We start from the raw sequence: 277,828 nt of genomic DNA, 5'->3' as shown, positions 1-277,828 counted from the left end.
GTTTATGTCTGGATCCCACTCTGTAGAATTCTTGAGTCTTTTCCCTTAACCATTCCCATGACACTTCCTCATGAGAGATAAGATGATCAAAACAGCCCCACTTTCTGCTGAACATAACACAGCCCTTGCCAAGACGAGCCTGACTTTATATCTCCAAAAGAGAAAGCACACAGCTATCTAAGGGCTGTAGGTGCTTACTAAGTATTAATTACACAAGTCATGGAACTAGGCAAGCATAAAAAAATCAGGCATGTCTGAAGGAAGGCAAGGAGCAAGTCCTAACACATTCAAGCATAATCATCATTTAATTCCATAGAAACCGGTTTTTGTGGGGAAATTTTATTTTCTTTGGTCCTATTTATATTTTCCTGTTTCAGCAATATGGAAAGAGAGGAAGTTGTTCAAAGGTAGAATGCAAAATTTTTGAGAATAAGTTAATTAATGTACATATTACTCGATAGGTATAAGTACTGAAAGCATTTTTATGGGATCAACGAGCTCCTGGTAAATGCTATCATTAAGCATCTATGTGCCAGGTGCTTAACAAAAAGATAATGCCCAATGACTTAATATATAGGATTTAGTCTTTCAAAATACTGAAACTGCTGATATTATTCCAAAGTCCTGGACCCAAAAATGTAGAGAAGGTAAAGTTGAGCAATACAAGTCACGGAAGTAAAGAGAAGGCAAAAGAAAACTTTAATCACAGAATGATGTAAAACTTGGACCATTCCACATGTAAAGTCAATCCTTAATGCCTACTGACAGAGTGACCTGGATAACAAAGGTATTTAGTTTCTTAAGGACCCATCACTTGTGGATGGTTCTTTCTCACCTGGCCACGGACCAGATTGTCACTGCTCCTTCACTGCAAGGAAAGCTGATGTCCTTTCTGTTCAGCTTCTGCTCCCCTCATTAATGAGGATTGCTAACTCCTGTACTTTAATACATATATTTATTTTCTAAATAATAACCTTGAATCTTGATAATGTGAGGAGCATTTCTTTCTACCAATAATAAGGCCACAGTTGAGCTCCTATAGGGGCAGAAGAGCTGGCAATTGCCATTCAGAGGTTCTGTTTCTGAGCAAATGGATACAGGCTTGGGTACCATCTTGTTCTCAGCTTGCACGGTCAGTATTGCCCGTGGCAGTCCACACTGCCACCCTTGCCCTTTGAGAGACAGTCCCTCTGTGCTTGCTCCTCAGAAGGCATTCTATACGTGTTAGTCTTATTTTGCTTCATTGCCACATTTTATCTGATTCAGACCAAGTCACAGGGGATGCAAGTGCTTGAATTCTGAATAAAATCACTGCATATGTCAGGATCCTTTCTGTTACAAAGTACAGAAACTTAGCTCACAGGAGTTTAAACAAAACTGGGAAATACTATCTTCCTTAAATGAAAAATGTTAGGCATGAGTGGAACCAAACTACATGAGGATTCAGGGTCCCTCCCAAACCTTCTGCACAGCACTTATGAGTTATAAAAAATATTCCTTATTTGTTGGATTGTTTAAAAAATAAGAGGTAATAAAGGACATGTGTTACCATTATTTTCTAGACACTTTTAAATAATGTATTCAAGGTCTCTCAGCTGGTAAGTTATACAGCTGATTACCAATTGACCCCAGGTATTCTGAGTCCTAAACAGTGCATTTACCAGTAAAGCATATCTTGAAAGGAAAGTATTAGAGATGATCTTGTCTTTGAGACACTCAATCAATAATAAAAAATTTAAAAAGAAACTGAAGTCCTTGAAAACATTTTTCAAGTGAAAAGTTGGTTTGTGCCTTAATAATACTGCTTCACTTTCTTTTCGTAAGAGGATTTCTACAGGAATATTTCTGTGGAACTTCTCAAAGCGTGTGCAGAGGTGAAGGTATCCATTTTATTTTGTCACAAGCATGCCACAGTAAATGGATAAATGGACCAAGGATCATATTATTGCCATCAGTATATTACCATTACATCACTATCCCCAGCAGCAATCACAAGGACCTTGAAAGAAACTCTCAGGCAGATCCTGTGCGCACCGAGAGGGTCTCAAAAGCTGGCACTGCATTTTGTTCATCACCATATTCCTGGCATTAAGCATAATTTTGGTTGAATTGATGGAGAACAGGTCCTAATGAGTCATAAAATCTGAAGAATGAGTAGAGGAGAAATGGAACTCTGGAGACTTTATGAGGGTCATGACTACAGATATTATTCTTTTTGAGTGTATAGTGAAAATTAATCATTTCTTGAGATTCCCATTGGTTATAAATGAAGATTACTAATTGATGAAGGGCCCATATAAGTTACCCTATTGTTGTGGAGCTGTATAAAGTTTCAACAGAATTAAAATGGAAAGGCACCGCTCCTGCCACCTACACTGCGTCCCAGTTCCCCTCCCACATCATGGGCTTTTTGTCATCAAATATCCACTCTTCACTTGCAGGTTTACTTAACATAAAATCATAGTCATCAGTCCCAATACCAAAACAACCCTGCCTCCTCCTTGTGTCCCTCTATTGCCACTTTCTCTTCCCTTCCCTCCACGACCAAAAGTCTGAACTCATTATCTCCAATTCTTCATCCCTCATGCATTTTTCATGCTGTGACTCAGTTTTCACCCCCTCTATTCTGCTCTTCTTGTTCCTGCCAATTTCTGAAAGCTTATACCAATTTCAAATTTCAAAGTATTCTTTATTTTCCTTTTCTTACTTGAGCTCTCTTTGGCATTTGACATAATAAACTATTCCTTCCTTAAAACTCTCTCCTCTGTAAGTCCCTGGATTTTCCTTGGTTATTCATTCTCATTCACATCATCTCCTCCATACCATTCTCACCCTTTAAAGTTATCATTCCCTGACTTTCCTTTGTCAACAATTCTTTCTTATTTACACACTCTTTTAGAAAAATTTATCTGTACCTATGCCTTCAATGAATATCAATGATTTAATGTCTCTCAAATCTTTGTCTCCAGTCCTGAGCTTTACATCAATAAATCACAAACAACTCAGCTGTTCCACAGGTATCTGAGTTTCAACATCACCCAAAACAATTGTATTGTGTTAAATCCCACCAACCTTCATATCACTTGCTGCTTGCTTGTCCCCATAAACACCAGTATTATGTATTTTATTGCAAATTTGGAAACTTTGGTCATTCCAGACAATTCTGCAAATTCTCTCAATTCTACTTTCTAAGTGTTTCTTATATTTTTCCCATGTTCACTGCCACTCTTAAACTATTTCTCTCAGTTTAGAAAAAGCTCCTTATTTGGTCCACCAATGCGTGAGCTCACCTACTCACCTGTTCCCATTTCCCCATCAACACCATTAATTCATCTCTTAAACATCTGTCAAAAGCCATTTGAAACACTGAATCTAATCAAGACATTTCTGTGCCTAAAATGCTACAATGGCTCCCTATACCCTTCTGAATTAAATTTTAACTAACAGCATGTCTGTCACTCAAGGCCTTTCATTATCTGTCTCCAGAACAATTCTCCTGCCTTATCTCATAGACACAACAGTTACTCTGCATGTACAGCTCTAGTACAAAATTGGCCTTTGAAAGGCACCTATTGAATGAATGAATGATACTCAGAAAGATGTCCTTAAATTTAAAAAATGTTATGTGAAGGGATTAAGCATAAAAAAAAAATACCAGAGGGAAATGGGAGTCAGAGAGGGTGGGGAAGGCAGGAGAGTATAAAGGGGGGATAAATGGTGATGGAAAGAGACAGTAATGGGGATTGTGAACACAAAGTACAACATACATATGATGCATTATACAATTGTACAGCCTAAACCTATAAAATTTTATTAACCAATGTAACCTCAATAAACTCAATAAAAATATTTTAAAATGTTATATAGCTTCCTTTAATGTTCAACAAATGTTTTTTTCCAAATTGTTTTCAGTTTATTGAGAAATAATTGGCATACATTGTGCATTATACAAAACACATTATAGAAAACTGCATAAGTTTAAGGCATAAAGCATGATGGGTTGATTTACATATATTGTGAAATGATTACCACAATACATTCAGCTAACATCCATCTTCTCCAAAAGATACAACAAAAAGAAAAGAGAAAGAATAAAGGAAAAATTTCCTTCTGTAATGAGAACTCTTAGGATTTACTCTCTTAACAACTTTCCTATACAAGGTCTGTCCAGGAAAAGTCCAGCCATTGTTAACATAATGAGAATAATTTGTGCAGCATTGATAAAAACTGGCAGTCAATGAGAGTGGACTGGAATGTGCATGTGTGAACTGTGACATCACTGTACTAGTCAATGGGGGTGGTAGATGCCATTGAGTGAGCATGTGTACTGTGTGGCCATCACATTCAAAATGACTGAGCAAGTACAGCAAAGAATCTGCATCAAATTTTGAATTAAGCTTAAACATTCTTCTGCAGAAACTATTTGGATGATTCAGAAGGCTTTCAGGGATAATGCAGTAAGTGCAGCACAAATAAAAGTGTGGCACAAGCACTTCTAAGAAGGTTCAGAATCTTCCACGTTCTGGAAGTCCCAAAACAAGCAGAACACCTGAGAATGTTGAACATGTTCAGGTTGCGATAACAAAGATCGATGACTGACAGTACGAGAACTAGACACTGACCTAGGGATTCCAAAAACTACTGTGTTCAAGATTTTGATGCAGGATCTTCACGTGAAACATGTCATGGCAAAATTCATTCCATGGCTTCTGTTACCAGAGCAGAAGGAACACTGTGCTGCAGTTGCTAGTGGCTTGGCTTAAATTGCAACTAATGAACCCCCCACCCACAATTAGCCCAGATTTGGTGCCTGAAACTTCTGGCTTTTCCCAAAACTAAAATCACTTTTGAAAGGGAAGAGATTTCACCATCAATGACATTCAGGAAAATACCATGAGACAGCTGATAGCAATTCCAACAGAGGATTTTTGCAGTGTTTTAAATAGTAGAAGAGATGCTGGGGGATCTGTGTGAGGTCCTAAGGTGCCTACTTTGAAGGGGACTGAGGCATCATTATCTTGTGACAATGTTTCTTGTATCTTGTTTCTCCTCCAATAAATGGCTCTTTTTCATTTTACATGGCTGAATACTTTCTGGACAGACGTTGGTATATGGAAGGTTGATGAGTACACGAAAAGATGCTCAACATCACTAGTCATTGGGGGAATGCAAATTAAAACTGCAATCATATCTCACCTCATGCCTGTCAGGCTTGCTATCATCAAAAGGATAAGAGATAACAAATGCTAGTGAGGATATAGAGGAAAGGGAGTCCTCATGCCCTGCTAGTGGAAATGTAAATTGGTGCTGTCACTATGCAAAACAGTATGGAGGCCTCTTAAATATTAAAAAATAACTATCATAGATCTGGCAATTCCATTTCTGTGAGTATATCCAAAAGTAAAAACCCCCACAACCTGAAAACATTTCTATCCCCAGTTCATAGCAATATTACTTAATATAGCCTGTAATGCTATGAATTTCCCTCTTAGGATTGCTTTCCCAGTGTCCCACAGATTTGGGGTTGTTGTGTCCTCATTTTCATTTGTTTCAAGGTATCTTTTGATTTCTTCCTTGATCTTATTGTTGACCATTCATTGTTTAATAACACGTTATTTAGCTTCCATGTCTTCATGTTTTTTCAGTGCTCTTCTTGTGACTGATTTCTAGTTTCATAACATTGTGGTCAGAAAACATGCTTGATATGATTTCAAACTTCTTACATTTACTGAGATTTGTTTTGTGTCCCAACATGTGGTCTATCCAAGAAAGTGTTACATGAGCATTTGAAAAGTATGTATATTCTGCTGCTTTGGGATGAAATTCTCTGAAGATATCAATTAAATCCATATGATCTAGGGTGCCATTTAAGACCACTATCTCCTTGTTGATTTTCTGTCTGGAAGATCTATCCATTGAAGTCAATGGGGTGTTAAAATACCCAACTATGACTGCACTTCTGTTGATCTCTCCCTTTGAGTCCATCAAGATTCATTTTATATATTTAGGTGCTACTCTGTTGGATGCATAAATGTTTACTAGGGTTATATCCTCTTGTTGGATTGTTCCCTGTATCATTATGTAGTGTCCTTTGTCTCTTCCTATAGCTTTGGGTTTAAAGTCTATTTTGCTGCATATAAATATAGCTGCCCCAGCCTTTTTTTTCTTTTCTATTTGCATAAAATATCTTTTTCCATCCCTTTACTTTTAGTCTGTGTGTATCTTTCAATCTGAGGTGGGTCTCTTGGAGGCAGCATATATATGGGTCTTGTTTTCTTATCCATTGAGCTATCCTGTCTTTTGGTTGGAGCATTTAAATAATTTACATTTAAGATGACAATTGATAGATATGTATTTAGTACCAAATTACTGTTTGAATATTTTCCTCTGGGTTTTTTTCTTTCTCCTTTTCTTCTTCTTCTTTGAGCAAGGCCCTCAATATTTATTATAATACTGGTTTGGTGTTAACAAACTCCTTTAGTTTTTTCTTGTTTAAGAAGCTCCTTATTAGCAGCACTATTTAAAATAGACAAGATATAGAAACAACCTAACTGTCCATCAGTGGACAAATAAGTGAAGTTGTGATACACACATATACATAAAATAGAATATTATTTAGCCATAAAAAATGAGGGAATTCTACCATTTGTGACAACATAGATGGACCTTGAAGGCATTATGGTAAGTGAAGTAAGGACACTGTAAAAAATAAATATGATATCACACATGTAAAAATCCAAACAAAATTTTTAAAACTCCCAAACTTATAGACAGAGACATGAGACTTCTGGTTCACCAGAGGCCTGGGGAAAAAGAAGGGGGAATTGGAGAAAGGTGGTCCAAAGGTACAAACTTCCATTTATAAGACAAACAAGCAATAGGGATATAATGTACCACATGGTGACTATTAGCTAACACTGGTGTATGATATAAGAAGTCTGTCCAGAAGGTATCCAGTCATATACTATGAGAAATAATGACAGAAATACAAGATACAAGAAACATTGTACATAGGACAATGACACCTCACTCTTCTTCAGAGTAGGCACACTGGGACCTCAATCACAATCACCTTCCCCATCGTATTTTCCTGAATCTCATGGGTGACCTGAAAGCCCTTTCTTTTTTAAGGTGATTTTAATTTTGGGAGAAGCCAGCAGTTGCAGGGTGCCAAATCTGGGCTGTAGGGTTGCTGAGTCACCTGGGTAATTTGATGTTTCACCAAAAACTCTGCACCAGACATGATGAATGAGCAGATGCACTGTCGTGATGAAGCTACCAATCACCAGTTGCCCATAGCTGTGGCCTTCTGAATCATCAGAATAGTTTCCGTGGAGGGATGTTTAAGTTTAATGTAAATTTTTTGTGAAAGATCTTTTATTTATTTATTTTTAGAGAGAGGGGAAGGGATGGAGACAGGGAGAGAAACATCAACGTGTGGTTGCTTCTTATGTGACTCCCACCAAGGATATCGCCCACAACACAGGCATGTGCCCTGTGGAATCAAACTGGTAACCCTTCAGTTCGCAGGTTGGTGTTCAATCCACTGAACCCGAAACCAGCCACAGCTTAACACAAAATTTCATGCAGATTCATTGCTATATTCACTCATTTATTTTGAATGAGATGGCCACACAGTGCACATGTTCACTCAATGGCATCTACGATCCCCACTGACTAATACAGTGAAGTTGTCATTGTTCATGCATGCACATTCCAGTCTGTTCTCTTTGGCTGCCAGGTTACATCAATGGCACACAAACCATTCTCAGACTTCTGGCCAAGATGGAGGTGTAGGTTGGTACACTTTGCCTCTTCAAACAACCAAAAGAAGGACAACAACAAATTTAAAAACAAAAAACAACTAGAACTGCTGGAAAATCAAACCGTATGTAAGTCGGACAACCAAGGAGTTAGATAAGAAACATTCATCCCAACTGGTAGGAGGAGTGGAGGCAGGCAGCCAGGATGGAGAGGTTGCACATCAAAGTGACAGATTGGGCAGGCAAGACGGCAGCTGGTGGAGCAGCTGGTCCCACATTTACATGCAGATAAGCCAGGAGGAACAACTGGGGAGTGAGACAGACTGTGTGACCCAGGGTTCCAGCATGGAAAAGTAAAGCCTCAAAACCTCTGGCTGTAAAAATCTGTAAGAAACTCCCAGAATCACAGGAGAGATCATTGGAGAGAACCACGGGGATCTGAAAAATACACAAAACCACCCACCTTGGAATCAGCACCAGAAGTGTCCAATTTGCTTGTGGGTAGCAGGGTGAGTGACTAAAAGTAAGGTGAGAGCCAAGCAAGTAGCATTGTTCACTCTCTGACCACTTCCCAACAGACAGCACCACAACACAGCAAAGTGGTTTGCCCAGCCCTGCTGAATATCAAAGGCTCCATCCACCCCTTACAACATAATAGCTGTGCCAAGACAAAGAAATATGGCCCAAATGAAAGAACAGATCAGAACTCCAGAAAAAAGAACTAAGCAACGAGAAGAAAGCCAATCTATCAGATGCAGAGTTCAAAAAAACTGGTGATCAGCATGTTCACAGAAATGATTGAGCATGGATGCAAAATAGAGGAAGAAGTGAAGGCTATGCAAAGTGAAATAAAGAAAAATACACAAGGAACCAACAATGAAGGGAAAGAAACCAGGACACAAATCAACAATTTGGAACAGAAGGGAAAAATAAACATTCAACCAGAACAGAATGGAGAAACAAGAATTCAAAAAAAATGAAAAGAGGCTTAGGAACATCTGGGAAAACTTCAGACGTTCCAACATCTGAATCATAGAGGTGCCAGGAGAAAAGGAAGAGCAAAAAAAATTGAAAACTTATTTGAACAAATAATAAAAGAGAACTTCCCCAATCTGACTAAGGAAAGAGATTTCCACAAAGTCTAGGAAGCTCAGAGAGCCCCAAAGAAGTTGGACCCAAAGAAGCACATACCAAGGCACATCATAATTACATTACCCAAGATTAAAGATAAGGAGAGAATCTTAAAAGCAGCAAGAGAAAAGAAGACAGTTACCTACAAAGGATTTCCCATAAGACTGTCAGTTGAATTCTCAAAAGAAACCTTACAGGCAAGAAGGGGCTGGAAAGGAATATCGAAGTCATGAAAGGGAAGGACCTACATCCAAGATTACTCTATTCAATAAAGCTCTCATTTAGAATGGAACGGCAGATAAAGTGCTTCCCAGATAAGGTCAAGTTAAAAGAGTTCTTTTGATAAAGCCCTTACTATATGAAATATTTAAAGGACTTATTTAAGAAAAAGAAGACGATCAAAACTATGAACATTAAAATGACAACAAACTATCAACAACTGTCACAACTATCAACAACTGAACCTAAAAAAAAAATCAAAAACTAAGCAAACTAGACCAGGAACAGAATCACAGAAATGGAGATCACATGGAGGGTTATCTGTGGGAAGGGGGAGAGAGTAGAATGAGGGGAAAAGGTACAGGGAATAAGAAGCATAAATACTAGGTATGAAATACTAGATATACACAGGGGGAGCTTAAGAATAGAACAGAAAATGGAGAAGCCAAAGAACTTATGTGTATAATCCATGAACATGAACTAATGGCAGGGAATGCTGGTGGGAGTGGGGTGCAAGGTAGAGGGGGATAAAGGGAAGAAGAAAAATGGGACAACTGTAATAGCGTAATCAAGAAAATATACTTTAAAAAAATTTTCATTATATTTACAACTGTTGGACTTTTTTCCAGACGGATGTCATATATCAAGACTAGTTATAGGCAGCACATATCACTTAGAATGTGTAAACAAGCATTATTAAATTTAATCTTCACAAATGTTAGTATAATTGCCACCACTCTCATTTTACAGTTAAGAAAACTGAGGCAAAGAAGTGAATAACTTGACAAGTTCACACACCTACCTAGGTAACATTCCCCTTACATTTTTCTCTCTCAAATATTAATAATCTCACTCAGGATTTTTTGAAAAGTTAAATAAGAGAAATTTTGAGTTTGAGCTTTCTGTTGATTCCTCCTACCTTTCTGATGTTATTCTAATTTCTTTATATGCCTCTAACCAACCAAATTTGTTATCCACATTAGAGTTTTATGCTTGAAAAAGCCCTCTACCAAGAAAATATTTTTCTGTGACCTCTACATAGGAAGCATTTCCCAAAACCTTTATGTGACTTATGCTTTCATATAATTCAGTTCCTAGCTCAAAAGTCAAATGAGTCCCTCCTGAGACATCAAATCTAAAGAAGCCTACTCAGATACCCTATAAGGGATCACTAGATTTTACCTTCAATCTATTTATTAGTATTTCTTTTGTCTTCTCCCACACTCTAGAACAGAACTGTTAGTAGAAATACAGTGTGAATCACAAATACAAGCCATTTATGTAATATTAAACTTTCTAGTTGCCTTACTAAAATACATAAATACAAATGAAGTAAATATTAATAGTATATTTTATTTAGCTCAATATATCTTAAATATAATTATTTCAATATGAAGCCAATAAAAATTAATGAGATATTTTATAATCCCTTTTCATGCTAATTATTCAAAATCTAATGTGTATTTTATACTGGTGACACAATGACATTTTAAAAAGCCATATTTCAGGTACTAAGTCACATTTCAAGTATTCAAAACTTTTATGGGGCTAGTAGCTACTATTATTGCACAGCACAACTTAAAAAGTAAGCTCTTGTTCACTGGTGTATTCCCAGAACCTAGATTAGCGTAACATTGCCTGATTCATTGTGTATTCAATAAATTTGTGAAATGAATGAATGAATGTTGAGATGTAAAAATATAAGTAGCTTTCCCTCAGTATCCACAGGAGATTGATTTCAGGACCCCCACACAGATAACAGAATCCAGGGATGCACACATTCTCTTACATAAAATGCTGCTGTATTTACATATGACCTACACACATCCTCTTACCATATTTTTCAGACTATAAGATGCAATTCCCCCCACCCCCAACCAAGTTTGGAAGGAATAATGGTTTTTAAATGCTGCTGTTTTGTTTACATTTACATTGGTGGAATATTATGTTATTTATGTTATTAAATATTTTACTACATTTTTTGCTTCAAAATTTTTTTCCTATTTTCCTCCTTTAAAACCTAGGTGCATCTTATGGTCTGAAAATATGGTATATACTTTAAATCATCTTGAAATTACTTACAATACCAATATAAATGCTTTGTAAATTATTGATAACAATAAACTACCTTGTTTCAAGAATAATGACAACAAAAAGTCTGTAAATGTTTAATACATATTCCACCACCATAGACCTAACTACATAGCACATGCCAGCAACAGCATAACATTTTTTCCCAAATACTTTTGATTTGTAGTTGGTTGTATCCACAGATGTGAAACCTGCTGATAAAGAGAGCCAGCTGTACTCTCTATCTTGGGCTGAGAAAAGACCCATGGTCTACTGAAGCCAGACTTGCAAGTGACAAAGATGACGTTTTTTAATATAATTTTAGGTGAACCAAGTCAAGTTTACTTGTCATTTGGTTTTTTGACCTAGAAAACTAATATGTGATGCCAGACAGCTCAACACTATCTTACAGGTGCACCCCTTACTGCTCCAAAAGATATACATATCCTGACACCTGGAACTTGACAATGTTACCTTATAGAGCAAAAAAATTTGACTTTGCACAAGCTAAGGGTCTTGAAGTGGAGAAATTATCCTGAATTAATCAGGTGGACATAAATATAATCACATGTATCCTTATAAAAGGAAGGCAAGGGGAGATCCAGCCATGAAAGAGAAAGTAATGTGACCATGGAAGCAGAGACTGGAGTGATGCAGCCACCAAAACCTGGAGGGGCAAGAAAGTGATTTTCCCCTGGACCCTCCAAAGGGAATACAGCCCTACCAACATCTTGATTCAGCCAGTGAAACTGATATTGGATATCCAGCTTCAAAAACTATAAAAAAGTAAATATATGTTGTTTTTAAGCTTGTGATAATTTCTTACATCAGTCATTGAAGACTAATACACTTACTGGTTTATAAGCTGCCTCCATAGTGATATAATTTTCTGGTAGCTAGCAAAAAATAGCCACAATCTCTACTACTCTCTATACCCCTGTCCCTTTGTAATGTGAATGAGCAGTAACTCTCATTAAGAGGTGTTTCTCAACTCTGTCTCAAATCTGTCCATTGCTTTGGCTAATGGAATGCCACAGAAGCAACATTTTGCCAGCTCCTAGTCTAGACCTCAGGAGGTCTTGTACACTTTTTTTCTTTCATCTGAAACTCTCCTTGTTTCTACATGAATAAGATTGCTTCATAGCAAGAGGCAAGTGACCCAGGTGACCCCATTGACCAATCTGACAGTGAACTATCTGTTGGACACAAGAGAAAAGTCACATTAGGCTAGCCAACTCCCAGTTGCACAGCCAGCAGCTGACCGAAGACAAACAAGTGATCTTCATAAAGACCAAAAGCACTATCAGGTGAGCCTAACCCAAACTGCCACCCAGTAGAACTTTGAGCTCAGTAAATCATTGTTCTTTAAAGCTACTAATAAGCTAGTTTGTTATTCAGCAATAAATAACTGATATATTTCCCATAGAGCATATTCCTTCCACATGGGCTCAATTCCTCTATACAAATTCAGAGAAGTCTGTCAAATAAAGAACTGTTTATAGCTGGAAACAGCCTAAGTGCCCATCAGTAAATGAGTGGATCAAAAAACTGTGGCACATTTACACAATGGAATACTACACAGCAGAAAGAAAGAAGTAGCTCCTACCCTTTGTGACAGCATGGATGGAACTGGACAGCGTTATGCCAAGTGAAGTAAGCCAGGAGGTGAAAGACAAATACCATGTGATCTCACCTGTAAGTGGAACCTAATCAACAAAACAAACAAATGTGCAAAATAGAACCAGAAACTTGGAAATAAAGGACAAACTGACAGTGACTGAAGGGGTAGGGGAGAGGAGACAAGGGGGGAAAGAGGACGCATGGGCACAGACAATGGTGGGCAATAAACTGTGGGAGTAAGGGGGATGGGGCAGGGGAGAACAATGGGGAAAAAAGGAGAGACTACTGTAAATGAACAATTAATTAAAAAAAAACTTTGTAGTCTCACAGGAAGACATCACCAACTACTCCATTTCCTACTGGAACTCTACCAAGTTAAACTTCTCTTACAGAAGAAACATTTTATCATATTGAGTACCTCAATGACTACTTGGCTAACACCAACTACTTATTATATATCATAGTGGAGATAATACAGCCCTAGAAGTTCAAGGTACATATAAGCAGATAGCTGACTTAAACCTTTTATTAAATACCTTGTGTACTGCTAAATACAATTTTGAATTACATTAACTCTTTTTTGCCTAGTAAAGATGAATTAGTTTAAAAATATAGCTTTGATAATTATAAGAACAGACCTGTTGAATAGTTAAATAGTCTGATCAATCTGAATCCTGAAGAATAGCTGTCTAAAAAATATAATTCTAGTTGTGGCAATGTTGATATGAAATTGCACCTTCTTAAAGTATTTAGCTACTAATTTCAGTTAGTTCTTATTCTTTGTCCTGAATAAGAATAAAACTATGTCATCAGAATAGAAAAGGATGCTGTTCTTTTTGTTTGCCAAGACAGGAAATAGGTATTCAGTTAATAAGGGTGATATTCAGATAGGTGATTAACAGATGCCAAGACATTCCTTGTTTAACAACATTTAAAACTGAAATCGAAGGAAATATTTCAAAAATTGGCACTAGACTAGCAGCCAAAACTGTAGACTGTCCCAAAAGCTGGCTAAAATACCTATGAAGGCCAAAAAAAAAAAAAAAAGACAAAATTGGGGACAACAAAAACTAAAAATGATAGTCATCTTACAACCAGAAACAGAAAATTCCATTGACTGCAGGAACTAGGGAGATAAATTGGAAATCACAATTAGCAGCCTTTTCAAATAGAGAAAGTTGACAACAGGAAAGAATATAGAAGGAGCCTTGTTTCATCCTTCACTGTATATCCTGCAGGTCCAAGACCCAGGATCAGTGCTGGTCAGAACACCAGGCAATGGATCCCATCCAGCTCACCAAAGACCATGGTCTTTTCATGGAAAGACCATGCTATATCCCAACCTGGCCTTCATTATTACCTTCTTTTCTTTGAAGAATGAGACTCCCAAAACAAAAAATGAGTGTGTGGTGTATGTGTTTGTGTGTGCAGAAAGAAAAGGAGGAGGTGGTGGTGACAATAGATACAATACATGCACTGTATGTTTGTAGATACAGCTTTACACAAGGAAGGTACTATGGGCAGAAATGAAAATCATAATCCTGTTAGTCAACTACAGGGACCCTAGTTTTGCTTTTACTCCCTTGGTTCAAAGTATTAGACAAGAGTTATTTTGGATGGTATGGAATCCATTTCAATCCATCCAACCATCCAACCAACCACAGTATTTAAGTAGTCTAGAACTTGTGAACTAGAAATGTGAAAAGGTAACTCTACTGACAATAAACCATATACCAGATAGGAAACCAGCCATAGACTCTATCTATGGCAAACACCTTGTAATAGGATGAGTAAGCAGAACACAAGCAAGCATGAGAACTTATGACAAATTCTTTGGCATGAGAGAAATTCTTACCACAATAAAAGAAAAAGAAAATATCTAGGTGTTTTCAATAGGACAACAGAAGGTAATAAACCTTTGAATTAGGAGTAGAATTCAAAGGAATAGAATTCAAAGGAATAGAATTCAAAAACAGAATTAGCTTATCTGTTATCAGAATTAGCTCAGATTTAAATGTCACTAGAAATGAAAAGGTTAAACTGAAATAGTAGGCTATAGTAAAACAGAGACAAAAAATGTGTTAAATTAGTGGCCTGAAGGTCAATATTTAGAAAGCTTTTCCAAAAATGAAAACAATATATATGTGTATTAAAAGATAAAACTAAAAATGAGGACAATATAAAATCCAGTAAGTTAATATCCAAACTTTTAAAAAATGGATTAATTAGTATTATTGAAGAATACTGAACCAAAAGAGCAAAGTCAAAATTGAAAATACAGTTAAAAATCTTTAATAGCTGAAATAAAGACTTGTCTTCATTTTAGTAAATTTGTATTACAAAAATAAATTAATCCCTATAAGTATTCATGTAGAAAGAAATAGATTTATACAATGGAATAGAATATAATTTTGGCTGCTTCTCTGCAATATTAAATACCTAAGACAACAGAGTGACTTATAAAGTTTTGAGAGGCAAAGCTTGTATCAGCCAAGGACTTACTCATATGTGGAGGTAAAACAGAAAAAAATTTTTTAAAATATAGAAACCACATGGCTTGATAAAAACTAAAAGCAAGGGGTGGGGCTAGCACTGAGCATTAAATTCAAATAAAATGGAGTTATTTAAATAATTATAATTACATAAAAGTAAATATTAAAAATAATCATTAATAGAAAACAGCTGTACTAACATTCAATAGTCCATGTTTTTATCCTAAAAAAATTAGACAAGTTACAAACCTATACCCAAAGATATTCAAAGTATTATTGTTTATAAAACCAAATATCTAAATCAAATTAAATAGTCATCAGGAAAAATGTTAAATAAATTATAATATATTTTATGCCAAATATTAATGTTTTGCATCAATTGATATTTAGTAGTCAATAAAAATATCTAATATTAATAAATATTTTATATTCATTAATGTAATGAATTACATTACATTAATGTAATGTATTCATTAATGTAATGTGTGTTTATAGTTAAATAAATTATATCATATATTCAGTATTAATGTAGTAAATACTTTAAATGAAAATATACCTCTATGTACAAAAATAAAAATATGTACATAATATTATATAAGTTATTTATATCTTTATTTAAAATATGTTGTGAGAATACAGGAAAATATTTTAACGTATGTTCTCCTGTTAATGGTATTTATTTATGCAAAATATGAACATTCTTTGTTTTCTTTGTCATTTTCTGACTTTTCAGAATATTTTATACCACAAAACTATATACACAAAATTCTCCTGGAGAGTATCCAGGAAATCTTTCTCAGAATTTCTTTCATTACATCATGTATTTTATAAAATTTACTTTTTCTAAACTACCAGCATTAAATAAATAAATAAACATAAAATAGGATTAGACCATGAAGAAGCCTACAACTTAAAAAATAGACACTTGAAAAGTCATGAAAATGAAAACCCACAATATCAAAATTTAAATATACTTTCCAAGATGACACACAGAGGCAAATTTATTAGTCATTTATTATTTAATAAAAGAATAAAAATAACTAAGATTAAATTCAAAATGTTATAATATAAAAATGAGAAAAACAAATTAATAATAAATTCAAAAGTCTGTGAAAAATATACCAATTTTTGCAAATATGATAAAAGTGGTACACAAATGTACAGAATTGGGAATACAAAGGAGATATTATAATTGTGGAGAGTTTTTAAAAGTATAGTGTATTAGGATAACTCTATACTAATAAAATCTTGACTAAGTGAACTATTTTCTTAAAAAATGTAAATTTCAAAATCAATTCAAGATCATGCAGAAATCTCACCTAGAAAGAAAAGAACGAAAATGTTTTGGGAACCACTGATTTTTCCAATGAATTTTTCTTTTAAGAAAAAGCTATCTCCATATTATAAAAGCTGTTTCAGAACATAAAATGTCTGAACCCACTTCATTTTAGGATACTAGCATAACTTTCACCATAGAGCTGTCAGTTTATGAGCAATTATTGTGAATCATCAATAAGTATGTGTGCCCCACAATTTCTCTGTTATATCATGCTCTGGTCTCGAATGACCCCAAATGGTCATTTATTAACAGCTATAGCAAATCCAAGGTCATCACTAAAATTTATTATAATCCTTTAAAAAATAATAAATAATCTATATTCTAAGTGTTCTAAAACTATATTTTGGTGATAGTTTCATGAAATGAATAAGTTGTGGTGTATATTTTCTACAACTTATTGAACACTATACTTACAATGGGTGGGTTTTATGGCATGTAAATTATATTTCAATGTAGTCTGCCCATGAAAATCAAACTACATAAACAAAAAATTAATTTTTAGTAAAAATTTCCAGGTGTCTAGCTATGTTAGTCTGCTCCAGCTACCATAACAAAATACCAGATTGGTGGCTTAAACAACAGAAATTTGTTTTCTCTCAGTTACACAGGCTAGAAGTCAAAGATGAAGGTCTGACAGGGCTGGTTTCTGGTAATACTAAATGGTCTTAAAGAATTGCTATTTTAATTTTGACAGGGCTGATAATGTGTTGGGAAAAACTTATATTATAAAAATCAATACTGAAGTATTTATGGGTGAAATTATATGATGTTTTGGATTTGTTTTAAAATATGTAGCAAAAAAAAGTAGAGCTGGAGGATGAATAGATAGGAGAGTGAGGAATAAATGAAAAATAAATGGCAAAGTGATAAAAATTGTGGATACGTAATGGGCATACAGAGATTCATTATACTCTTATCTACTTTTATGTATGTTTGAAATTTTCTACAATAGAAAGTTTGTTAATGCAACTAAGTAAAATAAATCTAAAAACAGTAATAGTGATTAACAAATGATATCTCTGAATTATGGAATTAGTGGTGAATTTTGTTTCTTTATACTTTGATTCAATTTTCCACAAATTTCTAAGGTTAAGCACAAAGAGCAGGCAATTAAAAAAATAAATGCTTGCCTCTTGAATAGGGATATCACCTAAGTCCCTCTTATACATCCAGCTATCCTATTGTCTGGTAATTAACAGAATTGCATTTTGGGGAGTTATATTTCTCTTGTTAGACTCAGTTAGTGTCCCAAAAGTAATGGCCCAGAGGAAAACCATTTTCCAAGTTCAGATGCTTTCTAGATGAGAGTTTAACCAAAGTATTAATAATTTCAGCATAGAAATGTCCTATGAAACCTATGTAATGTAATAAGTACCGAAAACATAAATATTGAGAGACTGAGGAAATAGGACCAAGTCATCTAAAGACGAAGAATGTAATAAATAGCGCAGAGGACAAACAAGCATCTATGACATAGGCTAGTTAGCTAAGTAAAATTTAAAAGGAATAATTTATTATGGAATGCTTTAGGTAACTCAAACCATCCTCCTGAAATTAACTGAATTTTGTGAAACTGGTCTGTTTTTACGTTCTACATTATTTAGTGTCTGGATTTGTTTAAATTAGAACCAAAAACTTTGAGTGTAAATGAATCAGTTGTTTATAGTCTAGGACTCCTGTAAATAGATGATGTTAAAAACCAGTGGTCTCCCTGACCAGTGTGGCTCAGTTAGTTGGGCATCAACTCACAAAGCAAAAGGTCACTGGTATGATTCCTGCTCAGGGCACAGGCTTGGGTTGCAGGTTCAATCCCCAGGTCAGGGCACACATGAGAGGCAACTGATCATGTTTCTCTTTCACATCAGTTTCTCACCCTCTCTTTCTTCCTCCCTTCCTCTAAGGAGTGCCCATAACACTATCAGCTGATTTCTCAAAAGAAACTTTGCAGGCAAGAAATATTAAAAGTGATGAAAAGGAGGGACCTACATCCAAGATCACTTTATCCAGCAAAGCTATCATTTAGAAGGGAAGGACAGATAAAGTATTTCCCAGATAAAGTAAAGCTAAAGGAATTCTTCATCACCAAGCCATTATTACATGAAATGTTATAAGGACTTACTTAAGAAAAAGAAGAAGATCCAAACTATGAATATTAAAATGACAACAAACTCATAACTATCAAAACTGAATCTAAAAAAACAAAAACAAAAACAAACTAAGCAAATGACCAGAACAGGAACAAAATCATAGATATGGAGACCATTTGAAGGGTTATCAGCTGGGAGGGGGAAGGGAGAGAATAGGGGAAAAAGTGTAGGGATTAAGAAGCAAAATTAGTAGGTAAAAAACAAACAGGGGGATATTAAGAATAGTATAGAAAATGGAGAAGCCAGAGAACTTATATGCAAGACCCATGGACGTGAACTTTGGCGGGGGGGGGGGGGGGTTGCTGGAGGGAAGCAGGGTACCAGGCAGAGCAGGACAAAAGGGGGAAAGTGGGAACCTTATAAACTACATGGTTCAGCTATAAATAATGTTCATATAATCATAATAATATAAATGTAAAAGACTTTCTAGTAAAAATTTGATATCTATATAAGAAAATGATGAGGAAAGAAATGTGTGAAAGTGTCCACTGGTGAGGAAAGAACGTAGAAGAGATAAGTTTTCATCTTTCATAGAAGTCAAAAGAGAAATAAAGGTGGAAAAACTCAAGAAATATCAACATAGGCATGTTGTTTAAGAATAAAAAGTAGATTCCAGAAGAAATTGTTAGAACATCCATGAGGAGTAGGAATCGAATTCAGAAAGGTGGTTGTAAGTCCAGAAAAATTTTTACTTTTTGAAGCATTGGGTAGCATTGATAGAAATAAACAATTAAAATTAAACTTTAAAATAATATAAAATTAAAGCCATGAGAAAATTTAGACCAGTATCTTTTAATCTAGTTTATTTTGGGGCCACATTCCATAGTAGGATTTTTAATCAGCATGAGGCATGTTTCTATAAATTAGAGGAAATACTACCATTTGTATATTTTAGCATTTAGTCATATATTAGGGTTTAGTGAAGATACAGCACTGGCTTATCTAATCAAAAAAGTAGCTAATACAGAGAAACAAATCTATATAGAGGTGGAGGAATAAGACCTAGTCCTAGCTTACAGAAATGATTCCCTGATATAATAATGAACTTATATGGAAACTGCTATTTCTGCCATCAGATATTCAGAGACTAAGGAAATACAATTGCTCATTCCAGAAGCATGATGCCCTAGCTGAAATTCATATCAGCAGAATGAATGTTCCATGTTTCACATCTCAACAGCCAAGAAGTTAGGAATAGCCAGTTACTGTAGAAAAACCAATGCTTCATGAACAAGTTTGTTCAAAGCAACTACAAAACCATAACCACCTCACTTCTGACTTCCAAATTTTGAACATGGACATCTCAGAAAATCCAACTATAATACAAACTGGGAAATATAGGCTTTGACTTTCCAGCTTCTTTTCTTCAATAAAGCATGACCCAAAGGTCAGAATGGAGTTGGATATAAGGCAAGGAACAGTGTTTGTACCAGGAGTGTATGATGGGGGGCACCCACAAAGAAATGGAATTACCTTCTGGAGCATGGGCCCCTTGTACTACAGGCTTCCCCAATAAGTGAGTGTTCCAGAAACTCATCTGTATCAGTGTACCAGCGGGTGGTATTGTGAGAGACTGCCTTCGGCTTCAGTGAATTTCTTTTTGTAGTCTTTTTCAAGGCATTTGCCCATTTCATGGTGGGTGATTTAGGAGCACACCTGCTCACAGGCGCTGAGGTTCAGTAGTTTTTGACCAAAAACAGCATGACCCCCACAAACCACCCTCCCTATTCAACCAGTCTCTGGAGTGACCTTTTTCTTTGTTTCCCCAGATGAAAAATGTCCTCAAAAGAAAACGTTTTGCCAGTGTGAAAGAGGTGAAACAAAAAATGGTAAAAGCACTAAAAGGCATCAAAACTGATGAATTAAAAAACTGTTCTGGGCAGTGGAAACAATATCTCAGTAGGTGTATTGCATCAAATGGAGAGTACTTTGAAGGTGACTGAAGTTTAAACATGTAAGAATAAACACACAATTTTTTATAAATAAATTCCAGAGATTTCCCAACCCTGCCTCACATAATGCTATATAGCTCCTTATTCATTTACAGACCACGGAAGGGACAGGACAGCCACTCAGGTCTGGACTAAAGCTAGTAGAGCTAGAAACTCCTTAATGTGGGACAGTTGTGAGAGTTCCTTATACTGATTCTCTCTAAGGTAGAATTTGACGAGGATTTGTAATCATTTGAAATGATTTGAGGATTTGAAATCATTTGTCAATGATTTGTAATAACTAAAAACATTATATATTTATATATAATTACATATAATATTATGATTTTTATTCTGAAGGACATAATAATTAGGTGTTCATGGACAAAACAGTATCAGATAATTAATCTAGATTGGAAAGAACCACTTATGAAATTATAGAGACAGTACAAAAAGACAAATTAACTGGGAGATACAGGATCTGGCAGAAGTAATGCCTGCTTGAGTGTGGTTTGTAGGGTAATAATATGAGTGTAATAATAGATAGCTCTAATTTTGACATTTCACCTAAAATGGCATATGTGTGCTTGAGTGTGATATTGCTATGTTACGGAATTACACACTTATGATTTTGTAATAAAAGATTTCATAGCAAAAAAGGGGTATTATTTGTGCTGGACCCTGTATAACCCTGTTTACCATTTAAATGACAGATTCAAGGAAAATCAGAATGGCCTCATTAAGGAGGTTTGAATGGAATTCAAGACGTAGTCTTTAACTGGATTTTAGCATACTCAAGGCTCTTTCTTACGCAAAAAATGAAATAAGGTCCGATTTGTAGGAAGTTAGAGGATTTAAGCCTGGCAGTCAGGACAACATATGGGGTCTCTCCAGGATTAAGTGGGGGAGGGGATAATGAAAGAAACTACCCATATCATAAAGCCTATGGAAAGGGTTGTCCCAATCCTAGACAACTACTTACTCTCCATCATAAAGGAAGGGGTTTAGAAAAGCTGGTATACCACACACAAGGAGAATCCTTTTGAGGCTTTATTTTAAAAGGTGACTATAGTGTTTGGAGTAGGTTGACAATTGGCCAAAGGAAACCACACAACAAATGCACATATATAAACACACATTTTTAAGGCTACATGAAAATTCCAATATAATTACCTAAAGATTCCAAATGTTATATGAAGTGAAGTTGATAGGGGAACTCAAGAGTTCAAGATTTTAGTCATAGTTATAGTTGATAGCTTAAATGATTAATGCATGTGGAAAGCTGTTATTCCAGGAACTAGAAAGCAAGACTCCATACAGTTGTCAAGAAATTCAACTTTTGTGCCCCAGGGGTTCTGCAAGAGCTGGTATCTGGGCTATTGTGTTCCAGGGAGGGAATGTTCATAAAGAATTGTTGACCAGCAGATAAAGAAATACAAGAAAAATTGTGGTGGGACCACAACTCTTACCTAATTAATCTTTTCCCAAACCCCTTACCTACCTTTTTCTTCTCCTTCTAAAAAGGTCAGCTTGAGATGAGATGTTAACATGGCTTTTGAGGGTACATAACCCACTGCCTTCTCAGATCGCTAGCATTTGAATAAAACTTCCCTAAAGATACAATCGTTATCTCTGCTGATTGGTTCTGGTAATGACAGACAGCAATAATGACAGCTTTTCCAGTTTCAAAGTTATATGCATGGATGTTCATTCTACTGACTATATCAATGAGACTAAATTACCCTGAAAATAAGAAGTATGCTGGTCCTTAGCATATTTGTCTTCAGATTCATTCCTCACCCTTCCCCTCTTCTGCTCAGCTCTATATGCAGAGGGGCTGACCCACGGGCTGTTTTTCCAAGATTTTTTTGTCAACTGCTGTTCTGCTGGAGTGGCCAATGAGCAGTGCTGATCAGAGATGCAACAAGAAGATAGAAAGAAGGGCACTTCTCCCTCTGCCTTGGGAATCATCTCTGTTGGCAGCTGTATCCACTTTTTGATTCCACTGTTGGAGAAGAACAAACTTCTGGCTGATCTAATAATCAGACAGACATGAAGGGGATTAGCAAGAGAAAATAACCAAATTTAATACATACATGTGTATGGGAACTCTGCATACATGAGAGAATCAGAAACTCTACATGCAGGTGAGATTCAGAGATAAAAAAGGAGACTGAGGTGTGTAAGAGCTGAAAAGATAATGCAGTTTGGGGGCTTCAAAGTGTCAGTGAAAAATGATAAGAGGGGACATTTCGCAAATAGAAGTTTGCCCTGGCCTATAGATATGGCAAAAGAAGTTATTTCTCATAATCTGTTATGGGCAAGGCCTCCAATTCAAATTCTTCTAGGTGGTTAAAAAAAAGGGCAGAAGTTTCTCTTGAGCCTGAAACTAAAGTTGCCTTTAGCTTAAAACAATCTGCATACCACAGAGGTACATCTTGGGGTGACTTGTTCTGGATCCCCACAGCAGCTACCAGCTAAAAAAGTCAATTGTTCTTGCAGCTTCCCTTGGGTAACCCAGGCCACTGAGCTCTGATAACATCACCTTCTTTCTCTCTCCCTCCAGCAGTTGCTAATCTTATGCATGACAGTTTATTTTCCTGAACAAAATCATTACAGATGTTCTTTAGAGTTGTCTACAGATCGTTCTGGAACAAGAGATAGTTGATACTTGGCCTCTAAGTAAGCAACTTTAGTGATCATCTTTTTTAAAAAAATAAGTTTATTAATTTGTCCTAATTAGACAGTGTCTGTGGGTCAAGGAGTTCAGTTGAGGTGTGAAGGAGAAATTTTTATTGGAATAGTAAAAGGGCCTCTGTACATGATTAATCAGGAGATAAAGGCCAGCCATCGTCCAATTAGGACAGTGATTTTCAACTTGGTTCTGCATCAGAATCATCTGCAGAGTCTTAAAAATCACCCCCACCAAGGAGATTCTGATTTGTATAATCTAGTAAGAATATTTTTTAGAGCAGTGGTCCACAGATCAGCAGCATCAGTGTCACCTGGGAGCTATTTAGAAATGCCGAATCTGGGGCTCACTCTAGAACTATTGAATCAGAAATGAGATTGGCACAAGAAATCTGTTTCAATAAGCCTACCAGTTGATTTGGTGTATCCTGAACTTTAAGAACCACTATTTTAAAACTACCCAGGTGATTCTAATGTGCAACCACCTTTGAGAACCACTGGTTTAGGAATATGCTATCAATAAAATCATAACTTTAATTAAACGTACATTTATTAAATACTTACCATGTTTTGGAATTTCCTATTGCCCAACAAAATAAAAAGTTGGGATTATTAATCAAATTTGAAACTTTGCAAAGAGAGATGCATTTAAAGAAAAATAATGCTGTGAAAGCAAAAAATATTCAACCACACAGAACACAAATAGAGAAATGAATCACAAAAGTTCTTCTTTCTGAATTAAAAATAATAACTAAGAGGCAGTAAATGTACTTTAACAGTAAGGCTGAAATCTATCACAGATTCAAATCATTTAACATGCATTTCTCCAACTTGTCTTCAATTACACCCCTTATTACCAGGAATAGCATCAAATCTTCACTGTTAGAGATGACCATAGATATATCACGTAATCCAGCATTTTTCAATGAATAATTCATAGACCCTAAGGCTCACCAAGGTTTTCTGGCTGTGTATCAATATGGCTTCAGATGCAATAACAGTAACTCCAACTCAGACTAGCATAAATGATCAAATACATTTTGAGATCATTTGAGGTACACAAGTAGTGATCAGTTGAGGTAGAGTTTGATCCTTTGGGCTTCAGCTCCATTTCTCTGCAATTCTCTTGAATTTACTCTTTTTGTGTGTCAAATTTGACTTCACACTGTGCATCTCTTGTTGTAGCAAAATAGCTGCAGTGATATCAGGCCTCATATCTACATCCCATACGTACCATCCAGAGAAAGAGAAAGTAGCTCTCCAGGTAAATTCTGAGAATAACTAGAATTCTTGTTCAGAAGTCCCCAGGAAATATATCCCAGTTTACTCTTTAGCCCAGGTTAGTTCATGGCACATAATCCTTGTGATGAGGTGAATAGACTGGGCTTGGGCCAGTCAGGGCATATCCTTGGAGTTAGGGATGAAGTTGTTTTCTCCTGACATAAATGGAAAACTAGGACAGTGGTGCCATGAGAAAGTGCAGTGAATGCCAAAACGCCTAAAATGGCAAATGTCTTCTACCCAAGAGGGAGGGGGAACATTATTAAATTGATAAGTACACTTGTTGTTTATGTGTTTTTCTTTTAATTAAAAGCATCTTAGAGCTTCTAAAAGTTTATTCTGTAAATATTCATGACAGTTAAGGAGATCAGATAGATAATTCTCAGAACTCAACATTTAGTCAGTTCACCACCCAGGTTAATACTACTAGTTGAATGTTTTATTTGTTCTTCTGCTTTAAATAGCTTTTATTCTTAGTCATATATTGTGTGATTTAACATCTTTAATAGATTACTGTTTGGAAACAGAAACACATACATTTTACCAAGTGTTCGTGTTCACCCAGCATCTTCTGATGATAGCACCATAATTTTTTTTCTTTTTAAGTATATTTTATTGATTTTGCTATTACAGTTGTCCCATTTTTTCTTCCCATTTGTCCCACCCCACCCTGTGTCCCCCTCCCACCAATATTCCCCCTCTCTTAGTTCATGTCCATCCTTAACAGTCAGTGAAGATGCTCTGTTCTCCTATAGCTAAGCACTGAGCAGTGGGCATGTGACCCAGAATAATCCAACTCAATTCCTTTCGCTGGGACTTTGAATCTTACCTGAATGACCAAGGACAGGAAAGAATGATGGAAGCTGTTTCACCCCTATGATGACACTTTAGCAACTGCTCACAAAATTTTAAGAGTTCACCAGATTCTTGCTCACTCTCAAACCTTGTCCCTGAGCTTCCTTTGATTTTGTGAGACATCCTATAGTCTACTAGTTGATTCTCTTCTCACTTGAGTTTTTAAGAATAGGTTTCTATTGTTTATAGTATATAAACATAAGAAACATTAAAATTACAATTCTGAAATTTTTCTTCAAGATGATCAACATTGAATTCATAAACTGCATGTCTGGTCAAAATTTTTAAATGGCACATTAATTTGCCTCCACTACTTTAAAAGCCATTGTTGAAAGGGAAAATAAAATAACATTTTATTCAATTTGACTTACAATTTGTTAGAAAAAAAAGACCTTCTAAACTCTAAATGTGTTATTTGTAGATAAGTGGTTGGAAATGGCAGCTTGAAGCCTTCTCTTTATTTTACTATTTAGAACAGAAGACAAAAATGACAAAAATAAGCTAGCACTTTTGTAAAGCAAAATGTAAGAATTCTAAGTATAGGTACAAAAGCAATTTTTGTGAAGGTTTAATGCATAATAGGAAGTTAAATATTAGTATATGTTTTAATATCTATTAAGCCTCAAATGAAACAATATGTAATATTATTTTAATTGATTTATCAATAAATCATGCTCCTTTTATACAATAAAATTAAGGAATATTAAAGAAAATTAAACATTTATACATCCAAAAGACATATTTAAATATATAGTGACTAATGTACAATGTATTTAAAAGCAATATTAACAAAAAGTAGGAGAAATTTACACAGTAATGTTTAAAGACATAGGGATCTGAAAACGTGCTTTTAAAATCACTTCTATGTTATACATATAATAAGGTTTTTTTTTATTTCTAGGGGACTTTGATCATTACATATTTAAATAAAAGGTGTTTGAGTCAAAAAAAAAAAAAAAAGGGTGAGGAACACTGGTACATCTCCTTACCAGACAGGAATCTAAGAGGTCACACAGATAACCCTGAGAGGTGAGATACAAGCACAGTTCTTAGACTCTCAATGCCCAATGAACATTCTTGCTGCCTGCCACCATAAATGCACTTCAATACTTGTAGAAAAGTGAATTCTCACCAGCTTCTAGGCAATGTCAGTGACTCTATGAATCCCCAAATCGTATATTTCTACATAATTCCCTATATGATTGCTTATGTGCCTCCAGATGAGTTTTGAACTGGACCCACCCATTTTGAGGCTAAAATCCAGGGTAGCTCCCTGGGACTCATTGCCCATAGATTGAGTTTGGACATTCTCAATGTTGGATGATATTGTTAAATTAAAGTGTCATAGATCTAAGTTTACTGAGGTTAAATTTTTAATATTGCAAAGAAGAGGAGAACTGAGTCCCCTCCTCCAATTCTCTGCTAGAAAGTTTGTTGTCATACCAAGGCAGAGAGGTCAGAAGGGCCAGAGAGGGTCTTTCATTGGGTTCCTTTTGTGGTTTCTGATGCCCCCCAAGTGTTATCAACTGTCTCTGATGGAATTGATATGTAAACTTCCAATAATTCAGAGTTCCATGACATTGAAATGCTACAAGTAATAAAGAATACTTCAAAGTCCTTGGACAAGATTGTTCCCTTTATTAAATGGGCCATGCTGATAACCAAGGGAGGGATGGAATTAGAAGGCTGGATGAGGCTATATAATATTAGACTTTTAAAGTTCTTTACAAAACCTTTACATTAGCTGCAACTATAAGGCAGTATCTGCTCTCTATAACATGACTAAGAAACTTGCATTAAAATAAGGTTTTCATGTTTTATTCATGTAATTCTAAGATCTACAGCTATAAAAATAAAATGAACAAACAAGCAAATAAATAGGGCAAGAGTTTTAATCACCATAATATCTTGCCAATGTGCTCCACCTAATTAATTGGAATTTCCAACGTGTGAAATTATGGGTAAAAGACACACTTCCCTTGGACACTCTGCAGCTGGGCTCAGAATCCAAAGACTTTTCTGAGCTCATGTCCTGTACTGAAATTTAGGATTCAGGCTTAATACTCATCTCTGCTTCCTCTCCTCTGATCAATACTGCCTTTCATTTAATTCCAGAGAATTACTATGACACTTTTTACTCTTTCACTCATTCAACCAACATCCCCTTTTCATGATACAAACAGTGTTTTCCCTGACAGTTAGGTCTTTGCAGCAAGAACCCACTTAACTGATAATTTCCCTGAACTGTGGTATTAATACCAGCATGTTGTACCATGTACAGTTCTTGTTGGAGGTGCCAATCATACACCTTGCTTTGCTACAGTGGAAGCACAAATTCAGACTCCTTATGAAAATTTGCCTTAGAATCAAGATAATATAGGTTAGTGTCTAAGATTTCTTTCCTGCTGAATGATCTCTGTGTTTCTTTAAGATTTCTAAAAACACCAAGGAGCCATGACCATTACAAAGAAGTGAAGAAAGAAATGATCACCATAATATTTTCCATCCTTAGGATATTGTTCTTCAGCATTCATGTTTTGGTAACTTAGGCATGAAAGTTATATGTTTATGGACCCATCTTAATCAGGGGATGCCTATGATTACCTTTCAACTCTAAAACATAGGTCTCTGATCTCTGATATTAGAGTTTTTGACAGAAAAAGCAATAGGACATACTAAAAGTTTTCATGAATATTGTGGAATGTCTCATAGGCTGAGTGGGACACAAGTAATGCAAATGCCATCCCTGATGTGAAATTACATTTATGGAAAATAAGGAGGAAGATTTCATGAAGTAAAAACTCATCAGAATATAGAAATTACAGAAAACAGAGCTACGATATGCTTAAGATATCTATGAATAGCAAAGTTAATGTCTGTGTACCATTGACATGTAAAATTATAGAATAAGTAATTGACAAAACCCTTGAGGTCGGTCTTCCACTATTTGTCCAGCTTTTCATTTTCATTCTTCCTTTCTTTATTCTTGTCTAAAAAATAGGATAAGATAATATTTTGTTGACTTCATTCATTCTGTGCCCATTCACGTTTTCCTTTCCTTGACCAAAAATGGCCTTTCTGATCACTAAATAAAAACTTTTTTACAAATGCAGAAAACTGGACCATATGATATATACACACACACACACATTCAGTCTTTCAAGGAGTTGAAATTAAATGAGTCCTTATTATTCATCTAAACAATTAAAATAAAGATCTTATTGAAAATTGTTAACAAACATTTTAAAATTATAATATGCATCTGCACAACATGGAATGTAATTTTTCAGATTTTTCAGGAGTTTGCTGTTATATACTTTTTAATCGACATGATTACTAAATAACAAATTATTTACCTAGTCACTTTAGATTTACAGGGAAAAAAACAATATATACCTTTGATACAAATTACTAGTACACTGTCTGGACACTCTGTGCTCTGTCGATTTTAGCTGACTGGCTGACTGGCTGACTAGCTGGCTGATAGAAGTCTGTTTCTCTCAGACAGCCTGGGTAGCACAACGGAAAGGCAGGGGACTAGAAGCCAGAATATCAGGTATCAGCCTTGTAGTGTCCCTGGGAAAATCTCTCAGGCTTTCAAACTCTCAGTTTTTTCATCCTATAAAATAGGCAAAAATATCTTCTGGCCTGCCCTGCTGGATTATTAGGAAAATCAGAGAAAATACGTGTGAAAGCATTTTGTAAATGTAAGGCATTAGTAGTATAATTTTTCTTAACTAGTAATTGGTATTCTGCTTTAAAACTACATTTTCAGAAACTAAGGCAATTAGTTATGACAGTTCACATATATCCCAAAGCTAAAGTTGACATAAAAACATCAAGTTCAAAGGCCCAAAACATGTTTCCTGTCCTTAGGCCTGAAAATTATTGTATTTTCTAAAGCTGGGGTCAGTCATTTGGTACCTCAGGATGGTATCAACAGTATGCCAATGACAGTCAGCTTTAGCTAGGAACCAGTTTTTCTCTGACCTCAATATTGCAGTGCTTCAACTATCACGTGTTAAAAGCCTGCAGGCTGGTTGACAGGAAAAATGAGACAGGTTGCAAATACCTGGGGCTCAGCTCCCTTAGTCAGGTTAAGTCACTGTTAGGAGTTGGGAGGCATTTTCAGCCAGGGTTCTCATGTTTATTTAAATGGACTTTAGCCTTAAGGTAAAACTATTAACCTACTTTAGGGGCAGACCAAATTAGAGTAGCAATATAGTTTCTCAATTCAGCTCTCAAAAGGGCCCTCTACTACCTAACCCATAAATAAATACATTGTCACTTTGACACCTAGGTATTCAGTCTGGGAGAGGGTATTTTCCAGAAGGTCATGGCATCAACTTATGTTTGTCTCATCTTTGGTGGATGAAGGGGCAGAGTTCTACAAGAGCATAATTGATAGAATGGAACTTGTTGAACATTAGCATCATGACAGCATTCTCATTGTCAGCAATTAAAATTTTAGCTTTCAATTTTCAGATATCAAGCCATCAAAAAGGGTTTCTATAAATGAACTGATACTTTTCTCTGCCCCTGCCACTTTGCAGCCACATTATATCTGGAAGCTAAGATATGGGCACAGGACTTTCAGTGTTTCCATTAGCAGGTTGGTTTGCACTGCTAGATAAAGATGTCTGGGAGAGTCCAACTCTCATTTAGCACAAGGCTCCTTTTTATTTTTCCACTTGCCTTCTATATTGTATAACACAGCAAATTTAAATAGCATAGATTCCCAGGTCAAGGGCTAGCAATAAACTAGATCAAGTCTACAAGAAGTCAAGCAGCAGAGAAGCAAAAATTTTAATAAAAATCAGGCAGCAGAAATATAAAATCCCATATTTTAATTAGTTCTACCTCTTCCCTGCTCTTGATACTTATACAATTACCCTCTACTTCATTACTGTGACTTTGGTCAAGTAAAACAACAATTAATAAAATGTTAGACTGCCCCTCCCAACAATTTCAGAAGCATACCTGCAAACAGAATTATTACAACAGATTATCACAGCCTATTTTCTAAAGAATAAGATAATATTAGAATATTGAGGCCAAGTAAAGCTGTGACTTGTCCAAGTACTTTCCTAATCTATAAATCAGAGTTGAACCAATTATTTCTGGCATCCCTCTAAGCATTAATATTCTGTGCTCTACTTCAAATGGCAGGCAATGCAGATAACTCTTGAATTAACTGGGGTGAAATTACTATACCTAATATAATGTAACTGGTAATATTAAAACCTAATTTTATACATATTTCAGGTGCTTCTTTCCCTGAAAGTTTTCTCTTGTTTCTACCTATTCTTTGGTAACTGCATGAATAGCAAAAAAGGGTCAAATAGATGGCACAGAGAAAAGAGATGTAGGTCAAAGGGTCCAAGCTTTCAAGTTATAAGAAGAATAAGTTCTGAGGATCCAATGTACAACATGGGGACTATAGTTACTAACAGAGCTTTGTATACTTGAAAGTTACTGAGAGTAGATCTTAGCCATTCTCAGAAAAGAAGAGTTGACTATGTGAGGTGAACATTCCACAATGTATATGTATATCAAATAATTACATTATAATACATTTTAAGTATATACAATTATATTTGTCAATTATTCCTCAATAAAATTGATGAGGGGCAGACAATACAACTAGTATCTCAATAGTAAAGCATCCACACAATTGCTTATGATATCTATTTAAAATTCCTTCTATATTTATCTTTAGTGCAAATGCACTGGGCCTTAAAGTATTCCAAGTGAGATCCTAAATGTTGCTGACCTTCTAACTAAGGAATTTTTTTACTATCTTTGACTAGTTTTGAGGTCCCTCCAATGAACAGAATAGGAAAAAGCATGGCAGTGACAATAAATCTGCTCCATTACATTGTGCTACTAGTTGGCCTCAATCCTGACCTAGAAGGAACATCTTCAAAGCTGAAAATTAATGTAGAGTCTATTCCAGGTCAGTCCTTGGCATCTTTGCTAAGAAGACCTATTAATGCCAACCTCAACAGAAATAAACACAACCCCATTAGGAATTGGACTAAGACTATCAATCAGTTAACACAAGACAAATAGCAAAGCCTGCCAAATCACAAACCTACCAACTCAAAACTGAGTACAATTAGCAATCCAAAATGTCATAGCAGGTGACATACCTTTAAAAGGTGTAGCATTTATACATTACCAACAACCAAATTAACTTACTATTAAAATAACAGACTAGAAAACTCTAAGTGTAATGACCTCATGAGAGAATTTGAATTTAAAAAATGCTTCAAAGTAACATACTGTAATTTAGGACATTTCATTATAAATTTTCCTGTGTACATAGCACAACTTAAGATACAAAGACATATTTCTGAATTACATGAAATTTTTATTACCCTAAAACAACAGTAAGCTAAAAATATTAAAACATGACAATATGAAATAATAAAACACTAATTAATATTAAAATATTAAGTAAATTATCACATGAGCTACTAGTTCAATTTTTAAAACACTTTTAAATATTTCCATAGATGAAGAGGTATATACAGTTATCAAGGTACAGGATTTTCTGGGCAGTAAAATCTTAATAAGCTCATTTTTATTCATTTTTTAATATCTAAAACAACTACAAATTTAAATGAGGAAACTGTATTATACAATCGTATTGAAAAGCATGTCTTTGTTGGTTTACAGATAAATATTTTAGACACATCTTTACGTCCACAGGAGAAATGGATGAGAAGGCTAATTTCTGGGGCCTGTCCTACCAGTGAGGGGCAGGTCCAGACTGTCTCACGTAGCTTACAAACAGGGAGGTTCATGTTTGCATTTGGGCAAGCATTGCTTCTGCTACAAGGCATGCTGATACTTCAACAGCATAAGTGATGAGGGGAATGAGGCCAGGACTGGGCAGGGACAAAGCTGGGAGAAACTGACCCAGGTACAGGACTGGTGCCCAAGGAGGTAGTCCACAGTCCAGCGCCGAGTCCAAACGGGCACAGTGATACTCCAGCTTGGGTGCAGCAGTTATCAATATCCGAGATCCGCTGAGCAGGTGAAGTCTGGCAAAATGAGGTTTCAGGCCCTCATCTGTCACCATAGAACCTGTATCAGTCAGGTTTCTAGAAGGAATCATTTGTCATACTCAGGTTAGGACAATTCAGTGAGGCTTGGTAAAGGGACTATTCCAAAGGTATAACTAAGCCACAAGGGAAAATACAATACCCCAGTACCCAGCCAGACTGTAACCACCCTTAAGCCAGAAGCAGTGAGGAGTAGAAGCAATGCTTGGAATCTGGAAGCAGAAAACCACATGGTGAAGAACTCTGACATTCAGTGGAAGGAGGCAAGCAGCTCAAGGTAATCCCAGAGGGAAGAAGCTGGTGCTCTAAATACCCTTATCTCACTTAGTTACCCCTGGGATCTCCCACCAGAGCTCCCTCATGGGCCAAACCCAGCCAGAGCCAGGAGGAAAGCGTAGGTCCATATAGATCAGAATGGAGAATGGAGGGAGAAACAAGGTGGAAAATTATGGAGAGAGGTCTGGGAAGGCAAACTGAAGAATGAAGTCATTTTATTCCAAACGGGATCCTCAAAAATATGTGGTAATCTGGACATGAGGGTTCAGCATTGTGGAGAAATCAGCTGGCAGAGTGAAGCAGGATATTAGAGCTCTAGGGAAAAATGGGGACAACTGTAACTGAACAACAATTAAATAAATAAACAAACAAACAAACAAATAAATAGGTCAGAGGAGGATTCCACCCCCAAAAGAAGTCAGGATGCTATGCAGGAAACCAAGGCAGAAGTTTGCTGGCACAAACTATGCCAGAGACGTGGGAGTAAGGGAAAGTCCCCTGGCATGCTAGAGGACTGGCTGCAGAGCAGAAAAACTCATCCTAGATTGAATTCACTGATGCCTTTGACATTGAATGTACTTTCTATAAAAGTACATTATGAATCAGGATTGACATAAAAGAAGACAAGATTGAGACTATGGAAGACTAGCTTATGTGCAACTGAGAGAAAATGGAAAAGAAATTAACAATGCAATAAGAACTATATCATAATGTTCCTTTCAGAAGTGAGATAATATTCAAATTGGAGGATGTAAGGAGAGTGTACAAAGGTGTGGAAAAATTGTAAGGAAATGCAAGAGACATGTGCTCTACCCCTAGGCTTGAGACAAGAAGGTGTGGGGACAGTTATAAAACCCAGAGTTGCTACCTGAGATGCCCTGACCTTCTAGTGAGGAACATCACCTCTTCTATATGAGGAAAGTTATGGGGAAGACAGTAAGGGGAGAGATTTCCAGACCTGACTCTACCTTTTACAGATGTCATATAGGATTCCTCATTGACTGAATCCAGCTAGAAACAAGAGGACAAGGACGACACAGTCCACGCAGGTCAATCTTGAAGGCTGTAAAACAAGGATGGAGAAGGATGGGACTCAGACGAGGCAAGGGTAAGAGAAGAGAGCCTGCACAGAGCTATCATGTAATTCTGGTGAAAAATATCAAAGGCTTCTCCATGAAACATTTATTAGTTACAGAGGAAAACAGTCATTTTACAGTAGAGAAACTAGCAGATTCTACCTTGACTAAGTGGTTAAGCTGACACCACCAGTAATGGGACAATAAACATCATGTGTTTCCCTACATGATTTGCTGAGAACGCAATGTCACAACCCTGGCATTCCTGCCAGAAATGCATACCTGAATCTGATGATGAAGACCATAAGCAAACTCGTATTGAGAGACAGTCTACAAAATAATTGTCCAGCTCCAAAATGTCAAAGTCATGAGAGACAAAGAAAGACTAAGAGATTGATCCTCCTAAAGTTAGCTAAAGAGACATGACAAATGAACGCAGTGCATGCATGATACAGGATTTTCTTCTGCTGCAAGGACACTATGGGGCATACTAGTGAAATCTGAATTAGGTCTTTAAATCAGATGATAGTTTTATGTCAATATTACTTTCCTAATTTGTCATTGTTTCACTGATTATGTAATAAAAAGTTCTTGTTTTTAGAAAATATATGAGGGAGTAAAGATGCCTCAGATCTGCTCTCAAACAGTTCAGGAAAACATACACAGAAAGAAAGCAAAGAAAAAAATGAAATATGACAAAATGTTAACATTTGGGGAATTTACATAAAGGATACATGGAGTTCTAGTATTTTGCAATTTTTAAAATAGGAAATTATGTCAAAATAAACATAGAAATGATAAGAGCTTGAACTAGAGCAGTGCAGTGGGACTAGAGTGAGAGGGACACATATAAGAAATGTGTGGGAGGTAAAACAGGTAAATTTAAGTGACGAATTAATTATATGTGAGGGGTCTATAATGACCATGAGACTCGGCTTTTAAACAAGCACATATACAGATGCCATCATTTGGTACCCCTAGTATGAATTGCTAAGTTGTCAGAATAATACTGTAAATGTACCCTGCCTTAAAAAAGTCCAAATATCTATTTCTATGAATTATTTACTATATTTATATTGCCCTACACTGAAGTGACACAAATAATTAAATATTAATGGATCCAAAAGAAGCTCCTAAATTTCTATCTACCTCATCAATTGTAATAAGAGTTTAATTCTTCTCCCAGGAAAAGCGAGCAATTGTGATTTACCCAGTGTGGGAAGAAAGAATGCCCTTGACAAATTAGTCCCTCTTCTGCAGTCTTCCCTAGGGTGTAAAGTCAGTTAGAGATCTTCCAAAACAACGTTAAGAACATCTGAATCCAAAAGTAACTCACACCTAGGAGAGAATGATTATCTGGAACTGCGTGGGGGGCTTGGGGGCGGGGACAAGTTGTGAGAGAGAACACTGCAAACTCTTCTACACCCATGTAAAACACTTTTTTCCCCCAGCACAAAGCTGAAAAAGAAAATCACATGTCTCATAGGCTTCTATCTTTCACTAACAGCCATGGATATAAGAAATCAGCACCATTTCCATCATCCTCCTGGGAGCAGAATAAACTGACTGGTGGGAATCCTGCGCTTCCCCAGGAGGGAAGCAGATGAGGAGATCCTGGGGTGTCTGACACAGGCCAGCAGATGCTAAGGATTCTTACCATATCAGCATACCCCCAGATCTCCATCTGCTGGATCTGGTGGAAGCAAAAATGGTGAGAATCTTCTCTCTTTTAAATTTAGGTTGGCAGGAGAAAATATTCGTGAAACTAGTTTTTTGAGCTAGTGACTCCTGGTTACTTGGAACGAGTACTCGTGGATTTTGTTTTTCTCTCTGTCTGATTTCTTTCCTTTTGTCTTTTTGTACATCTGGATCCTTGGCCTTATGAACATTTTCTGGCCTCTACCATCCAGAGAGCAAGTAACCAGAGAGCATTTGCCAACGTGCACCTTGCTCTCTCTCCAGCCATGACAGGCTCTCAAGGGGGTTTTCTGCATCTATCCTGTTCCTCCTAGAGATTGTTATCTTTGCCAGTTGCATGATGCACATGCATCTGGAAGGCAGCCAAATAAGCTGTGGATCCAACCTCAGAGAATCTTAAACCTTTTTCTGTTCAAGGAGGGAAAAGACATGATTCCCTGTGTTTTACAACAGCTGTTTAAATACAGGGCTCCCCATCTTTCCTAGGCTAACTCTGGGAGTAAACTTCCTTGTGCATCCTTTTCCACTCCGAGGAAGGGATCCCTCTTGCATCCATGGTTTGGTGTGAGTTGCTATAAATACTAGCATCAAGGCCAGATGATGGATTGTTCTAATTCGAAAAACTTCTAAGTTGAAAAGAAAGAAATATTTTTCTTAGAAAGTTCTCATTTTTATAATAGTCGTTAAGATTCTCTTAATTAGATGGAAGGATAGAAATTAGAGGAAAACTCAAAGTCCTGCCTTGACCAGTGTGGCTCAGTTGGGCATCATCCCACAAAGTGAAGGGTATCCAGTTCAATTTCAGGTCAGGGCAATGCCTAGGTTGTGGGTTCTGTCCCCAGCCAGGGCACTTAGGGGAAGCAACCAATCAATGTTTCTCTTTCACACTGATGTTTATCTCCCTCTATTTCCCTCCTTTTCCCTCTCTCTAAGAAACTTACATTAAATTAAGAAAAAAAAACTCAAACTCCTCTCAGACCCCTTCCTAATTGCCTTTAGAGATTTGTAGATATTGTAAAAATCAGTACATTGGAAATACAATTGCTCTGCATTTAAGAAGAAAAATGAAAGAAAAAGAAAAAAACATGCATGTACCAAAAACTTGGCTTGGTAACTGTCAGATGGGAAGATTCAAAATATGGCCAGACAGAAACTTGGGCTAGGGTCCTACCAAACTACTACCATCGCTCAAGGAAATGGTAATTTAAAGTTAAAATGGCTATTATTAGGAATGTGCCAAAGGAAAAAAATGAGCTAAATAAACGAGACATTAATGGTATTAAAAACAAAATTTTAGTACAGCACTAACAAAGGCGGTATGGGCCAAATTGAACCTCTGTTGAACCCTCAAAATTAAAGGGCCTCAAACAAGTCTTTTCCATTTATCCCAGTACGAAGAAATTTGAAAGACGGGAAGGGCACTATTGCAAATAAAAAATGTGACCAGAAATAACTTGATTTAAGTCAGGCTGGTTAAACCCCTTAGTATGGACAACAGGGCCAGGGTCCCCTGGCTTGATCCCCATTAGAGACCCAAAAGATTTTCCCCAAGAGTGGGTAGATAAATGATAAAGATGCAGAAAGAGAAATTTCCAGAACTTGAGAAGGGAATTCCTGAACTGTTGAACTGTGGCACCAAAACTGAAGTCCTAACTCAGGCTAGAATTACATTAAAATGTAGGATGGAGATATGGGATGATAAGATTATCAAAATTGGAATGTTTAAACAGGTTTTATGTTTATAAAAAAGTCATATCAACTTTAACTGGTTGCATCTCTTTTGCCTGATTATATTGTGGAAATAAAAATGTTCTCACTGGGGAAGTGGGACATGAGGCTGTCAGTTCTTTATTTTGACTATCAGAGGGAAACACTAGAAGGTAGTAATCTTTGCACACTCTTGGGTCCCTGGAATTGGTTAATAGTACTAGAAATATTTACTGTTGGTCCCAGCTAAAACTTGAAGAGATATTTGAAAGGATTTAATAATTTTTTTATCAGAAATTAGGCCAAATTGGAAATGAATGTCAGAGCCTGGTAAGAAATGTACCCAAAGGGAAAGAAACATTCCAACAATGGGTGCACGAATTTGTCAGTCCTTTGACACCATTTGGGTGGCAACCCAACCCTTGAGGTACTGTATTAAAAACAACAGTCCTTGTTTTACTAATGAAGCCTTTATAGGACCAGAGGTATGGCTCCAGAAATCATTCAAAGTCCACCAACTTTTTTTACTTTCTCCTGACCTCCCCTAGTCCTCTCCAAAGGCTCATAAATATTGGATTTATGAAACCAAAGTCTTTCTAGGAGAAGCTTGCATTTCTTTCCCTATACCTTTGAAAAATAATGTACCTTCCCTGTATCTGGTCTGCTCCAAGAACTCTTATCTGTGTTGTCACTGCCACCGACCAGCAGTGACCACGGGACACTGTGGATGGCTCGTCGAAACACGAGAAAAACATACACAGAGACAACCAGGTCCTGTGGGGAAATAGGGACAAAACGGCCACCCTCCCTAAGGGAGACTGCCTTGTTCTCCCACCCCAACAGGCTTTTATTGGGTTTGTTTGCATAAGAATTCAGGTAAAGCTCATTACTCATTGTCAGGAAGTAAGGATCAAACAATAAGTAACAAGGAAGTCTGAGGGCCTGGTATGAGTCAGGGTCAGATAGCTAAAGAGCTGTAAAACTTACTTGGACCCTTATCATTTCATTGAGAGCATTCTTAACAAAGCAGGTTTCACAGGATTTTACATATTCTTTCTTAGGCCTGATCGCCCAGGGAACCTGCCCTTTCCAGCACAGGGCTATACCACCCTCTGTCACTGTTTCAGGCTTAGGTGGAGCAAGGGAAGTAAGGCAGCCAAGAGATTAGGAGAGTTTCTCACAGACAATGAGAACTCAGGCTTTTTCAAAGCTGAGGGATGAGGGTCCATCACCCCCTTTTGCTATAGCCCCCAAAGTCCTTCCTTGGGGGCCTCCTACGTGATTGTGCCTGTCTTAGATTGTTCCCCCCTTGGGGAATCTTACCCGTCATTGGCTAACTGACCAAGCACTGGGGGCCAGGCAGGGTGAAGTAAAAGGAGCAGAAGCAGTGGTCCTGCCAGGGAGATAAGCTTTTGTCTCCTTGCTGGCTTACGGTTCAGGTTCAAAGTCGTTCCCTCAGCCTAAGCCTTGGCAGGGGTTACAGCTTCTGATACCAGGCAGAGCAGTTCCCAACACTGTGCCATCTTTTAAAATGCAAACTTCAGGGAGATAATTCTTATTAAGAGAAAAAAAAATCTTAGTCATCTAAGTGGATCAATTTAATTTATTCCAGCTATTTTTTTCTAAATTAGTGCGTTTAAACTTATGGTACCTGTCTCATGGTTAAAAGATCTGTGTGTATGTCTGTGTGTGTTCATGTGTGTTATATGGTATTTTTGGCCCCAAAATGATTTTATTGATTTATTTAAAAAAAATATTAAATTGGCTTAAATAAAAAATGCTTATATTAGAATTCTCAAAAATATAACAAACTAAATACTTTTCAGAATCACATGGTCTGGAAAATATTTGCTATTAAAGCTGGTTTGAGTTTGGTTTATTTATTTATTTATTTATTTATTTATTTATTTGAGTTTGGTTTATTAAATAGGCATATCTTTAGAATCATCAGAATTAAAATAACACCTTTATTCTATCTGGGTTTATTAGTCAAATACGTTCATCTCATCTCTTGCAAAATTTTTCAGCAAGAAAAGTAACTTAGCATGATAAAATTTTCATCAGTTCTCTAAACTTAAGTGTTAGAAATAGGTAAATACAATAAATATAAGCAAGGTAAAAGGCTTCTTTTTAGCTCAACTTTTAGTGATACCATATTTTGCCATGTATAATGCACACCCATGCTTTTGTGTGTGTTATACAAGGGATTGTTATACCCATTATTATATCCATGGTATATAATCATTATATCCATACATAATGTGCATCCTTATTTTTCCCTCAAAAATTGGTCAAAAAGTACACATTATACATGGCAAAAATATGGTAATTATATTGTTATAGATAAAAATGGTTTCCTAGGTTCTGGTCAAGGTGGCAAAGTAAGTTAACACAGTATTTGCATTTCCCCATGACCACTTCAAAATTACAACTAAACTGTGGAACAATCATCATTGGAAACCACCTGAAGTCTAGCTGAACAGAAGTCTTACAACTAAAGATATAAAGAAGAAACCACACTGAGACTGGTGGGAAAGGTGGAGATACAGAAGGCAAGTCCCACACTCATGTGAGGCAGTTAAATATTGTGAGGGATACCTCAGCTAAGGCAGTCCCACCTGAAGAGCAAGGAGTCCCAGCCCCACAGCAGCCTCCCCAGCCTATATTTCTGTGCAGGGAAAAGAAGTTCCCATAACTTGTGTCTGTGAAAGTCAGCAGAGATTGTGACTGAGTGAGACAGAGGGCTTCTAGAGTCCCAGATGTTCCATTTAAAAGGCCCACATATAGACGTACTCAAACTCACACACTCTGAGGTCCATTGCTGGGTGGCAGCTCAAAAAGCACCAGGGACATATGGGGTCAACTGAATTGTCTGGCTTCAGGAAAAGGGCTTGAATGGCAGCTTTCTCCCAAAAGAAGTGCTGGCAGAAGCCATTGTTTTTTGTTTGTTTGTTTGTTTGTTTGTTTGTTTGTTTGTTTTGCTGAGCCCTCCCCCTTCAGGTGCAGGTGAGAATCATATCTGAGTCTCCATCAACCTGGCTAACACTGTTCACTCCACACTGGTGATTTTCTGAGACCCTGCTCCCCCAACTTGCAGGCCCATTCAAGCAGCTTTTAGTGGTATATCCATATAAATGGCCTGTCTTGGCTCATGGTTTAGACTTTCCAAAAAGCTTTCAAAGATCCACAAAACCTGAACAAGCAGCATCTGGCTTCAGTATGCCCCATAGCTCTTGCTAAACAAAACCAGGCTCAGTACTGGCAACAACTGGCCTCAGTGCAAAGCTTGGCTTTTCCCAGGCACCTCCAAGCTGAACACAAGTGGGAATCATCTGCAGATCATTTTGTAGCTCATGCTGGGTGATCCCAGGCAGGACACAGGCAGGGGGCTGACCTTGGCCTATATTCTCAGGAGGCCTCAGAGCCAGGATATCCAATATATAGCTTTAGACCATGCAAAAGTACCACCCAACCACCTCCAAAAACAACTTGGGATGGGGAGCATACTCATCAGGTAACAGACCGACTGCAGCAAGTCCTGCTCTATGGGGTGAGTCCCAGAACAGCAGCAGCTTTTCTGTTGTAGTCACAGCTGGTCTTTGCAGTCTGGGGGTCTATCCTGCCCACTGAAGTGCCAGCAGAAACCAAGGTTCAACTACAGCAAGAGGATACACACAGCCCACACCGAAGACACACCTGGAAGACTAAGACTATACTCAAGTGACCAGGTAGTCTGTGCCACAAAACACCTACTACATAGACACTCTACCAAGATGAGGAGATGTAGCAGCTCTCCCTACTACATTGAAACAAACACAGGGAGACAGCCAAAATGAGGTGACAAAGAAACATGTCCCAAATGAATGAACAGTAACTCAGAAAAATAACGAAACAAATTGGAGACAAGCAATCTACCAGATGCAGAGCTCAAAATGTTAGTTATCCCCTGAAATTTATATAATTTTATTAACCACTGTCACTCCAATCAATTGAATTAAAAATAAATAAATCAATTAATTTTTTAAAAAACCCTGCTTGTGATAAGGATGTTCAAAGACTGTAGGTGAAGAATAAATCAACACAGTGAGAAATTCAACACAGAGATAATATAAAATGGAGAGATAGAAAACATAAAAAAGGACCAGTCAGAAGTAAATAATATAATAATTAAAATTAAGAATACATTAAAATAAATCAAAAGATTAGATGAAGCAGAGGATCAAATTGGTGATTTGGAATATAAGATAGCACAAGACAACCAATCAAAACACCAAAAAGAAAAAATAATCCCTCCAAAATGGATAGTTTAAGAGGCTCTGGGACAACTTCAAGCATACCAACATTTGCATCATGGGGGTGCCAGAAGGAGAAGAGAGAGAGCAATGAATTGAAAATTTATTTGGAAAAATAATGACAGAAAACTTTCCTAATTTGGTAAAGGAAATAGACATACAAGTGCAAGCACAGAGAATCCTAAACAAGATGAAACCAAAGAGATCCACATCAAGAAACATCATAGTAAAAATGCCAAAGGTTAAAAACAGAGAATCTCAAAAGCACTGAGAGAAAAGCAGTTACTTACCTATGCTCACATAAGACTGTCAGCTGATTTCTCAAAAGGACCTTTTTAAGTCAGAAGGCATTGGAACAAAATATTCAAAGTGATGAAAAGCAAAGGACCTACAACCAAGATTAGCCAGCAAATCAGTCATTCAGAATTGAGTCCTGGCTGGTGTGGCTCAGTGGATTGAATGCCAGCCTGCAAGCCAAGTGGTCACCAGTTTGATTCCCAGTCAGGGCACATGCCTAGATTGTGGGCTGGGTCCCCAGTGGGGGGCGCATGAGAGGGGACTACACATTGATGTTTCTCTCCCTCTCCTTCTCCTTCCCTTCCCCTCTCTCCAAAAATAAATAAATAAAATATTTAAAAATAAAAAGAAAACAAAAACCAGAATTGAAAGACAAAGATCTTCCCAGACAAAAAAAAAACAAAAAACTAAAGGAGTTAATCACCACCAAATCAGTATTACAACATATATAAGAGTCATCCTTAAAAAGAAGAAAAATACAAAAAATATTAATAATAAAATGGCAATATATACATATTTATCAACAGTTATTTTAAATGCAAATGGATTCAATGTTTCAATGAAGACACAGGGTGCCTGAATGGATAAGAAAAGAAGACCCACATATACATTGTCTATAAGAAACTCACTTTAGATCAAGAGAAACACACAGACTAAAAGTAAAGGAACTGAAAAGATATTTCATGGAAACAAACAATAAAAGCTGGGGTAGCATTACCTACACCAGGCAAAATAGACTTTAAAACAAAACCTATGACATGAGACAAAGAAGAACCTAGCAATTCAATTTCTGGGTATTTATCCAAAGAAACCCAAAATACTAATTTAAGAAGACAAGCATCCATATGTCTTCTTAAACATCCATTGCAGCATTATTTGCAATAGCCAAGATATGGAAGCAACATAAGTGTCCATCAGAAGACAAATGGATAAACATGTGATACCTATATACAATGAAATATTTCTCAGCAATACAAAAAGATGAAATCTTGCCATTTGAGAAAGCATGGATGGACCTAGAGGATATTGAACTAAGTGAAATAAGTCAGAGAAAGACAAATACCATATGATTTCACTTATATGTGAAATCTAAAAAACAAAATAAACAACAAAATCTGAAACAAACTTATAGATACAGAGAACAAAATGATGGTTGTCAGATTGGAGGGGTGTTGGGATGCTGAGTAAAAATAGTGACAGGATTAAGTACAGATTGGTAGTTATGAAATAGTCATGGAGATGTAAGGTATAGCATAAGGAATATAGACAATAAAATTGTAATAACTATGTATCTTGCCAGATTGGTACTAGATTTATCAGGATGATCACTGTATAATTTATATAAATGTCTAATCACTGGATTGTATACATAAAACTAATACAATACAGCATACCAGCTGTAATTGAAAAATAGCAAATTATTTTAAAATTTAGTTTCCTAAATCTCTTCGGTAACTCAAAACTTTAAAGTTCTGCTAGATAGATTATGAATATCCATAGAATGTCTGAACCATTTCTAAACAAGATAAAATAATGGAACATTAACTACAGAACATAGGTTTATCTACTCTCTGCTTCTTATTATAGATAAAGGTATTTGTCTATTCATAAACATATCTTATTATAGAGAAAGGTATTTGTCTAATAGTAAACATATCTTGTGTGGTATGAGAAAACATGAATTTCTAGAAATTATGATACTGTAACAGTGAAATACTTCCTCTCTCTGATGGCCTTCATGCTACTAACTTCTGCTAAGGATATGTAAATTAACTAAAGGAATTCTGCTGGAGGCTTGAGCAGCCCCTTTCTCAGGAAGAGGCAGGTGAATCTCCATGAAGGAATGGCTGCGCAACTGGACTCAGACCACCAGGGGGTCAACAGAACGACCAGGAACAAAGCAATTTAGAAATTTCCTGCCTTTCCTTGGATCTGTTTTCAGGCCTGGCTTTTTTGTCTCACCCATCTTCCCTTCCCTTGATACATAAGATGCCTGAATTTTGAGCTCTCTTAAGATAGATTTAAGAATTAGTCCCCCCATCTTCTTGAGCTGGGCCTTCTCAGTTAATAAACCTTTCCTTACTCCAAACTCTGATGTATTCAATATTGGTCTTTCTTTGGCAGTATCTGGCGCAGCAGCCTTATACCTGTAACAATACGTGTCTTTATTTTTCACAAATACCTCCACAAATACAATCAGGAGGTTGCCTTTATTTTCAATTAGAAAAAAAAATAGCCTTAATTTTTGTACTTTCAATTACAGTTGACATACATTATTGTATTAGTTTCAAGTGTATGTCCCAGTGATTAGACATTATATAACTTAATAAGCAATCATCCCAATAAATTTCACCCACCTGGCAAAATATGTAGTTATTAGACTATTATTGACTATATTCCCTATGCTGTACTTTACATCCCCATGACTATGCTGTAACAACTAATTTGTACTTCTTAATCCCTCTACCTTTTTTGCCCATTCCCCAACCCCTTCCCATCTGGCAACCATAAAAAGTTCTCTGGATCTATGATTCTGTTTCTATTCTGCTTGTTTTTGATTTTTAGATTCAATGGTTGATACATATGTATTTATTTTCATTTCATTGTTCATATTTTTTTCTTCTTGTTCTTAAAGAAGACCCTTTAACATTTCATATAATATTGGTTTCATGGTGATGAATTCCTTTAGCTTTTTCTTGTTTAGAAAACTATTTGTCCTTTGATTATAAATGATAGATTTGCTGGGTAGAGTAATCTTGGTTTAGGCCCTTGCTTTTCACCACTTCCAATATCCTGTGCCAGTGCCTTCTGGACTGCCAAGTTTCTTTAGATAAATCAGCTGACAGTCTTATGAGAGGTAAGTAACTACTTTTCTCTTACTGTTTTTCAGATTCCCTCTTATATTTAACTTTTGGTGTTTTAATTATGAAGTGTCTTGGTGTGGGCCTCCATTACTTTTTCTTTTTTGTTGTATTTTTCTATTACCATTTATCCCTCTTATATCCCCTACAACCCCTGCACTGTTATTCATGTCCATTTTCCTTTTTGCTCAATCCCTCCACCCCCTAACCCCCCTCAGAGCTGTTAGCCTGCTCTCCATCTATGAGTCTGTCTCTGTTTTGCTTGTTAGTTCACTTTGTTCATTAGACTCCATGTATCAGTGAAATCTTATGGTATTTGTCATTCTCTGCCTGGGTTATTTTACTCAGCATAATGTTTTCCAGGTTCATTCATGCTATTGCAAAGGGTAAAATTTTCTTCTGTTTTACAACTGAGTAGTATTCCATCATGTAAATGTCCATTATTTCTTAAAATAGGTTTTAAATTTCTTGCTGTCTCTCCTCCTTCCAGTACCTCCATGATGGGAGTGTTGGTAAACTTGAAGTTGTACCAAAGGTTCCTTACACTATTTTCATTTGGGGGGATTTTTTTTCTTTTTGCTGTTCTAATTAGGTGTTTTTCTTCCTTACATTCCAAATCACTTATTTGATTCTCAGCTTCATCTACTCTACTGTTAATTACCTGTAAATTTTTTTTTTCAATTAGTGTATCCTTCATTCCCAACTGGTTATTTTTTAAGCTGTTGAGTTTCTTACTAAGACCCTTGAGTGTCTTTTTGATTAGTGTTTGAACTCTGCATCTAGTAGATTGTTTGTCTCCATTTTTGTTTTGTTCTGTTTCTGGAATTTTGCTCTGTTCTCTCATTTAGGCCATGTATCTTTGTCTCATTTTGGCAGCCTCCCCGTGGTTTTTTTCTATGTATTGGTAAGCTGCTACATCACCCAGGCTTGGTAGAGTAGGTTTGATAGTAGGTATTTTGTGAGATTCAGTGGCACAGCCTCCCCTATCACCCAACCTGGGTACTTGGGGTTTGCCCAGCAAATAAATTATGTACACCCTCCTCTTGTAATTGAGCCTTGATTGCTGTTGACACATCAATAGGAGGGATTTTCTCAGGCTGAGCAGCTGTAAGGACTGGCTATGACCACTTACCATGAACCTCCAATGACCATGGAGGATCAGCTTTACAGGTGCCCAAGACTTACTTCAGCAGGGCTCTGGTGCCCACTGAGTTCTCCCCTTGAGTATGTCACTTGTGGAGTTTGTTGGGTGGTGGAGCTCTGGTGTGGTCTGTAGCTGTCCACTGGTGCCCTGGCTTTGGGGGCTCCCAGTAAGTACAGAACAAGGTCATCCACCACCTGTGTTCTGCCTCTGGGCCAGCCAGCATAAGCTACAAAGCAATCTGCAAATGGCTGCTACTTGTGCTAGGCTTGGAGTTGCCTGGGGGTGGTGGGGGGCGTCATAGTTATGAACCAAGGCTAGATGCTGCTAGTGCCAGAACAGGGACCATGTAGTGAGAGGTATGGGACTTGCTGAGGCTTACTGAGACCAGATGCTGCTTGCTTGCAAGAATTTAGGGAAATCTGAAGCATGAGTCAAGACGAGCCGTTTATGTGAAAAAGCCACGGGACACAGCTTGGGTGGGCTCAAAAGTTGTGTGGGGCAGGGTCTCAGGGAATCACCAGGGTAGGGCAGACAGTGTGAGACAGGTTCATGGAGTGTCAGATATGGTGCCTGCCTGCTGGTTTGGTTGGGAGAAGGGCTCAACAAAGGAAGAGTGGCCTCCACCAGCACTTCTGTCTGGGAGAAAGTGGCCTCTCAGTTCTTGCCCAGATGCTAAACAATTCCGTTGCTCCCGGTATGTCTCTAGTGCTTTTCAAGATGCTTCCCCTGTGCTGGAGCTCAGAGAAAGTGAATCAGAGTAAGTCTGTGCACAGGCCCTTTAAAAAGAACTTCCTGGGTCTCCAGAAGTTTCCATTTTCCTCAGCCTCAGTGCACACTGATTTTTACAGCTAGAAGTTATGGGGACCTATCTTTCTGGCACTGAAACCCTAGGCTGGGGGCCTGGTGTGGGCCTGGGACCCCTCACTCCTGAGATATCCTTCCCAATTTTTATCTACCATACATGGATATGGGACCAGCCCATTCTCTGTCTCTGACTCTCCTACCAGTCTCGATGTAGTTTCTCCCTTAATTCCATAGTTGTAGGACTTTCGTTCAGCTCAGTTTCTGGCAGTTCTGAATGATGGTTGTTCTGTAGTTTAGTTGTAATTTTCATTTGGTTGTGCAAGAAGGCAAGTGCCATGTTTACCTGTACTACCATCTTGACTGAAGCCCAACAATATGTGTTTATAAAGGTATTGATCTAAAGAATACAAGTGTAATAGTTCACGATTGCTTACTTCTTAGTTTTCACTAATTACAATTTTTAAAGTTTAAGAATTCTAATATATGTCATTAGAGCTACAAAAATTAATAATATTAGGAAAAACAACTGTGTATACAAGAAAAATAGGTATGTTTTGACTTAACAGAAAAAGGGTATGAGATATGGAGATGTATTTTTGAAGAAAAATAATTAATTTTGTCCTAGAGTAAGACGGGTTGTTTCAGAATGGGATAGAGGAAAAACAGAACAAAAATCTTAATGTAAAAAAGAAAGCTGTAGAAGGTTTCTGAAAAAAGAAACTTGAGAAAGGAAGTTTTAATTAAGTGAATTTAAATATCAAAAATAAGCAATGCAAAATTGGAGTTTGCTTTTCTCTCTCTACTAAAAGGACTATTGGTCTGAGACTGAGACTGTGAAAAAGTTTCTTCCTAGGAAGCAAAGATTCTATGTTTTATCAAAATAATTTTGTTGTACAGTGTCTTAGTCAGATCCTTGATTACTTAGGGAAAATGAATCTTCTCAATAGTAAGAAATAAGTTTTGCTGACAATTATGTTAACTTCTGTAATTTATTTGAACTCTTTTATTGCCACTTTGGTTAAATGGGTAATTAAGTATGGCTTCATAATGACTTATGACCTTATTTAATCAAAATTCAAACCTCTTGATATATTTTGACAGATTTTCCAAAATTTAAATTATAAATAGAATCTTGACCTGGGAATAATTTTGGGCTGTTCCAGAAAGTCCTTGGAACACCTCAAAATATTAGTTTTTTTCCTTACAAAAGAGAAATATTAAACTAATTAGGCTTGTTTTAGTGTACTGAAATTACATAGTAAGAATTATCAAATAAAAATAACATTGAGCCTTCTTTATATTCTATTTGTATATGTTATAAAGTTCTAGAAACATATGTGAAATTGCTGGGAATCTGAGATGTCCTGACATCTGACTTTCATCAAAATTGAAGGACACCAAAAACAGCTGAACCTGAGTATCAGATTGTAGCACATATAAATGAAGGCCATTCTGTTTTTTCAAAACTGACCCGAGACATTTGCCATCCTAATGCCCTTATAACTTGTCAACAGTCTGCTTGTGAATCAGAGAAATTAAAATGGGTAAACAATGGCTATAAATCAATGAATAATCAAGGCTATGGGAAACCCAAGATGCCTGCTTAGTTCTTCCTGGCTCCCTGGCTTTTTTTCAATTTTTGCATTTTTTTCACCCACCTTAGTACATTTGGGCTGGACTTCATCTAACTGATGGTTTGGGTTACATTCTTGATGTTATGTGTATGTTTTTTGTATGAGTTGAAGCTTTCCCCTGCCACAGAGTAGATGCCCTCATAATAGCAAAGAAACTCAGAAAATGGTTCCTGCTTGGGGGATAACTTTTTAAAATCTCTAGTGATTAAGGCACACACCTCACTGAGTAAACCATACAAACTTGGTAGACAGCCTTGGAAGCATTTTGGAATTATCACTGACCCTAACACCCTTAATTATTAGGCAACATGAAGAGAACTAATGAGAAAACTATATTCAAGCAGAACAAGTTTAATTACATAGGACTGAGTGAACAGATGAGAAAGGTTACAATTTTATGAGTTTTTATTTGATATGTTGCTGATTTTTAAAATCTTCTGTTTTCCAGATAAAAGGAATTTTTCTTCTGTACACCTTTATTAGTAGTATTAAAACATTTACTTTTCTCTCTCTCTCTCTGTCTCTCTAATTTATCCTTTCACATTTTGAAAATTCTCAATGAGTATATTTTCATGGTAATACACTTGTTCATATCATTTCATTAAGAATCTGTTCTCTTTATAATAGGACGCAATTGGAAAGTAGTGGTATTATAAGGCTTTGACCAGAATGTCATATTTGAGAGAGACAGGCATAGGCTCATATATAACCAGAAAGCTTTAAGGAATTAAGATTGACTTTGGAAACCAATAAAAACCCTTTGGAAAAGCAGGTACCTTGATTACAAGGATTATAGCAGTCTTTCCAGGTAAGGAAAAAAGGTTCCTTCCTGAGGGATGCAAAGAAAGACCTCAGAATACATTGGGGATCTTACAATGAGAGGAATTAACCTCAAATCTATAGGTATTGCAGGCTAAGTCTAAAGATGCCTTATGAAAATTCCCAGCAAAGTAGAGCTAAAAGAGCCTATGTGATTACTATTATTGCTGAATTTATACAAATAATAAGGCCAGTTTATTGGAACTAGACTTATTTTGCAAATAGTCTTAATTTGGCAATCTTTGATAAAAATGAGGGTCATTTTAGAGAGAGAAATTGCTTTAATAGAAACTATAATATATTTTTGTGGATATTAGATTACAGTGTTACTCATTGTCTCCTGAGATTTCTTTTTTTTTAATTTCTACCTTCAAACTGGACTGAATTCAAAATTTTTCTAGTTTTTGTAAATATTTTTTTACAATCCTTCAAACCAACATTTTTATTTTCCCATCTATTGACTTGGAATCATTGAAGACTAAAACTGCCTGTTTCCTGCCTTCCATGCTACCTAGAGAGGAGCCCATATGGCATTGTTGTGTGTTCCCATGTAATTTAAAGGGAAACTTCCACAATGTCTGGAATCCTTGATGCCCTATAAATGAAGGATGAGGATGTCCTCAAATTCCTTGCAACAGAAACCCACTTAGGTGGCACCAACCCTGACTTGGAAATGGAACAGCACATCTACAAAGGGAAAAGTGATGGCGTCTACATCTTAAATCTGAAGAGAACATGGCAGAAGCTTCTGCTGTACTTGTGCCATTGTAACCATTGAAAACCCCACTGATGTCAGTGTCGTATCGTCCAGGAACACTGGCCATCGAGCTGTTGTGAAGGTTGCTGCTGCCACTGGAGCCACTCCCAAGGCTGACCACTTTGCTCCTGGAACCTTCATGAACCAGATCCAGGCAGCCTTCTGGAACCTGAGGCTTCTGGTAGCTACTGATCCCAGGGCAGAGCACCAGCCTCTCTCAGAGATGCCTTATGTTAACCTGCCTGCAATTGCTCTGGGTAACACAGACCCTCCTCTGTGCAGTGTGGACACTACCTTCCCTTGCAAAAAGAAAGGGGCTCAGTCACTGGGTCTGATGTGATAGATGCTGGCCCAGGAAGTTCTGCACATGTGTGGTATCACTTCCCATAAGCACTCATGGCTGATCTCTACAGATATCCTAAAGAGAAAAACTGCTGAAAAGGCTGTGACCAAGGAGGAATTTCCGGGTGAGTGAAATGCTCTGGTTCCCAAGTTCACTGCTGCTCAGTCCAAGGTTGCTGACTGGCCTGAAGGCATGCAAGTGCCCTCTGTGCCTATCCAGCAGTTCCCTACTGAAACCTGGAGTGCTCAGCCCACCACTGAAGACTGGCCTGCAGCCCCTACTGCTCAGGCCATTGACCTGGCAGGAAAATTCCCTCAGTGGTCTTAAGCTGTTCTTTCATAAACTATTAAATAAAATGGAAATAGGGTAGACAGAAATAAATAGTCTCTAAAAAATAAAAGTTAAAATAATAGACTGCCTATTTCCCAAGGCCAGCACAAGCTAAAGTGGGACAACTTGATGGAAACTTTGGAGAAATCACCGCAACTTATATATGGACAATCTTCGTTCCTGTAGCAGAGAGATCACCAGAGATTTTTTTAAACTGCAGACCAGGAGAGTCTATTAGTCTGTAACTGCCGGCTTTTACTCTATCTGAAGAGGATTTGAGACAGACATTTGGAAATCTTCTTGACAGTCTGCCTTCAGAACTCAGAAACCAAGTTACAGCCCACTTGAATGCTTAATCTTTGTTTTTCTTGTGTTTCTACAGAGATGCCTCTTATTAAATACCTCATTGCTTTCTTGCACCAAAGTCTTACTTTGGCAGCCCACCTGCAATGAGACACAACTGTGTAATCAAACTGAACTTCTGTCAAGATTGAGCCTGGTTTGATGAGATACAGAACTATCTACCAACCCAACTTCTAGCATCTGAAACTTTCAGGGAAGTTTAAGGAGAGAACCACGGGGGGGTTCAAAACGAGCCATCCAAAAATGCGCTTCTGTAGTATACAAACTTTTTGAGCTAAAGGCAGTTTAGCTTCAAGTTTGAGAGAAATTTCTGCCCCTCCTTTATCTAGAAGAACCTGAGTTAGGGGCCTTGCTCATAATAAGAGAGAATCTTTTTGACCCACCTACATGGCAGGAAAAAAAATAGGATGTTATTTACTAAACATCCTATCTTCTTTTCATCCTACAGTGACCTTTGAAGCTCCCAAGGTACATTACCTTTTTAACTCAGAATGTCCTATATACCCCAATCCCCCTTGTTGTCTCTGAACCCCTCATGAATGTGTGGTCTCTGACTCTCTCATGTATGCAAGTTTCCCATACATATGTATATATTAAATTTGGTTTTTTTCTCTTGCTAGTTTGTCTCATGTCTATTTGATTATTAGGCCATCCAGAGAAGGGTAGAGGAAAGTTTGTTTCTCTCTCACAATCCTATGTGTTTTATTCCAGGATACAAGACCTAGCTGTTTAAGGGATGATTTATTCAATGGATGTGTATTGAACACTTACCATTAGCAGCAACCTTATAGTCAGTGTCACATTTATGGGTAGGTACAATACACTTTTCAGGAAATAGTGACTTAAGAGCCCTGATACAGTATTTCTGTCATATTTCTTAAAATACTGTAATTTTGTGGGATTAATTGTGAATATGGATTTAAATATTTAATGAATATTAGTTAGATCATATCTGCTTTTATAATTCACAGCCATAGTGAGCTGTTGATTATAACTAGAATGCCTAAATATTGGTGGATTCTATTGAACAACAAGCAACTAGTCCCCAAGATGCTTTCCAGTATCCACACTTGACTACTGGGCTGAAAAAGGGATAATTCTGAGGTTGAATAGGCAACCAGATACTAAAGAGTGTTTTGAGACATTCCAAGAAGACAACTCCAGTTCTGCAGTGTTCCCATTAGAAATCCTTTCCGTGAAATAACCTTGAAATAACCATGCCTACTAAGGTCTCCATTAAAATGCAAGTACCTTAGGTGTGTCAAGAATACAGAAGTATAAATCAGTGTATTAAATATTGTGAAGGACAAAGGTAACATAAGAGCATTTTCTGGTTTGGGAGTGGAAGAGTTTGAAATGGAAGAGCAGAGAATACAGAAGTGAAAAGTTCTAGAAAAAAAGGAAATCGGCCTACTTCACAATTTTGGTTAGAGGTCATAAGTGTATTGGTATGTTTTCTTTAACTTTGTCAAGTTTCCATAATTTTCCAAAATCTACATCCCCAAACTTAGACAAAAACATTGCATTAGAGAGTTGAAGAACAAGAGTGTAACAACTCAAATAAATAATGGGAATTTTGGGACACAAGCCCCTGACAATAATAACATCAAAATCATTAAGTAACCCAAAATATTTACTTACCTTTCCTGTTTGCTTACCTTCCTATGACCTGCCTTTTCTAGCAATATCTCTCAGCTAAGAGCAGTTTTTCTTTGACTAAATAAATGAATATGACTGAAGTCTAAGGCTGTTTGGGAGAATATTTCTAATTGTGAGTCTGAACGCCTTCAATTAATTTTGAAAGATCATTTTTTTCCATGGAGATATGCTTGGGATTTCAAGATTCAAAGCTGTGTGCCTTAAGCCCCCTCTTCAAACTGAGCATTCTTCTCTAATTTTTCTCATCACACAGCGTGTGCACATAGTAGAGAGCTCACTGGGACCCGTGTCTAATCACAGCCCACAGTTCAGCAGGAGGGATCTTCCAAGCCAAGATCTAAAGGTAAACTGCATATCGTCACGAACACCACTGTGGATAATAGCTTATGTTTAATCACTTCAAGTGCTGCATCTCTTTCTCTCTGATAACTTATTTTATTTTCTTCTTTAGTAATCAAAACAGAGCAAAGGAAAACTTAAAATCATTTTCTCCTAGTACTTTAGTATTGGAACTACATTTCTAAACTTTTCCCATGCTGTTTCCTAAAGACAGATAAACCTTTAGAAATATAAATCTTACTTGAAACCAATACAATGCTATATGTCAATTATAGCTCAATACAAATTTTAAAATTAAAATATTTTTAATTATTAAAAAGAAATATAAACCTTATAAAATCCAACAGGGTCAAATTTTTGGTCAGGTCTCACATACAGCATAATGCTTTCTATTTCATAGGGTCATGGTACAGATGAAATTATATAGCATATTTGACTATCTTATAAGTTATTATTTTCTAAAGCTGTTCTTTTAAAAGTTGGAAATTCAAAAGCAAGATAGAGCCTGATAATGCTGAGAATATTTATGATAATAATCAGTCTGTGTATACTGCTTTAAAATTCACAATGGATTTTTACACACATTATCTCACAACCACGTGAGGCAGACAGAACAGTATTACTGTGTTAGTTTACTATTGTGCATAACAAATTGCCACAAATTCAATGAGTTAGATAATACAAATTTACTGTCTTACAGTTCTGTAGGTCAGAAATCCAACAATGGTCTCACCAGGCTAAAATCAAGGTGTCGGCAGGGCTGTCTTTCTTTCTGCAGGCTCTAGAAGAGAACTCGTTTCCTAGTTCGGTCCGTTGTGGGCGGAACTTAGTTCCTTGCAGTTGTAGAAATCAGATCCTCATTTCCTTGCTGGCTGTCAATAAGAGCTATTCCAGCTTCTAGAGGTTGCCCCAATCCTTAGTTCATGACCTCTTCCTTCCATCAAAGCCATTAGGGTGAGTCCCACATTTCAAATCTTTCCTGCCTCATCTGTCATTTTTCTGATTTCAAACAGGAAAATGTTCCTGCTTTGAAGGGCCTGTGTGATAGAATAATACAAGATGATCTCCCTGTCTCAAGATGCATACCTTTAATCACACCTGCAAAGCCCCTTTCATCATGTGACATAAGATATTCACAGGTTCTAAGCCTTAGAACATAGACATCTTTGCGGAGGGGGACAGTCATTCATTTGCCCTCTGCAGTTATCATTGTCTACACATTACAGATGAGAAGGATAAAGGTCAGAGGATAAAAGACTTGCAGAGGGCACAATAAGCAGCAAAGAATGGACTCAAATACCAAAATTGTTTTACTCTAAACCTAAATCAGTGTTCTTCCAATAGGACAATGTTTTTTCTAAAAGGGAACTCAATATCTACTTTCTTGCATCTTCCCTCCCTTTCTACTCACACGTAAACTCATACTTCCTTTAGCTATATTTAAAGCTGATTTTCTTGGGGAATTAATGCATTTCCCAAAGCTTTTATGGAGAAGCAAAAGTAGTTGCACTTCTAATAATGTTGATGTAATTTCTTCCCAGGCTTATACAATGTTGAAAGTATATGTGCCAGCAGCTGGATACTTACAGTTAGAGCTCTAAATGAAATATATTTCCTCATATGCTGAGTGCTAAAGGAAGTTTACACTGTGGTACATGTAGGTTATTTCAAAACAATTGTTCTTAAAAGGTGTACTTAGCAATTTGATACTGAAATCTTAATATTCATTTGAGACAGGACTGATCATTTTGTATTTCCTAGAAAATAATATTTCTAGCCTTTTTTTCTAGCTGGTGGAATTTTGAAGCATAATTTAAATTTATTTTGGTGTGATTTTAGTTAACCAGTACGTGTTTAGTAAGCCCATTAGTAAGTACAAAGTGGCATTAGGTAATTGAAGGGAATATGTGATTAAACAAACAATTGTGGGGCCCAGCCTGCAGTCTTAAAATAATCATGTTCTTGAAGTATGAGATGAGAAGCAGAAGATGTTCATTGGAAAGAGAATGGACACTAAGCTGTGGTTAGTTGCATGCAGAATGAGAGGACTCTAAAAGCCTGGCCGTGATCAATTGTATACAAGAATAGTAATAATAAGATAGACATATCTCTTAAAAATCCAGAAATGTAAAAGTCATCAGCTTATGCACTTTGAAATAAATTACATACTTTTATAAATCATAAAACTAAAGTGTGGACAAGAAGGGGCCACATAGGAAACCTGAGAAGCTCAGGGGAGACCTGCACATAACAGCATTGCAAACTCAGAGACATAAAGGAACCACACAGCATGGTCTGAAATTAAAACCTACTAACTAAGAGCAGGTCATGGCTGCAGGCATGTCGTAGGCTAGAATCTTCTGTGACAGAAAGTCAATCTTTACCTTAATTGAGTCTATTGTTGTGCTTTTTTTTTGCATCTATGATAACATACCTTTGGAATGTCAGGTAATTTCTCTTTTTTCCAGACCCTTGAGGCACAACCACCACACTAGAGCAGAGACCACAAATCCTCTCATTCTTATTGTTATTATGTTAACTTTTGACTGTTAACTATCCCATACCCACCTATGTAAAAGAAGTATGTGTCTCTCATTTTACCTTTTTATCCATTCTGAAAGGTTTCCCCCCTATTTTGCTTGCTCCCACCTCCCTAATCTATTACCAATGGATTTCATGTAACCCCCTTATACCTTTTCCTCTGATTGTAATGTATAAAATACTGTGCAAAACTGCCATTTTCCAGACCATTTTCTCAATCCATTGAGGTTTTTCTTCAATCTAGGCAATTGTCAGTCAATTTGGCTCAAATAAACTCATTCTTATAGGTTTGGATGTTTCTTACGTTGACAAAAGCCATAAAACTCAGTTAACTAAAAGGCCAGGCCATGGAATAGGTACAGAACAAAACAGAGACATTAAGATTTTTGAGGAGAAAAGTAAACTTTAAGAAAAATTAATCTGACAACAGAATGCAGTCTAAACTATAAGTGAAAGAAATAAGAATAGGTAAACAGCCAGATGCTTTCCAGCCATGAGTCTGTGAGGATGAATGTATCTAACATGCAGTGTAATCTAACAGTTGACTGGCTCTGGGGTTAGACAAATATTGGTTTAAACCCTGCTTCTGCCACTTACCATCTGTTTACCTTGGGAAAGACACCTGATTACTCAAAGATTCTCATCTGTAAAATGAGGCAGACCTCATGGAACTGTTATGAGAATTAAATGAGATGATATATGAGAAGCACATAGTATCTAGCACATAGAAAACACTCAGTAACTTTTTTTTAGGAAGGGAGAATTCACCTCATGCAAATTTATTTATTTTAATCAATAATGGTTTATTTTTATTTTATTTTTTCAATTACCATTTATCCCCCCATACCTTCTTTCACCTCCACTCACCCTCCTCTCCTCCCACTTAAATCCCTACACTGTTGTCCATGTCCATGAGTTCTTTTATTTTCTTTTTTTTTTTGCTTGAGCCCTCCACCCCCAACCCCTACCTGAAACTGTCAGCCTGTTCTCTGAGTCTGTCCCTATTTTGTTTGTTAGTTCAGTTTGTTCATTAGATTCCACATATTAATGAAATTATATGGTATGTATCTTTCTCTGACTGGCTTATTTCACTTAGCATAATGTTCTTTGAGTTAGTCCATACTGTCATAAATGGTAGAATTTTCTTTTTTACAGCTAACTAGTATTCTACTATGTAAATGTGTCATAGCTATTTTATCCACTTATCTACTGATGGGCACTGGGGCTGCTTCCAGACCTTGGCTATTGTACATAATGCTACAAGGAACATGGGGGTGGTTATGTTTTTTCAACTTGGGAAAAAATAGTAATTTTTAATTGTCAGTATTATCATGATTATTTAGAATAGTGGCAACGAAAATGGAAAGAGAAGGGACAAAGGTCATTTTGAAGGCAATATTATTACTGGGAAGGGGACCTTGCCCTGAGCGAGTCTGCCTAGAGCTGGTGGATAACGTGTGGGTTCTTGACTTGGTGCTGGAAAGATTTCACAACATGCGTCCAGGTTAGTTTTAGGGGACATTTGTTAAAGCTGAGGACAAGAAAACAAGGAAGGGCTTAGGATATTGAAAGCAGCAAAAGACCTTACATGGGGCTGCCTTTGCTTTCTGGAAATGTTATAGGAAAGAAATGAGCCTTGGTGGGGTTACTTTAGCTCACTAAGAGGTCAGAGAAAAGGGAGCCTTGGGGGCAGGGTCAGGGGGTTGGCTGGGAGAAGCTGCTGCTGCCCATTACTCCCTGGTTGCAAGCCTTGTGGGGTCCCTTAGGATTTGGAGATGCACATCTGTGGGGAAAGAAGTGGGTGAAGGGAAAGAGAAAGGCACAGGCATGTTCCTCCAAGAATGTATGTGGAGACCTTTATTTTGAGGGTTAAAGGCTAGGAGTTTAGGGAAGGCCTTAGTGGAGGATCTCAGTAGAATATTCATCAGCTATATGCTGAAGTGTCAACATGAGATTTTTTTTCCCTTAACTTCATCTGTCCTTGGGTATGATTGGCAAATGACACTAATTGATTTCTGCCATCTCCCTGAGTAGGGTGATTTCAGCTATTTTTCCTCAGGTTTGGGAGAAGTGTACAGCATTTACTCTTAAGTGTCCTTGGTTTAGCGAAGATAAAATTTACTAAATGGATGCAAACTGCTCAGCATCTAGACTTACTAGGGGGCTGCAAAATGCTTGTTTAACTATCTGTCTCAGTTTCCCTATTCAACTTGTCATGGCTTAGTAGACTATCTCAATACGATTAGGATACAGTAAATGATTACTGACATTCTAACTGATCACTGAAGCTGAATTGTTTTAGGAAGCTGGTGGAGCCTAAAATTTGGCTTGATCTAGACCTTCAGTCCAATTGTGTAATCCTAAATCATCTGTCTACATAGGGCAAAATATGGTCAGGACCATACTCAGAAGGAAACATTCTATATCTGAATTGTCCAACATGACAGGCACTAGCCACACATCCTTGATGTGTGGCTAGTGCAACTGAGAAACTTATTTTTTTATTTTAATTAATTCTATCCAATTAATAAAATGAAAAAACTTAATTGTAATTAAATTTAAATGGCTATGTGTGACTAGAGGCTACCTCTCTATACACTAGTACAGCTATTATCATAACCAAGATGATCAGCATTCGGGATGTAAAGGAACCCTCAAGTACAGATGCAGCAGGTATTGCTGGCTGGTAGCCATGAGTACAGAGGATATACATGTTCATAGGGTCTTTCCAAAAATAGAATTAGATCAAAACAAAAGCTGAGGTCATCATCCTCTTAGGGCTAGAAAGTCTAACTCCTCATTTAAAATTCAAAACTAACCATTGAACATGTTCACATTGTCCAGTAGTTTACATAAATTTGAGGGATGGATAGAGAAGAAGAAATAAGTTAGGAGGTTAAAAAAAAAGAAAGAAAGAGATGTGGGAGACACTGAAGTCAGATCACCTTCCAACCGGGAAGAAGTTTGGGTTTATCTGCTCCTCTCAGTTTCTGTGTACAAGCGGAGCTTGAGTGAAGGAAAAGGAAGTAACATGGTTTCACTTCCTCTTTTTGCTTTCTCTATCTACTACTTCACTTTCAATTTGAACCCTTCCAGTAACTGCTTCCTCCCCTATCTTCTTCCACAGTAGTGATGGCACAGAAGGAAACAAAAGCATCCAGGAAGCTCCTTTTGTCTTTCATAAGTGAAGCAGAAGAACCAGGACTGGGCAGATAGAGAACTGAACTGCAACGCACTTGAAACAAAGGCCTCAGCTGAGCCCTGGGGGAACACGGGAGCTGGAATGGCCCCTTTTGAATTGTCCTGAATTGAGACAAAGAGTCTGGTCCTTTGAATTTCCTCCAGCCCCACCTCTGCTTAGTCACTGAATGCAGGCTGTTCCTAGGGAGGAGGCATGGACTTGGGCAAAGCAGCTCCCTTTGGCAGAGGACAATGCCCACAGAAAGAAGGAATTCTTGGAGAGGAAACAGGCTGTTTGTCTCAGCAACCAACACTTCCAGCTGTTGACCGACAGAATGAGCCCATCAAGTGGGGCAGGTGGGGGAGGCATCTGGGCAGTGTGCCATAGCTGCTACTGAAGTTCTATCCAGGCCTCGCCAATAGCAAGTAGACCTAAACAATCCACTCAGCTTCCCTGTGTTTTTGTTTCCTTATCTGGAAGCAAGGGAAGTGGAAGAGCTGAGTTCTAACTGATATGCTTTGCATGCTGACTTTTCATTTTAAGAATTATTATAATTTCCTGTTTAATTTACAAATGTGTAGTTTTTAAATGATATTTTCAAGGCAGGGCAAAGAGGGGAAATTCATATAGGATTTTTTTTTCTTATTTTCAGAGAAAAGAATGGTCCTATCAGTGCATTGCTTCATTTAATCTCAAGGACAGCACTTAGTCTCCATAAACTAAGCATTTCTGACTTTCTTTTATCTGCATCTTCATAGGGAATCTGAATTTTTTTATACCACGTAGCTTTGTCACTACAGTGGAATCCAGTGCTTTATTTTGTAATCATGACTTACCTCATTCACTTTTAAACACACACATACACACACACACATGAAGACCAACTTCCCTTGATGAATCTAAAAAATACCTTCAGAATACAGTCTTACCAATGTCACTACCATTGGTTCAGACTGCTTTTAAGCCTTCCCTGGGGAACAAGTTTATGTCCCATTCTTAATGTCTGCAAGGAGCTCTTAAGAACGTGATATATCCTTTATTCAGTGATCAGCAACCCTCATAGTTAGGAAGTTCTTTCTGATATCTAACCTAAATCTCCCCTACTGCAATTTCAAACCACTTCCTTTTCCATCCTTAATGAATTAGAAATGGAGCTGGTAATCACTGTCACCTGCCTCTTATAATTTTCATGTTTAACATTATTAGAATTTATACCTAAATATTCTCTCCTATATGTCATTTTATGCTACTTAGCTATTATCTGCTTTATAACTCTTGAGAAATATTATTTGGTCTTTTTAGTACACTTTCTAGCTTCTCTGTGTATTCCATAAGCTATGGAGACCAACCTTAATGAGTCTGTAAAACACCATGAATGATGAAAGTCTTTGTTATTTTAGGGGTTTGGCATGTTACAACCCAACATGGGTTAGCTTTCAAATTGCCTTAGACTATCCCTACATTAAAAATGTATGTCAGATTGTTTAGCCTCAGGGAAGAAGCAATTTTCCCACAAGACCTATTTATAAAGTAGGATAGCATCTTCCCTTTTATGGGAAGCTAATGTAAACTATTCATGACATGTATCAGGTGCTAACTCTTTCCAAATAATCTTTAAAATAACTAGACTCATTTCATCCATTACAGGTTTTGAAAGACATACATTTTAAGTACTATTAGTTCAATAACCAATACTTGGGAGGAAACTGTTGCTCTGAATGCAGTCTCCATGACATCATCGGCTAATGTAAATTTCTAGACATCGTTCTTTGCATGTAACAACTTGCATGCAACATTTTTTCTTATGTTTATAAAATTAGAACGAACAGAGCTTCTGAATAGATTTTGCTTTTAGTATGTAAAGTTAAAAAGAATTACCCACACAAGGTAAAAGCATGCTCAAATTTTATCTGTTGAGAAATATATGGAAAAAAAAGAAATATATGGAAAAAGTATAAAAATCATAATTCACTTTCTACCTGATATGTCAAATATAAAGACATTTGCAGTGTTTTCTATATTCTACATAAATATAAACTTTAAACTTACAGAGAAAGTATATCCTATACACTTGCATTTTAGAATAGAACCTCGTATTAACAACCTGTTCTTGATGAGTTCATCATCTCCTTCTAACAGTTGGCTAACAACAAATATGTGTCAATGTGAGGACCTCACACACACTGTAATTGGTTTGTAGGTTTGGTAACTGTTGCCTCTGCATCTTGAATTCACATTGCCCTTGACCTTCCTGTAACTCTGACTGATAAGCACTTGCTGACCTATCAAATGCTGCTGTTAAAAGTGTTTGCCTACTCTGTTCACAGGCTGACAAGGCCAGCTGAGTGGTTGCGCAAAATCCCTTTGCACAAAAAGCATCTCCCCTACTTCCACTCCATCATATGTTCAAACTGTAAAGAATGTTTTACACTTTCTTGTTAGGTGCTTTATGTGCATTAATTTAATTACATCTACAACAAACTTTTGATATAAGTACTATTGTCATTATTCTACATCTTAGAAAATTTCAGAGAAATTTATTTTTTGAAAGAAAATCACTTTATTCTAATTGATTCATAAACAGTAACATCACAAAAGCTGGTTTAAGGAGGCCACACAAACATTTGCCCAGGCCCAGACTCAATACCACCTCAGTGAACTTCTAAATAGTAAGAACACTCTTTCCCATTGTAATTCTGAGGCAAGGATACTATTAATGGTAGAGGAGAGGTTTAACTGGTAGTTTTGTACTTTATCAATTATATCTTTATACTAAATTAACTTGGTCATGAGAGATGATGTTCCATTTCTTTGTTATGACCTTCTCAATTAGGCTAATCCATTTGCGGGTCTGCACTGTTCCAGCACCTCACTGAAACCCTCACAAAGTTTAAGGTCACTCTGGTTCTGTGCACACTCCAAAAACTGTTTCATCTCATAGTGGCGTGGGCCAATCTGCTGCTGCTGGTAGAATGCCAGCTGAGTTTCCTGAGGCTCCTAGAATGATGTCAGGCCTTGAGGTCTCAGCATTACTTCCTCCACCAAAACCCCTAGCAATGGCATGACCTAGCATGTGGCCCACAACAGAGCCCACAGCCACACCAGCTGCAGCGGTTGCCATCTGGGCCATGAGACCTGGCGGCCAGAGGGCAGCAGCAGGTGAGCCCACAGCAGATGGTGGAGCTGCCACTGGTGGCTGAGCTGCTCATGCTGGCCTACGCACAGCTCTAATCTGAGGTGCCTACTGGCCAGCCGGAGGGGCCATGTGGGAGGTACAACCTCACCTTCCATGCATCACAACTGTACTGTGGCTCTGTGTTTACAAGTTCGAAACTCGGAGAGGACCCCTGTGGCTTCTGATAATTTCAGAGAAATTTAATATTTTACTCAAGCCACACAACTAGGAAGGGGCAGAGACAAGATCTAAATAGGTATTTCTTTTTTAGTTGTTGTTGTTCTTAAAGACTTTATTGTTGGAGAGAGGAAGGGAAGATGACAGAGGGGGAGAAACATCAATGTGTGGTTGCCTCTCACACGCCCCCAACCTGGGACCTGGCCCAAAACCCAGGCATGTGCCCTGACTAGAAATCCAACCCATAACCATTTGGTTTACAGTACGACACCCATCACGCTGAGCCACACTAGTCAGGGCTGAACAGGTATTTCTAACTCCAAGGCACAGGCATGTCCCATTCTATGCTGTATACCCCCCACCCCCACATTTAAGCAGGATAGCTTAGTGGTTCAGAATAGGAACTGTGAAGTTCAACTTCTGGTTTCAAAACCACTTCTCAGTTTATGACCTACTTGACACCCCATGCTTCAGTTTCATGATCTGTAAAATGGATATAATAACAGTATATAACTCACAAAATTGGTATATGTATTAAATGTGCTAATACGTATTTAAACTAATGCTTGCCATGAAAATGTAGTAAATGTCACTAAATTAGCCATTATTATTATTTTATCTTTATCATGCAATAAATATATCCTACTAAAAAGCAAATGATATAAAGGGAAGAAGAGGAATAGTAACACACTAATTCAATAGCACATTGTAGAGTCTGAAAATTGACAACTAGTCACCTAATAGACCCCTGGGGAAATGGACATGATGAGCAAAATTGTTTGACTATTAGACAAGGGGGATGGAGAGGCAGATAATTGCTGGGGAGCAAGGAACACAAGAAGCCTAGGGAGAGCTGAATTAACAAGGAAGCTCAGAGCTTCCACTTTAAGATTCTGATGAAAGTCAAATTCTTATGGTGAAAGAATTTGATGACTTTTGAGGAAAGTCAGCTCTAATTGTATTTTATATCATGGCATTGGTGGTCGTGGTAGTGTTGGCCCTATGGCATCATTTTGGTTCACCCTATTTTAGATAAAACAATTGTCTTATGTTGATCCACTACACTCTCAGAATATTCAGTTAAAAAAACTTCTCTTTAAATCAGACATACTAAAGGAATTTTGAAACAACATGGTTCCTTTTTATATAACATTAAATATGTGGGATAATAATTATATTTGGAGGTATATATGGGACTTCTTTTAAATCTAGGCCTTAAATTTCCACTATTTTCAAATTTGGATCAAAATCTGGTGCCTAATAAAGTCCACAGTGTGTTTGCCAGCACACATTCCAAATATCTCTTATTCATTTTGACTTGACTTTACTGTCTTATTTAACATTCTACTTCTTTGTCAATTAGTGCTTCAGAGGAGGGTATTCTGCCTAAGTAGCAGAATTCATGGCAGTTTTCAATGCTGTATTATGCCTGGCACCAAAATCGAATCATGTTGTCGTATTTTCAAAATTAAAGCATTGGTGGCATGATCAATGGCTGGGGTTCCATTCAAACTTTACCTAGGATTTAACCTGACTCCTTGTACATACTAGATGCAAACATATGAAAGATTTTATTAGTTTTCGGGGGTTGCTTATATAAAGAATATCATGAAGGGAAAAAGGGTCATGAAAGTTACTAAATCATCAAGGATGAATCCATGTATACCCTTGCTTCTCCTTTGCTCTGTCACACATAGTTCAGATTTCCTACTACTAGTCCAAATAAGAAACTACATTATATACAGTAGTAGGAAACTCAATGCCTACTTCATAACACAAGAGGAATAGGAGCATTCATATTATTATGTTATCATGCATATTATTATTAAGCATTCATATTATTATGAATATATTATGAATATATATTATTATGCATATTATTATGAAGCATTCATATTATTATTGAAGTGTATTATTATGAATGCTTCAGTGAAACTTTAAAAGTAATATTCACTCCTTTGTGTCTTTCTAATAAAATAAACCCTAATACTAGGAATGAGTATGCTATAATTGAATGTGTCTATGTTAGTACATCAAAGATACCAGCTACTGTAATATTATTTTAATTCAATTCTATGGCTTTATAGAAAATCTTACTCAGGGGTTACCATTGTGTTAGTGTTTTGGCAGATACAAAGAAATTAAAACTAGGATATTTTAAGTGTGTATAGGCTATCCCCATTTACAAAGTCTTTTCAATGATAAAGTTTCATTTGGCATATATAATAACACTATGTGCTAGTTTGGATAGGGCCAATAGTACTGTCCTAATTTTAGAAATTAAAAATCCGAACCAACCAGCTGAGCGAAGAACAGTTGAAATAATTTTCCTATAGTCATAGCTAGTAAGTTGCAGAGCTGAAACCCAACCCAGTTTTCTGTCTTGAAAAACATATTTTCTGTTCTTAAATGGGCTAAACTCATTGCTGTGGCAAAACTTTCACAGAAATGTTACCTTAAAACTTATTGAACAAGGTAGGCAATAAGTAAGACATAGCTGTCCAAGTGCTAAAAAAGAGGGCAGACATTCATCAGGTTAAAAAGTAACAAATACTTGAGGCCTTTTTTTTTTTTTTTGGTGGGAAAGGGAAAATTTCCAAGGAGAGTTAAAACATTATGTGTTCTGATGCTGGACCTGCATGTGTTCCTAAAACGTGTAGAGGCAGATGAAGAAAGCCCTGGCCCTGGCTGCTGTGGCTCAGTTGGTTGGGCACCTTCCTGTAAACTGAGAGACTGTGGAATTGGTCCTTGGTCGGGGTGTGTGCAAGAGGCAACTAGTCAATATTTCTCTCTCACATCCATATCAGTGTTCTCTCTCTCTTTTCCCCGCTCCTTTCCCCTGTCTAAAATGAATAAGCATGTCCTCAGGTAAGGATAAAAAATGAAAATAAAAAAGCCTGGATTCCACCTGTACAAGCATAAATGAAATAGTTGTTAGGCATATTCCTGGAAGTAGTGAAATATAGGCCAATCTGGGATTCTACGGATGGGAGGTTTACATTGGGAAGTTGCAGCCAATAGTGCTGGATGAAGGAGAAGAGATTAAAAGGTTTCAGAGAGCTTTACATCAGGCAAGAAATTTGGCCTCAATCCAGCAAACCACACTGTGATGGGGTAAAGGAAAAAATAGCAGTATAGTGTGAGATGAATTAGAAGGGCCATGAAAATAAGGTAGGTATGGTGAGGCTTTATATTCACGAGAACACAGAGTCATTAAGAAAGAAACCAGACTGTTTTGTATGTAGTGACCAATGTTTGTTCATTGCAAAGGACAAAGGTATACCAAGGGTTAGAGCTGCTATTGACTAAATAGGAAAGTGAGTTTGTAGGTCTGTGTTTGAGCATGTTTGGGAGTAGACAGGACTGCAGTTCATAATGTTTGTGAAATGGCTTCCCCTTGATTGAAAACAAGCTACCTTCTAATTCAAGGTAGTTTCCTTAAATTGGAGACAAAGAAATGATGGAGCTATCATCAGTTTGACTCTTTTAAAAAATGTGTTACTTCCTCCTATATCCTTAAGATTACAACCCTAGGGCACATTTTGAAAGTTTTAAAATTTGCAAATGATTTGGAGGCTATAGGAACAAGACCAAAAATCCAGTTACCCCAGATGGAACTATATTTCTAAGGATTCTTTACAAAAGAAAAAAGGAAAGAAACTTGATGATATCAGGAATCTACTGTGTACAGACATTATGTATATAGGATATCTGGATGTATCTTCCTTCTCACAGTTCTGGGAGCCCTTATAATCACCACCAACAGGGATAAGAATGGTGTGGAAATGGAGCCTCTAAGAGGCTGAGTAAGATCGCAGTGTGGATAGCAGAAGGTAGAGTCAAACCTAGGTCTTCTGCTTTAAAGTCAGTGTTTCACAACTACTCTAAATACATATTTATTTATTTATTTTTAAAATTCTATTTATTTACTTTTAGAGAGGGAAGGGATGGAGAGAGAGAGAGAAACATCAGTGTGCAGTTGCTGGGGGTCATGGCCTGCAGCCCAGGCATGTACCCTGACTGGGAGTTGAACCTGAGATACTTTGGTTCACAGCCCGCACTCAATCCACTGAGCTACGCCAGCCAGGGCTAAATACATATTTAAAAACAAAGACAGAAGAAGACCTGCTATCAAGTGTCCTTATAAAAAAGAAGAGGCCCTAACCAGTGTGGCTCAGTTGGTTGGGTGTCATCTCACAAACTGAAGGGTCACGTGTTTGATTTCCAGTCAGGGCATATGGCTTCTGTCCCTGATTGGGGTGCGCACTCTCTCACATCGATGTTTCTCTCCATCTCTTTCTCCCTTCCTTCTCCCTTGTCTATATTCAGTGGAAGGACATAGATGAGGGTGTGAGGGGATAAACAGCAATAGGATACTTTTCTTTGTTTTAAAGACGCTAAACCAATAACAAATGAGCAGTGAAGGTGGTGGCATAGGTAAACATGACTTGCCTCCTTGCAAAACCTCATCAAAATTACAACTAAATTATAAAACAACCATCACTCAAAACCATTAGAAATTGAGTTCAATAGAAGGCTGACACTACAAAATTAAAGAAACCACATCTATCAGGACTGGTAGGAGGGACAGAGACATGGAATAGGCTGGTCCCATGTCCATGTGTTGTGAATAAAGATTTGGGACACATATCTTGGGAGCAAGGGGTCTCAGGCCCACACCAGGCCCCACAGCCCAGAGTACCAGCATCAGGAAGATAAGTCCCCATAACTTCCAGCTGCAAAAACCAGTGGGGACTGAGTAGGTGGCAGGAACCAACTGGAGTCCCAAGCAGTTCCTCTTAAAGAACATGCACACATGTATTACTCAGACTCACTCCCTCTGAGCTCCAATACCAAGGTAACAGCTTGAAAGGCACCAGTTGTATACAGGGAGGAACTGCAGTGTTGGGTATCAAGGTAAGAGCTGTGGGGGGACAGCTTTCTCCCAGACAGAAAGGCAAGCAGAGGCCATCATTCCTTTTCTGAACCCTCCTCCCACAGAGCCACAGAGCCAGCATATGAAGGCCGTAATTGAGACTACATCAACCTGGCTAACACTGTTTTCCTTGCCCTGGAGATTCCCTGAGACTCCATCACACCCAACTTACAACCATTAACAGTGACTTTTCCATATGAATGGCTGGTCTTGGCTCATGCTTCACAACTTCCTAAATCCTTTCAAACAAGCAACAGCCAGCCTCAGTGAGCCTCAGTTCCCATACCACTTACTAAGTGGCCTCGGGCACAGCACTAGCAGCAGCCAGCCTAGATTCATAGCTTGGCTTCGCCTGAGAATCTCCAACCCCAGCACAAGTAGCAGCCACCTCAAATGCCTTATAGCTCATTTAGGGTGGCCCCAGGCAGAACACAGGTGGGGGCTGAACTTGACCTGTACCATCCAGGAAACCCCAGAGCCTGCATACCCAGTGAACAGCTACAGACCATGTTGGAGCACTACCACCCTGTCTCTGCACAGCTGATCCTCCATGGAGGGTGGAGGTTGGTGGTCAGTGGTCACAACCTGACTAAATCCCTCCCATTGACTTGCCAATAGCAACCAAGGTTCAACTATAAGAGGAAGATGTACTCAGCCCACACAAAGGGCATACCTCGAGTACCCTAGGAGATAGGGGAGGCTGTGCTACTGGACCCTACAGGACACCTACTACATTAGACCACACTACCAAGAGTCAAAGCAGCTCTGCATAATACATAGAAACAAACACAGGGAGGCTGCCAAAATGAGGAGACAAAGAAACAATGCCCAAATGAAAGAACAGATCAAAACTCCGGAAAAAGTGCTAAACAAAATGGAGGTAAGTGATCAGATGCAGAGTTCAAAACACTGGTTATGAGAATGCTCAAGGAACTTAGTGAGGACCTCAGTTGCCTTGAAAAGATCAGTCAGAAACAAAGGATTCACTAATTGAAATAAAGAACAATTTACAGGGAAACAACAGTAGAGTGGATAAAGCTGAGAATCAAATCAATGATTTGGAATATAAGGAAACAAAAAACAACCAATCGGAACAATAAAAAGAAAAAAGAATCCACAAAAATAAGGAAAGTGTAAGCAGCCTCTGGGACAACTTCAAGCATCCCAACATTTGCATCATAGGGGTGCCAGAAAGAGGAAAGAAAGAACAAGAAGTTGGAAATCTATCTCAAAAAAATAATGAAAGAAATCATCCCTGATTTGGGGTGGAAATAGACATGCAAGTCCAAGAAGCACAGAGAGTTCCAAACAAGATAGATGCAAAGAGGCCCACTCCAAGACACATCATCATTAAAATGCCAAAGGTTAAAGATAAAAAGAGAATCTTAAATGAAGCAACAGAAAAGCAGTGGGAAGTTCCCATAACATTGTCAGCTGATTTCTCAAAAGAAACTTTGCAGGCTGGAAGGGATTGGCAAGAAATATTCAAAGTCATGGAAAGCAGGGACCTACAGCCAAGATTGTTCTACCCAGCAAAGCTATCATTTAGAATTGAAGGGCAGATAAAGAGCTACCCAGATAAGAAAAAAACTAAAGGAGTTCATCATCATCAAACCATTATTATATGAAATGTTAAAAGGACTTATTTAAGAAAAACAAGATCAAAACTATGAACAATAAAATGGCAACAAATACATATCTATCAACAATTGAATCTAAAAACAAACTAAGCCAATAAGAAGAACGTAGACAGAATCATATATATGGAGAAGATTTTGATGGTTTCCAGATGGGAGAGGACCATAGGGGAGGGTGAAGAGGTGAGGGGAGTAAGAAGTACAAATAGGTAGTTACAGAATAGCCATGGGGATGTAAAGTAGAGTATAGGAAATGGAGCAGCTGAAGAACTTACATGCATGAATGCATGACCCATGGGACATGAACAATAGTGCAGGAATTGCCTGAGGAATGGGGCATGTTGGGTGGAAGGGTTCAAGGGGGAAAATAGGACAACTGTAACATCATAATCAATAAAATATAACTTTTTAAAAATCCATGGAAAAAAATGTCCTCCGGTGAGGACAAAATAAATTAATAAAAGAGAAAAGAAGACGGTACAAGATAGGAAAGGACACCACTACCTTAAAAGAGGAAAAGCACATAGAGAAAATAGGAATAATTTTAAGACAAAATAAAATACAGGCTGGATAAGTATATGTTACAAAGATACAAAGGAAAAATTCAGTCATAGTACTTTTTTTAATTGATGATGTTTAACACAGAATGCAAAAACTATCTCATGTTCTGTGATAACTTTAGGAGTATTTCCTGAGGTTAAAAATTATTAAAATAAGCGATACATTGTTTTGAATCTGAAACATTTAATATTATCCCTATTATTTAAAAATTGGGTATGAGTTTTTTCATATGAGAGTGTCAAGTGCTATATTTTGTCTCTACCTCGGAAGACATGTTCTTCAGCATTTACCTCAGAAAAGGACCATCATCAACAGCTTAGTCATGAAGTGCAAGAACTGAAGCTCAGGGAACTATCCGCATCAAGGAACATGTTTGACCTGCACAGCACCACAGAACAATAAGTTGCTTTCTGATGGATGACTAATAACATAATAGGGACCTTCCCACAAAACAGTTTGACTTTTTTTTAACCTGAAATTTTCAAATACAGTCTTTCACTCTTATTCGTGGTTTCACTTTCTACAGTTTCAGCTACCTGCCATTAACTGTGGTCTGAAAATATTAAATGGAAAATTTAAGAAATGATCAATTCAGAAGTTTTAAATTACACACCATTCTAAGTGACAAAATCTCACAGCTTCCCTCTCCATCCCACGGGAAGGGAATCATCCCTTGTCCTGTGTCTCCACACTGCACACACTCCCCACCTGTCAGGCCTTCCAGCCGTCTGCCGTCAGATCAGCTATCAGAAAGAGAGAGAGACCACAATCACACACCTTTTATTACACTATATGGCTATAGTTGTTTTATTTTATTACTAGTTATTGTTGTAAATATTGTACTATGTGTAATTTATAAGTTAAACTTTATCATCGGCACGTATGTGTAGGATAAAAACGAGTATACATAGAGCTCGGCACTGTCAGTGTTTTCAGGCATCCACCAGCGGCCTTGCAACGTATCCTCCTCGGATAATGGGGACTAATGTAGTTTAATAAGCACAAGAGATTTCAGTTGATGTTGGATTTTGAAGAAGAAATAATTCACAGTAAAATCTTACGCTGGAATTTGACTACATTTCAGTGATCCTCAACCTTGGCTCTACATCAGAATCACCTGTGCAGCTTTAAACACAGGCTTACTGACTCAGAATCTTGGACAATGCAGCCTGGCCTTTGAAAAAAAGCTTCACAAATTACCCTATTGCACAAACAAGATTGAGAATTCTGATATAAGCAACACAAATAGTTTTTTAGTGAGCTTTTTCTGAGAAGAATTAGGATATTGCCATACAAACTTAAAAAACAAAAAAGTGATCCTGATAAGGAGAATTTGACCACTAAAGAGAGTTACCTCAATTTAATTGCTCCACAAAACAGCTGTCGCTCCACAATCTGCACACCTGCAGGCTATCCTTCAGCAGCTGCAATAAATTCCAAGCATATTTCCAATGCAAACTGACCCAACCTCTGAATATAAATCCCTCCAAGTCTCTCCTACAGTTTAACTGTAAACGCTCACTTCAGTTCAACTTTCCATTTGCCTAGTATTAGTCGGTTAGTATGGTTTAAACATTTATAGATAGAAAAGTTCAGAAGTGATCCATATTTTATTGTCATCAAATGTTAACTGAGTTTTTCATGCTACCAAGTATTTGACTACTATGGACACTCAAAAAATTACTGTCAATGAATTTGTTTTTTTTTTCTTTAGAAAATAATAATGAACTTATTCAGTAAGTATTTATTGAAAAGCAACCTTGGGGGAAGTCAGCACAGGCCTTTCAGAGAAAGTGGCACCTCAACTGGAAGAATGGATGGAATTTTCCAAGCAGAGAAGAGGAGAGAGAATATTCCAATCAGAAATAGTATGTACAAGTCCCAGAAACAAGAATACCATGGCACATTCAAAGAAGGATGAGAACTTCATGGAATATTTAGCACAAGACTCACCAACTCTCCATCACCACTTTTGTCATCATTTTTTATAATTTCACCAGACCTGTAGATAATTGTCCAATTGTCTGGCCTCTAAGCACGTCACTTCCAATCACCATACAAAAAGGAAGAGTAAGGGAGAATTTGCCTTCTCTGCCTGACTGTCTCAGTGGTGGAACATAGGTCTTCTACCTTTGGACTCGGACAGAAACTTCCACCATCAGCTCTCATGGTCCTCAGGCCTTCAGACACAGACTGCAACTGCACCGTCAGCTCTCTGGAGTCCCAGCTTGCTCACTGCAGACCTTGGGACTTCTCCACCTTCACAACCACGTAAACCAATTTTGTATACATATGTTCTATTAGTTCTGTTTCTCTGAAGGACCCAGTTAAGACAGCAAGGAACGAATAAATAAAATGGATGAATTAATAATGTTATGTGTAGCTAAAACATAGCAGAGGACTTAAGAGATGAATACCAACATTAATAAGAGTTAAAGGTATTATGTCTTAATTATATGCAAAATACTCTGTCAAACCCTTTAAAGAAACATCTCACTTATCCTCATAATCTTATGAGGTGTGTACTTTTATTATCTCCACTTTATAGAAAAAGTCACTGAAGCACAGAGAAATCAGGTAACTTTCTAAGGTCACATTAGTATAAATGATTTGTTTCATTCATATCTTTAATAGAAATATCTTTCTTCATTATTTCTGTTCTTTCAAATCAATCAACTAATCCATTAAGCAACAAGAATGTTCCGAGCTTGCTATTATGTGTCCCAGGTGATTTCCTCTAAGGAAATGAAGGCACCAATGGTGAGCAGACATCTTCCTAGCTTTAAGAAACAGTACATCAAAAACATCCAAACATGTGATGCCTTTGGACAACATTTCTACTTTTCAGTTCTCTAACTAGTTTGCAATAGGCAAGCAGTTATAAGAGCAAAATAACTACTAATTACAAGCAAGTGTAAATAAGAAAAATTGAGTTCAATGAAGCATTTTAAACCACATATTTCATTTCAGAAACGTGGAGACCACGTCATTAGTAATGTGGAAATTATGTTTTACTCCAAAGACTAAAAAGTCTGTTTATGGTAGGCTTAATTTAAAAAACAAACAAACAAACAAAACAACCTTTTTCCCTTTCTTCAGACAATCAGAAATTGACAAACTGTTGCTATAAAGTGGCTGAGGGTAAATATTTTAGGCTTTGTGGGTCATATATTTTCTGTAACAACCATTCAACTCTGCCATTGTAGCATGAAAACCATCATAAACAATAAGTAAATGAAAGAGTGTGCTGTGTTCCAATAAATCTGTATTTCCAAAAGCAGATGGTGGGCTGGATTTGCCCTGAGGGTTGTAGTTTGTCAAATCCCTGATCTAGAATCTTAGGTATCATATTCTCAGATCAGAAAACATAAGCAAAAAAAGACAATCTACTCACTCTAACACAAATATCTTACTGATGAAGTCTAACCTGGTGAATACAAGTCCTTATAAGGAAGATTGATTAATTTAAGTTGATAATGGGTAGAAGGTAGCAGTAGTTACTACATTGTGTCTCCACTGGAATCTGTAATAAATAAACAACTATGAAAGAACCTATGTCATTAAAGAATCAGGCTACCACTCTGAGCCAAGAATCCACCATTTTGCTCCATATCATCTTTCACTGACAGGCTCTTAAACGTTATTGGTTCCCTCATGTATATTTATTTTTGCTACAGAAATCTACCTGCCTAGACAATGCAAGTTTGTTAATTTCCCTGCAATTGTGGTGACCTGTAAATTGAGACATGGATATCAATTAGATAAAACGATCTGCAAATTACTTTTTAAGTTATTTCTTTTTTTTTAAGATTTTATTTATTTATTTTTAGAGAGGGAAGGGAAGGAGAAAGAGAGAGAGAGAGAAACATCAATGTGCGGTTGCTGGGGGTCACGGCCTGCAACCCAGGCATGTGCCCTGACTGGGAATTGAACCTGCGACTCTTTGGTTCGCAGCCCACGCTCAATCCACTGAGCTATGCCAGCCAGGGCAAGTTATTTCTAATTACCCAATTCCTGTCCAAACTAATTCATTCAGTAGAAAATTTTCAGTCAAGATTTTCAAGTTTACTGATCCTAACTAAATTCCAAATTATACTAAATTACACTCGGGGATCTGTAGTACTGGGAGTAAAAACACATACCTTTTATGGGGACATATTCAATGCATAACAGGCCCTAAAATCTCCCAAAATGTGCCAACAAGAGTCTTTTCTAGGGATTTTTATTACTGGAACTAAGTCCACAAGGCTGCAGGGTCATATGTTAAACTCAAGAGCTGACAAACATGTTTTCTGTCACACGGAGAAATCTCAGTGGCACCAAGAGATAAAAACAAACAAACAAAACTAACATGCACGAGAGACAAAAACAAAACAAAACATGGACTTGCAATGCCATTCGATTCCCTGGTGCCAGCTGTGTCTGTGGCTCAACCTAAAACCCACCTACCCTTTCCAATGTTTCCTTCCTATGGAAATAGGCCTCTGTACTCTCAAACAAGAGAACGAACATCTTTAACATCTCTTCCAACTAATGTCCAAATATTGGTTCTCCACTATGTTCACCTAAGAGATTCCATGGCACAACAGGATTACAGGATGCTAAAAAGTTTTGTAGAAATATATTCTACCAAAAATAGTTAGATGATACCCAACATGTTATTGAAGAAATATTCTAGTCAACAGAAATGAAAAGACATCAAGAGACATTAAGAGACATTAATAGAGAAAAAAGTCAATAAGGACTTCCATGAATAGACAGAGGCCTTTAAAATTTTACCATACAATGGCACAAACTTATTTTACTGTCCTTCCAGAGTCAGTTTATTTCTCCTCCCCAACTGTTCTCTGCTGACTATATCCTGTCCTTTCATAGGCTTGATACATATTTATCAATATATCTGGCAAATATTTATTGAGATTCTTCCAGGCACTGTACCAAAAACAAGCAGCCACAAAAATTAATAAGGCTTACAGTTCTTGCTCCCAAAGGAATGTATAATCTAGTGTGTATACAACAGATTTCAAAGACCTAGACATCAGAAGATATGCAATGCTTTCTTGTTTTTCTTATTTCAAAAGACTATAAGAATACACTTCCAAAACTTATAATCAAAACATGAGTCATAAACCCAATAATATTTAGATTAAAAATTAATAAAATAAAATATTATCTTTCAATTTAATTGATGTCATTTTAACCATCCTATAAAATGTCATGTAACTAAACTCATCATTTTAATTCCCATTTGGATTGTACTTATATTAGTAAATAACACATTTTTAACTCCAATGTTTATTTTTTACATATTTATAAAATCTGTAATCCATAGTGTTTTGTTAGCATTTGGATTGAAAAAAATGAGATCTTGTAAACATATTACACTGAAATTTTATTTATTGCTATAAGAATTGAAGGAACCTTTAATAGCTATCTGGTTTAAGCCTCAACTTCTAATATAGAGTCATTGAATTTTAATTTCCAAAGTGAATTCTACAGAATGCAGTTGCCACCATTTTCTTAACACAAATTTTGTTTTACTAATTCAGTAAGAATCATTTCCAGAGTCAACTAACTTGATTTATCTTAAACAGGCTTCAAAGCAGATCTTCAGACATATTATTCTTCTAAAAGATATGTATATATTTTTTGCCCAAACCTTTTCTAACCTCAGAAGGTTTATGTAAGGATTGGGTTAGCATTTGGAAAAAAATAGCTTTCTTACCTAGATAAACATGTCAGGCATAGGACCAGGGGTTTCCTTGGGACAGAGCAAAAGTCTCCCTCAGGTCTTTCTTCTGAAACCACTCAAAGAGATGAACAAGCAGGTTCACATGCTGCCAGTACAGGAGGCCTCCTCCCATTCTTGTGCAGGAGCCTCATCCCTAACTTTGGTTCAGAAAATTTAAAAACATATCTGTCAGCAAAATTCCATTTATCAATTTAAAACTATGCCACATGTAGTAGTATTATTATTATTATTTCAAGTTGTAAATTATTCAGGAGAGAATTGTTGGAGCCTATGGGGCCTCTTAAAACCAATAATTAAAGCATGTGGATGGAAAAAAACATTTTTAATCTTTACTCTATTTTAAATTACAAAATAAATCATGAAACAGTAATCTCTAAACAACAAAAGTGTTGTTTGTAGAACAGGTGAGTGCATTAGAGAAAATTTATTTGTCTTTCTTGCCATAGGAACTTGATGGCTGGAGAGTCCAATCAATGTGCATTCTCTCAAATGTTGTTTTCCTCATTTTCATACTCAAATGCATAACTTCTGTACATAACAACACTTATCCGTTGATTATCAACAATTGCTTACATGAAACTACAGTGCAAAAATGTGGTTAGAAACTACCAAGATAAAAAAGAAAAAGAAAAAAAAACTTCCCATTTTTCAGATATAGAAGGAGAAAGGGTGTGGTTAACAAAATAATGTATTTTAAAATAACCAGAGTACTGTTGAAACAACTAAATCCATCGCAGGTTGTTTGAGGATATACTTCTAAGTGACAATCTTCTAAAATCAAATATTTCATTATATAAAGAGCCGAACCTAGGGCATCTGATGTCATCATTTAGTTACCTTATAATCTCTACCTAGAAGGGCAGGAGGGCAGACTAGAAGAAAAAATTAGAGACTGATCAATTGGAAGGGGTAAATAGAGAAAACAGAAATTTCAGGCAGAAATGTTAAGCAGATTTTGAAAAAGAAGAAAGGTTTTTAGAAAGAGAAGAAGAGACCAGAAAATGAGGGAAGAAAAAGAAAACAAAGAAGATAGATAACAATAGTAAAGGGGTTAAACTAGACTTATGTCAAATACAGGATGGGGCAAAAGTAGGTCTACAGTTGTTTGTATAAAAAATAATACAATAATTAATAAGTAACCTAATAATGAATTGTTTTGCATACTCACATCTGTAAACCTAATTTTGCCCCACCCTATAGATGTTGCTTTAATTCTTTTTTCTTCCAAAAAAATTACTTTGAAGGAGAAGTTGGTTAAATTATGTAAAACACAAACTGTAACCACCCAAGAATTACAGAACTGAAACTTTTGCTTCACAATAATATGTTTTGCCTGGACTTGCTGGAAAACAGTGATTACCTATCTGCTATCTGATCCCATGGCTCACTTCCTGTTCCTTCATCACTTCATGGCCCGTGTCCAGAGGGAAATATACTAGATACAGTGGTCTCTGTATTGGAAATAAAACTTTAGGAGAAGAAGATTCCTGGTCTATAGATAGCATAGGGAGATAATGGGTGTTTTGTAGCCACTAGTGTATTAACCAATTTTGGTTATCATCAATGAATATGGAATATCATCAATGAATTCATCATTGAATATCATCAATGAATATGGATACCTTTGTCTCAATGTATTACTGCACAGATAACTTATTAAAACAGAAAAAGTTTAGCCCTGGCTGGTGTGGCTCAGTGGATTGAGCACTGGCCTGTGAAACAAAGGATCACTGGTTCGATTCCCAGTCAGGGCATATGCCTGGGTTGCAGGCCAGGTCCCTAGTAGGGGGCACTCAAGAGGCAACCACACATAATGCTTCTCTCCCTCTCCCTCCTTCCCCTCTGGCTAAAAAGAAATAAATAAAACCTTTTAAAAAATAGGGAAAGTTTACCTTTACAATGGAGAAATCTGGCAGACACCATCTTAATGGAATAAACTAAGCATCACCAATAGTTGAGCAATGTGACATTCACCTCTGTACTATTCCTGCCAAAAATATTTTAACCTAAATTTAATTGTGAGAAAACAATCACACAAATATAGAATTTGAGACATTCTGCATGGCGACTGACCTGTTTCAAAAAAGATAACATGAAAAACAAAAAATAGGGAAACTGCTTTGTTAAAAGAGATTAAAGATGCTATTTTCAAATGTTATGTGTGGTCCTATATTGATTCCTAGACAAAAAGAAGTTAAGGTATAATAGATAATTTGAGATAGTTATGGAAATTTAAATATAAAGGGTTTATTAGATAATGTTATTGAATTACTATTCTTTGTGAAAAGATCTGATATGTAGGAGAATATCTTTACTCTTAAGAGATACAGGTTAAGTATACACATACTAGGAGGTGACAGGAGGTCTTCAACTTACTTTAAAATAGGTCACCAAGAGGCCTTGTGTGTATATATGCACACACATATGTAAAGACATAAAGTTGGCAAAACAACAGTTGGTGATCTAGGTAAAGCATATACAGTGTTTGTTGCACTATTCAAAGTTTTTCTTAGGCTTAAAAAATGTTCTAAATAAAAAAGTTGAATGGCAAGGTGGTAGTGGAAAATTGTTGACCCTGAAGTCAGAGAACCTTGAATCTCAAAGTGGTGGATTTTTTTTGTTGTTTTGTTTGTTTTGTTTTAATCTTAAGCAAGCCACTCTTTACTACTGAGGCAAGATGTAGCACATCAGTTAAGTGCTACAATGCAATGTCTGACTAAATAATATTAATCAGACTTGTAGGAATACCTATTATTAACTATTAATACCTATTAATACCTATTATTAATACCTATGGAATGACCATCATTCAAGTCAATGCTCCAACTAAACAGGCTAAAGAAAATGAAATTGAAAGCTTTTACCCAAGTATCCAGAAGTTGATAAAATAATAAGACATGTTGATAATTATTGGTGACTGAAACATAAAAGTAGGAAATAAGGCAGAACCAAATGTCAAAAAACTTGGTCCTTATTCAACAACTCAAGCAAAATAAACCAGAAACATTGCTGCAGACAAAAATGACAAAACTGAAGCTGTCCTGTCTTGGGCATATCATAAGAAGGCGGGGTTCTTTAGAAAAGACTGCTGGGAAAAATATAGGGAAGGAAACGAAGAGGAAGACTAAATATGACATAAATTGACTCCATAAAAGAAGCCATAGGCATGAGTCTACAGGAGCTGAGCTGAGCTGTTGAGGCCAGGACATTGTGGACATCACTCATTTATAGGGTCACCAGAAGCCAGAGCTGACAACAGCTTGTAACACACACAAACCACTGTAGCCCTCTGAAAATGAAAAGGACAACCTCACTAATCTACCCCCATAAGATTTCTGTAAGGATGAATAATGTATGCAAATGTGTGTTTATAAACTTTAAAGTATTCCAGGGTTCTTAACCTGGAATCCAAGGATAGAAGACAAGGTTCCATGGATTTGGATGGAGAAAAAAATTACATCTTCTTTTATTTCAGTAGCCTCTAAGTGAAATTTAATATTTCCTTCAATTATACACACAGGCATGAATTAACATGCCATGTGCCTAGAACACAGTAAGAACTCAATAATTGTTAGCTGTGTTATCATTATGGTCAAAGTTATTCAATTGCACAAATGAGGGTCATGAAAAGCATGAGTCAATCACAGAGCTCTTACAATCCTCACTTTTTTTTCCTTCCACGTCTAAAAGGACACACCTGCTCTGAGCCAATACTATGTGATAGATGCTATATCACTGACTCATAGTTTCCAAGGCCCTCACTTGTGCAACTTAAAAAAATGAGTTGTAATGGTTAATAGAGCCAACTCAAAACTGAACCTCTGCTTCTACCCTCCCAAACCTCACCACCAAACAAAATGAAATGAAATGAAATGAAATGAAACAAAAAAAAACTCCTCTCCCATAATGATAATCCATCTTTCCAGGTGCTCACCTCAAAAATGTTGAAGTCATCCTTGACTCCTCTATTCTTTGTCCCAACTCTACTCCTTCAGGAAATTCTGTTGGCTCTAACTTTAAAATACTCTTTAAAATCTCGTCACTTCCCATCATATCCACTGCTGCTACTCTGGTCTAAGCCTCCTCACAGGTCTCCTTCCTTCTCCTCTTGCCCTATTGCATCTGTTCTCTACACACAGAATTATCCTTTTAAAATACGTCACATGACGTCATTACACTTCTTAAAATCTGCAACGGTTTCTGCTTCCCTCCAAGTAAAAACCAAAGCCCTTTAAATGACCCTCAAAATTTGTATGATCTGAACTTCCCTTACTTCTGTGACTTCAACTCCTCCCACTCTCCCTCCAACGCCCCCTTCCATTCCCCTGCCCACTCATGCTGTTCTAGCGACACTGGCCTTCATGTGGTCTCTTCAACATGCTCCTACTGTAAGACTTTTGCATTGGCTGTTTTCACTGCCTTAGAATGCTTTTCCCCCAGATACTCATGTAGCTTATTCCATCATCTCCATGTGTCTGCTCAAGTCACCTCTCTAGTAAAGCCTACTCTGAAAATCCTATTTAAAAATATCAGCCCACCACAGGATGTGTAATCCCTCTTACCTTGTTCTTCTTTTTGTGTGTATAGTACTGATCACTTTCTAATATATGAATAATGCAATTGCATATTGTCTATTTCTGCCTCCTACATTATAAACTCCATAGAAGCAAGGATTTTTTTTTTTTTGGTTTACTCATAGTTTTCAAATTATGTGTTCATTTATTCAGTTTTGTTGGCATTTTCTATTTGTTGTTTCAATTTTTCTTGTGCTAGAAACCATTGAACATAAAATTTACTGGCTTAACCATTTTTGAATGCAGAGTTCAATCATATTAAATACATTCATATTGTTCTGCAACCATTGCCACCATATTCAGACAAAAATCCCTGTGATTCTCTTGGCCTTTCTCCCATGAATATTAAGCCATTAAGAAATGGTTTTAAATAATGACCGCAGTAGATCTAGTCATCATGTCCACAATTCAAGGGCAAAAGAAGTTGGAAAAAAAAAGAGTGGTGCAGTTTCAGTTCCTTCTTAACAAAGTAAAAATTTTTCACAAATTAAAAACAAAAAACAAGCCCCCAGGAGAATCAGAATTTTGTTCATTGGCCATGATTGGGTCATATGGCTGCCATTACCTTTAAGAGATGCTGAATAAAGGAAAGGGAGAAAAAATATTATTATGGATGGCCCAGATAAGCTCTGTCCAGTAGTTGTGTTATGCAAGCCATGTATGTAATTTCCTAGCAGGCATATTTTTTTAAGTAAAAAGAAACAAGTGAATTAATTTTAATAATATATTTTAACCCAACATATTCAAAATATCATTTCAATATGTGACTAATATAAATATTATTGAAATGTATTTCTCATTCTTTTCTTTTGCTAGACTTAGTTTTTGAAATCCAGTGTATGTTTTATACTTCCAGCACATCAATTTGAACTAGCCTTAGTCGTAGCCTAGTGTTCAATAGCCACTTGTGACTACAGGTTTTCTTATTGGATAGCACAACTATAGATCAATCACAGCCAATTACCTGGGCAGCCACCCCAACAAGCCAGGTTTTGTTAACAAGGGAGAAGAGAGGTGGGGGTGGAGGTAAACAGAGGCAACTAACAAATGACTGCCATATCAATGAAATTACTGAAATTATTAATCAAATTGAATTGTCAAATAATAGTGTAATAGGTGTTTTTTGTTTAACAATGCACGGAAGGCTACAAACTATTTTAAAACTTTGTTGTACATTAAACCAAAAAGGGTTCAATGTGCTTCAGAAAACTCAGCATAAAAGATGGACTCATGTCCCCAGACCTTATTCAACAGATGTTTACTGCATTAGAGATTTTTTTCAGCTCCTTCAATGGTCTTTCTATGTGATCTCTGGGTCTTTGCACATGTTATCTCCTCTACATAGACTATTTTCCCTCTTTGTTTCATTTTCCCTAAATCTGGCTGGTTCTAACTCATCTTTCAGTTCTCAGATTAAATGTTATTGCTTCATGAAAAACTTTTCTCTAACTCCATATCATTCATTACATCATATATTTTCATGTATGCTTGTCATCCGCCTATCATTATGCTCATTATACTTTACTGTAATTATTTATTTTGTTGTGTATCTCTCTCACTTTATTATATGCCCCACAAGGTCTAAGATCATGTCTGTTTTGTATAGGAGGATCTACAAAAATGCCTGATCCATGTTTAATATAGACTTGTTGAGTGAATGAATCTAATGTCATGTGAGCTGTGAAAACAGAAAATTGAAGACAGACTTAAATGAGTAATACTATAATGTGTCTAAGGCTACTACAGAAGCATTCGCAGGATGCTAGGGACTACAGAAGAGATGAGTTCAACCTGAGTGATGAACAATATGTTTAGCAGATAGGTAGCCAAGGTCATGAGACCATTTCAGGCAGAAGGGACAATAATCTACCAAAATATTAATAAAGTCCTGAATCAAGGCCATTACTGTGGGAGAGAGTGATTGAAAATTGAAGATGTACTTTGAAAGTAGAATCAACAAGATCTGTTGAGCAATTTGTTGTGAATGTTGAGGGAGCAGATATCCAGAAGGACCCCCACATTTTCATCTTAGCCAACGAGGCTGGTAATAATATCATTTATTAAGTAGGGATTAGAAGAGAAAATTAGCTAAGCTTAGGAAAAAGAGAATTTTAGGGTTTGAGGAAATTTTCTGGTACAGAACAGAAGAAATCAGGCAGAAGTTTAAAGTGAAAGATACAATTGAAGGAATCGCTAGCATGGAAGATATTTGAAAACATGGGCACAAATGACACCAGACTCAACTTAATAGACATCTGAACAACGTGGCATGACTATAAAGTAACACCATTGCTTCTTCAAAAAACAGAGTAACATCAATTAAACATCTAAATTAATGATGCTTCTTGCAAATGAGTCTCCTCAAGAGACCCTACACTCGTGCTTGCTTACTGCTAAAAATATTTTCCACACTCCTTTTTTGGCCCATTCTTTAGAAAGCGAACAAGATATTCTTTTGAGTCTCTTCAATACTGGCAAATCATTGTTTCAGGATAAATTTGATGGGGGGAGCAAAAAATATTCAGGGCCAAGTCTGATAAACAGGGGAATGAATCATCATTATGGCTCAAAAAAAGAGGAGTAGCAAATAGCAAGAAAGATTTTCTTACATGATTTATAACAGAATCTTAAAACAATTTTAATTCAACAAATGTAGTGTCTATGGGCCAGGAGCTGTGCTCTTATGTGCACAATAGCAAAAGGGAAGCTCCTGATGTGTTCGAGCAATAGCATTTGCATAAATGTCATTTGAATAAGTATTTAGTTTCTCCAGTTGACTCCTTTGGAAGGTGTATTACTTAAAGAAATACTCTGTCTTCCTGGCTTCCGTGTGTTTGGGTCAAATGCCTATTTGGTGTGTTTCCACATCCATATTTCTTTGATAGCATAATTATATGATGCTGTTATTTCTACATGTCTATTTGCCTCATAAGACATTATGATTATCTTCTTCAGCACTTAGCACAGTGCCTCACAGAGTTATGGCTGATTATTGCTTGTTCGTTAAATAGGGAAATGGATTAATCAGTGAGTAAGTGGATGAGTGAATGCATCATTTTAAAACTTCAATCAAATTTCTGTTCAACTGATCTGTCCTCAAAATCTTTCCCTTCTCTACCTAAAAAGTATCCATACCCACCTACTCCTCTCAGTCTGTCCTTTTACTTTGCTTTATTTTTCTCCATAGTATTTATGTACATCTGAAATTATGCATGTAGTTATTTATTTTTCCTTGTCTGTCTCCTCAATAGAGTACAACCTTCATGAGAACAGTGGCCTTGTCTAGGTTGTTCATGGATTCATCCCCTAGAACAGCTGCTGACAATATAGTCTATTTTTTCCTTTTTAAATAAATAAATGCATGTTTCAATTATATGTTTCTATGTAATAAATCCCCCCAAAATGTAGTGGCTTAAAACAACAAGCATTTTATTATATCCCATCATATTGTGGGTCAGGGATTAGTGCAGGGTTCAGCAGGAAGATTCTTCTGGCAATTGGAGGATCTTCCATTCTATTCAGCTGATAAGCAGGCCAGTCTGGAGCTTTACTTAACATTTTTGACTCCTTGACAGAGATGATCGAAGACTAGGCTTAGCTGGACCTGATGACCAGAGTGCCTACACATGACCTCTCTAGCGTGGCAGTCACAAGGCAGTCAGGTTCTTACTTGGTGGTTGAGAGATCCCAGAGTGAGCACTGAAAGAGGTATGGGCAGAAACCTATTACTTAACTTCAAAAGTGCCCCTTTGTCCTATTCTATTCCTCAAGCAAGTCACTAAGTCTAGTCTGTATTCTGGAGGAGGAGAATTTAATACCGTCTCTCCAAAGGAAAATGAGCAAAGGATTTATGGTCATGTTTTAATCTCATATGTTACATGAAAGGAAAAAACTTAGTGTACTAAATTTTTTAACATTTAGCATTGGGTAGACACATAAAACAAAACACTGATTGCTGAATAAATCAGATGTAAGTAGCTAAAAGGAGAAGAAATGACAACTCAGACTTCTTTTCTCTACCTCAAAAGACCAATTTTTATATAGAGATCAAACTTTTGAAAAAAAATTGATTAAACGTTGTATCAACTGCTCTGTTGAGTGTTATTCATGTCTTCTCTTATTTAGTTCTCACAAACCACCTTATTAAGTGGATATTATTGTATTCACCCCTTTTTTATAGATAATGAAAATGAGGCACAGAGACATACAGTAATTTCTCAAGATTACACAGGGAGTGATAGGAACCTAGGTAGTTCAATTTCAGAACCCATTCTTATTCATCAAACTATAAGGCTTTCAAGATAGGCATCATAATACATTGCAAGGCTGATATTTCTCCCTAAGAAGGAACAGGAAGGACATTAAAAAAAATTTTATTGTTGTTCAATTACAGTTGTCCCCATTCTCCCCAATACTCTCCCATGCCCTACCCACATCCACCTCCCACATTCAATCCCCCCATTGTCTTTGTCCATGGGTCCTTTATACATGGTCCTTGACAACCCTTCCCCTCCTTTCCCCTGTTATCCCACTCCCACCTCCCCTCTGGAAGGACCTATTTTAAGAAAGTAAAAAGAGCAGGAGCTTTAGAATCAGCCATGTGTCATAACCTTGAATCTTCCTAGTAATAACTGTGCAACTGTGGGCAAGTTATTTAACCTTATACTCATTTATTAATAGGGATGATAATATCTAGTTTTTAGGATACATTGAAGATGAAATTAAATATTTTAAAGTGCCTAGAAGAGAGCTGTCATTAATAAAGACTTACCAAGTGTTAGTTTCTCAAATATACAATAAAATATTATTTGGCCATAAAAAAAGAATGAAATCCTACCATCTGTGGCAAGATGAATGGACCTAGAGGGTATTATGCTAAGTGAAACAAGTCAGACAGAGAAAGACAATTACCATATGATTTCACTTATATGTGGAATCTAAAGAAAAAAAATAAATGAACAAACAAAATGGAAACAGAATCACAGATGCAGAAAACAAACTGATGGTTACTAGAGGGAAGAGGACTTGCAGGGCTGAGTAAAAAAAGTGAAGGGATTGAGAAATGTGGATTGGAAGTTACTAAAGAATCATGGGCTGTAAAGTACGGCATAGGAAATATGGTCAATAATACAGTAATATCTATGTATGGTGCCAAGTAGGAATTTGAATTATCATGGGGATTACTTTGTAAATTGGATCCCCCTTGAATTATCAGGGGAATTATATAATTGTCTAACCACTGTGCTGTAAACATCTGAAACTAATATAAAATCATATTGAATATGAACTGTAATAGAAAAATAAAAATGAAAGATATTAAATATAGACATCTTACCTAGAAAACAAGATAAAAATTTTATTCCATTCACCATTCAAAAGAAAAAGAAGACAAAAAAAAGTGTTTATTTCTTTTTCAAATACATATCAAATGCTCTAGTTATAGGGAGAATCAATTCCATTGTGTGTCACAGTTTTTCAGAATTAAAACCTGTGCAGAATTAAATATTTATATTGAGGGAAAAAAAAAGATGCTCCAGAAATTTAGATTTATCTGTCTCTCTCAGCCAGCTGTTTCTGCCCTATCTGGCATGGACAACAGAATCAATTCTTCTAACAAAAGCATATTTACCCCTGACAAAGTAGTAACAACCTGTCAACACAATTTTTTATTGGCAATAAAAATAGTTTTAGAAAAGTCTTACTTTTTAGTTAAAATCAGAATTAGAATGCCCTATAATGTAACATTGGTAAGAAAAAGACTCTAAATTTGGAATCTAGTTTCATGTTCTATTAAGTATTGTGGAAGGAGAAATGGTGACATTAGGATACCAGCACTTCAACTCTCACATTGTTCCTACTATCATTAGCATGAATATTTTATTAGCAATAGTATGTACTCATGGTTTTGTAAGAAAGTTTCCTTTTCCACAGCTTTTCTAAAGCACAAGATTGACACTAAACCACTTATAACTGTTATGTATAATAATTTACACTACTATTTTAAGTCCCAAATTAGCTACTTGCCTGACAAATAACAAAGAATATCGATTGCATCTACCATGCTCAAATTCTGTGGAATTGAAAAGGATGAGACATAAACTTGAGAGCAAGCAAGTAGCCCAATATACAGAATGTAAGTGCACCATTAGACTAAGGAAGAAGTAGGACAGCTTGTGGTGACCTAAGGGAAAATTTTGTGGCTATTAGAAGGAAGAAGAAAAAGTAATTAGAGGTTAAGTGCAGACTAGTGCTGCATAGAACAAATACAAAAGATGGAAACAGTCTTGATTTCTAGTACTGTCAGAAATTGTTCCCTAGCATATATTGTATTTTACATGGGCTTGTGTTACAAAATTTTAGTTTTGAATCTTAGAATAGGACTATTCTGAAGCAATGGGATATAATAATTACAGAAGAGAAATAGGTGGAAAATAAAGTCTGATTATTAGAATCCTCATGAAAATTATGAACTTAGTTTTTATAAATGAGGAGGCCAGAAGAAGCATTGGTAGGATCTTGAAGAAAATAAACATGGAAAGACTGAGGAGACTGCTTAGTCTTTGAGAAAGCAGCAGTCTCAGAGAGTGGCATAGCAATAGAACAGGCAATAGACAATTGTTAAACAAAGCCTTTTATAGCCAATGACTCACAAAGGCAGCACAAATCTCTGTTAATTATATCATTAGCACATTTCAATATGCCTCCCAGTGGAGACCAATGAAAAGGATAATGGTTTGCCCTTTCCCCTTCACTCTAAGTTGCTATCACTAAGTCTAGCAACCAAACAATAAAACAAACATCAAAAGAAAATAGACTTTTTATCATGGATGATATTCAAGCTCTATAAAAATTCTATGCCTCTTTACAGTCATGGAAAATCTTACAAAGTATTGCACTTAGGGTTGTTGTAATTACAACACCCACTAAATGAGATACAGTGGAAAAGTGATTGGGGAAAGTCCGAAAGTCACATGTGTAGCAATGCGCTGAGTCACCACTTATGGCAAGAATGTGAACTGGACCTGACTGGTGTGGCTCAGTGGGTTGGGTGCTGACCAAAAGGATGCAGTGTTCTATTCCCAGTCAGGGCACATGCCTGGCTTGCAGGCCAGGCTCCCAGTTGTGGGCATGTGAGAGCAACCACACACTGATGTTTGGTTGCCTCTCTAAAAATAAATGAATAAAATCTTTAGTAACAAAAAAAAATGTGAACTAGCCAATTGCTATACATTCTGGGGGAGGGGGTTGTTTCATTTTGTTTGTTTTGTTTTGTTTTGTTTTGTTTTTGGAGTTTTTTTTTAGGGGAGAGAAGAGAGCTATTCGAGTATGTTTTTATAGAAAATAAGGACTGGCAACTCAGTGTAATATTATAATGAGCATTTTGGAAGGGAAAGTGTTATACATATAAATGTAGGCAGCTGCATGGTATTCTTATAGTTTGATACCCACCAAAAGGAGTGCCTGTTCTCTAACCAAAAATGTCTTTCATTTATTGAGGTGTCTAAAATTCACACCATTACTTATCACTTTAAGATTACAAGTGGAAAGGAAGACCCTAGGTCTGTTGAGAAATGAGGCCAGGGATGAAGCGAGCCTGAGCAACATGAAAGTGTTTTTTTGTATTCAAGAAAGTGACCCAGAAAGCATGGGGTAGGGGTGGAGGGGTAGGGATGGTGGGGTATGAAAAGATAGCAAAGACTGCTCTTCCCAATATTATACGAGAATTTGGTCCAAAGGGAATAAGAGTTTGATATTTTCTATCTTTTTGTCTCACTCATTTAATTGACCATTTGGCCTCAATTATTTTTGCTGCTTATTGAGTTGAATTTTATGTGTTTATTACAAAGCTTCTGTTTGTTTTTGGAAGTAATTTTGCCTTTTGGCTCTTCAGATTGATTCCTTTCTATTCACTAATAATGGCTATTGATTATGACAACTTTTCCACTTCAGATGAAGTATAATAATATAAGAGCTTTAATATGCAGATTTACATCAAATCCAAGAGATATTTTAACCTAAATCTTTGGCATTTAGTTCAGGTAGAGGTACATATACTGTAGAAATTTTTGTATATAGAGAATTTTCATATATATGTTATATATCAATAGAGAGAAAGACACAAAGACATGTCTATGTACATTTTAAACTTCAACTGGACATCTTAAGATATTTAATCTGTCTAGGCAGTTACTCTTGTCTAGATGAGGAATTTTATCTGCAAAATTATTGGCAAAGCCCTATGGGCCTGTGTAAATTATGAAAGAAATATGGAAAAACCTAGACATTTTTTCTAAGAGAAATTATTCTTCTAAGATGACTTTCTAATAGTTTCATCTGTTAGTAATACAAATTTGTTTTTTATTGACATTTTTGAGAAAGAGTAATATCAATTTGTTCTCCCACTTATTTATGCGCTCATTGGTTGTTTCTTATACATGCCCTGATGGAACCAAACCTACAACCTTGGTATAGTGGGATAATGCTCTAACTAACCGAGCTACACAGCCAGGGCAATATAGCTCTTCTTGAACAGATTTTCTAACCCACATCTTCCTTTCTGACCTTCCACTTCCAAAAATTCTTTACCATCTAAAATGTATTCATTTCTGGAGAGTAAATCTAGACATCAGCCAAATAATTCATCTCCTCTGTCAACTGTTACTCCTAAAGTTATCCTTTCCAGAAAAAAAAATTAACCTGCTGATATCTCATTTTACCAAGTCATGGAATCTGCCTCAGAGCCTTTTTCCACACTGCATCCTAAGTGTGACACAAGACACTTAGGCCAACCAGCTCCAGCAATGGATGGGGGACACGGGCAAGAGTGTAATATGGTGTCTTGTCAAGGGAGTGTCAGGCTAAGATGGGCTAGAGAGGATATTTGTAAAATTCTGTCTCTTAGCTCAAAAAGTTAGGATTGCTGGAAAATCTATCAAGAAAATAAATGTTTTCTTTTTCATTTAACTAGCTTTGAAAGCCCAACCCTTGAAAAAGTCTTTCATTCATACTTAGAACTATTTAGAAAGGCGTTTGGAGGATCTAGAGAAGAAAACCACTGGACCAAAGTATGGCACTCCTGCATTAGAGGAGGACTTGTCTTTCCATCTATAAGGTTGTCTTCTGGTGAAATCTGTATGAAGTGATAAGAGCAGGTATGTATGCCTACTTTTATTTTCATTTTTTGTACAACTCACTTTAATTTGGTGACTTTTTTGTCGTTTAGAAGGCCTGTTAATTTCCTCTAATTAGAAATCCTCTGCTTCATCACTTTTGCTTAGGTCTCTCTTCTCAACATGCCTCACCTTCCACACTGTGGAAGGCTGCTTCTGTGGAACCCTGTGTCCTTTGGTTTTAATCCCAAATCCTCTTTCTAAAGCTCTCCCTTTGATCTCAGCATATATTTTTGAGAAACTGTTCATATAACTGCTTTTTAAAAGAAGTCAGCTGTTGCCCTGCCCAGGTAGCTCAGTTGGTCAGAGTGTTATCCCATATGCCAAGGTTTCAGGTTCGATCCAGGGTCAAGGTACTTACAAGAGTCAACCAATGAATGCATTAATCAGTGGAACTACAAATCTCTCTCTCTCTCTCAGTCAATAACTAAAATTTTTTTTAAATGAAAACATTTTTAAAAAGTCAGCAGTCAAACATGTTAACAAGATTACCATCAGATTTCCTTTGGCTCCTCAGTTTAAAAGTAGTTATGGTATCATTTTTTATATTTATTTATACATTTAACATTTTTATAATTCAAAATGAAAACTAAAAATAACTTTAAAAAGATATGTAGAAAATTTCCTTCACATTGCCCATGGCTTTACTTAATTATTTATACATATGTTAAATTTATAAATAGTATATATTTTATGTGAGGTTTGTTTGTTTGTCAATATAAAGTATTTACCTAGACTTCTATTGGTTTTTTTCACAATGATTATTACCTGTTACATTGTAAATACCAAATCAACTATCCAAAAGCTGTTATGTTATTTTGTTGCAACACTGACGGGGGAACTTAAGTGTTGCTCTCCATTCTGAACCATTCATTGACTTGCTCTAGGCCTTTCTGAATCACTGCAGTAAAGTACCCAAAATGAGGTAACATATTTTATGATTCCAAAATGTTTCCAGTTATTACATGTCTCCATACCTTACTTCTACCCTTACTGCCCATGTATAAAAACAAATAATTACAGCTTTCAAAATTACTAAAAAAGCAGAATGATTTTTGCTATTTGGATTTTGAGATATAAATTGTAAAGCCCAGCTATTATGATTAAGAGGAAAAGTATTATACTTCACAGTACTTTAAAATATCCTTGCCTTACACATTCCAACTATTACTGATTTATTCCTAAGTTAATTAAGTACAGAATTGCTACATATTTCAAACACATATCTAGCTATTAGATTTTAGTGTATTAGGGGTCATCAATGTCTTTTAGAATCTTAGAAATAATCATATAGAATATAAATTTACTTTTGAAAGTGCTCTATCTAAAGCACTATTTTTAGATTTTGTGTCCTACTGTAATAGCCTCATTATTTTGCTTAGAAATTCATTGCTTAGTTTTTGCATCTATATGAAAGATCTCGTAGGCTCCATCTATAATAAGAGACTTATCCAGTATGTTAATTTTTTAATGCTACTTAAAAAAAAGAGTCTGCCTTCTTCTGATAAACCACAGATTTTAATAACATGTCCTCTGAATTAATTCTGTAAATGCAGTACTAAAGTTCAGCACAGCGATCTAGGGTGTTTAATTAGTTTGCAGCTGCACAGCTAGGATAACATTTCTTGCTGAGGAGGTGGCTTGGTATTCATTATTTGGGCTCTGGTTCAGAGTTCAGTGGTCATTTTAAGCTTTCTTAAAGAACTGATTGTCTTTGTGTTCAGGGAAAGACCATATGTTCTCCTGCTTAATCATTACTCTAAAACCCTTACTAGTGTTCTTGACATGACTGTATAGTCATTGATTTGGCCTTAACATAACAACTAGTGGAAATCTTCTAGACATAGAAGGATCCTGAGTGATCAAAAGATAATTGGAGTTTTTAGTTTAACTAGCATACAAGTAACATAGATAGAACCTAAATCTCAACTGCTTTACCATTTCAAAATTCTTTAAACTTATAAAACCTTTAAAATGATGAATATAGATTATAAAATTTTAAAATTTCTTTTGAAGCAATATAAATATTAAATATATTTTCTACATTTTCCAGGAAATTGTACCATTTTATATAACCTAGAGAGTATGAAGACAATACAAGGTATAGTAGATTAAGTCGGGAAATGAAGAATATAAACACAGTCATTGAGTGAATATTATAAAAAATACATTGTCTAATGTCATCCTCGTAGCAAGTGTAGAAGTTTGTCCCCATTTTACATGGGGGGAGGTGGGGCTAAAGAATCAGAGCAGTTGGGGAACTTGCCCGAGATCACACAGCTAGTAAAATTCAGAACTGGGATTTGAATCCAGTCCTACCTTACTTGAAAGCTCTCGCTCTTTCTAAATGTCACATTGCATTCTCCTCAAAGCCAAGTTTAAGATTCATCTTTCACATAATAATTTTCCCAATGAATTTTAATTCCCTTGGCATGGATTTATACAATGTGTACTATACCATTGCATACTTATATATTTAAATATTTTGTAATTTTATGACTTTTCAGGGCTATTAGATGTATATAGTCCCCAAGTCCAGACACTATATTCTCTACTGTCTCTTATGCCCCCATGGCAAGAACAACTCAGGGCAAATTATACGACTTTAATACCATTCATGTCAGGGTACAATTGCAGAGATCATTTGATTGTTCACTTTTTATACTGTACCTATATGTATTGTTAAAAAATATATAAATACATACATGTAGATGATTATTTATACTTAGTATTGAAAAATGTAGTTATAAATGTCCAAAGTGTGTAAGATATTGGGGGAGAAGTATAAAGAATGCATGCATAATTATATGATACCATATCTGGCTTTACTGTTTGAATTCTTGCAGATAAAGAAAATGAAATAGGGTAGGCAGTTTAATTATTTTTCTGTTTATAATAGTAATGGATAAGGTTTCAAAAATCTGAGAAAAGATGGCTAAGAAACAGAATAAGATGAATATAAAGCTGCTAAATACTTAACACTTCATTTCAAAGACTTGAAGAAAAATTATAAAGGATACTGACAACGTATACCGCAGAAAAAGATGGCAAAATGTATGCAAGGTACACATTAATGTGATGATAAAAAAGATATGCCATATTTAAGAAAATGGGAGAACATTATAATCTTTAGTTAGAACTATCTTCCAAAATATTACTACAAGTACAGGTTATGTACACAGGCTATTATATCAGTAGACTAATGGTAGCTCAAACAGGATTAAACATGGCCAAATCAATATGATTGTATTTTCATTCTTTCTGGCAGATTATTTAGTATATAAGTATTCCTGTAGTACTATAAACAGGCATTATTACCTAGGAAAAACAATTTTGCTGTGAAAAACTCTTTGTTTCACGGTAGAGTGAATTCATATAGCTTACACTGAAACAAGGCATTTGAGAAATATAAAAAAATTAGGTGAATAAAATAAGTGAAATAATAATGGAAAAACACATGTAACTCTCAATGTTCAGGTTGTGTATAACAGCAAAGCATTAAAAGGGGTCCAGAAATTAGAACTGGGAAACCCAAAAATGCAGAGAAGTTGAGAATCATGACAAGGCATGGGAATCAGGATAATTTTTCAGAAGCACACACAATTAAAGTTCAAGATGAGGCAGTATGGTGAGAAACCAAGCAGTAAGCAAGCAGAAGTGAGTCTAAGCAGATGTGAGAAGGAAGTCTAATCATTGGGTCAGAAACTGGGCAGGCAAACAGAAGATTAAGAAGACATATTTACTAGGGTTCATGGCAAAGAAGGAGAACCTGGATGACACAGGTTCCAAAACAGAAATGCAAATCAAAGAGTCTGAACTTGGTTAGTGGTCTGGAACCAGAAAACTCACAATAGCCAGGAGAATAGAAGAAAACAATTTGAATCTGTGACAAGCTGTCTCCAAAAGTGTCTCCACAATTACCATGGAGAAATTTCATAAAGAAATAAGTATTTCTAGGTCTAGAATAGAAATAGGAAGATACGCCCTGGCTGGTGTAGCTCAGTGGATTGAGCACGGGCTGTGAACCAAAGCATCGCAGGTTCGATTCCCAGTCAAGGCACATGCCTGGGTTGCAGGCCATGGCCCGCAGCAACCGCACATTGATGTTTCTCTCTCTTTCTCCCTCCCTTCCCTCTCTAAAAATAAATAAATAAAATATTTTTTAAAAATAGGAAGATGCATCTGACCAGACACAGCGTATTGCCAGGTTTTCATGATGATGATAATTTAGCAGTTTTACCTACAAAATTTCAAAGTTGGTGCTCCCTCCATCTCTACCACAAAATAGTTCCTTACCTGTGCCCTCAGCCCTATCTCTAGAAATCTGCCAACTATATTCCATGTAACTATGATTTGCAATTGCTTTATATCTCTTCCAGTTCACCTACTTGATTGCCCTTATTCTCATGACAATTTCTTCAACTCAATTCAGTGAGGTATTTTTCTTAAACAAGTAATTAACAACAACAATCCAACAAGTATGATTCTCCCATACTTGTTTTTTGTTAATATCTGAAGGAGATTTTTTAACTTTCTGGGACCTTTCAACTATGAAAACTTATTACAAACTTGAATCTCCAAGTCAAAGGTTTCCCTTCCCCCTCACTGTCTCTGTGCACTTTTACTCCCCTCCTGCCTCCCTTCCAGAAGCTTTGATTCTTTTAGTGTTGAGGAAAGGGAGGATGGGAGAGGAGAAAAGGGCAGTCTCTTTTTTTGGCTAGACTCCACTGCAAGCCCCTTTGGCAGATGATGCCTTCTGTGGGCAGGCATTCAAATACTGACTCTCTTGCAGGTACATGTGAGAATTTTTGGAAGAGCTGAGCAAGGCCACTGGTAGGAACTGGTACCAGAACATCACCTGCTAGAAGGCAGGATTCTGGCTGTACTAGGGATTCAATTTCCAGCTCCCTGCTTCACTCAGGTCTAGCAACCTCTCCTATTATTAAAACTTCATGGTTATTACTCATTTCCAGGTGCAGTAATCACCGAGGCTGATATGTATTTGTGTGCAATGACTGTTCTGCCTTTGAGTTCTCTATTTCCAACACACACACATACAAATGGGGAATGGTATTACACAATGCAGGAAGTCTGGTCCAGTAGATTTGAGAAAGAACCCTGTTACATGCATTCTGAAAAATGCTCACCAGATAATTGTATTATGAACTGAATTGTGTTCTCCAACCAAAATGTATATGTTGAAGCCCAACCCCCAAATGTGATATTTGGAGATAAGGCATTTAGGGAGTAATTAATGAGATTACAAGAGTGGGGCCCTAATCTCATAGGATTTATAAGAAGAGGCAGATACCACAGAGATCTTTTTTCTCCATACATACACAAAAAGGAAAGAACACAGCAAGAACATCACTGTCTACAAGCCAGGAAGAGAAATCTCACCAGGGACAAAACCTTATACACCTTGATCTTGGACTTGTAGCCTTCAGAACTATGAGAAATTTTTGTTTAATCCACCCAGCCTGTAGCATTTTATAGCATCCCAAGCAGTCTGGTGATCTGTGCTCATGTCCATCCCCACTGAGGAACTCTGTACCAGACTTTCTTAAACTCTTTAACAACTGTAACCACAATGGGAAGCCCCAATTCTGAGTCACTGGAGAATATCATATAAAGCTATATTGTTATAAAATCATACTCTAAATTTACCTAGGCCTTGGATAGCATTTTCTTTATCATTTGCTCATCCTTCAGTTTCTTTACTCTACCCATTCCAGTCCTAGTCTTCCTCAATTCTGGCTGATAACCATAAGGACCTATTACATATGAAATATTAAGATGCTATTTATCCTATGTCCTCTTTCCTCTAAACTTCAATTTTTACTCTTCATTCATACTTTTTTTGTATCTTTTTCTTCTACATCAGAGAAAAGATGTTCCTTTTCAAGGTAACCCCCTTTACCTATTTTAGATCCTCCTTCTTCTGACCTCTAACCACTACCCAGCACTTTCAGCTTGCCTCCATTGACCTCCTTCCTCTCTACCATCAAAATTACATAAGTCAAAAAGCTGCCCCTCAGTGCCTTGTTTTCTGATGACTGGTAAATTGGCTTCTTTCCAATATTTCTATCTGGAAGAAAAAAATGACCCAGTATCCAGTCACCAGAATTAAAGAGCAAGGCAGTGGACATAAATTCAGAATTCATTATCAGAGCAGTAATAGTTCATTTGTTTGTTCATTCTCTTCAGCCTATTTTTATTTTAAGGACCTATTATGTGTCAGGTTCTGTTAGGCCTGGCATGTAATAAGTGCTTAAAAGCACTTATAAATGGATAGATAAACTATGACCTTGATGCTATATCTCCTAAACATGTTTGTTTTCTTACTTTAGCAAGCTGAGAGGACATCCTTTAGGATAAAAAAATGATTAATGAATAAATGGATGATTAACATTGTTCTTGTCTTTGAGGGGCCGCGGTCATGAAATGGGTGAATTTTATAGAAGTTAGAATAGAAAGAAATACTCAAGTATAAGAACTTAGTATTAGAAATAGCCAGGGAAAGAAAAAGAAGAAGTGATGAACACAACAAAAGACTTATGATGAAGGAAACAGAGATGGTGAGGTGCTTCAAAATTACCTAAAAGGGCTGTCAAAAATATCTATCTGCTGGCTTCACTGCAAACAGACTCAATTGAAAACTCTGTGACTGTGGCTCCAGAAACCGCCAATGCTCAGATCACACAGGTCATTCTTCTCACATTCTAGTGTCCTGAAAAACAAAGGAGTCATTTCAAAGAAAAGGCAGGCAGTAATAAAAAACTCCATAAGAACGTAGGCACTTAAAAATACAGAAACGTAAGATTTGCTCCAAATGTGACAAAAATCCTGCTGATTGTCCCATTGATAGTGTAAAAAGATATTTTAGTAATCATTCACTAAGGATGGTAGAGTAGGAACCTTGGGCCTGGGTCCTTGATGGCTGTGTCTAGCATCTGAATCAATCATGCTGTCACCTACCTCTGAACTTCTAATGTGACAATAATAAACTCCTGGTCATTAAAGTAAGTAAATATGTACATTCTTGTTTGCAGTACATGTACATGTAATAAGGAGTAAAGAATGAATACTTATGAGTAATAATGACAACATTTACGAGCACTTAGTACACAACAAGTACTCTGTTAAGAACTTTATATAGATATCTCACCAAAATGTCACAACAACCCTATGTAACTCACCATTATTAATGGGAAAATAAATGAGTTCCATTTATGTAGGTGAAAGATATAATACTAGTAAATAATAAAGGGATAAGACAATAGATGTGGTAAATTTGTTAAATTCCAATTATTTTTTCCTGGCATTTCTAATGCCCATCTTCTTTTGTATTAATTTAAATCCTATATATCATTCATTGCACAAGTCCAAATCCTCTTTTTCCTCAACATTTAAACCTGAGTTTTCCTTTTTGTTTTAATTCTATAGAATTTAGATTTAGGATCATACTTTATGACCTAGATTATACAACATTTGGGGTAGAAGAAATGCCTTATACCCAGAAGAGTACAGAGGGTAGAAAAAAGTGCCTTATACCTAGAAGAGTACAGGGTGTTAAATAGTTCCTATCAAATGATGACATCTAATCATTTTGCATTTTTTCCTCTATAAAAATCTTCCATTATGTGACTTGAAAATTCTTATTTTAGGCTTACCTATAATCATACTTCATTTAATTCAGCAAATGTAATTAATTTGTTACTAATAACACTTCTCTGTAGTTTTCAGCTAAGTAATATTTCTCTTGACATCTCTCTCTGGTTATCAGGTTAATGGAAATTTGAGAACATATACAGCTACTTGTTTAGGATGCAGTGAATATTCTGCCTCCTTGCCTCCCTACAGCTGTCAGTTCTCCTTAGCATTCTGCAATGATCAGAACTGACACGTTCACATATACATGTTTGTATTTGAGGAAATGACATGGTTTTAAAAATATGCTGCTGTTGGCATGTCTTTATTTGGTCCTATTGCTAGATATATATGACAGCTTCTTGAGGAAATATAGATCCTAATATTTCCCTTTATATTTGATTATATTGAGGATTTTAGAAAACTGTCTTCATGAGCTATACATAATTAGTTCATGTTGATCAACTTGTCAGAAAAGATGTCAGTAGTTTAGATTTACTCCACTAAAATGAATGTACTTTAATGATTTGCAAAATACAGTATTTTGAATACATGACCTATATTCAATGTTTACAACCTAAATAGTAACTGGACATAAGATTTAAATACTTTCATAAATTTTGCATTGTAACTAAAAAGATATTCAAAGAGTATTAACAGAACTTTTAAAATTAAGTCTTTTGACAATCAATTGCCAAAAGATTGTCAAATGACTTGACGATACTATGCTATTCTTATTATGCAATGATATATTTCTGGATCAATTAAATCTATGGGATGAGGTCTAACATTAAGAGGATATGGTTATATATTTAGTAACATGTTTGAATTCAAGTAGTTCCATCTTTTTATTAGAAAACACTAGTTTAGCAAACAAATATTTTCTTGAGCTACACCCTGAGTGAGACATATGCCATTAAGGGTGTTTCAATACTAAACTTTTGGAAAAAAGAAAAAAATGAATTTCCTAATGTAACCTGTACAGTTATTTCTATATTGATTCAGCCTTTATTTGCTATTTAAGCAATGAAAATATAAAGCTAAACTACACAGTACAATCATCTAGGACTGGAACAATAAAAGTATATCACTGCATGTGACTCACATTTCATTAAAATGCACATAAATACATTCTTGGATATACATGTGTATAATCTCCATAAATAAAAACTCTTTTGAAATCATGATGGAGATGCTGAGTAATTTTTCATGACCACAACACTTTAAGAGCGTATATTTTATTTTCTGGAGCTACAACAAACCCACAAAGTGAACAGATTCTAGTTCAACCTGTTATACATTTTGCTAATGTACTATAGCAATGATTCATACATAGATTAACTTTATGTCACATTCTTGATTAAAGTAGAATACATAATTCAGTTTTCTATTGCCACTTCCTTGGAGGAAGAGTTGGACAAAAGCCAACGATTCTTAAACGTCTCTAAGCCATTTTGAAAAGTTAATCTGTTCTGTTAAGTTTTGAAATAACGTCAGGAAGGACTATGGTACCACACTAACCAATTCCTTAACAGTGACTAACTTTGCTTGCCAAGGGCACAGCTCAAAGGGTTGGTAATGCATGTCCTGGTAAAATATGTTAATTCATAAAAAATTATTTTCAACAGGATTAACTTAAAGAATTTTTCCTTTCTAAACTTTATATATCTTATTTCAAAGCCTTTAAAAATATTTAAATACAAATGCTACCAGAGAATGAATATACATAATAAAATCCTTCGAATTACCTGTGTGCTTTTAAGACGTTACGAATATTTTTTTCCAGTCTCAGAATTAAGAGAAAGGAGGCAACTGCAGAAATTATCTTTTTATTCTGATTAAGAGGTGTTGAAAACAATACTGACAAGGTCTCTGAATGAGCGCTGATGATTAGTTCAAAAATCTAGAGATTAGAAGCTGGAGCGAGGTATTTTAGGGGAGACACTAATCTTTACATGTGTCTGCGTGTAGGAAGGAAAAACCCGTTTTATTTTTTAAAGTAGATGTCACAGCCCAGGGTTTTTTATTGACTTGTAAAACCTCTTGAACGTTGGGGCAAAGCAGGCTTAGCATCTAAATTCCGCATGATAACTCGGTGTTTTTTTGTCTTTTCCCCACAGGAAGGGAGGGTGAGGGGTAAAGATGGTACCAGTGAACTAAAAGAGCCAACAGCTTGGCATGGGTAGAAAAAGCAAACCCAGAACACCGGGATTTTTAAGCGCGACTCCTGAGGGACCGGTTTGCACCAGCGGTACGCCGGCATTAACCCTCTGGGCGCTGCAGCGGGATCCCAGCCAGGTCTCTGCGGGCCCGACCCTAAGCAACAGAGACCGGGCGTCCAGCACTCGAAGGGATGGGATGGGCTCTCCTTTCCTAAGAGGGAGCGAGCTGCGAGGCACTTCGGTCGTCCAGCGCTGGATTCAAGACCCGGGACCCGCGTGGAGTCCGGTAGGGAGTGGAAAAGAGGTGCTTCGAGGAGGCACTCAAAGGTCCGCCGACCAGTGGTCAGACTTAACCTGTGGTCCCCAGCAGCGCGGGCCCTCCCACGCCCTATGGCCCAGCTCCTGGGCTCTGGAGGGGTGCGGGCGGAGGCTGGTTTGGCTGGGCCGTAGGTGAAAGACGTCCGCCTGCGGCAGTCAATGCTCTCCAGCCTTCCTACTCGCAGTAGTCCGGCCCCGCGCCGACTGAGCCCAGTGACTGACAGAGTTACAGCCTCGCGCGCCACAGCCACCCCCTCCCCCGCCCCCGTCCGTTCCCCACCCCCCGCCCTGATACGTCATGGAAACACGGACGTCAGAACCGCCCAGCCAATCGCAGGCAGCGGCAGGAGGAAAGGAGTTAGAGGCAGGGGGCGGGGCAGCGGCCACTCAGGACGCTCAGGAAAGGAAGAGAGGGAGGGGCGCGCGGAGGCGTGAGTCCCCCGCCCCGCACTCCAGCCACCCTTTCCCGACCGCTGGGCAAGTTCTAATCGCCAGGTGCGCGCTCGCCGACGGGGACGCGCTCGCCGGGTCCTCCCCTTAAACGCCCTCTGTACTCCGCTCGGCTCCCAGGCTCAGTCAGAGCCTTGCTACCTCGGCGCGCGCACGCGCGCGCGCGCCTGCCCGCCCGCCCCCAGGCTCCCCGCGGGCCGCATCACGTGACCGCGCCCAGCCAAGGCGGCGGCGGCGGCGGCGCGAGCTTCGGCGGCAGCGGCGGCAGCGGGAGCAGCTGCGCCGCCAGCGTGGAGCGAGAGGCGTGTGGGTGTGAAAAGAAGGGAGCACCAGACCGGAACGGGTGAGAGTTCTCCTTCCCTTGCCTATCCCGAAAGTCTTGAGGGCCACCCGGTGCAAACGGACTCATGCCCTAAGCAGCGCGCAGTCCCCTTGTGCTCAGCAGTCCTCTCCGCGGGCCCCGCCCCGAGCGGGCCGGGCTGCGGTGCTCACCAAGGGGGCTGCACCCCGCCTGCCGCTGCCGTTGCGGATGGCGGGGTGAGGCTGCCGGTGCTGAGTGCGGCGCGCCCTGTGTGCGGCTTTTCGGAGCCTAGGAGGCGGGTCTTGCGGGGACGCGGGCGGCCACTCGGTGGCTGCCGGGCTCTGGGCGGGGGCCGGGCGCCGCCTCCTCCTGCTCCGCCGCCTCCTCACAGTGAAGCGTGAGTAGGGAGCCCCAGCTGGTGGACGCCGAGCGTCTCGGCTCCGTGACCGCCTCATTCTCTAGGTGCAATCGCACCTCCGCGTGGCGCCCCGAGCCCTAAAAGCCGGCTGCGGACACTCCAAGGAACGAGCCCCCATTCTCTGCGCTTCCCGCTGTCACTTACCCTAACCTCGACCCTCCTGTAGGCTCCTTTTCCTTTACTCCTTCGGAAAATGGTTCCTGCTGCCCGGCGAGGTGAGTGGCGGCCGCTGTCCGCCCGCGGCCGGGGCGATGGGACAAGTCACCTGCGGGAAGGCCGGGCGGAACACGAGGGTCAGGGCGTCGCGGAGAGGGCCCTGACAGCTGGGGGCCCCGCGAACTGCGGCCGCTTCGGCGGGTTCGGGAGAAGCCGTCCGGGGCGTTCCGGGGGCCTCTCGCAGGTTGTCTCCTGCCGCGCCCGCACCAGGAGATCGTAAAGGTGAGCGGGTTCCTGGGCGTGCGCTTCAGCACCGGGTCCGGCGAGAGGCCCCGCCCAAGACCCGAGGGACCGGGCTCAGTGGGGCTTGGTGTGTACACCCGCAGGTCTCCGAGCCGCCTCGTCCAAGAGGTAGCTCATCCAGTCGCCGGCCGCCCCCGCCCGGCGCTTGGTGACCTTGAGGGCAGCGGTGGCCGGCCCTCTTTCCCCGCGTCTGGAGAGGGTCACCCCATTAATCTCCGGCTTCGAACCCACTCGGTCTCCGCAGGGGACGCCTCGTTGGACCCTGTTCGGTGATGATTGATTCGTGTTACACCGGACAGTGATTCGCTGGGAGTTCGAGAGCCGCCGTCTCGCCTTTCTCCGGGCGTTCTGTCCCTTCGCGCCCCCAAGGATGTTCCCGGTTGCTTCCGATTTTCGCTTTGGGATTTAGTTTAGGAGAACAAAAAAAATATTCTGCGTTCTCCAACTCCCTCTTTGGAAAGGGTCAGTGAAAAAGAACCGCATTCCAGTTACGAGGTTGGGTGTGTGCTCTCTCTATTCCATCCTGCAGGAGAATCCTGTGGCTAAGCTAGTTAGCGACCCCTGGTCCTGCGCCGCGGTCACTAGCCAGGTTGGACTCGGTGCGCATTGCATTCACCAGTTTTCTGCGGGACTCGCAGCACTGAAAAGTGTGCTTGTATCCTGTGCGGTGCAGCGGGCTTGACGCCTAGGGCAGGGCAGGGGTACTCAGGGTGGGCTGAAGGGATCTGTAAATCTGCAGAGGGATTGCAGGTGTATTTTTACCTTTCCCTTGAGTTAGATCGCAGCGGACAGCCACTTTGGCTGCTGTGCATTCCACTTTTCTGGGTTTATTAATAAGCTAATGGCTCCTGTTGGTTTTAATTGCTGTTCATGATAAATTAGTTAGGGATTTATATTCGTACGTGTGTAAGTACATGCTTGTGTCTGTCTTGGACTATCTGCCTTTAAACATGGAAGCCTTTGTTGTGTTTAACCTCCCCCACCTCAGGACAGTGTTATTTTAAAATAAAGCTTTTATACAGCGTGGGTGTATTTTATAATAAGTACTTGTAAGGATCTGCTTTGTATGAGGATCTGCTGGGGCAGAGGGTGTGTAACCCTTTGGATGGTGGCCCATGAGAGTGAATGGAGGGCCTTCACCGCTTGCACTGCTGCTAGATTTCCCCAGACTCCCTATCCTTGTGTGTGGCCGAGTCAGAGGCGGATTGCGGGAATTAGAGGGATTGGAGGAGAATCTCTTTCTGTACTTGTGCCTTTCTGTTGGGACCCTCCCTCATCTTTCTTTTTTGACCGGGTGAGTTCAAATTTAAACTAAATGGAAAACATTTTCTTTAAAGGGAACCTCTGAAAGCTAGTATATGACATGGGCTTATTTAGCCATGACTTAAAGGGGATGTTTTAGTTTCTACCTTGCTTTGGATGAGACAGTTAAATTGCTGTAATTAAGGGTGGATCTCTGTCCTGATTTTGGCTTGGGTGTAACTGCAAAGATCTTTGAAAAGTAACTGTTCTTGCCTACCATATAGTCTGCAAAAGTGAGTCACAATAGGGTGAGTTGAGGACAGAGCGCCACCTTTAATTTAAAATTTCATGATTTTGTTTTATTAAAATTGTGAAAATTCTGAGTACGCCTTCTTGATTTTTATTGCAGTTGTCGTTACTGACATCTTTATATGTATAAGATGATTTTGTCTTCATTTTTCTGTAATTCCTCTTTTGGGGGGGATTTCTGCAATTATATGGGAAGTCATAGTTTTTAAATTTAAGCTTGGGGTTTAGTGTAGGATTCTGAGATGAGGTGAGAAACTAAGGGTAATGAGGTCTCAACACTTCGGAAAAGAAATAAGTAATAGGACAATAGGTACATTGGTAAGTGGCAACTAGCCATTGTCACCAAATAAGGGTACCTACCAGCATGATTGTGGTCTTACTTTTTTTTTTAGTTTGTGTGCTATTAACATTCTAAGTAAACATGTAAAGTTATTAACCTTGCTTGAATAAGGGATAGTAACTCTTTTTGTTTGTCATCTTCCAACAGCTTACCTTTTATGGTTTTACTGAGAACTTTACAATTACTGTACCTGTTTTTATTTATTCATTTTTTATTTTTTTTTAATTTATTTTTAGAAAGGGGAAGAGAGGTAGAGAAACATATGTGTGAGAGAAACATTGATGGGTTGCCTCTTGCATGCCCCCAACTGGGAACCTGGCTGGCAACCCAGGCATGTACCCTGACTAGGAATTGAACCGGTGACCTTTTCAATTTGCAGGCCTGCACTCAATCCACTGACCCACAGCAGCCAGGGCAAATTCTTTAATTTGGTATTGTTTAAAAAAAAAAAAACAAATTAGGACTTGCAGCAGGACTTCCATTCAGAGTTATTAAAGACAGTGTTGGAAAAAATGGTTTCCATGTCTGGCTCCTCTCATGTGTATTTCATATAAAGTTAAATGGAGTTTTTATTGCTTAGAAACCAAGTGCTGTAGTGACAGTTGAATTGGTGAGATTTCCTTCCCTGCCCACTTTGCTTCCTCCTGTCCCCCTCCCTCCCAAATAAAACATTTAAGGCACACTATCTCTTCACACTATCTCTCAGGCTCAGAATGTTTTCTGATTATTGTGGCTGCAAATATACCATAAAGAAACAAAGATTTAGCTCTTAATGAATAAATCAATACATGGATACTACTAAATATAGTTTTAATTATAAACTACAAGCTATTTTTGTCCTATCTGCATTTAAGTTTCAGCAGTTGGGATTTCTTCAGAAACTACTATAAAACATAAGCTATTGAACCATAGGTAAATTTTATTAAGTTAAAACTAAACAAATCCACTTGAAGTGAAAGATGGTTTAGGCTTGATCAATCTGTGGAATATGACATTGAGCAATTAGGTTGATGCATGTATGCAGAGTAATTGTACATCATTACTCATACTTTGATAGGATATCTTGATTTAGGGATTTCATTTGTCTGGCAGACTTCATTTTGGACAAAACAATCTCTTACCGTGTGAATTGAGTTGTATAGGTCAACAGGTGTTAAGAGGAATGGTTAATTACAACCTGCATTGCTGGTCTTTTCAACACTAGCCAAAAAGAGTATTTGCCCTTTTTATCCTTTTATCTTTTTACACATATGCAGTTGAAACTTGTTGTTTTCACTTTTTAATTCCAGAATTTTGTGATGAATGACGGAAAAACAACCTAGTAAAGATTAGGAAGCAGAAACTTAAGAATTATATTTTTACAGTCTGGGTAAGAGTATTTACTCACCTGGTCAGAAAAGCATAATTATTTTCTGGTAGGTGTCATCATATATAGAAGGGTGCTGAGAGCAGCTTATGTGGGAGTTTATAAAATCTGAGACAGCACTGAAGAAAATGATAAAATAGTTATGGGCATAATTTTCAAAAAAATAACTTTTAAAGACACTTTTTTAGCTTTTACAGATGTTCTGTATATAAACATATAGTGTCTTGTTAAAATTGTTATGGAAATTGTGAAATATATGGAAGTATAGAGAATAAATGCAATTGTCAACTCATATTTATCTAATATCATTTATATCTGTACACAAGAAATAGATGTTATAAATGGGGACATAGTACAGGTAACTTAATTGGTTTTTTTATGTTTTATATTTATAATTTACAGAATATACTTACAAATATGCTCTATATCCAATGGACTCTGAAGGGTCAGTTTTTATATTCATTGTTTCTGTATACAGCAGCCACCTAAAGATTGTGTTTCTCAAATTTTGCTCTCTTAATAACAATGCCCTTGATTTATGAAGTGCTTTACAATATTTCAGAATGCATTTTACATATTTTCTTATTTGATTCTCACAATATATGATCCTGTGAGATGAGTAAACAACTGTACTGTATTCCCCCATCCTGCCCCACCACATGTCCCCACATGTAAAATGATTTGTCTGGGTTCTAAGGTTGCATAGCCAGCAGCCAGATTAGCCAGAACTAGAATTTAGGTGAATTGTAGTTTTTGCTGCATTGTTCTTTCCATTATATGTGTTTATGTAGGTTTATGAAAGTTATGTATAAATTTATGAAAAATCAGTTTCTGACCAGAGTATATTTTATAGTTTAATATAAACAAATTTGTTTGGGCTTAGCTTTATAAATTTAATCATTGCTTGTATTTGGTGTAATGTAAACAGTTCATAGCCTGATTTACTTAACAGCTGAGTAAATGAATTTGAACATATTTGAAATACTATGTTTTTCATATCGGGGGTTGCATTATTTTTAAGTTAGCAATTTTGTTTTCAAAGACCTGTTGGTCTCTGAAATGATTTAGGTGTGTCTTAAATTTGGAGTTAAAAATAAAATGGCTTATGTTTCTTTTAATTCCTGCTATAATTTTTTATGTACTTGTTTTTCTTCCACAGTATGTTCATTACCTAAATCTTGAAATATTAATTTGTGTAATAAAATTTAGTTTAAAAAGTCTGAAGCTGAGAGATTTTAGTTCTTGAAATCCAAAACCTTATTATATATCTCACAAGAAAGGTAGTGGTTCTCCAGCATTAGTGTGCATGAAGATCACCCGGGGGAGTTAATGAAGGTGCAGATTCCCTGGCATTGCCTCTGAAATTCTGATTCAGCAGATTTGGGGTGGGGCCCAATATCTGCATTTTGAATAACATTGATGTTGAATTCATAACTAGGTTAAAATTATATCATGTAGTAGAGATGCTTTTATAAAATAAAATTAGAAGGACATCATTGATTTATCGGGTTGACTAAAATGTTCATTTGTTTTTTTACATTTGTTGTTTTTTGTAAGATGACTCTCATAGTGCTTAGCTATCTTTAACTTCATTAGAAATGATTTTGTGCCCGGCTGGCGTAACTCAGTGGATTGAGCGCGGACTGGGAACCAAAGTGTCCCAGGTTCAATTCCTGTCAGGGTACATGCCTGGGTTGCAGGCCATAACCCCCAGCAACCGCACATTGATGTCTCTCTCTCTCTCTCTCTCTCTCTCTCTCTCTCTCTCTCTGTCTCCCTCCCTTCCCTCTCTAAAAACAAATAAATAAAATCTTTTAAAAAAAAGATTTTGTTAGATTGGATTGTGACAGCTGTCAAAATCGACATGCAGTTTTTAAAAACATCAAAATTGGTGATTTTTGTGCAGCAGCTTTAATATTGAAGATGGAAGAAAATACATGATTTTAGCATATTATGCTTTATTATTTCGAGAAAGGTAAAAACACAGCTGAAATGCAAAAAATGATTTGTGCAGTGTATGGAGAATATGCTGTAATTGATCAGATGTGTCAAAAGTGGTTTTCAAAATTTCTTGGCACTGTTAACCTTCAGGCCAAATAATTCCTTGCTGTGAGGCTGTCTTACTCTTTGGAAGATGTTTAGCAGCTAGCCGAGTTTGATTTATGGACTTGGTGGTTTTGTGATAATTGTGAAATTGATAAGTTGAAAATATTTGTTACAGATATCCATTGTCTTCTTTCAGAAAGTCCACCTCTGGTTTAGTTACTTATTAAGCACTGTAAACTCCTAGACAGAGAATGTTCTTCTCTTTTGTTTTCATGCCTCAGTGCCTGCCATTTCCAAATGACTTAAATATGGGGGCTTATTTGTAAAAATAATGCATGCTGTGTCAATATAGTACTGTACATTTATGCTTCATTCTAGCTCTTATTTTTTTGTTAGCAAGAAAGATATTGGCTGTTCCTTCAAACTATAAGGACATAAAATTGGTGAATAAGTAGTGGTTTTTATTAGTTTCAGTTAACAAGCAGCTGTTCCTTCAAAACCAGAATTTTAGTGCCTAGTGATCTTTAAAGAATATTAATGTTATGACTAGTAACTTACCATCTTGCACATTCAGACAGAAGTTACTACTATTTCACTTAAACATTAAATAACAGTTTGTGTAGTTCAGCAATCTGTTGTAAGGTTCATTTATTATAAACTGATCTTTTTGAACTGTTTTATCTAATAGTATATGCCATATATGAATTACTTTCTCTTTAAGATGAGTTTTAAGATGCTATTGTCTCATTTATAATAACATAGTAAATAGTTGTATCTGTATTTAAAATATACTTTATGATGAAATTAATTTCAAAGCAGATCCAACTCAAGGCTACCTAACATTGTTTTTATTTGTTCCAAAATGTGGGTTTGTTGGCTATACTTTAGGATCATATTTAGGAATCATGAGTTATAATTACAAATGATTGTGGAAATCTAAACTAATAAAGTGTTCTGGCAGTAAGATCCAGATAAACTATAGGTAAACTTCTCACCATATTTTTTAAAGCTATTTTTTTTTTTTGTTTAGTTTTTCCTAGGGCAGTTATCACCTATTCTAAACAGTATGGAGTGTTTCTAGTTACCTCTGCAGTAAGTATTATTTGGTATTTCTAAGTACAGTCACTCTCAACAATATAGTTTCTCAAAATTGTGGATACCCTCTTTGTGTTAATATTCCTGTCACCTAGGCCTCTGGAGAAGGAATAAGGATCGTTTTGAATGGACCACTGCTTGCTTACACTGTGAAATCTGAGGTTATACTGCTTAACTGTAAACTGGTACAACCACTATATAGACCTGATAAATTTAGGAGTATATGTTGTTGTTTTCTGAAAAGTAGATCTGAAAAATGATTTGACTGTGTTCAGAAGATTTGAATATTTATAAAGTCACTTTTTAAATGACTTGGTTATTAACAATGTGGATTTATTATTCAAAATAATGTGGATGTATTAACTCAATGAGTTCCTTTCCAGAAGGATATTAAAGAGTCCTACTCTGAGAATTCTCAGATCTGCTGCTTTAATCTACCTTTTATATTTGTTTCAGAACTTTTTATTTGTTCATTTTTAAGTAGCTTTCCTGCTGCCACTTCACTAAAACTTTCAGTGATTCCTTATTTTTCCCTCTTTATCTATATGTTACATGACTTTGAAGGCCTTTTATAAAATAGCTCCATGTTTTTTAAAGTGTGTTTTAGACCACTGGTTCTAAGAAACATTAATAGGAGTTTAATGAGGGGATAGGACAAAACCCAAATTCAAGATAGACTGGTTTATGCAGTTTTCCCATTTGGGACTTCTCCCATATTTTGATATGGTAATATGGACTGAATTTATCTAGTTGTAATTAGTGTTTTGCTCCCTTATTTCACAGAATCTTTTTTTTAGTGGAGCATCTCATCTGGTACTTCTCTATATTCCCTAACCAGGATCACCACTTCACACACCTCCATGGAGTACTGTTCACTTAGAACACAATATGAATCGTGTTTCCTGGAGCTGAGAGTAGTGTTGCAGTACTGCAGTACTGCTCACTGCATGACAGCCTTACAGTCTAGCCATGTCTACAGACATCCTTCTCATTCCTTTTGCTGTGACTTTATGTGTGTTCTTCCTGTCACCTGATAGCAGCCTCCCTTTTCTTGTCCATCTAAATATCCTCATCCTTCAAAACTCAGCATTAGTTTACTTTTCCCAGTCATCACTCACTAATTTTTTTGTCTGAATTTTTCTACATGTGTAGTCTGGATCATATACTTCCCATCTATTACATGCCCTTTTGTCTTGGTCAGCAGTGTTTAATCAGTATCTTTTGGCACATCAGTTTAGGATTTAGATATTGTGTAGCTTGCATTGCTAAGGTAAAGAAGATGAGTTTAAGGAATTTTTCTTGGAAAATTTTAAAGCCTTTTTTACCTCTGAAATTTAAACTTTGCTCAGATGGATTCACAGGGCAACCCATTTTACTTCTGGAGAATAGCTACATTTCATAGAATGTTGCTAGGATAATAGAATTTAGCTTCTGTATAGGAAGTCTTTTCCACTTTTTAATTTTAATGTAGTAAGTGATTTGTCTGCTTTAAATTTTATCCTAATTATAGTCATTATAATAGCTAAAATTTATATCTTAAAATGTCCGGTTTCGTTATTCGCTTGGTTTGTGACATCTTTTCCTTTCATCTGGATGTTCTTAAGATGTGCTTGTTGGATCTGTAATCAGTCAGCATGTTGCAGAATGAAAATGCCATAATTTGAAACATATATTATGGTTTAAAATTTAAAACACGATATTCTTGTAGTTACTATTCATTGACATGAATGTTATGAGGTTGGGTTTTTAAATGTCAGTTTACTGCAGACTGTAATTTTTCGGAGTTATTTTCTTTGAACTGAGAGTGAACTGTTAGTTAGCTTATGACCTGATGCAGAATCACTATAGGCATCAGGAAGTATAGGTATATGGTCTCTGTTAAAGTTTAAAGCATAATTATGTGCTTTTTCTTATAACTGCCTTCCTTAGGTCCAGAAAGGACAGCCTATACCTGACTTCATTATTTCTTGTTGAATGCTTGTGTAATATCAGACATTTGAGTAATTAATGATTTGTGTTGATTTACTATGTAAATTATGAGTTGTAATTTTAAATATATAAAAAATTTAATGTTTATATAAATTTAGTATGTAAGCCATTATAGTTCTCAAAAAAGGTTTGAAATGGTTTCTCCCCAGAGATTATTTTCCAGTTATTAGCACAGCTGAAACTGTACAGGTGCACTGCTGTTGAATGTTCTCCCAACCCTTTTAAAGTTTATAGACCTAATTGTTGGCTGGGTATTATAGATGGAATCCTAAGACTTGTTCTTGCTTTACCATTGCAGTAATAATCATAATAAAATTGTTGATTAAGAGAGAAAGGTAGAATGGTTTTGGAAGTGAAAAAATAAAAATAAATCTGTCAAGGCGTAAATCAGTGGAACTAGCAAAAGTGAAATGGCTTACAGCATGATCTTTTCCTGTTGGATTTTGATCTTTTATTGGGATACATGAGGATGACATTGGCATATACTCTGTAGTACCTTGCTAATACCTAGAGTTATGCAAGCATTTCATTTCCTTTGCTATAATTCTGTCCTTTTCTTCTCTACTTTACCCCAAATTGAGGGAGTGATGCTTTAACTATGCTGACTTACAAACTTCAGGTACTTACTTTGGACACTCCTGACAAGTAATACTGTAGTGGAGAACTAAGTTAAAGGATACCAGTACAAATAATAATAAAGGACTGAAAACAAGGAAGGTCAATCTGTGAAGTGGGAAAGATATAACACATCAGGAAAAGGAGATCCTCTAGCATCCAACCCTCTGGATGTCAGCTATCAGGGGGGAAAAAAAAAACAAAACAAAACATCAGTCAGTCATTCACTGCATGCACAGTGGATTTAGGGTAAAGTTTAAATTCACCTGCTTCCTCTATTTTTACATATGTAATTGAATACTGGAACTTACCCGATTCTCTTGTCTCTGGACCTCTTACTGTATCATTCCTTTAGGTAGGAATGCCCACCTTTCTCAGAGCCTGTGTATTTTTATGGATTTCCTGTGTGTGACTGGACCTAAAACTTCTGATTTTGGCTTTTATTCTGTATTGTTATCTTAAGTTCTCTCCAGATTTAAATTTGAGTTTAATCTTCACCAACAAAAGGCTAAATGACCTTGGGTAAATCTCTTGGTTTTTTTGTTACTATCCACCCCTGCCCCCAACACACACATACACACACACAGAGTACAAAATATAAAGTCATGGAGTTTTATTAATATTCTTTCTTGGAAGATTGACTTTAAAAAAATACTGTTTGGACATAGTAGGTCTTCTCCACCTCCTAAGTCAAGTTTTCAACCATTTAGTTCTTTTAGGTTTGCCTTCCAATACTGTTTTTTAACTAGCCTGTAGTCATTTGGTGTTTCATCTTGTGATATGCTGTATTTCACTAATGAAGATGATTTAGCTTTTCAATAAATGTATTTAAGATTTCCAGTTAAAGAAGTGGCATATAACAGTCATTTAACTCTGCTCCCTGACAAAAGTATACTCAAATGTGAGTTAAATGAAGTTTACATATTTATGTTAAGATTCCCAGCCTTCTTCCTTTCCTGAGCTTTCAGGGTGCTGGCCAGAGCTTGTCGTTTCCAAGAACTCTGACCAACTTGAGGGAAGGGACCTAAAGATTCTGACATTGGTTCAGTATTTGTATGATGGGATTGCCTAAAGAAAATTTCTTGTGCTCCCTGTGTTCAATGCAGCACTATTTATAATAACCAAGATCTGGAAACAAGTGCGTGCCCATCAGTAAATGAGTGGATAAAAGAGCAGTGGTACCTTTGTACAATGGAATACTACTAAGCCATAAAAAGAAGGAAATCTTAACCCTTTGCAGCAGCATGGATGAACCTAGAAAGCAGCATGCTAAGTGAAATAAGCCAGTCAGAGAAAGACAAGTACCATATGATTTAACTTATATGTGGAATCTAATAAACAAAAAACAAACTAGAGATACAGACTCGTAGATACAGAGAACATACTCATAGGAGGGATGTTGGGGGACTGGGTGAAAAAGGTGAAGGGATTTAGCAAAAAACAAGAACAACAAAGAACATATAGACATACACACCAGTGTAGTGGTCACTAGAGGGACAGGAGTAGGGACAGGTAAAAGAGGGTAAACAGGGAGATAAATGGTGACAGGAAACTAGACTTGGGATGGTGAATACACAATGCAATGTACCATTGATATTTTGTAGAATTGTATACTTGAAACATACAATTTTATTAACCAGTATAACCCCAATAAATTCAATTTTAAAAAAGAAAATGTCAGTCACCCTACAGTGAAGTCCATAGTCAGAAAGCCCCATATGTGAGTCCAGAACTCTTAAAAGAAGTTTTATGTATTTACAGCCTTATTAAGGTATAATTAACATAAAGTAGTACATATTTAAAGTGAAAAATTTGAGTTTTGATGTATCTATACTGCAGTGAAACTACCACCCCATCAAATTAATTAGCACAATGAATGATCCCCCTAAAAATCTCCTCGTGTCTTTTTGTAATCTTCTTCCTCCTCTCCCCTAGTCTTACCTTGTTTTTTTCCTTAGGCAACCACTAATCTTTTTTCTCTGACTGTAGACTAATTTGAATTTTCTAGAACTTCATGTTCGTGGAATCATACAGTATGTGCTCTTTTTGGTCTTTCATTCAACATAATTATTTGAAATTTATCCATGTCATGTATGTTAGTAGTTCAATCCTTATTATTGCTGATAAGGATTTCATTATATAGGTATACCACAATTTGTTTACTCATTTATCAGTTGATGGACATTTTGGGTTCCAGTCTATTTAGGTATCTGTCCCCTTTTAACTAGGTTGTGTTTGTCTTACTAAGCTGTGGTTTCTTTAAATACTCTGTATAAAAATACTTTGGGAAGCATTTGTGTTTGTGCTGAGGGTGGGAGGAAAAATGGTGCTGAAAGATTATATGTGTGTGTATGTGTGTATGTATATCTTTTGAAACTGAAGAAGCAAGCAGGAGCACTCTAAGTAGAGATGGAGTTAGGTACTAAGAAGAAAGGCACCTGTTGCCTCTGAGGAAAAAATACGATAGGGGGAGTAAAAGAACTGATATTTTAAAAAATTGGTAAATAAAAGGCCTTGTAGATCTGTTTTTTTAAAACAAACTTTATGCATGTATAAGTTTGTCAAGATTAAAAATGAATTGATGTATGTGTCGATAACTCATATGTCACCTGTCATTTAATTCTTGTGTCTCTGTGCAGTCTTGTGTGATTTAGCATTTGAATAAATGAATTCATTTTTACAAAAGTGTAAGTGAATAGGACAGAGGGCTTGAGTGAAGACTTCTTTAGCAAAGACAATCCGCATACGACTTAATGTCCTTGATTTCTTTCTCAAGTCTTCCTCCATTTTGCAAGTTCAAGTTCAAGTTCATCATTCCTTTATTATGTAGAAGTTGGTTGCTATCTGTGGTTTTTGTTTTGTTTTTTTAAGCAATCAAACGGTATTTTTTTTTTAAGATTTTATTTTTTTATATTTATTTTTAGAGAGGGAAGGGAGAGAGAAAGAGAGAGAGAGAAAAATATCAATGTGCGGTTGCTGGGGGTTATGGCCTGCAACCCAGGCATGTACCCTGGCTGGGAATCGAACCTGCAACACTTTGGTTCGCAGCTCGTGCTCAATCCACTGAGCTACACCAGCCAGGGCTATCTGTGGGGTTTTTTGCATTCCCCCTGAGATGTTCCTCATCACCACATCACCACACTACCACAACACCACTCAATACACATCCCAAGCAACTCATAAAAACCATAAAGACGTATTCTAACTAGTTACATATTGCCCATTCCTTGTTAAGAATCTGGTACATGATTTCTCCATTTCTTCATCTGCGTGAGTATATATTCTTTTTAATGTTAGAGTTTAATCCCATGGAATGTTGACTTAAGGGAGACTCTTTAGTAAATCTGTTAAGGAGTACACTTCTGTAGATGTGTCTTTACAATTGACCATATTTTAAGATCCCATTGCCATTATTAACTCCCTTTCTTCCCTTTGGGAACTTGGTATTTGACTGAATTTCTTCATATTGCTTTCTTTGGGGGAAGTAGAATCTCAGGGAAGACAGCAGTCATCTCTTAAAAGATGTTAGAATCCAGTCCTTGCCTGGTGGCTCATTTGGTTGGAGCATCATCCCATATACCAAAAGGCTGTGGTTTAGATCCCCAGTCAGTGCACATACCTAGGTTGTGGGTTCGATCCCTAGTCAGGACATATGCAGGAGCCAGCCGATCATTGTTTTTCACATCAGTGTTCCTCAATCCCTCTAAAATCAATACCTATGTCCTTGGGTGAGTATTAAAAAACAAACAAACAGATGTCAGAATTCAGAAGAGACAAGAAAATGTTCTTTTGCCGAGGTGCCATGAGAATTGACCAGTTCTAAAACACACTAGGTACTTTGACTAGATAAAAGGGACTTAAAATTATTGAAAATTTAAAGTGAACACCTGTGCAGCTACTTCCTAGCTTCCAGATACTATTCTGAGCAACTTACAAATACTATCCTGTTTAAATGAGTGGGTTCTGTGAAATTTTGGGGAGCGATATTCTCTACTAAAAAAGAAAAGGGTTATTAATGATTTTAAAGGGAACTTCTAAAATACAGTGACTTACATAATCTTTTTACCAATTTAAAGTGTAACCATACCAATTATATAATGTTTAGAAAAAACAGAACAATGTAAAAATGAAAAAAAATCACTCATAATTCTACCTCTGAAAAATAGTCCCCATTCACATTTTGATTTATTTTCCATCTTAAAAAATTTATACACCTATTCACATGCTTGAGATAATGTAGGTGTGTGTGCTTTGAAAAACCTTTCTATCATTTTCTTACATCATTAAATTTTTTAATCAACATTTTAATAAATGTAATATTTCCTCCCATTATGTTGGATGCTTGGGTTTTAAGTTTTTTCTTTTATGTTAAATAATCCTCCAGTGAATTATCTGTATTTGTAGATGTTTATCTTCATTTATGATTTTTTTCCTTTTAAATTACTGGGTTGAGGATTTAGGTAGTTTATTAACTTTTGGTTAAAATTTTCTGCCAGTCTTAGGGCTGGTTAGGTTTTTGGGATTCTTTATCTTTTCTTGCTGTGTGTATAGTTCATGCCATTCATTTCTAGGCCTCTGCTTTACTTTCTCAAATTATCATAGCACTTTTAAAAAAATTAATATTTCATTTATGTTTTTATTGATTTTAGAGAGGTGGGGTGACAGAGAGGGAAACATCGATTTACTGTTCCACCCATTTATGTACTTATGGATACCTCCTTTATGGGTCCCGGCTAGGAATTGAACCCACAACCTTGGCTCATCGGGACGACACTCTAACCCAGCCAGGTCTATTATAGCACTTTTAAATTCATATTTTGTTGTCGTGTACATGTTTGACACCTCTATAAGATGTTCAGTTTGATAACAGAGACTGTAAATCTTTCAGTCACTTGCCCTGTGAGATTCTTAATGACTCTTGAATGAGCATCTTGTGTCCACTCTTGAATTTGAATCTATTTGTATTGGACTCCAGTATAATGTTCATTTTGTCTCTCCTTAGAAACTGTAATATATTTGAGGTAAATTTATTGCAAGGCACTATTTCTTTTAACTCCAGCTAAATAACATGCCAACTGAAAGATACTTTTGAAATGAGAAATACTTGTTTTAATGAGGCTATATAAATTTAAGTCTTTCTGAAACAGTTCTACCATCCTTGCTTTTAAAAGGTAGGACATACCTCACTAAGTGGAATAAACTACTAAGAGGGCCATAAAAATGAAAGTTATGTTTATTTCAGAATGAACAGATAAACAGCTTTTATATTGGGTTGACCAAAAGTCTCTGTGGTTTTTCCGTAAAATAAAAGATACATACTTCATTTTCACCAATAACTTTATTGGTTTGGATATTTGGATATTTGAGTATGTCAGCTATCTTCCACTATTGGCTTCTAATGGGTAGAGGCCAGGGCTGCTGCTAAACATCTTCCAGTGCATAAAACAGCCCCATAGCAAAGAATCATTTGGCCAAAAGGTCAGTGGAACCAAGAAACCTCACAAACCACTTTTGACACGTTTGATCAGTCACAGCACCTTCTCTATATACTGCACAAATCTTTGTTTTGCATTTCAGTTGCATTTTTACCATTTTCTGAAAATGTTGTGTGTTCTTCCATATTCAATATTAAAATGCCTACACAAAAATTCACCAATTTTAATAAGTTTATTTTAAACACATGCTGATCACAATACAGTCTAACAAAATTGGTTCAAATGAACTTAAAGACAACTAAGCACTTACTAGAGCCATCTTATGTAAAAAGAACAAAAAAACTTTTTGCCCAACCCAGTAAAATACGTCTTTATAGATTAATATATATCTTCTTCTTTTTTAATTTTATTTTAATCATTGTTCAAGTACAGTTCTCTCCCTTTTACTCCCATTCCAGCTATATCATCTTCTTTATAGTGGAGACAACTCTACAAAAGGCAACAACATACAGACTTTTAAATGCAATGTATGTTAAGAGGTAATGCAAAAAGTGAACGTTCTGGAGTGTATATGAAATAAAACCTTAACGTTTCAGGAGGGTGTCCAAGCAGACTCTTTCTGCGACATTGTAACTGACTTTTATTAATCCTCAGATCTTGAGGGGAAAACTTAAGATTTTGGAGAAATGTATGTCTTCAAAAAATGCTCTGTGATTGCTGTGCTAGTAGACAGTAACAATTGTGACCTGCCAGAAAGAGACCGTCCTGCAGAGCTTTAAGTCAGCCTCAGTCAGTGTGTCCAGTGATCCTTCTGTTTCTTTTTTTGTTCAGTGATTCATCAGGTGCTGTATGCTTCCAAGGAACCAATGTAAGTGTGTGCACATGTGTCCTTCCTGGTCTTTGATCTTGCCTGTATCGAAAGGGGATATATTATTTCTAGCTATTCTTAAACATAGAAGAAAGGCATTTTGGAGTCAGCTGTCAAACCTTCAGATCTCAGTAATTTTGTGGCATCTTGATAGTGACACCTGTTTTTTTTGTCACAGTTACTTTTGAAGGATTTTTTTTAAGTTGCTCTGAACTCTGCTTTTATATCTACATACAACCAAGGTTGAGAGCCAAGCTCTGAGTTCTGAGTTATGTCATAATCTTGGAGTTCTCCCTACTGTCCTCTTTCTTGATGTGTACCTGTAGGTTCATATTGAATGTTTCCCCAGACAGAGGCTGTATTGGTGAAGGTCTTTGTGCTGAAAGGAGAGAAAACATCTTAGAGGAGATTCTTTGGCCATGTCCCTTCAATATTCAGTACTAGGTAGCCCCATAAAGCAGGTGCCACAAGAAGATGAAAGGAAGAAGAGTTCTGAATCACGTGAAGGGATTAGAGAGATTATCATTTAACTTAAAGCTGCAAATGTTCTCAAAGAGTTTGGAGTTATCCAAAATCACTAGATTATAGTGGTATTGAGGGCTTTGACATGACAACTGACAACTGTAGAAGTGAGAGGTATGGGGGAGGGAGAGTAGCACAGATGATAGTTGATTGAATGTAACTTTCTTACATCTAGTTAGTAGATATACATCAATATATATGTATTTAAATATCCAAAGCAGTTGTGTTTTTTCTAAGTACTGCCTCTTAATTAGAAGAGTTGTAGGTGCGAAAGAATAAAGTGTGCCAAAATATCAGTAGCATGACATTCCTATAATGTTGATGTCATTGAATTAATGGTCTTGTGGAGTGAAACTTAGTGGACTAATTGCCATCTAGAATATCTCTGAAATAGGAAGGGATGGAAGAAGGAGGCCATCAGAAGGGAGAAGGGTAGGGGATAATTTCTCTCATAGCCTGAAGGCTATTATTTACCTAGTTTCGTGAACCATGTAAAACAAGTAGAGAACCTAGAAACTGGCAGTAAAAGCCCTCCTAGAAACCAGGATTCCTTGAATCAAAACTTTCAGTGCCTCATTCCACTTTGTGTTTATTTCCTGTGTTTACTAGTATCTTATATACATTTCACTACATTTTGATAAGGTTTCCTGGTACACTGCAGGTGAGACCAAATTTGGAGACTGGAAAGGTTGTTCAGAGGCAAGCATAAGTGTTACAAGAAAGAATTGAAAGTTGACATCTTGACAGTGAAAATGGAGGTTTTTAATATCAAAATAGGAATTGACAAAAGTTAATGGAAAATTTGGTTCAAAAACAGAAGCTCTCTGCTGCTCTTCGCAGCTGGAGTATCCTTATCTGGACTAGTCATCATGAAAACTCCTTCATGAGGCCCTCTCAGCCTCTCCAGAAGGTTGGATGCTTCTCTCTAGCACTTACTGAATTCATGCATGTCTATCCAGTTAGACACTGAGTCCCCTGTGCTGCTCTATCACTGCTGTCACAGTGTTCAGTTCAGGTCATACCCACAGTTCATATTGTGTTACAGACATGCTCCACCTACTCATTATTCTGTGACATACTTTGTACATCGTGCTCCCCTTGCCTAAATTCCCCACATTACAAAATACTGTTCTTTTTTCAAGACACTTTAAAAGTCAGAGTCATAGAGAGCAGGATGACTGCTAAGGGGGAGGGGGAGTTAGGGAGTTGAGGGAATGACCAAAAAGGATAAAGGACTCAGGGACATGGACAACAGTGTGGTGATTGCTGGGGGTGGGTTTAAGGGGATTAATGGTAATGGGAAAAATCACAATAGAGATTAAATTTTTTGAAAAGTCAGTTCTTTGATGAGGCATTCCCCCAACTTCCCTAGACAGGGTCATTTCTGTGTGTTACCATTGGTTTCTATTAAAGTTAGCATTTTCTTGAATATAAATTATTGATATTAGTTGTGGGGAGTGAAATGAAAATTAGATTACATACAGAAATAGTTTTGCTAACTGGCAGAAACATCTAATAGATATTTTCTTCAACATGGAGATATCTGAGTTCAAGCCTTTCTAAATTTTAAGTCATCTAAATCATGTTGGCCAGTGATTAGGGATGACAACATGGTAACATGTTTCTTTTTATAACCTTTGTTCTATGATATTAACCTCCTTAACACAACTGACCTTTGAAACTTAGTATAAGTAGGTAGGTTTTGTTTTGCATTTCCTGTTGCTAAAACTTAGTTTTTTTCATTGTCTTTTTAAAACAATTTATCCTTAATATATTAGTAGCTCTGAGTGCATAAAAAGGAAACACTGTCCTTCCTTAGTTTGAAAGTTCTGTGATTTTGAGAGGTGGCAAATCCTGTTTCCTTTCATTACTTTGCCTGGCATGTGACAAGCATTTTGTGCATAAACTAGCTTTTGGTTTCAGTGTTACTTCTTATAGATATTTGAAAGGATCTTCGAGAAAAAAAAGTAAGGATTCAAATTTCTATCAACTCAACATGGAAAAAAGGAAACACTTTCCTATTTCATGGGCTACAAATCCTGGGAAGTAAGAATGATTCCTGCAGTATATTTGAGCCAGAGAAATATGGTATTTCTAAAATATCATTTATTATCATCTATTTATCTGTTTACAGGTTCATCCCCCTAGAGAGAAAGAGTTCTTCAAGTGAAAGGTCTACATAGATTGGTGGTAGTTTATATCCCCAGGACCTGGCATGTTGTGGGTCTTAAAAAAATAAATAGTAATTCTGAGTGATTACTTGCTGGTTTAATTATGTTTGACTTCTTTAAATTGTCTGAGCTAATTCTGTGGTATGTTGTTGGAAGGTTTTTTTGTGTAAAATATTTAAAATAAAATTTTCATCTTTATAGGGATAAGCTTTGGCTTATGGCAAAAATCTCATAACCCGATTCTGCTGAATAAATAAGTGCTTTTGATGTGGAGAAGAGTTTTGAGTATTACACTAGTAACAGTCACAGACTTCAGATCATTGTGTTAGTTAAAATGGATTTGGCTTAGTGGGTTTAATATTTGAGGTCATGTGGATAAAGAACCTCTTTTTTTTGTTTTTAATAGTTACAAGAGGACTAATGCATTCAGAAGTGAGTTGCATGTGACAGTTGGCATTACTTATATTGCATAGCACCTCTCCAATTATGAAAGCTTCTTTCTCTGTACATAAAGAAATTGAGTCAATTTACCTGCCCTAATGCTGAGTGGAGGCGAAGGGATCTGAGCCCCGCTCTCAAACTCCCCAGGACTGCTTTTTCTGCTATAGTACACTGTTGAGTCTCTGATATGTTACCAATAGTCTATAGTAATGCCAAGAGCTAGATTTCTTTTTGTTTTTTTGCAATTAAAATATTCTTGAGTGATTCTTGAAGTACTTGCCTATTCACTTAAGGTTTGAGGAAAAATGTACGAGAGGCTGGGGATTTGGTTTATTCTTACTGACTCTAAATAATTGACTTTAAAAAGCCAAATTTAAATCTAGTTCTGCTTAGGTTATGGGAAGATTGTGCCATATATTTGAAGTGACAAACACTGCCCACTAATGTGGTTCAGTTGGTTGGGCGTTGTCCTGCAAAGCAAAAGGTCACCAGTTGAATTCCAAGTCGAGGCATATGTCTGGGTTGTGGTTCTGTTCCCCCTCCCCCACACTCCCACCCTCCCTAGGAGAGGCAACAAATTAATGTATCTCTCCAATTATTGCTTCTCTCCCTCTCTTTCTCCCTCCCTTCCCCTCTCTAAAAATAAATAAATAAAATCTAAAAAAATAAAGTGATGTACACTGAAGACTTGATATAATCCTGATCTTAAAGGGAGATTTTATGTTACTAGAGAATTTAGGAGGAAATAGTAATTCTTGATGAAACGTATTTGTGATGATACCTGGGGGGAAAAAGTTAAGGTCTGAAGTAGAAGAACATAGCCCTTCAAGATCCAAGGTAGCACTCATGCCAAAATTAATAAGTAGTAAATAATAAATGGTAAAAACCTATGTTTATTAATTTTTAAAAAGCATAATTCTGTCAAATTCATTACACAAGATTAAACAACTCAATTTGACTTAGGATGTTGACATTCTGAATTGATTGAGATTTTGTGTTATAAAATAATGCTTTTTGTCGTATTTGCCTGTGCTGAAAACAAGTTTATATGATATCACCGTTTTTTACCAATGTTCCTAAAATATAGTGTTGAACCATCTGCTTACTAATAAAACTTATTTACAGAATTTCTCCTGATGATGTATTTTCAGAAAAGCGAAGATTTGCTGTCATTGAGGATATTTTCTTCTTTTAAAAGATCCCAAGCACTAAAAAAAATTTCTAAATAGAAATGCTTGAGATGTTTTTAGCAATGACAACTTTATTAGAATGAGCTGAGGTGATTTACAAAAATACTTTTAGGCTTTATATGTTCTGATAAATATTCTGAAATATCCATTATCACTGTATAGTCATACTAGGACCATACTAGCAAGCAGTATTTAGGACAGAGTCTTAGTGTAAATGCCTTTTAGAAATAATCCAAGTATTCAGAAAGTTCATAACTAGGATTTCTGTACATTTTATGCTTAAACTATAGAAAGTCAAGCAGTCAATAGGAATTTATTTCAAAAAGTGAATTCCAGTTTTGTGATAGGATTAATATGAATTCACTGCAGACCATCACAACTTCTGTATGTATACTGGCCTACAATGACATTTAATATTTAGAAAACAATTGTTAAACTTCTGTATATATAACATTTCGTGTATGGTGTACAAATGGGGAATGGGAGGAGATAAAGATGAGTATACAAAAGAAGTATTTCCCTGGTTTATGATGTGTTGGGTAAGATAGATGAATGTATGTAGTAATGAAAGCAAATAAAAAATAGATGAGGATAAAGAAAGCACATTGGGTATAGGCATTCAGACTAAGGTAGCCTCTGAGCTACAAATTGGGAATTTAATGTTTTTAAGTTCCATCTCACAAGAATGAAGGTTATTATTCCTTCTTTTCAGGAAACCGGAGTTGAGGGGTGTATAGATGGTAGATGCTGTTTTACAGTTCATTCCCAGTGTTTTGTAAATGTGTAGGTTCGGAGACCAAAGTGAGGTGAAGCTTAGCTATTGGAAAATACAATTTCCTTCTGAATCAAAGAAAAATGGAATTATATTTAGTCTTTAAACTACTTTTTAAAATTGTATTTCTTTGGAAACTGGTAATATATAGTAATAGGAAATCAGAACCAGAGTTACCAGATTTAGCAAATAAAAATACAGGACGTAGAGTTAAATTGTATTTTAGATATAGCGAGTAAAAGTGTATCCCAAATAATGGGTAGAATATACTTAAAAGAAAAAAAAAAAGTGTCTGAAATTTAGATCTGACAGAATGGACTGTATTTTATTTGGCAAATCTGCCAGGACCAGACAAGACAGCTACTAATGGAGTCAGTCTTTTGTCTAAAGTGGAAAACAGAAGTTGAAGCCATACATAGATTTTTTTTTTTAAGATGACAGGTATTGAAAACAGAGTTTGAAGAGCATCTGTCTGTTTGTTGCCAATCATAGTAGACAAGGAAGGTTTTGGGGTTCAGAAGAGAAACAACTGAATTCAATACAATGAACCAAGATTCTGAATCATAAAAGAGAACTTGATACTGAATCTAAATTGTGGCTCAGCTTGAGTCTTCTTTGTATATTTTTTTGGTTTGGGAGACCATAAATACAAGATGTGAGCAGCCCCTAACTAAATCCATAGATGGGAACAGTGATGTTTTTGCGCCTGGACTGGGATAAGTAATAGGAGGCAACATTTTGAAGGTAGACAAAAAAATTTTAGAGCTAGAAGATCTTAGAGAACCTGGTCCATCTGTTTTTGGTGAGAAAACTGAGACCTGGGGACACTTCAGCTTGCCCTAGATCATACAGTGAGAATGAAAACCCAGATTTGACTCCCAACTTAGTTCTTATTGCACTGTTCAGTGTTTAGGTTTTTCCTAAACTTTGACAGAAATAGTATTCATTCAACAAAATATTTTAGTGTCAGCTTAATATTGTGCCAACTATAGTTTTGAGTACTACACCAGATGCTGGGGATAAGATTGGCTAAAGCAGTCTCTGTCCTATATAAATGGAATTTGTCTTTCCATTTATTTATTGTAAATAGTTGGTGCTAAATGAGCAAGACTTTTAGAATATAATGGTTTCATTAACATGTGTAGTCCAGAACAAGAACTTTGACTCCTGATCTCTGTAGCTCACTTTCCTGTTCTGCAGTTTGTAATAGTTGTGCAAAAATTCATATGCTTCTCTAGCTATTTTATAACCTAAAGCATTCGTGCAACTGATAGACTTTGTTTCTTTATAATTTCACATGGTTATCTTCTGTAATGGAGAGTAACACCGATGAGATCTCTGAGGCTGTAAAAACAAAGGGCTCTAAGTTCATCCCTTTGGTACAGTGAACAGACAAAAATCAGACCTTTGCTGCAGGCTTCATCATCTCCTTGAGTTAGATGCCTGACAAGAACTTTGATCTGGAATTATGTCTAATTTATAAGAAAGTGGGTGCCTTTGGGTGCTTATATAGGTGCTTTCAGTTGATCAGCATTATGGTCCTGGTGTTCCTTTCCTTTGGAGAAGAGTGGTCATGTGTTTTGGGCTTTTTTTTTTTTTTTTTTAACATCTGACTTAGCATTTTGCGTCTGACTAAATTGATGGGGAGCATGATCTTATATGTGTTGTATGAGTTTTTGCTCTTTATTTTGACATCTTTCAGTGGTCTCGAAATAGATATGTAAAGCATATTTGGTTTGATTTAAACACTGAAAAAGCAAATGCCATCACTTGTAAAATCTAGCACTAAAATTGCTGGGTGAATAAGATTTATTTCAATCTTATCCCCAATATATTAGTATTTTTCTGTTTTAGCAAATAGAGTCTATGGGACAAAACTTAATTTTTTTTTACTCAGTTTCCTCAGTTTTATAATTTTTACCATCAGGTCTTTATTGGATAATGTACAGCGAGAGGAAGAATGAGTGAACTTTATACTTTCCAGTAATGTTTGGAGTGTGTTTTTAAAATTGATCTCATTTGTAAACTTGACTGCCTCTTTAACTTGGAGTCAAAAAAATTTCTAATTAAATAAGTATTCATATGTTCTAATTAATTAGTTTCATATGATTTTATAAAGGATTTTTTGTGGTTGTATCTTTATAAGAAAATTACATTCTCGGTATTATTTAAATGAGAAAAGTAATGGGTGGGTTAGCTTGGCAGTTTTTTTACCTTATTGCCTAGTAAATTAAAAGAGGTTAATAATTTGTATTTGTAGAAAATGTAAGTAACATTCCAAGGGTGGTATGTTAAATTATGGATACATGGTAGAGACAGAATCATATTTTTATTTGGATTAACACCTAGTTGTCTCTTAGTCTATATGTGGCTACTGAACTGCTACACACTGTCAGTTGAGCTCATATAAATTTGTCACCTAGATCTGTGAATGAACACATACACATCACGCACTTGAGATATGAACTCCTTTCCATTCATGTAGTTTCATGTTGAGATTGAACGCAAATAGGCTGTGCCCTGATGTGAGCATAGTGAAGCACGTGGAAATGACCTCTTGGGCTAGTTAGATTATTGACAAGTATGACTGGTTGGTTTCTTTCATTAGCATGTTAGCATTTTTAATGAAGAGTGTCCTCAGTATAGCACTATTTGTGCTAAAATTTCCTTTTACATTTTTTGAGAGGTTTAATGATGGGCTCCATTGGTTAAAAGGGAAAGCACAGTTGTGATTTTAAAATTGTGAACCACAAACTAAAATAAAAGTGACTGTTCTCAAAAGCACATTAGTTATCTGGCATTTTTGTATTAGGAGACAATAGTGGATAAACATTTGAGAAAGGGGTCTAATCTTTGCTTACATAGGATAAAGAGTAGACCAAAATCAAATTTGAGGATGGATTTGTAGATATTGGAAGCAGCACCATTTTGTACTTGAAAATAGATTTCTAGTGGGTTAAGCAGGAGACTTTTGGATTATCATGTCAGGGGAGTGGGGTATAAAATAATCCTTCCTTTGTCATCTAAAATGGGTGAGAGATTGAGGAAGAATGAGTTTTGCAAATGCTTAAGGAAATTTCAGAGAATTTCCTTTTAACGATGGCCAGTATTTCCAGTTCATACTGAGAGAGAAAAAGCATTAAAATTAAATATTGCTTGAGGTAAAAGAGAATGTATTAATCTGCTAGGGCCACTATAACAAAATACCACATGCTGGCTGACTGGTTTAAACAACAAAAATTTATTTTCTTACAGTTCTGGATGCTGAAAGTTCAACGTCAAGATGTCACCAGGCTTTGTTTTCTTCTGAGGCCTTTCATCCTGGCTTGTAGGTGGTTGCCTTACTATGTGTGGTCTTTTCTGATGTCTTTTCTTATAAGGACACCAGTTGTATTGGATCACTACCTTTATGACTTCATTTAACCCTAATTACCTCTTTAAAAAGTCCTGTTTCCAAAGATAGTTGCATTGGAGGTCAGGGATATAATTTTTGAAGTTTGAGGAGTCACGATTCAGTCCATAACAGGGAAAGGAAAGAAATTCACTCTAAAATGTAATTTTAGTCAAATATTTATGGAGTTGGCCAAAGAGTCCATATGGTTTTTTCCATAAAATAAAAGAGCCATTTTTCTTTTTCACCAATAACTTTATTGCTTTGAATATTTTAAGTATGTTGGCTATCTCCTGCATGGTATAATGTTAATTGTTTTCAATTAATATCTTGACTTGATTGCTGTCAATTTCAGTGGGTTTACCCAACTGTGGAGCATCATCCAGTGAGAAATCTTCAGTATGAAACTTCACAGACTACTTTTGACACAATCATTCATAACACCTTATCCATTCACTGCACAAATCTTTCTTTGCATTTCAATTGTGTTTTTACCTTTCATAAAATAATAAAGCATAATATGCTGAAAATGTGTATTTTCTTCCATCTTCAATACTAAAATAGCTACACAAAAATTCACCAATTTTGATGAGTTTTTTTAATGGACACTTATGACAGCTGTCACAATACAGTCTTAACAAAACAGTTTCAAATGTAGTTAAAAACAACTAAGCACTACTATAGCCATCTTACAGAAAAATCCAAATGAACTGTTTGGCCAACCCAATAGAACATGGTTTTCAAACTTTAGCATGTATCAGAATTACCTGGAAGGCTTATCTAAACACATTGTTGGGTAGCACCCACGAAGGTTCTGATTTAAGAAGTCTGGAGTGGGTCTGAGAATTTGCATTTCTAACAAGCTCCAAGTATATTAATGCTGTTGAGTCTGGGGACTGAGAATCACTGATGTCATATTGCAGGTTTTGATTAAGAAAAGTTGCAGAAGAATGCCCCCCAAATAGGGGATATTCTCTCCTGGTGGATTGGAGTGAGGGGAAGGACTAAAGTGAAAATATAAGATGTAGTAAGAATATTGAAGAAATGCTGGTTTTGCTTACTGGCTGTTCTGTTTACTTGAAGTTAAATGGGTTAAGGAGATATTATTCTGTAGGTTGAAAGCAAGCATTTCTGTTGTCTGTAATGGGAGGAAAATTGTCTCTAGGCCTTGTTATTAAGGAATTTAATTCCCAAAATACTTTTTATATCCTTCAGTTCTTTGCTGAATGTCCTCTTGGTGAGGCATTTCCTGACCATATTAAATTCCATCTATAAATTTGAAGACTTTATTCCTAAGAAAAGGAGGGCAAAGCCAGAGGCTACAGTGAAAAATACAAATTAGGTAGAGTGGTGCCTGAAGCTCAGAATTTAATATTTACTTAGTTTAAAAGGACTTTTAGGGTAAAGCATAGGCAGTGAGGAAATTGGGTTGTGCTCTAAAAGTTCATTTTTTTATTTAGAATTGGAAACAATTTTTTAATAGAAATAGGTCTATAAACAATTGCTCAACAAAATTGAAAAATGAAGCTAAGTCACTAGTACTACTAGCTTGAGATCTGGGACTTCTCATTACATTAATGTGGGATAGAAGGCAAAAGGGCAAGAAAGGGAGGGAACCCAAATTTCCTTCCCCCAAATTCATCTCAAATGGACCAACAGAGAAGATTAAGTTGTAGAGAGAGAACATAAAGTGAACATCTGTATTAGGTGCTCCAGAACATTTCTTTTACAAGTTGCTCTTGTTGTGGCTGACTTTGGCTGGGTTTTGAAACAGTCCTAATTCATTTTATAGCTATGTGTGATGACCAATATTTTCCTCCTCCTTAGAGATTCTTGTATTTTAGCATATAGACATGTGTGTATTATCAGTATATATGTGTATATATATTTCATGCATATACACATATATATGAAATTATGAGTTCATACTGATAGCTTTCATTCCAGTCCAGCCCACTGGGTTCTTTGCTTTCCCCCATTCCCCCCACCCCCCCCTTTTTTTTCTCTACTTCCACTGTGATAATTGAAGCTCCAGACATTTATACCTTTAATTCTTTGCTTAGGCTTTATTTATTCTACATCTATGCCACTATGACAAACAAAAGTACTAAGAGAAGTTTAAGATTTGTTTACACTCCTTCTCCTCCTCCTCCTCCCAGACTAAGTCCATGTAGTAAAAATAATATACTGTGTCTAAAAGTTCCTTGCATTGGGTTCCCCCCCACCCATTACAGAGTGGTCATTTTATTCACTTGCAATACAGTTGAGTACATTTGCTTATGTTGTATTCTGGTTTAGCCCCTTTCCCACAACCCTTTTTGTTTCAGTATTACATTTTGAATAGATAGAAAGCTAGTGTGCTTCCAAAACTCAAAACTAGGCATAAAAATGCTTACTTAGAATTGCCATTTCTTTCCATTCACCCCTCCCAGCTCTGCTCCTTTTGCAGGTCATCAGTTTTCTTATTTATTATTCCTTGTGTTTCTTTTCCTTCAAATAAGACAAATGGATGTATGTTTTCTTATTTATTCTTACACAAGATAGTATATGTTTTGCACTTGTTTCCCTACTTAGCATGTCCTGCAGGTCCCTCCATGCTGGCTTGGAGACACCATCAGCATTCTTTTTTAGTAGCTGTGTGGTGCTCTGCTATGTGTGCAACCAGTCCCCTGTGTTTGCACATTTAGGCAGTTTCCAGCATGTTGAAGTTCTAAATAATGCTGCAGTGAATAACTTTGTGCGTATGTATTTCTCTATTGCTAAGATATATCTTCAAAGTAAATTCCTTAAAGTGAGATTTCTGAGATGAAGAGTAAATTAATAGTAGTCTTATTGGTTATCATCAGATTCCCTTCCATAGCAATATGCCATATTCCGGTTATCTATTGCTGCTTAACAAAGCACCCCAAACTTAATTGTGTAAAACAATCCTTTAATTATAACCTTAGATTCTAGATCAGAAATTTGGGTAGGGGACAGTGGGGAGGCTTTTCTGTGCCCCACAATGTCAGCAGCTTCTGGGAAGTCTCAAATGGCTGGGAGGTGATGAGAACAGTTAGGAGCTAGAATTATTACAGGGTTGGGCAGAATTAGGTTTACAGCTGTTCATATGGAAAATAATAAAATAATTAATAAGTAGTAATATAGGAAAGAATTCCATGGTGCCTATACAGCTGTAAACCCACTTTTGCCTCAGCCTGTGTGGCAGACTGAACTGAGACAACTGAAGTTGGCCTCAGTTCAGACTGTCAGCCGGACCATGTACACGTGGTCTCCCAGTATAGCTTGGGCTTCTTCACAGAATTCGTAACCTTGGTTTTGAGAGGGCTCATCAAGAGAATGAGCATTTCAAGACAACCAGGCAGAAACTACACAGCCTTTTATGACCTAGCTTGAAGTCCTGTGATGTTGTTTGTCTGGTACTATTGAGGGAAGCGGTCACAAGTTTGCCCAGATTTAAGTGATGGGACAGAAACACCACCTCTCCATGGGATGAGTATCAAAAACTTTGCAACTGTATTTTAAAACTGCCACATAACATTTTGCAAAAATTGCCAATGAAATGATTTGGTTCCCCAAGGCCTCATTCAACAGTACATTCTCCAGCTTCTGGGTTTTTGATAATGTATTTGGTGAGAGACAGTATTTCACCATAGTTTCAATTTTCCTGTCTTTTATGAGTGACATTGAATATCTTTCTCCTCCTCTTAAAGGCTATTTTTATATTTTTGTAAATTGTCTGTGACTTTCGCTCATTTTTCTGTAGGATATTTGGTCTTTTTTCCTTCAACTTAAAAATTTCCTTCAGCCCTGGCTGGTATGGCTCAGTAGACTGAGTGCCGGCCTGTGAACCAGAGTCACTGGTTGGATTACCAGTCAGGGTGCATGCCTGGGTTACGGGTCTCCAGTGGGGGGGCATGCGAGAGGCAACCACATATTGATGTTTCTCACCCTCTTTTTCTCCTTCCCTTCCCCTCTCTCTAAAAATAAATAAATAAAATCTTTAAAAACTTTTCTTCAATGTAATAATAGGGAAAGCAGCCCCTTTTCAATGATGATGTTAATATTTTTCCATATTATTTATATCTTGATTTTGTTTATGTTTGTATTTTACCATGTAGAAGTTTAATTTTGTGGTCAAATTTATTAATCTGATTTAATGCCTCTGAATTTTAAGCCATAGTAAGAAAACTTTTCTTTATATTCTAATTCCAATTACAAAGGGATTCACCTATGTTTTCTTCTAATTTTTATATTCATTACTTTGATCCCCTTGGAGTTTATTCTTAGTGGTCTAATATCCTATAGATTTAATTTTATCTATGCCTAAATAACAATTCAGTTGTTCCAACACTATCTGTGAAAAAGCCTATCTTTGCTTACCTTCCTTGTCAGGTATTTTGAGTTATCACCATTATCATGTACTACTTTCAGTATGTCGTTGGGTCTATTTCTGGACTTTCTGTTCTAGTCCATTGGTCTTTTCACATATCACTACCACAGTGTTTTATTCATAGGGACTTTCCAATATGTTTTAATATTTTGTAGGGCTAATGTTCCCATCATAGCCTCTCCTTTGCTGTGGTTTCCCTTCTATTCTTATGTATTTAGTTTCCCATGTAAACTTAAATATTAATTCGTTTACTTCCAGAAAAAAGTTTGTCCTTATTTGGATTGCATGACATTTACAGATTGACTCAGGGAAAACTGACCTCTTAATAATGTTGGTATGTCCTAATCATAAACAAAGAATGTCTCCCCATTTGTTCAAGTCTGCCTTACTGTCTTTCAAGAGTGTTGTATAGAATTTCCTTACATAGGTTTTAAAATTTTCTTAAGTTTAGTCCTAAGCATTTTTAATATTTTTTGGTGGATATCGTGATGGAGTTTTCTGTTATATCTTACTGATTGGTGGTTATCAATAGTTATGTATGTAAACTATTGATTAGGCCTTTGATTTTTGTGTGTTAATTTTAATGCTATGACTTAACTGTTTCATTAAGTTTTCATTGGTTCTCTTAGTTGAAATACATTATTATGTCATCTATAGAGATTATTTTATTTTTCTTCAGTTCTAATATCTAGTTGTTTTGTCTAATTCATTGGGTTACATAATAATGGATAGGGTAGACATTCTTTTCTTGTTTCTTTTATTTCCCATTAAGATACTGACTTTAGGATTGAGATACGTTAACTACCCATTCATTCTTTTTTACTAATTTTCTAATGTTGGACTGTCCTTGCATTTCTGGTATAAATATCACTTTATCATGCCATATTTTTTTCATGTGGCATTGGAATCTGTTTTCAGAAATCCTAAATATTAGAATAAATTTTCAAGATTACTAATGGTCTGCAACTTTAATCTTTCTTTACTATGTTTAGATATTGATGTTATAGTTGCTTCATAGGAAACTTGAAAATTTTATTTTCTATTCTCCAAAACAATGTATGTAGTATTGGGGCTCTGGTCTCCAAGAGTTTGGTAGAATTTCTCCATGAAACCCCATCAACCTGGTGCTCTTTTGTGGATGTTTTTCTTTGGTGACATTTTCATTTCTTCATCTCTGCTATGGTCAACTTTTTTTAAGATTTTATTTATTTTTAGAGGACTCCAGGAGGGAGAAAGGGGGAGTAAAACATCAATGTGTGGTTGTCTCTAGTATACCCCCTACTGGGGACATGGCCTACAACCCAGGCATGTGCCCTGACTGGGAGTCAAACTGACGACGCTTTAGTTTGCAGGCCCACTGAGCTACACCAGCCAGGTCTTGCTATGGTCAGTTTTGGTAAGTTGTATTCTCTTAAAGAAATTACGCATTTCATCTAGGTATTAAGATTTATTTACATAGAGGTTTTCAATTTGTTTTTTAAAATTTCTTCTGCACAAAGTTTTTTTCCTCTTTTGTCATTTTATTTATATTTGTGCATTTTTTCTCCTTTGTCAGTGTTACAAGATATACATTTCTATTCTTTTAACCATGTTTCCACCTTTGTCTTAGCTCTACATTTAGATATATTCAGTACTCACCATTAGTTCTTTTGCTAAATCTTCCCAGTTATCTCTTGATTGAAGTGCATCTTGTAAATTTTCAGCAACAGCATCTGTATTTGGTATTTCTGAGTCTGTATATTCAGAACTGTTTTTTTTTTATTTCTTTAGACTTGATACAGACTTTGCTCCCACATTCTTAACATTTCTTGAAAATGCTGTTCCACTGTTTTCTTTTATATATATATATATGTTTTTATATATATATATGTTTATATATATATATATATATATATATATATATATATATATATATATATATAGCTTTTGAAGTTCTAATTTTATTACTTTTTAAAGTTTATTTTTTGCTCTAAGGATTTTTTCCCCTTTATCTTTAAACTCTAGTATTTTTACTAAGATGTATCTTTAGGTAGATTGTTCCACATTAAATTTCTGAGGTATATAGGGGACCAAATATGCTTGTTTAGATTTTCTATCATTTCTGGAAAGACATCTTGAAATATAATTTAAATAGTAGTTCTATTACATTGTATTGTTTTCTTAAAGGACTTTAGTTACACAATGCTGGGTCTATTCTACATGTTACATTTCAGATGCATTCTTTTGACCCTGTTCACTCCTCCATTTTTTATCTCATTTTTATTCTCCTTTTTTTTTATTTTGCCTATCTGTAGTGTCTGTTGTTAGATTTTCACACACATTCATTTTCCCTTGAGCACTTTGTAATTTACTCAATTTCAGAAATGTTTTTTTCTTTTTTCTCTCATTCTAAGATCAGTTCTCATTGTTTTTCTTACTTGATTTTTGTTCATCTCTGTTTTTAGTTTTTGAATATTTGCTTCTATTTTTATCTCCAAATACTTGCTTGAGGTTAATTCAATTTGAAGTATTGCTTTACAGTTTTCTAATCTTTCATTGTTTTTGGTGTGTTTTCATTGTTTTGTGGGGAGAATGTTTATCAGCTGTAATGTTCTGATTTGAATTTTCTGTTTTCTTTATACAGTAGCCTTTACAGAGTTGGGTAGATCCCCCTCCCTCATTCTTCTTTTTTTAAAAATATTTTATTGATTATGCTACTACAGCTGTCCCATTACCCCCCTCCAACCCCCTCCACCCTGCACACCCTCCCCCACCCACATTCCCCTCCTCTAGTTCATGTCCATGTGTCATAAGTTCTTTAGCTTTTACATTTCCCATACTGTTCTTGCCCTCCCCCTGTGTATTTTCTGCCTACCATCTATGCTACTTATTCTCCCTATCTTTTACCCCTTTCTCTTCCTCCCACTCCCCTGTTGTTAACCCTCCATGTTTTCTCCATTTCTGTGGTTCTGTTCCTGTTCTAGTTGTTTGCTTAGTTTGGTTTGGTTTTGGGTGTGATTGTTAATAGTGAGTTTACTGTCATTTTACTATACATGTTTTTTATCTTCTTTTTCTTAGATAAGTCCCTTTGACATTTCATATAATAAGGGCTTGGTGATGATGAACTCCTTCAACTTGACCTTATCTGAGAAGCACTTTATCTGCCCTTCCATTCTAAATGAAAGCTTTGCTGGATAAAGCAATCTTGGATGTAGGTCCTTGCCTTTCATGAATTGGAATACTTCTTTCCAGCCCCTTCTTGCCTGCAAGATCTCTTTTGAGAAATCATCTGACAGTCTGATGGGAACTCCTTTGTAGGTAACTGTCTCCTTATCTCTAGCTGCTCCTAGGATTCTCTCCTTCATTTTTACCTTGGCTAATATAATTATGATGTGCCTTGGTGTGTTCCTCCTTGGGTCCAACTTCTTTGGGACTCTCTGAGCTTCTTGGACTTCCTGGAATTCTGTTTCCTTTGCCAGATTGGGGAAGTTGTCCTTTATTATTTGTTCAAATAACTTATCCACTTGTTGCTCTTCCTCTTCTCCTTCTGGTACCCCTGTAATTCGGATGTTGGAACATTTAAAGATGTCCCAGAGGTTCCTAAGCCTCTCCTCATTTTTTTGAATTCTTATGTGTTCATTCTTTTCTGTGTGGTTGTGTCTTTCTTCCTTTTGGTGCACTCCATTGATATGAGACCCAGCTTTCTTTCCATCACTATTGGTTCCCTGTGTATTTTTCTTCATTTCACTTATTGTAGCCTTTATTTTTTCATCTAATTTGTGACCAAAATCAACCAATTCTGTGAGCATCCTGATCACCAGTGTTTTGAACTGTGCATCTGATAGGTTGGCTATCTCTCAGTCACTTAAAAAGATGGGTTCTGGGGCTTTCATTTGTTCTTCTGTTTGAGCCATCTCTTTTCTTTTCTGGTCTGGTCGTGCCTGTTACGTATGAGGGGCAGAGCCTTAGGTGTTCACAGGGGCGGGGCACCCCAGTCGCTGGGTTGTGATGCCGTATGTGGGGATGGGTCCGGGAGGAAACAATGGCACTTGCTCCCACCTCTGCCAATTTCTGTCCCTTCCGCTGCTTCCCCCAAGCAAACTGGACCTTTCTGGTGCTGATTCCTGTGTGGGTGGGCTTGTGCACCCTGTGGGTCTTTCCAATGACCTCTCCTGTAAGGCTGGGAGTCTCTCCCTGTGCTTCAACCCCCACAGGTGTTTTCAATCAATGCCCCAAGGGTCTCTTTCCCAGCACTGGTACCCTGGGTTGCGTGCCGTGCCTTGCTTCACAATCGCGCCTCACTGGGTCTTCCGGTTGCCACCCCTCGAGGTCTGCCAGCCGCCACTTGCGTACCCAGGGTCTGCCCGCTGCAGTCTTACCCGCCCGGTTTCAACACTCTTTGTGCTGCGAGACCCCTCTCTGCCCAGCTTCCGGATTCTGCACCTCCTACCGGTCTGGATGAATGTGTCTATTTTAACTCCTTGGTTGTCCAACTTCCATACAGTTCAGTTTTCTGTCAGTTCTGGTTGTTATCCTGTTTCTAAATTATTGTTATCCCTATCTTGGTTGTGGGAAGAGACACAGTGTGTCTACCTACGCCTCCATCTTGGCTGGAAGTCCCCCTCCCGCCTCCATCTTGGCTGGAAGTCCCCCTCCCTCATTCTTGTAGACAAGGTTCTTAGTTGATTAATGTCTCCTGTCAAAATAGCAAAGTACATTTTTAAAAAATGAATGATGGCAGTAGTGAAGGGAATTAGGCAGGAAGTTCTGTTTCTTTTTCTCTTTGGATTCTGCAGCATCCTTAATTTTTCCTTCTTTTCGTTTATTGCTATATCTCCATGGAGCACCTCCCTTCTCTATTGATGTGTCTCCCCAGGAAACACTTGCTGTTCCTGTTTAATCTCCCGTGTAGCTGATGCTGTGAACTACCAGTTTCCAGTGTTCAGTATTTGGCACCTGATGTTGTACTTCATTTTCCGGCAAGTGGTTTTTCTTTGTGCTTCATCTGTATTGTCTGGTCCCCTTTTCTCTTCTTTTCATAGTCTTTTAAGCTTCTCTCTGCTGTGCTATGTACCCACATGTTTGTAGAGGCAGTGGGAGCTCTCTCGGATTTTGGTGTTTATTTCTCTATTTATAGGTAATTTGAAGTGTGTGGTATTCTGTCTCCTACTAATACTGGAGGTCATATATGGTTTTATTTGTACTTTGTGATTTTATATTTTGGGGAGAGGGAGATTGGGATTCAGGCTTCTGCCATTATTCTCCTTACTCAGAAGTTCCAGAGGAGCTTTCAAAATTTAAGATTGTTTTAGATCCTAGCTCTGGAGACTCATTCTGTTGGTATGAGGTCTAGGGCTCTTTTTTTTTTTTTCTTTCTTTCTTTCTTTTCTTCTCTTGTCTTGTCTTTTCTGTGTTTCCTACCTCCCTTTCTTCTCCCTTTTCTTTCCACCCTCCCTTCCTCCCTCCCTTTAAATGATTTGGATACAGAGATGGTTTTTGGAAACTATTTCTCAGACCAGAGACCAACAAACTTTTTCTGTAAACAATCAGATAGTAAATATTTTAGACTTTCATGAGCATGTATAGTTTTTGTTGCTTTTTTCACTCCTTAATCCTTTAAAACTATTTCAAAAAATCATTCCTAGTTTTAGGCGTTAACAAAACATCCTGGGTGATTTTCACTGACTCATGCCATAGAACATCTTCAAATGCCTTTTTCTGAACTTGACTTGAAAGTTAGTATAATGTTAACTTTTCTGAGAGAGTGAAACAAGGAATGTTTTTAATGCCTAAAATAATTTTAGATCTAGTCAGGAGTATAAACCAAGGTATGGTTTGAGGTAGTAGCTAGCCAAGGAAGCATAGAAGTAACTATGAAATGGGAATTGTAAATCTAAGCGTTACTGGTTAGCTGCTTCAACAAAAGAACTTTATAATTCCTGTAAAATACCTGGTTTCACAAAATACTGCACTTTGATGGGTGCCTAGCATATTGCCTACCACAACATCTGTAAATATGTGAATGAGGAACCCTTGGAGAATAAATTGCAAACATACCTCTAGAGTTGTTTGCTTAAATTTTAAGAATTTATACCAAGTTTATTTTTACTTTCTGTACTGCTGATATTGAACTTTTCTGGCTGTATACAGGTTCAGTTTCCTCTTAAGGCAATTTTTGATTGTTGCTAGTAAAACAGACACAAAATACCTTATTTCCCATGCCTGGAGGCCATGTTTTTAGTCCTAAAGCTGTTATCATATTGTCCAAATATATTGGAGAGAGTAGGAGAAATCTTACCGTGTGGATGCTCATCCTTACCACTTCTCATTCCCTAGCAAGCTTTTAAACAGGCTTTAGAGCTTAAGACTTAGAGATTAAGAAATCTTTCTGGAAGGGTAAATAACATGCATAACTGTATAAAGATGAGAAAGGAATAAGGCTTAATTAGCAGGCTCATTAGTCATTGAGCCATCTCTGATGTTACTCATTAACCAGTTCTTCTTTCTCTACCCACTAGAAGAAAACATGAAATGGAAATTAGTTGACCACTTAAAAAATTACTTTTAAAAACTCTCAGAAACCATATTATTTAATTCTTCTGTATTTTATGAAGGGATTGATTTCCATTGTGGAATCACCATAGTTTGAAACATGGGTTCTTTGGTATTTATTTTTAAGGCACTATGTTAGTCACATTTATTTGGGGTCATAAGTTATCCTGTCTGTCTTCATTATTCACTGATATAGTCAGAGTATAAAAGTCTTCTATACAGACTCTTTCTGTGGGAGGGAGAGGTAGTTAATAGGTCAATAATTTTGCTTGATGCAGTATCCTTGACTATGCCCACTGTTTTGGAGATGTTATGATTTTCATTTTCTTGTCTAAAAAGAAAAATGGACAAAAGTACATACAGTGCTATTTCCTCTTCCTACTCTGGTTCATTTTTAATTGAAGCCAGAATAATCTTAAAGCACAAATCAGACAATATCACATTATAAGCAGTTTCAAACTCCTTGTCATGCCTATAGGGCCTTCCATATCTGCCCCTTTCCAGCTGTTTCAATTCCATTCTCTCTGGTCTCTTCCTTGTACACTGTGCACTAGCTGCACTGGCCTTCTTTCAGCCTCTTGTGGACATCTGGACCTTGTTTCTACCTCAGGACCTTCCTGTTCCCTGCACCAGGGATGCTCTTCTGGAAGCATCCCCATCTTCTTGAGGATGCTTCCTCTTCGTTGTTGAGGAGACTCAAATATTCTTTATCCTCTCCTCACTAAAATACTCTTCATATACACTAAAATAGGGCCCTTACCTTGCACACTGTCCTTCTTTCAGGTATTTATCATTACTAGAAAATAGATGGAAGAGACATGTAATTTGTGGAATTCAAGGTTCATTAGGGCAGGAACATGTTAGTTTGCCACAAAGCTCCGGCTTTCTAAGATATTGTTTAGCACACAGTAGACACTCATTTTAAAGAATAAAGGGAAGTTTTTGCCAGTCAATATGATTTTTATTTCAATTATAATCCCTTTCATTATTGATGAAATATGAACAATGGTGTATCTCCCCCACTCCACTCCACTTTTCTCTGTGGAAGATAAGGGTTAATTCAGCTGAACTTGGAAACCCACATGGTGATTCCTCTTACATGCTCTTTACTATTGGGTTGGCCAAAAAGTTCATTTGTTTTTTTCTGTAAGATGGCTACAGTAGCTCCTAGTTGTCTTTAACTTCATTCACAACAATTTTTTAGACTGTATTGTGACAGCTGTCATATCAATGTACATTTTTTTAAGAAACATGAAAACTGGGGAATTTTTGTGTAGCCATTTAATATTGAAGATGGAAGAAAATATGCAACATTTTCGGTATATTATGCTTTATTATTTCAATAAAGGTAAAAACACACTTGAAATGCAAGAATAGATTTGTGCAGTGTATAGATAAGGTGCTGTAACTAATCAAATGTGTCAAAACTGGTTTGTGAAGTTTTGTGCTAGAGATTTTTTGCTGGACAATGCTCCATGGTCAGGTAGATCAGTTGAAGTTGATAGCAATAAAATCAAGACATTAATTGAGAACAATGAACATTATAACATGCGAGAGATAAACAACTTACTCAAAAAATCCAAATCAAATAAAGGTACTGGTGAAAATTAAAAATCTTTCATTTTACAGAAAAAAAACGTGGACTTTTTGGTCAACCCAGTATACTTACCTCAATTGTAATTCAATAATTGTATAATTAGTTGTTCCATAAATATTTTTCTGGAGGAGATATCTTTTTTATATATACATATATATATAGTGCTATATATGTACCTATATATATATAGGTTTTTATATATAACTATATGTCCTCCAGAAGAATATAAGTTCTGTGAAAACAGAGTTGATTCTGTCTTGTTTTTCGCTGTGTCTCCAACACCATGCACTCAAGTACAACCTGAATGAGGAAATAGTATTTTGTATACTTGTTCTTTTCATGCTAATGTCAGTAAGGGATTACAAATAAATGTACAGGAATGATAGTCTTCACCTCTTCTGAAACCTTGACTCATTGAGGGAGGTGCATAATTCACAGACACAGGGATCAAAAAAACTCCCAACAACTTAAATACTTTAATAAATGAGGAACTAGTTATAAGCTGTTACCTGTTCTGTATCTCCTGATCATATTTTGAAGAGGCTAGTGACCCAGTGTTGGGAATTACACCCACTGTGCCACTGTTTTTACTTACGTCATATTTGTATTACCCACGTTTCTTATTTAATTACTTCATATAAAAGTCCCCAATCATGGCTGCTATTTATAAGACCATTGCTAGTCTTATCAAAGAAGTAGATATTCTCAAGTTTTGAATTAAAATTCACAATAATAAATAAATGTGAACTAGCTCTCAGGAAAATGTTGGATGCTGATGAAGGACACATGCAAGATGTCACATGCATTCTCTTTTAATCCTCATAGCAGCTTGAAGGTTGGTGGCAATGCATCTAATATTTTGTGGCATGATTTATAACTGTTATGTATGACAGGATCTGAAATTCCGTGTTTCAAAGAGAACAGATATGATAAGATTACAAAGGAAAAGGAATTTAGCTACCACATTGGTTACTGAGGATAGAGTGAGAAATTAGAGGTGCTTTTTGAGCTTAACTGTTTGTTACTTTGACTGAAATAAAGAAGAACAGAACAGCGTTTCTTAAAGTATTCTGTGAAACACTGGTTCCAAGAGATATTAATAGGTGCCCGATGGGGGGGAAAAAAGAGTAGTTAAAAATAAGTTCAGGAAATGCTACATATAATATTTCCCTCTTGTAGGTTCACAGATGTGCAAGGCTATGAAAAGTCTCAGACCAAAGAAACCTGTTTACTGTGCTGACCTTTTTAGACCATAACTATTAACACACTGTGAATTAGCCTTCTGCAAAAAAGGCTGGTCTAGAGGAATTTGAGGATTGGTTATAGGAATACAGTTTTGGGGGTTGAGTTTGAGGTTAGAACTAAAAATTAAGTTACCAGTAAGGTTTTGGAGATGAGAGAGAAATGAGGCTTGGAAGTGTAGCTTTGTAGATAAGCTAAATAGAAATGAGACAAAACTTGGGAAAAGAAAATACTAATACCCAGTTATAATCCTGAACCCAAGACTGTTGAATTGCATGTGGGTCTTTCAGATGAAGACAACAGCTGTTCAAATCTTCAAGTGTGTGCAAAAATCATACTAGACTCTTTATGATTCATAGTAATCAGACAATGAGAAGTACAGGTAGTATTTATAAATACAAATCTAGAGCCGTAACTGTGAATGCTGGTGAGAATAGAGTAGAGGACCCCAGACTTCACTGGTTGGATGCAGAGGCAGAAAGTATGTGAGTGGGGTTGGCACTCAGAGACACAGGGAAGGAATGCTCAGAGAGAAAGAGAGAGAGCTAGAAATTACTCATGGAAGGCAAAGGAGGAGTGTTTTACCAATTAGGTAGCCATAGGTGTTACATAGGACAGAAATATAAGATTATTGGGCTGAACTTCTCTATTTTATACATGGGAAAAATGAGACTGAGGAAGGAGCTATAGACCTTTGCTCAGAATTAAATGTTTGCAGAGCATAATCAGTATTAGAATCTTGTCCCTTCATTGTGGCCTCTTTGTATTCTAGAGATTTCAAAAAGTAAGAGACTGGTAGTGATGATGTTGGGATATGTCCTCACTTGAGGGGAGGAGGATTGGTTGTCCCTCATACTTCCTTCACAGGATAGGCACTGCATGCCTTAATAGATTTATCGGGTTGTCCAAAAAGTCCATATGTATTTTTCCCTAAAATAAAAGGCATTTTTTCATTTTTACCAATAACTTCATTGATTTGAATATTTTGACTCTGTTGGCTAACTCTTGCTATTGGCTTCTAGTGGGTAGAGGCCGGGGTGCTGCTAAACATCTTCCAGTGTATAAGACAGCCCCACAGCAAAGAATTATTTGGCCAAAAGGTCAGTAGTATCAAGAAATTTTGCAAACCACTTTTGACACATTTGATCATTTACAGCACCTTTTTCATACACTGCACAAATCTTTGTTTGCATTTCAGTTGCGCCCTTACCTTTCTAGAAATAATAAAGCATGGTACACTGAAAGTGTTATGTACTTTCTTCCATCTTCAGTATTAAAATGGCTACGCAAAAATCGACCAATTTTGATAAGTTTATTTTAAATGCATGCTGATATGATAGCTGTCACAATCCAGTCTAACAAAATTGTTTTAAATAAAGTTAAGGACAATTAAGCACTACTAGAGCCATCTTATGGAAAAAAACTTTTTCTATAACAGACTTTTTGGGCAACCCAGTGTCTTGGTAAAGAGTATGAGACTTTCAGGTTCTGAGACCCAGTTCATCTACACTCCAATAATCAATTTTTGGGTCAGGCTCATATTATCAAAGCTAATGAGATTGATATAAGAATTCAGAATATCAATTTATTAATTTACAGGGAGGAAAAAACTGCCTTGGGAAACAGACTCGCAAGCCCTGGCTAGCACATTCTCTTCCCCATGGATTTGCCACATGGGAAACCACATTATAATTAGAAGGTTGCTTAGTGAGTATGTAGGCAGAACAAGTGGTATAATATGTTTGGAACGTGCAATGGAGTCAGGCTTTTCTTAACCTCTCAAACACCAGTTACCTTATCTGGCAATTGGGGGTAATGATAGTACCTTGTTCTTAGGGTTTTGGGAGGATTAGTTAGAATGACCTGTGTGGAGTGTATTATAAATCGCCCAGCATAGTATCTGGCACAGGTTTCCTAGCCTGATAACTACTCTCAGTGTTAAAATTCTTAGGATACAAATACTGCTAACACCTAACTATAGCTGGGAATACTCTTACCCCTAAACTCTACGTGAAGGAGAAAAGCCAGAGTTCGGGATTATTTTTATTTCTTTTCTACTTGTCCTTTGCCTGTGCTTTCATGGTTGACCAGTCCATTTCTGACTGTTACGTACTTTTTTTCTCCGTTAAGTTATCCATCAAGCCTATGTTAGACCTTGAGTCCTGTGTTCCATTTTGCTCTTTTTAGCATGCTCATTTTGGATGCTCTCCTCAATCAGTTATAGTAGGTTGAACCATATGAAATTGCTGATATTCTACTGGCTTTCATCTACAAGAATAACAGTGTCATATGGTTTAATCTGATATACTGATTTTAAAATTTAATTCCTTCCACATGGTCCTGATATTTTCTACTATGAGTGGCTAAGTCTGTTAATGAGTTCTGAAGCCTTTCCGTTACACACAAAGGGCTGCAACACTGTACTACTTTCCGTATGATCAGGTTCTGAGATGGTTCTGCTGTTGTGTGTGTGCCTGTGTCTTTTCAGTAGTGCAGCAGTTTGCAACTGGTGTACCTCAAGAATTGTAAGTCATGCAGTACCTATTTAGTCAGCAGCACTGACCTCTTTACCCTTAGATTGTCAAATTAAGAAAAGAAAAATGGCAACAGCCAACACAGCAATAGCTATCTGGTGTGAATGAATCAAAATTATATACCTTTTTTGTGTAATATTGGCAAAAAATATATTTTTGCTGTTCCACAGAATTTCATTCAATAATTAGTTTATGTGTGCCATGAGATGAAAAGGGTTGAAAATCCCTGCTGTAGTATGTCATTTTTTTTCTTCCCTTACATTTAGCCTACTCTTTGCTCAGACTAGCATTGAACATATGAATGATTATTTGTACTTCCTTGATTGATAGTTTGCGTGGTGCATTTTATATATATTTTTAAAGATTTTATTAATTTTTATGGAAAGGGGAAAGGAGGGAAAAAGAGACGGAGAGAAACATCGATGTGTGGTTGCTTCTTGTGCACCCCAAGCTGGGGACCTGGACTGTAACTCAGGCATGTGCCCTGACTGGGAATCAGACCAGCCACCCTTTGGTTTGCAGGCCGGTGTGCAATCCACTGAGCCACACCAGCCAGGGCTGCATTTTAAGATTAAGATTATTAAAGCAGAGTTTGCTGCTACTATACATTTTGCATATGATATTCTAGGTCATACTCATTAACTTTAAAATGTTCCCAGTTTTGGTAAGGATATTGTGGGTCAGTATCAGACTTGTAAATTCTTTCATTGCACTAGGATTTCAGTGTAATGCTGAAAGGTAAAGTCAGAACACCTAACAATTACGGGTAAATACTTTAGTTTTAATTTGTGGAAATAACAGTGAAGGCATTTAGGGAAGAAGAAAATCTGTAGGCTATTCTGACAAATTAGCTTATTTCCCCCACATTTTTTCTGGTTCTTCTCCATTTTTGGTATGTGAATTATGTGTGGTTATAATTATTGTAGAGATTGTATTTCTGTGTTTTCACCCTACAAGTTGTGTCACAAAGAGTTTTACAGGTTAATCTTGATTCATAAGTCTCTCAAGAATCTTCAGAAATTAAACACCTAAAACTGGTTGTGGGTAAAAAACCATTTTCTTCCCCCTGGGATGCCACTGTACTATCCGTTTTAAAGTAGACTGATCTTCAATTGCTTCAAAAAAAGTAAATAAATAAGATACCTGGGAATAAACCTAACCAAGGATATAAAAGACCTGTACTTGGAAAATTATAAGATACAAAAGAAGGAAATTGAAGAGGATACAAATAAGTGGAAGTACATACCACGTTCGAAGATTGGAAGAATTAACATCATTAAAATGTCCATACTACCCAAAGCAATCTATAGATTCAACCCAATTCCTATCAAGATTTCTTCCAGTGATGTATTCCTGTCAATTCCTATTGACAAATTCCTGTCAGTTCCTATCCAGTGGCATATTTCACAGAACTAGAACAAATATTTCAGAAATTTATATGGAATCACAAAAGACCCCACATAACGAAAGTGATCCTGAGAAAGAATAACAAAGTTGAAGGAATCACACTAATATGAAACTAGACTATAAGGCCATAGTAATCAAAACACTGTGGTACTGGCACAAAAACAGACGCATAGATCAATGGAGCAGAAAAGAGAGCCTAGAAATAAACCCACACCCTTTATAGTCAATTAATATTTGATAGAGGAAGCAAGCACATACAATAAGCTAAAGATAGTCTGTTTGGTAAATGGTGTTGGGAAAATTGGACAGATACATGCAGAAAAATGAATCTGGGCCACCTTACACCACACACAAGAATAAATTAAAAATGGATCAAAGTCTTAATTAAATGTTAGACTTGAAACCATAAAAATCCTAGAAGAAAACATAAACAGCAAAATCTCGGACATTGCTTATAGTAAATGTTTATTGGGTATATCTCCCCAGGCAAGGGGAAAAAAATATAAACAAATGGGACTACATCAAACGAAAAAGTTTTCACACAGCAAAAGAAAGCATTAACAAAATGAAAAAACAACTCACAGAATGGGAGGACATATTTGCCGATACATCTGGTAAGAGGTTACTATCCAAAATTTATAAAGAACTTATAAAATGCAACACCAAAAAAAACAAACAACCCTATTAAAAAATGGGCAAAGGGCCCTGGCTGATGTAGCTCACTGGATTGATCTCGGGCTTCGAACCGAAGGGATACCAGTTTGATTCCCAGTCAGGGCACATGCTTGGGTTGTGGGCTAAGTCCCCAGTCGGGGGATGTGTGAGAGGCAACCACACATTGATGTTTCTCTCCCTCTCTTTCTCCTTCCTTTCCCCTCTCTCTAAAAATAAATAAATAAATAAAATCTTTAAATAATGATAATAAAAAAAAAAAGGGTGAAGGACTTGAATAGATACTTTTCCAAAACGGATATACAGATGGCCAATAGACATTTTGAAAGATGCTCAGCATCAATAATCATTAAAGAAATGCTAATTAAAATCACAATGAGATACCCTCTCATACCCCTGAGAATGGCTATCACCAGTAAGTCAACACACAAGTGCTGGAGAGTATGTGGGAATAGAGGAAGCCTTTTGCACTATTGGTGGGAATGCACATTGGTGCAGCCACTGTGGAAAACAATATGGAGTTACCTCAGAAAATTAAAAATGGATCTGCCTTTTGACCCTGCAATCCCACTTCTGGGAATGTACCTGAAGGAACCCAAAACACTAATTCAAAAGAACATAAGCACTCCTCTGTTAATTGCCACGTTATTTACAATAACTAAGATTTGGAATCATCCCAAGTGTCCATCAGTAGATGAATTGGATAAATACCATATGATTTCACATATTTGTGGAATCTGATGAACAAACTTAACTAAAAAGCAGCTAGGAGACAGACTCATAGATGGAGAATAGGTGACAACTAAAGGGTAGGGGGAGGTAGGGGTGGGAGGAATGGATCAAGGAAGAATGAAAAAGAACTCACATGAACAACAGGGTGGTGATTGCTGGGGGGAGGGGGTATAAGGGGACTAAATGGTAATGGAAAAATACAGTGAAATTTATCATATAAATAAAAAAATAAAGTAGACCAATATAGTTTATAGATCAGCTGTTATGAAATTCTGAATGGGTGATACAGTCTTCTTTCTTCTTCATTCTTAAATACTATTAGGTATCATTATATATAAAGATATCAAATTCAAATATTGAATTAAAGTCTTTGTTTATTTAAGATACATGTATTATGAGCCTTGTGTATTAATAGGCTAACTTAAGTATTATATAATGTATGCTGAGTATGACAATTTACTGGAAACTAATTAAAAATGTTACTGCTAATTGTAACAAATAAATGGCTAGTGAGTTCTTATTTTTAAGTGCCAGGTACTAAAATATTGAAATGATATTAAGATATTTCATATCTTAATTTATTTAAACACCTCAAAAATTATGAGGTATATAGTGTTATCCCTATTTAACAAATGAGGAAGCTGAAACACTGTAAGGTCACTCAGCTAGTATGGCAAAGTGCTGGAATGAAATCTAAGAAGTTATGGACCTGCCACCAGCATAGTTATGATTTGGTGGTGAGCCAGGCATGCTCTCTAGTGCTGAAAGAATCTCTGCTTCTCTGGAATTGACAATCATTGTTGCTGGCATTTGAGATGAACCTTACTAAAGGACCACTGTTTGTCTTCAGTGCTTTGCCACATACTCTGCGGTTCAGTTCAATTACACTGTATTGAGTAGTTTCTGTGTGCAGGTGCTGTTGTTGTAATAGTCACTAGGAGATACAGAAATGAGCAAGACCATCCTGCCCTCAGAGCTTATAGTTTCATCAGAAAGAGAGGTAGGTACACAAGTAATGTGATAGTGGCTCAAACAGACTATCAGAACAGCCTAGAGAAATAGACTAATTCCACGTCATGGGTTCAGAGTAGAGGGGGTTGTTTTAACTGTTCCTTTAAGGAGGAGTTAGTGGAAAGGGAATATAGACTAACTTTCATTAGGAGAATGACATTAGGAGACTTCATTTGAAATTTGTCTGGAGAAGAAGTAGGTGAGGCGTGTGACAGCAACACTGAAACTGAAACAAATGGATGAGAGGAGGGATACCAATTTAGTATATGACACCCATGCTGACGCTGTCTTCTGTTGAGGACCTCTGCAGCGGAGACATGCTGCCCAGTGTCTGTCACCATCGTGAAAGTAATCCTTTCTTCCAATCAAAAGATTTATGCAGTTGCTCCAAAAAGAAATTAAGTATGTTTTCTATCTTTCTCAAAAGATGACACAAGTCTCTCATTACTTTTATAAGATTATTTAAATCATCTATATTTTAAAAATTATCAGAAAGAATTGAGAAGTCAAGAATTTTTGAAAACTGCATGCTTTCTCCCTCTCAATACTAAATTAACCTGAAGTTTTATTTCTTTTTTTATGTGTGTTTACCTATTTATTTTATTTTGACTTTCTGTTAGGGGAGTTTGAGGATTTTAAATGCATTATGCTTTTACAATTTAAAACTTTATTCTTACCCATTTTTATTTTAGTGAACAATTGAACGATCTATTAGCCTCTGTAACAGCAATAACAGGAACACAATTGTAGCTACTGCCCTCAGTGAGCTTAAGCTGTATTTGAGGAGAGAACAAAGTCTTTTAAGAAAGCTTCCAGACGTGTATATATACATGTTTCCTGTGCTATTTCTTTGTTCTCCTGTGCTCAAGTGTATCAGACTAGCAGTCACACCTGCTTGTTTTGAGCCCCTTCCCACATGTGCCTTCCTCTCCTTTAACTTAGGTGTATCGTAGACAGTGAAGCCTTTCTCAAAGCCACGTACACATTTAGTAGTTTATCCTTTGTTCACTAAATCTTTGGTGATGCTCTCTGTAATACTTAATTGTATTTGCTTGTATGCTTGTCTTTCTCCATCATTTAAGCTTTAAGCTCCTTGAAGAAAGAGACTTGGGCCTGAGGCTTACTCATTTATGTATGGGACTGATAGGAATATCTGAGGAGAAGAACAACAGGTTTGCAAGGGACAGTGATAAGTTTAGTATAGAGTTTGATGTGCTGCAAGATATTCCAATGGAGATGTCTGTTAGCAGTTGAAAACATATGGGCCTGGAGCTTGATCAAGGCATTAAATGTAGGTCACAATGTGTTATGAGCTGCCAAGAAAGAGGCTGTAGGGAAGAGACCCCTGGGTGATAGCCTCCTTTACTGTATGGAAAGATTTAAAAAGCCAAGGAATATGAGATGACAAGGATTGGATAGCGACCTGATGAGAACTAAGTAATATAATGGCTAAGAGGGAAGAATACTTTCAGATGACCCAAAATATATAGGAGGATCAGGACTAAGCTTGATATTACTGATCACCATAGAGAAACAGCTCAGAAGGGTGAAGATGGGTCCAATTTGCCAATGATTAAGGTGAGAATGGGTGGTCAGAAAGAAGCATTGAGGATAGACCTTATTACGAGGTATGGTGAAAGGAAGGGGACAAGGATAACTTGTTTGGTTAACAGAATCCAGGAGAGGCTTGTTTGAGGAGACTGAAGGGAACAGTTTTGTATGTGGTAGAATGTATCTGAATATTGCTTAACTGAAGTAAAGGAACCAGTATGAAGTGGTGGTGGTAGCTTATAATGACAATCAAAGAAATGAGGTCTTGAGGTAGACTTTAGTAGCCTGCATAAAGATGAGAGTAATTTAGGAAACTTGAAATAGAAAGAGGACGTGCTACTAAGTTAGAGATGCGTGAATGGATTGTTTATGACTAAGAAAAATAAGTTTCTAATAGACTAGGAACTCAGCTTTAAACATCTTAAACAAAATCGCTCAGCCAGATATTATGTCTATTCAGGGATAGCTAATTAACCGGATGGGTATAGTAGGAGGATAAAAGAGCAAGTGAGACATAAGAGCAAAACTGGAGTTGCAGACCATTGGGAAGTTAGCTTTTTTAGGGAGGCAAGTATACAATCAGAAGGGTCTTCAACTACCTTTGACGTTGTAGGTCAGAATGTATTCACAAGATTCCATGTAAGCGAAGAGAAATAAAGGGAGATAAGGGTGTACCAGAGAGGAAATCTTGAAAATAGAACAATTTCAACTGATGACTTTTATTGTGAGGCTCTACCCTTCAGTAGCAGTCACAGAGTACAGTCTTGGAATGAAGGTCATGAACTCCGTGAAACCAGAGTGTTTGAAGGATCATCAACATGATGGGATGGAGTGGTTATGCCTCAACATTCTCTTGAAGTATAGTTTACCTTAATTTTAGCCCGACTCTTTGAATGTGTTGCAAAAGTGAGTATTGATTTACTGAGCTGTTCTTTAGTAACCACAGCTGGAAATAACAAAAAAAGATCAGCTGTCAAACTGTATAAAGAAAGAAAAAGGAGATAAAGGATGTGGAAAGAGTCTTCTGCTCATAGTTCTGTAGTCGTTTAAATATTGGAATAAATAATCCTTGAAATCTAGGGTTTTTAATTAAAACAAAAAACTCATGTTATATTTACAGATAAGAATTGCACCCCCTAAATATTGCCAAATTTATTTTTGTGAGCTTGTTCAGTGACATAATGAGCATCCTGTTTCTTTAAGCCTTAAGTGTAGGTTCTTGTGAACTGACAGGATAGAAGCTCTTAAGAACTGAGTAGGCTGATAGAGCAGCTGGTGTGACACTCAAGTGTTCGTGTTGCCTTCTAGCTCCTGAGCAGAAGGGGGAAAAAACAACACTGTTTTAATTTAGAAATCTCTTCCTTGACTATAGCTGACATTCTCAAAACCAGTAAGACTAGAAAAATGGTAGAACATTTTGTTCTCATATTTAACTGGAGATATAATATGTTCTTACGTTTGGTGGTAAGCTGCGCAGAATTATATAAAAATAATTTTCTTTATTTTTGACCTTTTTCAAAGACTTATCTTTTGCTAGGTGACTTATGATGATGAAAATTTCTAAAGTGTCTAAATGGAATAACAGAATTGTAGAAAAACAAAAAGTACTTTATTTGGGGGGAGAGCAGAAGGTGGTGATCTAAATTATAGTTTTCTGTTAAATTGTTAAAATTTAATATTTTCAAGTGTTTTTAAATCATTACATATGTTCAAAATGTAGCTGTATGAGCCTCCACATTTCTTACTTTAAAAGAAGGAAATCATTTGCAGTATTTATATGATTTTAATTACAAAAATATTAATGTACTTAATATTAAAAACAAAAACAATTTAAAATAACATTTCAGAATATTTTTAGAATATGATCTGCTTTCAGTTATTTGCGCAAATTAGGAACAGCATAGTAACCATGAGTAATCTGCTAATACGGTTGTCAGGAAATTTTTATTAAGATGATAATTCAGCAGTTTGTTCCTCAATCAGAGTTCGGGGCATACTTTTTATCCACAAGAGTGTTTCTGCAGATGAGTAGCATCAGTACCACCATCACCAGAGAATTTATAAGAAATGTGAATTTGTGTGCCTACCCTAAATCTACTGAATTGAAATTCTTGGGCTGGGGCTCAACAATCTACTTAAGGAGCCCTTCAGGTGATTCTGATACAAGCTGGAGTTGGAGAACCACTGGCCTCTAGTATGTAGAAGTCATACATAAATGATTTGAATCCACTATGTGCCTCAGCACTTCTAAATTTGTCTTGGTTGTGGTAAATTCAGAGGGATTGTTTTTGTTTGGTTGGTTTGTTGGTTGGTTAGTTGGTAGGTTGTTTTTTGGCTCTGTAAGTACAGCCTTGCAAAATTAAGACAACTTTGCAAGAGATACAGGTACATCAATGTTCAAAATAAGATAATTCTAACTGACTTGACCATAAAGCAAAAATGTGTGTAGTGAACTTGAAGATATCTATGTTTGGGATCATTCACATTAAAATTTTATCACATACTCTGCTTAATTAAGTACTCTGTTGGCATAAACAAACAATCTAAGCTGGAAATGACAGTTCGAAAGCAAGAGTAATTGTCTTACAGCCCTAAGGAGGAGGGGGATAAATCACCATTTTATGGGACATGTTCTACTTTGGGCAGACATATTTCATTATCAACTAGAGGCTATGGGGAATAGGAGCTGTGTGAGGCTAGGATAAGTAAGGAAATCGGATGGTTTTATCACACTTTCACTGAGCCTGACTGCTGTAGTGTGGTTTCATCATTTTAATTGAATTGTGAAATTTTAAAATACAAGAGAGAATTGGAAAAAAATAAACTTGTAAAGGCACATGCAAATAAATTTTTACTATTATCTGTAAACTGATCTCATGCTCACTGACTAAAAACAGATGAAAACAATTATGGTCAAGATTACAGTACCACCCAGCCTCTCCCCACTAACTCCCTTGATAATTATTCAAGAAGAGGAATAAGCAGTGGAAAATGAGAGAATGAGCAACCAGAGATGGCAGTGTGCTGGGAGCAAGAGTCAAGCATCAGAGAAATTAAGGCAACAACATTTTGATTAGCATTAGTATAGGTAGCCTGTAGGTTCAGTTAAGAGGGACTAAATCTGTCATTTAGATACAGGAACAAGAGGAGTCAGTGGTCACCTTGAAGATTAGTTTCAGTGCAGCACAGGAGAAGCTAAATAGAAATGTGTTGATCTGTGAGTTGAAGATAAATTAGGAATAGCAAATTTTAGAGAGGATAATAACTGTCTTAACTGGGTAAGATTTTTATTATTTAGATCTAATTGCTAACTTTATTGTGATTGATTTGGTATCATTTTAATTTAACATGGATATGCCTTACAAACTGTCTCTTAAGTAAATGTATCGTTTCATCCAGGCTTTATGAAACTCAGCATTGTTACTTTGTATGGCCTCAAGGATCTAGGACCCTGGGTAAAAACTACTGTCATGTAGTAGTCATTGCCTAATTCATTTGAAAATCTGAAATACCTTTTAACTCTTTTGTCTTTAAAGGAAAGTTTATGTATCTTGCTGCATACCAAGGTGGTTTGAAAACTCTTTGAATGCTGTGACTCTCAAATCACTACACGCCTAGCTTATTATTTTAAACATAGGATTATTAGAAGATTTCATTTTGCTCTGCTGTTTGTATTGTCATCATTTACTATTGTAAACCTGTCTTTTGAATCAGTTTTTAGTTTAAGGTTCAAACAAACATTTCTATTTAATAAACATTAAACATACTGTATTCCAAACCAGCGGGTCCCCAACCTTTTTTTGACACCAGGGACCAATTTCATGGAAGACAGTTTTTCTACAGAGCGGGATGGGGGAGGATGTTTTCAGGATGATTCAAATGTATTAGAGTCAAGCTTATCTCCAGCTGTGTGGACCAACTCCTAATAGGCCCTGACCAGTATCCATCCATAGTCTGGAGGTTGGGCACCCTTGCACCAAACAGTGCTAAGGATTAAAAATGACACAAATCCTGCCTTGAGATCACAGTTCATTAGGGGAAGATAGGGAGTAAACAAATCATTGCAGATGTGTTATGAAAGCTACATAATAGAAAAGCAATTTTCAACCTTGTTCATCTCATGGCACACGTAAACTAAAATTCTGTAGCACTCCAAAAAAACACATTTTTGCCGATCTAAAAAAAATAGGTATAATTTTCATTCATTCACACAGGATGGCTATTGTTATGTTGGCTGTTGTCATTTTTATTTGACAGTTTAAGGGAAAAGAGGTCAGTGCCCCTGACTAAATAGTCGGGTATTGCATATTTTAAAAATTCTTGCGGAATACCTGTTGAAAATCATTGTAATAGAAGAACAAATTGGTGCTTCCATTATTCTTTTTCCCCACCCTGAGAGATTATTTGAAGTGGTTATCTGAACTTATTACTGGCAGCAGCTGTAACTTGGCCTTCAGAGTATTGTGCTTAGTGTTCCCCTATCGAAGAGTCTAGTAGGTGATAAAGTAACTTACTGAGAAGAGTGAGACTAATTTTAGTCCACACAGACACAGTGGTGGCATTCATGATCCTTTGAGACTCATCAGGCATTGTAGACAGTGCTTATTTTTCTGTTTTATCAGTTACATAAAACTGAAATCCTGTTTGGTGAATTTAATCTTGTTTATACATATATCAGTCTTCATTCACCTGATAAAAATTACTTTTCTAAACAAGCTTTATAGTGTTTGTGCTATTTTTTTTGCAGTATGTATGCTTCACTTTCTAAGCCCCATTTAAAAAGTAAAAGATGTGAGTTCAGAATAATGTTAAAATTGAGTTATCCCTTGATACTTTGGAATGTTTTAATGAAATAATTTGAATGTAACAAAATTTTGTAAAAGAAAGTCCCTACCGTTTATTGATATGCATAATATTAGATCATCTGCTCTTTCTGCAAGTAGTAATGAGTACTATTAAATATGAATAATAGTACTCATGTTTAGTGGTTTATAGTACATTGTCTTAATTGTTAAAAGATATAAAAATTACAGGGTGTGAATCCGGGTATAAGGTCTTTTTTTGTTTAATCTGCAGAAAGTCACTATATAAGAGCATTGAAAGGTCATAGTATCTCTTGCTAAAATATGGAGATCAAAGGTGAATAAGGTGTGGTTTTGCCTCTAAATAAATTTTCATGGAAGCAACCTAGATGCCCATCAGTAAATGAATGGATCAAAAAACTATGGTGCATTTTCACAATGGAATTCTATGCAGCAGAAAGAAAGAAGGAGCTCCTACCCTTTGCAACAGCATGGCTGCAACTAGAAAGTATTATGCTAAGCGAAATAAGCCAGGCAGTGAAAGACAAGTACCATATGGTCTCACCTTTAACAGGAACCTAAAGAACAAAACAAAGAAACAAGCAAAATATAACTAAAGACACTGAAATAAAGAACAGACTGACAGAGTTCAGAGGGGAGAGGAGAGGGAATTTCAGGGGAAAAGGGGAAGGGTTTACAGGAACAAGTATGAAGGACACATGGATAAAAACTAGGGGCGGGTGGAAATGGGAGGGAGGAGGGGAGGGCTGGGTGGGTGGGTTGAGATGGGAGTAGAAGATAGAAAATTGTACTGCAATAACAATTAAAATAAAAAATAAAAATAAAAAGATTAAAAAAAACCTTTTTTTTCAATATAATGGGCCTAAATCTGGGCTTAGTTATATAGTAGTTATGTTCTCCTATCCTTCTGCAGGGGCATTTAAGGTGGTGAGTTTCAGATAGTCCACACTGTCGCTGCTAACTTCTAGTTGGGCAGGGTCAGCTGGATTTCCTAATTTATGAGGTAGTGCTCTCTGTCAATAAAATGCCAATGGCAGCCACAATAAAACAGCTTTAAAGACCAGTTACCTTCTCACAACTACTCGTCTACAAAGGGAGTTGAATTAGTTTTATGTTAAAAGAAAAAAAACAATAAAGTGGAGATTTCTTAGGTGTTCTTTTTTTAAAAGGCTGGAGCCAAAAACTGTTTTTAGCTTTTGGTCAATCAAATTGTACATCTAACAGCTAGGGTGTTGTTGTCTGTTTGAAATACATTGCCAGTTATTTCCCTGATCTCAGCCACTCTCAGACATGTGTATTGTTATGATCTATCTCATAATTTAAATGTTGGTCCTTTGCTCTTCTTTTTAATGATTTTGTGAGTACTTAATGCTTGCTTTCTTTTATTTAAGCATCTTTATTCTTTTTGGAAACAGATTATATAAGTGCTTGGTTTCAATGGCTATAAAATGAGCACTAAGATTTCATCTCCAACATCTCTTTCAGCTATTAAAGTCTCTGATTCTTTACTTTGTAACCATTCTTTAACAGAATGATGGCTTTTTAAAATTTATGTTTCATATTTCATTTTGGTTTATAAATTTAAAAAGATAGTCTCTTAAGTGAATGGGAAAATATGCTGTCTTTAGAGGATATTTTTTAAAAATGCAGACCTATAATTTGTCTTTGTATAGAATCAGTCATGGAATAAGAAATTTTGTAAATACTAATTTTAGAAAAATTTTACTAAGACATATGATAGAGTTAGTAAATAGAAATTTGGGTTAACGCTTAAATTATCTCAGTATATCAAATGAAAATCCAAAGATTTTCAAGTTTTCAATGGTTGAAGTTTTGGTATGCATATCTTAAAGGAACTGTTTGAATTTTCTTGGGAAAGAATATATGAAATCAAAAGTAACTTTATACACTGAAGCAGTTACAAAATCTGTGAACATTAGAAAATTGAGTAAGATTTGGGTCTCTAACTTTTTATGTTAGTTTTCAGATTTCATTCTGAATTGGGAGTGATTTGAAAAAAATCAGTGTTACTTTGGAATCTTGAACTGCTTGACTCAAAGGACATTTTAAGAGATTAATACAAGTTTAAATGAAAAGATTGGTTTCTAATAAGTAAATTACTTTTGATTTGTAACCAGTTTATTTAAATTTAGGGTTGAAATTAATCAAATAACTTTCCTAAGCTTATGATCACAATTAGCAGATCTCAAATTAGATGGTATATTTCAGTCCTCTATATGAAAAGAGTAACTTTTCTTGTCTGGATATTTTGTCTCGGCAGTAGCCTTACCTAAAAACTAAACAGGATCCGTGGAGAATGAGCTGCTAAACAGGAAGTCGGTGGTGTACACATAAAGCACGCTTACCATATTAGCACCAGCAATGTTACCTTTTAAAGGGAATGGATTTTTTTTTAAGATTCTATTTATTTATTTTTAGAGAGAAGGAGGGAAACATCAATGTGTGCTTGCCCCTCCCTCACGTGCCCCCTGCTGGGGACCTGACCTGCAACCCAGACATGTGCCTTAGACTGGGAATTGAGCTGGCAACCCTTTGGTTCACAGGCTAGTGCTAAATCCACCGAACCATATGACCCACAGCATCAACATTTTTTTATTATTAACTATTTTACAGTATGTGTTTCATGGTAATTTAGACCTACCAATGCAAAGTTTAGTGAGCTTATTATCTGTAACACAAAGAAAAGTTGGTGTCTCTCCTTCATTCATTAGTCTTTTTGATACATTTAGTCATCATCTTGCTTTATCAGCATAGCAGATAATAGGCTATCATCAGGATTCTCTTTTCCTTTAGATTTAGAAATATTTCAGTAAATGTTCCTCCTGTGAAATGGTTTGGGATCTACCTTCTAGGAGGGGTATTAGCTGAAGGATAGATCTGCAAATATTCTTAAATAACAACAAAAATAAGTAACATATATTTACCATTTACTGTGTATAGGCTAAATTCAAATAGTTTTTCAGGTACTAACACATGTACTGAGGTGTGCATTTACTGTTATTGTGTTTGTATTTTATAAACGATTCTGTAACATTATAGTTGTCTTTGTCCAAGGCAAAGTATTGGGCTGACCAAAAAGTCCATATGGTTTTTTCTGTAAAATAAAAGACACATTTTTCATTTTCACCAGTAACTAATGATTTTGAAGTTTTGAGTATGTCAGCTATCTCCTACATGGTACAATGTTGATTGTTCTCAATTAATGTCTTGTTTTGATTGCTATCAACTTCAGCTGGTCTGCCCGACCATGGAGCATTGTCCAGCAAGAAATCTTCAGCATGCAGCTTCACAAACCACTTTTGACATGCTTGATCAGTCACAGCACCTTCTCCATACACTGCACAAATCTTTTCTTATGTTTCCATTGTTTTTACCTTTCTTAAAATAATAAAACATGATATGCTGAAAATGTGTATTTTCTTCCATCTTTAATATTAAAATGGCTACACAAAAATTCACCAATTTTGATTATTTTTTTTAAATGCATGCTGATATGACACCTGTCTCAGTATAGTCTAACAAAATGAAGTTCCAGACATCTTAAGAGCTAGTAGAGCCATCTTACGGGGCGGCGGGGGGGTGGGGGGGGGGTGGGGGGGGGGGGGGGGGACGGCTTTTCAGGCAACCCAGTAGAATAAATAGGTCTATTATCTCCCTTTGTTAGATGTTAGACTCTTGTCATTACTGCCAAATTGACTTTGGATGTGGAAGGGGAAAGCATTTATATCCTGTTAATTAACATTGAGGTAATACATACTAAATTTTGAGCACAATGAACCTTTGTTTTTGAAGATACAGGATCTGTCCAGAAAGTATCATCACGCACTATGAAAAATAAAGACATATATTGAAGAAAATATAAAAAAAATTGTACATAGGACAGTGATGCTTCACTCCCCTTCAAAGTAGGCACCTTGGGACCTCATTCAGTTCCAGTCGCCATCAGCTGCCCCATCGTATTTTCCCAAATCTGATTGATTATCTGAAATTTCTTCCCTTTCAAAGGTGATTTTAGTTTTGGAAAAAGCTAGAAGTCACAGGGTGCCAAATCTAGGCTTTAGGGGGGCTGGGTCACCTTGGTGATTTTTTGATCTTTGGCCAAAAAACTCTGCACAAGTCTCAGTGCATGAGCGGGTGCATTGTCGCGATGAAGTTGCCAGTCACCAGTTGCCCATAGCTGCAACCTTCTGAATCATCTGAATAGTTTCCATAGAGGAATGTTGAAACTTAATGCAAAATTTGATACAGATTTGTTTCTCTACTCAGTCATTTTGAATGTGATGGGCACATGGTACTCATGCTCACTCAAGGGAATCTCCTGCCCCTACTGACTAGTGCAGTGAACTCTCATTGTTCACTTTCACACATGCGCATTCCAATCTCCTCTCCTTGGCTGACAGGTTAAATTGATGTCATGCAAACCGTTCTGTGTTATGTTTCTGGAATTAAATGGAGAAACCATACTTTGTACCAATTAAGTTTAGCCTCTCATTGCCACCTGTCTTTCTGGATCCTGATTCTGTCACCTGCCATATTTGCTGACTTACTTAGCTTCAAGTCACATTGTGAAAAGAGGAATTGAAATTGTACTATTAACAAAGCTGTGTTTTTGTGAGCTCCACTCATTACTAGGACCTCTCAGCCATCTTTTTGTCTTTCATGGCCTTGCCCATTTATTGTAAAGCTTGTGTGTCAGTTGGAATCTACCTTATTCTTTTTTGAAGACTGTAACTGTTTTTGCCTAACTCTAGTTTTAAATTACATCTTTTACCATAATCCCTGAAGACGACCAACAGTGTTTTGATCAGAGACATAATATAGGGACTCTAGGATAAATTATGTGGGTCAAGAGGCCTATGTGGACTAGCCCTGTGTTTTCTTTAAATCCCCTTCTTTTGGGGCCTTGGCATCCACTTAACATTTTTTCTTAAACATTTCAAATGGAACATCAGAATGTTTCAGAGGATGAAGAGAAGCAAAATAGATGTTCTGCTTTCTGTTGTTTCTTTACTCCAAATAGTATGTCTCTTTCTGATTATCATGTTGTAGCTAGCAAGCGAAAAACAAAACTTTTTGTTGTCCTTAGCATTTTTGTCAATCCACTACAGTCAAACCTCGGTTCTCAGACAGTTCAGTTCTTGACAAAATTGTTCATGAAAAAAAAGTCTCAATTGCCTGACAGAACTTAGGGTCTCTCTTCTTGATCCAACAACCCTTTCATGCTGACACCTATATGATCAGCCAAACATCTCAAGCAACAAACAAAGGTGATTTGGTTTTCAAACGGTACTCAAGCAGTTTTTTAGAATGAATGAATTTCTAGAACTAAGGTTCTGTTGTACTTCAGTGAATGGAAGAGAGAAGAGTAAGTAGAGAGAAAAATAGTGGATGGAAGAAGCTATAGACAATCTAGCAATAGACAACACCCTGATATATAATAGATAGGTAATCTGTAATTCAAATAGTCACTTTTAGAAAGTGGCTCATTTGCATTTGGTACTTTTTCTTTGATTTCCCTTTCTTTAAACAGGGAACTAAACATGATTGGTAATCATGTACTTATTAAAGTACTATGGGTTGGAAAGTGATTAAACAACTCCAAAAAGAAATTTATTGACAAATTACTAAAAAGATCAGGGATAGGGCAGACTTTAGGCATTGACTGAAAAGGGGGCTCAAGTGGGCTACAGTAACAATGGGTTTTTTAGCCTATGGGTCTGCCCCTAATAACTCAGGTCAGAATTCAAGAGTCCCGCAGACCTCTGGCTCCCAAGGGAAGGCCAAGAAGTGAAGAGGTTATATATGTTTAGTTGCTCTCAGAAAATATGTTAGGCATCTCATTTAACCTCGGTGGTAATTAGTGGGGTTGAGGCCAGAAGATGTTGAGGAAAATTTCTTTGTGGAAATCAGAGGAATGATGACACATGTGCCCCCAACACAGAGATTTGTGAATTGTAATTATTTTATCTCTAAATAAGTAAATAACAGTTTAGTGTAGGATTGGTATGACGTTCATTTGCCAACTAATTTTGAGTATGAAAAGTTAGGGAGGTTTCAAGTAACCACCTTCTCCAGTTTTTGAAATTGGGTTATTATAATAATTGGTGTGTGAGTAGGAGGAAACCCATTTTGCCTGGGAGATGAGTAAAATTGGTAATAATTGGACAAGGATAAGGGTTTATGAAATGAGAGGAAGCAGACAATGAAAAAATGGTTTTACAACTTCCATAACTATCATACGATTGCAAATTAAACCCAAGGCAGGCAGAATTTTTCTCTGCCAGCCATCTTCAACCAGCTGGTATGAATTCGGAGTTCTTTTTAAAATTATTATTGTTATTCTCTTACAGTGTTCCCAATTTTTCCCACTTGGCCCTCCTCCACCCAGCCCACATCCCGCTCCCACAGCCAGTCCCCACACCAGTATCTATGTCCGTGGGTCATTCAGACATGTTCTTTGACTAGTCCCTTTCCCTTCTTTCCCCGTTTTTCCCTTCCTCTCCTTCTCTGGCTACTGTCAGTCTGTTCCATGTTTTCATGCCTCTGGTTCTATTTTGCTTGTTAGTTTATTTTGTTAATTAGACTGCTCTTATATATGAGATCTTATGGTATTTGTCTTTCATCGACTAGCTTATTTCCCTTAGCATATTATTCTCCAGTTCCATCCATGCTGTCACAAAATGTAGGAAAGAATTCTTTCTGCTGCATAGTATTCCCTTGTGTAAATGTACCACAGTTTTTTTGTACCACAGTTTTTTTTCATTTACTGATGGGCACTTAGGCGGTTTCCAGCACTTGGCTATTGTAAATAGCACTGCTATGAACATAAGGTGCATAAGTTCTTTTAAATTGGTGTTTCAGGATTCTTAGGGTATATTCCCAGCAGTGAAATCCCTGGATCAAAAGGCAGTTCCATTTCTAATTTTTTTAGATAATTCCATACTGTTTTCCACAGTGGCTGCATCAGTCTGCATTCCCACCAACAGTGCACTGGGATTCCCTTTTCTCCACCTCCTGGCCAGCACTTGTTTGTTCATTTATTAACAGTAGCCATTTTGACAGGTGTGAAGTGATATCTCATTATGGTTTTAAATGAATTCGAAGTTTTCAGCCCAGTCTTCAGTCCAGTGGTTCACACTGTGTGTTTCCTGGACCAATAGTATCTATATCGCATGGGACTTTGTTAGAGAAGCAGATCATGGAGCCTGCTCCAATCCTACTGAAAATAAAATTCTGGATGTGAGGACTAACGATCTGTATTTTACCAAGCTCTGGAGGTGATTTTGATGGATACTGAGCTATGAGGTACCGTGAGTTGCAAATATCCCCATCACAACAGCTGAAGATTAATTGCACTTGGCAGTAATCTTTTCTAGTTCCTCGTCATGAAACACTTATTAAACAGGGAGTGTGAGGTTAAATAGGTTAAAATGGAGTTTAGCCTTGAATGCCCAACAGACATGAGCAATAGGACTGTAATTTCATTCTATGAGATTAGTGGCATGATGCCTAACTAAACTAAATGTAATAGCAAAATGCAAAAGGAATTGGATATAGACGTTAGAATGAGAAAGAACCTAGTGGAGAGGTGATTATAATTTGTGTGGGGTAGAGAAGAGGCTTTTCAAAGAAAAGATTACTCCAACCCAGTAACTGACTGAAGCTGGGGTGGAGAGAATCAAAGATGATTTAAAATCTCAACCCCAGGGAATTAGGATAATGGTGATCAAGGAAGGGACATCTCTAATTTGGGAATATGGTGAATCCATTGTTGGCATGTTAACTTTGAAGTGATTTTTTAAAAACATAGCTAGAGAAAGAAGAGTTGAGAGCTCATCATTAAGTAATATATAGTAAGAGGAAAACTTGAAAGCACTTTGAAGAAAGTTGAAGTAATGCATCCATTCTTTCCTCAAATGCTTTATTGAAGGTCTGCCATGTGCCTGTCACAGTTCTAGGTTCTCAGGATATAGTAATAGACAAACCCTGCCTTCAGAACTAAGACTGCAGATGGAAGAAGACTAACACTCCCCCCCCCCAAAAAAAAAATCAGTAATGAACAAGGTAATTTCAGATAATACGGAGGGCCAGCAAAAAAAAAAAAAAGAAGAAGAAGAAAAGAAAAAAAAGGAGTAACATTCAGTAAAGAGTGACTAGGGAATTAAGAATTTCTTCAGATACCTGGTCGAGGGAAGACCAGAGGTAATGACATGTGACAAAAATCATGGTGGATGATAATTTTAGGAAACCAAATTATGGTGATGTCACAGAGTACTGAGGAGAGTTGAAGAAAAACATATTAGAGGGTTTGTTGTGCTTCTTGCCTTTTCAGAGGCTATTCTACATGAAATGTTTGAAAAGAGTTCTGAGAGAAACATGGGTTTGGAGACATCCCAGCTCATCCACTTCAGGCATTTGTTAGCTTTGCAGAAGGTTTTCATTTTCTTTGAGGCTTACTCTTCTTAAAAGAGTAATGCGTAGCCCTGGCCAGGTGGCTAACATGTTTGGAGTGTCATCCTGTATACCAGAGCAGTTTGCAGGTTCAGTTCCCGGTCAGGGCACATACCTGTGTTGTGGATTTGATTCCGGGTGTGTACAAGAGGCACCAACTGATGTTTCTCTTTCTCTTTCTCTCAAGTCAATAAAGCCATAGCATTGGGTGAAGATTAAATAATAATAATAGTAATAATAAAAAGAGTAATGAGTAATAACACCTGGTGGAATTAAATTGTGCTAATTAAATGAGAGAATGAAATTAAAGCAACTAGCATAGTGTTTGGAACATAAATACTTAATGATAACTGATAATAATAATACTGAATGAACCATAAAATTCAGTCATGTGAAATGCAGGTTTATTTAGTCATGTGATATACAATTTTATTTAGAGGTTACAATTTGATCTATCATGCATAGCATTGTAAAGGAATGAGATTACTGTTATTTTTATGATTGAATGATGTGCTTTAATTAACTTACCTGATGACATTTGTTTATATGCATAGTACTCTAAGATGGATTTTAATAACTTATATTTTCTTCTTACAGATGTGTACATCTCATAATTGATGTGAAGAAACTAGTCATGGGCCAAAGGTCAAGATACTTCTCTTGGGAATGCTGATGCTGCTTTACAAAGTCATACAATGAGTGTTTGGTTTAAGAAAGATTTTCATATTTAAAAGATTTTCATCTTGGAAATATATCAAGTGAAAATTAGAATCTTTTGGGAAACATTTTCCTCCTAAAAAATTATACTTGTAATGGGCGACATGGCAAACAACTCCGTTTCATATAGTGGAGTGAAAAACTCTTTGAAGGAGGTTAATCATGATGGAGACTTTGGAATTACGCTCGCAGAACTGCGGGCTCTCATGGAGCTCAGGTCTACAGATGCATTACGAAAAATACAGGAAAGCTATGGAGACGTCTATGGAATTTGCACCAGGTTGAAAACATCTCCCAACGAAGGTGAGTTTTACTACATTTGATTTTAGTGTTTTGTGTGGAGAGTACTGTGTACTCGCTTACATTGATCATGCTTATGTTGTCTTGACTGTATGATTATGCCGTAATTGTAGTGACATTAAAGGTGAGTTAACTATTAGACTGGCGCAGTTAAAGTAACTTTAGATCAAGAAATAATGTTGCAAATTATGTTATTTTGGTTGATGGGAAGAAATATTTTGTACTGTTGTACATATTATTGCTGCTTGTTTAAGACAGCAAGATTGTCTTTCCCTTTGAGTTCACAGTATGGAACTAGGCTTGGTAGCTCTCCAAGCATTCAGTGGAAATAAACCCTGCTCACTGTTCGTCATTTTGCCAGGTGACTTAAAACAGTTGTCATTGCCAGTAGCTGGCTGGGTGGTTTTTAACCTAAATTTTAATAATTAGTTCCTATGGTCGGTCCTAAAGCAAATGGAGATTAGATGGCAGTTTTTGACCTGACAGTCATTTCCTTTGATTAAAAATAGTTTTCAGTCTTAGAATTCTGTTTAGCCTCCCTGTGTTCACAGAAGCCTTTGGTTTCATTCTTGGTCTGTAGTAAGTTTCTTTTTGAGAATCGAGAAAGGAAAATTCATTATAACTTCATTGCATTATGGTCTTTGAAGTGGTTTGAGAAGGGTGGTCTTTTTTTACAGTGATCATGTCAAACATAAAATTAATGTTAGGTGGTTTCAAATTGCAAAGGAGGGGTAAGAGTACACAAGGATGGATATTGGTGACGACAGTTTATTTTAGTGAGGATGGATAGTTTAGCAATGCTGAAACTATTAGTATATATTGGAAAGCTGGTTCTAGAGAAATTATGCAGAAGTGTTTTTCTTAACTTTTTTTTTCTGAAATATCTTACTTATGCCATGCTATTATTGCTTGTGGGAGAAAAAAGTTTAAATAATGGCAAAAATTTGTTTCCAAAATTATTAAAGAATTTTAAATTACATTAAATTTATTTTTAAAATCTATTTTTTAAATGTAGCATCTTAAGGTAGCTAAGATCCCTGTTAATGTAAGTTCAGAGTATCAGGAACAGACCCATGGCTATTAACAGACAATAATTTGACAAAATTTGGAGTTCATTATGCAGACCCACTTTGAAATGTTGGCTAACTTTAGATTGCCTTAAAGATTTGCATATTAAAACCCTGTTCTCATTCTTTAACTCAACCATATGTACTTATTGTATTTAAAACCTGATTGTTGGATGTCTCATGATCACCAAATTGATAGGAGACATTAACATTAAAAAGCCCTCAACACAACAACATATGGTTTGTTCATAAAAAGGATACTGAACTTCAGTTTCAAATATGTACATAACTGCACTTTCCCCAAACATAGCTTTGTAATCTCTGCTATTAACTAAAAGCTTATCTTCTAATAACTAACTGCTCCTCCACGATGTGTTGCTATTATTTTTAGACATAACTTTCATTAGTTTGTACTGGAGCTTTTTTGTGCTGTTATTTTGGGCAGTACTCCTTACATTGATTTTGATTTAATAGTGAAGTTTATTAAGTTAAATGAAAATTTTACGTCCTAGTGTATTTTTTAAATCGGGGGAGGGGATGGTTTCTATACCCCTTCGACAACATGATAGAAGCTCTGATTAATCTCTAGAAATTGTCACTTAACTCTCAAAATTTTGTGATTGTTGCTGCTTATGCTACTAAATAAATGTGTGCAAATACTTTCTCTTTTGTTCCGAGAAAATTCTTGTTCATCTTCCTAGTAGTGTGAATTTAATTTTCTGTTAGCGTTTGTTCAAACGCTTGTTTTCACTGTTTATATATAGCTTGTCACTTTGAATTACTTTTTTAGATAATTTGATAAGGTCCATTTTAAGCATTTTGTTTGTATTTACAATTTAAGAATAAAAAAGCAGCGGGACAAAAGTATTATTCCCAAAGAAATAGTTTTAGTTTAATTTAGAAGTATTTCACTCAGAAAGCTAATGAGCATTTTATTATTGATCAACTAGGCAAATGATAATATATGGATTGTCATCAGGGATAATCTGCTGGGAGTTTATCTCCCCTCCCCATCCCCCCACACCAAAAGGATCTAGACACCAAGTACTTTTTTGTTAGTATAATCTACTTATAATCAGGGAAAGTAAAATTAAAATGATTCTTCAGTGTACATGAATTTTAATTAGGTAAAACTGAAGTTCATATTTTCCTTTAGTTCTTTTATTAATTCATTTCTTGATATATTCTTTCACTAGATCTAAGTTGTTACTTGTCATATATTTTATAAACCCCCTAAAAAGATTTAGTGTTGGCTGTTTTAATTGTAAGATAATTAGAATGTATAATTAAATTACATCCCAATTTCAGGGATGTTAATAAAGTGTAAGAATGTGTGCATTCTGAATTGCTAGGGTATTGTATTCAACAGGTGTCTGTTACGTAGCAGGTACTTTTTCTAGGCTTTGAGCATGCATTCATTAATAACAAAAATTCCTGTCTTAGTTTTGCATGGGGAAGACAAATTCACAAGACAGCTAACTGAAAGGTGTAATGTGTTGGTGATATGTACTTTAGAGAAAAATGAATAGAGAAGGAAAATCAGAAATAATTAGGGTTGTCAATAAGACATTGCTGTGATGTCTGGAGGAACAACTTAGGACGTTTCTTAACAGCAACAACAAAAAATGTTAGATAACACATAACACTTTTTGGTGGTTAGCACTTAACAAGTATTAATGATTTTCTCCTCACAACAATCTTATCCTATTTTACAAAGAACCCACAACACAAGAAGGTTATGTGACTTTACCTAAAGTCTCACACTTCTTAAGCCCAAAGCAGGGATTCATACCTTGGTATTCTGGTTACAGAGAACATGCTTTTAACCACTATATTGTACTTCCTATTATAAAAGTTCAGCTCATAAACCTTTCAAAAGAGTTAAGAATATTAAGAAAGAGTTACCTGTGTTCTCTCAATAGTATTTTCTGATGGCAGGAGTTACATGATGGAGAAAAGAATTGGTTTTAAGGTTCTGTTTATCAATCATTTTTTAAGATACATATGCCTTTTTCAGGAAGTTGTCCAATATTTGTGTGCTTCCTCATTTGGCCTGCTAATGCATTGCTTGTTTTCTAATCAAATAGTCCTTTAACTCGACTTGAAGCCTACTATATGTGTCCTGATCAATATGAAGTGTTTTGAGCCAGATGTGATTTTCAAATTAAAAACTTCCAAGTGATTCTGATTGACCATCTTTACTTTTAAAAGAATTAGGACTATAAATTTCAGAATTGACTGGAATTAAAACTTTTAAGTCCATATTTTTAGCTTTTTCTTTTAGAGCAAACACCTACGAGGGCGGACCCCCCCCAAAAATGAAAATTATTTTCTGGAGGGCAAGCTCCTTGTAGTATAAGGTTTCCCCTACTAAGTGGGTGTTCTAGGAACCCATCTGTATTAGTATACTAGCTGGCCTTGTTAATGAGAGGCTGCATTCAGCTTCAGTAAATTTTTTTGAAGACTCTTTCAGCATGTTTGCTCATTTCGTGATGGGTGATTTATAAGTGCACCTGCCCATACCATACTGAGTTGTCAGCAGTTTTTGACCCAAAATGGTAGGACCCCCATGCCCCACCCTTCCTACATACCCATTCTCATCCCAAGTGACTTTTTTCATCTAAGGAATCAAAAAAAAAAAGTCCTGTAAGGGAAATGTTTTACTAATGTGGAAGAAATAAAACAACAACAACAAAAATGGCAGAAGCAGTAAAAGGCATCAAAATCGAGTTCAAAAACTGTTTTGAGCAGTGGAAAAAAATGTTTCAATAGGTATACTTCATCAAATGGAGAGTACTTTGAAGGGGACTGAAGTTTAAACATTGTAACAATAAATACACTATTTTTTATAAATAAATTTTAGGTTTTTGGGGGGTTCTTCCTTGTATCTAGTCCTCAGAAACCAAGAATATACTTTTATTTCAAGTGTTAATCTGCTTGTAACATCATAATTGCCTAAAATTACCATTACAGTTTTTTCTTTTGTATCTTTATTGTTTTCCTACATTAATTTCTTATTTCTATTCTGAATCATTTTTCTTGATCTTTTTATTTTTACACTAGCTTTTGATGTCTTTTCCATTTTAATGTATTCCTGTGTTATCCATAATATGTTTTGTATTGAAAGATAGACTCTCTAATGATAAGATTTCCAAAAGGGCAGATCTCTAGCCCTGGTATCATTTTCATCATTCAGTTGTACTGCATTAAATAAAGGGTAGAAATGAAGGCATAAAAATTAAGGACAGGTACTGAGTGGTATTCTGTATGAGGCATTGGCTTCCTGGACTTGTAAAGGGTAAGAAAGCAAATGAGATACTAAGTTTTTTAAATGGTGGTTGCTCAAATTAGGTAGAAGAGAAAAAAATAAAAGGAAATAAAAGGAAACAGTGGTAGAAAGAAACAAAAGGTATGTGGTGGGAATCAGAGTAGAGTCAACAGCAATTGTACACTAGTAATGGTGTGTTTGACCACGTCTTCATGGTATAATAAATAAAAGCAATGTTCTCACATGAAAATCTATTTTAACTCTCTCAGAAAATCAGCACTTTTCCCAGAGTAAGTCATTATTAATTTACTACTGCAAGAACGCACAGATGCCCTGGTGTATGTGTGGGGTTATACAGGTTGGCACAGCCCTTTGAGGCATTCAGCAAGGATTTGCTGGGCTCGGGTGTGTCAGTCATGTATGCTTCACAGAGCTACTAACAAGGGTTTTATATTAATGATTATGAATGACCTTGTCCTAGAAATTCATTTCTGCTGTGATAGAAATAAAGAATTATACATTTAATACCTGCTTAGGTCACTAGATTTCATTGCGTATGAATTTCTTGAAGATGGTTGTAACACTAAGTATTCCTCTAACTTTGCCACATACATATTATTTTATAAAGTTGTATTTGATAGATCCTGAAGCAGCATAGTTTTAGAGTTTTTTTTAAGTTCACTTTTCTGAGTATAATGGACCTATTTCTTTCGCACAATATTCTGTTCCCAGCTTTCATAACATATACTCTTAGAGTTGGTTTTCTTTCTATCTGGCCAAGTCCCATCAGCTCCTATGCTTTCTTTAGCTTTTGTCAAGCTTCAGGTTCTGTTCATCTATACACACTTCTCTTCATCTGCACACACTCACTGGGTGATACCATCCACTCCTAGCACACATTATCTAGATGCTGGTAATCCCCACATCTGTAGCTTCTGTCTCAGTATTTATCCCAAGCTTTGGCTGAAAGCCTGATTCTTTTTTAAGACATCTTTATTTTCTCAAACTTTCCTTTCTGAAAGCATATTTTTCTTTTTCCCCTTCCCAATGAACTGTTACCTACCTTGTGAGGTGACCCCTTAACCAGGAATCTTTCACCCACTTCTGTTCACTTTGTCAACAAGACTTGAAAATTCTAACTCCTAACTTTGTCTTAAGTCAAGGGTATCTGCTTCTTTACCTCCCATTACTTGGTTTGAGGCCACTGTGTTCTGTTGTGGTAATTCAGGTAACATCATACTAACTGGTATCTTTTCTGTATCCCTTCATGTTGCCTGTCACTTTCCTGCTTAAAGCTAGCAGTGGCTTCACATTGCCCTCAGAATGACTTCTCAGTTAGGTTAACAAATCTCTGTGGGATCTGGCTCCTGCTGACCTCTCTAACCTTACTTCTTTCCAACTCCATTCCTCAGTGTTTGGGCATAGCAAAATTTTCGATTCACTTAAATACTCTTATGTCAAGGTCACGCTTATTTCTGGGCCTCTCACATAATGTACTAGTCTCTTCATCTAAAACATTTTACCTCATCCTTCCTATGACTGTTTATCTTTTATCATTCTTAAGATCTCACGTTAGATATCTTAGAATTTCCTTATCCTCCCCAATCCTCTATAATTTGGACTCCAGCTCCCCCTGTGTACTCCCATCACACCCTCACCGCTTCCATCCTAATACTTAACACACTGGGTTGCGATTAACTGACTACTTATCAGTCTGTCCCCCAAACTATGAGCTCTTTGAGGGCAAATGTCAGAAAGGCATCCTGTCTGACTCATTTTCCTTTGTATGCTTAGTGCCTATCATAGTGCTGGCTCACGGTAAGTAGGCATTTAGGAATGAATGTGTAAGTTTGACTTTAGACCAGTGACTCTGAAATTTGGTGGGGTAGGAGGGGTCTCCTAGTGTTTTGAAACAGGGAATATGATGAGAGTATTTGTCTGTTTCCCAAGAAGAATACACATAAAAGGAAATTTTACATGCTTTCTATGTCTGTATGTTTTCCTGTGGCCCTCACCTAAAGAAGTCAGGGTGGCTGCTGCCACCACCACTGTCACAGCACACACAGACACATACACATGCATACACACAAATAGGACATAATTTCAAATACAGAATTCGATAAGACTATGGTGTGTGCTGTGTATTAGCCATGATTTGTAGTTCAGCCTACCTGTTTACTACATTCCAGTATTCTCCTCTCTTCATTTCCTAAATTGAGACAATTTTATTAGTCCACAGAAAATGTATTAGCTACATTTTCTTGTAAAACATTGATATAATTTGCATTTGATTCCATAATATGTCCTTTTCAAATATATAACAATACTCTCAAGCCATTATGTATTTATAGAATAAATATAGACTTTTTTTTTAACTTCCCACAGTGGTGAATTTAGAGCCCAAAAGTATATAATTCTGAGGCTGCTTGTGATGGTTTCCTTGTGAAGCTACCTGGGCTATAAGGAGATCAATGCAGTGCCTGCCCTTGGCCTCATTGCTACTAGCACTACAATCAACTGAGCCAACAGGACTAGGCAGAAGATTTCTAGTTACATTTATTCATAAGTTGTCCTTAATGATTTTATATCATGTCTACTATATTTTTATAACTCAGACCATAGTCTCATTACTGGTTCCACCAACATAGGTGTATATCTCCCCTATGAACTTTGCTTTCTCTCTCCTCATAGTTGGAAGCCTCTTCCTGTATCTATAATAGACTAATACCCATGCCCTGGATCCTGTTTTCTCTTGCCTCCTTAAAGGCTTTACTCTAGCATTAGTTTGTGTTTCCTGTATCATCAATGTCTCTACTTAATCATGTCCCTGGGCAAACAACTTGCCTTAATATGTATCATTCAATTTAAAAAGCAAAATGGGTGTATTTACCCATTTTAATTCACCTTTCCTGCTCTATTTCCCTGTTGCATCATACTCCTGGAAAAAGTTATTGATACTCATTGTTTCCACCTACCCATTCCCATTTTCTGTTCAGTTCTTTCTTATCAGACTGTCTTTACATACCACTGAGCTTAGAAGACTTCTTATCAATGTCACTGGCCTCCATCTAGTGAAAACCAGTTGACATAGTCAGCCACATTATCTACTACTTTAAAAAAAACTCATGTTTTCAATACTTTCTTAGTATTGCACAAACCTGTTTATGCATCATTACACCCTTCCCTAAACTTCTGTTTCTTCTTTGTTGCTTTTTGCTTTTCTTTCCCTGTCAAATGTTGGATTGTTCCAAGGCTCTTGCCTCAGTCTTGCTCTGTTCTTATCTACTTAGTACCTTTCCTGAACTCTTATTGGGCCCATGGCTCCAGAGTCATCTATATATTGATGACTCTGGCTCACATCTCTCCCTGAGTTTGGAATATGGATAGCTAGCTATCTACTAGACAGCTCTGCTTGTTTGTTTAATGGACATCTCATGTGTAAACCTGTAGAAGAAACCCATTAACTTCTGCCTCCCTTTTTCCACCCAATTCTGCAATTCCCAAAGCCTGCTCTTCCTTAGTAAATGTCTCTACCATCTATCCACATAAGTGCATGGACCAACAAAATCTAGATTACATTCTTTATTCTTCTCTTTCTTTCATTTACTCCCTCTCCTTCAGCAAGTTTGGTTTGATCTCTTTGCAAGATAGCTGGCAGACCAAGTCACTCGCCTCTGCATCTAAAACCCAGACGCAAGCCACCATTATTTCTTACTTTGTACTTTAGCAGCCTCCCAAATGGTCTTTTTCCTCCACTCTTGCCCTCTTCCAACAACTATTTACCTCAGGTAAATGAAATTCTTGGGGTTCTGGCCAAGATGGAGGTGTAGAGACCCTTCACTTCCTTGTACAACCAAAAGGAAAACAACAACCAATCTGAAATCGATAAAAGACCAAAAGTGCCAGAAAACCAAACTGCATGGAACTCCAACCAAGAAATTAAAGAAAAAAATCAACCAGAACAACCAGACCGGTAAGGCGGCGGACCAGCTGGCAGACTCAGAAAAACCGTGGCCATGCATGGCATTGTGGGTGGAGCTGGCTGCCCAGCTCTGCAGGCTCTGCTGGAGGGCCTGACTTAAGGGGACTCAGAGGTGGCTGTGGGCTATGGCTGGGGTTGCCATGGTAGGAAAAGCTCCCAGTTTCACAAGAGAGTCGGAGAGTCTGTTGAAAAGTGTGCTTGAGAAGAGCTGTCGAACCACACTGTTCCCTCTCTGGCCCCTCCCACACAGGCAGTGCAGCAAAGGGGGTTGCCCTGCCTGGGTGAATACCTATGGGCCCCACCCCCTTACAACCTGTCAGCTGCACCAAGACAAAGAAATACAGCCCAAATGAAAGAACAGAGTAGAGCCCCAGAAAAAGAGCTAAGGGAGGAGGAGATCGCCAACCTATCTGATGGAGAATTTAAAGCCCTGGTAATCAAAATGCTCACAGATCTGATTGAGCTTGGTCGAAAAATGAAAAAACAAATGAAGGATACCCAGAGTGAAATAAAGCAGAATGTTCAGGGAACCAACAGTGACAGGAAGGAAACTAGGACTCAAAGCAACGATTTGGAACAAAAGGAAAAAATAGATATCCATCCAGATCAAAATGAAGAAACAAAAATTAAAAAAAGTGAAGAGACGCTTACAAACCTCCGAGACAACCTGAAATGTTCCAATATCCAAATTGTAGGGATGCCAGAAGGAGAAGAACAACAGCAAGAAATTGAAAACTTATTTGAACAAATAATGAAGGAAAACTTCCTCAGTCTGGTGAAGGAAACAGACTTCTAGGAAGCCCAGAGAGTCCCAAGGAGGTTGGACCCAAAGAGGAACACACCAAGGCACATCATCATTAAGTTACCCAAGATTAAAGACAAGGAGAGAATCTTAAAAGCAGCAAGAGAAAAGGAAAGAGTTACCTTACAGAGGAATTCCCATTAGACTATCAGCTGATTTCTCAAACAAACTCTTGCAGGCAAAAAGGGGCTGAAAAGAAGTATCTGAAGTCATGAAAGGCAAGGACCTACATCCAAGATTGCTCTATCCAGCAAAGCTTTCATTTAGAATGAAAGGGCAGAGAAAGTGCTTCCCAGATAAGGTCAAGTTAAAGGAGTTCATCATCACCAAGCCCTTATTATATGAAATGTTAAAGGGACTTATCTAAGAAAAAGAAGATAAAAAATATGAACAGTAAAATGACAACAAATTCACAACTATCAACAAATGAACCTAAAAGAAGTGGAAAACAGCGGAAACAAAAACTAAGCATACAACCAGAACAGGAACAGAATCAGAGATATGGACATCACATGGAGGGATTTCGGAGGGGAGGAGGGAGGGAGGAATAGAGGGGGGAAGGTACAGGGAAGAAGAAGCATGGTTAGTAGGCATAAGCTAGACAGGGAGAGATTAAAAATGGTATGGGAAACAGAGGACTCAACAAACGTATATGTACAACTCTTGGACGTGGACTAAGAGGGCACAATGCTGGGGGGTTGGAGGGCCAAGGCGGAGGGGGTTGGAGGGGGAAAATTGGGAAAACTGTAATAGCATAATCAATAAAAAATACTTTAAAAAAAGAAAAAATAAGTTACTATAAAGAGTCAATCCAGAGAGGGACTTCCAGGAAAAAAAAAGATTATTGTCATTTCCATTATACTTAGAATAAATGCCAGTCCTCTCCATATTATTTTAATTGTCTTTCTCTCCGTCTAATATAATATATGATATACTATAGTATGATATAATATATTGTAATCTTGCTGAATGTAGGACTTGAGTTGTTTGTACTGACTCTTCAGCATGTGGAACAGTCCTTGGAAGTAGCAAATATTCAATAAGTATCTGTTGGGTAACAGATGATTGTTACAGAACACTTAATTTCATTATATTTATGTTATGTAAGCTTATTATTTTATATTAATAGAAATTAATTGCTTCCAAATGGAATTGAAACCTATAGTGTTCATTTTGTAACTTGTCTTCCCATTTTCTTAACTCAGTAACTATTACCTTGTCATTTATGATTTACATACTGCTTGCCTTTTCCTTTGTTCCTTCCAAACAATCTTATTAGTTATATCAATGAATATTAATGCTCTCCCTTAACCCTCAAAGAGTTTAAGTGACTTACACAAGATTTCAGTAGGTGAACTGGAACTTGGTCTTCTAATTCCTAAACCAGACAACTTTATTGGTATAGTGACCTAGGCATGTGCTTATTTATATGTGTGGTGGTATTATGGAAGAATTATAATAACCTGTAAGACCCCCTGATTTTTTTCATTCCCAAATTTTTTCCATGATACAAGTATAAGCTATCTTTAGCTCTGTTGTTCTTTTCAGCATTAACATAAAATATTGGCCCCTGTTATAACCAATACAAGTTTTGATTAATTATTTTTCTATTTACAGTGGTGATTACCTGGTGTTATATGTGTAATTAATGGTGGGTTCTATTAAGTGTGAACTAAACTGATAGAACATTACAATATCTTCAAACAGATTTTTAGAAAACATTGAAGACTGATGGGAGGAGAAATAGCAGTCTTTTATTTTTGCTAGGAAGGGTATTAAAATATAAGGCAAACTTACCTACTATCTAATAATCATCCTTTCATAAAAGAAAGGACATTTAATTTGAAAAGCAGCAAGAACATAATTTCAGAATAGCATCTCAAAGTATAGTTCTTTAAAACAAGTAACTTGTAGAAAACCTCACTGCATTGATTTTCCTATTCTCCTATTAAATCAGGGACCATTATTAACTGTTTGTAGTAGCCAAGTGTGATTGAGCAGCATTGCTCTGGTCTGAAGAAACAGTGTGGATTCTGAATTATAATTTGCACGTTTCTTCTCTGGAAATGCCTTTCTCCCAATAACAATTGCTACAATCTTTCACTGCCTTTCTTTCCATTGGCTCTTAAAGCCTAGAGCTCTGTGGAAGCTTTCAGTTGATGACTTTTGTCATCAGAAATGTGTTATCTTTTTGAACTGCCCAGTATGGACCAACTTTGCTAGAGCTGCTAGTGAAAACATGCTCAGAATATTTTTGGTACCTTTAACAAAATAAATAAATACTTTAAAATTTACCAATTTGTTTCTCATTTTATATTCTTACAGTGTACTTTCTTTGTTTTCCCCTACCCTCCGTCTCCCTCTGCATTGAGATTAATAGCTAAAACACTTACAGCCCAGAGCCTTCCAGTAATCTGTTTTCCTGTCTTCCTCCTTTGATGTGCTCTTAGAATGAGCTCTTGCAAAAAAAGAAAAGGCATTGAAGTTAATTGGATTCATTATAAATACAAATTTGTGATGATAAATTAAAAGTCATATCACCCTGGTATCTCTGCCCCCCTCTTGCCCCACAGTAATGTACATGTATACCTGCTTTGCATTATCCAATTTGGATATATCTAGATTTGACGGGATGAGCGGGTTAAATTAAAGGAGGATTTGTTGAGTAAGGTAAAGGAGGCAAAATTGATGGTCATCCAACTTTCTCTTTGCCTCTTCCCACATAGCTTTCTAATTCTACACTCTAGGCATAACATGATTTCCCTAATAGGAACAATAGTTGCAGTCAGTCAATATTTCTTAAATTGAAAATAAATCCTAAAAGTAAAACTTGAAATAAATGTCATTCTAAGTTTTCTGGGTCTTTTTCCTTTCTTTCTTTCTTTCTTTTTTTGTTTTTTTGTCACTTGCAAATTTTTTATCAATCCAAACATAACAGGACATGTTGGTAAGAGAAGTGTTAGAGCTTGTGATAGATAAACTTTACATTGTTCTTCATTACATACAAGTGAAATCAAAGATATTCATTAAGTTAACCTAGATGCAGTAAGTAAAGCAAAATAAATATCTTCATAAAGCTTCCCATTTTTTGGAGGGGAAACATTGTAGTAAAAGTTATGGAAATGTTTAATTCCAGTATAAAAATGATCAAAGTGTCATATCAGCTCTGTTCTCTAGCAGTCTACAAGGTAGAATAAGATAGTATAGTAAAAAAGTAAGCAGTTTAGAAAAGTGAAAATTCTTAATTTAATTTTGAGTTATCTACTTAAAATGTTATTTTTAAGCATGCACATGTTTATAGTGATTTAAGTTCTGAACATGACTAATGCACAAAAATAAATTGTTTTGATAGGGTCTTATGAATTGGAATCTAAAGTGTAAAGAATGAATATGTTTTTAATAAAATAGGTATTTTCATTTGTAAGTAGTAAAACCATTTACTGAATTTTTTTTTCTTTTTATTAGGTTTAAGTGGAAACCCTGCAGATATAGAAAGAAGAGAATCAGTGTTTGGAAAGAATTTTATACCTCCTAAAAAGCCAAAAACCTTTCTTCAGTTAGTATGGGAAGCATTACAAGATGTCACTTTAATTATATTAGAAATTGCAGCCATAGTATCATTGGGCCTTTCTTTTTATCAGCCTCCAGAAGGGGATAATGCACGTAAGTAAATTGGGGAGGAAAAAAGACAGACATTTATGTGTTTTGCTTAATTCAGCTCATTAGCTTACCTAATAACAGCAGACCAGCATTTATTGACTCTGCTATGTACTAGACACCCCAATAGTGCCTTCAGTAGCCCTTTAAATGTATTATCTCACACAGTTTTCACAGTAACCCTGTGATATATGTAGTGTCACCTCCATTTTACAGGGAGACACAGAAGTTAAATAACCTGCCCATACATGTATACATGTCTGGCAAGGAACTGAGCCATATGTATGATGTGGTCTGTGCTGTCACTACTTGTAGATTTTAAAACACTATTGTGAAATAATTTTTCATCTTTTGGAAAATCATTATGAAAATCATATTCTCCTGTTATTTTGAAGTTCTTAAAAATGGGTTGTTATATACATGATTTGGTAATTTCCTTGCTATTCTAGAAATGTTTATACTACATAAGTATTCTGACCAGTGGAAAATACATTATAGAACCATAAATCTGCTTTAACTTACTTTAACTGCTTTTTGACTGCTTTTTGACATTTTGCACTGAAACACAGGTTTTTTTTTGCCTTGTTCACTACACCACCTCCCAAGGTGGTGCAGTCAAAAAGGTGTCCAGGCATTGCCCAGTATCCCAAAGGGTCAAAACTGCCTGTGTTTAAGAATAACTGATATAGCTAAGAAAGGATTTAGGCAATGTTCTTGTCAATATTAACCCAAATTACATTTAAAATGTTTTTAGTTTAAAAGCTTTTCTTTATTTTTATTAAATAATACAAGAAAATAGTATATATTTTGTTATAAGAGTATTGGGGGGAATGACATTTCATAGCAATTGCTCATTGAAAATCCTGCTTCTAAGAGATTACTACTATACCAATTTGATATATTTCCTCCCATATTTTGAAAGTGTTTTTGTAAAAATGTGTCTGTGTGTGCTCATATATATGTACATGAGTGCGGATAGGTGTGAAGATGTGTAAAAGTGCCTTTTTTATCTGAAAAGGGTCATACCATGTTTAGCGACATATTGCTAAAATCATTAGTGTTTAGTATACCCAGCTGTAATTATAGAATACTGGGAATTGGTATTCTAGAATTCAGTGAGTTAGCAGATTATTAAAAACTTTTTACTTTTAACCTTTTTCTTCATCATTACTATAAGAAAACTAAAGGAAAATATTTTCAGCAGGAGTAGATTTTGTTACTAATAAGGTCGGAACAAATTTTATGGAATTGGAATTCGTAGGATGTAGCGACAGGCCCATTCTCAAATTGCTTAAGGACATACTGATATTCTGTCCAACTGAGAAGATAATCTGGAATTGTCAGTGTCATGAGGGCCTTTTAAGAGACTCAAAATCCACCTGCTCCTGCATTCATTGTTATTGTATTAGCACACATAATTCAGTCTTTGGAAAATTTTATTACACATTCATGAAATAAAAGGCAAATTTTTTATGAATGTTTACATCATTCTTTCTATCTCATCCCCAGTTGATCTTACTCGAGCCTCTGCCTTCTCTCTTCATCTGTCCTTCATAACCCTCTCAGATTAATCTTTATTCAGCAGCCTTGCACCTCAATTCTCTCTTCAGTTCATGCTCACTATTCTGTAATACACATTAATTTTTTCTAGTGTCATTCATTTACTTATTCTTTTCTTCTGAATCATCCTTTTCTTGCTTTGCCTGTCCTAAGTGAACCATTGACTTTCAGAGATTTCAGCTCAACCCTCAACCAGAAAGAACTTTATATAGGAATTCAGAAGAACATATGCCTTCATAAGAATTTATAAATAATCAAAGTAAGCTTTTAAGAAACAATATGTACCTTTACTACCTGTATATCCTTTCTGTTTCGTTTTTCAAAATGCTGGTCATGACCCACTGAATTGATTTTAGACTCACAGATAAATTACATTCCAAAGTCCAAAAAGCACTGTTCCATTATTTCTTCATTGTTGATTAAATCTAGAGTCTTGAGTTTTTGCTTTTTTTTACCCTCCTTAATGTTTTTTCAAATTTTTTTCTGCCATAGAGCCTCTGTACTGACTTCATTCTGTCCCTGGAATGCTATTATTAGAGCTATATGGTTAGTTACTGTTTATCATTCAGCTCCTAGCCCAAATATCATAGACACTTTAGAGGAGCCTTCTCTGTTCACCCAGCTATTCTTAGCCCTCTTTCTTTTGTAAGCATTCCATCATGCTTTATATTCTTCATGGCATTTATGATACCCGATTTCATTATTTGTGTTTTATTGTCTAAATTCTTTATACTTCATCTGCACCTACCAATCTGAAGATAGGTTCTTTGAGGAGAGGGAGCTTATATGTCTTATTAACTGCTGTATCCCTAGCTCCCGAACTGGTGTCTGATATGTAGAGTAGGTGCTTAAATAGTTGAATTAATGAGTAACACTTTACGTAACTTTTCATGTTATGAAAGCTAACATTTAATCATATTCCAGTAAAATTAATGTAGTGAGCATTATTCATGGAAAGCACATGATACTTTTCATGAGTGTCTTGCTTACCATATGTAATTATTAATAGCATTAACCATTGGTTGAGTGTGAAAGGATGTCTCAGGTATTGCTCTACTTACTTTACAAATGCCTTCTTGTTGAATCCTCATAACAGCTCTCTAGGGTAGGTGGTGGTATCCTAATTGTGTGACGTTTGAAGAAACCAAGTGTCATAAACCAGTAACTTGTCTTTGGATCAGGATTTAATTTTCTGCAGTCCTAGAGTGTCTCCCTTTCCTGAGGTTGAAAATCTTCAGAGTCAGGGAACTTGAAATTGACATAGTAAGCATTTTTTTTATTATGGGGTGCTTTGAGTTCAGTGAGGTGTTTAGAGCTATAAGTGAAATTAACTAGGTATATAAAGATTATATACTTACTACATATCTATTGCCATCAATTCAGAATCCTTTTTGATGAGCATTTTCTTTCTTTCCAAATAGTTTGTGGAGAAGTTTCTGTTGGAGAAGAAGAAGGTGAAGGTGAAACTGGTTGGATTGAAGGAGCTGCAATCCTCTTGTCAGTAGTATGTGTGGTATTAGTGACAGCTTTCAATGACTGGAGTAAGGAAAAACAGTTTAGAGGTTTGCAGAGTCGAATTGAACAAGAACAGAAGTTCACTGTTATCAGGGGTGGTCAGGTCATTCAGATACCTGTAGCTGACATCACTGTTGGAGATATTGCTCAAGTGAAATATGGTAAGTAAAAAAGAGAAGAGACCTGACACTAGATGTAAAATTATTGTAATCTTGTTCACAATTTAGCACATTATTGTTTTTTGTTTTAGGCGATCTTCTTCCCGCTGATGGCATACTTATTCAAGGCAATGATCTTAAAATTGATGAAAGCTCATTGACGGGTGAATCTGATCATGTTAAGAAGTCTTTAGATAAGGATCCCTTACTTCTATCAGGTATGAATTTCTTTCATGACTTTTTTTTGCTCTCACAACTGTATACCATTGTCAGCAAACATGGTTTCCTTGAGAGCTAATAATGTGAGGAGGATTCTGGATTTTATGCTGGCTTAATCTTTATAACCCTCAGTGATTTTTTTGGTAAGCTGTCAAATAGAGGTCTTTGAATCCAGAGCTATAGTTTACAAATGAGGAAACGTAAGTTAAAAAAGACTCAAGAGATTTGAGAATCAGTGTTAGGTAATGTTAGTTTAACACTAAAACTAAAATATAAATTAAATGATTTCTGTTGAATTGTTCTGTTTTTCTGTTTCACATTTATGGCCTATTGAAGTATAAAATTGAAGAATGACGTGTTTAAAGCAAATTAGTGGATTCTCTATGGTGATCTACCATGGACAGGGTTTAGGGGTTTTTTTTAAAAGAACTGATAAGCCCTGACAACTGTGGCTCAGTTGGTTGGGCATCATTCCTCAAAGTGAAAGGTCGCTGGATCAATTCCCTACAAAAGGCACATGCCTGAGTTGCTGTTTGGTCCAGGGTTAGGGCATGTGGAGGATGCAGTCAATGGATATTTCTCGCTCAGATCGATGTTTTTCTCTCTTTTTCCCTCCCTTCTCTCTAAAAATAAATAAAATCTTTAAAAAGAGAGAAAAAGAACTGATAAAATCTTTGAAGTTTTCATAACCCCACTGCCACGTTAAATTACTGAAGACAGAGTCTAAAAACATAAACTATTTCTGAAAGGTTATATGACTAATGAATAGTAAGTCCAGGAGTAGCACCACATCTACTAGACAGGATTAAATTTGCACATGGCTAAGCATGTTCTAAGAATGGACAAGGGAAGGATTTGTATGGGTGAGGGTACTCTGTTTGAAAGGGGAGGAAGTGGTTGTCTACTTGGACGGTTCTTATAATAGCCTGACTGTGATAGCTTGACCTAAGGTTAATTGGAAATGAAATGGAAGGGATGATGGGAACAATTATAAGCTGCCTTCTAAAATATATTAGATTGAATTATACTAGAGTGTGGAGGAAGCAAATTGTTGTCAATTTGTCTTCTATTATCATTTTCAGATGTTAATGAAATGCTAACATTCTATACATTATAAGGAGATTCCAGATGATTTAACTATTCAGTAATTTGACAGCCATAATTTTTCAAATCTTTTCTGAATTTTATATTTCAGTTGGTTGAACATGGTTTTACTGAAACCAAAGGCAAACCTATGACAACGGTCAGTTCAGTTAGAATCACAACTTAGGGGCACATACATGAGTTTAACTGTTAACCTGTGTAAGATTTGTAAGTATGTGCCAAAAAAGCATATTGCAGAACATCCCACCACTAAAAATCAGAGTAATTACATGTATGTACATTTATAAACACTATTATAAATGGGGTAAGAGTTTCTATTATAATACAGACCTGACATTTCTTTGAAAAGAATCTTGAGATTTGTGTTGATTCAATATCCTACACCAATAAGAATATCTGTATTCTGTTTGGGTTTTTCTTTAGATTTATATGGTTTTATGTAATTTATTCCAAATATGCAGAAATACTTTAGATAAATGAGGTCTATCCAGAAAGTATCCAGCTATGTAATATGAAACATAGAGACATTTGTTGAAGAAAATACAAGATACAAGAAACATTGTACATAGGACAATAATGCCTCAGTCCCCTTCAGAGTAGGCACCTTGGGACCTCACACAGTTCTCCCAATTGCCGTCAGCTGCCCCGTCATATTTTCTTGAATCTCATCGACAGTCTGGAATCTCTTCTCTTTCAAAGGTGATTTTAGTTTGGGAAAAAGCCAGAAGTTGCAAGGCACCAAATCTGGGCTGTAGGAGGGGGGCTGGGCCACCTGGATGGTGTGATGTTTCCCCCAAAACACTGCACAAGACATGATGCATAAATGGACACATTGTTGTGGTGAAGCTGCCAGTCACCAGTTGCCAATAGCTGCAGCCTTCTGAATCATCTCAATAGTTTCCCCAGAGGAATGTTGCAGCTTAATGCAAAATGTGATGCAGATTCATTTCTCTACTCGCTCTGTTATTTTGAATGCAGTGGCCACACAGTACAGATGCTCACTCAAAGGCATCTTCTGCTCCCACTGACTAGTACAGTGAAGTCATCATTATTCATGCATGCGCATTCCAGTCCACTCTGCTTGGCTGCTGGGTTATGTTGATGTTGCACAAAGTGTTCTCGTTATATTAACAATGGCCACACTTTTTCCGGACAGACCTCATAGAAGAATAATGTATTTATATATATTGTATACTTATTTTACTTGTTTCTTGCCATGCTTCTAAGAAGCAGTATTTAATGTTAACCAAATAAAATCTGCAATCTTTCCAAAGGAGAGGGAAGCTATTTGATCCTATCTTACCTCCATAGACTAGCTGGGCCATGGTATTTGGTAAATAGTCTTTTTTGCCTTTTTGCCATATATACTTTATGAGCTTGTATGTACATCTACCTTATTTACCTAAGAGCTTCAGGTTAACATCCTTTAACTGAACTTTGGTGCTTGCTTGTTTTTACAGACATTTCTGGTAAGTTTATATATACTCAGGTTCCCAACACACCAAATATACCAAGAGAACTCAAAAAATTTTCCATGCTTAAGAAAAGATTGAAATAACTTTATGGAGTCTCTTATCACAGTATGGGTGGGAAAGTTTTCTGCATTTATTTCCCTGTTCCAAAAATGTACTAAAAAACATGAGATGCCTTCATTTTTAAATTTATTCTCTTGATGCCATCTCTCACTGCTGTTCTTGGCTTCTTAAATTTAGATTTTTAAAAGTAAGCAGTAGGGCTGTAACCAGAACAAAACTGTTTACTTTGAGCACATTAACTGCCAACATACAATAACCTATGGGAAAGAAGAACAGAACATAAAGAATTGAAAAGTGCCAAAAGTCATAATTATTAAAAGAAACAATTGTCTTTTACACATAGTATTTGCCCAGTAAGTATTGTTTCACTATCCTGAATTTTATTTCTTGTTTCCCTTGCATTTTCACTGGACAAGAAACTAATAAGTAGTGAAATGTTCAGAATATACATATTGAAAGCAAGAAAATCAAAGGCCTAAAAATTTGTATTGGAAAAGTTACTCCATAATTAATTAATAGTCATGTATAAAGTCTTAGGTAATGGAATAAGAGCATGTGATTTATGATCTTGGCAAATAAGCTGTGAGTATTGACTTGTTAAATAAGATGATGGTAGGTGCTGTCCTCCAGGTGGTTGTAAACAGGGAGATCAAATGAGTGATAACTGTCAAGAATATTTAATACAGTGTTAAAAGAATTAAGTATGAAAGCTTCTTAAAATTCACCAAAATATTAGAGAAGTGGAAAACCTTTTAATGAATGATAAAAGGTGCAGAGATGTGGCTGTCTGAATTGGAGAACTATAAGCAAATTTATCAGCATTATATTGTAAGAAGATTATACTCCTCTGACTGCTGACAGAGCAGGATTGAATCTTTGCCTTGCCAGTTAATTGTTGTGTAATCTTGTACAAGTTTCTAGAAAAGAATGAAAATGCTTGCTAACTTTCAAAATTGTTGTTAGGAACAGTCTGAATTCAATCAGTATTCTCATGTCTGCTCCATAGCTTCCTGTAATGTAATTTTATGTTAAAATAGTTGGTGAAAAAGTATGAAAGGTTGGTTTGTCTAAAAGTGAAAATGTTGCACTTAGTCTAGTGGACAATATAGGGTGAGATGTTTTTGAGCCATGAGAGGCTTAGGATAAAAATGACACTTTAGGAAGATTAAAACTGACTTTAGAATGGACTGGAAAGATAGACTAGATAGGAGGCTACTGCAGTAATCTAGGCAGGCCCGGAGGAAAGTCTGGCTCAGGTGGAGGTTGCAGGGCTGGGGGTGGGAGATGTGACATGTTGCTGTGCTGCACCTTTGGTTCTAAGCACATTTCTTTAGTAAGCAGTCTATTTCTCAGAAAAATGTCCTGAGGATGATGATGTTATCATTTTAAAAACTGAACCCCTACAAATTCTAGGCACTGCTAAGCACTGAACATTTATAGGTTTGAGTCTCATTATAGATCTGTTATATCTATTTTATAGATGAGGAATTGAGATATAATTTGCCCAGTATCACATAAGTGAGTGGTACAGTTGAGCATTGCACATAGATATAAGTGATTACAGAGTTAAAACCTTAAACATAAGAATTTATATTTTATTTAATGTTCCAGTTATTGAATTTATTTTATTAAATATTAAGGATATTGAAAACAAACAAGTTTTCTGTTGTTATAGGAACTCACGTAATGGAAGGCTCCGGAAGAATGGTAGTTACTGCTGTAGGTGTAAATTCTCAAACTGGAATTATCTTTACCTTACTTGGAGCTGGAGGTGAAGAGGAAGAGAAGAAAGATGAGAAGAAAAAGGAAAAGAAAAGTAAGAATGGCAATTTGCTATAAGAATTGGTATTTAGAAATATCACAACTAAGTTGTAAGAACTGGTACAAAAACATACATTTCTTTCATGATATATGATATGAAAAATTCTACAAAAAGTTACAGTTACCCAATACTGCACTTTCAAGTAGTAGAATTACTGGAGGGGGGGTTTTTCTTTTAGATTAAATAGCCCAGAAAGCCTTTTAGTGAAGGCATCAATCCGCTTTACCATGGGGTAAATTCATCATCTCCTTGAACACTTCCATTGCCTTTATTCTATTTATTCTGTAGTTTTAGAATCTCCCTGTCGTCTGACCAGAAAAATTAATTAAACTCTTGCTTCCTGTTTGCTTATTTTTTCCTCTACTGTAGCTTTCTTTGTCAACCTTGTTACATTTTGGTCTCATTGATATTTTTATCTTATTCAAGTTTTCTATGCAGATTTTCCAATCTGTACTCGTGGAGTTGATTTTTGGACATAAGACCAAGCAAGACTTTACTCTGACACCTGTTACGCTTATCATGTTATATTCAGCTCATTGTTAGATACAAAGATTTCTAATGTGATCCATTATATGTGCTGTCCTTCCAAGTAATCTGTCATCAGCAAACTTGATAACTGTAGTTTATCTACAAGGATCTTATAAGAAAATCGTCATTCATAAGGAGACAACTTACACTCATTTAGTAGGCAGCATGGTACTTCTTTTAAAAAGTTCTCCCCACCCTGCTTCTAAGTACCTGCTGTACCACACTTTTCTTCTACTCAGGATCATTCCTGCAAAGTTTGTTTCTCTTTAGGTTGACAGCAGTTTACTGTGGTTTAACCACTTAAATTTGCTTAGTGTTAACTTAAAGTAATAAGCCCATATTTCTCTCACACATGTAAGTATTTTGAGATCTAAAATAAATGCCTCACTAAAAATATTGGTTTGCTTTAACTACAGCAGTGTTTTTAATATTTAGGTGTGTTGTTCTTTGGGTTTTGTCTTTAGCTATGAAACCTTAAAAAAAAAAAAGTGTTTGAAAAGTTCTTGCTGCAAGTGAGGGTAGCAAGCTCCACATTCTAGATTTTTCCTGTCTCTCACTGCAGGCCTCCCATGTGCCTCCTTAGGTAGAGTGGAAGGCAGTTTGAAAACCAGTAGTAATGATACCATTTATTTAATGCTTTATATGCATTATCCCATTAATCATCACCGTCATAAGATGCAGAGACTCTTGAGTAACCCGAGATTTATGGAGGTCATAAAACTTGTTCCAGGTCAAAAATCTAGTAAGTGGCAGATCAGACCCACTTGCCTGGCTCAAGAGTCTGCACTCTTGATCATCTGGGGTACCCCATCCTTGTTTACAGGAGCCCAGTCAATGAGGCCTATTTAAAAAGAAAGGGGACTTCTGGCCAAGCATAGGTAGACACACTGTGCCTCCTCTCACAACCAAAATAAGGACAACAACAATTTAAAAACAAAAAAACAACCAATACTGACAGAAAATTGAACTGTATGGAAGTCTGACAACCAAGGAGTTAAAGTAGACACATTCTTCCAGACCAGTAGGAAGGGTGGAATTGGGGAGCCGGGACAGAGTGGGCTCTCGGCAGGGCAGCTGGCGGACCCTGGGCACGCAGAGCAGCAGTTGGTGGACCCAGTGAGGTGGCAGACTATAGAGGGGCACCGTGCATCTGGTCCCACATTCTCGCGCAGATAAACCAGGTGAAACTGGGGAGAGAGAGAGACCACGCAACCCAGGGTCCCAGCACAAGGAATAAAGCCTCAAAACACCGATTAAAAACACATGTGAGCCTTGAGGTGCCAGGAGAAACTCCCAGCCTCACAGGAGAGTTTGTTGGAGAGACCCACAGGGTCCTAGAACGCACATAAATCCACCCACCTGGGAATCAGCACCAGAAGGGCCCAATTTGCTTGCAGGAAATGGGGGAAGTGACTAAAATCCGGCAGAGAGCAGAGCAAGTGCCGTTGTTCTCTCTCGGACCCCACCCCCACATACAGTGTCACAACACAGGGACTGGGTTGCCCCGCCCTGGTGAACACCTAGGGCTCCACCCCTCACTACAGAACATTGTGCTGAGCACCCCCCCCCCAAAAAAAGGCCCAAACAAAAGAACAGATCAAAGCTTCAGAACAAATACAACTAAGTGATGAAGAGATAGCCAACCTATTAGCTGCACAGTTCAAAACGCTGGTAATCAGGATGCTCACAGAATTGGTTGAATTTGGTCGCAAATTAGATGAAAAAAATGAAGGCTATGCTAAGTAAAATAAAGGAAAATGTACAGGGAACCAATAGTGATAGGAAGGAAACTGGGACTCAAATCAATGGAGTGGACCAGAAGGAAGAAAGAAGCATCCAATCAGAAAAGAATGAAGAAATAAGAATTCAAAAAAATAAGGAGAGGCTTAGGAACCTCCAGGACATCTTTAAATGTTCCAACATCCGAATTATAGGAATACCAGAAGGAGAAGAGGAAGAGCAGCAAGTGGAAAAGTTATTTGAACAAATAATAAAGGACAACTTCCCCATTCTGGTTAAGGAAGTAGACTTCCAGGAAGTCCAGGCAGCTCAGAGAGTCCCAAAGAAGTTGGACCCAAGGATGAACACACCAAGGCACATCATAATTACCTTACCCAAGATGAAAGATAAAGAGAATCATAAAAGCAGCAGGAGAAAAGGAAACAGTTACCTACAAAGGAGTTCCCTTAAGACTTCCAGCTGATTTCTTAAAAGAGACCGTACAGGCAAGAAGGGGCTGGAAAGTAGTATTCCAAGTCATGAAAGGCAAGGACCTACATCCAAGATCGCTCTATCCAGCAAAGCTTTCATTTAGAATGGAAAGGCAGATAAAGTGCTTCTCAGATAAGGTCAAGTTAAAGGAGTTCATCATCACAAGCCCCTATTTTATGAAATGTTAAAGGGACTTATCTAAGAAAAAGAAGATTAAAAACATGTATAGTAAAATGACAGCAAACTCCCAATTATTAACAACCACACCTAAAATAAAAACAAACTCAGCAGTCAACTAGAACAGGAACAGAACCACAGAAATGGAGATCCCATGGAGGGTTAGCAACAGGGGAGTGGGAGAGCAGAGAGGGGGAAAAGGTACAGAGAATAAGTAACATAGATAGTAGGTAGAAAATAGACAGGGGGAGGGTAAGAACAGTATGGGAAATGTAGAAGCCAAGAACTTAAAAGTGTGACACATGGACATGAACTAAAGGGGGGGAATGTGGGTGTGAGAGGGTGTGCAGGGTAGAGGGGAGTGAAGGGGGAAAATGGGACAACTGTAATAGCGTAATCAATAAAATATATTTTTAAAAAAAAGGAAAGGGAAGTTTGTATCATGACTTTGTTCTTACTGATTCCACAGTGTCTTCTTCAGTAAACATCCTTTTATATATCTTATACCCCTGTTTTTCTTAACCCAGTCAAAAGTATTCCCAGGAATTAATATCTAACTCATTGTCTACCATTTTTGATTTTTGCATTTGTTTGTTTTTAATAGAATGAGACACAATTTTTTCATCTGGACTTCCAGCCCTCCTCCTAGTCAAAAGCAGTCCAGGGTAGGGTAATCTGTCTCAGTTCCCTTAGTAATCTGGAATGTGTTTCTCTGGTCTCTCTAGACTTGAGGTCATTGAAAGTAGCTAGGTGTTTTCTTACTATCTCCTCATTTACCTTGAGCCTCTATTTCTTCTTGACCACATTTGTTCCATGTTTTCTAGTTCGAGTAGTTGGAAGAAATATAGCCTGAATGATTATGCTTCCTTTGTCATTTCTAATATTATCCTGTCTACTTCCAAACAATAGACCCATTCCCTCCTTGATGACTTTATTGCTTCAGACATTCTCATCTTTCCCTTTTCTCCAAAGCTAAGGGAATTATTAGAATTATATTAACTGATAATACTTTCCTCCCCTGTCTTTATGCATGCTGTTTTTGTTCTCATTGCCATCAAGCTCTCCTGCTTATTGTGTTTCTATGATATTTCTCCCTTCCCACCCTACTCGTGTCCTTAATGCTTTCTTAGGATTATATCTGTATTTAATTTGAAAACCTCTTGTATTATATTTGAGTCTAGTGCAGCATGAAAAGAAGTAAAACCTTACAGAGAAATAAAACAAGTGTAGATGCAAAAGTTAAGGCCCATTGAGTGATTGACCCAGTAGGTCATTACAAGCCAGATGCTTTCTAGTCTGTACACACATACAAACACACATACCATTGTGTAACAATGCTGTTACAGAAATGTGAACTACCTTTGCATAATTTAGCATGCCTGTATTCATTTCTTTTGGAAAGCTTTTATTCCCATTTTGTTCCTACAGATAAGAAACAAGATGGAGCTATTGAGAATCGCAACAAAGGTAAATGCAGGAGAATAAAAGTACAGTTACCTTCTTTTCATTATATCCAAAAATGTATCTACTGTGTACTGTATTTATCCAAAAATATAAAATATGTAGCAAGGGAAATCAGTGATATATATTAACTTGGTTAAACTCTTCCTATTAGTGCCTTAATCATGCTGCCTTCACAATGTGAGTAAGATTTTAATTGTGATTTGTAGTTGCAAGTACAGAAAAATCCAAATGTAGGTAACTTTCAACACTTGAGGTATTATAATAGTGGTTACTATATTATTACTAGCAAAAATGCCTAAGAAACAAAATATATAACAAATATTTTTGCACCTATTAAAGAATCTGTACACATAGGTATTTCTGTATGTGTAAGATGATACATAATGTTGTATGTTATAGACATAAATTATATAGAAGGGATTTGTGATGTTTGGAATAAGTCTCATTACCTAACACAACACAGGGAAGAGAAATTATTTAGTTCATAGTTTATTCTTCTCACATCTTATCTCTATTACCTGGCACAACATTCTCAAATCTAGCACAGAGTTTAACAACCAACTCTCACTGTTGTCTTATTTTCTCTGGGTAGACATACACACATACATACACAAAGCAGAATATTTAAATCTTTTCTAGTTTCTGAAAGAAAACTGATTTTTATCAAAACTTGCTTCAAAATGTCAAGTTATGCATGCTTTTAAAATGCTGTGAAATTACATTTGCTCTTAAATGTAGCAAAAGCCCAGGATGGTGCAGCCATGGAAATGCAGCCTTTGAAGAGTGAGGATGGTGGAGACAGTGATGAAAAAGACAAAAAGAAAGCAAATCTGCCAAAAAAAGAAAAATCCGTTTTACAAGGGAAACTTACAAAGCTGGCTGTTCAGATTGGCAAAGCAGGTATGATATACAAAGGAAATAAGTTGTTTTGTTTTAAAATATGCCACCTTCCTGCTTAAAAAAACATTTTTGACAGAGCTGAAAAATCGTTGCTTTGTGAGTGGAAGAGGAGTTAAAAATATTTTCAGTTTTATTCACAATGTACCAGGCCTTTTGAGTTATTATAGATCCTTGTGATATTCATTGTAGCTTAGAGGCTGTTATCCCCACTTTACATAAAGGACCATGTCCCCTGTCAGTTAGCTTATAAGTGGTCATGGTAGGATTGATGCCTAAGTGTGTCTTATTCACAAGTCCCAAGCTCTCATCTCTAAATTTTTGGGAACAATATAGAAGGCAAACAGTGAGGTTACCCAACTGTATTTTAACAAAATGAAAATTTACCACACATTTTGTTCTTTTTAGTATTTATGAAAAATTGAAGTATATATTTTTATGAAAGTTATAGTTTAGTTAAATAAATGAATTAGAGCATCATCCTCGTGAGGCTGAAATTACTGAATTGTTGCCATCACTAGAAAACACATGTTGAGAGAACTGCTTACTCTATTAAAAAAAGAAAAGTAGCTCTTAGAGAAAAAGAGCATGCCCTCTAGCAGTATCACCTTTGTCAATCAGCACTTGTTATTAAAATCTCTAAAATTGCATTATCCTGTTACTTCCTAGGAATATGTTGGAAAAAGTCTTTATTTCTGTCCTCAAGAAGTTTATTATCTAATAGCAAATAGTAGCTCTTTTTTTGTAATATGTAGGCAAATGGTAATATTGACTCTGTAGTGTTTGGGATAAGGGTGGATTTAGGATAATGATGGTGTCCAATAAGCATTGGATTGGATTATTAGACCCAGAAATGTGGACTTGCCTTATTTTTTAATACTCATTACTAGAGGCTAAATAACACAAAATAAAGAGGTGAATAATTAGTAACATGATTACCTCTTGTTTTTCTAAGTTAATGAAGTAATAAGAATAGACTAAAAATAGTAAGTCAGATAATTTTTTAATAAGAAAGGTAGCATCAAATATTTAATTTCAGTTCTCCTCATTCATCAGATTCTTACTGAATTCTCTTTCAGCAACGGGCAAGTTACCAACATGTAATGCACCAGTTTATTACTAAGCTTTTGGTATTTCCTTGTCACTCCCTATTATTTTGTCTCAGCTTTAGTAGAAGATCGAAGATACAGTTAAGTCACCCAGTTCTGAGGACAGGTCTATACTTGGATGCAAAAATTAAATATGACAATGTCAAGTGCTTAAAAAGAGGTTAACACTTTCCCAGAGAAATTAAAATAAGGGGTAACCAAGCCAGGTATTCTTCCAGTGGATAGTTTGTAACTGACAATGTGTCATGTCTGGAATATTTAAATAATTACATTTTTCCTTTTTTTGTGTACTGAAAGGTTTATTGATGTCTGCCATCACAGTTATCATTCTAGTATTATATTTTGTAATTGATACATTCTGGGTTCAGAAGAGACCATGGCTTGCTGAGTGCACACCAATTTACATACAATATTTTGTGAAATTCTTCATTATTGGAGTTACAGTTTTAGTGGTAGCTGTGCCAGAAGGTCTTCCACTTGCAGTCACCATCTCATTGGCTTACTCAGTCAAGGTAAGTAGAAATGCTTAAGGAGATGTGCTAAGTTTAAAGCCCCAGCTGGTGTTGAAAATGTACATCTGGTTATTCTTGTTTCTGATTCTGAAAGTAAGAATTCCATAAATTTACACTTGTTTACACTTTAGAAATGCTTTCATTGGTTCCCTCTCTTCCCGCAGCTGAATGAATATCCCTGTACATAGAAACCTGTACATTCCTTGGAGGACAGCCTTGTTGTCCACAAAACTAAGCACAACTCTGCTAGGCAAATTTCTGCCTTAATTTTCATTGTGTGGTAGTTACATTGTCAAGTCATGTTCCCTCCTTTTTCCCATTTGTAAGATTAAGAATGTCATTTACCTGTGGTATAGGAACAAAGAGGGTTCACTCTAGTCCAACCTCCAAAAGCTTCCTTGTTTCCACTTTCCTCCTCTCATTGCCTCATGAGATAGGCAGACTCATTTTTCTAAAAAACAGTAATTCAGCATGTTGTTTCCTTGTGTGAAACTTCAGTGGCTTTTCAGACACTTAAGAATAAAATCCCAGCTCCTTCCCATGGCCTGAGGGCCCTGCCTAGTCTGTCTCTTGCTTACCTCTTGGTGCTAATTGCCTACCTCTTTCTCCTTCTGGTCTACCTCAGCCTTCTTCCAGTTGTTTTCACATATCCCAACTATGTTCCCACAGCTCAGTTATTCCTTGCTTCGAATCATCTCTTACTTTATTCAGGTCTCTTCACATGTCACCTTTTTGGACGACTCGATTTACGGTAGCTCAGTCATTATTGTTTGCGAAGTAGAATGCTAAAAAATTGTGCTTTGATGGTTTTGCTAACTGCTATTTACCTAAAGTAATAATCCAAAGGTTATTAATTTATTTTTATAAGTTTTATACTTTATATGGAAAAGGTGATTTTAAAAGGTTTATCTTGGACAATTTTAATCTTTCAAAATGGATTCACAAGTAAAATTATACTTAAAGAATGCTGCTGTTGTCAATTTCTTTTTCTTTTTAAAGATTTTATTTATTTATTTATTTATAGAGAAGGAAGGGAGGGATAAAAAAAGAGAGAGAGAGAGACATCAATGTGCGGTTGCTGGGGGTTATGGCCTGCAACCCAGGCTGGGAATCGAACCTGCGACACTTTGGTTTGCAGCCCGCACTCAATCCACTGAGCTACGCCAGCCAGGGCCAATTTCTATTAATTAGCAGTCCTCCTTAAGTACCATTGATGACATTGAGCTATATGAAATAATTAATCATTGTTTCTTCTCTAACTCTTGTCCCAGTACTCCCAAGTATTTTACAATAGACCTGTCATGATAAGAATATTTTTTTCATTACTGGTAGGGGTTATTTTTTTCAGACACTTCATCTTTTGTTTCAAAAATAAAATGGTACATGTATCAAAGTGATGAAATACAATGTGATTGTCCTCTTTTAATTTTTAAGATAATTATAAGTAATTGACGTAAGCATATTTTAGACACGTTTATCAGTCATTTTACCAATACTGTCATTAGTTCATTTTGAATAGTCATTAATGATACTAATTTTTCAGTTTATCAGAAAGATATAGGCAGGATTGATTTGTGTTCCTTCAGTAGAAAATGAGAGCATTTTAACTACTGTTCTTTAACCCTTTATGTTTACCTTAAATGTTACCAACTACTGTTATTTTCACTGAGGTGTAGTTTTTATGCATCCTTTGTTATTACAAAATTGAACACGTTTTCTTTACTGAAGAAAGAACTTCATTCTTTTACTCTTTAATATTAATTCAAATCACAAGTAATTTTGGAGGTACACATCTTCTTCCCCGTATTTATTTCTTCAAGGAACCAGTTTTTTGCAACATCTTGTGTATTAGTAGTCAAAAAACACACTTTGAAAAACAACTGTTATTTTTAACTCATTTCACATATGTTTTCAGAATTAATTATCAAGTATTTTAACTTAAATGCCTTCTGGGACTACTGTGAAAACTCTCTAATTTTTTAGATATTATCTTTTTTGTGCTTGTAAGTAAGAGAGATAATCCAAGGGTTGAGAATACCAAGTGCATCAGCATGTGGAAAAGATAAAAATAACCCACTCTGGTTTTCAGTATGTTAACTTTAATCTATTAGAATCAAAAAAAAAAAAAAATCAGGCAACTACATGCCCACAACCTATGTATTTTAATTGATATGGGCTACTTTTTTCTTGGTGATTGATATAAGAATCTTTTATTTTCCACTTTATAAGGGGACTTAATCCTTAAGTGTAACATACTCTTACACTGCTGTAAGTACCTCTGTCATTGCTTTTGTGATTTGAGTACACCTCACAGAAGCTGATAGAGGAGTAGAGTCAATGTGATTTGCAGATGGGTGCAGCTATCTATTCATTTACTAAACCTTATGTTATGCAGTGGTCAGATTATTGAAACCTCAGAAATTTTATTTGAATTGAATAGGTCAAATATAATTCTTACAGTATTAAATTCTTGGTTTGTACTGTGTATCTGTATATATGAGTAGCTGGAAGTTTCTGTTCTGATTTTAAGCGGTTTAGAATCTGAATGTGATGAGGCTGTTGGTTTTATATGCAGTTTAACTAGATTTTTTTGTCACTGTAGAAAATGATGAAAGATAATAACTTAGTAAGGCATCTGGATGCTTGTGAAACCATGGGAAATGCTACAGCCATTTGTTCAGATAAAACAGGAACATTGACAATGAACAGAATGACAGTTGTTCAAGCTTACATAAATGAAAAACATTATAAAAAGGTTCCTGAACCAGAAGCTATTCCACCAAATATCTTGTCCTATCTTGTAACAGGAATTTCTGTGAATTGTGCTTATACATCAAAAATACTGGTAGGTTTCTTTAATAATTTATACATGAAAATTGATTTTTAATTTGTAATTAGATTGTACGTAGCTCTTTAGACCTGTGGGAAAACTGAATTGTGTTGTTTTTAAAAGGCATATAGCCATATAATGTATGTTTCTGTGATACAGTTTATTTTGTGAACAAAGTCTGTTGGTTAACGTATACATTTTGTTTACCTGTCATTTTCTCTTCCTACATTTTTAATTTCCTGTATTTAGACACTCTCAAGCCTTATGACCACAAGAAGTTCTTAATTTTAAATTCTTATTAAGCTTATTTTGTGAAAGACCAGGCCATCCTACTTTTATAAACTAAAATCAAAATACTTTTGTAGAAAGTCAGTCGTCAGTTTTTTTGAAACCAGATTTCAATTTAAAATAATGTTTTCTATATGTTTGCTGTGTGTTCTTCTCATTTTTTAATACATCCTACCTATCAGGTGATGCTTAGACCTTTTGGAACTAACTCACTGAAGTAATTCTAGACTTTCACTATCTTAAAATAAAATATTTTCAACTTTGTAAGTTTTAAAAGTCTTACTTATAACAAAATATGAAATTATTTCACTTGATATGTGTTCTTACTATTTATGGACAAAGATTATGAACAAAATTAATATTGTAAGTTGTTTAATGACAATATACATGAATTGGATTATTGGACTGAAAGGTAATGGGGATCTTGGTTGTAGATCTAGCTTTGCCTTTTACTAGCTGAAAGTCTGAGCTTTGCTTTCTTCAATTAAGTAAAGATGGTCACATCTGCCCTTAATACTGTTGTGAAGATAAGATATTATGAAAAAAATAAAGTTTTTACATATATTGTATTCAGGCAGCAGTGCTTTATTTTAATGGATAAACTTTTATTTTAAGCCATAAAAATTTTAGATTTAATTTTTAATTATTTAATGTAAATGTTCAGTGAAAACAGGAAAAGGGAAGGAGTTAAAGTTTAAGTCCCACTATGTGTCGGGAACCAACTTTAAACTTCACATGTCTTATTTAATTCTTGGGTTGTAAGTGCTCCTGTTTTTCAGATGCTGAAGCCAAGGACCACAGCCTTTGGGTAACTTACCAAAAGTTACGTAGCTAGTAACTGGCACAGCTGAGATTGGAATCCATGTCATTCTCGTCCCAGAGCTCCTTTCTACTTCGTCCTTCTCTGTCCCCCTCTGAAACACCTATGTTAATAGAACTTTCCTATGCAATTTTGTTTTAAAATGCAGCATTTTGTTTTATATAATAAATTAAACTCTCATAGAGAAGCAAGATACTAGCTAGCCTCTAAACCTTTTTCTCTTACAGCCACCAGAGAAAGAGGGTGGATTACCTCGTCATGTTGGTAATAAAACTGAATGTGCCTTGTTGGGACTTCTTTTGGATTTAAAACGGGATTATCAGGATGTTAGAAATGAAATACCAGAAGAAGCATTATACAAAGTCTACACCTTTAATTCTGTTAGGAAGTCCATGAGTACTGTCCTGAAAAATTCAGACGGAAGTTATCGAATATTCAGCAAGGGTGCATCTGAGATAATTCTGAAAAAGTAAGAGTAAAATGCTTAGATGAATAAATTGCTAACTACAGTTGCTTTGTGGAATACCTACTATGTTGTTATTGTTGCTGTTTTCATTTTTGTGAATATCAGGCATTTGATAGCACCTCAGAGTTTTTTAGTATATTTTAATGGTATCCAGATATTCACCCATGTTATTCTGCTGTTTTATACTCCAGTTTCTTTTATTTCTTACTGTTCTACCACAGGGATAATAAGCCCTGACATTCAATCTGGTATATTTAATAAAGTAAATCTTGGTATTTGTTTTGACATGTTGATTTCATTTTTATATAGGATCATGAAAAATAAGCTTCATATAAAGGAAAACTAAAGATTTTATATTCACTGCATTATAGACAGTGAATGCAAAAATGTGATGAAAAAGCAAAGCATTAAAACTAGATATTAAGAATTCTATTTTTATATTAGAGTGAGGTTCTATTGTGTTTATGTGGCTGTGGTATCATATTTAAATATCTCCTGTCATTTGAATGGTAAACTTTCTTTTTTACTGTCTTCATACAGACAAGTAGCTTAAATTTTAATATTATTTGTTAATCTATAATTTCCCTAAAGTTTATGTGCTATTACAGGTGTTGAAATTATTTTCATTTCTTTAATTATAATACAGAAGTAGAATATTTAAAAAAATTTTAAGAGCAATTTAGGAAATATAGAACTCATTTGAAATTATAACATTTAAAATACTTCTCTTAATTTGCTTTTAAATGGACTATAATTAGTGTTATCTAAATGAATACTTGACAGATTATGGTCTAATAGGCTGAAGAGAGAAGGATATAATTAATGATAAGGCAGCGTATGAAAAATGGGTAATGTTTTAGGATGAAAGATTTTACTGTGAATGATGTGGCATTTGAGATAAGTTTTGGTATGAAATAAGAGCATCAAGGTGAAAGGAAGCCACACCCAAGGAAAGGAGATGGGATATGGAGGCCATAGTGGGAGAATAGCTAAATAGTATAGTTCAACAGAGAAGACGGGCTGTATTGGCACACAGGCCTCCTACAGCTTTCTACCCTTTACTGTAGGCTTGGTTATTTGATTCCAGTGTGAAAGACCAGAAGTTTTGCATCCATGGCTTCCTGGGTAGCAGATAGATAGTACTGGGGAAATTTTTTAAATCAAGAATCAATGAGGCTTTGACACTTTCCTGCACCTCACTAGCTTTGGGATTTTAGGCAAATTCTTTCCTTAGGTTTCATTTTCCTCAAGTCAGAATGAGAGGGATAACCACAAACTCTGCAACAGTGAAATAAAATTATGTATAGCATGGAGTCTAATAGATAGTAAAAAAGATATATCAGAAACTATTTCCAAGTGATATTTACATTTTGTTGTAGAGGCTCTTAAACATTAGGCTGAGCAGTTAAAACTTAGTTATGTAGGCCAGATACTGTGACTGAAGTATTTTTTCCATCAGATAGTAGAATGATCAAAGGTGTGATTGAAGACAATTCTTACACCAGGAAATAAGGTGGGTTGGGGGAAAATAAAATGGACTGTAGACAGATATCAAAAGGCTATCATAATAGCTCTAACTCAAAGTCAGAGCCAGAAGAAATCACTAGCAGGGGGAAAAGAAAGGAGAGACACTATTTAAAAGACTGTTGAGAGGACAAACGTATAAGACTTATGAGGTAATATTATATAGATTAAAGTATTTAGTATTATATAGTAAAGTATTAGTATTAATAGTATTAATAGTATTACTATTACTAATAGTAAAATTTTAGATTTATAGCAGGTCTTCTAATAGCATTGTTTCATTCAGCATCATTTGTTATGATGTTGATGAGATGCCATAGAAACTTAATTCTTGTTTGTATCAATTAGCCTATGGTAAAATTGGTTCTGTTATATACATCATTTTCACTTAAAGTTACAGAACCTATCAATGCATTAAGTGAGGGCTCAGAGTACACTGAAATTATTGGGGTAATGTTGATGTTTGTTAGATGGACACTGAGGAGGCAGCTTTTAGTCTTCCCTACAGTAAGAATAAGGTACTGGTACAACTTCTGAGTGGGTTCTTCAGCAGTGAAGGAGAGCTTTGGAAAACAAAACAGGAAATGTAGATGTGGAAATCACCAGCCTAGGAGCAGCCTAGGAGTGGGAGGAGGTAGCATCACCAAGGGAGAGGAGCATACAGAGGCTATGTGAAAAAGAAACTTTAAATAGGGAAGGCTGCAGTGTAACTTTTACTTACCAGATAATTAAAAGATTGTGGTTAGTGTCACTAACAGATAAACTCTTCTGGCATTATCTCTCATTCTAATAGAACACTTATTTTAACAAGAATGGTTTCGTGGGCGGGGGGGGTGGTTCTGTTATGGTAAAACAAGATAGGTGATGAAACAACATCTCAGGTAAGGGGTTAATTGAACTTGGTTTTTTACTATAAAAGAAGAAAACATTTGTGAATTTTATGTTCATCAAAATTAATATCTAACTCTGTACCAAAATGCATAGGTGTGTAGTTTATTCTCCTGTCAGTAGGGGTTCTTTGTGAAAATTTGAAAGCTCTGCATTTCTAAAAGAAAGGGCTTAGAATATTTAGAGAATAATTGATAAAGTGGAAAACTATCAAAGGAGAACCATAAAAATTAGAACTGTCTTTTATAAAGGGGAGAATGAAAAGTGAATATGATTTAAGTCTGTAAAAATACCACATATGTAACTCTCTAAATTCCAGATACCAGATCCCATGATTTCTAGCCCTTCCAGTTCACTTAAATGGCATTAACCATTAATTTTGTTAATTATTGATGTTTGGATTCAACATTTCCTTTTAGGTGTTTCAAAATCTTGAGTGCTAATGGTGAGGCAAAAGTATTCAGACCAAGGGACCGTGATGATATTGTAAAAACTGTGATTGAACCGATGGCATCAGAAGGCTTGAGAACCATATGTCTTGCATTCAGAGATTTCCCAGCAGGAGAACCAGAACCAGAGTGGGATAATGAAAATGATATTGTCACCGGCCTTACATGCATTGCTGTTGTGGGGATTGAAGATCCAGTGAGACCTGAGGTGGTGAAACATTCTGTGTTCTGCATGTGCAGAATCTCTTAACTATAGAGGACCTAGGCACTAACTGTAACCACTTTTCTAGTAAAATTCTTAGTGTTTATGATTTTTTTCTGTGTGAATCAAAGATAAGTAAAATAATAGTGTTTGTTATGCAATACTATTCTTAGTTTAGACAGCTTCTTTTTGAGATGCTATGTTTATAGCTCCCTGACCTAGCATAGTGCCTTCAACTAAGTTTTTCAGTTGATATTTATGTTAATTAAATATCATTCCATTGTGTTCAGTCTCTAGACCAGCACTGTCCAGTTGAACTCTGTGATGATAGAAATGTTCTATATATTACTCAGCACAGTAGCCACTGGCCACATGTGACTACTGAGTTCTTTATGTGTGGCTAGTACAATTGAAAAGCTGAATTTTTTTATATTACTTGATGTAAATTTAAATATCTTGCTGCCATATTGGACAGCATGCAGCTCTAGACTTTGCTTTTCTTTAAATCTTTTTTTTTTTTTAAGTTTATTGAGCAACTACTGTGTCCAAGTACTGTATTAGGGTACTAGAGACAAAAATTTGGGGGATCTAACCTCTGGCCTTATTAAAGAAGTCACTGCTGTGAGTGGGGGGTAGACAAACATATGACAGTTACAACCCAGGTTGTTAGTACATTGTTAGATATGTAGAGCATGTTATGTGAACACAGAACATGAGCCCTCAACCTAGTCTAAAGTAACAGCATCTTTTGAGTTCTTACTGTGTTCCAGATACAATGCCAAATGCTTTTACATGTATAATTTCTTTTAATATTCACCTGTATGAACTGTTATTACTCTCATTTGACAGGTGAAAAAAAGTTAAGATATGTAGAGGTGATCTTTAGACCATAGAGCTAGCTAGTGTGTTTAAATCCTGGCTCTCTCTAAAACACATGTGCTTAAAAGACCACTATGCTACATTAAGCACTGGAGTGGGCCAGTAAAACTTCCTAGAGGTTAATTACCTGATCTGAGTCTGAAGGATAAGGAGGTATTAAACTAAACCAAGAGCGATAGCAGCAAGCACATTCTGAGCAGAGAAGCAATGTGAGTAAAAAAACAAAGGCAAAAACAGCTTTTGTTTGCCATGAACTAATTGATTCAACCCCTAGTGTGTAGTACCAGGCACTCTTTCAAAACTAGAAATACTGCAGTTATAAATAGAATTGTCACGAAACTTATATTCTAGAGAAGACAGACAACCAAACAGACAAAATTATAAATATGCCAAAAGAAAATACATTCTCTGATGAATAAGACTTGGTCCCTGCCCTCATAGGCCTTACATTTTGGATGGAATGGGGGAGAAGGCCTGGAGTGACATTAGTAAGACAAATACAAGTATAATAAGGGCAGTAAAGGATAAGCACATGGTGATGAAATGAGGTAACAGAGGCCACATTAAGAACCTCTGAGGATACGACATCCGAGCTGAGATCTGATGGCCTAATGTGAGCCAGCATGTAGGTAGCTGCAGGAAGAGTATCCCAGGCGAGCGGAAGAAAACACGCAGAGGCCTGAAGTTGAGGAAGTATTTGTTTCAAAGACGGAAAGGAGGCCGATGTGGCTAAAAGTGTGGACAAGAAGGTCCAGATAAGGGCTCTGAATTTTATTCTAAAATTAAGGAAATTTAGGCTTGGAAATGACATGATTCCTGTTGTTTAAATACTATTTGGGGTACTGTGTAAGAGATGAACCAGGAAGAAAGAAAGGAATCGAAGCAGGGAAGCCAGTAAGATCATTGCAGTAATCACAGGCAGGAGATGATCATGGCCTAAAATGACAGATGCAGCTGGGCAAATGGGAAGAAAGGGGATGATTTCAGAGTAAATCGTGGTAGAACCAATGAGAATGAATAGGTTGGGTTTGGATATACTGTAGAGGTGTCTGAAACATTCACCTATATGTCAAGTAGGCATTTGGACCTAGGAGCTGAAAGTGGTCTATGCTGAACCATTCATATTTGAGGTTAAAGATCTGCTGAGGAAAGGATGTAGCTAAAGAGGGTTTAAGACTGCCATGTCTCCACAATTAGATCTCTTCTGGAAGCAGAGTAAGCTATCTCTGATTTGCATAACAGGGTGGTTGGGAGGTGCTAATAAGAATCAAAAGAAGCAGAATATTTAGAGATCAAGATAAATTCAGTTTCAGGTTTGGGGGTTTCATATGCTCATGAAACATCGAAGTAGATGATTTTTCCAACATTTCGTCAGAGGAAAAGCATTCAAAGTTTGATACGTTGACTTATAGCTTAAATCTTGCCTAAATATATTAACTCAGGATGTCCACAACTTTTATCCTTTGGAAAATGTATTACTTTTAATGTGTTCTTGGCGTTGAGGTTGATGGAGAGTTTTATCTTTTTTAAACATGACAGTTTTTTCAGTATCACAAATCAGAAGGGTACTTTTATACTAAAATCAGACAATGTAATATGAAACACCTTTCTCTCAGTATTCTACACTGTGCAGTTCTGATTAGAGAATCTGGATTAGTTGGTATCTAGGACAAATCCAGCTTTATTGCTTATGCATAAGTACTTGAACAAGGTACTTAGCTTCTCTTCAATTTCTTATCTGTAAAAGTAGAGGTAATTTGTGAGTTTTAGGTGGAAGTATTTGCTGGTTAGTGGGCAATTAATAAATGTCAGTTTGCCTTTCTTAAATATTATTTGCCACATAGTTTTAACCTGAGACCAGTTTCTTTCCGTCATTCATTATTCCCCTATTCCAAGCAATCTCAGGATATCACCTTATAGTGAGTACTTAGGGTGGACAAATTTGGGTTACATTTTATCTCAAATGAGATATCAGGATATATGTTACATTTGTACAGCAGACCAGTGTTTTCAAAATCAAATACTGATTTACTCATTTATTTTTTAAAATAATCTGGGCAGGCTCTGTCCTTTCACTCACCTCTGTGTCACCAGCACCTAGCATACTGCTTGGCATTCAGTAAATATTAGTTTAAATGAATGCACATGATGTTTCATTCCAGTGATTTGAATAACTAAGAGTTGACTGTATGGAGGGAATATACTTTTAAATTGTAAATCTTAAAACATACAGATACATATTTACTTATGTTATAAGTAATTAAATTACACACATTTGAAGACACAGTGGTACTCATAGTACCCTGTCTAGAATATGGTCCTCCTTGGAAAATACCTAAGGGTGACTATTTTCCCAAAGATATTTAATTTAGTAGTTCAACAAATGTAAGCTCCTCTTGTATGCCAGACACTTGCTTGTTAAGTGAAAGAAAGGCACTGTACTAGACATTGGTAATGAAAAGGTAAGGGTTCTATCCTCAAGAAGCTCATTGATTTGCTGAAAATTTAGGTAAACAAATAACTATAATATAATGAGCTATTATAGAAGAATATATAATGCAAATTTGCCTGGGTAGACCATGAAAACTCCCAGAGATGTTACACTTAAACTGTATTTACAATAAAGGTCATAAACAGCTTACAGGTCAAATTAAGCCTTCAGTCGTGTGTGTGTTTAAAACATTAAATATTGAGAGAGGACGCATAAATCTAGGTTACTGTTTTCTCTTGATATTGTAGATTCTGTCAACGTTGGGCACTCATTTCCCCATGGTAAAGTAGGGTAGGGCTGAGTACCATATTTTGCCATGTATAATGTGTACTTTTTTTTGAGGGGAAAAATAGGATGTGCACTATACATGAGTAGTACTAACTCCATATCTGTGTAAATGTTTTTAATTCTTTTATCTATGCTTATGCATTGAAAGTGTAACTAGAAAGCAATAACGATACCCATATGCAAAAATAATACCTTGAAATACGATAATTGGTTTTGTTTCTAAATTTAATAAATTATTGAATTAAAAAATTACAATGAAAGCTTTCTCTTTCCTGAAAGTTTGGGCCAAAAATGTGGGTGTGCATTATACATGGCAAAATACAGTAGCTTTTTTATTGAGCCTTCATCTCAGAGTTTGTCATTTTCAGCATGTTTTCCTCATGTTATTTGGATTGCTGTCTTTTATGTTACCTGTATTCGCATTTTCAAACTCTAGTATGGGTTTTCTGGTTTGAGAAGAGCAGGAAAGGTTTTCTAGGCAAAGGGAATTGCAGAAACAGGCACAGAAATATATATAAATCATTTAGCTATCAAGTTATATATAATGGAGAAAGTTCTAAGAAAGTATTAGAAAAAGAACTATTCTGTCAAGTATGTCATGTTTTATAGAAGGAACAAACAAAGACAGGGATATGAATTAAAAAGCTATTGCAGTAGCTCAGACAACAAGCAATAGTAACAAGGTGTAAGCTATAGCTCTTCAGGGTGTGTAGGGTAAGGGCGATGGAAGAGGTCAGATGACCCTTAGGTTTCTGTTAGATAATAAATAGGTTTCGGAAACAAAATTTGGACACATAAATTTTGATACCCATTTTTTTTGTGGATCTATGAATCCAGCTATCACAGTGAGATGGAAGAAAGATTTAGCTTTGAAAATTACTAACTCATACATGATAGTTGAAGGTATGAGAGTGGGTGAGCTACCCATAACCCTAAAGAATCCCAGCATTTACTGTGCTTTTGTATGGGTGAGCAGTAAAATCAAGAACGTAGGAAGCCAGTCAAAGAAGAATTGCCTGATGTCTGCCAGGGAGAAAAGTGGTTTAAAAAGCTTTTGGTGAATAAATAGTTCAAACAGATTAAGTTGGATGACAACTAAAAATGAAGCCTAAACTAGGACTGTGACAGTAAAAGGGGAAAGAAGAGATTATTGGGAATAATTCAAGAAATATTGAATATTGAGAGGAAATTAAAGTTATCATTTCTAGGACTGTGAGCTAATGCATATTTGTTCAGTGGGATTTTTTCCTTCTGGCAATACTAATTTTCTTTTGTAATACAGATCATTTTTTTTTTCATGTAAACCAGGTACCAGATGCAATAAAGAAATGTCAGAGGGCTGGAATTACTGTGCGGATGGTCACTGGTGATAATATTAATACTGCACGGGCTATTGCTACCAAATGTGGTATTTTACATCCTGGAGAAGATTTCCTATGCCTGGAAGGTAAAGATTTCAACAGAAGAATACGGAATGAAAAAGGAGAGGTACGGGTTTGTTTGTTTGTTTGTTTGTTTAATATTTTTAATGTATTAGAAATTCCATTCAACAAATACATATTGAATACATAATGTACTCTGAGGCATTACGAGTAAATGCAGCCCACACCTCAAGAAGCAAAATACTAGCATCTTAGGAAATGCTGGTGTGAACGCACATATTTGTGAGCACTTTTCTTAATTTTAGACCAATTTCAGAAATTCAGTGTATAAGCAAGTAATAGAAGATGACTTTGGAAAGGTTGATAGGGAGCATATTTTATGGTACCCCAAACTCTGAGCTGCTTATGCTAATTTAAAGAGCTTCCATCTTCATAGGCAGGGAGGAGATTTTAAAATTTTGATCATAAAATGATATATATATAGCAGTGACTTTCATGCTTGAGGATGCATCACAGTTACCTGGGAACTTTAAAATATTGATAGGGAGGCCCACCCCAGAGTATTTAAAAAGCTGTACCTGGGCCCTTGTTCAAGAATTTGCATTTCTAACAAGTTGCCAGGAATTTCTGGTGCTGCTAATCTGTTAACCACACTTTGAGAACCATTGATACATACTCCAGATAACTAATTTGAAATTATGAAACTAGGTTTGGGCACATTTTAACTTTCATAAAAATTTATAGATTGAACAAGAGCGGATAGACAAGATTTGGCCAAAGCTTCGAGTACTTGCAAGATCATCTCCTACTGACAAGCACACACTGGTTAAAGGTGAGTAGATTTGTATTACTATTGCAGTGTCTTAATATAGCAATATCTTCTGTTTCCTGAAATGGTAATAGATACCGAATATTAGATGAATCATAGATATTATCTTTCCCAATAAAGTCTAAATATACTTCCTTTTGGTATCATAGGTGAATGTGTTAATCTTGAGTGATTAAAACAGGATATTGCTCTTAATGTAACTTCAGTTTCTGGAGTTGCTCCTTGCCCAATATCTCAGCAGTTTCCTCTATGTTTGTTTAATTATTTATTTTTAACCTTGAGTCTGTAAAACCGACTCATCCAGATATTCTGCAGAATCACCTTGTTAATTAAAGGGAACATTTTTACAGTCCAAATATTTACTTTAATTGCAGGTATAATTGACAGTACTGTCTCAGAACAACGTCAGGTTGTAGCAGTAACCGGCGATGGTACAAATGATGGTCCAGCACTAAAAAAAGCTGATGTTGGATTTGCAATGGTAGGAACTTACCTATTCAGGTGTTACTTACTGGCTGAGTTTTTTGTTCAGAATTTGTTGTGGTTGTTTTTTACTGGATTTTGATTGATTTTAGATACCATCTCAAGATTAGTTTCAGGAATAATATAGAAGCCTAAATTGATGTATGAGTCTAATTACACTAACAGTGTTTGATGCAGTGAAATCTGACTGGGAAAGTGACTTCTTTTGAACAATTACAAGATCATACATTTACCTTGTACTCTGGAAAATATATGTGTTTATCATTTCATCTGAACCTTGCAACAAACCCCTTCAGTAGAAGACAAACTCAGAACAGTTATATGTATTAAAGTAAAAAAATAATTGGTAATCTTCCACTCAACTGAAAATGTCTCTTAATAGTAACTGAGTGTCATCATTTTATAGTTAATGTATATACATCTTTTTTGATAGGAAAAAAAAATCTACCTTTACCCCTCACCATGTTCTCAGTTTAGATTTGACTATTTAAAGCACTAGAAAACTAAAGCATTTCATTATTCTTTTGTGTTGGTTCTTTGGTACTATAGCTATAGTACTAGTGAAACATTTACTATAACATAGACATCATGAAATACATATGTTTAATGATCGAAATTAGGTGGTTATTTTTTTTTTAATCTATTCCAGTTTTTCAGGGTCAAAATGAATCTTTGTAACCTCAGTGCCATAGAAAATTTAACTGTTTAATTTTAATTTAGTTTTATTGTATTTTTAGCCTATATAGGTCCATATTAATCCAAAAATCTGAAAACTAAAATTTCTTCCCTAAATTTGCAACAAACTCATTTGTCTGCAAGACTTCTCCTGACCTGATGTGAGCATGTTATTTGTCCCACTTAATGTGAACATTCACAGTCTTTGTAGAGATATTAATATATTTTGTGGGGTGCTACCACCTTCTTGGAGAGTCTGTGATAGAAGTCATGTGCCTCATCTCATTATCTTTTTAAAAACCGGAGAGGCTGAATTCTGAATCATAGTCTGGCCCCAAAGGTCGCAGATAAGAGAATATTTTTATATACCAGTGTTTGTTTGTATAATTTGTCCTCCTGCTATTTTGCAACTAAAACAGGGCTTTAGCAGAACCACCACCATGGCGGCAGCCTTCCAAGTGAGAGAGTGAGGTGGGAAAAGGAAGGTGTATGGATACAGTGCTCTCAGCCATTAGTTGTGAACCCAAAGGTCCCTACCCTGCTCTTTCTCAACCTTATTACAGTTAGTAGAACTTTGGTGTGAGCTTCTGAAGACTTGTGAAAAGTCTTGCTGAAGGGATAAGGAATGTTTAAATATTTAAGTGCCGTTTCAACAGGCTTGTTGTCTATAGGCAAACAGGATCATTCACTTTAGGAACATAAGATCACTCACTGCTGCTCCTGAGAATTTTGCAGGATTCTTCTGGCCAGCTGACTAGGAAGGCATATATGTACAATGCATTTTCAAACTTTAAAAAAACTTTATTCCCAAAACTTAGGTGCTTAAGGCAGATAGTAAGGACTTTAAATAAATACAGGTGGATATAGTAATGTAAACAAAAACACAGTACAGCAGCTGCTTTGTTTGATTTTTTTAAAGAAGCTGTGAAGGTCTCAGACCTATTATATCAACCTCTTTCTTTTTTAAAGGTAGCACAAAAAAAATTCAATTTTTAAAATACAGAGAAAGAATAATTGCTTAGTGGCTTGGATTTGAAAGCACTTTTGTTCAAGCTTGAATGTTACTTTGATTGTGTATTTGTTCAGTTCTTCAGTTTCATATTTTAAAGCTGAAAAAAAGAATTACTTATCTTGGGCTTTTATTAGATACCAACAAGAAATTGGTATTTATTGGTCCTTTCTAAACTTATCTCTTATTTTTTAGGCAGAAACAGCATTTTAGAACCCTAACTAGGTATACATAGAGTTACTGTATGAAAGTAAACTTTGCAACAATAAAATAAGATTTATGGAAGGACTCTAATGTGAGTACATTATTAGCTTGCAAAAAGTGATGATGCTGGCATTTCCTCCTATTTAGCCACTCCCTTTAGAATTTCTTTAGATAGCAAGCCTCCACAGTACATTTAAAATATGATTACTTTTTTCTATTATTATACAGTATTCCACACTTATTTTTGATTTTGCTTTCCGTGATTTCAGTTACCCATGGTCATCTGCAGTCCTGAAATATTAAAAGGAAAATTTTGAAAATAAACAATTCACAAGGTTTTAATTATACACTGTTCTGAGTAACATGATGAAATCGTGTACCTGCCTACTCCATCCTGCCCAGGGCATGAATCTTCCTTTTGTCCAGTGCTACCAGTCTGCCAGTCACTTAGTAGCTGTCTAGGTTATCAGATCGACTGTCCTGGTATCATAGTGCTTATGTTCCAGTAACCCTTGCTTTACTTACTAATGGCCCCAAAGTACAAAAGAGTAGTGGTGCTGGGAGAAGAGCATAAAGTACAACCAAGAGACCTTCAGTAAACTAACAAGAACAGTCATGTGCCACTTAACGATAAGGATACATTCTGATAATGTATTGTTAGGCCATTTTGTCATTGTGCAAACATAGAGTGCACTTACGCAACACAAACCTAGATGGTACAGTCTATTGCTCCTAGGCTACAAGCTCATACAGCATGTCACTGTCCAAAACAACAGATTAAATCCAGCACGGGAGAAAAATTATGTAGTCAAGAGATGTGGTAAACATGAGATGTGTGGGGCTGCTGCTGGAGCAACATGGCTTGCTGTTTTATAGCAAACATTTTTTTATAAATAGAAACAGTGCGCTCTAAAATAAATACAGAAAGTCTAGTATAGAACATATATATAAACCATTTATAGTCACTATCACTATCAAGTGTTATGTATTGTACATAATTGTATGTGTTATACCTTGATACAACTGGCCCCTCAGATTTATACCAGCATTACTACCAACATGTAAGTAGTGTGCGTGTATGATGTTACAACAGCTACAGTGTCACTAGGCGATAGAAATTTTTCAACTTCATTATAATTTTAGGGGACCACCATCACACCACCATCATATATATTTGATCATTGACCCAAACATTTTTATACAGCTCATGGCTGTAGTTTTAACATATTCAGAAGAGGGTTTAGTGCTGGGATAATGGGATGTGAAGCAGGATTGACAGGGGCCCTATTAGGTAAGGGCCTTAAATATCAAGATAAGGAATTTGTTCTTTCCAAGAAAACATCTATCTGATGGAGTAAAATTGCTTTGGAAACACTGCATGTTAGCATACCGTTCAGAGAAGCTCATGAAAAAAGCTGTTTACTTTTTTTGGTGAAAAGTTTCTCAAACTTTTTTGATTATGGACTAGTTTTTCTTAGTTTATTTTTCAATTATAGTTGACATAAAATATTATATTAGTTTCAGGTGTACAATATAGTAATTAGACATTTATATACCTTGCAAAGTGATTCCCTCCTTTAAGCCTAGTACCCATCTGACTTGTAGATAGTTACTACAAGCTTGTTGACTATGTTCCCTGTTCTTGTCGTTTACATCCTTGTGACTATTTTAATAACTGGAAATTTTGAAGGAATTTAAACACAGGAGTTTTGAGATTTGCATTTGTAAAAGACGAGAGAATGAATAGAGTCAGGGAAACCTCTTGAACGTAGATTGTTAAATATATTGCACATTAAAAGTAAAATATTCAGTTTAGGAGCTAGAGACTAAAATTTTAAATTAAAATTGTTCCTTCATTGAATATTTGAAAGAAAGGTTGACTTGAACTTTGTTTTTGTGTTTATTAAAACAACATATGCATAGCATTGAAGAAGTCAAATTGTTCTATAAGATTTAATACCTAAGTCCCCTACCATGTATCATTTCTCCCAGCTCATTTTTTGATAAAAGAAAACCATTTTAACTGTTTAGCTCCATATAGCTAAATGACATCATTATAGTGTTTGTTTTTTAAATATAAAGCATTTGCTACTGACTTTGCATTAAGGGAGAGAAGAAGTTAGCACTTTCATGCACACACACACACAGGCACACACACTGCTTTAGCCACCGTGCACATTCACACATACTGCCTGACATTATTCTGTCGTTAGAGTTATGTCATCATTTTGGGTAGATCGATATAATTACTTTTATTTCCTTGTACAACTCTTTGTGTTCTCTGTATGTTGCCTTTTTATTTGCTTTCTTTTTCATTTTATTTATTTACTTTTGCTGAGTTTTTCTATGGTTTAAACCTAATTCATCACCAAATTCTTCTTTCATTGCATCAGAGACATCTGGCACTTTCACCTGTTTCACCTTCTTAGAGATCCCTCTTCCAGAGTTCTGACATGCCTTAGTGTGGACTGGCTGTTTGCTAAGCCTGCTGCACAGTGGTATTGTTATTCTCCATTCCTGAGGATTTCCTTTACCTTTGTCTTACTTTGCATCTTGTATTTCCTAGACTTGATACCATAGTCTTTTGGAGTTTACTCACTCATGTGGTAGAGCTATATCCTCCATTAGCTTCCTGGGAAAAGAGGTTATGAGAGTTAAACTTTTTCATAACTTTTATGACTAAAATTTCCATCCTGCCTTCAACTCTTGACTTTTAATTTGACCGTGTAAAAATCTAGATTGAAAATTGTTTTCTCTTACAATTTTGAATTTGTTCCTCCATTGTCGTTCCATACTATTTTAAATTGAACCTCTTGGTGGTTGTTTTCTTTCTGGAAGTATATTAAGTCTTTACTTTGCTTTCCATTCTCTGAGTGTTGTGATGATTTGTATGAGAGCAGCTTTTTACTTTGAAAACTCATTTTCTTCAATTTTGTGAAATTTTCTTGTACTAATCCTATTTCCTTTCCAGTGTTTCTTTATGGAATATTCACCAATTTTTAGACTTCTTAGACATATTATCTTGTCTCTTTTTTCCTGTTTACCATACCTTTGTCATCCTGCTTTATTTCCAGAGCCATTTCATCAACTTGTTTTTTATTTATGTGAGTCATATATTTAATTCCAAGACTTGTTTTGGATCTCTGAATTTTTGTTCTTGTTTTAACATCCTGATCTTATTTTATTGATATACCTTTTACCTTTCTAAAGATTTGATTTTTATTAATGAGCTTTTGTGTCTGCAGAATCCGTCTCCACTTTCCTTTTGGTTTAGCCTGTCTTCCAGTGTAGTGCTCTCCTAAGATGTCAAATGATCCTTGGTTATGTCTGCCTATTTGCTCATGTAAAGTTGGAAAGCTAGAAAACTTTGGGCCTATTGGTGGGATTTGTCCACCAGAAGCTTCTCTGTAAAGTGATCTGGATTGGCCATTACTCTTTTTACAGTGCCTTGCATTACAATATTTTAGGTCTTTTTCTTGAGGTGATCAGATCTTTTTTTTGAGGTTTAAATCTGCTACCTAGAGAGCAATCTGAATACTAGTATCCTGGGAAACAAGGAGGGAAAGAAAGATGATAGTCTCAATATTTATTAAACAGAGTTACTCTTAACCACTTTAATTTCAGTATGGTACCCTGTCCTCAACAGTGCTTAGTTCCCTTCAGTCCAGAAGTTCTTTGTCATTATTGCCTCTGGTAAATTAGCTGGCAGTCTTTTGTCATGTCAGAGGGAGTGACAAATTGCCTGGCTGCATGGACTTGGGAAGGGGCTCTGAGGATCTACCTTTCTTTTTATTTTATTATTAATGTATAACACACATACAGAAAAATGCCTGAGTGGCAGGTACACAACTGACTGGATTATCACAAATGAACGGACCTGGTCTATGCAAGGCAAGGAACAGAATATTACCTCTACACCAGCCACCTCAATCACACTCACTTCTGCTTACTGTCCTGCCTCTCTGCAAAAATAACCAGTATTCTGAAGATGAATTTCATCTGTTTTTGAACTTTATACAAAAGAATCATATATTGAATCCAGCTTCCTTTATTCATTTTTGCTTGTGAGATTCATCTGTGTTGTAAATAGTGTATAGTTCACTTGCTTTTTTATTAATCTGTAACAATAATCTATCCCATTCTACTGTTGATGGACATGGTTCTTAGCTTGGACCTTCTAAGTATTTCTTCAGTGTCAAGAAATCTGTTTTTATTCACACCCTGCCCCTACTGCCTGTTCTACCTGGTGCTGCCAAGTCCTGAGCTTATGTAGAGAGGTCTGTGGCGCAGAAAAAGCTGTTGCCTCCTGTTGGCATAGGATTCGGTTTTCTGGGGAGCCTCAGTATTACTAATGTTACTTAGTATTTGGTTATCTGCTGTTTAGCCTCTTAAGATTTACTTGCAGTATCTTCTTTCCCACTAACTTTGTCTTTGTGAGTTTTTATTATTTTAAAACATCTTTTTGTGTGACTTTTGGAAGGAACTGAGGTGATGCCCACGTCCATTCCTCTTTTTTTAAACCCAATTTAAACTATTTTCAAAGCCTCCTTTTTTATTTTTGATTTCTCCTAAGAGAATTTCTGAGAGATGGTATCTTAGAATAACTATATTAACTTGTTTTACAGTAAAGTCTGTTATTAGTATAATGGTAAGTTTTTTGTTGATCAATTGACTATTATCCTTTTGAATATTTAAAAGTTATATTTTGAACATTTAGTATAATTCACAGAATTTTTCCTAATAGGGCATCGCTGGAACTGACGTAGCTAAAGAAGCATCCGACATCATCCTCACAGATGACAACTTCACAAGCATTGTTAAAGCAGTTATGTGGGGACGGAATGTCTATGATAGCATCTCAAAATTCCTGCAGTTCCAGCTCACCGTTAATGTTGTGGCAGTGATTGTTGCTTTCACGGGTGCCTGTATTACTCAAGTAGGTTCACAATCTGTTCATTAAAACTTGTTTATTTTAAAGCAAATATGTGTATAATATGCCTTTTTAAAGTACTTAAATATTTAAACAAGCCAAAGCTTAATATTTTAGTTTAATTAATATAAAGGTGCGATCTAGTTCTGTTAAGTTTTTGAATACAAAAGGCTTCCTGAAAATTGCTGAGTCTCTGAATAGCTGTGAATGTCTATTAGGAAACCTGTCTTTTCTAGGATTCGCCGCTTAAGGCTGTGCAGATGCTGTGGGTAAACCTTATAATGGACACACTCGCTTCCCTGGCTCTGGCAACTGAACCCCCCACTGAATCGCTCTTGCTTCGGAAACCTTATGGTAGAAATAAACCTCTCATCTCACGCACGATGATGAAGAACATTTTGGGTCATGCATTCTATCAACTTGTAGTAGTCTTTACCCTCTTGTTTGCTGGTAAGAATTCAGTGCCTGATAAAACTGCAGTTGTTTCTGTTACAACCTAGTATCTCAGATGTTTAAATGTTACAAATTTTTCAAGAACATAAGTTTTTCAGTCTTCGACTCCTCATTTACCCTTAATTTTTCCTTTTTTTCAGTGGAGGCTTAATAAATTTTGGGAGGTAACATGAAAAAGAGTGGGGGGAAGTAAAGAGTCCTGATGTCTTGCCCTGACTCTGCCACGAATGTAGATATGTGATCTTGTGTATGTCAGCATAGTTTGAGGGCCTTTAGTTTGTTCCTCTATAAAACAAGAGAAAACTGGGTAATCCCGTGTCCCTGCCAACTCTTTCTATGCTGTCATTTGGGATCAAATAAAGGTCTGGCTAGGTTTTATTATTGCATACCTCTTGAAAATGTTTATTTTTATAATAATTACAAAATAATAATTTTTCATTCTTTCAGGAGAAAAGTTTTTTGATATTGATAGTGGAAGAAATGCTCCTTTGCATGCTCCTCCTTCAGAACATTACACTATTGTTTTTAATACCTTTGTGCTGATGCAACTTTTCAATGAAATAAATGCCCGGAAAATTCATGGTGAAAGAAATGTGTTTGAAGGAATCTTTAATAATGCCATCTTCTGCACAATTGTTCTAGGCACTTTTGTGGTACAGGTGGGTAATTAAAAAAGATAATTTAAAATTTGGTTTTTAAGTGGGAGATATTAGGTAAACAGGTGGCTTTTTCCAGAAATTACTTAACTACAATGTGTGGGGCTTCTGTGTATTGCTTTGATGACATTTTAAAAGAGTTTTAAATATCACAACTCAAGGGAAAAATTGCACTGTCTTGGAATTCTGCATATGAGAAGAGTATGTTAAGCTGATACTACTTTAATTGCACTATGGTTTCTGTGGTTATGATACCTCACACTCTGATTCTAATTGTTTCGCTCTATATCATTATCAAACAGCATTTTGATGCTGTTTAACCTAAATGTTATAGTTGACCTTCTAGGCCTGCTTAATTGCTCCTAGCAATTAATAGCAATTGTACTTCTACAGTTGAGTTTATTAAATAATAAAAGGTTTTGAAATGAATATTTTAAATACCAAATGATTCTGAATAGCTTCATCCGAACTGGACATGTGAGTTTTTCATTTTATAATACTGTCAAAACAAGGCAGAGAAGAGAGTGGAGAATGGGGTGTGAGGAGTGGGACTGGGAATGAATAGGAAGCACTGAAAATTTTCCCATGTTCATAAAGATCACTTAAAGAACAAAACTAATGATCACTCTGCATGTGGTAATTTTATATAACTATGTATTAAACCTATGTTTTTATTATCATCTTGTATTCTATGGTACTCTTCTGTGTAAAAGATTGTATAGTAGAATCTGGAACCAAAACAGGTTTATGAATGGAACATAATCACACCAGGAAGTTAGTAAACACAGTAAGATTTCAAATTAAAAGTAAGCTTTTTTTTTTAACAGTTTATTCAACCTATGCCTTGTATACTGTGGATACTGAAACCAAAATCCTTGACTTCATTATTTCTATAAAAGTTATTTATGTTTTCAATTTCTATAAATTTTAAGAGGAATATTGCTTATTTGCTATATGGTTTCTGAAAGTTTTATTTAGATTTACAAAAAATCATTGCTCATGACATGCTCAAGTTTTAGCTTTTACTGACTACAAAATTAGGTTTATTTGATCTGTTATTAAAATATGGGGATTACAAAAATTTAACTGCCTATTTCTGTATCAAGCAAATCTGTTTGGCAACTTACTTCCCGACAAAGGCTGACACACCTAAAACAGTTAATGTGAGGTGTCATTCTTTAGTGCCTTATAGATACACCAGTGCTACTCAAAGTGTGGGCCAGCCACTGGCCCACGACCACTTTATTACAAGTTCACAGTGAGATAAGAAGGATGGGCCAGTATATAAATCAACACTTCACTCCTCACACTGTGCATTTCAGATGAGGAATTGTGTAATTTTTGTTTTTAGTAGTAGTAGCTGTACTGTGCAAATAGGGAATTGATTTGAACCCTAGTGGGTGTTCCTTATCTTCCTGTTACAGATTAACACTTTGAGTATCACTTTTGTGGACTGTCAACTGGGTAGGAAAACATGACCCTTGATTTATACATATCTCATTTTGTTTGTTTTTAATACAAAATAGCCCAAGTCCGAATTATAGATCTGAGGTACCTAAATTGTATTTAAGTTAATTTCTGTCTCTTATTTACTAGCTGATTCTTATTTTTACTTTTTAGGGGGTTTTTTGTTTGTTTGTTTGTTTGTTTTTGGACAGATCATGAAGTACGTAATAATCCTATGTAAATATTTTTAATTTCTTTTCTACTTTGTAGCAATTGACACAGAATCAGTGGTTTCAAAGTATGTTCCATAAACACTAGTCTCTTGAGTTGCTCTTACAGCCTCAATAAGTTTAGGAAATACTGCCTTATTTGGAGATTCTTAAAGCCATATAACACGGTATTTATGAGTAGGAACATAGGATTAAATCAGTTCTGGGCCCAAATCAAGGTGCTGCCTCAGTAGTTGTGTGACCTTAACAAGCTACAATGTCTTCATCTGTGAAATGAAAATGATAATATTAATTAGGTCATGTCATAGAATTATTAAAGAATTATAAGAGACAGTGCACATGAAGCTCTGAGCTTGAAGTCTGAAAGGAAACACTCAAATCTCAGCCACTTTTTCTTTTTTATTTTTAAATTGACAATTCAGTGACATTGGGAAATCCTTCAGTTAAAAAACCTCTTGAACTTTGTTTAATCCACCCCCTTCCAAGTTGAGAAGATAACGCCTAATTCTAGGTTCCCTGGGCATATGGTAGGAAATGCTTCAGTACACTGAAATACACAATTGTGTAGTGTCATGTTAATTTAAGTAGTATATTAAAGAATATGGAAACATTTTTGGAAGTAAGTTCCACTACTAATTAGAAAATTTTATTTCTTCCAACTCTAAAAGAAAAGATTATTATTTCTTATGAAACAAAACAACCAACCATATTAATCATTGTTTCCCCAGCATCTTAATATCCTTTTCACCCCCTCATTATACCAAAAAAAAAAAAATAATAAGGTAATGTTTAAATTTTTTTTAAAAAGTGAAAACACACAAATGTTTTTCTCCATGCTCATTTTTTTGTTTTACAAAAGAAAATTATTTTAGCTTGGTATCTTTATAAAGTCCAAGCAAGATTCCAGTCATTTATCATCAACTGGTTAGGCTACTTACAAAAACAGTTGGGGCTCTATCTGTACAAGTGTACAAATAACCTTGACTTTAAAGACAGTGGAATTGACAGATACATACATGTCACTTGAATTTGGAATAAAGTCCAGCTACAAAGAATGGAGTTGATAACTAATACTAAAATGATTCTTTTTAATATCAATACTTGGCAGCCTGTCAGTTTACGAGAATTCCCATATATGCCACTTTAGTTTCTTTAAAATAGTTTCTTTAAAGTGAGTACCGTACTATGAATTTTATTTATACAGATCATTGAACTATTCTCTTTATCGGGGAGAGCAAATTTCTGAGGGTATACCAACTGAGTTAGTACATATTTCTAGAATTGCAAGTTGCTTTTTTTCCTCTTAGTTCATTTACATGTGGCCTATAGTCTAATTGTTAAGGAATGAATAGCAGTTAGAAGGAAAACAGATAAGATTGAATATTACATCCACTTTTCCACAGGAGTATGCTATCTTTGTGGAAAGGCATAAATTATTCAAAGCGTTATACTAAATACAGGGGAATGTAATTTCTTGAGATTATACTGGAAAAAAAGTATAAAATTATCTTCCTGATCATGAGAATCATATTTTTAAATTTTTAACAAGCATAATTTAAACATGAAATACACCTACATTCACATTTTTTGGACAGAGGGATTTTACTTTATTTCATAGGTCTTAGTTTCAGCTGTGAATATTATACATGTCACCATCAGAAATAATGGTTGTTTAGCTTAAATTTTAGAGGACACAAATTTGGGTAATTTTTGAAATATGTGAATGGTAAAATGTAAAACATTTAAATAAATTTACTCTTGATTATTCCTCCAGATAATAATTGTGCAGTTTGGTGGAAAACCTTTCAGTTGTTCAGAACTTTCAATAGAACAGTGGCTATGGTCAATATTCCTAGGAATGGGAACGTTACTCTGGGGCCAGGTAAAAATAACATTTTTTGTTCAAACCTTAAGTAATTTTTTTTTAATTTCTAATGTGTATTTTTTTAAGGAGTTCTGTACTTGATTCTGAGTAGTTGCCATTCTAGGGCAAAAAGGGCATTTAAGAATATGGTGTTTTAAAATGTGGTTTTTGTTTTTATATGTCACTTGCTGTTTGTTATGATCACACCTGTATACTAAAATGCTATTTAAATTTCTTACATATTTTTTAACTTGTTTCATGTAACAAGTTTTATAGCAGTATTAGATAATACATTTGTAATTGGTTAGAATTCTAATATCTGTGTCTTGTGCTTTATAACCTATTTCTGCCTTTTTAGAATATTTTTACAAAAATATAAAATATTGTGTACTTAAGAGCACATCCTTTTTTATACAGTTTAATCCAAAATGTAGCATATAAAAAATCTTGAATTTCAGTTTACATAGAGAATGTTACCATAAAAATAATGGTATCTGAAAAAGTGAGCCACAAAAGGACATTTTTGATTATTTGGATAAAATGGCTTTAACAGTATATAAATAAAATACAATAAAAAAACCTGAAAAAAGATATACTTCATCTTTATTATAGGACTGACTTGTAGGTACATGACATTATTTTTAAAGATAACTGGTAATTGTTTGTACATTGTTCATTTTAAATCCATGGCCACTACTAAAAAATGATAATCTATACTAATGTTTTCATAAATAAAGGTTAATATAATATTATGATATGTAACTTGTGTGAACTAATTTTTTGTTGTTCTGCAAGTCAGTCAAACCAAACATCCAAATTTTCCTTGAACTTAATCTTTATGTGCCTTTTATCTCACCTTCTTTTTTTAATTGTATTTCTAGGTTCTGAGGTTTCTCTTACTCATTTTGAATACCTAATTAATAGAGATCTTCTTTTAAGTAGGATCCATGCTTGGTCTACCTTTCTTTTTTGACTGCAATTCTAATTATTTTATAATGTTCTCTCGGGAATAACAGAGTCCCACACCACCCCCCCCACCCCCCCCACCCCCCCGCATGTGCGCACAAACACACACAATCTGGCTAACTTCAGAAGAGGAAATCCTATAGATACATACCCAGCAGACATCAGTTACCATCCTTGGTTGACATCATCTATTGAATTTAAGTGTGCCATGGTAGAAAGTACTGATTTGGGTGGTCAGAAGACTGAGGTTCTTAATCACTCCATGAACTCCATGAGCAAGTCCCTTCTTCTTTCTCTGAGCCTGTTTCCCTCTGAGAAATTAGGTGGATAGAAATTATGGTAGATAGAAATTCTCTAAGCAGTTCTGATTCCAACTGCATACTTGTTTCCCCTTGGTAGCTCAAGTTCCTTAAGGAAGGGCTGTTAACATTTATAAGCTAATAGATAGTTGTTTCTGTTTTTGTATCCCTTGTTTTCTGGGGCATCTGTTTCTGTTTGATGTCTTGATCAATCAGTGTTAACCCAGATTCTTAAATAGTTGCTTTTAAAAAATAAATACTTTTCATAAGCAAAACACTTTTTAGTTTAACTTTGAAGATTTTTGTAATGTAGGTATGTTTTTTCTCACTGAATTCTTATAGCACCAATGAAATATAATCTTCTTTTGCATCCACTAAGACACCTGCCATTTTAAATATAATTAATACGAGTTTAAGTACATATATATGTCAAAGCATGGTATTATAATTTATTGTGAATGTTGTAAATAAAGTATGAAAAATGTAATCAGGTTGTTCCCATTCAAGAAAACTTTCTTTTTACCATTCAAACTTAACTCTCTTGTGTAACTAAGAGAATATTTTTTTATTCTGAGAAAGAAAGCCTCTGGTGGACAGGATCTCAGTGCTTCATTGGTGAAGATAGTTGGTTACACTTGTACCTTTTCATACCTTTTGTACTCAAGTTGATCAGTTTACTTGTACTTGATAAGATTCATTTCAGGTTCTTTCCCCTGTGTTGTAGCTTATTTCAACAATTCCTACTAGCCGTTTAAAATTCCTAAAAGAAGCTGGTCATGGAACACAAAAGGAAGAAATACCTGAGGAGGAATTAGCAGAGGATGTGGAAGAGATTGATCACGCCGAAAGGGAGTTGCGGCGTGGCCAGATCTTGTGGTTTAGAGGTCTGAACAGAATCCAGACGCAGGTATGGGCCTGGAGAGAGGTAGGAGAGATGATGGAAATGGGAGCCAGCTGAGGGCTTTTGGACCTGGGGAGGAGGTTTGAACACACTCCTTAACTCCTTTCTAGCCTTTCCAACCCACAAAACTTATTACCTGGAATGAATGAAAGTTTTAACTGATCATGAAAGAATGTGTCTATATGGCCCTAAGCTCCTTTTTTCCTAGCTTTCCCCCCCTTCATCACAAAATACTACTCTTGCCTATATATCTGCTCTGTAAAAAGTGCCTTTTTTCTTTACTTTTTATATGTTGATAGATGGAATGGTCCTTTCTCTTGTTCTCTCTCTCTCTTGCTGAGCAAGCTGTCACAATCTCTGATTCCTTGCAGATGGATGTAGTGAATGCTTTCCAGAGTGGAAGTTCCATTCAGGGGGCTCTAAGGCGGCAACCCTCCATCGCCAGCCAGCATCATGATGTAACAAATATTTCTACCCCTACACATGTAGTGTTTTCCTCTTCTACTGCTTCTACTACTGTGGGGTGTGAGTGTGTGTTCCTAAGTGCATGAAATTAACATTTCCTACTTCACACACCTAACGTTTCTCATTTTCTCCTTAATGTTAAATTCATTGTTCAGGCTTTTCATAAAGCTTTCTTTTTGTAAAGTGGATTGAGACCTCAAAGTGTTGTCATTGTGGTTGTTTTATTTCTTGGAGGGCTAGATAACAGGTGGAACAATTGCAACCAAAGATTATATATGACATTTGTGAGCTTGTCTCTATGCTAACTCTGATATGGGGAATAAAATTGGAGCTTAGAATTTGTGAAACTACTATAAATTTTTGAGTATATGCCTTCAAACATGTTTATATTGCATTGTGTCCAGAAGCATGTGATTTGAAACTGATCTAACGGAACCAAGAAATTGTATTTTTAAAGCTAAAAATGAATGTAGCATTTTGACTTGTATCTTATTGAAGTTGGAAAGTAAGTTATAAAAACAGTTCTCAATATATACCCAGTTGTTTGCTTTTTTAGCCTAGACTTTGGCCTTGTTTTGGATTTTTTTCTTTTGGGGGTTGGGTAGGGGAGGGTTCTATGGTATTTATATAGGCTTTTTTAAATTTGTATAATCAAGTTAATTTAAAATTGTTAAGTTTTCCAAAGAAGTAGGGAAAGTACACTATTGATTAATTATTGAAACATTTCATGTTATACTTTCCATTAACCAACTAAAATAACAAATTTCCTCACAGCTTATTGGTAAATGGTAAATACCCCCAAATCCTTTTAACCAATATCATCCTTACTGTGAATTAGGGTCTTGATTTTTGTTGTGGATTCTCAGTATAGTGGAGGCACTAAAGATATAAGCCCACCCATCCACACAGTCAGCTGTGCTTACCCAAGGTTAATCTTTGTATTTGGGCAAGAGACCTGTCTTTGCCATTTGGTCTTTAGCCAGTTAAGGAATAGAGGAACCTTGGGAAGCTGGGAGGAGAGGGTGAATTGAGGGAGAAAACAATGCACTTTTAAGGAAAACTGTTTATTCATTGCATTTTGGTTCACGGTTTGCTAAGTAATTTTGTTTTTTTATTTTTAACAGTGTTCTGCAAAACAGGCAGAACAAGAACTGTTTTATGTATCTATATCTCCTATATATCTCCCCATTTTACCATGAGAACTGATTTGGAGCTTAAATGATTTGTCCATAGCTAATAAGCAGAGGCAGCATGATGTAGAGCAAAGCACAGACAAGTGCTCTGAAGACAAACTGAGCCCATAATGTTAGACAAGGTGATAAATTTACATATGTGGAAAGATAGGAATCTGTTTTTTAAACATTACTCTGCTACTACCTACCTGAATGAAATAGTATATGTAAATTGCCTGGCCTTGTGCTTGTGTCAGCTAATGTCACTTGCATCTTCCCCTCCATCCCTGGAATTTCACCTTATTTCTGGCTCTTGAGGGCATGTTACAATTCATTCCTTCATCTCCCTATCCTTACTGTTTGTTTCACATGTGGAAAGCCTACCATATGCCAAGGCTGTACTAGAACCTCAAGACATTACAGTCTAGTAAGGAAAACAAATAGGGCCCTTAACATACCCTGGGAAGTCAGGAAAAACGACCTGAAGGAAATGACTCCTGAGTTAATTCTTGGTAGAATTTGCTCAGTTAGGGAAAGGCTTGAGTGACATACTTTGGTACTAAGAGAGTAATGAAATTTTAGGAGTTACGAGGCTGGAATGGATGGTAAGGATCTGTTTGTATCTTGTAAGAAGGGTCCAAAATGAGATTTTATCCTGAAAGAATCTCGTGCACTCAAAAGTTTAAATTTGAAAAATTTAAAATGAAGAGATAAGTTAAAAGATTAATACATGAATAATGCCCTTTATCAGGATTTACCACTGCTTAATATCATGTGACATCTGCATTATTAATATGTACTTTTCCTTGAGCCGTTTGGAAGTGGCAGATAGACATTTCATCTCTGAATACTTCAGTACATATCTCTTAAAAATAAGAAGTCTTTTATGTGATCATACTATATTATCACATCCAAGAAATTTAACACAGATGCCATTTTATCTAATATACCGTCCATATTCAGATTTCTCCAGTTACCACCCCCAAAATGTCCTTACAGCTCTTTTGAGCCAGAATTGAACAAATGCTCATCAACAGGTGTGTTAGGACTTTTTAGTCTCTCTTAATTTAGATTCATTTTTTCCCTCCTTTATTTTTTATTGATTTTTTTTTTCAATGAATCCAGGTCAATTGTCTTACAGAGTATCCTACATCCTGAGTGTCTTTGTTTCCCCATGATTAGCTCATGTTAAACTTTTCTGACAAGTTTATCTCCTGGGTAGCATGTATTCCATTTATTTTTATTTCAGCAAAATTTTAAATAATTGACTTTTTTATCTAGAGGGGTGTCACATATGACCTTAGGTATAGTATAATTACTATATTTCTCTGTATAATTGTGTTCCCAGCTTATATTAAATATCAGATCAGTCACCAGCTTTGTTTTAAGACATGCCCACCCTCACCTGCCCCAGTCTCATTTCTGATGCACAAGTGTGCATGAGACCTCTGAGTTGCTGGGGCCAGGGTGATAGAGGGCATGTTTGTAGCTGTTGTGGCTTTATCAGGGTTTGAGATGCTTATTTCTTTATCCTATGTTCTTGCAACATAAGGAGGTATTGAGGGCTGATATATATTCATGTCCATGAGGTTATCATTGTACACTAAGAATTATATTGCTATTACCATAAATTTTTCTTCCAACTTTGCTGATGAAGCTTTATCTTAAGTGGTAGCAGAACATCAGCCAATATATAGAATTAATTATTAGTGTTAATATGTGTAATTATTAGTGTTAATATGTGTATTGGTTTCCTTACTGTGTTCCTGCCCTAATATAGAACATTCTTAGAAATATCTGTGGATTTCAAACTTTTTTGACTGTTATTTGGAATCTTTGTTTTGCTACAGGAAGAAATAATAATTCATTTCTACTTTGTCATATACTAGGCTTGAAACATCTCTGAAGAGATCATCTTTTTTCCTTCATTTATTAGTCAGATTTTTTTTACTCCTAGAGATCTCTAGAGAAAACATTCTATAGTTTTTCCTTATTTATAAAGTACATCATTCTAAGATCAGTCTTCACGATTAGTAATTTTTTTTTGCTTGGGTCAATAGTTAAGCCTTACTGGAAAGGCGAAATGGAGAGAAAATCTGGTCTTCTAGGTGAAGGATTGGTAAACTATAGCCTGTGGCCCAAATATGGCCTGTTGCCTGTTTTCAAAAATAAATTTTTATTGGAACAGTCATGCCCAGTCATTTAAATATCATCTTTGGTAGTTTTTGCACTATACTGGCAGAGCTGAGTAGTTGTATTAGAGACCATATGGCTCACAAAAGCTGTATTTACTGTCTGGTCCTTTACAGAAAATCTTTGCCACCCTCTATTCCAGATAAGTAAAAGCTTACACATTACAAAAGTAAGTCTTACTTTGAGGAAATTTGATGTGTAGTTACCCAACTTTGGAAAACAACCTAGAATATTCTTTCTTGTTGCTTAGTATCTTGTTTTACCATTACAGTCCTTTGTTAGTGCACATAGTAAATGTAATAATGAATGCAAATTTCAGAAATGGGCAATATGTTGTAGAAGGTAAGGTATATCAGCTAGTAACTAAAATAGTCTCTATTTCTTAAATAGATTCTATTTAAGAAAATTGGTGGTTAATCCAAAAGAACCTATGTACCCCAATGTTCATAGCAGCACAATTTACAATATCCAAGTGCTGGAAGCAACCTAGGTGCCCATCAGTAAATGAATGGATCGAAAAACTATGGTACATTTACACAATGGAATTCTATGAAGCAGAAAGAAAAAAGGAGCTCCTACCCTTTGCAATAGCATGGATGGAACAGGAGAGCATTATGCTAAGCAAAATAAGCCAGGCAGTAAAAGACAAATACCGTATGATCTCACCTTTTACAGGAACCTAAACAACAAAACAAAGAAACAAGCAAAATATAACCAAAGACACTGAAATAGAGAACAGGCTAGCATTTTGATGCTAATTGAGAGTGATTGGCAAGTCAGCTTTAAGAAAACTTAACTGTTTCTCTAGCTCTATTTAGCAGCATTGTCAGAAACCAAGTCAAATAAGCAACTTCAGGGTCATCTTGAACAATTCTCATCACCCATCAGATGTGCTGGCTGACCTTCCAATTTGTGTTGTCTGTTCCTACTGACTGCTGACAAGAGATACTCTTTTTTGAAGTTATCTTTTTTGTTTTGTTTTTTTTTAACTACTTAGTTTATTATTTGGACAGTCAGGATACTTATTAAATGTCCACATATCTAAAAAATGTAAGATTTCACAATAAAAACAATTGAATGATTGTAATGGTATATTTAGTGAGCATTGTTTACATATCTTATGTAAAACACTGTAGTCTTTGTAAATGGGGAATAAGAACAATAAAGGAAATTGAAAATGTATTTGCTGCTAATAGTCTGTCAAATGAAGAGACTAAAGTATAAACACATGAATGGAATAGAATAAACCAGCAAATGTTAAAGAAGTAGCACCACAAGTTGAGTAGATGTTTACAGCTCAAAGTGTGAATTATAGGGAGGAGTTTTATCTTCCTCTTGGAGCTTGTTAGAAATGCAGGATCCTAGGCCTCTACTGAGTCAAGATCTGCATTTTAACAAGATCCCAGGTGCTTCCCATGCACATTAAAGTTTGAGAAGTCCTGATGTTGATACTTGGGAGCCAACACTGTTCTGAGTCTGTGTATGGACAAATTAATTTAATCTCCCATAACAATGGTTGGTGCCATTGTTATTCTCCATTTTATAGTTGAGGAAATCTGTTTGCCTAGGGTTTCTTAGCTAGTAAGTGGCACCAACTCAGGCATTTGACCTCTGTCTTCCTCAGTCATCTATGCTGTACTCTTTTTTTCCAGTATAAAGGGCTGAGTAAACAAGTTGTAAAACAGCCTACACACAGGACCTAGGAAATCAGGCAAGACAACTCTGAGGGGAGATGAGGTTTTAATGAGAAGTGGTCATGTGTCGTTGCAAATGTCAGGGTTCCATTCTTTTCAAAGCTGCATAATTTTCCATTGTGTACACACACCACGTTTTCTTGGTTCTTCCGTCAGTGGACAATTTAAGTAAATTGTGTCCACTTCTTGACTGTTGTAAGTAATGCTGCAAGAAACATAGGAATGCAGGTATCTCTTCAAGATTCTGATTTTTGTTCCTTGGAATAAACTCTCAGACGTGGGATCTAAAACAGTCAAATTCATAGAAGCAGAGAGTAGAGCGATGGTTACCAGAGAATAAGGGGAGATGGAGAGATGTTGGCCAGTGGGGCAAAGTCTCAGTCATGCAAGATGGGTAGATTCTGGAGATGTGTGGTGTGGTGACTACACTGTATTGTGTATTTGAAACTTGCCAAGAGGTTAGAGTCCTAACTGTTCTCACCACACACACACAAATGATAACTGTCAGGTGATGGACACATTAAAACATTTAAATGAAAAACTACATTCACATGTTTACTTGAAATTGATTAATTTTTTATTGTTTCATGAAATGATTTTGGTGACTACATTCTTTAATCTGGACTGTCAGTGTCAGTTACCTTTCTAATGATTCATTTAGACTCAAAGCAAAAGTGAACACTGTATTTAAATTGATACATAGTAGATGTTCAACTGTTTGCATTTTGTCCACTTTTTTTGAAAGTCTGTATGATACTGGGTTAATGAGATATCATGTCAGTGTATGCAGTGATATTTTTTTTTTTTTAGTTAATTTGCCCGTTCATCCATCCATACAGCAGACTTCTCAGAAAGAGGATGAATTGTTAGGCTATTTGTTTAGAGGTAAAAATATTAGAAGTCTTCTCCTTTACAACTATTTCACAGAAGAATCCCATAGGTTGGTTGTTTTTTTGTTTTGTTTTTAAGTCTGTTTTCTCCAGTGAACAATAGTATATAAATTGACCTAAGTTTTAATCTATTATAGAGAAAATCACTATAGCACTTTATAGATAAGTGGCATATACTCAAATATTTATAGCTGTTTATGGTATTTTATAGATATTTATTTGGATTGTACTTTTATTTTGTACCCCATGGGAATAGTGGGGTAGATGTCAGTTCATCGTGGCATTCAGCTTATATTTGCTTGGCTTTTTCATAGTTGGTGACACCCTAATTCCTAGCATGATAAATAATAACCCTCTGTGCTTGACTTTGTTCAACTTATTTAAATTGTTTTCAAAATTACATTTTTTTTATTTTTAAAAATTAGCCAAAGCTTGTGTATGGTTAAGTTTTTGTTTTGTTTCTTGTTTGTTTGTTTGTTTGTTTGTTTTTAGGGAAAAAATCCTATAAAATGGCTATTAAATTTTAGCCTGTGACAATGAGATTTTCTTAGTATTATTTGAATTCTGTATCTTTTAATTCTCAGAGTATGTGGTTTTGTTGTTCTGTAGTGTCCTACTAAAATATTCATTTTTTTACAGTGTATTGCAAGTTCCACTGCATTACATGCAAATATGATTCACTCATACCTAGCTGTTTGTGGATTCAGACTCATAAATGCACCTTCTTGCAGTTAAGCTAGTAGTGTACTGACATTCTTCTGTTTTCTGATATTTACAGATTCGAGTGGTGAATGCATTTCGTAGTTCTTTGTATGAAGGGTTAGAAAAACCGGAATCAAGAAGTTCGATTCACAACTTTATGACACATCCTGAGTTTAGGATAGAAGATTCAGAACCTCATATCCCCCTTATTGATGACACTGATGCTGAAGACGATGCTCCTACAAAACGTAACTCCAGTCCTCCACCCTCTCCCAACAAAAATAACAATGCTGTTGACAGCGGGATTTATCTTACAATAGAAATGAACAAGTCTGCTACCTCTTCATCCCCAGGAAGCCCACTACATAGTTTGGAAACATCACTCTGATTGTAAGCTGAATGTTAACACACTAGCTGCATTGTAAAGAAACAAATTGAAACTGGGTCTTTTCACATATTGTGACAGACAAGATAGTATTCTTGTCTTTGGACTTCAACAGAAGACACACTTGTACGAATGTAGATTTATTTTTTTAAAAAAACGCAAAGCTTTCTGCCAGACTGAGGGTGCTTTTTAGGGGGTGGGAGAAATGAACTGACAGATAAACAGTAACTCAGCATGAGCTGACCTGTGGATCATCAGCAGTACCCAAGAATGGTCCTGAACAGTGTATTTGCAGAGCTTTAGTTTATCTCAGTCTTTGATGGGAGAGAGGGAGGAGTAAAGTTGGGCAAGCAAAGAGCCCTGGGTCATAGAATTGATTCTTTAATTTCTGCTGTTGGCTGTTAATAATTTGGATTATTTATGTTTATAAATGATACAGATCTGTTTACAAGGTTTGTAGATACTTTTTTTGTTCCTGTTCATAGATGGGAAGCTTCCTTATAACTGATGCAGAGAAAAATTAGTCCTTCAAATACTGCTCTATTTTCAGGAAAAAAAAAGGGTGTTTCTATTGAAACTGTACTAAATTTTTGCCTACAATTTACCTTGTTAAATATTGTAGATAAATTGCTAATACTAATAGCCAAATAGATAACACTAATGCTTTGTTTAAAAAAACAAACAAAAAAACAAAACAAAACAAAAAAACATGAGCAGTGGTGTTCTAATAAAGTTATGGCATCTGTCCTAATTAGTTTCTTAAATACATTTACTACTTAATGGTTTTGAAACAACTGTTTAATTTTTAAAATTTTTGAAAACTTGCTAATAACCTTTTTGTTCAGAATTTAGTAGAATGTTTAATGCGAGACATCAACTGCATAATGAAAGATGCTTGAAATGCTTTTGTTGTTTCAGGCAAATCAAATTAAATCAAGCTATCAAACTACAAGAGAACCTTAGTCCTTTTTGTTTTTGTCTAAACATGTTAGTTCAGTGATGTCTTGGTGAACTGTGAGTGAACTGTATTGATTTTTCTAATAAATCCTTAGAAACCTTCATACAGCATGAGGGCTGTTGGCATTTTGAAAAAGGTTAATAAGTAGAAGCATACATGTTTTTCTTTTGTTTTTGAAACTTGTTTGTAAACATAAATAAATCTGCCCTTTTAATAAATAAATTCATGACAATGTTTTTTAAAAGGCATTTCAGCTTCTTTACTCAATTCTACATATATGGTTCATCAGTCTGTTCTCTTTAACCACAATTGGAGTAAGTTTCAAGATGGTAACAGCCCCATGAAGTACCACTTTAATTCCTTGGTGATAATCTAATAGAACCAGATTAACAAAAGTATTCGCAATGTCACCATTCAACATATTCTTAATTGAACTTAGTTTGTCTAAAATAGTCTCAACAGTTAAAAAAAAATAATGACCACTATTGTCTTTGGTATATTTATTTTGATTCTTAAGTGGCCAAATAACAAATTATGGTAAAAGGAGATTACGTGAAAGGTGAAAAAAGTTCTAAAAATATACATATTTAGATATAATAAGTAATATGCTGGAATGCCCATTTCTAAGCCAATTAGATTTTTAAATCTTTTCTTTCTTTTGTCTATCTTCTTTCCTTTTTTGCCTCTGTCTTTCTTTACCTTTGGGAACTGGCATCGTGTTAGGGCCCGGGTTTCACCAGATATACAATCCTCAGGCTGACATAAAGTTTACGAGGACTACTGCAGTATCTGACCCAGCAAAGAAACATTTAGTTGATGGTGCTTGATATTTTTGGTGGGTGGGGGAAAATCTTTTTCTCTCCATCAGTCCTTTGCAGTAATCCTCTGCAAGTCTTAGAAACACATTGGCTCTGTCAGCACTTGTAATTGTACATTTATTCATCAGGTATTTATAGCGAATCATACTGTAAAAGAGGTAGCATGATATGCTGGAAAGCACACCAGGCTAGGAGTCAAGACCTGGTTTCTCTTCTTGGTTTTGCCATTAACGTGCTGCATGATCTTGGGAAAATCAACCCTAAATGAGGGTGGTGGACTAGACTATCTTGAAGAACCCTTTCAACTCTAAAAATTGACCCTATCAACTGGAGAGCCTACAAGGCATAGGGAATAGAGAAAAGGGAAATATTTTCAGTTTTCTTTTTTATTTTGGTTATGCTTAAATATGAATGTTATTACCAAAAGATTTAGAAGTGCATGTGCTTTGGAGGATTTGTATTGAGCTTTTACAGTATTCATTTTTCAACTTAAGGCAATGGCTTTTTACACCAACTCTAATCCATAAACGGGTCTTATGACATCCATGAAGTAGTAGCAAGACATGCTTATTGTGTATTTCTCTCTTTGAGACACTGTAATTTCTACGAGAAATTTCCAGAGCATTATGTAAGTAGGAAAAAAGTACAAGCAAGCTGTTAAAAGATCCTGGATCCCATTATATAATATGTATAGCATCTGTAATTCAATCACTCTTTCTCTTTTATTTTCTAACCAAAATACTGTTTAATTTTGCATCCCAAATGTTTTTAATCTTTGTATATTTTTTAAAAATCCTTTCTCCTCATCATTGCCTTTTTTGTGGTTGTAAATAGACTTACTTGCACTTTGAAGATGAGTTACTCCTTGTCATCTTACGAATATGTGATATGGTAATTTTCATAACAGATGTCAGTTTTGAACCAAGAAATGGTTATTTGTTTATAAGAAAAACAAAAACTGGCTTCATTTCTGTGAAATTGCTCTTTGAAAATTTCTTTTTACACGTGTAAGCCAACTAAGATACCGTGATGGTGTTGATTTCTTTCAATGATGCTTACCATCTATTTTAGCCACTGAGCCTTTTATTATTTGTCTATTTGTAAAGTTTATTTGTCTTAACTCATTTAATAAATATACTGTTTATCTGTTTCTGAATGGGGACTGAACTTTTTGAATATTTAAATTGATCGGAACATATTTTGGACTTTTTTCTACTTGAAATTTTAAATTTTAATGAAAATTCTATAATGTACTTGACATGCTATGGATATATTACAGTGAGTTAGTGTCCCAATATGCATGATCTTGCCCCTGGAATGAAAGTGGGTATATTGTTCTTACTCCTACCCACCATCTTCAATCCTTGTAGCGCAGTAAATTATTTCTGCAGCCAATGGGAGTGTAATGTTTTGATTTATAAATGTTTAGTTTTTCACACTAACCGTGTTATTTTTTTGTTAAATAATGCAGACTTGTCAATAGCAATTATATGGACTCTGTGGTAACATGATAAAATTGCCTTTACTTGGTTTTTATACTAAATTATTAACAAATTAGCAGCTTTGTTGAAATACTGAATGAACTTTAAATGATTATGAATACCATATTTTTCTGTTAGTAAAAATTATTAGTAAATTATTGAATATATGTAAGTACCATGTTTATGACATGAGAAATTTTTTCATCTTATCCAGTTAGGTTAGGTTATATATTATGTATTTTTTATATATATATATATATAATGTATTATGATTAAATTTTGAATTAAGTTCCCTTTGTAAAATTAACTGAATAAGAAGGGGAGTTAACTGTAAGTCTTTGCTGGTTCACATCTTCCCTTCCCTGTGTTTTTGGAGCGGTCTTGTCACACCGCGGCCTCTGCCTCCCATTCAGCACGTGCCGTGTCACACTGATGCCCGGATATCACAACAACCTTTACCTTTAAGTCCTAGTGCTGCCCTCACATGTAGACCCCCCGCAAAAAGATAATTTTGTTAGCGTGATTATACTATGTAACTAATTTTTGAAATATCCTTGAAAGTAATCTTTTAGAACAAGCATTATAGAAATGTAAATAATGCTTCATTTAGTAAGGGAAGTTGTGGTTAGTTGTGCACTTGTTAGTACATGTCAAAAAGGAAATTATTTTTATCCTTATAATTTCCTTTTCAACAGATTGATAGTTTTTTCCCTTAAATTCTTAATTTTGAGAGTTTACTTTTATGCTTTTTGTCTTAGGAACTACTTTATATTTTCTCTATTAGAAAAACACTTCAGCTTACAGATGAATATACTGGATGTAAGCATGTTTTAATCTGTATTCTCTGAATTGTCATTATTGAACAATATGATATTAATGGTTTCAAAGGAAGGAATTAAAGTAAGAAGTGTGCATGTGTGCTTATACAGTGTCAGTCTTTGGCACTTCCTTAACCAGCACTATGTCCTAGAAAAACTAGTTCCCAAATCAGTAGCACATATCTGGGTGTGGGTTCCCCCAAAATTCTCTTAATTTAAATCAGTTACAAGGACCACACAATTCCCAAATTACTTTTAAGGTTATTGAACATAAATATAAGTACTGATCCTTTCCTTAGCGACTAAAAGTCAGTGTTGTCACAAAATCTTTATGGAGTACCTGCTATATGCTAAGTACTACATGGATTATAGAAATAATAACCCTGTATACTAATGCTGCCACTTTACATGTGGGGACACGGAGGCTTAAAGAATTTAAATAACTTGCTCTAGGTCATGGCAAACTGGGATTCACACTTAAGGCAGACCTTCTCAAGAGCCTGAGCTGGTAGCTACTGATTTTTCAGTACTGTCTTGTTCACCTGAGTTGAGGTCTCATTGCCTAAAAATCTGTGCTTAACTTTTAAGTGCTCCTTTTCTGTTTTTCTTATACCAAGTGCTTCAGAGATGGTCTTAAAAGTCTTTATAACCTTCCTGGAGGATGAGTCAAGAGATTGAGATAAGGAATCACCGGTTAAGATGTATAACCCAAGGTTTTCCTATAATCAGACCTTCTCTAGCTGAAGACTCAAAGATAAACTCAGTAGAGTGGTATTTTTAATAGCATACTTTATCTAGAGAATTTTGTGACTCAATACTTTTTAGCTAATCTATTAATTTAACAGGCCATTTCTTTATAATACTAAATGATTTGGGGTGAAAATAAATTACCACATTAACAAGATATTGTGCATTTTTTGTTTTAAAATTTGTGAAATTAAAGAATAGGATGTGTTACACATTTTGAAGAATTATTTTGTCCTCTGGCAGTGTTTTTTCTTAATGAAAATTTTTACTGCTTTATCATTAGCCTAATGGAGTGGCTCTATTGCACACTGGATTTTAAATTAACACTTTTTAAAATCACATTGCAGCCCTTATTTCACTGCTATTTTAATGCCATTTATATTAATGTTGTTTATGGTTTGTGAATAGCCCATTAGCCTCCCTTGTAGAATGTAAAAATGATGCTTACTGATTTTTATCATCTTTGAGGTAACATCTTAGTGAAGATAAAATATTTTAAAACATTTTTTTCTGTAAGACTGCTCTTTAAATCATAAATATTTAGTCTAAGGTGTACCTTAATGAATAGCTTGAAAATGTATGCAAAACAAAAAGAACAAGACCTCAGGGAGACCTGCGGTGTTCAAGTTTTAGGATGCTTTTAATTTATCTAGCATTCCAAGTTTTTTAACCATAAGCCTACTCTTTTGTTAGCATCAAACCCTCTGAGAAGAAGTCTGTAGCGTCTAAAATCATTGATCTTTCACTTTCTCACTAAAGACTTAGTATGGTAGTCGGTCTCAGCATCTGAAGGCTAGTGGGGGACAGGCAAATTGTAACAGTGGAGCCACACCAAGTTTTGGAGTCTGGTACTCAACGTCTAAGAACACTACTTGCTTTTATGTTCTTTAGCTACATCTCCCACTCTCCATTTATTCATTCAACAAGTACTTGATACTTGTCATGGGGAATTCTTCTGTAGAGTCATGAGAACCAAGGAAGGCCCTTCATCTCAAGGAGCCTTTGTTCTAGTAGGTGGGAGAAATGGACCTATGTCAGGTGGGAGGAGACAAAGCTATGTTACATATTGTGGTCAGGGAAGCCATCTCAGATACGGTGACATTAAGCAGGGACCTGAAGGAAGTGAAGAAGTCAACTGCTCAGTTGTCTCAAAGAACCTTCCAGTAGATAACAGGTGGCAAGTTAGGAAATACAAGGAGGCTGTGTAGCTGGAGAGGAATGAACGAGGGGCACAGTAGTAGGAAGTACATGTAGAGACACAATAGGAGGCTTGGCCTGGCCTTAAAGTTATGAGCCTTGGCAGGAACTTTGGCTCACAGTGGGAAGTCAGTGGAGGGTTGTGGGCAGAGCGGCCATATAATCAGACCTTTGAAAAGATCATTGGCTGCTCTGTGAACAGAAAAAATTGGAAGTTAGGAAACCAGTTAGGAAGCTGTTGTTTCAGACTCATTCCATTGCAGCGCAGCTTTTCCTTCTTTTGTAGCCCACTTCTAAAGAGTTCTGTGGACCCCTTCTTCCTTTGTCTGTGTTAAATTTATGCTTGTCCTGTTCTTCCAAAGATAACAAAGTGGTGATATTTTTACAGTCAACTTAGGAACCTGCATATTTTTTTTATCTCCTTTGTCCTATATGCAGTTTCCCACATGGGCTGCAGTGGTCTTTGTTTTTTACTCTGTTCCTGCAGTGTGGTCCCAAATAGAAGATGGCCCTTTCTCAGCTAGCCAGTCTCTATAGTTTCTTTTTTCTTGCTTTGTAAAATCTCTTTATATCTGCAAATGTCATTCTTTATACCAAGTGTGAGTGCTAGTCTCCTCATTCCTCAGCCATGCCCTAGTCTTTTTTAGCCCACTAACCTTTGCTGACTCCACATTAACCAAGGCACTCCAGCAGGCTGCCGCACTCCTACTTTGCCATTTACCTGTATGTCTTTGAACTGACTTTTAATTCGTCTCTCATTCTTTCCAGGGTCACTGCTCATTGCATTTCTTCCAAATCTTTATGTTTTTGTCAGAGCCAGGATTCAAGATGTTTAATGACTCTAGAAAACATATTTTTCATTCTACTTCTCACAGTTAACCAAACCAATATTTTTTCATATATTTTAGCAGACATGTGCTTCTTTCCTGTTAATGATTATTTTTTTTGCCCCAAAGAACAGGATTTTACATTTATCTGTGTTGAACTATTTTCATCAATTCATCACTTCGACTCAATTTTCTCATCTAGTTTATTCTCAACCCTTCTCTGTTTAATGCTGCCCAAGATAGGGATTAGCTTTACTCCTTTATGGAAACCACTGTTTTACAACAAAATGGGAAGACTAACAAGACAGATTTGCCAACTTTTAGCCTTACTTTTCAAAACCACTACCAGGTTGTATTAATGTTCATTTAACCTAGTCATTCAACCAGTTAGGAATCACCTAATTAAACATTCTGTCATCGCATGCAGATAGCCATCAGATCCAAAAGTAGATGATGCTGAAATGCTGTCAACAACATTTCCTGTATTCCTTCCTTGGTTTCAAGTGCTTTCTTGCCAGTCACTTTATTTTCCCTTATTACTGTAACATCCCTTACCCTCCATCTTTCTCACCACCAATCTATCCACATAATCCAGATGTTCCTAAATCAATCACCACTTTGCCCACATCATCTCTCCTTTTAAAAATAGATGAGTAAATAAGAACAATGAAAAAAAAAACTTCGAAAGCTCTTTGCCTCTTCACTCCTTGGCCACATGTGTTGTCACCTGCCCCCCTCCATTGCTACGACCGCATTCTCTGTGCGTGTGTTCTTCCCTTCCATCCTGTTGAATCTCTGCATGTTCCAGGCCCTTTTGTACTTTACACATGTCACAGTGTGTGCACCACGTGACCTACCCTCACCACAACAGACCTGTCGGGGACAAATGGTGAAGGGTGCATTTTTCAGAGGAAAATTGCCTCTCCGGGGGAGGGAAGGCTGAGGCTTGAAGAGTGGATCTCTGAGGCTGAGGGAGAGGCAGTATCGTGTCAGAAGAGCGTTTGCCTCTAAGTCACAGCAGATGCAGGTTCTGGTTCCAGCTCTACCTCAAACCAACTTCTCATATCTTGGGCCCTCGTTTTCCTGGACAGGATTGTGAGCTTCACAATTCCTGCTGTGCCTTGGACGTTCAGATGAACTCGGGCAAGGAAAGTTCTTCAACAATTACAAAGGACAGTGCAAAGGGGTACTATAGCATCAGAAACAGTCCTGTAAGCATGTTCCTGCCTCCCCCAATAAGTTGGTTTTAACAGAAAATTTCGGAGTTGGAAAGAGTTATGAACCATCCCAACTGGTTCATAAACATCCAAGGCTTTATGAAGATTGCCCTGGAGATTTATCTTGTTAGAAAGAACAGCATGCTTCCAATTCCTTTTTGTGTATGTTTTTAATAAATAGACATTTTGCCTTTTAGAAAGAAGTGACTTGCTTGCCTCTTGCACATCTGTGAGATGATCAGATGAGTAACCCAGTCACTCAATTTTTTTACTCTTACCTAGCTGACCACCACTGATGGTTTGTGATTGTTACCTAGTTTTAATTGCTTTTTTTGTTGTTGTTACTGGTCATATCACTGTTTCCATAATGGATCATGAGATAAATGAGTGTTTTTCAAACTTTGCTGCACATTGGAGTCACCTGGGAAGCATTAAAACACACTGATTCTTAACTGTCATATCACTGTGATGTACACCTGAAACTTCGGAGATGCTGTATGGCACCGGAACACATGCTGGTTCTAGACTTCCACCCCAGGCAAAGGGAAACATTAAAAACTACAGTGCTAAAGTGCAATACACTAATGAATAAGAAGTAGTAATTTATAAATTTGTCTATCGAGATGATGTTAGGTACTAGAAGTTTACTTGGACAAACTACTTTGAAAAATCTGGATGTCTCTAAAACTTCAAAACTCAATGTTTAAAATAGTATATAGATGATATGAAATTTAGTGTTTCTAAAAATTCACTGTGATCAAAAACTACCCTGAAATATAACTTCTGTGAAAATGTGCTTACTAATAAGTTAAAACCACTTTATCTCATTTCTTGAAACACAAATTACAAACAATTTTAAAATAAGCTGGTTGGTTTTGTGAAAGCAAAAAGGATTTCAAATATTAGATCAAACAAGTAAAAATTTACATGTTTTAAAATTCTCTATATTTACAGATATGGTCTCAAAATCTAGCAATATGCCATTTTTAAATTTATTCCTAACATATTATGATTTTTTCGTAGTGGAAAGTAAACAGCATGTATCACTTGACAAAATATGTTACATGATGACATTAAAATATACAATATTAAAAGTATAATTCTTTAAAATAATATTTGACATAAAATTACCTTATTCCATCCCTGGAAAAAATTACTAATTGATTTTTTTTATTGCTAACAAGATTTGTAATTTAGGCAGAAAAGGTTTGCTCCAGCCATCCATTCCTTAAAAGATCCTGTAACATTACCCAACCTGTTTATGCTTGACTATTCCAGTAACAGTTACCATGCAACACTAACACTTATTGAGCCCTTATTCTGGGTCACTTACTGTCAGTAAGTTATTACAAGTCTAACCCCCTTTCATAATGAAGGAAATGCCTATGACCACAACAGCTAGTTTGTATAGTCTGGGATTCAAATCCAGAAGCACTGGTCAGCAACCCAACTCATGACCATTACATCAGACTGGAAAGCCTCTTCATCTTGGTTCAGTCCCTCTGAGTGCATGAATTAGGATCACATCAAACCAGTTTATGGAGATTTTCAGGTACTGCAAGGCAGTGTGCATAGCCTCCACCCCCAAACCCCATATTTTCCCTGCTTATCTCCAGTTTCTACACTGTTCTTCATAGTAGGGTGACCACATGACGCAGGTTGCCAGGGACAATCTTTGTGTAGGAACCTGCCATCCCAGTGTGATTAAGAGTTCCCCCTTTCACTCTCAAAAGTGCTCTAAGTTGAATGATAAAAATGGTATGTTTTCATTCAAGTTGCATCATCATCTTGGTCCCTTTTCTCTAAAGTTGATATCCCTCTGCATCTGCAGCCTGACACCTGTTATTTTGAAATTGTGGTATTTGGATTCCGCTGCTGTGACAAGTAGACAATTGAGGAAAAGGGGGAAAAACACATAGATTCACTTCGTCATCGGGTGGATGACAAAGGGACTCCGATAGTCCCCGCTGGTAGGGGTAGCTCTTACAGTTCAGTTTATAAATCTCCAAGTCTCCTGAAGTGTGCAGCTGAGGAGAGAACTGTAACTCGTTGTGCAGTTCTGCAAAGTAAGCTGTCTGGGAGAAGCCGACCTCCTTCCCACCCAGACACTGGGACCAGACCCCTGATTCAGAGGGTATTGCTTAAATATCTTACAAATCTGTAGCTGATCTGAGTGCCCACTTAAAGTGCAAAGGGGCCCTTTGTCCCCACTGTGACATGAACCTTGCTTACCAGAGGCACATCACAAGTAGGACTTCCCTTTGAGGCCAGCATTTAATAAAGGACATAGAGGCCATCAATTAATGGTTTAAAGTGAATGAAATCAAGGTTTTAAATGCTTCCCTACGTGACTTTTTAGAATTTTTTTTGTTACAGGTCATATTCAGTGTTATTTTGCATTAGTTTCATACTGGTTAGGCAATCATATACTTTATTGTAAAGAGTGTCCCCTGAGATTTCCAGGGCCCACCTGGCACCATACATGGTTATTACAATATTAGTGACTGTATTTTCTATGCTATACTTCACCCCCATGACTATTTTGTAATTACCAGCCTGTACTTCTCAATTCCTTCACTGGCAGCCATCAGTCTGTTCTCTGTTCATTTAAATTGTTCCTTAGATTCCACATATAAGTGAAGTCACATGGTATTTGTCTTATTTCACTTAGCATACAGTACCCTCTTCCCCTATATGATTTTAATAGCAACTCAAGTGTTTAATAAAATAGCTTGTTGACATATAATGATAGCATATCATCATGATAGAATAATCCTTAACAATTAAAAATGATTTTTTGCAAAGCAGTTTTAAAATCATGTACTTTTTATAGCCTGCTTTATTTTTAATCTAGCATAATACTGTAAAGGTTTTCATGTCAATATCTTAGACTCAATTCTGTAAAAAATTTGTTGTGTGATTAGGTCATATTATTTGATCTCTATGAGCCTTACTTCACCCTGTAAAATTGGGATAGTGGTATATTCACCTAATGCTCAGGGTTATTGTGATGATCAAATGAGATGACAAATCAGAAAATTATAGCACAGAGCGCAGCCTATAAAACAAACTCAGTACATGCTTTGTGGGTTATGACAGAGCTTTCACTAAATGGGAATATTAGCAAATTGTTTACTATGTGCTGATCCCACCCAGTACAATGAGGAAGACAGAACAGAGCAGGGGGTGTAAACTGGTAACCTGTGGGCTCTGGTTTGACCCATAGATAAGTTTCGTTGGGCCACATACTAATGGCCCATAAGATGGTTTGGTTTTGAATGTATTTAATTGACTGCCTGCATTGACAACTACATTTCACAAAAAAAAATCCAAATTGTTGGCATCTAGCAATATTAGCTCCTGCTTCTCGTGTGGTAACAATAGCATGGTGCTACACCTGCCTTCTCCACTTCGTCAAAGTGCCCACTGTTCCCTGTGGCTCCACACGCTGTCATTTACCAGTACTGGTGACTCTTTCTTACCGATGCTCTCATGAAACTGAGGAAAGTAAAATATTCCTGTTGGTGTTGAGTGTAGACAAATGTAAGATTGACTAATGAGGATTCACTTTCAAGAAAAACTCACTCTGGTGGTTTTCTCTCACATGTTACCTGCCTAACTCCATAGGCATTTGTGTGGAACCCCTCACATCTCCTAAAATTCTAGAGCTGTAAGGACCCAGCACTTTGGACCAGGTAATCATATCTAGTCTTTATTTTATAAGTGACTGAGTGAGGACCCCTGAAGACTAACTTGCCCAAGGTTCTAGTCAGAAACAGAATTCAGGCTGAATCTAGATGTAACATCTCTCTAGCTTATTAGGTTTTTTAAAGTTTTATTATTTGTGTTTTAATTTTGAAAAAATGGGAATCAGTATAAATTCTCTTTAGTGTAAACAAACCCTCCAACACCTTTTGCCTTTATGAAACACATAGGTAATTCATGGCTTTCCAAATGCAGATTTTTAGCATTTTTCTGAAAATTTCAAAAAATTAGCTTTAGTTTTGCTGTGACACTTACAGCAAATTTTAAGAGACCATTTGAAAGGGATTTTTTGCATCACTGGTTTTTCTTCAAGAATGACGGATATGATAGAGCTTGTGCATTGACAGCCCTACAATTTTTTTTAAGAATTTATTTATTCAATTTTAGAAAAGGAGAAAAATATCAATGTGTGGTTGCCTCTCACACACCCTGTACTGGGATCCTGGCCTGCAACCTAGGCATGTGCCCTGATGGGAAATCGAACTGGCAACCTTTTGGTTCACAGCCCACGCTCAATCCACTGAGCTACACCAGCCAGGGCTGACAGCCCTATGATCTTGAAATGTGCATGTGGAGGTAGTTTAATGTTGTAGGTTACAGATTTAGTCTGGTGTATCAGGAAAGGATTTTGCAATGTGGCACTAGAAGATACATGAAATAAATGAATTGGGAAATAAAATTCTTTTAACAATGAATTTGCTCTCCAAATTTTCTAAAACATTACCTGACACAAACAACAAATGACTGGATTAAATCATTTTATTTTTGTGTTCTTTTTATCTCCAGTCTCTGGAAAGGGAAACAGCCCATAGGTGTTGGAAAGCAGATGACATGGGCAACTCATAATTCTCAACTGGATCTTTGCTAAATAAATGAGGCATTATTAGTATGTGTAAAAATATAAAGCTCTTTTGAGATTTATCATGTGACTAATTGAGTTGATTTGAAGATAAAAGAATTATAGTAGCTTTATGAAGAAAACAGCTTTTCACACTTTTCCCTTTTGGAACATTACCTTTTATCATTGGATTAGATATGGGAAATTTTGGATTATATTGGTAATAAACCATCCCCAAATATAAATAGGTTTGGTTTTTATTTCAGATTATAAAAATGACCCATCCTCATTATTAAATAATGAAAGTATCTAATGACAAAACTACCCTTAACCCCATCACCCAGACTTAAAATATTTAGAATTTTTATTCTGTGAGTTAATACCACTGCTCATGCCTTCAGAACTGTCCACAATTGGTGTTTGATGGATTTAGGAATAGCCTAATGCAATCCAAACTGTAGCAAAGGAAAACAGACACCTAAAAGGGAAAACAAAATCCACATATGTGAAGGTGTAAGGCATGGTCCATCAATCTTAGTGACCAGACAAGCTGAAGGAAAGAAGCAGAGGATCTAAGGAAGAAAAGTGAAGGTGAGAAGAGCTATGTGAGTAAAGGCCAGGCAACTATTTGACAAAGGCTGTTTCCCAAAGAGGACTGTAGAATGGAATGCCGGTGGCCTGAGCCACTCTTCGACGTGACCCTCATAAGGTCAGAGAAGGACATTTCAGAGAAATGATTTCTCCCTCTGTCAGAGAGAGAGAGCTCCAAGGCTGAAACAGGAATGGTTCTAATAATGCGGTAAGTGCAGTAACGCCCCCAAACAGGGTGTGTTGGGGGATTAACGCAAACAGCATGGGAACCCAGAGTTAAAGAAGGTTGAACAGAGAAATCCCCACATCAAGAAATTGAGAGTTGGACAGGGCTCTGCCAGCTCCGAAAGATGAGGACAGCCCAAACTGAGAAAACAGCTGGTGCAAAGCAGCAGAAGAGATGAGTGTTCCCTCCATGGTTGAAAGCTCATCAGGTAAGTAATGGCTCTGAATTCACTACTATTTAGGATTTATTGAGTAACAGGTGTTTAAAATATATTTAAAATCTCTCTGGAAAAGGCTTATCTTAACTAGATTCTTTGAATTGTGGGATTGAATTCTTTTGCATATGTAAAGGCATTCAGATGAGAATAACTGTTGGCTAGGTTACTGGATTATTGGAAACTGACAATGATACATTGGTTTGTAAATGTATGTTTCCAAGTTCTGTTCTAGTGTAAACATGCCCCTTTACAATCGTGATTATGCTATGAATTTGTTGAACACACCTTCCTTTTGTTTCCATTTAAAGCAAAATAAATCCTGTTCTGGCGTATGTGGCTCAGTTGGTTGGAAGGTCATCCTGTAGACCAAAAAGTTATGGGTTCGATTCCCAGTCAGGCACATACACAGGTTGTGGGTTCCATCCCCAGTCAAGGCACTTATCAGAAGGCAACCATGGATGCTTCTCTCTCATATCAGTGTTTCTCTCTCCCTCCCTCCATCTCTCTAAAAAGTTATTAACAAATCAAAATAAAGCAGAATAAATACTAAATTGAAATGTATTGTACTATTTTGTAAAAAATATGTATAATATGTATATTTTGGTTACCAAAAGGACATTCTACTCTTTAGTGAATAATATACCTAGTAAATATTTTCTCTTGGTTTGGTTTGGTGACAGAAAGGATAAGAAGATTTAAAGATCTTTAAAGTTATACTTTTACTGCCAACCATACAACTTCACGTCAAAATCTAACAAAATTAGAAAACATAATTCTCCTTCTTATGCCAGCAGAACTAATAGCATGAAGTTAATCATCACTAAACTGAAATAGTTTCATGACTTCTTTGATTTGAGCCTTTAAACTGTACAGTGCGTTCTACTGTGAACTGAGTGCTATGAAATGTGGAGGCAGTATCTGATTTAACATTTTTTATACAGCTATTTACTTGTAGTCGAATGTTCTTCAGAAACATTTTTGTCTCCCCCCACATTTTCCATGCAAGGCTGTCAGTTTCTATTTAGAAAGCTTAATTGAGAGCTGATGTCTCCAAGCCTCTGATACAGAAGCAACTTTCGCTGGCCTTAATAGTTTCATTTAATTTATTGCCTGGCCTGATTCAACATGTAAATATTTGCCTGAGTTGGTTAAAAAAAATTTTTTCTCACAACAGGGACAGGAGTGAGGTTGGCATTATTATTTATGATATGAGAAAACAAACTTTCATTTCTCTACACCTCTTTTTGCTAATGCCTTGGTTGTTGTCAAACTTGCAGGTGCCTTCATTAATGCTCTTTATTAGACATTAGCCTTTTTTGGAACTGCCAGGTCGACCAGGAAATAATGTAGCACATCTGCAGGAACCCACGCTGTTTTAATGGACTCCCCTTCATGTCACGGAGAAGGCTGGTGGAGTAGGCCCTTTTCCATGACCCCTAACCCTTGAGAAGTAAGCATCTTCTTACGATGGCCAGCTTTGAGCAACTGACTTTGGACTGCTGACATGTTCCTTTTTACCTCTCCAAAAAGAGGAGCCTACCCTAGAATATAATATAAATAATCTGCAGAAGAAGAAATAGTCTGTGAGCTGAAGAGCTTGCTGCTTATGTTGGCTTTTGGCAAGCCTCTTGCTGAGAAGGAAGAAAGCTTGCCTCTTTCCATGACCTCACTTCCTCTTTCTGCCCAGAGGTTACCCACACAGAGGTCACCAACATGGTGTAGACAGGAGGAAGGGAGCTGACAGTCAGGCACCGTGCCACTGGTGTGTGCTGCACGGCCAGTGGGAATATGGCATGTTCCACAGAGGTCATTTTAAATTTTCTGGTAGCCACATAAAAAAGGAAAAAGAAGAAGACAAAATTAATTTTAATAGTACATTTCTGAACATACCCAAAGTATTATCAATATGCAATCAATAGAAAATGTAGTAACAGCTCTTTTTTTTAAACTAAATCTTTAAAATGTGCTATTTATTTTACATTCAGCTCATCTCAATTCAGACATTAAATTTTTACTGGAAATTTTCAGTTATTGAGATTTCATAAAATTAATGGCTGAAAATGTAGATTTACAAGTTGTTCCAAGTATACTAAAAATTGTTTTTCTAATAACTGAACCAAGTATCAGTTTTTAAAAATTAAAATTTAATTAACATATTCCATTTCTTTTCTTTAAATTTTTTAAAGATTTTATTTATTTAATTTTAGAGAGAAGGAAAGGGAGGGAGGGAAAGAAACATATTGATGTTTCCATATGTGTGTTGATGTGTGATTGCCTCTCACACGGCCCCAAATGGGTACCTGGCCCACAGCCCAGGAATGTGCCCTGACTGGGAATCAAAACGGCAGCATTTCAGTTTGCAGGCCAGCACTAAATCCACTGAGCCACACCAGCCAGGGCACAAAGTCTCCCATTTCTTAAGTGCACTAGCCTACATTTCAAGGGCTTGATAACCACACGTGCCTGGTAACTACCACACTGGCAACATAGAGGTGTAACCTTGCTACTTTAAAGTAAGGTCCACAAAGTGACAGCGTCAGCATCAGCTGGGATTTTATTCGAAATGCAGAATCTTGGGGCTCACCTAGACCTATTCAATCAGAATATACATTTTAATTCATAATGATTCATAGTCATTCATTGGCACAGTATAGTTTGGGACACACCAAAATTGGTATTATTGCACCCATTTTACAGATGGGTATACTGAGGCTCAGAGAGGTTACCTAATGTGCCTAACACCAGAGCTAATTAGTGTGGGAGGTGAAATTCAAACTCATATCCTGCCTATATTTAAGCACATACTCTTTCTAATATTTATCATTCAAAGCATGAATATGTACTGCTAGTTGTATAAAAGTTCATTTTAATCATGCCCATAGAGCATTTTAAAAAGCACAAAAATACAAAGTTTGAAGATTTGTCTCTCAACCATCTTCTTTTGCTTGTTCTAATAAGGTTGAGTATAAAGTGTCTGATTGGTGCCATCATGTTTCCAATACCTAATATTTGCTAAAGTGGACCATAACCTCAAAACCTTCAGCAAAGTATCTAGCTAGATCTTTGGAGCTGTTTCATTTCATTGTATACTTACTTTCACCTTCAGTGTATGGCGAATGATGCTGGTTCTCCATTTGTGATACATGAGTAGATGTGTTTAAGTAAAAGAGAGTGATTGTGAATGCAAATCCAGATGTGACATGGCCGCCCAGGGATGATGCATGGGTGTGATCATCCCTGAGGGAGTGATCATTACCAAGGCACGGGAATGATTGACGTGCAGGAAACACTGCCCAAGATGACGAGGTCTCTCCAAGAGGCAGTGCCAACAGCAGTTCAAGCCCTGGGGGAGACTGTGAAGCCCCAAAAGATGGTGTAGTATTGTTGCTGTTGCCCCTTGAAAGCACTTAACATTCGTTATTATTTTTTATTTTTGTGTGCTATGAATATTAATTTATTTGGCTGGTTAGTTGATTGTCCAGCATTTCCTGCTGTCCAACACAGAAAACAAAAAGTTCCTCCCTTTGATGACCTCAATCAGGCTGCAGGGCCATCCGTGAGTGTAGGCTGTAGGCTCCGCCAACCGATGCACCTGCTCCTGGATGACTGTCAAGTGAACACCATAAAGAAGCAAGAGAGGCTTAGGGCTTACTGTGGCCTCAGCGGTAGCAGTGCTGTGGCTACACGGATGTCCCATGGTGGCAGTGAAGTCCGCAGAGGATTCGATGGGGACAGCAGGAGTGCCCTGAGGGGGCTTTGACCTGGTTCAGGCACCCAGGCTCCTTTAGTGACACTCCATTTTCTAACTGTGATGGGGATATGGTATCCGTGGGTTTATGCGGCATCATCCCCAAACTGCCTTGTCCTCCTGGGGTAACTGGAGTTGGTTCCTGCCTTCTGAGAATACAAACCATGATTGTTAGAATGAGGTTATTTGTCCATCAAACCTACTAAACTACCAACTCCCATGAGAGGAGAGTCAGTATCTGCTTGTTCACAGAGCATAGTCCCTGTGCCTGGGCCATCATTTCAAATAGGCTGGTGCTCCATGTATTCAAGGAATGGACAGATGAAAGTGTTGAACACATAGGAGATGCCAATAAACAATGTCAAAAGTCATGTTTTTACTTCTCAAAATGAACTAAATATATGACTGAAAGGAATCTATGAAAAATTAAACTCCAAAGATTAATAATGATACCTAAATTAAAATAACCATTCACCCTAGCTGAGTGGCTCAGCTGGTTGGAGCATCATCCTGTACTCCAAAAGGTTTCGTGTTTGGTCCCTGGTCAGGGCACACACCTGGGCTGCACGAGCCTCTCATTGGGGCATGTACGGGAAGCAACTGGTCAATGTTTCTCCCTCACATCGGTATTTCTCTCTCTCTCTCAAATCAATAAATATATCCTTGGATTAGGATTTAAAAAAAAAGAACTCGACTTCACAAACTGATTCATCCAAGATTTCTTCCTGTATTTTTGTTAAGTTTTGTTTTCTAAATATGAACTATTAGAGAAGCTTCAACAGAATGGAGCATAAAGGTAAAAGTTAGTTTTTAGCGTTATGTAATGCTCTCAAAAACTAAAGGAAATAACTTATTTGAAAAATAATATATTCAGAGCCATTGGCAACAAATGATTGAACCATGAAAATCACACATCTGAAATAAAAATGTCAACCAAAATTCTCAGAAATTAAAATGCGGCATACTAATTGCATAGCTGTGCAAACAAAGCAGGAATTTACATTTATTAAGCCAGGAGTTACCTACTTTTGCCTCCCTTTTCCAGCTGAGGAAACTGAGACATAGCAGACAGACTAACTCAGTAATTTGCCTAAGGTCAGAGAGTTCATAAACATCTCAGAGCTAAAGAGCTAGGATTTAAACTCCATTCTGACACCACAATTGAAGATTTTAAGCACCATGCTACACTTGTTACCTATTAGATTTGTGGCATAGATTTGTAATGAAAACTCTGACTCCATTTTTGATGTTTGACAGATGACAGCATTTAGGTCCTACCCTCCCCTCTTTCTCCTTTTTGCTCCATGTCTGAGCAAGCCTATATGGAAGCCAATACCTTTTCTTTCTTAGTGCCAGGGAGGAAGCTCACCTGATCCCAACCCTGCCTCCTAACCATACACATGCAAAAGCCACTCACCTCTCCCTTCCCTCCAGCCATTTCCAGCCCAGCTTGGGTGACTGCAGTGTTCTCCCCAGAAAGCCTCAATGTGTGAGTCACAATCTCCAGATTCTCTCAGTTTTCATGTAGCATCACCTCTCAGATAAATTCTGGGGCAGGGACTGTTGATCCCAACCTCCATGGCACAACCACAGGGCAATATTTAATGTCAGCATTGTGACTTGTCGTAAGAAGCCAGAGACCTTCACTGAAGACCGTTGTAAGAAAAAAGGCCAAACTCATGACTGTGTTTATTGCACAAAGAACTTTATTGGCCCTGACTGGTGTGGCTCAGTGGATTGAGTGCTGGCCTGTGAATCAAAGGATCACTGGTTCGATTCCCAGTCAGGGCACATGCCTGGGTTGCAGGCCAGGTCCCCAGGAGGGGGCAGATGAGAGGCAACCACACACTGATGGTTAAAGTCCTTCTCTTTCTCGATCCTTTCCTCTCTGTCTCAAAATAAATAAAATCTTCAAAAACTTTATTTATTGGCTTGACTAATTTTTATAAATATTATTGGCAAGAGTGACATTTCTGTATTCCTTCTCACTCCTGTTAAATCTACCTCTACCTGCTTGCACCTGCCCTTGAAGTTGATGGGGAAAACAGAGCCATCCTCACTGACCTCACTTTGAACTTAAGACAACAGCACTTCACTGATCCATTCATCTTTCCACGCAGTCAGGTGCCTGTTCGACACCTTTTCCTCTTTCCTCAAACCTCTGGTGCCCTCCAGGCACCCTCCCACATTCTCACTCTCAGCTGATGACCTTGCCTCCTACTTCACTGGAAAAAACAAATCAATTAGAAAAGAATTTTAAGTGACGCCACCTCCAACACCACATGAACTTTCCATCATGTACGCCTATATACTGTGCCTTCCTGGCATGAATTATATGCGTTTCTTCTGACAACGTGTGCACCAGACCTCAGATCCCTTCACCTGTGCAAGGAAATTGTTTCAGCAATTGCTACCTCTCTCTTAAACCACCAGCCTTTTATTTGTTACTGTCTTATTCCTGTGGGCAAGTAAACCTCCTCTTGAACTCACCAGTTACCACACAATTCTTTTACTACTTTGAAGCAAAATTCCTCAAAGAGATAGCTAAACTAACTCCAATTCCTCTCCTTCCAATAATTCTATCTCTATCTAAACAGTTCTTGTCAAGAAAAATAATGACCTCCATATTGCTTAACCCAATGATCAGATCCTGGATCCTCATCTTGCTGAACTGAGTGACCTCATTAGATAGATGATGATGCTTTCCTCCACAACGCACTTTCTTCCCTTGCTTCCCAGACATCATGCACTCTTGGGCTTTATTGCATTTTTTTTGGTTACTTCCTCTAAGCCTCTTTGGATGATTTCTTCTAATGTTGAGGTGCCCCAGTTCTTGATTTTTCTCCTTTATCTTTACTCATTTCCTTGGTGATCTCATTATGACCTGAAATACAAATCTCTGTGCAATCACATCCAAATGGCTATTTCCAGCCCAGACTCCTTTCCTGGACTCCAGATGTGTTTCCCCAAGGCTTACATGACATCTCTACCTTGATGTCTAACAGGAATCTGGAAATTGGCGTTTCCAAAAAACAAGCTCCCAGTCTTTCCTTCATCCATAGTAATCTCAATTGTTGGCAGCTTCATCTTTGCAGCTTCTCAGGCCAAACTTTGAAGTCCTCTTTGATTTTCCTCTCTCTTACATCCCATCTGCAGTCCAGCAGGAGATTTTAGCTTCAGCTTCAGAAGATGCTTGGAATCCAACCCCTCTGGACAATCTTCACTGCCATCACCTGCTCTGAGCCACCATCACCTCTGCATAGATTACTGGAATAGCATCCTGACTGGTTCGCCTCCTTCTACCCTTGTCTCCTGAAGTCATTTCTCAACAGAATAGTCCTTGAACTCACTTTTAAGTATTGTAAGTCAGGTCACATTCTCACTCCATCCCCCACCATGTCTGCTCACTCAAGTCCTCATTATGTCCTCTAGGCCCTTTATAACCTATCCCCTCCATCCTTATCTTCCATGACTTCCCTCATCGCTCCTCTCCACCTGCTATGATAGCCCCTTGGCTGTTTCCCATTTTCAAGCCTTTGCATTAATTGTTACCTCTCTCTGGAATGTTTCTCCCACATGGCTGACTTCCTCACCTCCTCTGAGTCTTTGCTCAAATTTTGCCCTCTCATTAAGATACTCAGACCACCTGTGACAGCTTATGTTTTCCAAGCTGTTTATTGTGTATGACCATAAAAATAGATGATGCTAAAGCTCCTCTTACAGTGTCTCCTTATCATTCCTCCATTAAAACATGGAGCCTATGTCCTTCCTCTTTGAACCTGGGTGGACATCCGTGACTCCCTCATCCACAATGAGACACTACATGACTTGAGGTGAGGTCATAAAGGGTGATACAACACCATTCCATAATACGAGGAATCAGGGCTCTTTGTAGAAATGGCTGATTTTAGGTATAAGGAAAGTGGAATACAAGTGATCTTAGAAACATCTTAGAAAAGCAGAATGTAAGGAATGTGGTCCAAAAAAACCCCTAAAAGATAGGGTCAAGTCAAAGGGTCACAAGAGCTAAACTAAAGGGTCCCCAATGCCCAAAGTAATTGGAAAAACAGGAGCAATATAACAGCATAGTTTTCCATTATAAGCCAAAGTGTAAAATAAATATACATGAGTCCGCAATGACATAAATACAAAAGTGAGGAAGGAGGGACAGACCTGCCATACAGGAAATTCAAAATAATGCGTGTAGACACTACAGCCTGCCTTCTGAGAATGGGTTAGATTAGTGACTTGTTTCCAAAGAATACAATATAGAAGGGGTAGGAATAGTGATCTGTGGAGAAATAGTGCAAACATGACCTTAGCCAGGTGATGAAAGTTGTCATCACAGTGATAACATATGGATGTCAGGTCCCCCTGGTGTGATGTGAGAAGGGTGCTTTGAATACCTCTGTGGTATCCTTTCCAAAAACCCATCCTGTCTAATCACAAGAAAAAAATATCAGACAAATCCAATTTGCAGCACATTTTGCATAATAGCTGACTAGTACTTTTCAAAACTGTCACGGTCATGATAAACGAGACCGAGAAGCTGTCATAAACCAGAGGAGACTGAGGAGACATAAAAATAAATGCAATGAGGGATCCTAGAGTTGGTTCTTGAACAGAAAAAAAAAAGACACTAATGGAAAAACTAGTGAAATCCTAATAAAGTCTAGAGTTTGATTAATAGTTATGAACCAATGTTCGTGTTTTTAATTTTAACAAAGGCACCACGGGAAGGAAAGATGGTAACATTAGAGGAAACTGAAACTGGGTGAGGGATGTGCAGAAGCTCTCCGTTCTTTCTTTGCAACTTTCCTGTACATCTAAAAGTGTTCCAAAGTAAAGCTTATTTCAAAAAGGAAAGACATTACACCTTCTGCCTGGCACCTCTCTCTCCCCCACCCGCATCTCCGTGTGTCTATCTATCCATCTATCTTATCTCTATCTATCTATCTATCTATCTATCTATCTATCTATCTATCTATCAAGACAAGTGCTCTTGGATCCCAGACATCGAGCACATGGAGGAACCTGGTGTAGGTGTTTCAGCTGACAGTCCCAGCTGCAGTCTCAAATGGTGGCCAGCATCAACCACCAGACTCGTGTGAGGAAGTCTCTGAGATGATTCCAGCCCCAGCTATCACTTGACTGCAACAGTGTGAGAAACTCTGAGTGGGAACCACTCAGCTGAGCCCAGTCAACCCTCAGAGCTATGAGAGACAATAGTAATAACAGACTGTGATTGGTTTATGCCACTACATTTGGGGTGGTTCATTACACAGCTGGTATCATCCTTCCTCTGAGGTTAGCTATGAATGCCCTGTTTTTTTCTCCCACTCCATGTAGTGGGGGCAAGGAGCGGACTCAGATAATTAGGGGGACCTGATTCCATACATGTGCATTTTCAGGAGGAGATGGGAGACCTGACTTCTGCTTTAAGTCTTAACTTTGTGCCAAAGTGGTTTTTACCAGACAGCCTTGACTTGGGGGGAATGTTGAGTGGTGAGCATCTTTAATCAAGCAATAACTTGATTCCCATTCTGCTATTTTTCTTTGTATATAGGGCCCTGTGGAACGAGCCCTGAGACCACATTGACAGGGTCACATTCAAGCACATTTAGGCTGTTGCATAATACACTCCAACTCCTCCTCACCCCTCACTAAGTTATGAGGGGAGATACCTCCTCTGAGTCCTAGTACCAGAAATTACTGTTTTTCAGGGCAACAGGTTTGCTTTTTGTCTTTTGGTCACTGAGAGCCATGCAGAGTTATCATCCACTGGCTGGTAGGAATTTCCAAATGGGTTTGCACCCCACAGCCAGCAGCGCACTGCAACTCGTGCATTGTGTACACCCCCTTCTTCTGATTTCATCTATATTTTCTATTGTATAGTATCCCCACTTAACCTATGTGTTTTCTCATAAGCAGATTTATATTCCTTTTGGAAAGAGGGTTTAAATAAAATAGACATATGAATACATAATAAGTGCCTCTCACAGAATTTAATGCTCAACAGTTGAGTCTCCTTGGTCTTGGCCTCGTACTTAGCTTCACTGAGCATTTTAGATTTCTAAAGCCTTCTCAGTTCTATACTGATGGATTCCAATAAATGGGGCTGGAAGCAGAATGACCTCTATTGAATCCCTTTGCCCATGGCAGTCCATTTTAAACAGGAGGTGGGCTCCAGCAGGATTTGGAAGAGAACTGGCCCCTTTTGACCTGGCCCATCGTTTGCAGTACACAACTGCTGTGTGTACGAAGCACTTACATCCCATGAAGTACACCTCCGACAGGGCTGTGAGTGGACCCAGACCAGATCATATCACTAGTAACTGAAGACTTAAAAAAGGAACTTTCATGTGCTTGCTGAGTTGGTGGGGTGAGATCTGTAAATGTCTGTAACTCTGAGTCTTTGGTCTCTCCTAGAACAAACACATCACCAGCTTTAACAACCCACAAAGTAAAAATTCTGCACAGTGGAAAATTCTTATAATTTTGTCAAGTTGCTTTATGAGAAAAAGAAGAAACCTTGCTTGGGCTGTCAGAATAATGTAAGACAGCTTGTGGGTTTTTGCCTTGAGTTTGTGTGGGCAGGAAATTTATTCTTTGCTTGGTACATCTTTGAGCTGCACAAAGCTGTGTGAGATCCTGGTTCTTTTCAAATTGCTAATAAAAAAGATAATGCCAACATTTGCACTTTTCTCAGAAGTCAACCACTGAAGATTTAAATCAAGATTTCTGGATAGAAAAATCTTAATCTTGTGAGTCTTGTTGCTATGCTTTTAAATTTGCTTCCTAACACTGAAGCAAACTAAAATTAGAATTTGAGATAACCCAAAGCCAGAAAATGATGTTCTCATTCATCTGACATATGCTTACTGAGCATCTAATCCATGTATATGCATTTAGAAATTAAAAAAAAAAAATGATGGCATGGGTTTGCTCTCCAAGTAAAAGGATTCTATTTAATTTTAGTGAAAGAGGAGGAAAATAATTAATATTCATTGAGCGCATACTATATTCAGGCACTTGGCTTGGGTTTATACAATTGTTATGATGTAAGTATTATTAGTCCCATTTTACATAAAACGATCCTAAAACTACACACCCAGTAAGTAGCAAAGTGGGATTTTTAACCTCAGACTAATTGATTCTGAAGACCATTACCTCACATCGCCTCCTACAATCTAAATTTTCATCTTGACTAGGAAATTTTTTTCATTTTACTTTTTAAAAATGTTCTCATAAGTTTTTTTAAATTTCCTTGAAATACATTGAAATCAGTTGAAACTGAGAAGAAGGTAATTCTATATTTCTGTGACATAATCATTTATTTTTAAGCGAAAGTGATACTAGACATGGGTGTGGGAAGTCAAGCAAAATGAAGCACTGAGTCCAAGGGATCTGCTTCAGTTTATTCCCACTTCCGCCCTCCCATTCTTCCTTGTTCCCATCTAACCATCCATTCATGTCCTTCGTCCCATCAGTTGAACTCCTACCATATCCTAGGTCCTGGGGTAGGCATTGGAATGAAGAGATGAAAAGAAATTGACTTCACTCCCCAAAAATTGTTAGGCAAATAAGAGGTGGAATACATAAAGTAAAAAATTTAAATATAATATATACCCATGAAATGAAGTTTCAGGAGCAATGAGATGTTGAGAGAAGATGTGCACTTGAAAGAGTCAGAAGTGATGTTTGAGAGTTCCCTTGAAGGAAAGTTAAGGGATGAAAAGAAGATGTTCTGCTGGGATAACAAAAGGACAGGGTTGTACTAAACTGAACCACCACAACCATAATGACTCACCTGCTAGCAATCCATATTGTGACATAAGGCTAACAGCTTACCTTTTATAATCCCAGTTCATATCCAGATGTCAGCTGGTAATACCGCCAGTTTATGTCTCTTCCAGTTTCAAGGCCATCTTTGCACTCTACCCTTGTAGCCCTATTCACTTTTAAATGCGTAACAGAACATATTCAGGAGATAGAAAAATCCTGGTTGTAGAATATGCCAAGATTCTTCTAAATTCACAGGGACAATCAACCACACCACCAAATGTGGTGGTGATGAAGGAAGGGGAGACCTTTGGAGCTGAATAGTCATTCTCAAAGGTTGTGCTTCTCAAATGTGGTCTGAGAACCCCTGGCTCAGAATCTGCTGTGGATGCTCACTAAAAATGAAGGGCCCTGGACCTATATGCCTCTGAGTCAGAATCTTTGAGTGGAGAGCCCAGGAATTCTCATTTAAACAAAATCTGCAGGTGTGTCTGATGTTCTAAAGCTGTCCTTGATTTGTTTCATACTGGGCCTTTGGGCCCAAAGCTTCTCCATAACTAGTATAAGAAGACATCAAAACTACCCATTTGCCACATGTAAAATGGCTTGCTCGCCACCCTCCACAAAAAATGGTACATAGCCCCGTACTAAGTGTTATGGAGGATAAACAGAATTATGTTTATCATTAAGTTATGGAGAATTATGACAACTCTCTCAGGGATCTCATGTCAGGGAACAGGTAATGAAAGAGTTAGGAGTGCAAGAGATCAATGAGGATTTATGCCTATGAATGATAAATGGGTGAGGGAGCAGGAGTAGCAGGGTGAGCCTCTGGACCAAACCGATGACTGTGTGTGTCTGACATTATGAGAGGAGCAAGAACAGAGGATCAGGTGGGAAGAGCCTCAGACAGCAGGACAGCTCTGAGACGATCCTGGCCCTCCCAGTGGGGAGCTCCAGCTCATAGATTTTCCACAGGGTAGTCCCAGACTGGGCAGAGATGGCCAGGCTCTAGTATTCATGCCAGGGTATCCCAAAGAGAGCGCGTCCTTGCCCCAAACATTGCTCCAAACCCAAAGTTGCTGCAGCTGGAGGTGGTGGCCTGGCTGGACTCCCTGTGACAGTTCCTTGTTGAAGGAAGTTCTGAGAGGTGCACCTCATGGCTGCTTCAGAACTTGTTCTCTAAGTGGAGATTGGAGTGTCTCAATCCTAACTGGTGGAACATTGAAAAGAAGGGATATGACAATAGTAACAAATCAAGCATGTGTCCCTGGAGCCAGACAGGCCTGGACTGGAATCTCAGTTTTGTCCTTTAATATGTGACCTCAGGTAGGCGACCTACCTGTAAAAGACTGTGTCCTTATTGGTCAGAGTGGGATGGTATATATAATAGGGCATTTAAGCTACCTAATGAGAGCATACGTCATATCTTTCTTATTCTCTAATAATACATCCCACTCACTCACACACACATAGACACACCCCACATCTCTGTTTCTTGGCTTGCTTGCAAGTTTTGTTTTCTAACAAAGAAGAGAAACCATAAAGCAGGAATGGCAAGCATGCAAGTAATGCACAATGTCTAGTGCTGATCTGGGCCCGTTTGGACTTGTAACCCTGTGATTGGCACAGGGAAGGGGGCTTATGTGGGTGGCTGGATTCATGATGTGGTGTTTACAGAAGATGACAGTATCTGTAGGCCACACTGGAGCTGATGAAATAAAACTGCTCAAGATTAAATGACAGCACTAGGGCTCCGGGCACCCAGTCCCCACCAGCCTGCCTCAAGGGCCAGGGAGGTCAATACCTCCCATACCTTTGAGGTTTGCATCTGTGCTGCAATGCACAATAAGAAAGATCTGCCACTAGCTCATAGATCTCATTGGGACACTAATCAAGCCTCTGGCCACATGAAGAGGTGCTGAAGGACTGAATTGGCATGTCAGGAGAAGAGATGTCCTCCCTTTCTCCTCACCAAACTCAGAGAGGTTTGAGCACTCCAAGGACCCAAACACTAAGCAGCATCCAGAGGTGAGATATTGGATGTAGATATTGTCATTTTCACATTGTGCAGTGACATCTGCAAGTGGGAAAAAAAAGCAGAACAAACTAATGGTGACTGAGGCTGGCAGACTGGTTTATGGGAAAGTCTGAGGCATTCCTTGGAGACACCCAGAAAAATTAAGGGACACATAGAGGGAAAGAACTTTTAAGCCAAGAGAGATAGGAGTCACAAGAAAACTACTTCTCAGGGTAGCTGAGAGGATCAAACACGATTAGTCATGTAAAGTCTGACACACATGCTGAATACTTCTATTGGTTGCACCTCTTTGCTACAAGTAAGAAAAAACTGGCTCAAACGTGCTTAAACTGACAAAAAAAAGTGTGTTTGTGGGTGTGTGAATGTGGTGTTTACTGAAGGAAACAAAGTTATCTCACAGGACCTAAGGATGAGAATTTATCTGGCCCTCAGGAAGGACTGGACTTAAGGACTGAAAAACCATTCAAATTCAACAACTTTCAAGGGAAGTTGTGCAATTCTTGTATGGGCTGCAGCAACACAGGCTGACCCTGCAAGAAGGGAGCCTGGCAAGTAAGTTCCCTCCTATCCCCCACCTCCCTCTCTCAGATCTCTTACAAGCACCTCATTGACCAAACCAGGAAGTAAGAAAGACCCTCTACTGGCCTGCCTGCCAGGGAGAGGGTCTTTCTTGCACTGGAGAACGGTGAGGAGTGTGGCTAGAGGGCAGAGGTAACAGCAAAGGAAGCCAATCCTCTGGCCCATTTTTAGTGGCCCTCTTTAGAAAGCAAACTGGCAAGTTGATAGCATTGCACCTATCATCAGGGCCCAACAGCCGTAATTCCCCCTTCAACCAAAATAGCCTACTGACCATGCTAAGCACCCCTGCACCCCGCCTCACCCCACTCACACATGCAAGACCAAATTCAAATCCCGCCTGCATCCTAAAGACTTCCACCTAAATCTCTCCTCTGATTTCTTCAAACTTATGCAAATGCACAGGAATGATTGTGAAGTTGTATTGAAGGAGGTACTAGGAGAGTTCAGCAAATCGCATTTTTTCTAGGATGGGTTTCTGTTTTAAAATTGCTTAATGAATCCTTTAGGCTTGAAATGTGGAAATTCACAGTCTAACAAGTTAGACAATTTGTGAAAGGAGGTATGTTACCTCACAACACTGGCATGTTTTCTCTTGTTGCCCTGTGGTTACTTTTGAAGAACTTTTATTTATATTTTGACTAGTTCTGAGAAAGGGTTGAGATGAACTAGCACAGAAGTAAATGACTCTCCTATTACTCATAAAGACATTAAGAGATGGAATTAGAATTATTAAATCCCATGTGGATTACATCTTGAGATAGTGTTAACTTAAAAATCAAGTCATGCAAAATAAAATTGGAGGTGGGTATGAAAATATACATATAATATTTCATTTCACAACTTGTAACCTTACTCCAAATATTTATTTGCAGCCTGGAAAACTGTCCAATTTTCCCGACTGGAACATTAGAATCAGAAAACAGTTAACCTTTTCCAGTCTCATCTCAAGATCATCCTCAAGACTCTCTTTATACTTAGAGGCCCTTCCCTGAATGTGTAGTTACTACTTATGGCCACAGTTAAAACAGAGGTTGTTCGCCCTTCATGTTAAACCTGCAGTCTGTCTGTCCTGTTGCTTCTACTCCGAATGTGTTATTGTTTATTCTCTCTGCTGTACTCTGCTTGCAAATGCAGTCAAACACCACACCACATCTCTCCTGTCTCTTTAGAAAGCACTGAATTTTCTTGGGATCAGGATTCTTTCACAAACTGGTGAGTACTTAAAAAGAAAACACAAGCAAATCAACAAAGAGTTCAATAATTGGAATAATAATAACTAGAAAGTTCTGTGAGGATTAAATGAGGAAATGCATGCAAAGCAGAAGCCCCTAGAGTCACATGGTAAATACAAAGTAGTCTTTAGCTCTATAGTTCTACAAATAAAAAGAAAATGGCCTCCCTCCCCAAGATTATTCATCTTTGTAGGCCAGACATGAAACTGCTGTGGTCTGCAATAAATACTGGGCTCACGTAATACCTCCTCACCATGCTTCTGAGCAAGGCTCACTTGGCAGGTGAACAAGCAAATTTAGAAAAGAGCAACCTTGGGCTCAATGAGCTCGCGTTCGTTTGCATGACTAGCAATAACATCTAGAAAACAGCAGTACTCATCTTCTGCATATCCCCACCGAAACAAACACTTAGATAGTTCTTGTTGCCAGATTTCATATCTCTCTCTCAGGGTTCTAAGTTCTTAAGCGTTTTAGGTCAAGTTTCTGCTACATTCCTAAACTCTGCCCAGGCAACCCTCTTGGGAGGTAAACAGTGCTTTAATGTTAAGTGGAGAGAGAGTTTCACTGGGGAATTACCCCTGTGGCCTCCGTGACCATTGTACCTAGAAAACACTAGAGGGCTACAGGAAAATCCGATCTTGAATTTTCAGCTGGTAAGATCTTTTGTTTCTTTTCTCTGAATTCTGCAATCTACTTGAAGTATAGCTCTGATCTTATCTTGCCTTTTCCCAAGCCCTAAAACCAACCCTGTAGTGAATAATAATAATAGTAGTAAATACCACCAATGATAAGCTCTTGGTGCACACTGTCCCGTCCAGTCCTCATATTAACTCTGTGATGCAGGTACTAATATTATTTCTGTTTTACAAGTGAACTTCCGAGGTTTGGGAGATTTATTGCCCAAAGTCAAATCCCTAGGAAATGGTGAAGCCCAAACTTAAACCTATGTCTGACTCCAAAATCACTGCTTTTAATCTCTGTGCCCGACAGTAGCTGGGACCTTCCCCATTCTAACCTCCAAATGGAAAATTCACCTGGCCAGTGCTTTTGGCAATACTCATTTAAGTGTCTTTTTTTAGTCTAGGTTTATATTTCATGCAGTTTAGTGTTATGCTGACCTCTGAAACAGATACAAAGAATTCTGCCCTCATTTTCTTAAAACTTAATTTTCTTTACCCAAATGAGGTAGGTATCCTTTTCAATAGTAAATCCTGGTCTTCCTTCCTTCTCCACACAAAATCAGGGAACACATTAACAAAACACTGGGCACAAGTCATTAATATTTTGGTTCTATTAACTGCTGACTCTCTGAAAAGACCACTAAAATAACCTATTGGTCAAGCAAAGCCAAGTTTATTGTTTATGCAGTGAAGAGAGCACCATCTTGACATAATGTTAGTGTGTCTCAGGGGGACTTCAAGGATGAACATTTATAAGGTTTAGGCAATATAATTTTGGGTGAGATTTTTCAGTGTGAAGACCTGCTTGCAACTGGGCTGGGCTGTGATATAATAGTTTCACAGGAGTGGGTTGTAAACTGACTCTCCGTGATTACACAACTCTTTGATAAACAATCTAATTTTCCATTGCATTATCTATTCTTCAGACAAAGAAACTTTCATGATGCTTTCTGAAACAGATATTTTGCACCTTTATCTTCTTGGGCAAAAACTTCCCAGAATGGAAAGTTATGTTAATGTAGCTTTTTCATGTAGTTGCAAGCAGCAGCTTTTGCTCAATTCTTCAACTCTGTGTTAGTAAATGGAGATGGTTATAGCACTTACCTCATAGAGGTATTATGAGGTTTACTGAGTTAATGGGTGAAAAGCACTTAGAAGAGAGCTTGGCACACAGAATTTTCTATGTCTGTATTTATTATCATCTTTACTACCTAGTACATTTTCATTAGTCTTGCCCTTGACTGACTGAATACAACTTTTAATCTAGATGGATTTTAGGGGGATTTTTCTCTGACAAAGTTGGGTTTATAGCAATGATAGTCATCCAACAGCTCTGTGTGACTTTGATTTTTAGGTCATACTGAAAAAAAATTCATAAAATTTGCATATATTGCCCTAGTTTTTATATTTCCTGAATTCCAGATGTATATTTCCTGTTGGAAATGAAACTCAGTTTCCCAAAGTGGAACTTCCTATGTTTCCCTTCTAAATGTGTTTCCTCAGCATTACTGGAACCACTTTAACATTGGATTGAAGACAAAGTAATCTCTGCTTTCTTCTCCATCCCCCTGCCCAGACTATAGTCCAAAGTCTCATTCAATAGTAACAAATATTAGTTGAATACTTTTTTATGAACCAGCTGCAGTGACTGGCACAGGGACTAAAATGGGGAGCAATACTGGTACGGAGCCCACCCTTACAGAGCAAACAGTCTACTGGCAGAGATGGACATTAATTAATCAAATTTAAAGTTGTAATTGCCACAAGTGCTATTGATGAAAGATTGATATTAACACAGGTATACATGAGAACTGAGACTGTTTGTATTTATATTTCTTACCTGGGGAATACGGCCACTGACATAATATGACTTCATTATTTGGTTCAGTAATTCTTGCCCAGGGAGCTAAGGATCTATCCCAAAAAATACCTTTATTGTTTGTTTAAGAAACATCCAAAAAAGTCAATATATATGAAATCTAGTGCTCAAACAGTCAACTTCTCAGGAAAATAGATCACTTAACTGGCAAACTTCTTACTCATCAAACAAGTGTTCACTTACCAAGTTTGCTTCAAGACTTCCAGTCAAGGTGGTGGAGTAGGTAAATGCCATGCTCACCGCCTCCTGTGACCACATCAAAATTACAATTGAGTTATGGAACAATCACCCTTGAGAGCTACCTGAAAACTAGCTGGACAGAACTCCTATAACTAAGGATATAAAGAAGCAGCAATGCCGAGACTGGTAGGAGGGACAGAGATGTAAAATGGTCTGGTCACACACCCAAATATGGTGGTTAAAAATCAGGAGGGATATCTTGGCTGCAGAGGTACCCAATGAGGGGCAAGGGGGCTCAGCCCCAAGGCTCCCCAGTTCCATCTACCAGTGCCAGGAATAGGAGTCCCCACATCATTCAGCTGTGAAAATCAGTGGGGATTCTGCACAGGTTAGACGGAGGGCTTCTGGAGTCCCATGTGTTTGTCTTAAAGGGACCATGAAATTACTCACTGATGGATTCACTTATTCTGAGCTCTAGCACTGCAGCATCAGCTCACAAAGCACCAGGGATATGTGAGAAGGAACTGAATTGTCTGGTTTCAGGGTGAGGGCTGGAGGGGTAGCTCTGTCCAGGATTAAAATGCTGGCAGGTGCCATTGTTCCTCTGCAAATCTCTCCACCCTACTTAGCCAGTGGGTGCAGACAGAAGTACTGGCAGAAACCATTGTTCCCTTGTTGAGCCCTCTCCACACCCAGTTTGCAGGTGCAGACAGGAACCACATCTGAGTCTCCAACAAACTTGCCCCACCCTGTTGAATCCCTGAGAACTCACCTTACCCAACATGAGCACCAGCCCAAATCTTTTTCAGCAGCTATTCTTCAGAAGCTGCTAGCCTCAGTCCCCACTGTGAACTTTTCTAAAATCTCTCAAAAGTCTACCTAACTGAACAAGCATGAAAAGTCATGCTAAACTGAACAAGCAGCTGCAGGTTGCATGCCTGAACCTCCTTCTAAGCAGCCCCTGGCACAAGGGGAAATCAGCCTCAGTTCACAGCATAGCCTCTCCCAGGTGCTTACCTAGTACGGCATAGGCAGCTACCAACCACAGACCAGTTTGTAGCTCCTACTAGGTGTCCCTGGTTTGGGAACAGGAAGTTTCTGACCTTGGCCTGCACCAGAGCCCCTCCGAAGAGGACCCAGAACTAACACACCCAGTGGCCAACTTCAGACCACACCAGAGCACCATCCAATTAGCTACACAAACAAAACAACCAAAGGACGGACTCAGCAGGCACCAGAGTGCTACTAAAGTGAATCCCACTCCATGGTGTCAGCCTCAGCATCACAGCTTATCCACTGGAGTCACAGCTAGTCCTCACAGCCACTCAGCTTGAGAATCAATCCCACCTACTGACATGCCAAACTGAAAACAAAACAACTACAACAAAAAGGCACACACAACCCACACAGAGGCACCCCTGGAGCACCCAGCTCATGTAACCAGGGAGTCTACACCACTGGGCCCCACATGACACCTCGACATAAGGCCACCCTGCCGAGACTGGGAAATGGAGCAGATCTACCTAATACATGTAAACACACACGGGAAAGCAGCCAAAATGAGGAAACAAGTAAATATGTCCCAAATGAAGGAAGAGAACAAAACTCCAAAAAAAGAACTAAAAAGGAATGGAAGCAAGCAATCTACTAAATGCAGAGTTCAAAACACTGGTTATAAGGATGTTCATGAACTAAGGAGAAGAGTAGATGAAATTAATGAAAACTTACATAAAGAGATAGAAACCATAAAAAAGAACCAGTCAGAAATGAAGACTACAATAGCTGAAATGAAGAGTATATTAGATGGAATCAATAGCAGATCAGATGAAGCAGAGAATTGAATTAATGATTTGGAAGACAAGTGGCAGAAAACACCCAATTGGAAAAACAAAAAGAAAAACAAATTTTTAAAAATGAGGATAGTTTAAGGGACCTCTGTGACAACTTTAACCATAACATCATTCCCACCATAAGGTTACCAGAAGGAAAGAGAAAGCAAGGAATTGAAGATTTATTTGAATAAATAATGATGGAAAGCTTCCCTAACCTGATGGAAGAACTAGACACACAAGTCCAGGAAATGCAGAGAGTCCCAAACAAGATGAAGCTGAAGAGGCCCACACTAAGACACATCATAATTAAAATGCCAAAGGTTAAAGACAAAGTTAAAATTTTAAACGTAGCAAGAGAAAGACAGTTGTCTACAAGGGGTTACCATAAGATTGTCAGCTGATTTCTAAACAGAAACTTTCCAGGCCATAAGGGATTATCATGAAATACTCAAAGCAATAAAATGCAAGAACCTACAACAATCATTATTCCACCCAGAAAGGCTAACATTTAGAATCAAAGGAGAGATAAAGAGCTTCCTAGACAAGAAAACAGTTAAAGGAGTTCATCACCACCAAACCAGTATTACAAGAAATGTTAAGTGGACTTCTTGAAGAAACAGGAGGAGGAGGAAGAGGAGGAAGAAGAAAGAGCAGGAGAAGGAGGAAAAGGGGGAAGAGGAGGAGAAAGAAAAGAACAAAAGAAAAATATAAATAATAAAATGGCAATAACTATACAACTATCAATAATTACTTGAAATATAAATGGATTAAATCCTCCAATCAAAAAACATAGGATTATTGATTGGAGAAGCAAACAAGACCCATACATATGCTGCCTACAAGAGGCCCACTTCAGATCAAAAACACAAACTGAAAGTAAAAGGATGAAAAAAGATATTTCACACAAATAAAAACAAACAATAAAAGCTGAGGTAGCAATACTTATATCAGACAAAATAGATTTCTAAAACAAAAGCTATAATAAGAGACAAAGAAGAACATTTCACATGGAGGCAATGTAAATGCCCATCGAGAGAGAGTTGGATAAAGAAGATGTGGTGCACAGATACGGTGGACTATGACTCGGCCATGAAAAAGAATGAAATCTTACCATTTGTAACAGCATGAATGAACCTAAAGGGTATTATGCTAAGTCAAATAAGCCAGGTGGAGAAAGACAATTACCATATCATTTTTACTTATATGTGAAATTTAAAAAAAAAAACAAAATAAATGAACAATCACAACAGAAACTACCTCATAGCTACAGAAAACAAACTGATGGTTGCCAGATGGAAGGAGGACTAAGGGGCTAGGTGAAAACTGAAAGAATTAAGAAGTACAAATTAGCACTTACAAAACAGTCACAGGGATATAAAGTACAGCAGAAGGAAGATATTCAATAATATTGTAGGCCATTGTCGAGTAGCTCAGTTGCTTAGAGCATTGTCCTGATATGCCAAGGTTGCAAGCTCGATACCTAGTCAGGGCACATACAAGAAGCAACCAATGAAAGAATAAATCAGTGGAACAACAAATCACTGTCTCTCCTTTCCTCCCTCCTCTCTCAAAATCAATTACAAAAATAAAAAATAATATTCTAATAAATATGTATGGTGCCAGGTGAATACTAGACTTACCAGGGGGATCACTTTGTAAGTTATATAAATGTCTAACCACCATGCTTTACACCTCAAAGTAATATAATATTGAATATCAACTGTAATTAGCAAATAAAGAATTAAAGATTAGACTCTGACTTCACTCTAAATTCACCAACCCGAAATTATTATATAAAGAACTTTGCTTGATTTCAGTTAGATCCTCTTAAAATCACTTGAGTCTAGACCTCAACGCCCTATAAATATCAGCTCCTGACTTGCCTCTTCTGGGGCATTTCTAAGTTTTATGTGATCAACAGCTTTTGCTGGTGGTCTTTTGGAGAGTCCATACTTAATAACCATAACAAACTGACAGGTGCTATTAAATCAAAACACAGAGACAAAAGTGGAAAACAGGAGACAAATCTAGAATGAGAGTGGGGAAGGAAAACACAGGGAAGGCTCTGGCAAAAATGATGTTGGAACTGAGAACTTACTGCTGAAGAGGAAATAACCAGATAAGGAGTGAAGGAAGGAGCTGAGCAAAGCTTTGTGTTGGGAGAGAACTGTGTTTCTCTAGAATGGAAAGAAGGCTACTTGCCTTGGAGCAGAGAGAACACAGAAAAGGACAGGAATACATGAAACTGAAGGATGGGCAGGGGCCAGCCAGATCTTAAGGACCTTATATGATACGTTGAGAATTTGGGCTTTTATTCCTGAAAGTAAAGGAAATCTTTAAAGCGTTTAAAGCAGGAGAGTGATAGGATCAGATCTGACACTACAAGATCACTGTGGCTGTGGAGTTGGTAGTGGATTATAAAGGAGTAAAAGTTGGGGGAGAGACAGTTAAGACCTGCTTTAGAACTCCAGAAACACGACTAGCATGAATTTGACAGCGACGTTGTAATCTAAATCCACCCCACTCTGCCCCTTGCCAGTTTAGACTTTCACCATACCCTTAACCAAGTCCCTTCAAATCCCACTCAAATATGGAACAGAAACCTCCAACTACTAGCTCTCTGGTCTCTGTATCTTGTTTTATAAAATGGGGTAAGTAGTAACATATATGATGCTCATTTCATTCAACAAATATTTCTGAGCACCTTTTACATGCCTAGAATGTGCTAATACCCACAAGTTTCCTTGTGAGAAAGACAAAGATATACCACTCCCCTCGACACTATGGAATCAAGTAAAATACACATTATGCATACAAGAGCTCTGTGAAAACTGTAGATCTTTAAATAGTGTACCCGATTTTTATTTTCTCTATATTAGGATGCTTTGACATCTTGAAAAAAAAAGTTTCTGGCTGGGAAGAAGCTACCCCTCCTGAGGCTAGCAAATTCTTAGAGACAGCAAAGGACTCATCTGGGAGCATGCCTTTGATAGGCAAACTGACCCACCCAGAGCTAGAACTCCTTTCTCCAGCTGTTACTCCTGGGACAACATTCCTTTGCTTAATCATTCTAGTCAGGTGTCAGGCTTTAGGAGATCAGCCACCCTTGTACTTTAAAACCCACCAGAATTATTTGAACTAGCCAATCCTGGACAGTTAACCCTGCATTGTCTTGCCCTTTCTACCCAAACTCAAAAGGTTCCAGCCTCAGCTTTCCCCTCGCTCCAGTCTTCTGCCACCTGAATAAATCCTGGAGCCTTCCCCCGTGACCCTGTGTGGCGAGGGTTAAGCCCCTGTCCAGACTGGTGAGTATGATATGTTTTTTTGTGTGCCTCTCCTTTGTCTCCTCTTGTAGTCACACTTGACTGACCATCACATAAAAGAGCACAGACAATGCATTAGAATTTTAGAATTAGAATTAGAATTAGAATTAGAATTAGAATTAGAATTAGAATTGCAATTAGAATTGCAAGCAGCAGAAACACAAATCAACCAGCAATGACCAAAAAGGAAATTAAGTAATAGTTCATGTACCTGAAACGTCCAGGAGTAGCCTGGTGTTAAGCACCTTCTACACATTAGAAGATCATGTAATGACATCAGGGATCCCTGTTTTTCTCTGTTTTTTACATAAACTACTTCCACATGGTGAACAAATGGCCACCAGTTCTTCAAAGACAATCTTGGCTGCTAGAGGGCATCTTCCTTGAGAGCTCCAAGAGAAAAATTCAGGGCAAAATTCTGATGATCTGGCTTAGGTGATATATGCTTCCTGTTTCAACCTGAGGCCAATGTGAACCTTGATGTAGATTTTGGCCAGGCCTGGAGCACATGCCCATTCTTGGAGGAAGGAATAGGGGAGCCAGTGCTCCTGAAATACATACACTGTGGGTTTCAGTGGGATGCTGCTGGGAAAATGGTTCCCTGATGGAAGGTTTGCTGGGCAGAGAAAAACCACAACAACACGTGCTCATGACAAAAATGTTGCAAACAAATATTAGGCTTTGTAATAGGGACCCAGATAGCTGATGTCTCAGTCTTTACAGGTCTCAGTGTAAACTCAAGACAGATGGGAAGAAGAAATAAGAGAAAGAGAAACCTGGAATAAAAGCTAGAGGAGGACACAGCATAGATCAGCTTTTCAAGATAAAAAGACCTGAAAATGTTTTTAGTCCGAGAGAGGTGGAGTTGAAAATACCAGAAAGAAAGAAAAAAAAATCAATGGAAAAAGGTCAAGAGAGAGAAAAAAATAAAGAACACAGAGAGAACATTTTAGTCTTGAGAAGGGACACCTCATCTTTTGACACAGGAAGAGGAGAGGTTTTGATGGGTGTGGAGATGCAATATGTAAAAAATTATTAGTACAGCATAGGAAACGTAGTTGAAATATTGTGATAACTATAACTGGTAGTAGCTGGGTACTGGAAATATCAGGGGGAATGTTTTGTAAAGTATAAGACTGTCTTACCACTATGCTGTACACTTGAAATGAATACAAAATAATATTTAAAATAAACTGTAATTGAAGATAATTTTTTAATGGTAAAAAATCATTAATTTTCAACACAGTTTATTTTTACCTTAAAACATCTCTTATATAGGAATTGTCTTAATACTGTTTCATAATTTAATTTTAACATTATGAGGTTACATGGAATAATGGTGCCTCTTATACTTAACAGTCTTTTAGATTTGAGGAAATTTGGCTGGTAGCTGTGTCAGTAATCTGAGGGTTTTCATGTCTGACCGCCTCCACACTTGTGGTTTTCTGAGGCAGTGAAGTAAGGGATGAGGTGAGGTAGTTTGCCAGCGAGGGTGGAGCTGGGATCGGGACTAGGTGAGTACCGCCTGGCTTTAGACTGGCTCTTAGGGTTACTAGTAGGGTTCTTGGTCAAGTTGTTTGACCTCCCTAAGCTTTAGTTTTCTCATCTATAAAACAACAGTTCAAACCTATGTGTTTTCAATGAAAACTAAGTAAGATAGATGTATGGAAAATAAACTTAGCCTGTAGCATGTGCCATAGAAAGTGTGAATAAATGTTAATTGTTGCTAATGTTCTTAACATTCTTTTTGGTTCAGTGAAATGTGAATGTTTGGAATAGCTGCGGTGGCCAGTGGGAGGAGTTAACAGCAGCAGGAACTGTGCTAAGAACCCAGCCAGGAGTTGAAACAATAGCCCCACAGTGCCACAGACTGTCCATGGGCACCAGCACCTCTGACTGAGCACAGATGATCAGGTGTAAGCGAGGTGACGGCAGGCTTAACTTTATTTGCCTGCTGCTTGGTTGGGTAAGTGCAGCCACATGCCAACCACGCCACTGTAACAAAAGACCGATTAACAAGAGAAAATAAACAGAAGTTCCTTAACATGTGTATCTCATATATACCTGGGGGCAACTCAGGGGCAAATAACTCAAAGAGGTGGTTTAGAACTTAGACTTAAATATTTGGGGAGGCAAGTTATGGGAAGGTGACCAGGAACGATATGGTAAACGAGAGTAAGGTTTGTTATGTAGATTTAAGTAGATGCCCACTCTGGTAAGAGTCTCCCTGGATTTACTCATCTGCCCCTTCCCAGGACAGAGAGGAGACGCCCTTACAAATGGAGATTTCCCTTCCTAAAGGATATCTTTTACTGTCTTTTCAGAGCTTCTCCTGTGTCTGCTGCTTGTCAAAATAATCAGCTCAAAATAACTCTTGTGTCAAACAGGCATATTTGGGGGCATATGTTGGTCTCCTACAGTCACATTTTAGGGTAGCATATTCCATATGTTAGGTATCTCATGGCACCTACCAGTCTCTTTTGTTTATGTGTTCATTGCCTGCCTCCTTGGCTAGTAAAGAGGTGGTGACTTAGTTTTGTTCACTGCTCTATCTCCAATTTCTAGCACAGAACAGACATAAATAGTTGTCAAACAGACAAATGAATAAATGAATGAGTGAGGGTGAGAGGGTAATTTTTAGTTAATCATCAGAAGTTGAGGTTGCAATGGAAAGAAGTGAAGCCAGAAGGCCGCTGACACACACTTGCTTATTCATCCCCAACAACTTGTTCACCTATTCTGTGCCTACTGTGCTGTAGATGCTGAAGCCAGATCAATGAAGAAAATAGACAAAATCCCTACCCTCTGGGGTTATACTCTATTGTGGGAGAGAGAAAATAGCAAGATCAATAATTAATTATGTATCGAGTTAGAATGGAAAAGTAGAGCAGGTCAAAGGGAATCTAGACTGCAGGGAAGCAGGGGAGTGGTTACAGTTTCAAACTGAGTAGTCCGGGGAAATACTGAGACAGTAGTGTTTCAGCGTTGACTGGTAGTTGATCACAGGAGGAATCTCAAAGCTGCCTGAGTGAAGATTTTTCCAGGTAGAAGATACAGCTAGTGCAAGGCGGCTGAGGTAGGAAGATGCCTGGAGTGTACCAGGAATAGCTATGAGGCCAATGTGGCCACAATGGAGCAAAACAGGGGAGAAGTCCTGGACATGAGGAGGGTATAAACCTTGTTCTGGGAGTTGTCTGCTTTTGTAAGGACTTGGGATGTCATTCTGAACAATGAATAGCCAGGCAGGAATTTAAGTAGTAAGAAAACATGGTCTGGATGTTGTTCTAAACAACTTAAGAGAGAATCACCCCTATTTTATAACTAAGAAAAGTGGAGTTCAGAGGGTGAAGTTATTTATTCAAAATCACAAAGCAAGTGGCCGTACCGGGATTGGAACCCAAGACACCCTGCGCTCATATACTTAGCCAACACACACACACTATCTCCCCAAAAGACACCCACAGGATAGGGCTCTCCCCGCCCCATTACAGACAGCAACAATCCAGCTCTCTGTGGGACCTGAGCATGCCCAGGTGTAACAAAAGCTACGTGCTGCAGTCTCCCTTTGGGAGCCTAAAGGTCATCCTAAAAAGAGCCACTGCCCTTGTCCACCCATCCGCCTGCTGTGTAACATAAAGAAGACAGTCATCCAAGCACTATCAGCCCTAGCTCCCACCTCCAGAGGACCCTGTCCTGGAAGGACAGCTCCTGACCCCACACACCCTTGTGAAGGGAACTGCCCCACTTCCAGCCCCCAACTTTCTGAGATCCCAGGTACAGATATTTATGACCCAGGGCCAGCCCATCCATTGGCTAGGCCCTGACTTATTCCTATGGCCCAGTAAAAATTCTGTAACCTATCAGAATTAGAACATTCTAAGAGTGCTGCCTGTTAAGTATCCCTGTTGCTATCAGAAGCTAATGCATAAGCAGTGGATCAGTGGGCAGTAAGAGAAAACTGGAGCAAATAACTGAGCACAGCAGAAGTGCTGAGATAGTGCTGGCCTAGGCTGGAGCAGCCTCTGTTCTGTGCTCTTTCCAGAGGTAATGCAGGTATAGTCTTACAATGGCCCCTGCTTTTCCAAGGTAACTTGAAAACTAACCACACCAAGCTGAAACAAGTTCCCAGATTACTCTTGATGTTTTCAAAATACTGCCTTCTGCTCCACATGGCACAGCAGCATGGCCACCTCTACCTGCCCATGCTGTCCCCATGGCCCTCTGCTCTGTGAACACTGGCAGGCCGGTGGCCGGGGTGGAGCCAAGGCCATTTCTCCTGATGCACATCAGTGGCATTCTAGATGATGCCTCCCTATTCTGATCAGGAACATGGTGTTCTAACCATAAGGGACATTTCACCTGTGACCCTCGTTTTTCCACCAGCTGCTTTCCTCTCATTTTCTACTATGACTGCTAACTGAGTCAGGAACTAGGGATCCTAAAATGATCCTAGCAAGTTAAAGCCACTTTCTATTACTCAATTCAATCCAATAAACACGAAGTGAACATCTATAATGTGCTCATATTAGGGACAACTGTACATAAGGCAGATAAGATCTCTGGGAGCATCAGCCTACAAAAAAAAAAAAAATCATGCCCTGGCTGGTGTGGCTCAGTGGCTTAAGCACCAGCCTGCGAACCATAGGGTCACCAGTTCAATTCCCAATCAGGAAACATGTCTGGGTTGCCAGCTGGGTCCACAGTAGGTGGCACACAATAGGCAACCACAGATTGATATTTCTCTCCCTCTCTTCCCCTCTCTAAAAATAAACAAAATCTTTTTTAAAAAATCAACAAACTTGTAGTCTCACTTTGGGCTTGGTTACACAGTCCCGTTGTATATAGAGTTTTGTTTTGAGGGACATAGAAAGGTAATGGCTCTCTTTCTTATGAGCTTAAGAACTGGAAGTTAGTCATTTGCAGACCCAGCAAACTCTTGGAACATACTGCAGGAAAAGCAGATTAAAACTAAGGCATGTCTCCTTGTCCCAGGGACTGAATACTTTCATTAAGGTTTGAATGACCTCCTTGTTCCTTTAAATGGCGGCATCAGTCCAAGTCATTAACTTTCTGATAGCCTTTCCTTTCCCCCAGCTATCTGTTCCAGATCTGCCCTTGGCGACTCAAGTTGCATGGATGCTCTGATAGACGTAGGGCCTGAACAAACTTGCAGAGTATTAAATCTGAAAGTACTTTGCCTGAGTTGTTTGCTATCCCAAATAAATAGGAAAAGGAAATTGAGGAAAATGATGATGTTCTTCCAGTGCAATCTTTGGTGCTTTTTCTAGTCTTATTTTTTTAATTAACATAGACTAAAGTTGACCTTTTCTGTAAACATAGTTCTATAACTTTTAACATGGGGATAAGTTGAGTGTGGGTTGAGCCTAACTACTACCAGTGTCGAGATACCAACTCTAATCCCTAATAGATCAGTAATCATTGATCCGTTTGCTATCACTATGATTTTGTCCTGTAGAATATTTCATCTGAATGGAATCACTTAGTATGTAACCTTCTGACATTGGTTCCTTTCACTCAGCTTAATGCCTTTGAAATTCAGCCAAGTTGTTGCATGATTCAATAGTTGTTTCATTGCATCGTTGAGTAGTATTCCAGTATGTAGATGGACCACAATTTGTTTATCTACTCACCAGCTAAAGGACATTTGGGTTGTTTCCAATTTTTGGTGATTATGGTTAGAGCTACTATATAAATAATTATGTAAGAAGGTATTTTTTTTCTTGGTAAACATTTATTTCTCTATGGTAAATACTCAGAAATGGAATTCCTAGAGATGATGGGTGTAAATGTGGTTAGCTTTATTGAAAACTTCCAAAGATTTTTCCAGAGTGTTTGTATCATTTTGCATTCCCACCAGCAAAATATGAGAGTTCTGGTTGCTATAAATCCTTGCTCCCACTTGATATTTATTTTGGTCATTCTACAAGACGTGTAGTTGTATTTTAAATTTGTAGTATTAAGTTCTTCAATAGCTAATGATGCTAAATATCTTTTTTATGGGCTTATTTGCCATCCATACATTCTCTTTGATAAGTATCTATTCAAGACTTTTGCCTATTTAAAAATTAGATTGTTTTCTTTTGTTTTTAAATATTTTATTTATTTATTTTTAGAGAGAGGAGAAAGGAAGGTGAAAGAGGGAGAGAAACATCAATATGTGGTTGCCTCTTGCACACCTCCTATAACGCACCTGGCCCACAACCCAGGCATGTGCCCTGACTGGGAATGGAACTGGTGACCCTTTGGTTAGCAAGCCCATGCTCAATGCACTGAGCTACACCAACCAGGGGAATTGTTTTCTTATTGTTGATGTTTGAGGGTTCTTTATACAGCCTGGATAAAAATTGTGTGCTGGAAATATAATTTGCAAATATTTTCTCTCAATTTGTAGCTTGTCTTTTCATGTTCTTAACAACTTTTGCAGAGCAAAAGTTTTTTTTATTTTGAAGTCCAGTTTATTAATTTCTTCCTTTATCAATCATGTTTTTGATGACATGGATTTTTTCACTCTTCAGACTGTTAATACAGTGAACCAATATTCAACATTGAACTAGCCTTGCCTTCACAGGATAAACTTCACTTGGCATGATATATATTATTCTTTTTACATATTATTAAATTTGATTTTGTTGAGGATTTTTGCATACCTTTTCATGAAGAATATTGGTTTTCGATTTTCTTTTCTTGCACTATCTTTATTTTTTGTTTCAGAGCAATGTTGGGTTTTTTTTTTTTTTGCACAATCTTTGGTTTTTGTATTAGAGTATTGCAGACCTCATAAAATCAGGTAGGAAGTGTTACTTCCTCTTCTGTTTTCTGAAAGAGATTTTGTATACTTGGTGTTATTTCTTCTATAAATGTTTGGTAGAATTCACTAGTAAAACCACCAGCTCCTGCAAAAATATTTTTTTAAAGTTTTTACTGAGAATAAAGCTCTTTGATAGTTATATGACTATTTTTGGGGGTTTGTTTTGGTAGTTTTTTTTTTCTATGAATTGGTCCACTTTTGTGATTACTTATTTATGGAGAGTTGCTCATGGTATTCTTTTATTATCTTTTTAACGTCTTCAGAGTCTGTAGTGATCACTCTTTTCCATATTTGATACTGATAACGTGTCTTTTTTTCAGTCTTGCTAGGGGTGTGTGTGTGTATCTTATTTTAAAGAACCAGCTTTAGGTTTCTGACTTTTTAATTGTTTTTATATCTTCAATTTTATTGATACGTACTCTTATCTTTATTACTATTTTCCTTATGATTGTTTTGGGTATATTTTTCTCTTCTCTAGTTTCATGAATTGGAAACAATGATGATTGATTTGAAAACATTTTTTTGTAATATTAGAATTTCCTATAAATTTCCTTCTTTTTGCTTTACTGAATCTCATAAACTTAAACACATGTACTTAACTTTTCAAAATGTACTTAGAATCAATATTTTGCCATTTAAAGAAGTGGAATATAGAAAACTCTCCACCATAAAGAACACTTTTCCTTTTTTGCTTTGTGTTGCAGTTGTTTTGTATACATTGAACACTTCATTAGGCAATGTTACAATTTTTGCTCTCAAGCATCAAGCATATATTAAAGCATTCAATAAAGGAAAAATAGTATATTTTCTAAGACATTTATCATGTCTATTGCTTTTCCTTTATCATTGAGGTTGTAAGTTTCATCCATATTATTTCACCTCTGTCTGCAGAACCCCTTTCTCAGTTCTTTTAGAAGAGGCCTGATATCAGCCCTGGCCAGGTGGCTAAGTTGGTGGGAATGTTATCACACCAAAAGATTACAGGTTCAATCCCTGGTCAGGGCACATATTTATGTTTCGGGCTCAATCCCTGCTTGTGGCGTATATGGGAGGCAACTGACCAATGTTTCTCTGTCACATCCATGTTTCTCTCTCTCTCTTCCTCTCTCTAAAACCAAAAAATGTACCTTTGGGTGAGGATTTGAAAAAGAAGAAGAAAAGGCCTGCTGTCAGTAAACTCTCTTAGTTTTTCTTCATCTAAGAATGTCTTTCTCCCCTCCGAATTCTCGAAGAATATTTTCACTGGTTGTAGAATTCTGAGTTGACAGTCCTTTTTCTTCAGCACTTTAAAAATATTTCATTTTCTTTTCCATGAAGTCCGGTGAGAAATTTGTGGTCATTGAAATCATTGTTTCCCTATAAGGAAGGTATTGTTTTTCTCTGATTTCTTTCAATTTTTTTTCTTTGTCTTTAATTTCTAGCAGTTTGATTATAATGTGTCTAGGATTGGATTTCTTGGGTATTACATTTTGGGGAGGGTTGCTAAGCTTCTTGATTCTGTAAGTTTATATCTCTTGTTAAATTAAGAAAGTTTCTAGCTGCTGCTTCTTCTAATATTTTTTCTGTAGTACACTCTTCTTCCTCTCCTTCTGGGACTCTGATGTTATAAGCGTTAGGCTTTTTGGTATTGTTCTGTTGGCCCCTGCATCTCTGTTTATTTTTTAATCTTTTTTAGAAAATTGTTATTCAAGCTGAATAATTTCCATTAAATTATCTTCAAGTTCAAGTTTTTCATTGTTAACTTCTTTTGCTATTGACTCTATCTAGTGTGTTTTTATTTTTAAGTTCTTATATTTTTCAGTTTAGACATTTTCAAATGATTCTTCTTTATATATTCTATTTCTTGGTTGAGGCTACCTGTCATTGCATTTATGGAAGAGTTTACTTCTTTACTTGGCGGAGCATTGTTACAAAACCTTCACTAAGTCTTTGTCTGATAATTCCAACATTTATTGGTCATCTTGGTGTTCCATTCCCTTGATTTTGCTTTCCCAAATGAGTTGATTTTCCTGGTTCTTTATATGCTTCATACTTTTGGATTACAGTCAAGACACTTTGAACACTGCGATGAGAGAACGCAGCGACAGTCCTGTGAGAAGGGAGCGCAGAGGCTGACGCAGCCGGCAGTTGGCCTCGCCCCTATGACCACAGCAACCCAAAGGGAAGAGGAGCATCTGCCGTGCGCAGAGTTTTGGCTCCTGCGTGCTCCCGTTACCACCACCACTGAGTACTCCCCGGAGGCTAAACATAAATGGGGGAATGGGGAGAAGAAAAGAATAACTGAAATAATGGTTTCCTCTAGTCTCTCCAGTGTTGGAAATTTCCTTTCCCCCGTTTTGAGCCAGAATTAGGGCACTTCTCCTGGCATTCTCTTCATCCATGCCTCAGTGTCCACTCTGGGTTTCGGGAGGCCTTGAGTTCCTGTCCAGGGATCCCAGCTGGGAAAAAGTGACCCACTCGCTATTGTGGTCATCTTCTCCAACCTACCTGCTACCAGTTAGTTACCTTCCCAGACCTCAGACGCTCCACCTACTCTGTCCAGGTTTTATGGCTGCATTCAGTAGAAGCAAAGGGGTGAAATGAATGTGCTTTCTCTATTGTACCTAGAATTGAACCTTTTCAGTATTTTAAAAATTTATTCAAGAGGCAAGAAGATTGTAAAGTTTCCATTTTCTAAATTTGCTGCCTAACTGAATGTTTAGACCTATTAATGCTAGGAAGAGGGAAAATGTAAGTGTGGGTGGATGAGGTGGGACTATCATGTAGTCATGTGAAACATTTTAAAGCCAAAAAAAGAAAAGAAAGTCTTTTAAGCTTTACTTTTACAGGCTTGTGTTTTACCCAGTACCATCTGTGGGGAAGGAAATAAGAAGTGAAAGGCAAGAATTAAAATAAGTTTTGGAATCAGTAAAAGACTAAAGAAAGTTTTCCTGAGCAAGTTCATATGGATTCGGGAAAGAAGAAAATATATCATACTCACCGAGGTTGTTTTGTCTCGTCTCCAAGCCAGGGCTTGCCAGGAATTTCCTTTTTTCCATTTGTCCTGCTCATAAACCCACCACAAAGGACAGGACTTGGGTTTGCCTAAGCCTACGCTTGAGACAGAAATAAAAACCTTTTATCTCTTAACAGGGGACTGAGCTGTGAGACTCTGAAAGCTTTTCTTATTGCTTATCTTCTTATTTTCTGTTCCTTTGTAGCCTTGTGTATCCATAATTACCTTTTCCCACACAAATAGCTCGTTTTGGCTCTCATGTCCATAGTGCGTGGAGTTAGGTCACAATAGAGACCAACCTCCACACAATGTGCCACTGTGTTAACTGCTTTCACGCTAAATATACTGAGATTCTGACGTGTGTGTGTGTGTGTGTGTGTGTGTGTGTGTGTGTGTGTACTTTGGGGCTTTCCAAAGTCAGAGTTTAACCAAGGATAAAAGATCCTGAATTGGGATTCCTCTGACAGGGGAGACAGGGCTTCTCTCCAGACCCTTCCCTACAAAGTGTCTTTTAAATAAACTGTCGTCCTATAACTAGTTTGGTCAGAAATACCATTTCCTTCACTCTTCAAGGGCCAAGGTTGAGGAAAGGATTGCTGGGTACGGCTTATAAAACAAAATACAGACTACTCACCCCAGATGAGAAGCTAAATTTATTTTGAAAATCTGCCATTTGCCTGCAGATGACTCTCACCGAAAGCATCTTGGAACCTGTACTAACATGAGGGCTGTTTGACCCGAAGTCCTGTCCTTTCTCTCAGGAGCCTGGCAGGACATGGGATTCAGAGTTTGGGGAAGTAAACTGCTCTCAGCCTTGCAGAGCAGCCTTGCTCAGAACAACCAGATTGCAGGCTTCTTGTGGTTTGGGGATCACGTGATTTTTCTTTGACTCATGCTCAGCACAGATCCTTTCACTTGGTGGGTAACCCATTGATTATTTAATTGAGTGGTCTCTTGACCAGATCTGAGTGGGGTGATTTATTCATTGACATTTAATGAGTTGCCTGCAAAAGGTGAGGCTTTGTTCTAGGTCTGTATGCTGGAGAGAAATTCTGCGCTTCAAAGAGACTGTTTTAGGAGAGGCAGAAGAACATCAACTCTATTAGTCAGCTCAGGCTGCCATAACAAAATGCCATAGACTGGGTTGCTTACACAATAGAAATTTAGTTCCTAAAATTCTGGAGGTAGAGAAGTTCAAGAATAAGGCATCGGCTGATTTGGTTTCCAGTGAGGGCTTCTATTCTGGATGGTAGTGGCTGCTTGCCTGCAGTGTTCTCACATGGCAGAGAGGAGGGGGCTGGCTCTCTGATGTCTGTTCTTATAACGACACTAATCCTTCTGGGCCAGGGCTCCACCCTTACGCCCTCATTTAGCCATAATTGCTTCTTCACTCTAAATACCACATGCTCTTGGGTAGGATTTCAACATACAAATTTTAGGGGATACAATTCAGTCCATAACACCAACCAAACAAATAAGAATGTAACGGTGGGGATGAAGGTATGAGGAAAACGATAAGTGGAAGACTTGTGTAATCATTGAGGTCGAGCAGTGCTAGTAGGCTTCTCTGAAGAGGTGACTTTAAGCAGGGGCTTTAGTGACAGGAGACAGGAAACTGTTCAAAGGGGAGATGGTTCAGACAGAGGGACCCGCAAGACAGAGGCTCTGAGGTGTAAGAAAGCTTAATTACAGCAAAATAGATGTTTAAGGACCACAAAGAACTGATCTAGACAGAGTTGATCAGGGTGGAAGAGCAGATGCCTGCAAGCTTACAGGTTAGTCTCAAGCAGGGACTACCTTATTTACAACAGCAGTTCTCTCTAACAAGGACTCAAGCCTCCGGAGATTTTGGCCTGTCCCCTGAGCCCTGAAATAATTCATTCAACAATTTGCAATAATTAGGAATCTCTCATTGTGTGCCAGGTGCTCATGATCATGGCTTGGCACAGAAAATGGAAACTGTCCTTGGACTTATTTTCCTTGGAGGTCATTATTACAAAGGTAAGTCATGTTAAGTCAACTAGTCCAGTTGCAAGCTTGAAATACCCTGGGACGGAACTGGCTCTTCCTTCTTTTCTATTGTTAGGTCCTTCTCAGGACTGCTCCGGGCCTCAGTCCGTGGTTCTTGTCACTATTTTATGCTCTTTTCTTGGTTATCTCACCCAGTCTTATAAATATAATCTTTATGCGTATTAACCTAAAATTTATGTAGGTACATTTTGTAGCTACACATTTATCTTGGACTCTATGCTCATACATACTTAACTGCCTACTTAACCTCTCCGTAAGGATGTCTAATGGGTATCAAACCTAATGTGTGTGACCCTGAACTTCTAACCCTCCTCCCTAGTCTTGCTCCATGCACAGCCGTCCTTGTCTGAGTCGATGGCAGCTTTACCTTTGTTCAGGTCCCAAACCTCAAAATCATGCTTTACCCTTCTTTTTTTAAATGTCATCATCCATTTCTTGAACAAAGTCTGTTGGCTCTATCTTCAAGACATACCCAAACTCTGACCATTATTTACATGTCTACTTCTACCAGCCTGGTCCCAGATACCTTCATTTTTCATCTGGATTATTGCAATGTCCTCCTGGCCAATCTCCCTGCTATTACTCTTCCTCCTCAAAACTGTGGGCAAATACTTTCAAAATGTAAGTCAGCTGATGCCACTCCCTGACTCAAGTTCCTGCATGGTGCCCATTTCATTGAAAGTAAAACCCGAAATCTTGCAACAGTCTTCAATTACCTTTCCCTTCACTAACACCCTGACCTCGCATCTGCTCCTCTCCCTTTTGCTCACCTCATCCTAATCACACTGGCTTCTTTGCCTTGAATTTTTCTGTCCTGCCTCACTCTTCCCTCTGCTGGATCCTCTCCCCCAGGTATACACAGAGCTAGTATCTTCTCCATCATATCTTTACTTAAGTATCAATTTCTTGGTGATGCCTACCTGAACATTCCATTGAAGTTGCAAACTTCCCCCCCCACAGCACTCTCTATCTCCCTTATGCTGCTCTGTGTTTGTGAGTTGCTCTTATTACCTTCTAACGTATCATGAAATTTATGTATTGTTTGTTGGGAATTGGGTGACTGTCTCCTCTCAACGGGCATCAGTTCCACAAGGACAGGAATTCTGTTTGTTTTGCTCACTCATGTCAGCAAAACAGGTGCCTAGACTAGTGTATGATATGTAGTAGGTGCTCAGTAAATATTTGTTTTGTGTATGTAGAAATATTCCCCTTTGCACAAGACTATACAAAGGGCTCCCCTCCCTCCCCGCAAAAAAACAGAATTATCCTCTGGAGGGCAGGCCCTTTGTAGTATAAGCTTGCTCCACTAGGTGAGTGTTCTAGGAACCCATCTGTATCAGTGTACCAGCTACTGTTATTGTGAGAGGCTGCATTCAATGTCAGTTAATTATTTTTGAAGACTGTTTCAACATGTTTGCCCATTTCATGATGGGTGATTTACAAGTGCACCTGCCCATACCACCCTGAACATTCAACAGTTTTTGACCAAAAATGGCACGACCTCTGTAACCCACCCTCCCTATTCACCTGATCTCACCCTTAGCAACTTTTCTTTGTTTGCCTGGTTAAAAATAAAGTCCTCAAAGGAAAATGTCTTGCCAATGCGGAAGGGGTGAAACAAAAAAAGGCAGAAGCACTGAAAGGCATCAAAATCTAGGAGTTCAAAAACTGTTTTGAGCAGTGCAAAAATGTCTTGGTAGGTGTATTGCATCAAATGGAGAGCATTTTGAAGGTGACTGAAGTTTAAACATAAGAAAAAATACACAATGTTTTAATAAATAAATTCTGAGTTTTGGGGGTTCCTCCTTGTACTTTATACTAATGCAATTCCTTGCATACTAGGTCTTTAATAAACTGTTTTGATGGCCTGACAATTTAGCTGGACGAATGCACTAACTGTGTAGCATTTTGTAAGATTTTCTAATCTAGTTTCTAGTTCATAAAAACTTCTGAAAACAATTTATCTTTATATGGTATAAAGTACATTGCATTTTTTTCTTCTCATTAAGATATCTATAACACACATACATATAGAATAGTACATCTGTTACAAGTGCATAGCATGTGGTAATTCAGGAAATGAAGTCTTCTAGGTAACCAGGACCCAGAGGAGACCCTCGACACGAGCATCCGCCAGATGTCCCCTCGAGCTTCCCTTCCTCACTTTTAATATCCTAAATTAGTTTAAGCACAACTTTGTTTTTAAAACTTTATCTTTGGATTTCCACAGTTTCTATATGCTTGTATAAAACTGATCTTATAGAAGTGATTTGATTTTACTCCGCACTGACAGAAAACATTAAAAAAATGGAACTTGTTTAAAAAAAACGCACAAAAGGAGTTTATCAAAAGTGTACATTTCAGGATAACTTTCTGGCAAAAGTCAATTAAACATAGATTTTGGACGCGTTTTTCTTTATCTCACATGCATTTAAGAAGAACTGTGAAATACGTTGTTACAAATATGCACATATGTGTCAAATGCTAAGATATTCCTTTATTGCCTTATTGGCTTGTGACATTGATGCTGTTGTATCTGTAAGGATTTTTTGAACATACAGCAAGAGGAAGCTTGCTGAAGAATCATTCCATTTACAGGTAAAGGTAAAGAACTTGCACAAACGTGGGTGAGCTGTTATCCGTCATCCCCACACACCCCCACTTCTATTTTCAGCACTTCTCTTCCTTATAAAAGCAGATGACTCAGAGTTCCCCTCCAACTGTACCTCTGGCCTCGTGGGGAATTCCCTGTGACACATTATTGAGAAGACAGGGGGACCCCGAACTGGTCTAAGGAAGTGTTTATATGTAGAGGCTCTGCCCGCCCGAGACAAGTCTACGGGTGGGCACAGCTCTGGGCGCTGCATCTGGTTGGCCACTTGACACGAAAGAAGAGATAACCTGACTTTTCCTGGAATGTGCTGACTCATGGATGGTAGCTAATGGGCTGGTCAACTTAGGAGGGACTTGGTGATGTTTTTTACCATGACTGGCAGATTGGTGCCAGGGTCATCTGAAGGGAAATTATATGACGGACCTATAAAAATTGCTACAGTCTTAAAAGCTATTTGAACCCTAGGCAAATGGCCCCAGAAGATGACCCCTGTGCGGGAAGCTAACTGAGGGGGTGGCCAAGATGACCTAGGCCTTGACTGTCAGCGAGCCTCCTTCCCTGGCCGTCTCTGTGCTCACTGAAACAGCCCATCTGCCAAGGGGGTGTGGGAACAGGAACAGAGGTAACACCTGGGAACAGAAACAGACACTTCTGTCACCATGTTTGATCTGGCTACTGCTGCTGCTGAGTGCCCAATTTTCTAAACCAGAAGCCAGCCCTGAGCCCTTACTTGGCACTGTTTCCTGGGGCACCAGCCAACCAGGTTGGTTATCTTGGACCACTGCATTAGGGGAGGGGTAGTAATTTGCCTTTCTTGCCCATGAAGTTTCTGTTAGCACTATTATTTGTGGTTGAAAGACTGCCTTAGTCACCCCCACGGCATCGCACACATCATTGTCGTTGACTGAGGAACTCATTTACAGCGAAACAACTGTGCTTTGGGGCCCATATCATGAAACTGGTTGTTCTTACATCACCTAGAAGCTCTTGGTTTGATGGAACGATGGCATGACCTATTGAGGGCTCGGTTTTGCAGCCAGCGTAGCAACCACACCGTGTGAGCTCAAGGTGCTGCTCCTCAAGTATAGGGTCAGTGGTCAATACCGGATATAGAATACACAACTTTAGGGACAGAGAAGCGGAGGGAGAAGTGGCTTATCTCATTATTACACCTGACAGCACACTTCAAGAATATTTTCTTCCTGTCCCTGAAACACAGAGAACTGGGTGCTTGCATGAGCCAGTGCGGCTGATTCTGCTTATCAACGAGAAGTTGGATTGTTGCCACAATACTATGTCTGGAGCCCATGGGATTCATTACACTCCCATATCCAATAGTATTAGTCAGTGGGAAACAGCAGCAACTCAACAAAGACAGAACCACTAAGCACCTGGGCCCTGTGGAAATGAAGGTTTGGTAAGAATGGCTTCCAAAATGTTGAAATGATAACATTTTAGTTATATTGGATTAACCTATTTTTACTTTACAAACGCCAAGGTGCTAGGTGAGAGTAGGGAATCACAGGAGGGATCCAAGAAGGAAGTCCAGATCGCCAGATTAGATTTGCTCAGACATGGGACTGTAGCAGCTGCATTTCAATGCAATTCTTTTTTTTTTTTTTTTTCTTCTTTCCTTATTGCCTCACAGCCTGGTGGTGGCTGTCACGACTGTTTAGGTTCCAGGAAGAAGTATGATAACTCTGTAACCCCTCACTGATGAGATGTTGTGCCTTCCCTGTGTTGGGGACCTGAGTTTCTTGGGCTAAGCAAAGAAGTAGAATGGGGGCTGAGTGACAACAGGCTGGCTTGGGCTGCTATTCTTAGACCTCTACTCTGGCTTTTCCTGCTGTGGGTTGTGGCCTGGGGGGCTGACCGCCACTAAACCTGTTGTTTCACTAAACTTGTCATTTCCCTTGCTTTCCCTTGGCGTTTGGCAAGCAGGTACTGGCAGGAGGCCAGAGTGCAGGAGGAGAGGTCAGGGGTTTGTACTTTGTCCTCCCTCTTCCCAGCACAAGCCCCAGCTCTGCTCTAGCTCTACTCCCACTCCCGTCTGGGAAGAGCATTCCCCCTCCTCGTCCCTCTGGCGTCCCTCCAGACAGTTAATCTCTGGGCGTCTCCCCAGACCTTGTTGGCTCCATTAACCCTGCCCAGGCCTCTGTAAATAATCCCCCGTGATGCTTTTCTGTTAAACCCTTTTGAGGCGGCCATCTGTTTCCTGCTAAGACTACTGTGGATGTCGCAGGGGAAAGTGCTGACGGAGGAGAGAGCGTCGTGGTCAGCTATCGTCAGGTGGGGGGAAATTTGAGGGTAGAAGGCTGGTGTATTACAACCGATGAGAATACAATGCATTTTCACAGGACGAAATTGGCCAAGATAAAAATAATAATCTCTACTGGTCAGAGTTCATAGTTTATGTATTATTCTCTTCTGAAAAGGTGTTGTCAGGTAGAAGCTAACTGGGTTGTGCTCAAGGCTGAGGGTTTTCCTGGGATGCAGTTCAGTGCTAATGGTTATCTTAACCTGCGACTAATTAGGACCTCTGAGTCCTGCCCAGTTGCCCCTGCTGAAGTGAATGTTCCAGGCAAAAGAACACTGTGCTAGAACCATGTGTGGCTACTCTCAACGCTCTGTCAGTGACCACCATCATTTATCTCTCATGGCTTTCTTTCTCAGTAATTCTACATGCAGCCAGAGAATCTCTCCTAACACAGTGGTTCAGGCAGCCCCTATAATTGATCAGAATTCCAAACAAGAACTTATTTGTCTCTTCTGAATTATAGCTTTGACCCTAAATGCAAAAGCTGAGGTAGACCAAACAGAGCCTCCAGAACTCCTTTTGCCCATATAACCTTGGGTCTTGCCAAAGTAGCAGGCAGTACGGCCTTTTCAGTTCCTTTGCACTTGGCCAAGAACGTTGAGCCAAGAACCTGATCTTGTCTCTTTGTTTCTCTTCCTCTTCTCTACAAGCTTCAGAGGTTTTGGGGAGTTTTGAGAGTAGCAGCTCATGTCTTTCTAACATTATGAACATGCCTGTTATTGTTCTAAGTGCTTTATACTTATTTATTACTTGTACTTTAGGCGAGGGGAAACAGAGAATTAAGAGACTTAAGGGAGTGGCCCTGGGTCTGGGTCCTCAAATCCACTCACGCTCTGAAATCTCCTAGGTGTTGCAGAGCAGTGTCACTCACCGAGCCCACCCAGTATCCCTGGCACCTGGCTCAGAGTTTGACAGGTGGCCAGTCCTCAGTCATTAAATATGTGCTTAAGATTGTTAAATGAAGATAAATCCCAACATAGAAAGTTCACTCTCTTTTCAGGTCTCCTTTTCCCTAGACCCTGCCCTGGTTTTGTTGGGCCTGCTAAGAAAAGGCAACCTTTGACCCACTTGACTAAAACAAAGGGAAAAAGAACCAAGAGTGGTCTAGTGTGATGTGGGTTCAGATCAAGGCTCTATTGGTCCTAATCTATAAACTGGGAATTACAATGGTAATTACTTGGCAGATACGATATGAAATGCTTGTATTAAAAATCGATCTAAATATAGTAAATCTAAGTACAAAGTCTCACCCAGGAACAATCTCTCTACACCTACCTCCTAG

At 37.0% G+C, this 277,828-nt stretch overlaps 1 protein-coding gene, 1 long non-coding RNA gene and 2 pseudogenes across 6 annotated transcripts; 2 read left to right on the top strand and 2 right to left on the bottom strand.

The window, feature by feature from the left end:
- Nucleotides 1-49,791: 49,791 nt before the first annotated feature.
- Nucleotides 49,792-50,644, top strand: LOC123813440 (annotated as a pseudogene).
- A 10,853-nt stretch (nucleotides 50,645-61,497) lies between these two features.
- LOC123813439 lies at nucleotides 61,498-62,562 on the bottom strand (annotated as a pseudogene).
- Nucleotides 62,563-82,959: 20,397 nt separating this feature from the next.
- LOC123813553 lies at nucleotides 82,960-100,290 on the bottom strand. Its single transcript, XR_006784767.1, has 3 exons — nucleotides 100,156-100,290; nucleotides 95,311-95,442; nucleotides 82,960-83,241 (listed from the first exon to the last, which is right to left on the bottom strand). It is a non-coding gene; the product is annotated as an uncharacterized LOC123813553 (long non-coding RNA).
- Nucleotides 99,353-225,716, top strand: ATP2B1 (ATPase plasma membrane Ca2+ transporting 1). Of its 5 annotated transcripts, XM_045830627.1 has the most exons (23): nucleotides 100,092-100,226; nucleotides 100,715-100,932; nucleotides 159,825-160,247; nucleotides 172,829-173,026; nucleotides 176,002-176,256; nucleotides 176,346-176,471; nucleotides 180,787-180,927; nucleotides 185,278-185,316; nucleotides 186,052-186,213; nucleotides 187,617-187,831; nucleotides 190,434-190,676; nucleotides 191,997-192,238; nucleotides 195,067-195,304; nucleotides 200,265-200,444; nucleotides 201,083-201,170; nucleotides 201,542-201,648; nucleotides 208,283-208,474; nucleotides 208,705-208,918; nucleotides 209,369-209,580; nucleotides 213,028-213,135; nucleotides 215,107-215,289; nucleotides 215,655-215,741; nucleotides 222,476-225,716. In XM_045830627.1, exons 3-23 carry the CDS (start codon nucleotides 160,040-160,042, stop codon nucleotides 222,785-222,787), a joined length of 3,750 nt encoding a protein of 1,249 aa, XP_045686583.1. In that variant the 5' UTR covers nucleotides 100,092-100,226; nucleotides 100,715-100,932; nucleotides 159,825-160,039; the 3' UTR covers nucleotides 222,788-225,716. The 5 variants fall into 5 exon arrangements, with proteins under 5 accessions (XP_045686581.1, XP_045686585.1, XP_045686584.1 ...); XM_045830625.1 differs by lacking the exons at nucleotides 100,092-100,226; nucleotides 100,715-100,932 and adding an exon at nucleotides 99,353-99,635; XM_045830629.1 differs by lacking the exons at nucleotides 100,092-100,226; nucleotides 100,715-100,932 and adding an exon at nucleotides 99,353-99,635 and having other exon boundaries at nucleotides 215,655-215,808; nucleotides 222,476-222,585.
- Nucleotides 225,717-277,828: the final 52,112 nt, after the last annotated feature.

This window comes from Phyllostomus hastatus, unplaced genomic scaffold (genome assembly GCF_019186645.2).
Source record: "Phyllostomus hastatus isolate PE091 unplaced genomic scaffold, TTU_PhHast_1.1 phas_contig_152, whole genome shotgun sequence".
Lineage (NCBI taxonomy): Eukaryota > Metazoa > Chordata > Mammalia > Chiroptera > Phyllostomidae > Phyllostomus > Phyllostomus hastatus.
Note: the sequence above shows the minus strand (reverse complement) of the source record. Positions and strands in the feature narration are given on the sequence as shown.

Excerpts from the sequence above, each read along its gene's own strand:
- ATP2B1 (XM_045830625.1), top strand. The coding sequence starts at position 160,040 with ATGGGCGACATGGCAAACAACTCCGTTTCATATAGTGGAGTGAAAAAC. Across the intron at positions 200,445-201,082 it reads TACGGAATGAAAAAGGAGAG|ATTGAACAAGAGCGGATAGA; the intron begins GTACGGGTTTGT and ends AAAAATTTATAG. Across the intron at positions 201,171-201,541 it reads CAAGCACACACTGGTTAAAG|GTATAATTGACAGTACTGTC; the intron begins GTGAGTAGATTT and ends CTTTAATTGCAG.